General features: G+C 41.8%; 4 protein-coding genes across 8 annotated transcripts; 1 reads left to right on the top strand and 3 right to left on the bottom strand.

Moving 5' to 3' along the window:
* Positions 1 to 2,742: 2,742 nt before the first annotated feature.
* On the bottom strand, positions 2,743 to 26,355 carry LOC310950632 (clathrin coat assembly protein AP180-like; the record flags this gene model as incomplete). Its single annotated transcript, XM_083918536.1, has 20 exons — positions 2,743 to 2,861; positions 5,079 to 5,167; positions 5,289 to 5,417; positions 5,569 to 5,649; positions 6,365 to 6,455; positions 6,821 to 6,839; positions 6,939 to 7,136; positions 9,124 to 9,354; positions 13,063 to 13,134; positions 14,601 to 14,741; positions 15,077 to 15,145; positions 15,437 to 15,520; positions 19,270 to 19,527; positions 21,360 to 21,416; positions 23,132 to 23,341; positions 23,573 to 23,587; positions 25,350 to 25,444; positions 25,718 to 25,890; positions 26,166 to 26,178; positions 26,333 to 26,355. The coding sequence occupies 19 exons, from the start codon at positions 26,353 to 26,355 to the stop codon at positions 5,087 to 5,089; spliced, it is 2,040 nt and encodes a 679-aa protein (XP_083774662.1). The 3' UTR covers positions 2,743 to 2,861; positions 5,079 to 5,086.
* Positions 26,356 to 27,838: 1,483 nt separating this feature from the next.
* snap91a (synaptosome associated protein 91a) lies at positions 27,839 to 165,765 on the bottom strand (the record flags this gene model as incomplete). Its single annotated transcript, XM_083919100.1, has 9 exons — positions 27,839 to 27,904; positions 32,201 to 32,242; positions 32,327 to 32,433; positions 33,023 to 33,134; positions 33,636 to 33,729; positions 34,182 to 34,284; positions 39,160 to 39,235; positions 43,131 to 43,273; positions 165,636 to 165,765. The coding sequence occupies 9 exons, from the start codon at positions 165,763 to 165,765 to the stop codon at positions 27,839 to 27,841; spliced, it is 873 nt and encodes a 290-aa protein (XP_083775226.1).
* Positions 165,766 to 167,751: 1,986 nt separating this feature from the next.
* Positions 167,752 to 202,748, bottom strand: dop1a (DOP1 leucine zipper like protein A). 5 transcript variants are annotated; one of them, XM_083919013.1, is made up of 37 exons: positions 202,460 to 202,748; positions 200,672 to 200,867; positions 200,175 to 200,356; positions 199,918 to 200,088; positions 196,853 to 197,042; positions 196,049 to 196,147; positions 195,484 to 195,583; positions 194,259 to 194,368; positions 193,474 to 193,588; positions 193,195 to 193,315; positions 192,749 to 192,868; positions 191,852 to 191,969; positions 189,132 to 189,374; positions 186,259 to 186,772; positions 185,274 to 185,557; positions 185,027 to 185,179; positions 184,826 to 184,926; positions 182,737 to 183,005; positions 180,480 to 182,610; positions 180,099 to 180,210; positions 179,297 to 179,479; positions 177,351 to 177,476; positions 176,511 to 176,645; positions 176,191 to 176,246; positions 175,986 to 176,090; positions 175,503 to 175,569; positions 175,149 to 175,293; positions 174,271 to 174,350; positions 173,555 to 173,664; positions 172,828 to 172,977; positions 171,257 to 171,318; positions 170,688 to 170,840; positions 169,141 to 169,277; positions 168,927 to 168,982; positions 168,657 to 168,821; positions 168,335 to 168,464; positions 167,752 to 168,119 (listed from the first exon to the last, which is right to left on the bottom strand). In XM_083919013.1, the coding sequence occupies exons 2-37, from the start codon at positions 200,807 to 200,809 to the stop codon at positions 167,811 to 167,813; spliced, it is 7,440 nt and encodes a 2,479-aa protein (XP_083775139.1). In that variant the 5' UTR covers positions 200,810 to 200,867; positions 202,460 to 202,748; the 3' UTR covers positions 167,752 to 167,810. The 5 variants fall into 5 exon arrangements, 3 of the variants coding, with proteins under 3 accessions (XP_083775139.1, XP_083775137.1, XP_083775138.1); XM_083919011.1 differs by having other exon boundaries at positions 180,480 to 183,005; XM_083919012.1 differs by having other exon boundaries at positions 180,480 to 183,005; positions 194,259 to 194,341.
* A 1,142-nt stretch (positions 202,749 to 203,890) lies between these two features.
* ube3d (ubiquitin protein ligase E3D) lies at positions 203,891 to 233,273 on the top strand. Its single transcript, XM_083917949.1, has 10 exons — positions 203,891 to 204,094; positions 207,272 to 207,483; positions 208,322 to 208,412; positions 210,020 to 210,242; positions 210,766 to 210,838; positions 210,913 to 210,991; positions 211,809 to 211,917; positions 213,566 to 213,732; positions 217,445 to 217,583; positions 232,849 to 233,273. The coding sequence occupies exons 1-10, from the start codon at positions 204,003 to 204,005 to the stop codon at positions 232,867 to 232,869; spliced, it is 1,206 nt and encodes a 401-aa protein (XP_083774075.1). The 5' UTR covers positions 203,891 to 204,002; the 3' UTR covers positions 232,870 to 233,273.
* Positions 233,274 to 238,950: the final 5,677 nt, after the last annotated feature.

Below are 238,950 nucleotides of genomic sequence, written 5' to 3'. Positions count from 1 at the left end.
CATTCTCTGCTCAGCACACCATTACTCCACTATGTCTCTGCATGGAAAAATATTGTTTGTTGCTATTTTAATGTTTTGAATATCAAGCAGTGCCTTTAACCATCATGGTCACATACCGGTCCCTGTTTCACAGCGAAATCATACAAATCCGTTATTGAGAATGTATAGAGTTGGTGAACATATTGGAGCATTAAGTAGCTAAAGAGAGATATTTCTCTTAAGTAATAAAGACAAAAAACAACACAGGAGAGTGAATATTGGACTTGAGCTTGCCAGGTGGATACAAAGTGTTGCTCTCTGTCTTTTGGATGTGTAAATGAGCAACTGCTTGCTAGCAAGAGAACCATATTAACTTTATGATATAAGACTAAGCAAATGTTGCTTTTAGTTTGTTGCTCTGACTCACAATCAATGAATTTGTACAGTATACACAAGAGATGGCAGCTTCATTATACACTCAGAAAACAACCAGTGCACCTACGTATAGTGGCTTTCTGTGGTAGCCTGTGGCAATAATTGTATTTTGAGAATATATATTAATGAATAAAATATAAATATAAGACAATGTAGTGTTAAACTACATTATGACTAATGAAATGACCAAAAACGAAATGGCCTATAGGGCAATTACCCACTTTACCGAGTTGCTAATCTGGCCTAGGTCATGAACATATTGTTGGTGTGGAGGGATGTTCATTCACAAAATACTCCTTCAAACTGACATTTCTATTATCTATGTGATTAGGAAGAAAATAAATTATTCATAGGCAGTTCATCCGTCATTGAATTTATTGCACCTCAAAGGGCTTACATGCACTGGGCTCGGCCATCGTGAATAAAATAAGTTTATAACTAAACAAAAATACAATTTGAATAATTCAGTCATGAAAATTTTTTATTTCTGCCATTATTTTCTCTGAATCGTGTCGGATTCTCACAACCAATTTCTTATTCAGTCAACTGAAAATACAAAACATAGTAAGCTTTACATTAGTCCAGTTAACAGAACAGGACAGGAGCCTCTATTTTTAAACTGCTGTCCGCATGCATATCAACATATTCATTCAGTTGTTAGTCTGCAGGAGCAGAGTAGCTTTGTGTTAAGATGTTTTTGGAACAAGATCATGGCAGGGCAGACAGGGGCTTCCTGTGGATTTCCACACTGTGTAGCCACTAACAGCTTGTACTGTTCAAGTGACAATGGACCAGAGGCCAGCAATGATCACATAAACAACTTGAAAAAGTGTTGAAAGTGATTTTTTAGTTTCATAAGTTTGTCTCTGCATTTTCAGGTAATTACTTTGCTGTAATTATAATATTGTCAAAGCAGCAGTGCAGGCGTACTCACTGTCTATTTGGCCTATTGGTACAATAGCACAGTGTACAATAGGTAAGTGACATGGGACTTAAAGGTACCCTGTGGAGTTTTTCACCACTAGCACTATGAAGCAATGTTTGACAAACAAGGCCCCCGTTTTAAAATTGATGGACTTTTCAAATGTTTTATCAGGAAGTAAATAAATTCATCACATGTGTTAGGATACACCGACAGAGTATTTGATGAGAAACAACAAGAGAAAAGAATAAAGAAAACTGTTTTTATAGAAAAAAACTTGATAGGGTACCTTTAATATGTCCGACTTTTATGAAAAGTGAGCAAATTATCTTCTGCTGGACCACCACATAGGTTGTCTGCTATTCTTTGAAATCTTATGTATAGATGTGATGATTCTATCTCAACATAGATTGGTTTGGTAATGGAATATCTTATTCAAAATACAAAAATAATCACACTGACCTGTCATAGTTAAAACGAAAGCACAGGAAAAAGACTTATCCACAAGGTTAGTGTCAAAACAGTAGGTAGAAACATGTACAGTTATATTGAGGGATAGTTGAAGTTTACATCTGATGAATAACTAAAGCATTTTCTCCAGATGTAAGTTGTAAGATATGTTGTTTAATAGCAATGCCAGCAAATATCCACAGCAGGCTGGAGGATTTTTCCAACAGAAACAGAACATATAAATAACATTGGACTAAAAGACAAATAAAGAAAAACATAGAAAAATAAGCCACGAGTATAGAAAGAGAGAAACAAAAAGGATCACGTGCTGGTCTAGTATGATTCAGAAGCCCATGGCAGTTGTTTCTACATATACAGTATATTAATCATATAGCGGTATTCATATTTGTTTCCAAATACTTTCAAAAGATGACAGGGAAATAGAAGGATACTCACACGACTTCTTACAATTTCAATTCAGATTCACATTTATATTTCTCTTCAACAGACATACAGAAAAGAGAGGTAATCCTCGCCAGAGAAATCTATGTACATCAACGAGGACCTTTCTGTAAACAACACACAACATGTTTCTCCAAAAATCTACCGGGGCTTTGTTTACCACTCCAATCAGAGTGGGACAAAGAAGAGCTCTTCCCCCTTTATAAGGAGGCGGGGACAAATATGGGGTGGGGGGAGGGGCTTAGGACACCAAAGCACATCCATCATTCAACTTAACACCAGAAAGAAACTTAAACACATATGACTCCTCTTTCCTTCACCTACGTTTGTGGACTTTTTTGTCAGGGTTTTGAGTGATTTTGTTTAGACAAAAGATTAGTACATCTACATAAGCACACTCTTGTATTTTTTTTCTCATATATATATATATATATATAATCCGCTATGGTTCACTTTCACAGTTTGTGCTACGACAACACACAGGAGAAGGGTAGGGTGTTGATGGGCGGGGTGGAGATAAGAGGCTCTTAAAAGGTTGAGCAGCTGAACATCCTGAGATGTTGACAGACACCAGGTAAAAGGTGAGAGAGCCCTGCTCCAGAAGAGAAAGCAGCTGGAAGACAGGAAATAGAGAACATTTTAACATAAGAGTCATGCGGTTCTCAGTTAAAACAGTGCAAAGATGACAGACATTGATTTCATTGTTGCCTCGTTCTCTATGGATACTGATGCCATGTACACAGCGGATTGACAGGGCGATAAAAAAAGAAGTTCAACTACTCCCTGCACACTCAAAATGATCCCTTAAATATGACTGTTGAGGTTCCAATGACCAATTGTAATTCAATAATTCTGAGACTATTTATTTGAAGTATTACACTTCAATGCAAAGTTTGTAATACAATGCACTTTGAAAAAAAATCACTGAACTTCATTTTTGTGTAATTCAAACGGAAGCCAGTTGGAACAGTTGAACCCAACCAAAGAAAATTCACAAGTAGGGGAGCTCATATGTTTTCACAAATTTATGTTATTTGAAGGCGGAGCACAGATGGTAAAAATTGTTGCTGAAAGAAGAAAAGGTGAGAAACATGGATCGCCAGCTTCATCTGCAGGTGCTGTACCTGATAGCAGAGTAGGCATGATGGAGACATTACTACAGTAGAAATCAAAATTAGATAACAACTAATAAATACTTGATTTATTTTGTAATACTGTACTTTTATTTTTTAGTGTCCAGAATTTTATATAATATCAGCTGTGGCTATACCACTGCTGTACTTGCATGTTTTTTTTTTAAATAACCAAGGCACTTCAACAAAAAAACTTTATTTTGTCAAAAAAATAAACAGTGAGCAAAATAAGAGAAAACTTTCAGATCCTCCCAGTTATTGGTGTTAATCTGCACCTGGTGACAGTTTACTTCATTGATGGACACACCCTATTTATCTGCAGATCTCCTGGTTACTTTGAAGATGTCAGCTGCTCTAAGGAGACTGTAACCCTGAGACAGCAGGTTGTCCAGATGAAGGCCAAAGGGATGACCCTCTCAGCCATCAGAGAGAGGTTGGGCATTCACAGTCTGCGATTTCAAGAAGACTGAAACTTCACAAGGACACAGATTCTTTTAAGTCCCTGAAAAAGGCCGGTCGTCCACGTAAAACAAGTGCACGAGAGGACAGGATTATGAGAAGAGTCTCAATGGGAAATCAGTTCAACTCTGCAGCTGGAGTTGGTCTCCAGTTCAGTGCTGAACAGGGCAAGGATCTGTCTCTGCACACAGTGTCGAATCGTTTAAGACTTTTTGTACTGAAAGCCCACTCTGCAGTGACCAAACCTCTCATCAACAGAAAGAATAAAAAGGCAAGACTTGCTTTTGCTAAGGGGCATGTTGTGTGGACAGAGGAGAACTGGTCCAGAGTGTCTTCAGTGATGAGAGGACGTTCAGTTTATTTGGGTCTGATGGGAAACATTATGTTCAGCGTAGGAGGTGAAGCAGTCCCTTGAAGCTAAGAATATTGAAACAATGAAATGGCCAGCACAGAGTCCAGATCTAAACCCCATAAAGAATCTCTGGAAAATCCTCTGTGTGTGAAGTTATGTCTAATAAACCCACTCCAGTTAGTGAACTGTGGAAGAGAGTGAGTCAGAATGGACCACGATCAAACCAGAGCAGTGTGGGAAACTAGTGATGTCCTGTGTGTGCAGATGTGCTGAAGTCATTCAAAGCTGTGGCCTCTACACTTCCTGTTCCTTTTTGAATCCTAGAGACGAAAACATTGTTGAAATCTTCTCCTCTTACTGTTCTCTAATTTTGTTCACTGTTTTTTCACATAATTAAGGTTTTTGTTGAAGTGCCTTGGTTATTTAAAAAAAAACATGATTGTACAGCAGTGGTATAGCCACAGCAGATCTTCTATCAAATTCTGAACTGTGGCTCAGAGGTAGAGTCGTCCTCCATTCGAGAGATCGCGGTTCGATCCCCAGCTTCTCCGGTCTGCTTGTCGAAGGGTCCTTGGGCACGACACTGAACCCGGAATTGCTCCCTGTGCTGCGCATGGGTGTGTAAATGTGATGCGAATGGTTAGATCAGATTAGATAGTATGTAGATGTCCACTACCATCAGTGTGAATGTCTGTGTAAATGGGTGAATGTGAAGTAGTGTGAAAGTAACTTGAGTAGTCAGAAGACTAGAAAGGCACTATATAAGTAAATGTCCATCCATTTACCATTTTAAAATATAACAGTATTTTAGAATAAATCAATTATTAATAATTTGTTCTCTAATTTTGATCTCCGGTGTATTATAAATTCTGCAATGAGTTCCCACCTGGGGCGTTATAAGAAGTCTTTGAGGTCGAGTTCTGCCAAAGGGTCCTTGGGCTTCTTCGGGCTCTGGTTTGCAGATCCTGGAGGAATCTGGGAAAATAGGGAAAATAAATTCTTCAACTTTAAATTGATGTGTAAAAGTAGAACTGGTTTCTGTATATGTAAAGGCCATTATTGTTCACTGAGGACTTTACTATGTGTGGTTTGTTACCGGTGCTCCTGGTGCAGCTGCTCCGGGTGCAGATCCAGCCCCCCCAGTAAAGGATGGCCTCATCATGGGCTGTCCCATCATAGGCTGCCCCATCATGGGCTGCATCATGGGAGCTCCAGGCCCAGGAGGCTGGTAATGCAGGGATAAAAATAATGACTTTTCCAATGCTATGCAGATTCATTAGCATCTGCCTTCAGAATTATCTAGACAGTATATATGTATTTGTAAACTGAGCTCACAGTTAACATCTAGACAGTCTTTTAGATTAAATAAAGCTCACCATGCCGAAGCCTGGCTGTGCGCTCATTGGTGGCACCATGGCTGCTCCTGGTGCCCCAGGGGCTCCAGGGGCAGCACCAGCCTAGAGAGACAGGAAGAGGTTATCAACAAATCTTTTTGTTTTTAAAACATTCTCCACAAAGCCACAGTAATTGGGAATTCTAAAATTCAAATGGTAGTGTTGGGGAGAATTTGTTGTGGTGCCAGAAATAAGAAAAATGCCTGATACTGAAGGAGTTTAATACTTGACCAAGGAGAAACGGAAGTATTGTCAACACAAAGTAATGCGAGTAATGCCTCAATTCTGAGGCTCACACAGCAAAGATCAGATTCTTATAGCAAGAGGCTATGTGATATCATCTCACTGGCTAAAATGCATACACATTGCATTAAGGAAGTTATGTGAGTGTTATTGTCTGCAGCCTGCAGAGTCAGAGGGAATTGTGGCCTTGGCAGGCTCCAGGGAGTTTTTAGGGCAGCCTGACTGACACAGAGATAATCTAACCTAACTGACAAAGAGGTAATCAGAACAGAAGCCCACAATACTAACAAGGATTGGACATTAACCCAACTGTCAAGGGAAAATAAAATATTCCATAACAGGTAGTAATCATCAACAATGACATTTTACATTGTTTTCTTTTTTCATGCTTCTCTTTCTTGTTTGTGATGTTTAGAGAAATGAAAATGTATGTTGATAGCTACATCTGAGCCTGTGGCAGTAAGCAAAGCAACTGTTTTTTAAAAGATAAAGAGTGATTTCATGGCGAAGGGTGATGTACCCATGCTGTTCTTACCATGGGGGCCCCTGGTGTAGCCCAGCTTGTGGGAGCTACATGTGGCATCCAGTTGGCACCTCCTGTCAGCTTCTTTTCACTTTGTGGGTCCCTGAAAATCAAACAAAGGATTCACCTCAAGCTCCACTGTGCCATTTGTCCCAGTATACTTGGAGTGGTGACTGCTGAAAATCTGTTGTAGGTAACATATGCCTGTTTCCCCACACTCACTTCATTCAAATTCAATTCAAATTCCAAGGCTTTTATAAAATCTGATAAAACCTCAAAAATGAATAAAAAATGGTGGGAATATTGTTAAATAATTGATCAACTTTGAAGACTTTCTTTTATTTTCAAAAAAAGAATTCACCTCTCCACAAATCCACAAACATTGCACCTCTATGAACTGTTCATGCAAGTTTAAGCCTACACAAATATCATGCATATATAGAATTTACATGCTTAACACACACTTACTTTTTCTTTACGCCAAGGTCTGAATAGAAGAAAGAATGAAGAATGAGGTAAATTAATATTGAAATATTTATTAGAAACAGAAACAATTGAGCTCCAGACAACAAAAGCCATAGTCTACCTCCAATCAGGTTGGCCAGTGACGAGTCCAGGTCTCCTCCGCCAGTTTTGTTAGAAGGTGGGGTGGCGGGGGGAGCGGCTGCAATGCCTCCCACTGCCACAGGAGTTCCCATGCTTCCTGCTGTGCTTCCAGCAGTGCTGCCCCCGGTGCTCTGGGGCGTTATGGCAGGCATCAGCAAGTCTCCTAATCCAGCAAACACTTTGGGATAGGTTGGGAATAGCAGGACATCAGAGAAACAACACAGATTACAAAACTGCAAATCCCTAATCTAGCTATAACACAGGCAGAGGACATGTTGGGGACAATCCGGCTGTGACAGTATCAGCAGTCAGCTGTGCATCGCATGCACAATGTAGGACTGTACTGTAAACATATTTGAGCATTCAAAGGGGACATAATTACAGCAGCTGCAGAGATTTGACTGGTTTCTTGGCCAATAGTCAAATCTAAAGAATTTAAACACTGGCATTTTTTGGAATTAAGCACTCATTTTGAACCAGGGGTCATCAAAACCAAAGAGTTTACAGGTTTTCATTCCAAATAACTTCTACAGGAGCATTGTGTTGTTGAAAGGGGTTTGAGGGTGGAATCATTAAGGCAATGGTCCCCAGCCTAGTCTGAAGTATCCCAGCTCTGTCAGATTAATTCAGGTAACCCTTCATCAGCACCATCTGTCATGTTCCAAATATGCTTATTTGAATTGATTTTAAACTAGGTGTTATTTAACATTATTAATGAAATAAAACAATAGCATTTTACAACAAAAACAGTTAGTCAGTGTTGAGGTAGATTTGGTCAAGTTTGCATTTGCAGGCCTAAACTAATACTTTGGCAGGACATTTTAACCATTTATTGATTTTATCCATATGCCCTTCTAGGTAACTATTTACACAGTTCAATACTTGATACATAAACTATTTCAGCCATTTATCCGTTAATTTTAGCTAACTATTTAAACTGTTCATTTCTTTTAGTTAACTATTTTGAACATATTACATTCAGCCAATTTTTAATCATTTATCCATTACCCTTAGTTTACTATATAACTATTTGTGTGTTCCTTTTAGCTGACCATTTTAACCATCTACCTTTACTTTTAGCTAATAATTTGAACTTGTGTTTATCTTTACTTTTAGTATATATTTTTTTCTAAGTACCATATGGGCACCAACTTCAAGTAGGATGAGTTAAAGTATCCCTTGGGAATCACTGCACTTAGGGATAATGTGTAAATGACATCTTGTTTTACAGGTCCCACAGGACCTAATTAACACCACTAAAAGTTCTTGCAAAACGGTAACTATTGTATAGAAAGTATAGTAAAACTTTCAGCCTCTAACACTTACAGTTAAGGTTTCATGCTCTATAAACACACACATTTAAAGAAAAATATTCTATGTTTTTGACCTCTGAAGTAACCAAAGACTAAGAGCGCTCACGATAATATAATGCTGTTTAATGGACCACTTGTAATAAAATATAGAAAACCTGCAGACTCTACATGAAAAAAAAACGGAGGCAAATAAACAGTCATATTCCACCATGCAAAGATGCAGAAGGGGAACTTGTCCAAACTGCACATGCTGCAATGTACTGCCGGGTGGAACTCACCAATTACAGATTAGAAGAAGCAAGCAATGACCCAGCAAAGGGGAAGGGGTATAGATAGGGGTGAAGAGGGCAATTAAATGAAGCAGAAGACAAAAGATGTCAAGCAGAAAGAAAGAAAGAAAGAAAGAAAGAAAGAAAGAAAGGATGGATAAGATGGACAAAGAAAAAAGAAAGATTGCAGAGAGGGGTGGGGTGAGCAGGAGCAAGAGAAAGCACATAATTTGTAAAAGTGTGACAAGTACAAGAGAAGAGATAGAGACTTTGTGAAAGAGGCAACAGTGCTGAGAAGTTAAGCAGTCAGTAGAAACAACCATTGTATGTAAGGAGGACAGTGACAGCCTCTGTCAGCGTGTAATTCATGCAGAAGTCAAGCTCTTAGCACAAAAATATTAAAAGGTCATGGTTAAGGTAGCTCAGTTTTAATGAACCAGTGTGTGCATCAAGCAGATGACCTGAGCAAATTTGAACAAAATACTCTTTGAAATTCTACAATATTTCAGAAGGACAATGAGACAGATTACTAAAATGAAAGAGAAAAGAAATAGAAATATTTGACATATCTCTATCCACTTACTTGAAGCATCAAAGCCACCTGAGGGCGCCAATGTTTTTGTTGCAGGTTCTTGTGTAGATGGTACTATTGGTGCTGTAGCAGGTACAGGTGGTGTTGGAGAGGCAAGAGCGCCCAGAGCATCAAAGCCCGACTCCAGGAGATCATCCTGCACTGGAGCCAAGGCTGGAGCTGGAGCCAAGGCAGGAGCTAGAGCTGGTGCAGCAGTAGGAGCCAGGGTGGGGGACATCAGGCCTGAGGGGGATAACAGTCAGGACTGTAACTGTGATATCATATGTAATACTGTTTCTGACTCATTCTAATTCTATGAATGAACACACATTAAATACGATTAAAGACACAACAGATGGCACATAAGATATCTCGAAAACAAAATTAAATTTGGGTTTCCCCTGTGGGGAAAGTGGAGCAGTGCAGCAGCAAATAGTAACAGTATATGGCATAGACATATAAAATATAATACCGCACATCACTCAACCAGTTACAACACTAAAACAATACATAAAATAAATTATATAAAGTATATTATGGTATCTGAGCAGGGCACGGACAGTTGTACTCCATTAGATTGTAGATATCTTGTTTCTAGCGCCCTCTTTGGTGCTAAGGTATGATTGCAAGCTAGTCTGTTCTTTCAGAGCCCTCCATCGTGTCGCATCACGTTCACTATGTGTGTTGACCTTTTTTTTTTTTGCTGTTTTGTAAACTTTATTTAAACACATTCCCCTCATGGTAGCATTTAGGGAACGGACTGGAAGTAGACTTAAATCCATACCTGAGACTTAAATACACACACACACACGCACACACACACACACACACACACACACACACACACACACACACACACACACACACACACACACACACACACACACACACACACACACACACACACACACACACACACACACACACAAAGAGCAACTGCTGTCAGCAGATTCACTAACATCTAGCCGAGGAATGTCATCACAGACACTGTATGAAATGCGGATGCAGGGTCATATGAGAGTTAACGTACAACTGTGAAGCGGTCATTAACGGGTCCATATTGTAAAGTCTGTACTCACTGAAGAGTTGAACCATATATTGTACTTGCAGGTGTTCCTGTGGAGAGTGCCAGATGAAGCTGGCAGAAAACATGTGCTGTCAGGTGAACACACCGGTGTGACTCTCATCTCTCCCCCTCAGTGACTTTTTGCAGGACTGATTCATTTACTTTACATTATATATTTTATATTATTTACAGTATATTATACTTGATTTGCGATTTGTTTCATAACCTACTGTACTACTCCACATCAAACATTCTACACTAGATCTACTGTATTATTATATATCAAATTATACTATATTATATGTATACTATACTTTACCATGCCATATAACATTTAATATTATGAGCTGCTGCTGTACTATATTGTTACACTAATAGCATTATATTATTACTATTACAATGCATGTTATACCTCATACCATACTTTATTGTTATACTGTCTAACCACATCATATACAGTCATGTATTTCCATGTTGCTATATTAATATTGACAACACTAAGTATCATTACTCAATCACAGTATAGTCTTCATTCTGCTGGTGTACACTGTTTAAATACAGTATTTACTAGACTTTCTTCTATAAATAATACTGTAAACAGTTTACCTAGTAACCATGTCTTGGATTGCTTACACACCTCTTCATCTGTACTTATTTATCTCTTTATGCTGCTGAAGCACTTGAATTTCCCCTCTGAGGATCAGTAAAGGCTTGTAACCTCATATAGCCTCATAACAAATTATTTTACCTCAGTCAAATGTTATATACAGTCAATTTTCTATGATGCTTAATATTACTCGGTTAGGTGGGGGCACAGAATACATTTCTTTGACTGAAATGTTTCCTGTAAAGTATCACAAATAACTGGTACAATTAGCTGCTGTTTTAAAAGCTTCTTAGGAATGCACTGTTTTACACTTGCCAAACTGGGGACCCCTTGTACCCTTAGCAGGAATCATGCCCCTAGACATTAGCCACCCGAAATAAAAAAAAAAGATGATTCTCACGTGCCAGAATTGCTGCCAGGTTTAAAGATTCAGGTTTCCATGATGGGTCAAACACAACTAACTTGTACAATTGGCTGCTGTTTTTAAGACTTCTTAGGAATGCACTGTTTTACACTTGCAAAAGCGGGGACCCCTCGCACCCTAAGCTGGAATCATACCCCTAAACCAACGAGACACGGAAAATTAATTTAAAAAAACAACCAACAAGCCACGTAAAATTTAAAAAAAGATTCTTCTCACGTGTAGGAATTGCTGCCATGTTTAAAGAGTCAGCTTTCCATGACGGCTTAATCATGAGCTGTTTTGTGCATGCTAAACATTTGGAGTGTGTTAAAGGCTTGCACAGCTGGAATTGCTGCCAGGTTTAATTGTGTAAAGAGTGATGGTACTGGTACAATTGACCCTAAGAGAGAATCATACCGCTAGACCAACGAGACATGCAAAATTTGAAAAAAGAGGCTTCTCATGTGTAAAAATTACTGCCATGTTTAAAGAGTCGGCTTTCCATGACGCTTCAAACACAACCAACTGGTACAATTGGCTGCTGTTTTTAAGACTTTGAAGGAATGCACTGTTTTACACTTGCAAAAGCGGGGACCCCTCGCACCCTGAGCGGGATTCATAACCCTAGACCAACAAGCTTTTTAATGTTTTACACTTGCCAAACTGGGGACCCCTCGCACCCTGAGCGGGATTCATAACCCTAGACCAACAAGCTTTTTAATGTTTTACACTTGCCAAACTGGGGACCCCTCGCACCCTGAGTGGGATTTATAACCCTAGACCAACAAGCCACGCAAAATTAAAAAAAAAGATGCTTCTCACATGTCAAAATTGCTGCCATGTTTAAAGAGTCAGCTTCCCATGACGGGTCAAACACAATTAACTGGTACAATTGGCTGCTGTTTTTAAGACTTTTTAGGAATGCACTGGTTTACACTTGCCAAAACGGGGACCCCTCGCACCCTAAGCGGGAATCATACCCCTAGACCAACGAGCCACGTAAAAGAAAAATATTATGAGGCTTGAAGGGGTCCTTTTATCCAATATTTCACAAAGAAAGTAAAGATAGAGAAAATAATAATGTAACTTTCTGCAGCAAAACTTGTTTTTCATCTTTCTTTCACATTTAGGCATCGCATTACCCCTCATTTTAATCTTCTGACAAAAAAGTACACAGACAGCCTGAAACATGTTTACAAAGTGTTGAGGTGTGCTGGTGACACGTTACACACAATAACTTACTGTAAGTACAATGTGACAATGTAAGGCAATGTATGACTGCAAGGGGATACTGAAGCTTCAGATTGAGTCATCATCACTAACAGCTTAGGGGTGTGTGTGTATGTGTGTGTGTTTTGTGTGTGTGTGTGTGTGTGTGTGTGTGTGTGTGTGTGTGTGTGTGTGTGTGTGTGTGTGTGTGTGTGTGTGTGTGTGTGTGTGTGTGTGCGTGTGTGTGTGTGTGTGTGTGTTGAAAATGTCACTTTGTTTAACACATAAAATGAAAACAAAATAATAAATGACAATTTTGTAATAGTTATGAACTACTGACCACAGAACAGGGACAGAAACGAGACCAAAAAGGCCAAAAATTGACTATGGCATCACTGAGATCATAGTGGATAGATATTTTATAGACATTTCCAAATAAGTCCAAAACCACTTTCAAACTAAAATTGCAAATGCACCGCCATCATTACTTCTTGACTAATTTCTTAATCAGCATAAAAAAATTCTGTCAGCTGTTCTGTTTTCCAGCTTTTTGCAAGAAAGTAGACATCTTAACAAATTTTGATGGCCCTTTCAGCCTTTCTAATTCAACCATGTTTTTTTATACTTCAATGCCACTCCAAAAGGTGACAGTAAAAATAGACTCACCTCCTAGCAGATCTTCTCCAGGCCCTCCAGGAGCAGAGTTCTGCGTCTCCTCCACAGGACAGCCAAAGGAGTCTGTAGGGCCGTCAAGTTATCCACAATGCAGCATGAAGGGCAGAAAGGGGTGAGAGGTCAGCCCTGGACCACACACTGGTACACAATGAGGGGTAGGAGAAAAGATTGTCTTTATAACGCGAAACTTTAACTGAAATAAAAACAAAAAGTGAACAAAACTACAGAAGCTCTGAAAGGCAAGGCGAATAATAAAAATTTTGTCATGCATTGTGGGCTAAAACATTGACTTAGTTTATCTTGTACATACAAGATAGTATCACACACGTACGTAAGAGAGTACGTACGCGTAGTATTGCGCATTTTGTAATTTGACTTCCCTCTTTACAAGTGAGGCTGATGTTGTCCAGATGGGGTGATAGACTCTAGGTGTTTATGTCTCATTTTCTGGAATACACTGTGGACAGATCATATATACCATATATAGAACAGACAATATTCTGCAGTGATAGGTTGACCCCTTACATTCCTAAAATAGTCATTAGACTGTGTATCTGTACGTCTGTCTAGGTGATTTTTCTACTTTGTGTAGTGCTGAAAATTTAGCATGGTAAAACCTTTTGTTTATGCTGCATTTGGCTGAATTTTCAATTCCCTTTTAACAGCGTAATTAAGCTGAAAACTGTATCTTTATTTTTATATTCTATAAACACTAAGAGTGGACTTAGAGAGATTTCTGGTCATGATGGGACCTTTTCTGTCATGTTGAAGTCATATATTATACTCAGTTGGATTCTCATTACATATCATTATAACTTGAGACAGTTTCATGTCCGAATGTTGCTTTATGTTCTGGAGTGTGATTCGGTACAAAATGTGCAGGAGTGATACACAGAAACAAAATCAAGAGTCTATGGTCAGCAGCTCCATGAGGCTGTACTGTAAGATAAATGACAAAGTCAGCTTGTTAACATGCTTGCAATGACAAGATCAGTGTGATTTTTAGCAGGTATAATGTTTATCACATCCCCATCTTAATTTTAGTGTGTTTACATTTGTTAATCAACACTGAACACAAAGAACATCGGATGCTAGTTTAGCAGGTAGTTACTAATGATGAATTCAGTCATTCATTTGTCTTCCATACTTTGGTGTGTTGCCACAGTATACCTAGAGTCATGCCATGCTTAAATCCTCAAGAAAAGATTAACACCTCTTGTTTGAACTATGCTGAATCATGCTAAATTTTCAACACTACACAAAGTAGAAAAACTAACCATGAGTCAACGTATTACTGCAGAATACTGTCTGTTCTATGTATGGTATATATAATCTATCCGCAGTGTATTCCAAAAACTGTGAGACGTAAACACCTAGAGTCTATCACCCCATCTAGACACCATCAGCCTTACTTGTACATTCACTCAAGAAAACCCAGAAGAGAAAAATCAAATTACAAAATGCACAAACGACAATTTTTATGCAGCACATGTTGTAGAGATGTGTATGAGTGTTCTGAAGCACACTACCCAGCAGATCAATGACTGGTGTCAGCTCTGCTTTGGGTGGAGAGGAGGCTTCTGGGGTCAGAGCTGCAGCAGGAGCAGCGACAGTAGCAGTGACAGCAGCTGCAGCAGGAGCAGCAACAGGAGCTGGAGAAGAAAATGAGTCTGAACATAGAGACAGAGAAAAACAGAGGCAGTAAAGGATTTACATTCTCTCAAATCTAAACAACTAAATTGATCAGTGACAGCATTATTTCTAAGGAGATAATGCTTTGCTGTAGTTCTAAAAGGCTAGCAAGTATGCATAGATGAAGCGGGTTGCTGCATCTGCATATCAACATCCTTGAAGTGCGCACCATTTCGAGGTACAAAACTGGTGTGCATGTGCATGCAGACACAACATGTGAAAACCTTCATGATAAGTTGAGGCCGGCTGCACTTCTCCAAAAGGAAAGGAAGGGAAAACAGTGATGCAGTAAAGATAAAGCAGCTTAACTCACCGGTCACAATGTCTCCAGCCGGAGCCAGCTCGGGCAAAGGAGAGGGCCCACGTGAAACAGCAGGAAGGTCTAATTTACCAGCACAAGCGAGAAGCAGAATACAAGAAAGAAGAAAACCATGGAGGTTCAGGAGCAAAGAAAAGTATTAGCGCGGCAGGTAGAAAAACACAGCGTAGATAGAAAGCAGCCACGACAATCTAAGACTTGACGAGTGGGTTACATGCACAGTTCTCATACCACTATGGGGGACAAACCAAGACATGTAGGGGGGGAAAAACAGTTGACAGAGAAGTGGACGTATGGAAACCAGAAGAGATGAAGAGGTTCCACACACAGAAAAATGGATATCAACTCCTGTACCTGCACCAAAAAGGTCTACGCTAGGAGTGGTAGCAGCTTTGGATTCTGTGGTAGGGCTTTGCTCAGGCATAGAATCAAACATATCTAAGAACAAGGACACACAATCATATGTACATTCAGATTTCAAGTCCAGTGCATACAGAATGATGAGTTAAGAAGAGAGATAAGAGAAGGCAGAGAGAGCAGCAGACATTTGGATTATTAAACGGCTAAGTTGCTGTGTATCTGTTTAATGCAATGCAAAATGAAACAGTGCAAAAGTTAAAAGGTTGTATTGCTAAATTTCAGCAATTTCATGTGCTTTTGTTCTTTGAGTGCTCATTTTTCAATTTCCAACATATTTAGTTAACAAGGCTAGGAGTCTACAGCCATGCTGACAACTCTCTGAAGCCCCTTTCACACTGCCCTTTCATTGCACGCCGTTGTGCCTTTATTACACCTCACTGTCTGTGAGCGATACAGAGACAGAAAAGGGCTTGAGGCTCTACTTAGGTACAGCAGTGGTTTAAGCCAAATGTTAACACTAGCATGCTAAGATGCTTACAGTGATAAAATTAAAACCTGATGTTTATGAGTTAAGCCTGTTGTACTACATAAGATATGAGATATGTTGTTTCTAGCAGCCTCTGTGGCGGTAAGATGTAACTGCAGGTGAGCCTGTTCTTTCAGAGTCTCCATCTTGTCACGTTCATGGTCACTATGTCTATGACCTCTCTACTATATATACTTCTACCCTTACTACAAGCCTGACTCAGAAGTTGGAATTTCTGGTTTCAGATTACAAGTGAACGCAGCATAACCGTTGGTGATGATCTGTGCCTCGTGAGACCATCCTGATCTCTGAGCTCCATTGCATTTTACTCGCAGATCATTCTAGTAACCTAGGGCAGAGAAAATTTGGAGAAGGTCGCCAAAGCGACCAAACAAATGACCGTTGGTTTTGAGGCGGCTTGAATTGTGATGAATCGAGAAGTGACTGTTCAGTGTAAAAAACATGGCAGCTTCCATGGATGAGATGAGCGCAGCTATTGAGCAAGCTGCTCGCTAACACTTTTTTCTCTTTAAACCTTCTATTGGAATATGGACAAAGAAATTTATAAAATTGTGCTGATGAACATGCAATTGTGGCGTAGTTTGAGAAGAAAAGGAAAGACAGATGGTCATGTGTGACTCCCGTCGGGGCAGGTCTACTGAGTAGGTTAATGTTTACATTAGGGATAGGGAAGGCCACCATCAGCTAGAACGAGACACTAGAAGAGCCTACAGCCTCAGAAACACTCATGCACCGGCTCGATTTCAAGTGGACCGGGCTGAATCCATTGCAGGTCTCCTGACACTGTGCAAACTAGAAACCATCACTCCTCCAATGGATGTTTTTTCCCCCGACCGGTGTTGGGGTTTAAACGAGTGACCCGTTAACTGGACAGTTTCAGCTGAAAGCGTCTATGGTTGCCATAGTGACGGCAGATGCGTAGCTGTCCTTTTGAAGGCCTCTATGTTAAGTTTTTCATTACAATGTTAAACATAACGTTACCTACCTGATCAGTCTTTATAGTTTTGTTTGAATAAATGTGTCTGTCACATTTTGTACACTGCTTGTTGTTATGGTAAACAGGAAGAGAGCGACTTCTTCCTAATACTTTCTATCTCTAATTCATTTTCTAAATTAATCATTTGTCTTTGAAACCTGCCTGTGTAAACGTGTGCGTAGAATTGTATTCACCACTTACATTTTTTTTTTTTTGGGGGGTTCAAAGTCATGCCGTTGTGGGAAAATAAATGAAAGTTGGGAGATTAACTCGGTGTGTACCTGGCTCCCGCGTGTAGTCAACCATATCTAAGAGTATCTCCTTTTTATACAGTCTATGAGTATCTCACCTAAAAATATAATCCTCTTTACATCATCTGCAACCGCAGAGGCACTCAGCTGAAAGCCTCCAGTTAACACGGTCACTTGTTAAACCGAAACACTGGCAAGGCAGTTTGCTTTAAGTTGGATTTTGAAGTTATCAATTGTCAGTGTAGGGCGGCACGGTGGTGTTGTGGTTAGCACTGTCGCCTCACAGCAAGAGGGTTCCTTCTGTGTGGAGTTTACACGTTCTCCCTGTGTCTGCATGGGTTCCCTCCGGATTCTCCGGCTTCCTACTTCCAAAGACATGCACGTGTTAGGTTAATTGATGACTCTAAATTGCCTGTGGGTGTGAATGTGAGTGTGAATGGTTGTCTGTCTCTGTTTGTCTCTATGTGCCCTGTGATAGACTGGCGTCCTGCCCAGGGTGTACCGCGCCTCACGCCCTATGTCTGCTAGGATCGGCTTCAGCCCCCCTGCGACCCCGATGGGGACAAGCGGTTAAAGATGGATGGATCGACGGACTTGTCAGTGTGGAAACGTCATAATTTTGCGGTTTTTACTGCTATAATGTTGCATCTGTGGCTGCTGGTCATGCAACCACAAACGTCTACTATACTGGGCTATTTTCCTCATCATTATGTTTTGTTTTGTTTTTGGTCTAACGGCGGTCTAACGGCGGTCTAACGGCGGTCTAATGGCGGTCTAATGGCGGTCTAACGGCGCGAATGCTCAACGCTGTCAGTATGTCATACGCTTAGTTGATCTGATTGGTTGATTTGGCCCGTATGTTCGTGATAGAAAGATGGTTTATCCAATCAGCAACCAGTATTTCCGCCCCTTCCCAAAAGATCTCCAAACGCGAGTTCATAGATGGATATGCCAAGCAAATGCGAATCAATCCATCTGGCAGAGTCAGGTTAGACGATCTGGGCAGACAGACCAACTGCTGTCAGTAGCGTCGCTAACATGGCTGCGTATTTACATCTAGGCGCGTATGTCGCCACAGAAGTATATATTCGAATACTCTGCAAAAAAGGCAAGTAGAAGTGCTTTCATTAGTGGGGCAGATGATCACACACCATTGTTTTAACACACTATTTAATAGATAGTAGCTTAAAAGGCAATTAAATAGATGGAAATCTTACGAGTACAGCTTTAAATGGCTAACATTTGCTAATTAGCACTAAACACAAAGTACAACTGAGGCTGAAGGGAATGTCTTGAGTGAATATTTGGTCAAAAACCAAAGTTTGTAAAAAAAAATTTCAGTAAGATGATTTATCATATGGGGTACATGAGTAATCAATCCTATCGTTTGTAAGTTATTTCATATTTTGGCACTGCTATTTCGAGCCATGGCTACAAAACCTCACAAGTTATGCATAGTTGTGTTTTGGATGATAGGAATAGCATACGTCCATCCATCCAATTCTGACATTGAGCAATATTTCCTTTTAACTAAAGTGCATGAGCGACAATAAAGCATTCTCGTATGTCACTCTCTAAAATATTGATGACAAGCAGGAGAAGAAAACTATTTGTACTGGCAGTCTGTTAGTATTGGGTTAATAATCAAAACAAGTTTAGCAACCTCTGTTAACACTGAGAACTAAGTGATTCCCTTTTTTAAAAACACACAAAATTGACTTCATTGTGATTGTTTTTTTTAACTATTTCAGTTTAGCAGAGGATGTCAAAATGCTTGATTAAATTATCTTTAGCTAAAGGACAGGCATAATGGAAAATAGAAAATCAAATCTGAAATGTAGGGACTGGGCAGGTTATCATCATCATCACTAGCAAGAGCAACACAGTTGTCATCGTTATCAAAACCTATATCATCATCATCATCATCATCTTCATCATCATCATCATCATCATCATCATCATCATCATCATCATCATCATCATCATCATCATCATCATCATCATAATGCAGGGCAATGCAGTGAGAGGCATAATGAGAGTGAAAGGACTTTACCACTAAAGATATCTAGAGTCGGAGCGGCTGCAGACTCTGTGGTGGTGGTGTCGGTGGTTGTAGTGGTAGTGGTGGTGGTGGAAGAAAGGATGGGGGCAGCAGGGGCAGCGATGGTAGGGGCGACGATGGTCGGCGCCTCACTAGAGGTGGGAGGGGTGACGGTGGTGACAGCGTTGGCCCCTGTGTCGGTGGGCATCATTGCAAACAGGTCCAGCTCTGGAGCAATGTCCCCACTCCCCTCCGTCGTAGCGAAGGGGTCTTCAGGAAGAGCAGCAGGGGGGTGATGTTGAAGGGTTAGAGGAGGGGGGAGGGGATTATGATTAGAGAAGAAGGGAAGGGGATGGTGGGCAGATGAGGAAGGGGAAGGGGGTATTGAGGGTTTGTTAAAGCAACAAACACTGTAAAAAGCAGATTTGTAAGGCTAGACGCATTTGAAGCTCTGAATCAGCGTTAGTTACAGAGAAAGTAAACCAAACACACGGTCACTCATTAACTGCAGCACTGCATCCACAAGCTACAACAGGCATTTCTTCAGTAACTATTAACTGGTAGCAGGGCTGTTAGTACTCAAGTCTGGTCTTGATCTCATGCCTTATTGGACTCTATATAGAAGTCAAGTTTGTTTAAATGCTCTGCATTGATACGTTTAATGTTAGAATTATCATATCTCCTTAATCACTATTACTAGAAAACACTATTACCTACTATGGTCTTAAACAGGACTTGACTTGGACTTAATTTAAACTGGTTTTTGCCACGTCTGGTAGCATAGAAATACTTTTGTTTGACTGGCCCATTGGCCATTTAGTTTTTAAACTTATGAATACACCTATACTGTATGTGTCCCAGGTACATTGTTGGCTATATGGTAATAACAACATGTCGGCATACAATTGGTTTTGCGATATTTGGTCTTGCGATATAACACTGCCTAAAAGTGAAAAAAAAGGTGAGATATTTTTTAAGAGTAAGGATGTTGATCTTAAAAAAATTACAGCACCTTCATTCATGCGGTTAAAAAAAGCTAAATTCAGTGTTGAATATTAAACTCCTGTTAACTAAAATGTTTTAGTAGGCCTAGCCATTCATACTCTCAGTGATTGAACACAATTATTATGCTAACATGCCGTCCTAGTTGCTATTAGTTTTACAGGTTTTTTTATTACAAAAAAAAACATGGTCAAATTCATAGTTTGACCAGTTGGCGGCACTACATGAAGAGTCAGGGACTCACCAAAGTAAGTCGGATTCACCCTCTGGTTACGATGGAGATCTGGACAAATGTGTTTGCCAGTGATAACATGAAGCACAAAGATATAAGGGATGCATGGACAATTTAGGAGCTTAAGTGTTTTCTCATCACTGAAAAGGCAAGTTTATCAGTAGGAAAAGTTTTCAAAACACGGTGTGTCCTTTCTACACTGATTAATAGAGAGGGCCAAGTGTGGGTGAACAATTAAGTTAGTGGTGAAGCATGTTAAATAAAGTGCAACTGTTTCTCTTACTGCTGTGGTCAGTATGATATGCACAAACTAGAAGTAGCCTACAGTAAAGGAGTAGATTTTATTTATTGAAAAAAAAAAAAGGATTTGCGTGGTAAGTATTGCATGGATATTACATAGATAACTCAGATACAGTCATTGTTCTTCTACATATACAAGGCCAAAGAGAGACTAAATGGAGTTATTAAACAACACAAGGAAAAGAAAAAAGCCATGACAATGATTGATATAATCATCATTATCAGTAACAGGGTTAGGGTATCAAAATAAATGATATTCATTGTTGGACTACAGCATAGTTAGTCGCTGCACTGTGCTTTTTACTGCAGTATTCACTGTGTGAATATAAGGAGGAGAAGAGTAGTTGAGATGAGGGAGGAAAGGGTTCATGACTGGGGCGTTAGAGCAGGATTTGGGGTGAGACAGAAGGCCCTGAGGGCACATGGTTTTTCTACTGTCTTCTATGGAAGCAGAAGCAGCTTTGATATTATAAAAGCAACCACTTCCCACACACCCATACACACCCATACACACACACACACACACAGACACACACGAACTTGCACAAAAAGGTGTTTTGTCACCCACCAGATCCACCAAATGCATCGGCAGCAGGGCCCGCGGCCACGGCAGCAGGACCGTCTCCTGGGGAAGGTGCAAAGGCATCTAGGGTATTGCAGACGAAAACAGCCGGAACGCAAAACATAACACCCGACAGACACATGGATGTAAAGAACAAAAGATGAGTTTACAGATGGAATGGATAGGAAACAAAAATGAAAAGTCAGCATCAGGAAAAAGCAGAGAATACAAGAAATATGCAGCCCGCTTTTGAAGGGCTGCATAATGCTGCATTCAGTGAGTGCACCAACTGTGCAGGCTTGTGAAATGAGGCAAGTTGTCACAAGTTACTTGTACTCTGTGACAAAAGGGAAAATGTGAAGTTCAGGGATGGACGAGGCAAAGTCTGTCTTTGACAAAGGGACTTGATCACCTCTTTTCAGCAGAAACTTTGAACGTTAGAGTTGGGGTTAATATGATGAAACATTATTAAATAAAATCCAGCTACTCATCTTGACATATTTATGAAATCATTGGTCAGCCATTAGGGGGTTAAATCATTAAGTGTGATGACCAAAACAAGCAGAAAGCCACAAATCCCAAAAACACAAGTCATAATAGCAGATTAATTACATTGCAGTGGGTTTATTGAGGTGCACACAATTATATCCAAACTCATTGGGGTTTTGTTGCAATTGCGCAGCCTTGAATAAACCCGGAGAAAAGCAAGTAATCCAATATACTGGCTGATATTTTTGGGATGTGCCACGAATGATAAACGGTTTACTCTGTGCTCAATGCAAAACAGAGTGTGTGAAAGCGCTTGACGTTATGTCAGCACATAAGTGTACATGGTTGCAACAAAGGGGAGCATACCTATGTTCCCCGGGTCCTATGTTCCCGGGTCCTATGCTCCCGGGTCCTATGTTCCCTGCTTTGTATGTGACCAGGGAACAGCAGACGATTTTTTAAAAAAAGGGACTGATGTCCCCCGCCTATTAGAGAAAGCATCCTATTTTCCCTAGTTGGGGAACCCGGGGAACATAGGGATGACCCCCAACAAAGCAGGATGTAAAACCATTAGAAGAAGTATGGTGAGGACAGAAAACCATTACATTTGAGTCACAGCACTAAGCATTTGATTTGAAAAATATAAACCAATTTTTGACAAGCCCAGAAGTTCATATAAAAATGCATAATGCTGTTCTGAAGATATTTCCAGAATACTCAAATACTTTTCTAAATAGATGAAACAGTATTCCACTGTCTAATAACAAAAAAGGCACCTCTTTTGGTATATAAATATTTTATGTTTTCAAATGACAGCAGTATACTGTATGTCGTTAAACAACCCTAGGAGTTTTTCAAAGATTGTAATTTCTTTTTTGTTTAGCTCTGTGACTCAAAAGTAATGATAATACATGAGAGGCTCAAACTGGAGTCCTCTGCTTACTGAAGTGTCAGCGTACATTTACATACTTGTTTCTCGCAGTTTTTTAAGTTCTATTTAATTTTAATCAAGTTTTCATTTGCTTCAAAAATGCAGGCACTTCAAGATCTCCCTTAATCTTTAGATATCATACAAATGCATACATCTCATAAATTTGACAAAAGCCTGTAGAATTTCTTTGGTTTTAGTCGTTGTAATGCAAAGTTTAGGTAGTTATAATCTAATCCCAATCTTTTATAAAGCCTAGCAACTTCATACAGTTAATTGTTTAATAATGAAGGGGCTCGTTGTAGACATGTGGGCAGGCTGCCACACTGTGTATCTTGGTCTACATTCTACCCAGACTGACCTCCGAAAAGGTCCAGGTCTGCGGATGAGGCGGGAGCTGAGACAGGGAGCGTGGTAGGCGCCAGGGTGGTGGAAGTGGCAGTGGAAGCAGTGGCGTCTTTGGGTGCAGGAGTTGCAGAGGCAGCAGCCACTGCATCATCAGCATTAGCGGCAGCAGAGTCTCCCTCTGCTAGGAGAGCTTCAGAGGCTTCATCAGTGGCAGCCGGAGTTGCTAGTGGATAAACCCCATAATCCAAATGCCACGACCCAGTCACAACCCCCGAAAGAGAGAAGAAAGGAAAATGGAAAATGAAAAAAAGAAAGGCTTAGCATGTGCTACAGGTTAAAATAGCTTGACACACAGACAATGAGAACATCAGGTAGAAAGGCAGGTGATGAAAAATCAAGTGTTTTCATTTCCCGTCTTCAGCCTGTAGCAGTGTGCTGTTAACAGAGTACTCACCCTCAGCCAAGAGATCTGCACGACAGACAGAGAGAGACATAGGTGAGAGAGAACAAATTATTTTTTAGCATGGAGATGATCTGATGAAATTCAGAAATCTTTAATTTGGCAGAATTATAGACAGCAAGCCAGAATAAGCAGACATGGACCAATAGAGCTAAAAGCTCCTAATGTAATTGGTAAGGGCGAGTACAGGGGAGTACAGTTGGACTGTGGCCATCTTCAGGGTACCAGTACAGCTGTGGGGATAAACAGAGGCCATGCCAAAGAGTACCATCACTGTTATAATGGAAATGCTCTGTATCGTAAACCATATTGTCAAATAAAGAGCAGCAATCTTTATTCTACCATTCAGAGTCATTCAAATAGACCACAGTTAGTTTCACCTCATTTACTACCAGTTGTATAGCCTTTTATTTTTCCTGCCAACAAACTAAAGCATACTAGAGATTTTAAAATTAATTTCCTTCTTCCTGTCTCCTCCAATTTATTTCCATTAATGTTACTGTCACTATGAAGGGACCTGAACCCTTTCTATGCTTTGGAAAATAGTTCTAATGTGAAGTCAAAGGTTTGTATTAGCTCTATGGCCTATTTTAATTAACCTGACTGTCTAGCTCCACTCAACCATCTGGGAACACTCCATAGGAAAGTGATTTCAGGTGGTCGAGCCAATCAGAACTGCCAGGCGTTTTTTTATAGATGTGACGTAGCGGAGAAGCGACTGTTGTGATTCAGACAACAATGGCGAAGAAACAGGCATCAACATCAATGCTACTCTTTCATCCGTGTTGTCCAATCTAGAGAATATTTCTTCTTTAAAAGAATATTAGAGAACATCTCTGAAGGCTTTTGTTGGTGGAAACCATGTTTTCACCCTTTTCCTGACCAGGTTTGGCTTTTCCCTGCGTCGCTCTCATCGGCGTCACAAGTTGGTTTCGATGTGAGGAGTTGAAGTAGCACGTCAATAAAGATGACAGAAAAGTGGTTTATCCAATAATATGCAAGGATTTTTGATGAGGCCTAGCCTTCTGAAATCACTTTCCTATGGAGCGATCCTAGATGTATGAGTGAAGCAAGGCAGAACACAATCCATCTGGCGAGAGTCAGGTTAGGTTTTAATTTGATGGAATTTAAAGTTGTACTCCATAAGAATTAAGATATGTTGTTTCTAGCAGCCTCTTTAGCAGTAAGATGTAACTGCTGGTGAGTCTGTACATTCAGATCCGCTCCATCTTGTCACATTCAGGCACTACGTGCATTGACTATTTATTTATTTTTTGCTCTTTTGTAAACTTTATTGAAACACATTCACCTCTCTACTTCTGGTCCCCTATATGTTCCACTCTTAAATCCATACACACACAAATGTTCCTATTACACTTCTGCCCTTACTACAAGCCTGACTCAGAAGTTGGAATTGCCCAACTTCCAATTACAAGTGAACGCAGCATAACCAGCAGTGACGATCTGGGCCGACAGACCAACCGCTGTCAGCAGCGTCACTAACATGGCGGCGTATTTACATCCAGCCTGGGAATGTCGCCACAGACACAGATATTGGAATACTGCTAGTGCTTTCATTATTGAATTAATTGACAATGTAATACATTGTATGTATATATAATGAAGAATAATGATAAATATTCTTAAATAAAGTAAAAATGTGTTTAGAAAGCAGCCTTCTGAGTACCTTTTTCATTCTAGCTCAAAATCCCAAATGTATATGTATGTGTAGCAACAGTAACTAATTACTGATGGAGCAGAAAGTTCTCACCCCCCCATCCAGTCATGGAGGAAATCGCTGCAGCACCCTTTGCTGATGAGGAGGACATGGGGTCTAGATCCAACAAGAACCCATCCTCAAGAGCACTAAACATAAAGAGAAAGCGAGAGAGAGAGAGGGAGAGAGAGAGAGAGAGAGAGAGAAAGAGAGAGAGAGAGAGAGAGAGAGAGAGAGAGAGAGAGAGAGAGAGAGAGAGAGAGAGAGAGAGAGAGAGAGAGAATGTGTGTCCACAGAGGCAGTCCATTTCTAATATAATATATACATTATGCATTTCTAGTTTTGTAATACATGTAATATTGATACACGGATATTGACGTAACTCAGTTCAAACACTTGTAATATTGTTGAGTGACTCTTACTTGCTGGTAGTGGTAATGGTGGGGGCTGGTGCGGAGGGGGTGATAGAGGGCGGAGGAGGCTTGGCAGGTGGCCCGGGGCGAGCAGGGGGACCACCTGCAGGAGTGGGAGGCGCATGCCTGGCCGGTGCAACAACAGCAGCAGCAGCTGGCGAGCTGTTATTGGCTGCAGCATCCTGTTGCAGAGAAGACCCTCGTTAACATGGTGTTCAACACAATTATCTAAGCTGATGTGATTCAACAGGTTTTTAACAGATGAATTCACAATGACTCACTACCTGTCTAGCAACTGCTAAGGCTGAAGTAAAAAGTCTAATAAAGAGTTATCAGCTTTTACTTCAAACACTTCTCTGTAAAGATCTCAATAACTGTGCTTTGATATTGAAAATGCAATATGTAAACAAAGAGTGTTATAACCACTACATTATGCTTATCATGAAACACAGCTTACCTTAGTGGGCGACCTGCAAAAAAAAGGATAGCACATGAGTTTAAGAGCTTAATGATACACATACTGAAACATAATGGTTGTTACTGAGATTGGAGGCAAAGTGACAGCTTAAGTATCACTTTGGTGTTTTGGAGGAGGAAGCATTTCAAAGCAATTCCTCTGAGTACACATCTGCAGTTAATGGACCCATGTTGCATTGCTGAGAAATAGCATCTTGGCCCCTGCTCCTCTTCAACAAAGCTTTGCTTTTCAACATAACATACAGAAAGTAAGAGCTGAATGTTTCTGATAGGCATGCATCTAAAGCTTTGTAAAGGTCGGAGCAACTAGACAGTAAGATGATAACAAAGATGAATATGTTAGTTATGACATCAGCTAAAAAGCAAGACATATCTAACAGTTATGCCATTTATGTTCACAAAAGAGAGCATATTGTAAAATAAAGTGTGTTCTATAGAACTGCATCTTGAACAAAATAATAGTAGACAGCAACACAAATGTCAGCTGCTTGCTCAGATGCTTCTTTTTAATGATTCTATAGAATCATTGAAAACTGTAACTTAAATAGAAAAAAAAAACATTTATGTGCGATTATATATGATGGTAAAATAATATTTAAAGGAGCATTATCGCGAATACAGCAGTAATAGCATAAAATAAGCTGAAATATGCAAAAGATAGGTCGGGGGAGCCATAACTAAATTTACAAAGAAAAATTGCCAACAGTGTGGTGTTCGTGAGGCAAATGCAGAATTTGTCTTTGTTATGACCTAAGCCGGCTTGGCTCTTAGCCCCGCCTCCTCAACACCACCCTATATAAAGAGGTGCAATGTCACCCGGACTGGCAGTTGAGAGGTCAGTGGCATTGCCAGCACCCGGAACTCGAGAATACCTGCGCGCTCAGGAGCTCCACGGTCACCACGGTCTGCAGCTAAAAAGAAGTTCGACAAGTAAAGGGCCCGCACCAGGATAAATATTGGATTGGCTTTCACAACCTCTTTGAGTATAAAAAGCGACTCGGTGCTGGCATTTCTTCTCATCGACAGGTAAGTCGCTTCTCATGGCAGTGTTAATGCTAATGTAGCAGTGTGGCTGCTTACAGTCACTGAATCGCTTGGTAGAACACTTTCTCTCTATTTTCCTGTGTCTTTCTTCAGCTGTCCTCTCAGCTTTATTAACACGTTAAAGCAAAATGATTTTAACGCCAAAAGTTTGGGAAAAAGTCTGATGCATATCCATGTATGGAGTAGGAGAGACGGCCACTTGTTTATATATGATATGCTCCGCCACTGGCTTCATCTAGTGGCCAAATTAAGAAATTCGATTTGCGTTAATGCTCCTTTACGTAATTTTCTTGCTGACAGAAAATACTTACTTATCCTCTCTGAGTTGAGTAAAGACAGAGGAAATGACATGTAAGAGAAGCATCAGGGAATAGTAGGGAAATAATGTAAATAGAGTTGTCACTGATGTAACACTGATCAGAGATCAAACAGGCTACACAGAAGAAAATAACTGTAACAGCACCAAACAAACCCAAGGACTGCCAGGCTATCCTGAGCCCAAATCACTACATTAAACTGGATAATTACAGGATTTTTGAAGCTTCATCTGTGTTTACAGCTGGTAAACCATTAAAAAAGGCAACAGTTTGCTCATATTTATTGAACTACTTACGGCTTCTTCCCCTCGAGCGTGTTGAGGTGGGTCTCCAGGGACTCCAGAAGACTTTCTGGGGCCTGTAGAATAATAAAGAGAGGTTGATACATCTGTGACTTCTGCTGTTGTCAACACATTATTAAAGTTGGGTATGGTCGGGGAGAGCTGCCGATACTGATTATATTTCACAATAGAACACAGTGGACCACACAGTCAAATACAAACGCTCAAGAGCTGGGTTATTCCTAGTCATCACATGAGATGAGAAGACACATGAGAAACCTCCTCTTTCAACACAAGTTTTTAAGAGTTTGGATATCAACAGACTTTTCATGAGATGCCTGCTCAGGTTGATGTCACAGCAGTGTCAGAACCAAAGATTGTATTTCAGCCGAAGATTGTATTTCACATGTTTTGCTCCCGACACAGACCGGTGTGCCCCCAAAGCCCGCTCAAACAGGATCAGTCAAATCTACTCAGAAACCAGAATGATTCCGATACCAAAATCATGTCCCATTACATACAGATTCTGCATTCATATGCATAATATCACAATGGGACATCTCCTTAAAACAATTATTGGAAGAATGACCCGTCATCCTCGATGGTGATAGATGTCACCCCGCTGAAGTAGGTATCCTTATTTTTCCTGACTAATACCATAGGTGGCATAACCAGCGGGGACCCAATATCCTGATTGTTGCTATCAGATCATGTGTTCTCCTCCTGGTACACTGATAACCAACCTCCTTGTGCAGCTTATCAGGATAATCTAATCAGCATCGACTTGACAGCACTGACTCATAGAGCGCTTCACTTTATTCTGCGATTCATTCATCTCTGTCACTGGGTTCAGGGCTAGACACATTTATTTATTACTATTTTTAGTGTACATGCTACCTGTCATTGAGGTGGTCCAGAGTTATAAATATCTGGGGGTTCATCTGGACCACATCTGGTGCATTCAAATGCAGCATACAAGAAAGGACAGAGCAGACTTTACTTCCTCAGGAAGTTAAAATCCTTTGAAGTCTGCAATGAAAAGCTGTACCTATTCTATCAATCTGTTGTGGCAAGCGCTGTATTTTTTTGCTGCTGTTTGCTGGGGCAACTGCGTGACAGCTAGAGAGAAGAACTGGACAAGCTGGTCAGGAAGTGCGGTTCAGTGATGGAGAGGAGCTCAGCTCTCTTGCAAGACTCTCCAGCGATTTTCCGGGCTGCCTACACGGTTTCTGCCCTGCTTGCCCCCGACCATCCTGTCCTATCGTCTTCCTGGAAAATACCTCCACCTTTTGTCCCCGACCTCGACCTTCGTCCAGTCCTTCCTGGTTTCAGTCTGCCTCTCTTCTGAGCTGTTTGGTCCCTGCAACGGCTCCTCTACTCCCTGCCTTGCCTCAACTCTCCTTTCGCCTGTCCCTCTTTGTGGAATAAAGGTTCATTACCACCTGAACCTGCCTGATTATTTGCTGCTATTGGGTCCTCACTTTACCCGTTACACAACTTTCCATGACCACATAGTAATCTGGTGTTGAATAACATCCTGAAAATGTTTTTAATAAAACCGCAACATACTGTAGAAGAAAACAGATAAATGTTAACAGAACAATGGTCCAGCCACAATAGAAAGCTCCAGGCTCAACCAGGCTGAACCAGACTGGTTTCATATCCAGTAGGCTTATTAAGAAAGGCCAAAGCTAATACAGTCAATAAAATAAGTCACTAATTCACTTTCCTTAATTCACAGCTCCATTTCCTAGATCCCTCCATTTAAAGCTGTCTCATCTACAGTATAACCCCTAAAACTTTGAGAGACCAACAAGGCTGAGAGGCTTATCGTTTTTTTGTCTTGGCACTGAGAAGGATGGGTAGACCATTTATCATCCAGAGACTTTAAAGTGTCTGTCCTCATCACCAAGTGCAAAGCTGTTCTGCCAACAAAGGACACTGTACAGTAACAGCTCTATTATTGGAACTGAGAAGTTCACATCTGTAGGCTAGTTGCCAATATGACAGTTACTGAACCATCTCCCTGTGACAGCAACAGGCCGTCAGGCATAACTTTTGAATATAATCTGATATGACGCACTGCCATAATGTGCAAAGTGATTCCTACATCTACGCACTGCTCTTAATAAAAATAGCATGAAAGTATGACATAATTCTACAAAGTCTGTCAGGTGGTAATATTATTCTGTCCTGTTTGCACAGAATAATATGTGCTTACACTTCTTTCCTGGAAGGGATATGAGTGGATAAATGCACTATAGTTTGAAGGAGCTGGGAGATTGATATAGTTTGCTCTCCTGGGCACATTAATCAAACTTTATCACCCATACAGTATCTCATTTTTGTGGAGATTAATGATGCTACACTGCTAATTTATGTCAAGGATTACTTGAAACACTGGTGCACATTGGCTGGTCAGAAAAATGGTGGCATCATTCAAATATGGTCACTGACCTTGAATTTTAAGGCTAGCACAGAGACATTTCTACAATTTATCACACTTCTGTTAACCCCAAACACCAAAAACAGAGCTCAGCTTCTTGCAAAAATCAATTTAGAAGATCAAAATTCAACCATGAAAGAAGTCCTTCACTAAAGAGACAGCAATTACAAAATTTCTAGGCACAGGCAGTACATCAAGCCATATTAAAATGCAAGAATCCTTTTCAACTACTGCAATCATTCGGTGCACTGAAACTTACAACGGAATGCAACAAGTAAATGACATCTGTGGGGGTCGTAGTACCTGTTGTTTGTAACCTGTGCTTTTAACAACTTTGTTGAAGGAGGGACAGATGCAAAAGAACACATGATAGCTTGATGAAAAATTGATATACCACTTAAGTAAAATTTAAGACCTAAACAACTCTATAAAGCAACACTTTGACATTTTGGGAAATATTGTGCTCATCAGATATTTTGGCTGTGAGTTACATAATGAGATGAAGCTACTGCTAGCAGGTGATTAGCTTACCTTCAGTATTCCAGCACATTACTCCCCATAAAGCAACAAATGGTTGTTTTCACATTTAACAATCAAAATGTAACAGCTTTAACTATGCTGTTTCCCTGTTTCCAGTGTTTACGGTAAGCTAAGTTAACTGCCCTCTGGCGCTAGCTCCATATGTTCCCCGGGTCCTATGTTCCCTGCTTTGTTTGTGACCAGGGAAAAGCGGGGGTCTACATTGGCTATGTAGACCCTAACACTACTCTTTAACCCTGCTCCTCACCCTAAAACTAACCATTACCTCCACCCCTACCAAAATGCTGAATTAAATCGGCGGAGGCAGAGGCCTATGTGACCGGGGGAACATAGGACCCTTTTGGGGAAAAAAGGTCAGCTGTTCCCAGAGTGGGGAACATAGGACCCGGGTAACATAGGGATGACCCCCTCCATATTTAGCGTAGGCCTGCAGATGAGAATGGTATCAATCTTCTCAGATAACTCTGGGCAAAAAAACAAATACGTATATTTCCCAAAATGTTAAACCAAACCTATATTTTGAATACAAATCCAGTCTACTAACATAAAACAGACAGTTAGCTTTGACTTAAATATTGACTTTGACTTTAAATATTCTACTATTCAAGTATCATACATTACATTATGTTCGATTCGGTATGGTGGGAATCTGTTTTAAATTAGCCCTCTGTGACCTATTAACCTGAGTTTAATCTGACAGCATTACAGGCTTTTCATGCAAGTCACAATTTAAGGATAATGATCTGCTGTGCCTTCATACAGTTGTTGAACCAAGACTATATTTAGCTCAAGAGTTTTAGCTGCAGAAACAGCCGCCTTGTCAGCAGCAGTGCTCAGCAGCATTGCTCAGCATATCACAGCCTAGCCAATCGACTCTTCCAGTCACATCATCAAATTTCATCAGTGTTCCTGCCTGTTTGCTGGGTGTGCACTCACGATGCAGTGTGCTTCAATTCAGTGCACTCAAAGAGAGCTCAAATGTTTCCTGAGCTGTTTTCTATCAAAGGTAGCTCTGTGCTCACTACTCACACTCTCAGCCTGAATGATCAATCTGCCTATCTAGAAGTGAAAAGAGAAGGAGGGCACAGGGGCCGTCAATCCCCAAACAACCAAAGCTCATTGGTTGCATGGATAATAGAAGTTGGATATGCCTTCTGTTACAACATAAAGTGGCTGTCTGTGAATGTCTGCTTCAAAGAGGAGCAATAATGATGAATACTCCAGGAGAAAAAAATGGTTGTAACTTTAGACATTCATTCAACATGCAATACAGTTAGAAAAAAATAACACTGACATGCTCTGTTAGTATGTAGCCCAAAAAAAGCTAGGACCAGTAATAACAATTCAGTGAAAACAAATAAAGGTAAGGAAAAGTAATCGATCTTACCTGAGTGAGTTCAGGTATGTCATTTTTGTCTATTCCCACTTGCTGTTAAAGAAGACAGGGACATTATAATTCCAGCAGTACAATATTTAACTGCTGTTCAGTGATAATATGTGCTCAGCAGGCTACCTCAGCAATTTTGAAGAACTCTGAAACCCGTGTCATTCTTGTCAGGAATCTTTTGTAGATCTCCAGCCCGTCTTTACACTGGCTTCTTTTCATCTGGAAAAACTTTTCTGCATAACAGTAAGTTAAAGAATAAGTCTGCTGATGTTCTATGTTGTTATTTTTGTCAACAAATCCCATGAAAAGACCAAAAACCAACAATAAATGGATCCTACTAACACGTATTGCCTGTTTAGCCAAAGCCTGATAAATCTTACACCTCAGCGCCATACAGGTTCACATCTATCATACTGTTGCACTGGGGTGACATGTTCCTTCATTATCATGAACCTAGGCACTGTAGTTTATTTTAATTTTGACTTGATCCCACATACAGTGTTTTGCTGCTGTAAATACTCACTGGAGCAACAGATCTGCAGATAAAAAATATTCCCCAATTGCTAAAAAGTATAATGCTCAGCTGTTTTAGAAAAAAAGCTGTATTTGTGACCAGTTTTAATGGTTTCTTGTGTCAGTGCTGTATGAATAAATGGCCAAGAGCCGAGTGCAACTGACAGGGTTGGAAAAATGAAAAGTATTGAAAGAAGAACACAGTAATGGTTTTGTTTTTTGTTCAAAGCATTTGTTGAAGGGTACTTAACTTTTGTTCATTGATTATCTAAAGGATCCAGTGATAAAGTGAAAGGTGGGATTCTTTACCTAGCAGGTTAATGATGCCATCATTGTAGCAAGCATATAACTTGATCAGATCTTTAAAGAGTAGGAGAAAGCAGGCATTTATCACCCCATTGTTCAGTTCTGGTGCATGCACCTAAGGACAGAAATAAAAACCAGGAGATACAGTGTGGTTAGGATTTTTAAGGTGAACAGATAGAACAGAAAATTGTTTTTAAATGACAAACTTACACAAAGTAAAAATTTAAAAAAAAATACAGTTTCACCCAAGGCATATAATGTTATAGGTTAATACTGATGTAATGTATACTGTATACATATAATGTGAGGTATAAGAACAATTAATCTCCCTAGTCTCAACTCAATTTTTTTAGCCCTTCTTTTAAAGGTATAGCAAATTGAGAGTTTTCAAATCTACGCCATTGTTTTACATATTTTGTTTCAACTATAGAAGACATAATCAAATTCAACCCTCTGAGAATGGCCCTACATGTGACAGGGGCTGTAACTGATATCTTCATAGATGCTGCTATAGCACTAAGCTTTGTTAAATCCAGTTTTTTTCTTCACTGTGTTCATGTGCAAATTTAGTAACCTTGTAAAGCGACTTTGTTCCCTAATAGCGAGTATCACTCACTTCGAAATCCAGCAGTGCGTCGATCTGGCTCTGCAGAGTTGGCATTCCTTTCAACAGCTTCTCTACTGTCATATTCCTCATCACTCCCTCAGCTCTGAGACAGAGGGAAACAGAAATAAATAGAAAATGTGAAAATCAAGCAGTAACTCTCAGACAGAAAGACATACTATACTGTACTGTCCATCAACACATAGAACACCTGTCTGTACCTACCATACATATATAGAATCCACCAACGTGATCTCTATTCTGTAGTCTGCATTTATATGTTTTAGTGCCACTGCTGTCCACCCTGAATATGAGTAAAAGCCCACTCAGTATGCATCTTTGGTCACATCCAAGCCATGTACTTGGCCCAATGCCAGGCTGGTGTCTATCCCACACTCACACAATTGGACCCCAGTGGGATATGTGTTATATGGATGTATATGAAGGGCACAGAGAGTACAGTAAGATAGGGGTCCTGGATAAACTAAAACAGTAAAAATCTATAATAATGCTTAAATAGTCATGCAGGGAGATATCATGAGGAATGAGAAAAGTTACCCTTTCTTCACTCGGATAAAGTCAAAAGCCATCTGTCTGTAGGCGAAGGCCTTTTCGTTGAGATATCGGCTGTAGCGTCTGATGAACGTGGACATGTCGTAGCCTGAGGAAGACACAATCATACGTAAACACATGCACACTCTCCAGTGTTAACTCAGGGCTAGTATTAGTAGGCTTACCAAAAAAGGTGTTGCAAAGTTTCTAAATTTTTTAAATGCAAATGTGAGAGCCTTTGCACTCTACACCTGTAAAACAAATTGTAGCTTAATCTCAGTTTAAAAGAAAAGTTCAACATTTTGGGAAATTGCTTATTTATGCTGAGAGTTACATGAGAAGACGGATACTACTCACTTGTCTGTACACTAAGTAGCCTATGGATCCGATTAGCTTAGCGTAAAGACTAGGCAAGAGGAAATTGCTAGATAAAACCAACCAGCTATAAAATCAACGTTTAAAAACAAGTAACAGAATCAGGCTAACTGTTTCCCCCTGCTTGCAGTTCTCATGCTTATCGCTTAGCTTAATTGTAGCTTCATATTTAATATCTTTATTTAACTCTTGTGTCTGTATGATAACTATGAAGCTAGAGCAGGAGATGGTTAGATTAACTGAAAGAAGGTAGCAACAGCAAGCAAGGCTCTGTTGACAGGCAAAAATATCTAATTGACTGATGACTGATTTAGAGGTTCTGGTAGTTAGTGGTATCGTCTCATCTAACTCTCAGCAAGAAACTTATAAGCGTTGTTTTCCCCAAAAGTCAAACTATTCTATAAGAATAAGGAGTACTTTACTAATGAGTTTTATTTTCTTAATGTTCTTTACGTTTCATAGCAGTGTATGATCATGCTTATATCAATACTGAATGTAAATATAATCATGATTATCTGGTCTTTAAATTTCTAAACTCTACTTCCTGTTTGACTGAGATGGAGTAGACACGGGTCGAGTCTTGCTCCCGCAACTTTTGAAGTTCACATTTATAGTAATCGTAATATTCCTCACGTTTGACGGATACACCACAGAGATATGTCGACATATGCAAGCAGACGGACTGTAAAAGACCAGGGGGCAAAGGCTAGCACTGCAGATGAGGCAGGCTGCGAGATTAGCATGGCAGCTATTACTAACCTCTGGGTAGAGAACTGTACAGCCCTCTCCGCCAAGTTCAAAGCCCTCTCCGTCGATCTCAAAGCCTCCATTTCATCCCTCGAAGCAAAGCTGGACCACGTCCACGCCACAGTGTCTAACCACGCTCAGAAGATAGGCTCCCTCGAGATAAATGCAAATCTACAAGACAAGCGCCTGCTAACACTGAAGGCACCCTGTGCCACACTAACAGAAAGCAACGCTAAGTTGCTGGCCAAAGTCAGCGACCTGGAGTCCCGCACCCGGCGCCATAATCTCTGTGTGATTGGACTACCTGAAGCCGTGGAGGAGCCGCAACCTACAGCCTTCTTCGCGGAGCTGCTCATGGAGGTTTTTGGCGAAGGCTTCCTGGAATCACTGCCAGAATGCACTTGCACTTTTCTTTTTGCGTTAATGGTGTACTATGTTCTGCTTTGTGTTGTTTTTTAATAACAATTTATACAGTTTTAAGGTAAGCAGGAAAGATATTTATTTTATTCAGTTAATTTTTGTTATTTTGTATAAAGAAATGCTTATAATTATTTATTTTCTATGTGTTTATATCACTCAAATATGCATCTAATTCAATTCAGGTTTGAGTCAAATAGTTTAAAAAAAATCGCTTCACATATACAAAACAGGCCTAAAAAGATTCACTACGCCAGGAAAAATGAAGGCAGCTGGGCCAGCCAGCCCTGCCAATAAGGTGTCCCTTATTTTTTTTTCAGGGAGTTGGCAACCCTACCTACACCAGCGCAGTGTATGCACTCTGGCCCATGGTGGACGGTGGGGCTTCATATCGGCAGGCATTCTGTTTATCTTGTCTGATGTGGAGAGATGCCTTCATGGCCTGCCTACCCTGGGGCATCTTGGTGCCCTCTGCTGGCTGATTTGATTTATTTTACATGGCTGTTAACGTTCTGAATCATCAATATATAATTATTTAATTATTATTATTATTATTAATTATTATTATTATTATGATTATTATTATTATTATCGTGTGACTTAAGGGGACAGATGCTGTTTGTTAGAGGGAGGAGGCCCTGGAAGCTCAGTTTAGCTGTTGCATGCTGAAGAGCTCACATGTTTTCTGTTTTTCTTTAGCCCTCAGATTAGTCACAATCTATTGTCCTGTTTCTTTTCTTTTCTTTTTTTCATTTTTTGTTCTGTTTTACCCACAGTTACAGCACCTTAAGGGGGATGTGATCTCTCTGCAGGAAACACATCTCAAATTAGCTGACACCCCACGTATTCAGAGGGCGTGGGTGAGCCACTTATTCCACTCGAAATTTACGGATAGAGTAATGAGGGCAGCCATCATCATTCATAAAACGGTCCTGTTTGAGCCGGCAAATGTAATCCTAGATACTGATAGCAGTTTCATTGTTTTGGGCACACTCACTTCAGAACACACCACTGGTCTTAGTTTCTGTTTATGCGCCCACCTGGGACAATGAACAGTCTTTTACAAGGCTATTTGCCAAAATCCCAAACGCTGATAGTCATTGAATTATCATAGGTGGGGACTTCAACCTGGTGCAGGATGTGACTCTTGACAGACCTTCTCCTACACAGGTTAAACTATCCAAATCAGCAAAAGTAAAAACATTTACATCACAGTTGGAAATTTCGGATCCTTGGAGGTTTAGAAATCCCCATGGTAAAGCTTTCTCCTTTTTATCACGTACACTACACATTCTCTCGAATTGATTTCTTCTTACTTGAAAACAACCTCCTTGACTGTGTAATTGCATGCGAATATCACCCGATAGACATTCGGAACACGGCCTCTTAATGACACCCATAGTGGATAGACAGCTGCGACAATCCAAACAAAGCGTTTTTGAGCAGGGTGACTCCTTGGCACAGCAGGCCCGCCCAGCTAGTACTTCCAGACTGATCTCTAAAATTCAACTACTGGACGGCCGCCACACCACACATTAAAAAGTATGTTTCTGATTTTTACAGACTATATACTTCTGATTGCAGCCCAATTACTGTAATTAAATCCCTAATCCCTTAGACCGTTTAACGTACCCTCAGATTGATATGAATACTGCTAGGGAACTCGGTAGACCCATCTCTCTGTTGGAGGTGCATGAAGCGATCAAGTCTATGCAGTAAATCCCCGTGGTCCAAAGGTTTTACAGTCGAGTTCTTTAAGGCATACTCGATGCTATTAGCAACAACTTAACGCCTTTATTTAGCAGAATAAACCAGCCATATCAAAAAACATATTCTTCAACTCCCTAAACCTGAAGGGGGACTAACACTCCCTAATCACCGCCACTACTTCTGGGCCTGCAACATTAATACACTTTTATATTGGCTCTGCGGTGGAGTTACAGACGTCTGCCTGCCCTGGGCTCACACTGAGATAACATCTTCTTCCTGCTCTTTGCATTCTACGATTTGCTCACAGCTCCCCATAACTGCCCACAAGGTCTCACCCAATCCGGTTGTCGTCAATACCATTAAAATTTGGATCCAGTTTAGGAAGCCGTGTGGCTTGCAAAGGGCTCCAATCCTTGCCCCAGTTTTGAATAACTATGCGTTTCTCCTTTCCTGCAACGACCCCGCATTGTGCATAATGGTCAGATGAGGGCCTCAAAACGCTTAATGACCTGTATGCATTTAAGTAAGACATACAGCCTGCCTAATAGCCACTTTTTTAAAGACCTTTAAATGAGACATTTTTTGCAAAAGCAATTCCCACATTTCCGAACCGCCCCACTGAAGCTGAAATGGACCAATTCCTGGCTCTCAACATACAACACAAAACAACTCACATCTGTCATTTATAATAAGATTGCTCTTCTTAGCCCGGTCCCCTCTGTATCACCTAAAAATGCATGTGAAAAGGATTTGGGGGTAGACATCAATGATGTCCAGTGAAGGGACATTCTAAAACTGATCCACTCATCTTTGATTTGTGCCAGGCACGGCCTATTACAGTAGAGGGTGCTTCATAGAGCCCATTTCAACAACGCTAAACTGGCTAGGATATACCCTAGTCACAGTGATGCTTGTAACCGCTGTAAGCAGTCCCCAGTCGATTATGCACACCTGTTCTGGACGTGCCTGAAGCTTGTTGAATTTTGATCCGATATATTTCAAATCCTCAAACAGGCTCTTAGCACAAATGTGGAACCCAATCCCCTGACTGCTCTTTTTGGGCTCCCTCCTTCTAAAAATCTGCCCATTACTACGTAACGTGTTGTGGCCTTTACCACCCTGCTCGCCAGACGTGACATCCTCTTTAAATGGAAACATGCTTCCTTTTCCAAGTTTTTCATTGCGTTGTTCTGAACTGATCCAAAGACTTTACCAATCCCCAGCGACTTTGTCTTTGTTTAAGCAGCCTAGCTCTGCTGGTAATTGTGACTGACACTTGTGAAGTCCCTGGAAAAGACGCCTACTTACCTACGAAAAGGTCACAGATCATTTTCTTGAAAAATAACAAAGGGTATTATTTACAAATAAATAAACAAACACATTTATGATGTAGGCCGGAAAAATTAGCTTCCCCTCCTTGAAAGACCAGCAGCCGCAACTGCTTCCTAATACTTGGAAGCAGAGACGAACCCCCCCCCCCCTCCCACATTCCCCTCCCCTGGATAGAGGAATGATTAGGTTGGTTGTAATATTCAAGCTTATTCTGCTGTTGCACTTACTGTCGCTGCTTAAAAACATGCATTGAATGTCTTCAGTGTAAGTGTCAGAGGGAGAGCAAGAGTGGAGCAGACAAATCAAGGGGTTGATAAATTGGTCAGACCAAAGGGATGAATTTGGGTTTAAAATTATGTAGGCTGGTTATGTCAAAGATAGGAGGGAAAGAAACATCACCCACCGTGGGAGCCAGTTTTATCCAGGAAGTTACTGAGGTTGAACAAGGTGTTTCTAGATGCCAGGAACTGCACAAATTTCTGCAGGGGAGGACAAACAAAGTTTAGTTCTCTGCCTGACACTAAATAACAAATAATGAAATGCCTCTAATTTTGATTCAAGACATTCAAGATTCAAGACATTAGTGCCTCACTAAAACGCTGTCTCCTTAACTTAACTAAACATATAGGTTACACATTCTATGAAGACCACATCTATAGTGCATTCATAGTAGATTCTAATCCATTCATAATGCTTCATGAGCATATAATTCAATAGATAATGATGATGATAATCCAGTCATAAAACATTATACAATGGAGATCAAAATGATCACTACTGGATTTATTCTAAAATACATAAAAAGGGTTTTTGTTGAAATGCCTTGGTTATTTAAAAAAAAAACATGCTAGGGCAGCAAGGGTGTAGCCACAACAGATATTTTATCAAATTCTGAACAGTAAAAAATAACAATATTTCAGATTAAATCAAGTATTTGTTTTATAATTTTCTTCTCCAGTTTAGATGTGAACTAAAATGAATTATAAGTGCATGTGTCTTCTGGACACTTGATTAGTTATAAATTAAAGGTTGACTGATGGGGCTTATTATATATTATCAAAATCAGAATCAGAATCAGACTTTTATTATTACTACGACTACCTATACTCACCTATTTTAGTTTATTAACATTTTTACATCTTACATAATAAGCACTTGATGATTGCAGCATAGATTATTGTGAATACATGAAAATACATTTTCTTTCACCAAAAAACGCAACATACTTCACTTTACTTAACACAAACAATTGTAACTTTGATGATCCATCAGTCACCTTTAAGTTTATAACTAGTCAAGAACATCCATGAGACATTTGAACTTATACATCATCATCAGGCCTTAATGTTTCACGACTGTTGATATGTCTACACCTCTTCCAGTCGGCGGCCCGGTCGACACCTCAAACCAGTCCTTCTGTGTGCCGGCTGGGGCTGTGGCATTGATCACCTGCCACTCTGTATATTAAGCCGGTCCTGAGCCTCATTCGGTGCCGGATCATTATTCCACACACACTCTATCCACCCAGATGTCTCCCTGTGTACCTGGCCTCTTTTGTTCATGCCTCGTGTGTCATGATTGGATCAGGACAGTCCTACTCTCCTTTTTTGTTGTTTTTGTCTCCCTCTGTCATTGTTTTTCTGTATGTGCTACCCTTTGTTACCCTGGTTCAGTTGGTTTTCCTGGCAGGTGATTCTCGTTTGCATTGATCACCTGCAACACTGTATATTAAGCCGGTCCTAAGCCTCATTCGGGGCCGGATCATTATTCCACACGCTCTATCCACCCAGATGTCTCCCTGTGTCCCTGGCCTCTTGTGTTCATGCCCCGTGTCAAGTTTGTATCAGTTTTCTTCGTGTTTGCCTTTGTTCTCTGTGCACCTTTTTGTTAAAGTAAGTTTATTACAACTGACTCTTGAGTTCCGTGTCTGCACTTGGGTCCCCTCCTCCGTGTATTCTCCGTCGCCAATTCTTGACATCGTGTCAAGTTTGTATCAGTTTTCTTCGTGTTTGCCTTTGTTCTCTGTGCACCTTTTTTGTTAAAGTAATTTTATTAAATCTGTTGAAACTGACTCTTGAGTTCCGTGTCTACATTTGGGTCCAATCCTCTGTGAATTCCCTGTCAACCCACGTGACAATATGGTGCATCAGGAAGTATTCTATATGAGCATGGTCATGAAGCATTTTAATTCACTATGAATGCACTATAGATGTGGTCTTGAAAATGTTACCAAATATATTTTCATCAATTAAGAAATAACCATACATTACATCTCATGAATTAACATATTATATCCCAGTAGTCATGGTTTGTTACATTCTCATGCTTTTCAAACATAAGACTCCATCTAAAATATAAGAAAGGATGGTGGAATAGGGAATATAACATAATAAAGACGTATAGGCTCTTTCTGCAGCCCTGCATAAAATGTGCCAACACACACACACACACACACACACACACGCACACACACACAATGACATACACACACAATTACCCTAACCTTAACCATCCCAACTAAATGCCTAACCCCAACTCTTGCCCTATCCCTAACCTAGACCAAGACCTTAAAAACCAAGTCTTAAGCCCCAAACAGGCCTGGCCAAAATGTCCTCACTTTCCAAAATGTACTCACTCAAATTCTAAAAATCGGTCTTCACAAAGATAGCTGGACAAGTACACACACACACACACACACACACACACACACACACACACACACACACACACACACACTCACACAACCAGACTGCTGATGCTTATTCAGTGGTTCCATTTTACACAAAACAGAGCTCACTAATGAGTGGAGGTTAAGAATGAAAAAATCCTCACTGGAGAAATGGTGAGCAACACATTACCTCCAATCCTGCCGTTTAATTTTCACTTTCATTCTCTCTCTCCAGCCAGCTCTCACTCTATCATTGTCAGGGACACTAAAACAGCCCTGGTACAATACAAACAGATCTCAGGAGACAGAAGGCACACACTCATATATTGCCTATTAATCATGGCATGTCTTACACACATTTATGACACTGTCCCTTTGAGCTTTTTTTGTCCATATCATGCAGATAATAGCACAAACATGCAAAAAATCAGTCACACACGATGAGACAATAATTTACCCTTTCTCCCTGACACGCGCTGTATCGACTAGGAGGTCAGTGCTATTATCTTCATACCACTAAATCTCTTCTGCTTTACACCCAGTGCATGCCTGGGAGGCAAAGCCCAACTAAATTATTTTGAATAGGGAAAGTATTGAAGGTAAATGAATAAGTAAGTTGGTGGCTTTATCTCTCAGTGTCTCTCTCTGTCTTCTCAGTCTCAATCAACTACAGTATATTCTTTCTCCTAATATTTTAGAATTATCTTTCTCTGACAATGATGTATCAATGTCTCTCTCTTTTGTGTCATCTACAATTCAGTGGCAGACTGGGTTCTTTGATGGGCTGTAAAGAAGCATCTTGTTTAGCTCTCTCAATTATCCCTCAGACAGTTTCCTTTCTTTAGCTGTCAGAACATGAATTGGGTCAATGGCCAGTTGCTTTGGTAATTCCATAACTGCTGTTGAGGTCAAAATATACACTTTTGAAGAAAAAGTAAAGATTAAAGAGTATTGTGCAGAGAAGACCTTGGGGTGAATTTATCACAGTTACTTATGAAATCCTGTTTTCCCTTACCCTAAAATAGCTTTAAACAAGCTGTAAACAACACTGACATACTGCCACTTTATATAATATAGTTATATATTGTTAACAAAGAGATGCCTATTAACACTTTCAGCAGACATGGTCAAACATTATCATTAATTCGAGTCGTGTTTCTGTCCACCTGGTGAATCTAAGTCCTGTATTCATTTACATTTTAGCTCTGTTTTGGTTTTCCAACTCCTTAGGACGTTTTTCTGCATCCTTAGCTGCTAAATGTTCCACATCTATAGTTTGCTGCCAGGCAAGTATCAACTTTTAAACTATAAAAGCACTACCAGCTTTGTCTGGAAATTACACAATATGGTAAAGTTGTGGTCCATAAAACCAAAATTATGCTAAAACATAAATAACTACAGAGCTGGATGCTAATCCTCTGAATGTGACACCTTTTATATTATATGGAGTCTTATGACCCATCATTGATACAAAAATGTTGATTAAGTGGAGATTTACAGCTGGATCACCTTACACAATGCTGTGTGATAACATCTATTCCATACCATTCATCATTAAAGCTATGAAGCTTTCTTTATGGTTGCAGACATCCTATCAAACAGGAATATTCTAGATGTCACATGGCATACTAATAAAAACTTACTCAACCTAACTACATTTTACTAGACATGTGGTGTAGTGTCTAAACAGTATGTTATAACCTCACCTCATTTCCATGCACCATCAGGTGGTGTGTGGTGATCAGGGCTTTGAAAACCACCACCCAGCTAGCGTTGCCGGCCCTCTCCATCAGTGTGTCAGCCATCTGGGGGACGTTCACATTGGTCTCCTGAGTGGCCTGGATCAGGTCTGAGGAGCATTGAGGAGAGGAGGAACAGGAGGTCAGATGGTGGTGATTTGCAGGGGACAGACTGGCAGGTAGAGCGCAGGTATAGTGTGTCCTGACAGCCTTTTACTTAAGTAATGATAACAGATGGGTGAAAAATGACAAACAAGTGTGCTTGAGTAAATCCTGTGCTACTGCTTGTGGGCTTTGCTGCAAATCACAGCCGCACAGTTGCATACTATTTTTCACTGGTATTCATGCATTTCTCTGAGTAGTGTGCAAATGGAATGAGATATTACTTGTGTTCAGTGTTAATCAACCGGTTTTAATATTGCCACATGTCTAAAGAAAATCATCTTAGCAACAAACCCTACGGTCATTATTGAATACCACTTTATGGGGTTTTGTGGGGTGCTTTGCCTGTCTAAATTTATTTATTTCTTGTATTCAGACATATGCCGATTTAGTAAGTAGCAGACTTATTGCATACATAGGGAGATCATTTTTATCTGCAGAATTGGAGGCTGCCATTTTCCATCCTAATGAAATGTACTTAGATAAGTACTTCACATTATGAGTCACACTGGCTACTGCTTTGTTCCTTTTTGCAGTCAGTCATTAATACCTGCACAGGCAGAGGGAGAGTAGAATATTCCACAGCAGAGAGACAGGGTGGAACCAAAAGGGAAGAAGGGATTGCAGTGCCAACCAGACTTTCAGCCCCATGGATCGGAATCAGACAGACAGACAAGCGACAGACAGACAGGGCTGAAGGAAACACTGGTCTTGTGGTCAATAGAGTGGTGCAAAGATAAGTAAGTATGTAAAACAACAAAATATGTAGATGACTGACGCTTAGGCTGAATCTAAATGTCCGGACTTCACCGCTCTTGCAGACTCGCGGGCTAGCAGATTTTCCGTCCTGGAAAATGTGTGAATGCTGAGGGCGGTCCAAATCCACAGTTCATCCAGTCCACAAAGGGCCTCAAGCGAACTATCATGATTGCAGTTGTCGAAGACTTGAGGACCGCCTATCAGCAGCTTTAAAGTCTTTCGCCCTCGCAGCTCAATGATGTCAACAATGGTTCAGACTGGATACATGGATTCAGTTTTATACCATGTTGTTGTTTATGTGATGTTGAATGAAAATGTGTATTTTTTCCTTGGGGAATATTTCTTATGAATCTGCAATATGGACTAGAGTATGATGATTTTAATTAATTAATGTAGTCTGGCTTACTGGTTGTACAGTGCGGGTATAAAGCCTGACATCCAGCACATCAGATGTTTTCCCCCCTCCTGCTTTCTCTGCTATTGGGCAAAACAACAATTGATAATAACAATAAACAGCTAAAAGAAGAATGAATATTGGACTTTCATTTGTTTAGAGGCCAGAGACCCACCTCTGTGTTTATAAACATATTTGGTGATTATAATATGTTCATTTCATTCAGCTTGTTCTGCAGCCTCCAACTGACCAAAAAAAAGGAATATTCTCCATGACTAAAACAACTTTAAACTTAAATAATGCTAGCCATACTACGATATTGTTTATGCTAAAGTGTTAACATGGAAGAGAAGAAGAACTCTATAGCAGCAGTAGCTCAGTCCATGGGAACTTTCCCCTGACAAGAGGATCACCATGACAGTAAAGCCTACGTATATAAAAATAATAATATATTCACTCCCAAATATGTGAGCTCTCCTCAGAGCATATCTAACAAGAAATAAGATAAGTAGGTGTATGCAGAGTGATGGACAGAGAGGGACTGACAATATGGCTGGCCATTTTAAAAGCCTTGATTCAGCAGAGCAGGGCAGATGCAGAGCAACATCTATTGAGCCCTGTGATTCATTAATAGTGTCATATCCGTCCTTCACATTTACTGCCAGTAGATGGGGAGACAGCTGAAAGGTGAATTTTCCTCCCCGGCTCAATTTAGACGACGTTACAGGACCAATACACCTCACACATGGAGCAATCTGTCACTGGTTAGGATGACACAAGTTAGTTTAATTTGATTTACAAAGTCAATGTTTCTTACAACTGTAAAAGACAGTTAGTGTAGTGTAGTAGTGCAGTATGGTGTTGATATATTGTATTTTCTGAAGGATGAAAAACTTGTTAATTGCATACATAATTAAGTGGCATAGTTGTTAGCTAGCATCATTCAAGTTTAAAGGTGATTATATTCTTGGCAATTAGCCGCTTTTGTTATAATTAAAACATTAATTGATTTTTGGCCAGTTGGGGGCTGCAGCTGCAACAAGCTGTATGAAATTGACAAATACAGTTCTGGAAAAAATTAAACGACCACTGAAAGATTTACTGAAATCAGCAACTCTACATGTATGACAGCCATTTCATTCCAGTGTCTGAATTCGTACACATGCACAGATAATTATACTTAATAAGGTACTGATTAGGTCATCAACTGAACCAGATACGAGAATTATACCAAAATTAAAAAGTAAAAAAAAAAAAAAAAAAAACACTGCTGTGGTCATCACAGTCTCTTGCAATAGGACCAGCTGGATAGCAAGAAAGTGCTAGTTGTACCTCAAAAGTAATTGGGATAAAAAACAAAAAACAAACAAACAACTATTGACTATGCCAAAAGAGTTGAAAAGAAAAGTTTTGCATGAAGAAATAAGGATTCGACCATGGAGGACTTGATTAGGGTCGTCTTCTCTGATGAGTCCAATTTTCAGCTTGGCCCAACACCTGGTCATCTAATTGTTAGGTGGAGACCAGGAAAGGCCTACAGTGCCTCGCACTCACTGGAATTTGGAGGTTCTGTGGTGATCTGGGGGTGCTTCAGCAAGGCTTGAATCGGGCAGATTGGTCTTTGCGAAGGATGCATGAATCAAGCCATGTACAAGGTTATCCAGAAAGAAAACTTACTTCCTTCTGCCCTGACAATGTTCCCCCAACTCCGAGGATTGTTTTACCAGGGGGGTAATGCTCCATACCACACAGTTAAGTCAACCCTGTCATGGCCTACCCAATCTCCAGACCTGAACCCCATTGAAAACCTCTGGAATGTGATCAAGAGGAAGATTGATGGTCATATGCCATCAAACAAATCTGAGCTGCTTGAATTTTTGCATGCATAAGGAGCTTATTTTTATCTACTGAGTGACATAAAGTCACACATGTCCTGCCCTAAATACACCTTCCTGGTTTTATAAATCCACACTGGAGCAAAATGTGTGTTAGTCCGCAGCTGTTTATAGTTCCCAGGAACAAATAATTTATTTAAAAAACTACAGTGCCTAGCTGTTTTAATTAAAGCTATGATCTACCATTTGGAATATTGGTAATTATTATAAACATTGTTTATATGGCGATTATGGTCCTGCAGTCTGATCTACAAAATATGAAGAGCAAAAAGAACCAAAAAAATCCATTCAGCCTATCAGTCAGAGGCCTGCATAGAAATTGACCAATGCTATCCATCCGTCACGGTAGGTTCCCATTGGTTCGTACCCTCTTCTCCCCTGCTCCTTGTCATCCCGCCTCGTCCCACCACACTCTCCCTCCCTCTCTGTAAACTCTGAGCAGCTAGTGATTAGCTTAGCAGCTCAGCTACCAGATCTTCTGTTATCATGGAGTAGGAAAAAAACAATACAAGCGAGCAGCCTCAGCTAGCCCTGACAGAGAAGGTTGGAAGAAAACATAAGTCGACCGAGGAAAAGGCAGAAACCAAGAGGAAATGTGACCTACATCGGAACCAAAGACGAGTCAACATCGGGGATTCCTTTCACTTATTTTTTAGAATAAAGATGATTTCTTTGTTTCCGTATAACAAAAGGGGTATAAATATCGAAAAAAAACAACAAAACATGTATCAGTATCGGCTATCGACCAGATCGGTCCAAAATGTGACAATGGGTAAATCCCTAGTCTAAGCAATATTTTTTTCTGGTTTATAATGAATGTTTCTATTTCCATAAATATATCAAATCCAATAACCCCACAGTAGATGAAGTGTGAAAAGGACTGCATGAATAATCATGCAAAAATGCATACAAGGTCCCTTCTGCTATGACGGCCATGCTACAAGTCTGTTCATGCTTTTACTTCCTCCATAATGCTTTCATCTGGCTCTAATGATTGCTGTGCATGTCCCCGTCAGTAGTAAGGCAGCAGATAGACATATATATAGACAAATACACACACAAATTGAGAGGGATAATCGCTACAGGGCTGATGAGTCAGCTTCATGCATCATCCTACACTTCTCATCTCTCCATCTGTCGGTCCGTCTCAATTGCTGTCTCACTTGCTGTCTCTCTCTGTATTTCCAACAGTGAATATCACACAGTCACTACCATATAATATCTACATAAATAGTTGTCTAAAATGTCTAAAACTGTAAATCATGTCCTAATAAGAGTATTATAAGAAAATGTATTTCTCTGTTTAACTATGGTGGCCATTGCTCACAACAAACTCTGCACAAAGGGGGATCTTTTCAGTGCTATGAACGGTATTGATAAAACCTTTTGTGAACTCATGATTTAATCAATCACTTATGTTCCTAACAGTGAACTGGCATTAGTTTGTTTGAAAATGTGCAGGATAAAGTCTTATATTTAAACATGCAGTAGGAAAGAATCCTGTAGAAAGTGTTAATTGGAACATTGTGGCCGCATAAAAACATCTTGTTTAGCGTTCGGTTGCACCTTGCTAATTAAGTGAATGTTAGTTAGCTAGTGCTAGCATTAGCTAGTAACTTGCGGCAAACTGCAGATTTCCAACCAGCATTGTTTCACTGCCGTGAAAAGCGCCAGCGGTTCTAGCAACCCCAACTGACTCGTGCTCAAATATAGTCATGTCCATTTTCAAAAGATGGACAAGATGACAAAAATGTGAAATGAGGCTCCAAAACAGTGGTCCACAAATCAATGTGTGATATCACAGTAGCTGCGTCCATTTCTTACAAACAGTGTATGAGCCAAACTCAAACTCCCAATTTGATACAAACCAACTGTCCTATGTATTTTTGTAATATCATATAGCACCAATAAAAAAAAAAAAAAAATAAAGCTGAGGCTACTTCAAAAACCCTGGATCCAAAACGTATACCCCCCCTGCATGGTTAATGCCCACATCTTTCAAACTCCATGCACCTGGTTTGTAACACAAAATTTCTGTTTGTAGTGCTCAAGCTCAAGCTGTGACACAACCTCACAGTACTCTCAAAGAATAGTAAATTGATCTTGAAGTGTAAAATTGTCCCAAAGGAAAAGCAAAATAATGTCCATCATTTTGAACATTGTCAGAAGGACTCAATTGAGACAAATCTCAAACCTCCATATTATCCAGGTTTTGGTAATAACAATTTAAAGCTGCACTTATCAATGCTTTTATACTGACTATTGATCACATTGTTTATTGTTTATTGTTTATTTATTAAGACCACTATTAGCTTCTGTCTTAGACACTAACTACTCTTCCTGGGGTCTCTACAATTTCCTAATTTACATTCTTACAAGACAAAAAACAAACAAACAACAAAAAAGTCAATATGAACTCAAAACATGTTTAATACATATGGTTGCTCTACGATGTATCTCATCAAAAGCTGATAGGAAAACATTTTTTCTACTAAATAAAGAAATTTCTCTTTTCAGGATCTTTAAGGCAAAAATGTTCTACAGTGCTCTAAAATGTTTGTTGTGTGACAAAGTACAGTCTTATCTTCTTGTTAAAACTTTTCATCACTTTCAAAAATCTAAAAACCTGGGAGTGAATTCCATGCCACCATCACTCGGTAATTCATTGTCTTCTGTATTAAACTTGTTCTACATAGAGGCAACAGAAAATAGCCCTCCAAAGACTGTCGAGTGGCATACTGATGTGATGTTTGTCAAAAAAAAGACAATTTACAATACAGCATTTCAGGGATTTTGGTTTTAACCATATTTCTAATAAAACTTAGTAATGAAGTGTTACCTACTTTTAACACTTAACCAGGGAAAACTATTATTCATAACACTAGCTATTGTCCTGTAAGGACAGCAAGTACAAAGTAGTACAAAGTGCGCTGCTTTGTTCTGTGCTATTTGCAGTCTGTTTGTTTGTCAATAATTGAACAATAATCTAACTGTGATAATAGTAATACCTGTACTTATCTTTTAATTAACCAACTTGGCAAAAACTTCTTACAGCAGCCATAATTATGCCCATTTTCACCAACATTTGGTGAATGTTTTATAGTGTTTTTCTTGTTGAGCTATAAGGAATATAATACACTGGTTATATTTATGGTAATTAAAGTATATGTCACTCAATGCAGCTGTATGGCTCTCTTATGTGTTTATTATCACTTTTTTTTCGATTAAGGTTTAGTGGAGAGGTATCAGACTGCAGCTACACAGAAAGTATTACTTAGTGAGACAAATGTATCTTTGGTTTTGGTCTTTTTATGGGATTTACAGTTGTTAATAAAATATAAAATAATGAAAGACTTGTCGTTTAACAAGATCTCAGACTTATCCTTGCCCATGTAATTTGTGTAAATACAATACTAGCCAAATAGTTGGTGAACACATGCCGGCTCTGGGATCACAGTGTAGTCTTTATGACACCAAATAACTAAAGCACATAAATGAGCAATACTATTGCATGTTGGAGGTTTCTTCGATGAACGTGGGAAGTGTAGTTTATTTTGAGTCAACCCCACATGCACTTCCTCACCAGCTGATGATAGTCCACTTTACTTTTGTTTGATTTTACATTTGCTAAAAACAACAGTGCCTGGCTTAGGTTTGTGAGTGTCGCAACTTTTCAAGATACAGTCAGGTCTGTGGTTGAGATCAAAACAAAGGCTGGGTTTAAAGATGGATGTGGTTTGAACTAGTGAAGTATGGGGTTAGGGAGTAGAGAGAAGAACTCTGCAGTAACCGCCCACTTTTCGAACAACTCCTGTTCCGGAATTGGTTCCCCCCATTCATTTACTCATTTCAGCAAATCCTCAAATATTGAGTTTTAAGCCTGGAACCAAGCATACTGGCCATGAGATGAATCACAAAAACTAATTTGGATAAAGGAAGAAAGGTAAAGGTATTTGGAGTCGCAGCTGGTGTTCCCATCACAAGGTTGTCTCTAGTTTTATTCATGGGATCATTTGACAATAAGAAAATGATTGAATAATGCCAGACTTACCCTGTAAAGATGTTCCTTTAGCAGGTGACCCAGAGGGCTTGTATTGATCAAAACCCTCTGCTCTCACACTTTGGACCTATATGCTCTACTGATTTACACAGTGTCGGATAACTGTCACTTTATACCACATTAGGATACCCTACAATGTCTGCGCACACCCAACTCACAACATACAGGACTCGGATTTCAAATTGCATCCTTTGACATATCAATAACTGAAGTGATATCAAAGCTAATGTGTGTGAGTAAGACCGAAGGCAAACCCCCAGGCATGCATGTGCCACAGCACACACGCAAGCCCGCCCGCCACCCATGCAACAGCCTCCTCATATTTTTCATAAATGGATTTTTACAAATGGGCCAACAGGGGACATGCCAAGGTGGTTTCCTAGGAAACAGGCTCTCATATTTGCAGTAGCATCAACGGTGCAGTAAAACTCCTTTGAAACATATTCACATGTGCAAACTCCCATAGCAGAAAGCTGACAGGGGTCATCCAGCCAAAGCCACATGTGAAGAGTCCCAAAAGCCTCAAGACAGCTGAAAGACTCAACACTGAATTCAAATAAACATTAAGTTAATCTTCTATCTTATCTTCTAGAATATTTTCTATATCTATTATATTTCATATAGATTTTTGAATAGGTGACTCAGTACAAGCTTTATCTATGTAAGAGTGCAATTCAAGCTACGCTGCATGACTAATGTCCTGTTGAGCTACACATGAATGGATCATGGAAGCACAGAGTTTATTTACAGCTCATCTTGCCCGCCAGCAACATAGGGGGGAGGGGTAAAATATCCAGAATGCACTCTGTCCCAGCATAGCATAGCACCAATGTGGTGTGGCAGCCAAACAAAGAGGAAACCATTGGGCTCAAGACACTGTGGAGGCTGGAAGTGACATCCGAGGAAAGAGCTGAGATCACACACAATGCTGCTACTACTGCTGGTGGACACAGATAGCAGCGCTGACTTCATATAGATTATTTGGCTTTCAGTGACATTTCACTCAGCTATTAATGTAATTGTATTTGTTTGCCGTGATACAGCTCACAGGTAAAATATCCCACAATCATACAGTGTACAGTACTGTCAAATGTGAAATAAAAAATGAAAAGATTTCATAACACGTAAGGTAGATATCAGAGACATTGTATTCTTATCATTATACTGGACTAACAAAGCAATAAATGTAACTAAAATTAAAGCTATATTTGTGAGTAAAACCGAAGAAATAACCACCAAGAATGCATTCACCGCAGACCACTATGCATTTACACAAGCCTGCACAACACGTGTGCATATTTTCAAAGATGGATTTTCGAATGCGGTCATATATTCATATCTCCAGTCTTTTAGACTTAATGTCTAGGGACAATATAGATCCTGTGTTTGATTGTTTTTAATCTTCAATTTTGTGATTCTGTCCATGATTCACTGTGATTCCTCCCCCCCAACCCCATTAGGGACAAGCAGTTGAAGATGGATGGATGGATGGATGTCCATGATACGCAATACGTGAAATATGCGATAGAAAGCCTAAATCTTCTGTTCATAATAAGCTACTTATCACAGGTAACTGGCGCACATTTCTTCTCATTCATCCCCACAGCACTTTACAGAGTCTGCGCTCAGCTTCTAATGACTTCAATAGGGGAGCCTAGAGCAGGTTGTTCCACTGCAGCGAAACTAGACGGTCACTGGATAAATGCTGGTATTTGTCCCGCCCATCGGATGCTTAGTGTCTCTGGGGGTCTATGGGATAGTGGGCTGGCCCGGACGCTAGGCTTCTGCATGATGATTGGATGAGCTGTCTGAGGAAGAATCCTTTTTGGATTAACAGCTAAATGAGCGAATCAGCAATATTGAAGAATAAACATCCATCAGAGCATTTTCTAAGTTTTTCATTCAGTTGTTCTGAACTAATCCAGAGACTTTACCGATCCGAAGCGACTTTGTCTTTGTTAAAAATGACTAGCGTTGTGTTTGGTGATCACCCACACTCACAGGCAGTCACACTTCACAGTAGCCTGGCGCAGCAGCTCCAGGTGGGCCAAAGCCATTTAAGCAGCCTAGCTCTGCTGGCCAATAAGAGGACACTGGTATAGTCCCTGGAAAAAAGGGTCACAGATCATTTTCTTGAAAAGGAACAACGGGTAGAATTTACATATAAATAAAGAACACATTTATGATGTGAGTCACTGACGGTGACTCGTGACAGTTACAATTGGCTGCTGTTTTCAAGGCTTCTTAGGAATACACTGTTTTACACTTGCCGAACTGGGGACCTCTCGCACTCTAAGCAAGAATCATACCCCTAAACCAACAAGCACCTAAATGCTTTTCACGTGCCAGAATTGCTGCCAGGGTTAAAGAGTCAGCATTCCATGATGGGTCATCTTTTAAGTAGAACACATCAGATGACGTTGGTAATAAACCATGACATGTAACTGTTTCACTTGCAGGATTCTGGTATTGTGCATGCTGACCCACTGTCAAAGCTAACTGGTAAAATTGGCTGCTGTTTTTAAGACTTATTAGGAATGTACTGTTTTACATTTGCCAAACTGGGGACCTCTCGCACCTAAGCGAGAATCACACCCGTAGACCAGGGGTGTAAAACTGATTCGGTAAAGGTCAGCTGTGGCTGAAGGTTTTCATTCCAAACAGCAACAGCGGAATTTTACTGTATGAGTTTGACACATGTGCCCTATACCAACAATCCCCTAAATTTCAAAAAAAGGGTGCTTTTCACATGCTAGAATTGCTGCCAGGTTTAAAAATTTGGCTTTCCATGACAAGTCAAACACAATTAACTAGTACAATTGGCTGATGTTTTTAGGGCTTCTTAGGAATGCACTGTTTTACACTTTACAATCCGAGAACCCCTCCCACCCTAAGTGGGACTCATACCCCTAGACCAACGAGCCACTTAAAATTAAAAATGATGCTTTTCGTGTTTCGGAATTGCTGCCAGGTTTAAAGAGATGGCTTTCATACATGATCACACACACACACATCTTACAGATTTAAAAAGTCTGCTTTCAAAGCCGGATCAGGTTTCTCGTAGAAAACGTCAGATAACATTGGTTAAAGCTATGACATGCTCTCTCCTTGTTGCAAGAAGGATTTAATGGAAAAATGTTCCATGACATGAACTGTCATACTTGGGAAAGGTCAGTTGTTAATGCATAGTAGGTTATTTGCCACAAACTGCCTCCCTCCCTTAAAGGGAACTGATATTGTGAATTTTGGATCACTGTCAGGACTCCTCCTAAATCCATACACAGACATGTTTCAGTTACACTTCTGCCCATACTACAAGCCTGACTAAGGAGTTGGAAGCTCCTGATCTCCGATTACAATGACTTAAACATGTAGTGTTTTGTACATGCAAAACACTTGATGGAGTGTGTTAAAGTCTTGCATTGGGGCTCGTCCGGGATTTAAAACTGGGACCTAAGCGAGTATCATACCCCTAGACCAAGGAGCCACGTAAAATCATAAAAGAGGCTTTTGACCTGCTGGAATTGCTGCCAGACTTAAAGAGTCAGCTTTCCATGATGCATAGAAGGTGATTTCCCCCAAACTGGCTCCCATGAATGGAACTGATATTGTGAATTCTGGATCACTGTCAGGACACCTCTTAAATCAATACACAGACATGGTTCAAGTAGACTTCTGCCCATACTACAAGCCTGACTAAGTAGTTGGATGTTCCTGATCACCATCACTTTATCATGTCATGATTTGTACATGCCAAACACATGATAGAGTGTGTTAAAGTCTTGCATTGGGGGCTCGTCCGGGATTTGAACCCGGGACCCCTCGCACCCTAAGCGAGAATCATACGCCTAGACCAACGAGCCACGTTTCAGTTAAAAAAAAAGGGGCTTTTCACGTTTCGGAATTGCCTCCAGGTTTAAAGAGTCGGCTTTCATACACGATCACACACACACATCATATAGATTAAAAAACTCTTCTTTCAAAGCCGGATCAGGTTTCTCGTAGAAAACGTCAGATAACATTGGTTAAAACTATGTCATGCTCTCTCCTTGTTGCAAGAAGGATTTAATGGAAAAATGTTGAACTGTCATACTTGGGAAAGGTCAGTTGTTAATGCATAGTAGGTTATTTGCCACAAACTGCCTCCCTTAAAGGGAACTGATATTGTGAATTCTGGATCACTGTCAGGACGCTTCTTAAATCAATACACAGACATGGTTCAAGTAGACTTCTGGCCATACTGCATGCCCGACTAAGGAGTTGGATGTTCCCGATCACCATCACTTAATCATGTAGTGATTTGTACATGCCAAACACATGATGGAGTGTGTTAAGGTCTTGCATTGGGGGCTCGTCCGGGATTTGAACCCGGGACCTCTCGCACCCAAAGCGAGAATCATACGCCTAGACCAACGGGCCACTTTTCAGTTAAAAAAAGGGGTTTAAAGAGTCGGCTTTCTATGACGGGTCATCATTCAAGTAGAAGACATCAGATGACATTGGTAATCTTGCAGGTGCATGGTCCTGGTATTGTGCATGTTGACTCACTGTCACAACTAAATGGTACAATTGGCTGGTGTTTTGAATGCTTCTTAGGAATGCACTGATTTACACTATCCAAACCAGGGACCCCTCTCACCCTAAGCAGGACTCATACCCCTAGTCCAACGAGCACCTTAAAATCAAAAAAGATGCCGGGTCATGTTTCTTGTAGAAGACATCAGATGACATTGGTGTAAGCCATGTCATGTGCTCTCCTTGTTGCAAGAAGGATTTAATGCCTCTCATACTTGGGAAAGGTCAGTTGTTATTGCATTGTAGCTGATTTCCCCTCAACGGCTTCACTTGCAGGGTCATGATAATGAAGATATTGTGCATGCTGGCTCACTGTCAGGACTCCTCCTAAATCCATACACAGACATGTTTCAGTTACACTTCTGCCCATACTACAAGCCTGACTAAGGAGTTGGAAGCTCCTGATCTCCGATTACAATGACTTAAACATGTAGTGTTTTGTACATGCAAAACACTTGATGGAGTGTGTTAAAGTCTTGCATTGGGGCTCGTCCGGGATTTAAAACTGGGACCTAAGCGAGAATCATACGCCTAGACCAACGAGCCACGTTTCAGTTAAAAAAAGGGGCTTTTCACGTTTTCGGAATTGCTGCCAGGTTTAAAGAGTCGGCTTTCATACACGATCACACACACACACACACATCATACATTTTAAAAAAGTCTTCTTTCAAAGCCGGATCAGGTTTCTCGTAGAAAACGTCAGATAACATTGGTTAAAGCTATGTCATGCTCTCTCCTTGTTGCAAGAAGGATTTAATGGAAAGATGTTGAACTGTCATACTTGGGAAAGGTCAGTTGTTAATGCTTAGTAGGTTATTTGCCACAAACTACCTCCCTTAAAGGGAACTGATATTGTGAATTCTGGATCACTGTCAGGACGCCTCTTAAATCAATACACAGACATGGTTCAAGTAGACTTCTGCCCATACTACAAGCCTGACTAAGTAATTGGATGCACCTGATCACCATCACTTAATTATGTAGTGATTTGTACATGCCAAACACATGATAGAGTGTGTTAAAGTCTTGTATTGGGGGCTCGTCCGGGAATTGAACCCGGGACCTCTCGCACCCGAAGCGAGAATCATACGCCTAGACCAACGAGCCACGTTTCAGTTAAAAAAAAAAGGGGCTTTTCACGTTTCGGAATTGCCTCCAGGTTTAAAGAGTCGGCTTTCATACACGATCACACACACACATCATATAGATTAAAAAACTCTTCTTTCAAAGCCGGATCAGGTTTCTCGTAGAAAACGTCAGATAACATTGGTTAAAACTATGTCATGCTCTCTCCTTGTTGCAAGAAGGATTTAATGGAAAAATGTTGAACTGTCATACTTGGGAAAGGTCAGTTGTTAATGCATAGTAGGTTATTTGCCACAAACTGCCTCCCTTAAAGGGAACTGATATTGTGAATTCTGGATCACTGTCAGGACGCTTCTTAAATCAATACACAGACATGGTTCAAGTAGACTTCTGGCCATACTGCATGCCCGACTAAGGAGTTGGATGTTCCCGATCACCATCACTTAATCATGTAGTGATTTGTACATGCCAAACACATGATGGAGTGTGTTAAGGTCTTGCATTGGGGGCTCGTCCGGGATTTGAACCCGGGACCTCTCGCACCCAAAGCGAGAATCATAGCCTAGACCAACGAGCCACTTTTCAGTTAAAAAAAGGGGCTTTTCACGTTTCGGAATTGCCTCCAGGTTTAAAGAGTCGGCTTTCTATGACGGGTCATCATTCAAGTAGAAGACATCAGATGACATTGGTAACAAACCATGACATGTGACTCTTGCAGGTGCATGGTCCTGGTATTGTGCATGTTGACTCACTGTCACAACTAAATGGTACAATTGGCTGGTGTTTTGAATGCTTCTTAGGAATGCACTGATTTACACTATCCAAACCAGGGACCCCTCTCACCCTAAGCAGGACTCATACCCCTAGTCCAACGAGCACCTTAAAATCAAAAAAGATGCCGGGTCATGTTTCTTGTAGAAGACATCAGATGACATTGGTGTAAGCCATGTCATGTGCTCTCCTTGTTGCAAGAAGGATTTAATGCCTCTCATACTTGGGAAAGGTCAGTTGTTATTGCATTGTAGCTGATTTCCCCTCAACGGCTTCACTTGCAGGGTCATGATAATGAAGATATTGTGCATGCTGGCTCACTGTCAGGACTCCTCCTAAATCCATACACAGACATGTTTCAGTTACACTTCTGCCCATACTACAAGCCTGACTAAGGAGTTGGAAGCTCCTGATCTCCGATTACAATGACTTAAACATGTAGTGTTTTGTACATGCAAAACACTTGATGGAGTGTGTTAAAGTCTTGCATTGGGGCTCGTCCGGGATTTAAAACTGGGACCTAAGCGAGTATCATACCCCTAGACCAAGGAGCCACGTAAAATCAACAAAGAGGCTTTTGACCTGCTGGAATTGCTGCCAGACTTAAAGAGTCAGCTTTCCATGATGCATAGAAGGTGATTTCCCCCAAACTGGCTCCCATGAAGGGAACTGATATTGTGAATTCTGGATCACTGTCAGGACGCCTCTTAAATCAATACACAGACATGGTTCAAGTAGACTTCTGCCCATACTACAAGCTTGACTAAGTAGTTGGATGTTCCTGATCACCATCACTTTATCATGTCATGATTTGTACATGCCAAACACATGATAGAGTGTGTTAAAGTCTTGCATTGGGGGCTCGTCCGGGATTTGAACGCAGGACCCCTCGCAACCTAAGCGAGAATCATACGCCTAGACCAACGAGCCACGTTTCAGTTAAAAAAAGGGGCTTTTCACGTTTCGGAATTGCTGCCAGGTTTAAAGAGTCGGCTTTCATACACGATCACACACACACACACACATCATACATTTTAAAAAAGTCTTCTTTCAAAGCCGGATCAGGTTTCTCGTAGAAAACGTCAGATAACATTGGTTAAAGCTATGTCATGCTCTCTCCTTGTTGCAAGAAGGATTTAATGGAAAGATGTTGAACTGTCATACTTGGGAAAGGTCAGTTGTTAATGCTTAGTAGGTTATTTGCCACAAACTACCTCCCTTAAAGGGAACTGATATTGTGAATTCTGGATCACTGTCAGGACGCCTCTTAAATCAATACACAGACATGGTTCAAGTAGACTTCTGCCCATACTACAAGCCTGACTAAGTAATTGGATGCACCTGATCACCATCACTTAATTATGTAGTGATTTGTACATGCCAAACACATGATAGAGTGTGTTAAAGTCTTGTATTGGGGGCTCGTCCGGGAATTGAACCCGGGACCTCTCGCACCCAAAGCGAGAATCATACGCCTAGACCAACGAGCCACGTTTCAGTTAAAAAAAAAGGGGCTTTTCACGTTTCGGAATTGCCTCCAGGTTTAAAGAGTCGGCTTTCATACACGATCACACACACACATCATATAGATTAAAAAACTCTTCTTTCAAAGCCGGATCAGGTTTCTCGTAGAAAACGTCAGATAACATTGGTTAAAACTATGTCATGCTCTCTCCTTGTTGCAAGAAGGATTTAATGGAAAAATGTTGAACTGTCATACTTGGGAAAGGTCAGTTGTTAATGCATAGTAGGTTATTTGCCACAAACTGCCTCCCTTAAAGGGAACTGATATTGTGAATTCTGGATCACTGTCAGGACGCTTCTTAAATCAATACACAGACATGGTTCAAGTAGACTTCTGCCCATACTGCATGCCCGACTAAGGAGTTGGATGTTCCCGATCACCATCACTTAATCATGTAGTGATTTGTACATGCCAAACACATGATGGAGCGTGTTAAGGTCTTGCATTGGGGGCTCGTCCGGGATTTGAACCCGGGACCTCTCGCACCCAAAGCGAGAATCATACGCCTAGACCAACGAGCCATGTTTCAGTTAAAAAAAGGGGCTTTTCATTACTCCGAATTGCCTCCACGTTTAAAGAGTCGGCTTTCTATGACGGGTCATCATTCAAGTAGAAGACATCAGATGACATTGGTAACAAACCATGACATGTGACTCTTGCAGTTGCATGGTCCTGGTATTGTGCATGTTGACTCACTGTCACAACTAAATGGTACAATTGGCTGGTGTTTTGAATGCTTCTTAGGAATGCACTGATTTACACTATCCAAACCAGGGACCCCTCTCACCCTAAGCAGGACTCATACCCCTAGTCCAACGAGCACCTTAAAATCAAAAAAGATGCCGGGTCATGTTTCTTGTAGAAGACATCAGATGACATTGGTAAAAGCCATGTCATGCTCTCTCCTTGTTGCAAGAAGGATTTAATGGAAAGATGTTGAACTGTCATACTTGGGAAAGGTCAGTTGTTAATGCTTAGTAGGTTATTTGCCACAAACTACCTCCCTTAAAGGGAACTGATATTGTGAATTCTGGATCACTGTCAGGACTCCTCCTAAATCCATACACAGACATGTTTCAGTTACACTTCTGCCCATACTACAAGCCTGACTAAGGAGTTGGAAGCTCCTGATCTCCGATTACAATGACTTAAACATGTAGTGTTTTGTACATGCAAAACACTTGATGGAGTGTGTTAAAGTCTTGCATTGGGGCTCGTCCGGGATTTAAAACTGGGACCTAAGCAAGTATCATACCCCTAGACCAAGGAGCCACGTAAATTCAACAAAGAGGCTTTTGACCTGCTGGAATTGTTGCCAGACTTAAAGAGTCAGCTTTCCATGATGCATAGAAGGTGATTTCCCCCAAACTGGCTCCCATGAAGGGAACTGATATTGTGAATTCTGGATCACTGTCAGGACGCCTCTTAAATCAATACACAGACATGGTTCAAGTAGACTTCTGCCCATACTACAAGCCTGACTAAGTAGTTGGATGTTCCTGATCACCATCACTTTATCATGTCATGATTTGTACATGCCAAACACATGATAGAGTGTGTTAAAGTCTTGCATTGGGGGCTCGTCCGGGATTTGAACGCAGGACCCCTCGCACCCTAAGCGAGAATCATACGCCTAGACCAACGAGCCACGTTTCAGTTAAAAAAAGGGGCTTTTCACGTTTCGGAATTGCTGCCAGGTTTAAAGAGTCGGCTTTCATACACGATCACACACACACACACACATCATACATTTTAAAAAAGTCTTCTTTCAAAGCCGGATCAGGTTTCTCGTAGAAAACGTCAGATAACATTGGTTAAAACTATGTCATGCTCTCTCCTTGTTGCAAGAAGGATTTAATGGAAAAATGTTGAACTGTCATACTTGGGAAAGGTCAGTTGTTAATGCATAGTAGGTTATTTGCCACAAACTGCCTCCCTTAAAGGGAACTGATATTGTGAATTCTGGATCACTGTCAGGACGCTTCTTAAATCAATACACAGACATGGTTCAAGTAGACTTCTGCCCATACTGCATGCCCGACTAAGGAGTTGGATGTTCCCGATCACCATCACTTAATCATGTAGTGATTTGTACATGCCAAACACATGATGGAGCGTGTTAAGGTCTTGCATTGGGGGCTCGTCCGGGATTTGAACCCGGGACCTCTCGCACCCAAAGCGAGAATCATACGCCTAGACCAACGAGCCATGTTTCAGTTAAAAAAAGGGGCTTTTCACGACTCCGAATTGCCTCCACGTTTAAAGAGTCGGCTTTCTATGACGGGTCATCATTCAAGTAGAAGACATCAGATGACATTGGTAACAAACCATGACATGTGACTCTTGCAGTTGCATGGTCCTGGTATTGTGCATGTTGACTCACTGTCACAACTAAATGGTACAATTGGCTGGTGTTTTGAATGCTTCTTAGGAATGCACTGATTTACACTATCCAAACCAGGGACCCCTCTCACCCTAAGCAGGACTCATACCCCTAGTCCAACGAGCACCTTAAAATCAAAAAAGATGCCGGGTCATGTTTCTTGTAGAAGACATCAGATGACATTGGTAAAAGCCATGTCATGCTCTCTCCTTGTTGCAAGAAGGATTTAATGGAAAGATGTTGAACTGTCATACTTGGGAAAGGTCAGTTGTTAATGCTTAGTAGGTTATTTGCCACAAACTACCTCCCTTAAAGGGAACTGATATTGTGAATTCTGGATCACTGTCAGGACTCCTCCTAAATCCATACACAGACATGTTTCAGTTACACTTCTGCCCATACTACAAGCCTGACTAAGGAGTTGGAAGCTCCTGATCTCCGATTACAATGACTTAAACATGTAGTGTTTTGTACATGCAAAACACTTGATGGAGTGTGTTAAAGTCTTGCATTGGGGCTCGTCCGGGATTTAAAACTGGGACCTAAGCGAGTATCATACCCCTAGACCAAGGAGCCACGTAAAATCAACAAAGAGGCTTTTGACCTGCTGGAATTGCTGCCAGACTTAAAGAGTCAGCTTTCCATGATGCATAGAAGGTGATTTCCCCCAAACTGGCTCCCATGAAGGGAACTGATATTGTGAATTCTGGATCACTGTCAGGACGCCTCTTAAATCAATACACAGACATGGTTCAAGTAGACTTCTGCCCATACTACAAGCCTGACTAAGTAGTTGGATGTTCCTGATCACCATCACTTTATCATGTCATGATTTGTACATGCCAAACACATGATAGAGTGTGTTAAAGTCTTGCATTGGGGGCTCGTCTGGGAATTGAACCCAGGACCTCTCGCACCCAAAGCGAGAATCATACGCCTAGACCAACGAGCCACGTTTCAGTTAAAAAAAAAAGGGGCTTTTCACGTTTCGGAATTGCCTCCACGTTTAAAGAGTCGGCTTTCTATGACGGGTCATCATTCAAGTAGAAGACATCAGATGACATTGGTAACAAACCATGACATGTGACTCTTGCAGTTGCATGGTCCTGGTATTGTGCATGTTGACTCACTGTCACAACTAAATGGTACAATTGGCTGGTGTTTTGAATGCTTCTTAGGAATGCACTGATTTACACTATCCAAACCAGGGACCCCTCTCACCCTAAGCAGGACTCATACCCCTAGTCCAACGAGCACCTTAAAATCAAAAAAGATGCCGGGTCATGTTTCTTGTAGAAGACATCAGAAGACATTGGTAAAAGCCATGTCATGCTCTCTCCTTGTTGCAAGAAGGATTTAATGGAAAGATGTTGAACTGTCATACTTGGGAAAGGTCAGTTGTTAATGCTTAGTAGGTTATTTGCCACAAACTACCTCCCTTAAAGGGAACTGATATTGTGAATTCTGGATCACTGTCAGGACGCCTCTTAAATCAATACACAGACATGGTTCAAGTAGACTTCTGCCCATACTACAAGCCTGACTAAGTAATTGGATGCACCTGATCACCATCACTTAATTATGTAGTGATTTGTACATGCCAAACACATGATAGAGTGTGTTAAAGTCTTGCATTGGGGGCTCGTCCAGGAATTGAACCCGGGACCTCTCGCACCCGAAGCGAGAATCATACGCCTAGACCAAAGAGCCACGTTTCAGTTAAAAAAAAAAGGGGCTTTTCACGTTTCGGAATTGCCTCCAGGTTTAAAGAGTCGGCTTTCATACACGATCACACACACACATCATATAGATTAAAAAACTCTTCTTTCAAAGCCGGATCAGGTTTCTCGTAGAAAACGTCAGATAACATTGGTTAAAACTATGTCATGCTCTCTCCTTGTTGCAAGAAGGATTTAATGGAAAAATGTTGAACTGTCATACTTGGGAAAGGTCAGTTGTTAATGCATAGTAGGTTATTTGCCACAAACTGCCTCCCTTAAAGGGAACTGATATTGTGAATTCTGGATCACTGTCAGGACGCTTCTTAAATCAATACACAGACATGGTTCAAGTAGACTTCTGCCCATACTGCATGCCCGACTAAGGAGTTGGATGTTCCCGATCACTATCACTTAATCATGTAGTGATTTGTACATGCCAAACACATGATGGAGTGTGTTAAGGTCTTGCATTGGGGGCTCGTCCGGGAATTGAACCCGGGACCTCTCGCACCCGAAGCGAGAATCATACGCCTAGACCAACGAGCCACATTTCAGTTAAAAAAAAAAGGGGCTTTTCACGTTTCGGAATTGCCTCCAGGTTTAAAGAGTCGGCTTTCTATGACGGGTCATCATTCAAGTAGAAGACATCAGATGACATTGGTAACAAACCATGACATGTGACTCTTGCAGTTGCATGGTCCTGGTATTGTGCATGTTGACTCACTGTCACAACTAAATGGTACAATTGGCTGGTGTTTTGAATGCTTCTTAGGAATGCACTGATTTACACTATCCAAACCAGGGACCCCTCTCACCCTAAGCAGGACTCATACCCCTAGTCCAACGAGCACCTTAAAATCAAAAAAGATGCCGGGTCATGTTTCTTGTAGAAGACATCAGATGACATTGGTAAAAGCCATGTCATGCTCTCTCCTTGTTGCAAGAAGGATTTAATGGAAAGATGTTGAACTGTCATACTTGGGAAAGGTCAGTTGTTAATGCTTAGTAGGTTATTTGCCACAAACTACCTCCCTTAAAGGGAACTGATATTGTGAATTCTGGATCACTGTCAGGACGCCTCTTAAATCAATACACAGACATGGTTCAAGTAGACTTCTGCCCATACTACAAGCCTGACTAAGTAATTGGATGCACCTGATCACCATCACTTAATTATGTAGTGATTTGTACATGCCAAACACATGATAGAGTGTGTTAAAGTCTTGCATTGGGGGCTCGTCCAGGAATTGAACCCCGGACCTCTCGCACCCGAAGCGAGAATCATACGCCTAGACCAAAGAGCCACGTTTCAGTTAAAAAAAAAAGGGGCTTTTCACGTTTCGGAATTGCCTCCAGGTTTAAAGAGTCGGCTTTCATACACGATCACACACACACATCATATAGATTAAAAAACTCTTCTTTCAAAGCCGGATCAGGTTTCTCGTAGAAAACGTCAGATAACATTGGTTAAAACTATGTCATGCTCTCTCCTTGTTGCAAGAAGGATTGAATGGAAAAATGTTGAACTGTCATACTTGGGAAAGGTCAGTTGTTAATGCATAGTAGGTTATTTGCCACAAACTGCCTCCCTTAAAGGGAACTGATATTGTGAATTCTGGATCACTGTCAGGACGCTTCTTAAATCAATACACAGACATGGTTCAAGTAGACTTCTGCCCATACTGCATGCCCGACTAAGGAGTTGGATGTTCCCGATCACCATCACTTAATCATGTAGTGATTTGTACATGCCAAACACATGATGGAGTGTGTTAAGGTCTTGCATTGGGGGCTCGTCCGGGATTTGAACCCGGGACCTCTCGCACCCAAAGCGAGAATCATACGCCTAGACCAACGAGCCATGTTTCAGTTAAAAAAAAGGGGCTTTTCACGACTCCGAATTGCCTCCACGTTTAAAGAGTCGGCTTTCTATGACGGGTCATCATTCAAGTAGAAGACATCAGATGACATTGGTAACAAACCATGACATGTGACTCTTGCAGTTGCATGGTCCTGGTATTGTGCATGTTGACTCACTGTCACAACTAAATGGTACAATTGGCTGGTGTTTTGAATGCTTCTTAGGAATGCACTGATTTACACTATCCAAACCAGGGACCCCTCTCACCCTAAGCAGGACTCATACCCCTAGTCCAACGAGCACCTTAAAATCAAAAAAGATGCCGGGTCATGTCTTCTTGTAGAAGACATCAGATGACATTGGTAAAAGCCATGTCATGCTCTCTCCTTGTTGCAAGAAGGATTTAATGGAAAGATGTTGAACTGTCATACTTGGGAAAGGTCAGTTGTTAATGCTTAGTAGGTTATTTGCCACAAACTACCTCCCTTAAAGGGAACTGATATTGTGAATTCTGGATCACTGTCAGGACGCCTCTTAAATCAATACACAGACATGGTTCAAGTAGACTTCTGCCCATACTACAAGCCTGACTAAGTAATTGGATGCACCTGATCACCATCACTTAATTATGTAGTGATTTGTACATGCCAAACACATGATAGAGTGTGTTAAAGTCTTGTATTGGGGGCTCGTCCGGGAATTGAACCCGGGACCTCTCGCACCCGAAGCGAGAATCATACACCTAGACCAACGAGCCACGTTTCAGTTACAAAAAAGGGGCTTTTCACGTTTCGGAATTGCCTCCAGGTTTAAAGAGTCGGCTTTCATACACGATCACACACACACATCATATAGATTAAAAAACTCTTCTTTCAAAGCCGGATCAGGTTTCTCGTAGAAAACGTCAGATAACATTGGTTAAAACTATGTCATGCTCTCTCCTTGTTGCAAGAAGGATTTAATGGAAAAATGTTGAACTGTCATACTTGGGAAAGGTCAGTTGTTAATGCTTAGTAGGTTATTTGCCACAAACTACCTCCCTTAAAGGGAACTGATATTGTGAATTCTGGATCACTGTCAGGACGCCTCTTAAATCAATACACAGACATGGTTCAAGTAGACTTCTGCCCATACTACAAGCCTGACTAAGTAATTGGATGCACCTGATCACCATCACTTAATTATGTAGTGATTTGTACATGCCAAACACATGATAGAGTGTGTTAAAGTCTTGCATTGGGGGCTCGTCCGGGAATTGAACCCGGGACCTCTCGCACCCGAAGCGAGAATCATACGCCTAGACCAACGAGCCACCTTTCAGTTAAAAAAAAAGGGGCTTTTCACGTTTCGGAATTGCCTCCAGGTTTAAAGAGTCGGCTTTCATACACGATCACAAACACACATCATATAGATTAAAAAACTCTTCTTTCAAAGCCGGATCAGGTTTCTCGTAGAAAACGTCAGATAACATTGGTTAAAACTATGTCATGCTCTCTCCTTGTTGCAAGAAGGATTTAATGGAAAAATGTTGAACTGTCATACTTGGGAAAGGTCAGTTGTTAATGCTTAGTAGGTTATTTGCCACAAACTACCTCCCTTAAAGGGAACTGATATTGTGAATTCTGGATCACTGTCAGGACGCCTCTTAAATCAATACACAGACATGGTTCAAGTAGACTTCTGCCCATACTACAAGTCTGACTAAGTAATTGGATGCACCTGATCACCATCACTTAATTATGTAGTGATTTGTACATGCCAAACACATGATAGAGTGTGTTAAAGTCTTGCATTGGGGGCTCGTCCGGGAATTGAACCCGGGACCTCTCGCACCCGAAGCGAGAATCATACGCCTAGACCAACGAGCCACGTTTCAGTTTAAAAAAAAAGGGGCTTTTCACGTTTCGGAATTGCCTCCAGGTTTAAAGAGTCGGCTTTCTATGACGGGTCATCATTCAAGTAGAAGACATCAGATGACATTGGTAACAAACCATGACATGTGACTCTTGCAGTTGCATGGTCCTGGTATTGTGCATGTTGACTCACTGTCACAACTAAATGGTACAATTGGCTGGTGTTTTGAATGCTTCTTAGGAATGCACTGATTTACACTATCCAAACCAGGGACCCCTCTCACCCTAAGCAGGACTCATACCCCTAGTCCAACGAGCACCTTAAAATCAAAAAAGATGCCGGGTCATGTTTCTTGTAAAAGACATCAGATGACATTGGTAAAAGCCATGTCATGTGCTCTCCTTGTTGCAAGAAGGATTTATGCCTCTCATACTTGGGAAAGGTCAGTTGTTATTGCATTGTAGCTGATTTCCCCTCAACGGCTTCACTTGCAGGGTCATGATAATGAAGATATTGTGCATGCTGGCTCACTGTCAGGACTCCTCCTAAATCCATACACAGACATGTTTCAGTTACACTTCTGCCCATACTACAAGCCTGACTAAGGGGTTGGAAGCTCCTGATCTCTGATTACAATGACTTAAACATGTAGTGTTTTGTACATGCAAAACACTTGATGGAGTGTGTTAAAGTCTTGCATTGGGGCTCGTCCGGGATTTAGAACTGGGACCTAAGCGAGTATCATACCCCTAGACCAAGGAGCCACGTAAAATCATAAAAGAGGCTTTTGACCTGCTGGAATTGCTGCCAGACTTAAAGAGTCAGCTTTCCATGATGCATAGAAGGTGATTTCCCCCAAACTGGCTCCCATGAAGGGAACTGATATTGTGAATTCTGGATCACTGTCAGGACACCTCTTAAATCAATACACAGACATGGTTCAAGTAGACTTCTGCCCATACTACAAGCCTGACTAAGTAGTTGGATGTTCCTGATCACCATCACGTCATGTTTTGTACATGCCAAACACATGATAGAGTGTGATAAAGTCTTGCATTGGGGGCTCGTCCGGGATTTGAAGCCGGGACCCCTCGCACCCTAAGCGAGTATCATACGCCTAGACCAACGAGCCACGTTTCAGTTAAAAAAAGGGGCTTTTCACGTTTCGGAATTGCTGCCAGGTTTAAAGGGTCGGCTTTCATACACGATCACACACACACACACACATCATACATTTTAAAAAATTCTTCTTTCAAAGCCGGATCAGGTTTCTCGTAGAAAACGTCAGATAACATTGGTTAAAGCTATGTCATGCTCTCTCCTTGTTGCAAGAATGATTTAATGGAAAGATGTTGAACTGTCATACTTGGAAAGGTCAGTTGTTAATGCTTAGTAGGTTATTTGCCACAAACTACCTCCCTTAAAGGGAATTGATATTGTGAATTCTGGATCACTGTCAGGACGCCTCTTAAATCAATACACAGACATGGTTCAAGTAGACTTCTGCCCATACTACAAGCCTGACTAAGTAATTGGATGCACCTGATCACCATCACTTAATTATGTAGTGATTTGTACATGCCAAACACATGATAGAGTGTGTTAAAGTTTTGCATTGTGGATTCGTCCGGGAATTGAACACGGGACCTCTCGCACCCTAAGCGAGAATCATACGCCTAGACCAACGAGCCACGTTTCAGTTTAAAAAAAAAGGGGCTTTTCACGTTTCGGAATTGCCTCCAGGTTTAAAGAGTCGGCTTTCATACACGATCACACACACACATCATATAGATTAAAAAACTCTTCTTTCAAAGCCGGATCAGGTTTCTCGTAGAAAACGTCAGATAACATTGGTTAAAACTATGTCATGCTCTCTCCCTGTTGCAAGAAGGATTTAATGGAAAAATGTTGAACTGTCATACTTGGGAAAGGTCAGTTGTTAATGCATAGTAGGTTATTTGCCACTAACTGCCTCCCTTAAAAGGAACTGATATTGTGAATTCTGGATCACTGTCAGGACGCTTCTTAAATCAATACACAGACATGGTTCAAGTAGACTTCTGCCCATACTGCATGCCCGACTAAGGAGTTGGATGTTCCCGATTAGTGATTTGTACATGCCAAACACATGATGGAGTGTGTTAAGGTCTTGCATTGGGGGCTCGTCCAGGATTTGAAGCCAGGACCTCTCGCACCCAAAGCGAGAATCATACGCCTAGACCAACGAGCCATGTTTCAGTTACAAAAAGGGGCTTTTCACGACTCCGAATTGCCTCCAGGTTTAAAGAGTCGGCTTTCTATGACGGGTCATCATTCAAGTAGAAGACATCAGATGACATTGGTAACCTAGACCAAGGAGCCACGTAAAATCAACAAAGAGGCTTTTGACCTGCTGGAATTGCTGCCAGACTTAAAGAGTCAGCTTTTCATTATGCATAGAAGGTGATTTCCCCCAAACTGGCTCCCATGAAGGGAACTGATATTGTGAATTCTGGATCACTGTCAGGACGCCTCTTAAATCAATAGACAGACATGGTTCAAGTAGACTTCTGCCCATACTACAAGCCTGACTAAGGAGTTGGATGTTCCTGATCACCATCACTTTATCATGTAGTGATTTGTACATGCCAAACACATGATAGAGTGTGTTAAAGTCTTGCATTGGGGGCTCGTCCGGGATTTGAACCCGGAACCTCTCGCACCGTAAGCGAGAATCATACGCCTAGACCAACGAGCTTCATTTCAGTTAAAAAAAGGGGCTTTTCACGTTTCGGAATTGCTGCCAGGTTTAAAGAGTCGGCTTTCATACACGATCACACACACACACACACATCATATACACCTCTCGCACCCAAAGCGACGCCTCTTAAATCAATACACAGACATGGTTCAAGTAGACTTCTGCCCATACTACAAGCCTGACTAAGGAGTTGGATGTTCCTGATCACCATCACTTTATCATGTAGTGATTTGTACATGCCAAACACATGATAGAGTGTGTTAAAGTCTTGGACCTCTCGCACCCTAAGCGAGAATCATACGCCTAGACCAACGAGCCACATTTCAGTTAAAAAAAGGGGCTTTTCACGTTTCGGAATTGCTGCCAGGTTTAAAGAGTCGGCTTTCATACACGATCATACACACACACACACATCATATAGATTAAAAAACTCTTCTTTCAAAGCCGGATCAGGTTTCTCGTAGAAAACGTCAGATAACATTGGTTAAAGCTATGTCATGCTCTCTCCTTGTTGCAAGAAGGATTTAATAGAAAGATGTTCGACTGTCATACTTGGGAAAGGTCAGTTGTTAATGCTTATTAGGTTATTTGCCACAAACTGCCTCCCTTAAAGGGAACTGATATTGTGAATTCTGGATCACTGTCAGGACGCCTCTTAAATCAATACACAGACATGGTTCAAGTAGACTTCTGCCCATACTACAAGCCTGACTAAGTAATTGGATGCACCTGATCACCATCACTTAATTATGTAGTGATTTGTACATGCCAAACACATGATAGAGTGTGTTAAAGTCTTGCATTGGGGGCTCGTCCGGGAATTGAACCCGGGACCTCTCGCACCCGAAGCGAGAATCATACGCCTAGACCAACGAGCCATGTTTCAGTTACAAAAAAGGTTTAAAGAGTCGGCTTTCTATGACGGGTCATCATTCAAGTAGAAGACATCAGATGACATTGGTAACAAACCATGACATGTGACTCTTGCAGTTCCATGGTCCTGGTATTGTGCATGTTGACTCACTGTCACAACTAAATGGTACAATTGGCTGGTGTTTTGAATGCTTCTTAGGAATGCACTGATTTACACTAATCAAACCAGGGACCCCTCTCACCCTAAGCAGGACTCATACCCCTAGTCCAGCGAGCACCTTAAAATCAAAAAAGATGCCGGGTCATGTTTCTTGTAGAAGACATCAGATGACATTGGTAAAAGCCATGTCATGTGCTCTCCTTGTTGCAAGAAGGATTTATGCCTCTCATACTTGGGAAAGGTCAGTTGTTATTGCATTGTAGCTGATTTCCCCTCAACGGCTTCACTTGCAGGGTCATGATAATGAAGATATTGTGCATGCTGGCTCACTGTCAGGACTCCTCCTAAATCCATACACAGACATGTTTCAGTTACACTTCTGCCCATACTACAAGCCTGACTAAGGAGTTGGAAGCTCCTGATCTCCGATTACAATGACTTAAACATGTAGTGTTTTGTACATGCAAAACACTTGATGGAGTGTGTTAAAGTCTTGCATTGGGGCTCGTCCTGGATTTAAAACTGGGACCTAAGCGAGTATCATACCCCTAGACCAAGGAGCCACGTAAAATCAACAAAGAGGCTTTTGACCTGCTGGAATTGCTGCCAGACTTAAAGAGTCAGCTTTCCATGATGCATAGAAGGTGACATGTGACTCTCTCCAATGAAGGGAACTGATATTGTGAATTCTGGATCACTGTCAGGACGCCTCTTAAATCAATACACAGACATGGTTCAAGTAGACTTCTGCCCATACTACAAGCCTGACTAAGGAGTTGGATGTTCCTGATCACCATCACTTTATCATGTAGTGATTTGTACATGCCAAACACATGATAGAGTGTGTTAAAGTCTTGGACCTCTCGCACCCTAAGCGAGAATCATACGCCTAGACCAACGAGCCACATTTCAGTTAAAAAAAGGGGCTTTTCACGTTTCGGAATTGCTGCCAGGTTTAAAGAGTCGGCTTTCATACACGATCACACACACACACACACATCATATAGATTAAAAAACTCTTCTTTCAAAGCCGGATCAGGTTTCTCGTAGAAAACGTCAGATAACATTGGTTAAAGCTATGTCATGCTCTCTCCTTGTTGCAAGAAGGATTTAATGGAAAGATGTTCGACTGTCATACTTGGGAAAGGTCAGTTGTTAATGCTTATTAGGTTATTTGCCACAAACTACCTCCCTTAAAGGGAACTGATGTTGTGAATTCTGGATCACTGTCAGGACGCCTCTTAAATCAATACACAGACATGGTTCAAGTAGACTTCTGCCCATACTGCATGCCCGACTAAGGTGTTGGATGTTCCCGATCAGTGATTTGTACATTCCAAATTGCCACATTTCAGTTAAAAAAAGGGGCTTTTCACATTTCGGAATTGCTGCCAGGTTTAAAGAGTCGGCTTTCATACACGATCACACACACACACATCATATAGATTAAAAAACTCTTCTTTCAAAGCCGGATCAGGTTTCTCGTAGAAAACGTCAGATAACATTGGTTAAAGCTATGTCATGCTCTCTCCTTGTTGCAAGAAGGATTTAATGGAAAGATGTTCGACTGTCATACTTGGGAAAGGTCAGTTGTTAATGCTTATTAGGTTATTTGCCACAAACTAGCTCCCTTAAAGGGAACTGATATTGTGAATTCTGGATCACTGACAGGACGCCTCTTAAATCAATACACAGACATGGTTCAAGTAGACTTCTGCCCATACTGCATGCCCGACTAAGGAGTTGGATGTTCCTGATCACCATCACGTAGTGATTTGTACATGCCAAACACATGATAGAGTGTGTTAAAGTCTTGCATTGGGGGCTCGTCCGGGATTTGAACCCGGGACCTCTCGCACCCTAAGCGAGAATCATACGCCTAGACCAACGAGCCACATTTCAGTTAAAAAAAGGGGCTTTTCACGTTTCGGAATTGCTGCCAGGTTTAAAGAGTCGGCTTTCATACACGATCACACACACACACACATCATATAGATTAAAAAACTCTTCTTTCAAAGCCGGATCAGGTTTCTCGTAGAAAACGTCAGATAACATTGGTTAAAGCTATGTCATGCTCTCTCCTTGTTGCAAGAAGGATTTAATGGAAAGATGTTCGACTGTCATACTTGGGAAAGGTCATTTGTTAATGCTTATTAGGTTATTTGCCACAAACTACCTCCCTTAAAGGGAACTGATATTGTGAATTCTGGATCACTGTCAGGACGCCTCTTAAATCAATACACAGACATGGTTCAAGTAGACTTCTGCCCATACTGCATGCCCGACTAAGGAGTTGGATGTTCCCGATCAGTGATTTGTACATTCCAAATTGCCACATTTCAGTTAAAAAAAGGGGCTTTTCACATTTCGGAATTGCTGCCAGGTTTAAAGAGTCGGCTTTCATACACGATCACACACACACACATCATATAGATTAAAAAACTCTTCTTTCAAAGCCGGATCAGGTTTCTCGTAGAAAACGTCAGATAACATTGGTTAAAGCTATGTCATGCTCTCTCCTTGTTGCAAGAAGGATTTAATGGAAAGATGTTCGACTGTCATACTTGGGAAAGGTCAGTTGTTAATGCTTATTAGGTTATTTGCCACAAACTAGCTCCCTTAAAGGGAACTGATATTGTGAATTCTGGATCACTGACAGGACGCCTCTTAAATCAATACACAGACATGGTTCAAGTAGACTTCTGCCCATACTGCATGCCCGACTAAGGAGTTGGATGTTCCTGATCACCATCACGTAGTGATTTGTACATGCCAAACACATGATAGAGTGTGTTAAAGTCTTGCATTGGGGGCTCGTCCGGGATTTGAACCCGGGACCTCTCGCACCCTAAGCGAGAATCATACGCCTAGACCAACGAGCCACATTTCAGTTAAAAAAAGGGGCTTTTCACGTTTCGGAATTGCTGCCAGGTTTAAAGAGTCGGCTTTCATACACGATCACACACACACACATCATATAGATTAAAAAACTCTTCTTTCAAAGCCGGATCAGGTTTCTCGTAGAAAACGTCAGATAACATTGGTTAAAGCTATGTCATTTGCCACAAACTACCTCCCTTAAAGGAAACTGATATTGTGAATTCTGGATCACTGTCAGGATGCCTCTTAAATCAATACACAGACATGGTTCAAGTAGACTTCTGCCCATACTGCATGCCCGACTAAGGAGTTGGATGTTCCCGATCACCATCACGTAGTGATTTGTACATGCCAAACACATGATAGAGTGTGTTAAAGTCTTGCATTGGGGGCTCGTCCGGGATTTGAACCCGGGACCTCTCGCACCCTAAGCGAGAATCATACGCCTAGACCAACGAGCCACATTTCAGTTAAAAAAAGGGGCTTTTCACGTTTCGGAATTGCTGCCAGGTTTAAAGAGTCGGCTTTCATACACGATCACACACACACACATCATATAGATTAAAAAACTCTTCTTTCAAAGCCGGATCAGGTTTCTCGTAGAAAACGTCAGATAACATTGGTTAAAGCTATGTCATGCTCTCTCCTTGTTGCAAGAAGGATTTAATGGAAAGATGTTCGACTGTCATACTTGGGAAAGGTCAGTTGTTAATGCTTATTAGGTTATTTGCCACAAACTACCTCCCTTAAAGGGAACTGATATTGTGAATTCTGGATCACTATCAGGACGCCTCTTAAATCAATACACAGACATGGTTCAAGTAGACTTCTGCCCATACTGCATGCCCGACTAAGGAGTTGGATGTTCCCAATCAGTGATTTGTACATTCCAAACACATGATGGAGTGTGTTAAGGTCTTGCATTGGGGGCTCGTCCGGGATTTGAACCCGGGACCTCTCGCACCCAAAGCGAGAATCATACGCCTAGACCAACGAGCCATGTTTCAGTTACTAAAAGGTTTAAAGAGTCGGCTTTCTATGACGGGTCATCATTCAAGTAGAAGACATCAGATGACATTGGTAACAAACCATGACATGTGACTCTTGCAGTTGCATGGTCCTGGTATTGTGCATGTTGACTCACTGTCACAACTAAATGGTACAATTGGCTGGTGTTTTGAATGCTTCTTAGGAATGCACTGATTTACACTAATCAAACCAGGGACCCCTCTCACCCTAAGCAGGACTCATACCCCTAGTCCAGCGAGCACCTTAAAATCAAAAAAGATGCCGGGTCATGTTTCTTGTAGAAGACATCAGATGACATTGGTAAAAGCCATGTCATGTGCTCTCCTTGTTGCAAGAAGGATTTATGCCTCTCATACTTGGGAAAGGTCAGTTGTTATTGCATTGTAGCTGATTTCCCCTCAACGGCTTCACTTGCAGGGTCATGATAATGAAGATATTGTGCATGCTGGCTCACTGTCAGGACTCCTCCTAAATCCATACACAGACATGTTTCAGTTACACTTCTGCCCATACTACAAGCCTGACTAAGGAGTTGGAAGCTCCTGATCTCCGATTACAATGACTTAAACATGTAGTGTTTTGTACATGCAAAACACTTGATGGAGTGTGTTAAAGTCTTGCATTGGGGCTCGTCCTGGATTTAAAACTGGGACCTAAGCGAGTATCATACCCCTAGACCAAGGAGCCACGTAAAATCAACAAAGAGGCTTTTGACCTGCTGGAATTGCTGCCAGACTTAAAGAGTCAGCTTTCCATGATGCATAGAAGGTGACATGTGACTCTCTCCAATGAAGGGAACTGATATTGTGAATTCTGGATCACTGTCAGGACGCCTCTTAAATCAATACACAGACATGGTTCAAGTAGACTTCTGCCCATACTACAAGCCTGACTAAGGAGTTGGATGTTCCTAATCACCATCACTTTATCATGTAGTGATTTGTACATGCCAAACACATGATAGAGTGTGTTAAAGTCTTGGACCTCTCGCACCCTAAGCGAGAATCATACGCCTAGACCAACGAGCCACATTTCAGTTAAAAAAAGGGGCTTTTCACGTTTCGGAATTGCTGCCAGGTTTAAAGAGTCGGCTTTCATACACGATCACACACACACACATCATATAGATTAAAAAACTCTTCTTTCAAAGCCGGATCAGGTTTCTCGTAGAAAACGTCAGATAACATTGGTTAAAGCTATGTCATTTGCCACAAACTACCTCCCTTAAAGGAAACTGATATTGTGAATTCTGGATCACTGTCAGGATGCCTCTTAAATCAATACACAGACATGGTTCAAGTAGACTTCTGCCCATACTGCATGCCCGACTAAGGAGTTGGATGTTCCCGATCAGTGATTTGTACATTCCAAACACATGATAGAGTGTGTTAAAGTCTTGCATTGGGGGCTCGTCCGGGATTTGAACCCGGGACCTCTCGCACCCTAAGCGAGAATCATACGCCTAGACCAACGAGCCACATTTCAGTTAAAAAAAGGGGCTTTTCACGTTTCGGAATTGCTGCCAGGTTTAAAGAGTCGGCTTTCATACACGATCACACACACACACACACATCATATAGATTAAAAAACTCTTCTTTCAAAGCCGGATCAGGTTTCTCGTAGAAAACGTCAGATAACATTGGTTAAAGCTATGTCATGCTCTCTCCTTGTTGCAAGAAGGATTTAATGGAAAGATGTTCGACTGTCATACTTGGGAAAGGTCAGTTGTTAATGCTTATTAGGTTATTTGCCACAAACTACCTCCCTTAAAGGGAACTGATATTGTGAATTCTGGATCACTGTCAGGACGCCTCTTAAATCAATACACAGACATGGTTCAAGTAGACTTCTGCCCATACTGCATGCCCGACTAAGGAGTTGGATGTTCCCGATCACCATCACGTAGTGATTTGTACATGCCAAACACATGATAGAGTGTGTTAAAGTCTTGCATTGGGGGCTCGTCCGGGATTTGAACCCGGGACCTCTCGCACCCTAAGCGAGAATCATACGCCTAGACCAACGAGCCACATTTCAGTTAAAAAAAGGGGCTTTTCACGTTTCGGAATTGCTGCCAGGTTTAAAGAGTCGGCTTTCATACACGATCACACACACATATAGATTAAAAAACTCTTCTTTCAAAGCCGGATCAGGTTTCTCGTAGAAAACGTCAGATAACATTGGTTAAAGCTATGTCATGCTCTCTTCCTTGTTGCAAGAAGGATTTAATGGAAAGATGTTCGACTGTCATACTTGGGAAAGGTCAGTTGTTAATGCTTATTAGGTTATTTGCCACAAACTACCTCCCTTAAAGGGAACTGATATTGTGAATTCTGGATCACTGTCAGGACGCCCCTTAAATCAATACACAGACATGGTTCAAGTAGACTTCTGCCCATACTGCATGCCCGACTAAGGAGTTGGATGTTCCTGATCACCATCACGTAGTGATTTGTACATGCCAAACACATGATAGAGTGTGTTAAAGTCTTGCATTGGGGGCTCGTCCGGGATTTGAACCCGGGACCTCTCGCACCCAAAGCGAGAATCATACGCCTAGACCAACGAGCCATGTTTCAGTACAAAAAGGTTTAAAGAGTCGGCTTTCTATGACGGGTCATCATTCAAGTAGAAGACATCAGATGACATTGGTAACAAACCATGACATGTGACTCTTGCAGTTGCATGGTCCTGGTATTGTGCATGTTGACTCACTGTCACAACTAAATGGTACAATTGGCTGGTGTTTTGAATGCTTCTTAGGAATGCACTGATTTACACTATCCAAACCAGGGACCCCTCTCACCCTAAGCAGGACTCATACCCCTAGTCCAGCGAGCACCTTAAAATCAAAAAAGATGCCGGGTCATGTTTCTTGTAGAAGACATCAGATGACATTGGTAAAAGCCATGTCATGTGCTCTCCTTGTTGCAAGAAGGATTTATGCCTCTCATACTTGGGAAAGGTCAGTTGTTATTGCATTGTAGCTGATTTCCCCTCAACGGCTTCACTTGCAGGGTCATGATAATGAAGATATTGTGCATGCTGGCTCACTGTCAGGACTCCTCCTAAATCCATACACAGACATGTTTCAGTTACACTTCTGCCCATACTACAAGCCTGACTAAGGAGTTGGAAGCTCCTGATCTCCGATTACAATGACTTAAACATGTAGTGTTTTGTACATGCAAAACACTTGATGGAGTGTGTTAAAGTCTTGCATTGGGGCTCGTCCTGGATTTAAAACTGGGACCTAAGCGAGTATCATACCCCTAGACCAAGGAGCCACGTAAAATCAACAAAGAGGCTTTTGACCTGCTGGAATTGCTGCCAGACTTAAAGAGTCAGCTTTCCATGATGCATAGAAGGTGACATGTGACTCTTGCAGTTGCATGGTCCTGGTATTGTGCATGTTGACTCACTGTCACAACTAAATGGTACAATTGGCTGGTGTTTTGAATGCTTCTTAGGAATGCACTGATTTACACTATCCAAACCAGGGACCCCTCTCACCCTAAGCAGGACTCATACCCCTAGTCCAGCGAGCACCTTAAAATCAAAAAAGATGCCGGGTCATGTTTCTTGTAGAAGACATCAGATGACATTGGTAAAAGCCATGTCATGTGCTCTCCTTGTTGCAAGAAGGATTTAATGCCTCTCATACTTGGGAAAGGTCAGTTGTTATTGCATTGTAGCTGATTTCCCCTCAACGGCTTCACTTGCAGGGTCATGATAATGAAGATATTGTGCATGCTGGCTCACTGTCAGGACTCCTCCTAAATCCATACACAGACATGTTTCAGTTACACTTCTGCCCATACTACAAGCCTGACTAAGGAGTTGGAAGCTCCTGATCTCCGATTACAATGACTTAAACATGTAGTGTTTTGTACATGCAAAACACTTGATGGAGTGTGTTAAAGTCTTGCATTGGGGCTCGTCCTGGATTTAAAACTGGGACCTAAGCGAGTATCATACCCCTAGACCAAGGAGCCATGTAAAATCAACAAAGAGGCTTTTGACCTGCTGGAATTGCTGCCAGACTTAAAGAGTCAGCTTTCCATGATGCATAGAAGGTGATTTCCCCCAAACTGGCTCCCATGAAGGGAACTGATATTGTGAATTCTGGATCACTGTCAGGACGCCTCTTAAATCAATACACAGACATGGTTCAAGTAGACTTCTGCCCATACTACAAGCCTGACTAAGGAGTTGGATGTTCCTGATCACCATCACTTTATCATGTAGTGATTTGTACATGCCAAACACATGATAGAGTGTGTTAAAGTCTTGCATTGGGGGCTCGTCCGGGATTTGAACCCGGGACCTCTCGCACCCTAAGCGAGAATCATACGCCTAGACCAACGAGCCACATTTCAGTTAAAAAAAGGGGCTTTTCGCGTTTCGGAATTGCTGCCAGGTTTAAAGAGTCGGCTTTCATACACGATCACACACACACACACATCATATAGATTAAAAAACTCTTCTTTCAAAGCCGGATCAGGTTTCTCGTAGAAAACGTCAGATAACATTGGTTAAAGTTATGTCATTTGCCACAAACTACCTCCCTTAAAGGGAACTGATATTGTGAATTCTGGATCATTGTCAGGATGCCTCTTAAATCAATACACAGACATGGTTCAAGTAGACTTCTGCCCATACTGCATGCCCGACTAAGGAGTTGGATGTTCCCGATCAGTGATTTGTACATTCCAAACACATGATGGAGTGTGTTAAGGTCTTGCATTGGGGGCTCGTCCGGGATTTGAACCCGGGACCTCTCGCACCCAAAGCGAGAATCATACGCCTAGACCAACGAGCCATGTTTCAGTTACAAAAAGGGGCTTCTCACGACTCCGAATTGCCTCCAGGTTTAAAGAGTCGGCTTTCTATGACGGGTCATCATTCAAGTAGAAGACATCAGATGACATTGGTAACAAACCATGACATGTGACTCTTGCAGTTGCATGGTCCTGGTATTGTGCATGTTGACTCACTGTCACAACTAAATGGTACAATTGGCTGGTGTTTTGAATGCTTCTTAGGAATGCACTGATTTACACTATCCAAACCAGGGACCCCTCTCACCCTAAGCAGGACTCATACCCCTAGTCCAGCGAGCACCTTAAAATCAAAAAAGATGCCGGGTCATGTTTCTTGTAGAAGACATCAGATGACATTGGTAAAAGCCATGTCATGTGCTCTCCTTGTTGCAAGAAGGATTTATGCCTCTCATACTTGGGAAAGGTCAGTTGTTATTGCATTGTAGCTGATTTCCCCTCAACGGCTTCACTTGCAGGGTCATGATAATGAAGATATTGTGCATGCTGGCTCACTGTCAGGACTCCTCCTAAATCCATACACAGACATGTTTCAGTTACACTTCTGCCCATACTACAAGCCTGACTAAGGAGTTGGAAGCTCCTGATCTCCGATTACAATGACTTAAACATGTAGTGTTTTGTACATGCAAAACACTTGATGGAGTGTGTTAAAGTCTTGCATTGGGGCTCGTCCTGGATTTAAAACTGGGACCTAAGCGAGTATCATACCCCTAGACCAAGGAGCCACGTAAAATCAACAAAGAGGCTTTTGACCTGCTGGAATTGCTGCCAGACTTAAAGAGTCAGCTTTCCATGATGCATAGAAGGTGATTTCCCCCAAACTGGCTCCCATGAAGGGAACTGATATTGTGAATTCTGGATCACTGTCAGGACGCCTCTTAAATCAATACACAGACATGGTTCAAGTAGACTTCTGCCCATACTACAAGCCTGACTAAGGAGTTGGATGTTCCTGATCACCATCACTTTATCATGTAGTGATTTGTACATGCCAAACACATGATAGAGTGTGTTAAAGTCTTGCATTGGGGGCTCGTCCGGGATTTGAACCTCTCGCACCCTAAGCGAGAATCATACGCCTAGACCAACGAGCCACATTTCAGTTAAAAAAAGGGGCTTTTCGCGTTTCGGAATTGCTGCCAGGTTTAAAGAGTCGGCTTTCATACACGATCACACACACACACACATCATATAGATTAAAAAACTCTTCTTTCAAAGCCGGATCAGGTTTCTCGTAGAAAACGTCAGATAACATTGGTTAAAGCTATGTCATGCTCTCTCCTTGTTGCAAGAAGGATTTAATGGAAAGATGTTCGACTGTCATACTTGGGAAAGGTCAGTTGTTAATGCTTATTAGGTTATTTGCCACAAACTACCTCCCTTAAAGGGAACTGATATTGTGAATTCTGGATCACTGTCAGGACGCCTCTTAAATCAATACACAGACATGGTTTAAGTAGACTTCTGCCCATACTGCATGCCCGACTAAGGAGTTGGATGTTCCTGATCACCATCACGTAGTGATTTGTACATGCCAAACACATGATAGAGTGTGTTAAAGTCTTGCATTGGGGGCTCGTCCGGGATTTGAACCCGGGACCTCTCGCACCCTAAGCGAGAATCATACGCCTAGACCAACGAGCCATGTTTCAGTTACAAAAAGGGGCTTTTCACGACTCCGAATTGCCTCCAGGTTTAAAGAGTCGGCTTTCTATGACGGGTCATCATTCAAGTAGAAGACATCAGATGACATTGGTAACCTAGACCAAGGAGCCACGTAAAATCAACAAAGAGGCTTTTGACCTGCTGGAATTGCTGCCAGACTTAAAGAGTCAGCTTTCCATGATGCATAGAAGGTGATTTCCCCCAAACTGGCTCCCATGAAGGGAACTGATATTGTGAATTCTGGATCACTGTCAGGACGCCTCTTAAATCAATACACAGACATGGTTCAAGTAGACTTCTGCCCATACTACAAGCCTGACTAAGGAGTCGGATGTTCCTGATCACCATCACTTTATCATGTAGTGATTTGTACATGCCAAACACATGATAGAGTGTGTTAAAGTCTTGCATTGGGGGCTCGTCCGGGATTTGAACCCGGGACCTCTCGCACCCTAAGCGAGAATCATACGCCTAGACCAACGAGCCACATTTCAGTTAAAAAAAGGGGCTTTTCACGTTTCGGAATTGCTGCCAGGTTTAAAGAGTCGGCTTTCATACACGATCACACACACACACATCATATAGATTAAAAAACTCTTATTTCAAAGCCGGATCAGGTTTCTCGTAGAAAACGTCAGATAACATTGGCTAAAGCTATGTCATGCTCTCTCCTTGTTGCAAGAAGGATTTAATGGAAAGATGTTGAACTGTCATACTTGGGAAAGGTCAGTTGTTAATGCTTATTAGGTTATTTGCCACAAACTACCTCCCTTAAAGGGAACTGATATTGTGAATTCTGGATCACTGTCAGGACGCCTCTTAAATCAATACACAGACATGGTTCAAGTAGACTTCTGCCCATACTGCATGCCCGACTAAGGAGTTGGATGTTCCCGATCACCATCACGTAGTGATTTGTACATGCCAAACACATGATGGAGTGTGTTAAGGTCTTGCATTGGGGGCTCGTCCGGGATTTGAACCCAGCCTCTCGCACCCAAAGCGAGAATCATACGCCTAGACCAACGAGCCATGTTTCAGTTACAAAAAGGGGCTTCTCACGACTCCGAATTGCCTCCAGGTTTAAAGAGTCGGCTTTCTATGACGGGTCAGCATTCAAGTAGAAGACATCAGATGACATTGGTAACAAACCATGACATGTGACTCTTGCAGTTGCATGGTCCTGGTATTGTGCATGTTGACTCACTGTCACAACTAAATGGTACAATTGGCTGGTGTTTTGAATGCTTCTTAGGAATGCACTGATTTACACTATCCAAACCAGGGACCCCTCTCACCCTAAGCAGGACTCATACCCCTAGTCCAGCGAGCACCTTAAAATCAAAAAAGATGCCGGGTCATGTTTCTTGTAGAAGACATCAGATGACATTGGTAAAAGCCATATCATGTGCTCTCCTTGTTGCAAGAAGGATTTAATGCCTCTCATACTTGGGAAAGGTCAGTTGTTATTGCATTGTAGCTGATTTCCCCTCAACGGCTTCACTTGCAGGGTCATGATAATGAAGATATTGTGCATGCTGGCTCACTGTCAGGACTCCTCCTAAATCCATACACAGACATGTTTCAGTTACACTTCTGCCCATACTACAAGCCTGACTAAGGAGTTGGAAGCTCCTGATCTCCGATTACAATGACTTAAACATGTAGTGTTTTGTACATGCAAAACACTTGATGGAGTGTGTTAAAGTCTTGCATTGGGGCTCGTCCGGGATTTAAAACTGGGACCTAAGCGAGTATCATACCCCTAGACCAAGGAGCCACGTAAAATCAACAAAGAGGCTTTTGACCTGCTGGAATTGCTGCCAGACTTAAAGAGTCAGCTTTCCATGATGCATAGAAGGTGATTTCCCCCAAACTGGCTCCCATGAAGGGAACTGATATTGTGAATTCTGGATCACTGTCAGGACGCCTCTTAAATCAATACACAGACATGGTTCAAGTAGACTTCTGCCCATACTACAAGCCTGACTAAGGAGTTGGATGTTCCTGATCACCATCACTTTATCATGTAGTGATTTGTACATGCCAAACACATGATAGAGTGTGTTAAAGTCTTGCATTGGGGGCTCGTCCGGGATTTGAACCCGGGACCTCTCGCACCCTAAGCGAGAATCATACGCCTAGACCAACGAGCCACATTTCAGTTAAAAAAAGGGGCTTTTCACGTTTCGGAATTGCTGCCAGGTTTAAAGAGTCGGCTTTCATACACGATCACACACACACACATCATATAGATTAAAAAACTCTTCTTTCAAAGCCGGATCAGGTTTCTCGTAGAAAACGTCAGATAACATTGGCTAAAGCTATGTCATGCTCTCTCCTTGTTGCAAGAAGGATTTAATGGAAAGATGTTGAACTGTCATACTTGGGAAAGGTCAGTTGTTAATGCTTATTAGGTTATTTGCCACAAACTACCTCCCTTAAAGGGAACTGATATTGTGAATTCTGGATCACTGTCAGGACGCCTCTTAAATCAATACACAGACATGGTTCAAGTAGACTTCTGCCCATACTGCATGCCCGACTAAGGAGTTGGATGTTCCCGATCACCATCACGTAGTGATTTGTACATGCCAAACACATGATGGAGTGTGTTAAGGTCTTGCATTGGGGGCTCGTCCGGGATTTGAACCCAGGACCTCTCGCACCCAAAGCGAGAATCATACGCCTAGACCAACGAGCCATGTTTCAGTTACAAAAAGGGGCTTCTCACGACTCCGAATTGCCTCCAGGTTTAAAGAGTCGGCTTTCTATGACGGGTCATCATTCAAGTAGAAGACATCAGATGACATTGGTAACAAACCATGACATGTGACTCTTGCAGTTGCATGGTCCTGGTATTGTGCATGTTGACTCACTGTCACAACTAAATGGTACAATTGGCTGGTGTTTTGAATGCTTCTTAGGAATGCACTGATTTACACTATCCAAACCAGGGACCCCTCTCACCCTAAGCAGGACTCATACCCCTAGTCCAGCGAGCACCTTAAAATCAAAAAAGATGCCGGGTCATGTTTCTTGTAGAAGACATCAGATGACATTGGTAAAAGCCATATCATGTGCTCTCCTTGTTGCAAGAAGGATTTAATGCCTCTCATACTTGGGAAAGGTCAGTTGTTATTGCATTGTAGCTGATTTCCCCTCAACGGCTTCACTTGCAGGGTCATGATAATGAAGATATTGTGCATGCTGGCTCACTGTCAGGACTCCTCCTAAATCCATACACAGACATGTTTCAGTTACACTTCTGCCCATACTACAAGCCTGACTAAGGAGTTGGAAGCTCCTGATCTCCGATTACAATGACTTAAACATGTAGTGTTTTGTACATGCAAAACACTTGATGGAGTGTGTTAAAGTCTTGCATTGGGGCTCGTCCGGGATTTAAAACTGGGACCTAAGCGAGTATCATACCCCTAGACCAAGGAGCCACGTAAAATCAACAAAGAGGCTTTTGACCTGCTGGAATTGCTGCCAGACTTAAAGAGTCAGCTTTCCATGATGCATAGAAGGTGATTTCCCCCAAACTGGCTCCCATGAAGGGAACTGATATTGTGAATTCTGGATCACTGTCAGGACGCCTCTTAAATCAATACACAGACATGGTTCAAGTAGACTTCTGCCCATACTACAAGCCTGACTAAGGAGTTGGATGTTCCTGATCACCATCACTTTATCATGTAGTGATTTGTACATGCCAAACACATGATAGAGTGTGTTAAAGTCTTGCATTGGGGGCTCGTCCGGGATTTGAACCCGGGACCTCTCGCACCCTAAGCGAGAATCATACGCCTAGACCAACGAGCCACATTTCAGTTAAAAAAAGGCGCTTTTCACGTTTCGGAATTGCTGCCAGGTTTAAAGAGTCGGCTTTCATACACGATCACACACACACACACACATCATATAGATTAAAAAACTCTTCTTTCAAAGCCGGATCAGGTTTCTCGTAGAAAACGTCAGATAACATTGGTTAAAGCTATGTCATGCTCTCTCCTTGTTGCAAGAAGGATTTAATGGAAAGATGTTCGACTGTCATACTTGGGAAAGGTCAGTTGTTAATGCTTATTAGGTTATTTGCCACAAACTACCTCCCTTAAAGGGAACTGATATTGTGAATTCTGGATCACTGTCAGGATGCCTCTTAAATCAATACACAGACATGGTTCAAGTAGACTTCTGCCCATACTGCATGCCCGACTAAGGAGTTGGATGTTCCCGATCAGTGATTTGTACATTCCAAATTGCCACATTTCAGTTAAAAAAAGGGGCTTTTCACGTTTCGGAATTGCTGCCAGGTTTAAAGTGTCGGCTTTCATACACGATCACACACAGACACATCATATAGATTAAAAAACTCTTCTTTCAAAGCCGGATCAGGTTTCTCGTAGAAAACGTCAGATAACATTGGTTAAAGCCATGTCATGCTCTCTCCTTGTTGCAAGAAGGATTTAATGGAAAGATGTTCGACTGTCATACTTGGGAAAGGTCAGTTGTTAATGCTTATTAGGTTATTTGCCACAAACTACCTCCCTTAAAGGGAACTGATATTGTGAATTCTGGATCACTGTCAGGACGCCTCTTAAATCAATACACAGACATGGTTCAAGTAGACTTCTGCCCATACTGCATGCCCGACTAAGGAGTTGGATGTTCCCGATCACCATCACGTAGTGATTTGTACATGCCAAACACATGATGGAGTGTGTTAAGGTCTTGCATTGGGGGCTCGTCCGGGATTTGAACCCGGGACCTCTCGCACCCAAAGCGAGAATCATACGCCTAGACCAACGAGCCATGTTTCAGTTACAAAAAGGGGCTTCTCACGACTCCGAATTGCCTCCAGGTTTAAAGAGTCGGCTTTCTATGACGGGTCATCATTCAAGTAGAAGACATCAGATGACATTGGTAACAAACCATGACATGTGACTCTTGCAGTTGCATGGTCCTGGTATTGTGCATGTTGACTCACTGTCACAACTAAATGGTACAATTGGCTGGTGTTTTGAATGCTTCTTAGGAATGCACTGATTTACACTATCCAAACCAGGGACCCCTCTCACCCTAAGCAGGACTCATACCCCTAGTCCAGCGAGCACCTTAAAATCAAAAAAGATGCCGGGTCATGTTTCTTGTCGAAGACATCAGATGACATTGGTAAAAGCCATGTCATGTGCTCTCCTTGTTGCAAGAAGGATTTAATGCCTCTCATACTTGGGAAAGGTCAGTTGTTATTGCATTGTAGCTGATTTCCCCTCAACAGCTTCACTTGCAGGGTCATGATAATGAAGATATTGTGCATGCTGGCTCACTGTCAGGACTCCTCCTAAATCCATACACAGACATGTTTCAGTTACACATCTGCCCATACTACAAGCCTGACTAAGGAGTTGGAAGCTCCTGATCTCCGATTACAATGACTTAAACATGTAGTGTTTTGTACATGCAAAACACTTGATGGAGTGTGTTAAAGTCTTGCATTGGGGCTCGTCCGGGATTTAAAACTGGGACCTAAGCGAGTATCATACCCCTAGACCAAGGAGCCACGTAAAATCAACAAAGAGGCTTTTGACCTGCTGGAATTGCTGCCAGACTTAAAGAGTCAGCTTTCCATGATGCATAGAAGGTGATTTCCCCCAAACTGGCTCCCATGAAGGGAACTGATATTGTGAATTCTGGATCACTGTCAGGACGCCTCTTAAATCAATACACAGACATGGTTCAAGTAGACTTCTGCCCATACTACAAGCCTGACTAAGGAGTTGGATGTTCCTGATCACCATCACTTTATCATGTAGTGATTTGTACATGCCAAACACATGATAGAGTGTGTTAAAGTCTTGCATTGGGGGCTCGTCCGGGATTTGAACCCGGGACCTCTCGCACCCTAAGCGAGAATCATACGCCTAGACCAACGAGCCACATTTCAGTTAAAAAAAGGCGCTTTTCACGTTTCGGAATTGCTGCCAGGTTTAAAGAGTCGGCTTTCATACACGATCACACACACACACATCATATAGATTAAAAAACTCTTCTTTCAAAGCCGGATCAGGTTTCTCGTAGAAAACGTCAGATAACATTGGTTAAAGCTATGTCATGCTCTCTCCTTGTTGCAAGAAGGATTTAATGGAAAGATGTTCGACTGTCATACTTGGGAAAGGTCAGTTGTTAATGCTTATTAGGTTATTTGCCACAAACTACCTCCCTTAAAGGGAACTGATATTGTGAATTCTGGATCACTGTCAGGACTCCTCCTAAATCCATACACAGACATGTTTCAGTTACACTTCTGCCCATACTACAAGCCTGACTAAGGAGTTGGAAGCTCCTGATCTCCGATTACAATGACTTAAACATGTAGTGTTTTGCACATGCAAAACACTTGATGGAGTGTGTTAAAGTCTTGCATTGGGGCTCGTCCGGGATTTAAAACTGGGACCTAAGCGAGTATCATACCCCTAGACCAAGGAGCCACGTAAAATCAACAAAGAGGCTTTTGACCTGCTGGAATTGCTGCCAGACTTAAAGAGTCAGCTTTCCATGATGCATAGAAGGTGATTTCCCCCAAACTGGCTCCCATGAAGGGAACTGATATTGTGAATTCTGGATCACTGTCAGGACGCCTCTTAAATCAATACACAGACATGGTTCAAGTAGACTTCTGCCCATACTGCATGCCCGACTAAGGAGTTGGATGTTCCCGATCAGTGATTTGTACATTCCAAATTGCCACATTTCAGTTAAAAAAAGGGGCTTTTCACGTTTCGGAATTGCTGCCAGGTTTAAAGTGTCGGCTTTCATACACGATCACACACAGACACATCATATAGATTAAAAAACTCTTCTTTCAAAGCCGGATCAGGTTTCTCGTAGAAAACGTCAGATAACATTGGTTAAAGCCATGTCATGCTCTCTCCTTGTTGCAAAAAGGATTTAATGGAAAGATGTTCGACTGTCATACTTGGGAAAGGTCAGTTGTTAATGCTTATTAGGTTATTTGCCACAAACTACCTCCCTTAAAGGGAACTGATATTGTGAATTCTGGATCACTGTCAGGACGCCTCTTAAATCAATACACAGACATGGTTCAAGTAGACTTCTGCCCATACTGCATGCCCGACTAAGGAGTTGGATGTTCCCGATCACCATCACGTAGTGATTTGTACATGCCAAACACATGATGGAGTGTGTTAAGGTCTTGCATTGGGGGCTCGTCCGGGATTTGAACCCGGGACCTCTCGCACCCAAAGCGAGAATCATACGCCTAGACCAACGAGCCATGTTTCAGTTACAAAAAGGGGCTTCTCACGACTCCGAATTGCCTCCAGGTTTAAAGAGTCGGCTTTCTATGACGGGTCATCATTCAAGTAGAAGACATCAGATGACATTGGGTATCATACCCCTAGACCAAGGAGCCACGTAAAATCAACAAAGAGGCTTTTGACCTGCTGGAATTGCTGCCAGACTTAAAGAGTCAGCTTTCCATGATGCATAGAAGGTGATTTCCCCCAAACTGGCTCCCATGAAGGGAACTGATATTGTGAATTCTGGATCACTGTCAGGACGCCTCTTAAATCAATAAACAGACATGGTTCAAGTAGACTTCTGCCCATACTACAAGCCTGACTAAGGAGTTGGATGTTCCTGATCACCATCACTTTATCATGTAGTGATTTGTACATGGCAAACACATGATAGAGTGTGTTAAAGTCTTGCATTGGGGGCTCGTCCGGGATTTGAACCCGGGACCTCTCGCACCCTAAGCGAGAATCATACGCCTAGACCAACGAGCCACATTTCAGTTAAAAAAAGGCGCTTTTCACGTTTCGGAATTGCTGCCAGGTTTAAAGAGTCGGCTTTCATACACGATCACACACACACACATCATATAGATTAAAAAACTCTTCTTTCAAAGCCGGATCAGGTTTCTCGTAGAAAACGTCAGATAACATTGGTTAAAGCTATGTCATGCTCTCTCCTTGTTGCAAGAAGGATTTAATGGAAAGATGTTCGACTGTCATACTTGGGAAAGGTCAGTTGTTAATGCTTATTAGGTTATTTGCCACAAACTACCTCCCTTAAAGGGAACTGATATTGTGAATTCTGGATCACTGTCAGGATGCCTCTTAAATCAATACACAGACATGGTTCAAGTAGAATTCTGCCCATACTGCATGCCCGACTAAGGAGTTGGATGTTCCCGATCAGTGATTTGTACATTCCAAATTGCCACATTTCAGTTAAAAAAAGGGGCTTTTCACGTTTCGGAATTGCTGCCAGGTTTAAAGTGTCGGCTTTCATACACGATCACACACAGACACATCATATAGATTAAAAAACTCTTCTTTCAAAGCCGGATCAGGTTTCTCGTAGAAAACGTCAGATAACATTGGTTAAAGCCATGTCATGCTCTCTCCTTGTTGCAAGAAGGATTTAATGGAAAGATGTTCGACTGTCATACTTGGGAAAGGTCAGTTGTTAATGCTTATTAGGTTATTTGCCACAAACTACCTCCCTTAAAGGGAACTGATATTGTGAATTCTGGATCACTGTCAGGACGCCTCTTAAATCAATACACAGACATGGTTCAAGTAGACTTCTGCCCATACTGCATGGCCGACTAAGGAGTTGGATGTTCCCGATCACCATCACGTAGTGATTTGTACATGCCAAACACATGATGGACTGTGTTAAGGTCTTGCATTGGGGGCTCGTCCGGGATTTGAACCCGGGACCTCTCGCACCCAAAGCGAGAATCATACGCCTAGACCAACGAGCCATGTTTCAGTTACAAAAAGGGGCTTCTCACTACTCCGAATTGCCTCCAGGTTTAAAGAGTCGGCTTTCTATGACGGGTCATCATTCAAGTAGAAGACATCAGATGACATTGGTAACAAACCATGACATGTGACTCTTGCAGTTGCATGGTCCTGGTATTGTGCATGTTGACTCACTGTCACAACTAAATGGTACAATTGGCTGGTGTTTTGAATGCTTCTTAGGAATGCACTGATTTACACTATCCAAACCAGGGACCCCTCTCACCCTAAGCAGGACTCATACCCCTAGTCCAGCGAGCACCTTAAAATCAAAAAAGATGCCGGGTCATGTTTCTTGTCGAAGACATCAGATGACATTGGTAAAAGCCATGTCATGTGCTCTCCTTGTTGCAAGAAGGATTTAATGCCTCTCATACTTGGGAAAGGTCAGTTGTTATTGCATTGTAGCTGATTTCCCCTCAACGGCTTCACTTGCAGGGTCATGATAATGAAGATATTGTGCATGCTGGCTCACTGTCAGGACTCCTCCTAAATCCATACACAGACATGTTTCAGTTACACATCTGCCCATACTACAAGCCTGACTAAGGAGTTGGAAGCTCCTGATCTCCGATTACAATGACTTAAACATGTAGTGTTTTGTACATGCAAAACACTTGATGGAGTGTGTTAAAGTCTTGCATTGGGGCTCGTCCGGGATTTAAAACTGGGACCTAAGCGAGTATCATACCCCTAGACCAAGGAGCCACGTAAAATCAACAAAGAGGCTTTTGACCTGCTGGAATTGCTGCCAGACTTAAAGAGTCAGCTTTCCATGATGCATAGAAGGTGATTTCCCCCAAACTGGCTCCCATGAAGGGAACTGATATTGTGAATTCTGGATCACTGTCAGGACGCCTCTTAAATCAATACACAGACATGGTTCAAGTAGACTTCTGCCCATACTACAAGCCTGACTAAGGAGTTGGATGTTCCTGATCACCATCACTTTATCATGTAGTGATTTGTACATGCCAAACACATGATAGAGTGTGTTAAAGTCTTGCATTGGGGGCTCGTCCGGGATTTGAACCCGGGACCTCTCGCACCCTAAGCGAGAATCATACGCCTAGACCAACGAGCCACATTTCAGTTAAAAAAAGGCGCTTTTCACGTTTCGGAATTGCTGCCAGGTTTAAAGAGTCGGCTTTCATACACGATCACACACACACACATCATATAGATTAAAAAACTCTTCTTTCAAAGCCGGATCAGGTTTCTCGTAGAAAACGTCAGATAACATTGGTTAAAGCTATGTCATGCTCTCTCCTTGTTGCAAGAAGGATTTAATGGAAAGATGTTCGACTGTCATACTTGGGAAAGGTCAGTTGTTAATGCTTATTAGGTTATTTGCCACAAACTACCTCCCTTAAAGGGAACTGATATTGTGAATTCTGGATCACTGTCAGGACTCCTCCTAAATCCATACACAGACATGTTTCAGTTACACTTCTGCCCATACTACAAGCCTGACTAAGGAGTTGGAAGCTCCTGATCTCCGATTACAATGACTTAAACATGTAGTGTTTTGCACATGCAAAACACTTGATGGAGTGTGTTAAAGTCTTGCATTGGGGCTCGTCCGGGATTTAAAACTGGGACCTAAGCGAGTATCATACCCCTAGACCAAGGAGCCACGTAAAATCAACAAAGAGGCTTTTGACCTGCTGGAATTGCTGCCAGACTTAAAGAGTCAGCTTTCCATGATGCATAGAAGGTGATTTCCCCCAAACTGGCTCCCATGAAGGGAACTGATATTGTGAATTCTGGATCACTGTCAGGACGCCTCTTAAATCAATACACAGACATGGTTCAAGTAGACTTCTGCCCATACTGCATGCCCGACTAAGGAGTTGGATGTTCCCGATCAGTGATTTGTACATTCCAAATTGCCACATTTCAGTTAAAAAAAGGGGCTTTTCACGTTTCGGAATTGCTGCCAGGTTTAAAGTGTCGGCTTTCATACACGATCACACACAGACACATCATATAGATTAAAAAACTCTTCTTTCAAAGCCGGATCAGGTTTCTCGTAGAAAACGTCAGATAACATTGGTTAAAGCCATGTCATGCTCTCTCCTTGTTGCAAAAAGGATTTAATGGAAAGATGTTCGACTGTCATACTTGGGAAAGGTCAGTTGTTAATGCTTATTAGGTTATTTGCCACAAACTACCTCCCTTAAAGGGAACTGATATTGTGAATTCTGGATCACTGTCAGGACGCCTCTTAAATCAATACACAGACATGGTTCAAGTAGACTTCTGCCCATACTGCATGCCCGACTAAGGAGTTGGATGTTCCCGATCACCATCACGTAGTGATTTGTACATGCCAAACACATGATGGAGTGTGTTAAGGTCTTGCATTGGGGGCTCGTCCGGGATTTGAACCCGGGACCTCTCGCACCCAAAGCGAGAATCATACGCCTAGACCAACGAGCCATGTTTCAGTTACAAAAAGGGGCTTCTCACCACTCCGAATTGCCTCCAGGTTTAAAGAGTCGGCTTTCTATGACGGGTCATCATTCAAGTAGAAGACATCAGATGACATTGGGTATCATACCCCTAGACCAAGGAGCCACGTAAAATCAACAAAGAGGCTTTTGACCTGCTGGAATTGCTGCCAGACTTAAAGAGTCAGCTTTCCATGATGCATAGAAGGTGATTTCCCCCAAACTGGCTCCCATGAAGGGAACTGATATTGTGAATTCTGGATCACTGTCAGGACGCCTCTTAAATCAATAAACAGACATGGTTCAAGTAGACTTCTGCCCATACTACAAGCCTGACTAAGGAGTTGGATGTTCCTGATCACCATCACTTTATCATGTAGTGATTTGTACATGCCAAACACATGATAGAGTGTGTTAAAGTCTTGCATTGGGGGCTCGTCCGGGATTTGAACCCGGGACCTCTCGCACCCTAAGCGAGAATCATACGCCTAGACCAACGAGCCACATTTCAGTTAAAAAAAGGCGCTTTTCACGTTTCGGAATTGCTGCCAGGTTTAAAGAGTCGGCTTTCATACACGATCACACACACACACATCATATAGATTAAAAAACTCTTCTTTCAAAGCCGGATCAGGTTTCTCGTAGAAAACGTCAGATAACATTGGTTAAAGCTATGTCATGCTCTCTCCTTGTTGCAAGAAGGATTTAATGGAAAGATGTTCGACTGTCATACTTGGGAAAGGTCAGTTGTTAATGCTTATTAGGTTATTTGCCACAAACTACCTCCCTTAAAGGGAACTGATATTGTGAATTCTGGATCACTGTCAGGATGCCTCTTAAATCAATACACAGACATGGTTCAAGTAGAATTCTGCCCATACTGCATGCCCGACTAAGGAGTTGGATGTTCCCGATCAGTGATTTGTACATTCCAAATTGCCACATTTCAGTTAAAAAAAGGGGCTTTTCACGTTTCGGAATTGCTGCCAGGTTTAAAGTGTCGGCTTTCATACACGATCACACACAGACACATCATATAGATTAAAAAACTCTTCTTTCAAAGCCGGATCAGGTTTCTCGTAGAAAACGTCAGATAACATTGGTTAAAGCCATGTCATGCTCTCTCCTTGTTGCAAGAAGGATTTAATGGAAAGATGTTCGACTGTCATACTTGGGAAAGGTCAGTTGTTAATGCTTATTAGGTTATTTGCCACAAACTACCTCCCTTAAAGGGAACTGATATTGTGAATTCTGGATCACTGTCAGGACGCCTCTTAAATCAATACACAGACATGGTTCAAGTAGACTTCTGCCCATACTGCATGGCCGACTAAGGAGTTGGATGTTCCCGATCACCATCACGTAGTGATTTGTACATGCCAAACACATGATGGACTGTGTTAAGGTCTTGCATTGGGGGCTCGTCCGGGATTTGAACCCGGGACCTCTCGCACCCAAAGCGAGAATCATACGCCTAGACCAACGAGCCATGTTTCAGTTACAAAAAGGGGCTTCTCACCACTCCGAATTGCCTCCAGGTTTAAAGAGTCGGCTTTCTATGACGGGTCATCATTCAAGTAGAAGACATCAGATGACATTGGTAACAAACCATGACATGTGACTCTTGCAGTTGCATGGTCCTGGTATTGTGCATGTTGACTCACTGTCACAACTAAATGGTACAATTGGCTGGTGTTTTGAATGCTTCTTAGGAATGCACTGATTTACACTATCCAAACCAGGGACCCCTCTCACCCTAAGCAGGACTCATACCCCTAGTCCAGCGAGCACCTTAAAATCAAAAAAGATGCCGGGTCATGTTTCTTGTCGAAGACATCAGATGACATTGGTAAAAGCCATGTCATGTGCTCTCCTTGTTGCAAGAAGGATTTAATGCCTCTCATACTTGGGAAAGGTCAGTTGTTATTGCATTGTAGCTGATTTCCCCTCAACGGCTTCACTTGCAGGGTCATGATAATGAAGATATTGTGCATGCTGGCTCACTGTCAGGACTCCTCCTAAATCCATACACAGACATGTTTCAGTTACACATCTGCCCATACTACAAGCCTGACTAAGGAGTTGGAAGCTCCTGATCTCCGATTACAATGACTTAAACATGTAGTGTTTTGTACATGCAAAACACTTGATGGAGTGTGTTAAAGTCTTGCATTGGGGCTCGTCCGGGATTTAAAACTGGGACCTAAGCGAGTATCATACCCCTAGACCAAGGAGCCACGTAAAATCAACAAAGAGGCTTTTGACCTGCTGGAATTGCTGCCAGACTTAAAGAGTCAGCTTTCCATGATGCATAGAAGGTGATTTCCCCCAAACTGGCTCCCATGAAGGGAACTGATATTGTGAATTCTGGATCACTGTCAGGACGCCTCTTAAATCAATACACAGACATGGTTCAAGTAGACTTCTGCCCATACTACAAGCCTGACTAAGGAGTTGGATGTTCCTGATCACCATCACTTTATCATGTAGTGATTTGTACATGCCAAACACATGATAGAGTGTGTTAAAGTCTTGCATTGGGGGCTCGTCCGGGATTTGAACCCGGGACCTCTCGCACCCTAAGCGAGAATCATACGCCTAGACCAACGAGCCACATTTCAGTTAAAAAAAGGCGCTTTTCACGTTTCGGAATTGCTGCCAGGTTTAAAGAGTCGGCTTTCATACACGATCACACACACACACATCATATAGATTAAAAAACTCTTCTTTCAAAGCCGGATCAGGTTTCTCGTAGAAAACGTCAGATAACATTGGTTAAAGCTATGTCATGCTCTCTCCTTGTTGCAAGAAGGATTTAATGGAAAGATGTTCGACTGTCATACTTGGGAAAGGTCAGTTGTTAATGCTTATTAGGTTATTTGCCACAAACTACCTCCCTTAAAGGGAACTGATATTGTGAATTCTGGATCACTGTCAGGATGCCTCTTAAATCAATACACAGACATGGTTCAAGTAGAATTCTGCCCATACTGCATGCCCGACTAAGGAGTTGGATGTTCCCGATCAGTGATTTGTACATTCCAAATTGCCACATTTCAGTTAAAAAAAGGGGCTTTTCACGTTTCGGAATTGCTGCCAGGTTTAAAGTGTCGGCTTTCATACACGATCACACACAGACACATCATATAGATTAAAAAACTCTTCTTTCAAAGCCGGATCAGGTTTCTCGTAGAAAACGTCAGATAACATTGGTTAAAGCCATGTCATGCTCTCTCCTTGTTGCAAGAAGGATTTAATGGAAAGATGTTCGACTGTCATACTTGGGAAAGGTCAGTTGTTAATGCTTATTAGGTTATTTGCCACAAACTACCTCCCTTAAAGGGAACTGATATTGTGAATTCTGGATCACTGTCAGGACGCCTCTTAAATCAATACACAGACATGGTTCAAGTAGACTTCTGCCCATACTGCATGCCCGACTAAGGAGTTGGATGTTCCCGATCACCGTCACGTAGTGATTTGTACATGCCAAACACATGATGGACTGTGTTAAGGTCTTGCATTGGGGGCTCGTCCGGGATTTGAACCCGGGACCTCTCGCACCCAAAGCGAGAATCATACGCCTAGACCAACGAGCCATGTTTCAGTTACAAAAAGGGGCTTCTCACCACTCCGAATTGCCTCCAGGTTTAAAGAGTCGGCTTTCTATGACGGGTCATCATTCAAGTAGAAGACATCAGATGACATTGGTAACAAACCATGACATGTGACTCTTGCAGTTGCATGGTCCTGGTATTGTGCATGTTGACTCACTGTCACAACTAAATGGTACAATTGGCTGGTGTTTTGAATGCTTCTTAGGAATGCACTGATTTACACTATCCAAACCAGGGACCCCTCTCACCCTAAGCAGGACTCATACCCCTAGTCCAGCGAGCACCTTAAAATCAAAAAAGATGCCGGGTCATGTTTCTTGTCGAAGACATCAGATGACATTGGTAAAAGCCATGTCATGTGCTCTCCTTGTTGCAAGAAGGATTTAATGCCTCTCATACTTGGGAAAGGTCAGTTGTTATTGCATTGTAGCTGATTTCCCCTCAACGGCTTCACTTGCAGGGTCATGATAATGAAGATATTGTGCATGCTGGCTCACTGTCAGGACTCCTCCTAAATCCATACACAGACATGTTTCAGTTACACATCTGCCCATACTACAAGCCTGACTAAGGAGTTGGAAGCTCCTGATCTCCGATTACAATGACTTAAACATGTAGTGTTTTGTACATGCAAAACACTTGATGGAGTGTGTTAAAGTCTTGCATTGGGGCTCGTCCGGGATTTAAAACTGGGACCTAAGCGAGTATCATACCCCTAGACCAAGGAGCCACGTAAAATCAACAAAGAGGCTTTTGACCTGCTGGAATTGCTGCCAGACTTAAAGAGTCAGCTTTCCATGATGCATAGAAGGTGATTTCCCCCAAACTGGCTCCCATGAAGGGAACTGATATTGTGAATTCTGGATCACTGTCAGGACGCCTCTTAAATCAATACACAGACATGGTTCAAGTAGACTTCTGCCCATACTACAAGCCTGACTAAGGAGTTGGATGTTCCTGATCACCATCACTTTATCATGTAGTGATTTGTACATGCCAAACACATGATAGAGTGTGTTAAAGTCTTGCATTGGGGGCTCGTCCGGGATTTGAACCCGGGACCTCTCGCACCCTAAGCGAGAATCATACGCCTAGACCAACGAGCCACATTTCAGTTAAAAAAAGGCGCTTTTCACGTTTCGGAATTGCTGCCAGGTTTAAAGAGTCGGCTTTCATACACGATCACACACACACACATCATATAGATTAAAAAACTCTTCTTTCAAAGCCGGATCAGGTTTCTCGTAGAAAACGTCAGATAACATTGGTTAAAGCTATGTCATGCTCTCTCCTTGTTGCAAGAAGGATTTAATGGAAAGATGTTCGACTGTCATACTTGGGAAAGGTCAGTTGTTAATGCTTATTAGGTTATTTGCCACAAACTACCTCCCTTAAAGGGAACTGATATTGTGAATTCTGGATCACTGTCAGGACTCCTCCTAAATCCATACACAGACATGTTTCAGTTACACTTCTGCCCATACTACAAGCCTGACTAAGGAGTTGGAAGCTCCTGATCTCCGATTACAATGACTTAAACATGTAGTGTTTTGCACATGCAAAACACTTGATGGAGTGTGTTAAAGTCTTGCATTGGGGCTCGTCCGGGATTTAAAACTGGGACCTAAGCGAGTATCATACCCCTAGACCAAGGAGCCACGTAAAATCAACAAAGAGGCTTTTGACCTGCTGGAATTGCTGCCAGACTTAAAGAGTCAGCTTTCCATGATGCATAGAAGGTGATTTCCCCCAAACTGGCTCCCATGAAGGGAACTGATATTGTGAATTCTGGATCACTGTCAGGACGCCTCTTAAATCAATACACAGACATGGTTCAAGTAGACTTCTGCCCATACTGCATGCCCGACTAAGGAGTTGGATGTTCCCGATCAGTGATTTGTACATTCCAAACACATGATAGAGTGTGTTAAAGTCTTGCATTGGGGGCTCGTCCGGGATTTGAACCCGGGACCTCTCGCACCCTAAGCGAGAATCATACGCCTAGACCAACGAGCCACATTTCAGTTAAAAAAAGGGGCTTTTCACGTTTCGGAATTGCTGCCAGGTTTAAAGAGTCGGCTTTCATACACGATCACACACACACACATCATATAGATTAAAAAACTCTTCTTTCAAAGCCGGATCAGGTTTCTCGTAGAAAACGTCAGATAACATTGGTTAAAGCTATGTCATGCTCTCTCCTTGTTGCAAGAAGGATTTAATGGAAAGATGTTCGACTGTCATACTTGGGAAAGGTCAGTTGTTAATGCTTATTAGGTTATTTGCCACAAACTACCTCCCTTAAAGGGAACTGATATTGTGAATTCTGGATCACTGTCAGGACGCCTCTTAAATCAATACACAGACATGGTTCAAGTAGACTTCTGCCCATACTGCATGCCCGACTAAGGAGTTGGATGTTCCCGATCACCGTCACGTAGTGATTTGTACATGCCAAACACATGATGGACTGTGTTAAGGTCTTGCATTGGGGGCTCGTCCGGGATTTGAACCCGGGACCTCTCGCACCCAAAGCGAGAATCATACGCCTAGACCAACGAGCCATGTTTCAGTTACAAAAAGGGGCTTCTCACCACTCCGAATTGCCTCCAGGTTTAAAGAGTCGGCTTTCTATGACGGGTCATCATTCAAGTAGAAGACATCAGATGACATTGGTAACAAACCATGACATGTGACTCTTGCAGTTGCATGGTCCTGGTATTGTGCATGTTGACTCACTGTCACAACTAAATGGTACAATTGGCTGGTGTTTTGAATGCTTCTTAGGAATGCACTGATTTACACTATCCAAACCAGGGACCCCTCTCACCCTAAGCAGGACTCATACCCCTAGTCCAGCGAGCACCTTAAAATCAAAAAAGATGCCGGGTCATGTTTCTTGTCGAAGACATCAGATGACATTGGTAAAAGCCATGTCATGTGCTCTCCTTGTTGCAAGAAGGATTTAATGCCTCTCATACTTGGGAAAGGTCAGTTGTTATTGCATTGTAGCTGATTTCCCCTCAACGGCTTCACTTGCAGGGTCATGATAATGAAGATATTGTGCATGCTGGCTCACTGTCAGGACTCCTCCTAAATCCATACACAGACATGTTTCAGTTACACATCTGCCCATACTACAAGCCTGACTAAGGAGTTGGAAGCTCCTGATCTCCGATTACAATGACTTAAACATGTAGTGTTTTGTACATGCAAAACACTTGATGGAGTGTGTTAAAGTCTTGCATTGGGGCTCGTCCGGGATTTAAAACTGGGACCTAAGCGAGTATCATACCCCTAGACCAAGGAGCCACGTAAAATCAACAAAGAGGCTTTTGACCTGCTGGAATTGCTGCCAGACTTAAAGAGTCAGCTTTCCATGATGCATAGAAGGTGATTTCCCCCAAACTGGCTCCCATGAAGGGAACTGATATTGTGAATTCTGGATCACTGTCAGGACGCCTCTTAAATCAATACACAGACATGGTTCAAGTAGACTTCTGCCCATACTACAAGCCTGACTAAGGAGTTGGATGTTCCTGATCACCATCACTTTATCATGTAGTGATTTGTACATGCCAAACACATGATAGAGTGTGTTAAAGTCTTGCATTGGGGGCTCGTCCGGGATTTGAACCCGGGACCTCTCGCACCCTAAGCGAGAATCATACGCCTAGACCAACGAGCCACATTTCAGTTAAAAAAAGGCGCTTTTCACGTTTCGGAATTGCTGCCAGGTTTAAAGAGTCGGCTTTCATACACGATCACACACACACACATCATATAGATTAAAAAACTCTTCTTTCAAAGCCGGATCAGGTTTCTCGTAGAAAACGTCAGATAACATTGGTTAAAGCTATGTCATGCTCTCTCCTTGTTGCAAGAAGGATTTAATGGAAAGATGTTCGACTGTCATACTTGGGAAAGGTCAGTTGTTAATGCTTATTAGGTTATTTGCCACAAACTACCTCCCTTAAAGGGAACTGATATTGTGAATTCTGGATCACTGTCAGGACGCCTCTTAAATCAATACACAGTCATGGTTCAAGTAGACTTCTGCCCATACTGCATGCCCGACTAAGGAGTTGGATGTTCCCGATCACCATCACGTAGTGATTTGTACATGCCAAACACATGATGGAGTGTGTTAAGGTCTTGCATTGGGGGCTCGTCCGGGATTTGAACCCGGGACCTCTCGCACCCAAAGCGAGAATCATACGCCTAGACCAACGAGCCATGTTTCAGTTACAAAAAGGGGCTTCTCACCACTCCGAATTGCCTCCAGGTTTAAAGAGTCGGCTTTCTATGACGGGTCATCATTCAAGTAGAAGACATCAGATGACATTGGTAACAAACCATGACATGTGACTCTTGCAGTTGCATGGTCCTGGTATTGTGCATGTTGACTCACTGTCACAACTAAATGGTACAATTGGCTGGTGTTTTGAATGCTTCTTAGGAATGCACTGATTTACACTATCCAAACCAGGGACCCCTCTCACCCTAAGCAGGACTCATACCCCTAGTCCAGCGAGCACCTTAAAATCAAAAAAGATGCCGGGTCATGTTTCTTGTCGAAGACATCAGATGACATTGGTAAAAGCCATGTCATGTGCTCTCCTTGTTGCAAGAAGGATTTAATGCCTCTCATACTTGGGAAAGGTCAGTTGTTATTGCATTGTAGCTGATTTCCCCTCAACGGCTTCACTTGCAGGGTCATGATAATGAAGATATTGTGCATGCTGGCTCACTGTCAGGACTCCTCCTAAATCCATACACAGACATGTTTCAGTTACACATCTGCCCATACTACAAGCCTGACTAAGGAGTTGGAAGCTCCTGATCTCCGATTACAATGACTTAAACATGTAGTGTTTTGTACATGCAAAACACTTGATGGAGTGTGTTAAAGTCTTGCATTGGGGCTCGTCCGGGATTTAAAACTGGGACCTAAGCGAGTATCATACCCCTAGACCAAGGAGCCACGTAAAATCAACAAAGAGGCTTTTGACCTGCTGGAATTGCTGCCAGACTTAAAGAGTCAGCTTTCCATGATGCATAGAAGGTGATTTCCCCCAAACTGGCTCCCATGAAGGGAACTGATATTGTGAATTCTGGATCACTGTCAGGACGCCTCTTAAATCAATACACAGACATGGTTCAAGTAGACTTCTGCCCATACTACAAGCCTGACTAAGGAGTTGGATGTTCCTGATCACCATCACTTTATCATGTAGTGATTTGTACATGCCAAACACATGATAGAGTGTGTTAAAGTCTTGCATTGGGGGCTCGTCCGGGATTTGAACCCGGGACCTCTCGCACCCTAAGCGAGAATCATACGCCTAGACCAACGAGCCACATTTCAGTTAAAAAAAGGCGCTTTTCACGTTTCGGAATTGCTGCCAGGTTTAAAGAGTCGGCTTTCATACACGATCACACACACACACATCATATAGATTAAAAAACTCTTCTTTCAAAGCCGGATCAGGTTTCTCGTAGAAAACGTCAGATAACATTGGTTAAAGCTATGTCATGCTCTCTCCTTGTTGCAAGAAGGATTTAATGGAAAGATGTTCGACTGTCATACTTGGGAAAGGTCAGTTGTTAATGCTTATTAGGTTATTTGCCACAAACTACCTCCCTTAAAGGGAACTGATATTGTGAATTCTGGATCACTGTCAGGACTCCTCCTAAATCCATACACAGACATGTTTCAGTTACACTTCTGCCCATACTACAAGCCTGACTAAGGAGTTGGAAGCTCCTGATCTCCGATTACAATGACTTAAACATGTAGTGTTTTGCACATGCAAAACACTTGATGGAGTGTGTTAAAGTCTTGCATTGGGGCTCGTCCGGGATTTAAAACTGGGACCTAAGCGAGTATCATACCCCTAGACCAAGGAGCCACGTAAAATCAACAAAGAGGCTTTTGACCTGCTGGAATTGCTGCCAGACTTAAAGAGTCAGCTTTCCATGATGCATAGAAGGTGATTTCCCCCAAACTGGCTCCCATGAAGGGAACTGATATTGTGAATTCTGGATCACTGTCAGGACGCCTCTTAAATCAATACACAGACATGGTTCAAGTAGACTTCTGCCCATACTGCATGCCCGACTAAGGAGTTGGATGTTCCCGATCAGTGATTTGTACATTCCAAACACATGATAGAGTGTGTTAAAGTCTTGCATTGGGGGCTCGTCCGGGATTTGAACCCGGGACCTCTCGCACCCTAAGCGAGAATCATACGCCTAGACCAACGAGCCACATTTCAGTTAAAAAAAGGGGCTTTTCACGTTTCGGAATTGCTGCCAGGTTTAAAGAGTCGGCTTTCATACACGATCACACACACACACATCATATAGATTAAAAAACTCTTCTTTCAAAGCCGGATCAGGTTTCTCGTAGAAAACGTCAGATAACATTGGTTAAAGCTATGTCATGCTCTCTCCTTGTTGCAAGAAGGATTTAATGGAAAGATGTTCGACTGTCATACTTGGGAAAGGTCAGTTGTTAATGCTTATTAGGTTATTTGCCACAAACTACCTCCCTTAAAGGGAACTGATATTGTGAATTCTGGATCACTGTCAGGACGCCTCTTAAATCAATACACAGTCATGGTTCAAGTAGACTTCTGCCCATACTGCATGCCCGACTAAGGAGTTGGATGTTCCCGATCACCATCACGTAGTGATTTGTACATGCCAAACACATGATGGAGTGTGTTAAGGTCTTGCATTGGGGGCTCGTCCGGGATTTGAACCCGGGACCTCTCGCACCCAAAGCGAGAATCATACGCCTAGACCAACGAGCCATGTTTCAGTTACAAAAAGGGGCTTCTCACCACTCCGAATTGCCTCCAGGTTTAAAGAGTCGGCTTTCTATGACGGGTCATCATTCAAGTAGAAGACATCAGATGACATTGGTAACAAACCATGACATGTGACTCTTGCAGTTGCATGGTCCTGGTATTGTGCATGTTGACTCACTGTCACAACTAAATGGTACAATTGGCTGGTGTTTTGAATGCTTCTTAGGAATGCACTGATTTACACTATCCAAACCAGGGACCCCTCTCACCCTAAGCAGGACTCATACCCCTAGTCCAGCGAGCACCTTAAAATCAAAAAAGATGCCGGGTCATGTTTCTTGTCGAAGACATCAGATGACATTGGTAAAAGCCATGTCATGTGCTCTCCTTGTTGCAAGAAGGATTTAATGCCTCTCATACTTGGGAAAGGTCAGTTGTTATTGCATTGTAGCTGATTTCCCCTCAACGGCTTCACTTGCAGGGTCATGATAATGAAGATATTGTGCATGCTGGCTCACTGTCAGGACTCCTCCTAAATCCATACACAGACATGTTTCAGTTACACATCTGCCCATACTACAAGCCTGACTAAGGAGTTGGAAGCTCCTGATCTCCGATTACAATGACTTAAACATGTAGTGTTTTGTACATGCAAAACACTTGATGGAGTGTGTTAAAGTCTTGCATTGGGGCTCGTCCGGGATTTAAAACTGGGACCTAAGCGAGTATCATACCCCTAGACCAAGGAGCCACGTAAAATCAACAAAGAGGCTTTTGACCTACTGGAATTGCTGCCAGACTTAAAGAGTCAGCTTTCCATGATGCATAGAAGGTGATTTCCCCCAAACTGGCTCCCATGAAGGGAACTGATATTGTGAATTCTGGATCACTGTCAGGACGCCTCTTAAATCAATACACAGACATGGTTCAAGTAGACTTCTGCCCATACTACAAGCCTGACTAAGGAGTTGGATGTTCCTGATCACCATCACTTTATCATGTAGTGATTTGTACATGCCAAACACATGATAGAGTGTGTTAAAGTCTTGCATTGGGGGCTCGTCCGGGATTTGAACCCGGGACCTCTCGCACCCTAAGCGAGAATCATACGCCTAGACCAACGAGCCACATTTCAGTTAAAAAAAGGCGCTTTTCACGTTTCGGAATTGCTGCCAGGTTTAAAGAGTCGGCTTTCATACACGATCACACACACACACATCATATAGATTAAAAAACTCTTCTTTCAAAGCCGGATCAGGTTTCTCGTAGAAAACGTCAGATAACATTGGTTAAAGCTATGTCATGCTCTCTCCTTGTTGCAAGAAGGATTTAATGGAAAGATGTTCGACTGTCATACTTGGGAAAGGTCAGTTGTTAATGCTTATTAGGTTATTTGCCACAAACTACCTCCCTTAAAGGGAACTGATATTGTGAATTCTGGATCACTGTCAGGACTCCTCCTAAATCCATACACAGACATGTTTCAGTTACACTTCTGCCCATACTACAAGCCTGACTAAGGAGTTGGAAGCTCCTGATCTCCGATTACAATGACTTAAACATGTAGTGTTTTGCACATGCAAAACACTTGATGGAGTGTGTTAAAGTCTTGCATTGGGGCTCGTCCGGGATTTAAAACTGGGACCTAAGCGAGTATCATACCCCTAGACCAAGGAGCCACGTAAAATCAACAAAGAGGCTTTTGACCTGCTGGAATTGCTGCCAGACTTAAAGAGTCAGCTTTCCATGATGCATAGAAGGTGATTTCCCCCAAACTGGCTCCCATGAAGGGAACTGATATTGTGAATTCTGGATCACTGTCAGGACGCCTCTTAAATCAATACACAGACATGGTTCAAGTAGACTTCTGCCCATACTGCATGCCCGACTAAGGAGTTGGATGTTCCCGATCAGTGATTTGTACATTCCAAACACATGATAGAGTGTGTTAAAGTCTTGCATTGGGGGCTCGTCCGGGATTTGAACCCGGGACCTCTCGCACCCTAAGCGAGAATCATACGCCTAGACCAACGAGCCACATTTCAGTTAAAAAAAGGGGCTTTTCACGTTTCGGAATTGCTGCCAGGTTTAAAGAGTCGGCTTTCATACACGATCACACACACACACATCATATAGATTAAAAAACTCTTCTTTCAAAGCCGGATCAGGTTTCTCGTAGAAAACGTCAGATAACATTGGTTAAAGCTATGTCATGCTCTCTCCTTGTTGCAAGAAGGATTTAATGGAAAGATGTTCGACTGTCATACTTGGGAAAGGTCAGTTGTTAATGCTTATTAGGTTATTTGCCACAAACTACCTCCCTTAAAGGGAACTGATATTGTGAATTCTGGATCACTGTCAGGACGCCTCTTAAATCAATACACAGTCATGGTTCAAGTAGACTTCTGCCCATACTGCATGCCCGACTAAGGAGTTGGATGTTCCCGATCACCATCACGTAGTGATTTGTACATGCCAAACACATGGGCTCGTCCGGGATTTGAACCCGGGACCTCTCGCACCCTAAGCGAGAATCATACGCCTAGACCAACGAGCCATGTTTCAGTTACAAAAAGGGGCTTCTCAACACTCCGAATTAAAGGGAACTGATATTGTGAATTCTGGATCACTGTCAGGACGCCTCTTAAATCAATACACAGTCATGGTTCAAGTAGACTTCTGCCCATACTGCATGCCCGACTAAGGAGTTGGATGTTCCCGATCACCATCACGTGGTGATTTGTACATGCCAAACACATGATGGAGTGTGTTAAGGTCTTGCATTGGGGGCTCGTCCGGGATTTGAACCCGGGACCTCTCGCACCCTAAGCGAGAATCATACGCCTAGACCAACGAGCCATGTTTCAGTTACAAAAAGGGGCTTCTCACCACTCCGAATTGCCTCCAGGTTTAAAGAGTCGGCTTTCTATGACGGGTCATCATTCAAGTAGAAGACATCAGATGACATTGGTAACAAACCATGACATGTGACTCTTGCAGTTGCATGGTCCTGGTATTGTGCATGTTGACTCACTGTCACAACTAAATGGTACAATTGGCTGGTGTTTTGAATGCTTCTTAGGAATGCACTGATTTACACTATCCAAACCAGGGACCCCTCTCACCCTAAGCAGGACTCATACCCCTAGTCCAGTCCTGCCAGGTTTAAAGAGTCGGCTTTCATACACGATCACACACACACACATCATATAGATTAAAAAACTCTTCTTTCAAAGCCGGATCAGGTTTCTCGTAGAAAACGTCAGATAACATTGGTTAAAGCTATGTCATGCTCTCTCCTTGTTGCAAGAAGGATTTAATGGAAAGATGTTCGACTGTCATACTTGGGAAAGGTCAGTTGTTAATGCTTATTAGGTTATTTGCCACAAACTACCTCCCTTAAAGGGAACTGATATTGTGAATTCTGGATCACTATCAGGACGCCTCTTAAATCAATACACAGACATGGTTCAAGTAGACTTCTGCCCATACTGCATGCCCGACTAAGGAGTTGGATGTTCCCAATCAGTGATTTGTACATTCCAAACACATGATGGAGTGTGTTAAGGTCTTGCATTGGGGGCTCGTCCGGGATTTGAACCCGGGACCTCTCGCACCCTAAGCGAGAATCATACGCCTAGACCAACGAGCCATGTTTCAGTTACAAAAAGGGGCTTCTCAACACTCCGAATTGCCTCCAGGTTTAAAGAGTCGGCTTTCTATGACGGGTCATCATTCAAGTAGAAGACATCAGATGACATTGGTAACAAACCATGACATGTGACTCTTGCAGTTGCATGGTCCTGGTATTGTGCATGTTGACTCACTGTCACAACTAAATGGTACAATTGGCTGGTGTTTTGAATGCTTCTTAGGAATGCACTGATTTACACTATCCAAACCAGGGACCCCTCTCACCCTAAGCAGGACTCATACCCCTAGTCCAGCGAGCACCTTAAAATCAAAAAAGATGCCGGGTCATGTTTCTTGTCGAAGACATCAGATGACATTGGTAAAAGCCATGTCATGTGCTCTCCTTGTTGCAAGAAGGATTTAATGCCTCTCATACTTGGGAAAGGTCAGTTGTTATTGCATTGTAGCTGATTTCCCCTCAACGGCTTCACTTGCAGGGTCATGATAATGAAGATATTGTGCATGCTGGCTCACTGTCAGGACTCCTCCTAAATCCATACACAGACATGTTTCAGTTACACATCTGCCCATACTACAAGCCTGACTAAGGAGTTGGAAGCTCCTGATCTCCGATTACAATGACTTAAACATGTAGTGTTTTGTACATGCAAAACACTTGATGGAGTGTGTTAAAGTCTTGCATTGGGGCTCGTCCGGGATTTAAAACTGGGACCTAAGCGAGTATCATACCCCTAGACCAAGGAGCCACGTAAAATCAACAAAGAGGCTTTTGACCTGCTGGAATTGCTGCCAGACTTAAAGAGTCAGCTTTCCATGATGCATAGAAGGTGATTTCCCCCAAACTGGCTCCCATGAAGGGAACTGATATTGTGAATTCTGGATCACTGTCAGGACGCCTCTTAAATCAATACACAGACATGGTTCAAGTAGACTTCTGCCCATACTACAAGCCTGACTAAGGAGTTGGATGTTCCTGATCACCATCACTTTATCATGTAGTGATTTGTACATGCCAAACACATGATAGAGTGTGTTAAAGTCTTGCATTGGGGGCTCGTCCGGGATTTGAACCCGGGACCTCTCGCACCCTAAGCGAGAATCATACGCCTAGACCAACGAGCCACATTTCAGTTAAAAAAAGGCGCTTTTCACGTTTCGGAATTGCTGCCAGGTTTAAAGAGTCGGCTTTCATACACGATCACACACACACACATCATATAGATTAAAAAACTCTTCTTTCAAAGCCGGATCAGGTTTCTCGTAGAAAACGTCAGATAACATTGGTTAAAGCTATGTCATGCTCTCTCCTTGTTGCAAGAAGGATTTAATGGAAAGATGTTCGACTGTCATACTTGGGAAAGGTCAGTTGTTAATGCTTATTAGGTTATTTGCCACAAACTACCTCCCTTAAAGGGAACTGATATTGTGAATTCTGGATCACTGTCAGGACGCCTCTTAAATCAATACACAGTCATGGTTCAAGTAGACTTCTGCCCATACTGCATGCCCGACTAAGGAGTTGGATGTTCCCGATCACCATCACGTAGTGATTTGTACATGCCAAACACATGATGGAGTGTGTTAAGGTCTTGCATTGGGGGCTCGTCCGGGATTTGAACCCGGGACCTCTCGCACCCAAAGCGAGAATCATACGCCTAGACCAACGAGCCATGTTTCAGTTACAAAAAGGGGCTTCTCACCACTCCGAATTGCCTCCAGGTTTAAAGAGTCGGCTTTCTATGACGGGTCATCATTCAAGTAGAAGACATCAGATGACATTGGTAACAAACCATGACATGTGACTCTTGCAGTTGCATGGTCCTGGTATTGTGCATGTTGACTCACTGTCACAACTAAATGGTACAATTGGCTGGTGTTTTGAATGCTTCTTAGGAATGCACTGATTTACACTATCCAAACCAGGGACCCCTCTCACCCTAAGCAGGACTCATACCCCTAGTCCAGCGAGCACCTTAAAATCAAAAAAGATGCCGGGTCATGTTTCTTGTCGAAGACATCAGATGACATTGGTAAAAGCCATGTCATGTGCTCTCCTTGTTGCAAGAAGGATTTAATGCCTCTCATACTTGGGAAAGGTCAGTTGTTATTGCATTGTAGCTGATTTCCCCTCAACGGCTTCACTTGCAGGGTCATGATAATGAAGATATTGTGCATGCTGGCTCACTGTCAGGACTCCTCCTAAATCCATACACAGACATGTTTCAGTTACACATCTGCCCATACTACAAGCCTGACTAAGGAGTTGGAAGCTCCTGATCTCCGATTACAATGACTTAAACATGTAGTGTTTTGTACATGCAAAACACTTGATGGAGTGTGTTAAAGTCTTGCATTGGGGCTCGTCCGGGATTTAAAACTGGGACCTAAGCGAGTATCATACCCCTAGACCAAGGAGCCACGTAAAATCAACAAAGAGGCTTTTGACCTGCTGGAATTGCTGCCAGACTTAAAGAGTCAGCTTTCCATGATGCATAGAAGGTGATTTCCCCCAAACTGGCTCCCATGAAGGGAACTGATATTGTGAATTCTGGATCACTGTCAGGACGCCTCTTAAATCAATACACAGACATGGTTCAAGTAGACTTCTGCCCATACTACAAGCCTGACTAAGGAGTTGGATGTTCCTGATCACCATCACTTTATCATGTAGTGATTTGTACATGCCAAACACATGATAGAGTGTGTTAAAGTCTTGCATTGGGGGCTCGTCCGGGATTTGAACCCGGGACCTCTCGCACCCTAAGCGAGAATCATACGCCTAGACCAACGAGCCACATTTCAGTTAAAAAAAGGCGCTTTTCACGTTTCGGAATTGCTGCCAGGTTTAAAGAGTCGGCTTTCATACACGATCACACACACACACATCATATAGATTAAAAAACTCTTCTTTCAAAGCCGGATCAGGTTTCTCGTAGAAAACGTCAGATAACATTGGTTAAAGCTATGTCATGCTCTCTCCTTGTTGCAAGAAGGATTTAATGGAAAGATGTTCGACTGTCATACTTGGGAAAGGTCAGTTGTTAATGCTTATTAGGTTATTTGCCACAAACTACCTCCCTTAAAGGGAACTGATATTGTGAATTCTGGATCACTGTCAGGACTCCTCCTAAATCCATACACAGACATGTTTCAGTTACACTTCTGCCCATACTACAAGCCTGACTAAGGAGTTGGAAGCTCCTGATCTCCGATTACAATGACTTAAACATGTAGTGTTTTGCACATGCAAAACACTTGATGGAGTGTGTTAAAGTCTTGCATTGGGGCTCGTCCGGGATTTAAAACTGGGACCTAAGCGAGTATCATACCCCTAGACCAAGGAGCCACGTAAAATCAACAAAGAGGCTTTTGACCTGCTGGAATTGCTGCCAGACTTAAAGAGTCAGCTTTCCATGATGCATAGAAGGTGATTTCCCCCAAACTGGCTCCCATGAAGGGAACTGATATTGTGAATTCTGGATCACTGTCAGGACGCCTCTTAAATCAATACACAGACATGGTTCAAGTAGACTTCTGCCCATACTGCATGCCCGACTAAGGAGTTGGATGTTCCCGATCAGTGATTTGTACATTCCAAACACATGATAGAGTGTGTTAAAGTCTTGCATTGGGGGCTCGTCCGGGATTTGAACCCGGGACCTCTCGCACCCTAAGCGAGAATCATACGCCTAGACCAACGAGCCACATTTCAGTTAAAAAAAGGGGCTTTTCACGTTTCGGAATTGCTGCCAGGTTTAAAGAGTCGGCTTTCATACACGATCACACACACACACATCATATAGATTAAAAAACTCTTCTTTCAAAGCCGGATCAGGTTTCTCGTAGAAAACGTCAGATAACATTGGTTAAAGCTATGTCATGCTCTCTCCTTGTTGCAAGAAGGATTTAATGGAAAGATGTTCGACTGTCATACTTGGGAAAGGTCAGTTGTTAATGCTTATTAGGTTATTTGCCACAAACTACCTCCCTTAAAGGGAACTGATATTGTGAATTCTGGATCACTGTCAGGACGCCTCTTAAATCAATACACAGTCATGGTTCAAGTAGACTTCTGCCCATACTGCATGCCCGACTAAGGAGTTGGATGTTCCCGATCACCATCACGTAGTGATTTGTACATGCCAAACACATGATGGAGTGTGTTAAGGTCTTGCATTGGGGGCTCGTCCGGGATTTGAACCCGGGACCTCTCGCACCCAAAGCGAGAATCATACGCCTAGACCAACGAGCCATGTTTCAGTTACAAAAAGGGGCTTCTCACCACTCCGAATTGCCTCCAGGTTTAAAGAGTCGGCTTTCTATGACGGGTCATCATTCAAGTAGAAGACATCAGATGACATTGGTAACAAACCATGACATGTGACTCTTGCAGTTGCATGGTCCTGGTATTGTGCATGTTGACTCACTGTCACAACTAAATGGTACAATTGGCTGGTGTTTTGAATGCTTCTTAGGAATGCACTGATTTACACTATCCAAACCAGGGACCCCTCTCACCCTAAGCAGGACTCATACCCCTAGTCCAGCGAGCACCTTAAAATCAAAAAAGATGCCGGGTCATGTTTCTTGTCGAAGACATCAGATGACATTGGTAAAAGCCATGTCATGTGCTCTCCTTGTTGCAAGAAGGATTTAATGCCTCTCATACTTGGGAAAGGTCAGTTGTTATTGCATTGTAGCTGATTTCCCCTCAACGGCTTCACTTGCAGGGTCATGATAATGAAGATATTGTGCATGCTGGCTCACTGTCAGGACTCCTCCTAAATCCATACACAGACATGTTTCAGTTACACATCTGCCCATACTACAAGCCTGACTAAGGAGTTGGAAGCTCCTGATCTCCGATTACAATGACTTAAACATGTAGTGTTTTGTACATGCAAAACACTTGATGGAGTGTGTTAAAGTCTTGCATTGGGGCTCGTCCGGGATTTAAAACTGGGACCTAAGCGAGTATCATACCCCTAGACCAAGGAGCCACGTAAAATCAACAAAGAGGCTTTTGACCTACTGGAATTGCTGCCAGACTTAAAGAGTCAGCTTTCCATGATGCATAGAAGGTGATTTCCCCCAAACTGGCTCCCATGAAGGGAACTGATATTGTGAATTCTGGATCACTGTCAGGACGCCTCTTAAATCAATACACAGACATGGTTCAAGTAGACTTCTGCCCATACTACAAGCCTGACTAAGGAGTTGGATGTTCCTGATCACCATCACTTTATCATGTAGTGATTTGTACATGCCAAACACATGATAGAGTGTGTTAAAGTCTTGCATTGGGGGCTCGTCCGGGATTTGAACCCGGGACCTCTCGCACCCTAAGCGAGAATCATACGCCTAGACCAACGAGCCACATTTCAGTTAAAAAAAGGCGCTTTTCACGTTTCGGAATTGCTGCCAGGTTTAAAGAGTCGGCTTTCATACACGATCACACACACACACATCATATAGATTAAAAAACTCTTCTTTCAAAGCCGGATCAGGTTTCTCGTAGAAAACGTCAGATAACATTGGTTAAAGCTATGTCATGCTCTCTCCTTGTTGCAAGAAGGATTTAATGGAAAGATGTTCGACTGTCATACTTGGGAAAGGTCAGTTGTTAATGCTTATTAGGTTATTTGCCACAAACTACCTCCCTTAAAGGGAACTGATATTGTGAATTCTGGATCACTGTCAGGACTCCTCCTAAATCCATACACAGACATGTTTCAGTTACACTTCTGCCCATACTACAAGCCTGACTAAGGAGTTGGAAGCTCCTGATCTCCGATTACAATGACTTAAACATGTAGTGTTTTGCACATGCAAAACACTTGATGGAGTGTGTTAAAGTCTTGCATTGGGGCTCGTCCGGGATTTAAAACTGGGACCTAAGCGAGTATCATACCCCTAGACCAAGGAGCCACGTAAAATCAACAAAGAGGCTTTTGACCTGCTGGAATTGCTGCCAGACTTAAAGAGTCAGCTTTCCATGATGCATAGAAGGTGATTTCCCCCAAACTGGCTCCCATGAAGGGAACTGATATTGTGAATTCTGGATCACTGTCAGGACGCCTCTTAAATCAATACACAGACATGGTTCAAGTAGACTTCTGCCCATACTGCATGCCCGACTAAGGAGTTGGATGTTCCCGATCAGTGATTTGTACATTCCAAACACATGATAGAGTGTGTTAAAGTCTTGCATTGGGGGCTCGTCCGGGATTTGAACCCGGGACCTCTCGCACCCTAAGCGAGAATCATACGCCTAGACCAACGAGCCACATTTCAGTTAAAAAAAGGGGCTTTTCACGTTTCGGAATTGCTGCCAGGTTTAAAGAGTCGGCTTTCATACACGATCACACACACACACATCATATAGATTAAAAAACTCTTCTTTCAAAGCCGGATCAGGTTTCTCGTAGAAAACGTCAGATAACATTGGTTAAAGCTATGTCATGCTCTCTCCTTGTTGCAAGAAGGATTTAATGGAAAGATGTTCGACTGTCATACTTGGGAAAGGTCAGTTGTTAATGCTTATTAGGTTATTTGCCACAAACTACCTCCCTTAAAGGGAACTGATATTGTGAATTCTGGATCACTGTCAGGACGCCTCTTAAATCAATACACAGTCATGGTTCAAGTAGACTTCTGCCCATACTGCATGCCCGACTAAGGAGTTGGATGTTCCCGATCACCATCACGTAGTGATTTGTACATGCCAAACACATGGGCTCGTCCGGGATTTGAACCCGGGACCTCTCGCACCCTAAGCGAGAATCATACGCCTAGACCAACGAGCCATGTTTCAGTTACAAAAAGGGGCTTCTCAACACTCCGAATTAAAGGGAACTGATATTGTGAATTCTGGATCACTGTCAGGACGCCTCTTAAATCAATACACAGTCATGGTTCAAGTAGACTTCTGCCCATACTGCATGCCCGACTAAGGAGTTGGATGTTCCCGATCACCATCACGTGGTGATTTGTACATGCCAAACACATGATGGAGTGTGTTAAGGTCTTGCATTGGGGGCTCGTCCGGGATTTGAACCCGGGACCTCTCGCACCCTAAGCGAGAATCATACGCCTAGACCAACGAGCCATGTTTCAGTTACAAAAAGGGGCTTCTCACCACTCCGAATTGCCTCCAGGTTTAAAGAGTCGGCTTTCTATGACGGGTCATCATTCAAGTAGAAGACATCAGATGACATTGGTAACAAACCATGACATGTGACTCTTGCAGTTGCATGGTCCTGGTATTGTGCATGTTGACTCACTGTCACAACTAAATGGTACAATTGGCTGGTGTTTTGAATGCTTCTTAGGAATGCACTGATTTACACTATCCAAACCAGGGACCCCTCTCACCCTAAGCAGGACTCATACCCCTAGTCCAGTCCTGCCAGGTTTAAAGAGTCGGCTTTCATACACGATCACACACACACACATCATATAGATTAAAAAACTCTTCTTTCAAAGCCGGATCAGGTTTCTCGTAGAAAACGTCAGATAACATTGGTTAAAGCTATGTCATGCTCTCTCCTTGTTGCAAGAAGGATTTAATGGAAAGATGTTCGACTGTCATACTTGGGAAAGGTCAGTTGTTAATGCTTATTAGGTTATTTGCCACAAACTACCTCCCTTAAAGGGAACTGATATTGTGAATTCTGGATCACTATCAGGACGCCTCTTAAATCAATACACAGACATGGTTCAAGTAGACTTCTGCCCATACTGCATGCCCGACTAAGGAGTTGGATGTTCCCAATCAGTGATTTGTACATTCCAAACACATGATGGAGTGTGTTAAGGTCTTGCATTGGGGGCTCGTCCGGGATTTGAACCCGGGACCTCTCGCACCCTAAGCGAGAATCATACGCCTAGACCAACGAGCCATGTTTCAGTTACAAAAAGGGGCTTCTCAACACTCCGAATTGCCTCCAGGTTTAAAGAGTCGGCTTTCTATGACGGGTCATCATTCAAGTAGAAGACATCAGATGACATTGGTAACAAACCATGACATGTGACTCTTGCAGTTGCATGGTCCTGGTATTGTGCATGTTGACTCACTGTCACAACTAAATGGTACAATTGGCTGGTGTTTTGAATGCTTCTTAGGAATGCACTGATTTACACTATCCAAACCAGGGACCCCTCTCACCCTAAGCAGGACTCATACCCCTAGTCCAGCGAGCACCTTAAAATCAAAAAAGATGCCGGGTCATGTTTCTTGTCGAAGACATCAGATGACATTGGTAAAAGCCATGTCATGTGCTTTCCTTGTTGCAAGAAGGATTTAATGCCTCTCATACTTGGGAAAGGTCAGTTGTTATTGCATTGTAGCTGATTTCCCCTCAACGGCTTCACTTGCAGGGTCATGATAATGAAGATATTGTGCATGCTGGCTCACTGTCAGGACTCCTCCTAAATCCATACACAGACATGTTTCAGTTACACTTCTGCCCATACTACAAGCCTGACTAAGGAGTTGGAAGCTCCTGATCTCCGATTACAATGACTTAAACATGTAGTGTTTTGTACATGCAAAACACTTGATGGAGTGTGTTAAAGTCTTGCATTGGGGCTCGTCCGGGATTTAAAACTGGGACCTAAGCGAGTATCATACCCCTAGACCAAGGAGCCACGTAAAATCAACAAAGAGGCTTTTGACCTGCTGGAATTGCTGCCAGACTTAAAGAGTCAGCTTTCCATGATGCATAGAAGGTGATTTCCCCCAAACTGGCTCCCATGAAGGGAACTGATATTGTGAATTCTGGATCACTGTCAGGACGCCTCTTAAATCAATACACAGACATGGTTCAAGTAGACTTCTGCCCATACTACAAGCCTGACTAAGGAGTTGGATGTTCCTGATCACCATCACTTTATCATGTAGTGATTTGTACATGCCAAATACATGATAGAGTGTGTTAAAGTCTTCCATTGGGGGCTCGTCCGGGATTTGAACCCGGGACCTCTCGCACCCTAAGCGAGAATCATACGCCTAGACCAACGAGCCACATTTCAGTTAAAAAAAGGGGCTTTTCACGTTTCGGAATTGCTGCCAGGTTTAAAGAGTCGGCTTTCATACACGATCACACACACACACATCATATAGATTAAAAAACTCTTCTTTCAAAGCCGGATCAGGTTTCTCGTAGAAAACGTCAGATAACATTGGTTAAAGCTATGTCATGCTCTCTCCTTGTTGCAAGAAGGATTTAATGGAAAGATGTTCGACTGTCATACTTGGGAAAGGTCAGTTGTTAATGCTTATTAGGTTATTTGCCACAAACTACCTCCCTTAAAGGGAACTGATATTGTGAATTCTGGATCACTGTCAGGACTCCTCCTAAATCCATACACAGACATGTTTCAGTTACACTTCTGCCCATACTACAAGCCTGACTAAGGAGTTGGAAGCTCCTGATCTCCGATTACAATGACTTAAACATGTAGTGTTTTGCACATGCAAAACACTTCATGGAGTGTGTTAAAGTCTTGCATTGGGGCTCGTCCGGGATTTAAAACTGGGACCTAAGCGAGTATCATACCCCTAGACCAAGGAGCCACGTAAAATCAACAAAGAGGCTTTTGACCTGCTGGAATTGCTGCCAGACTTAAAGAGTCAGCTTTCCATGATGCATAGAAGGTGATTTCCCCCAAACTGGCTCCCATGAAGGGAACTGATATTGTGAATTCTGGATCACTGTCAGGACGCCTCTTAAATCAATACACAGACATGGTTCAAGTAGACTTCTGCCCATACTGCATGCCCGACTAAGGAGTTGGATGTTCCCGATCAGTGATTTGTACATTCCAAACACATGATAGAGTGTGTTAAAGTCTTGCATTGGGGGCTCGTCCGGGATTTGAACCCGGGACCTCTCGCACCCTAAGCGAGAATCATACGCCTAGACCAACGAGCCACATTTCAGTTAAAAAAAGGGGCTTTTCACGTTTCGGAATTGCTGCCAGGTTTAAAGAGTCGGCTTTCATACACGATCACACACACACACATCATATAGATTAAAAAACTCTTCTTTCAAAGCCGGATCAGGTTTCTCGTAGAAAACGTCAGATAACATTGGTTAAAGCTATGTCATGCTCTCTCCTTGTTGCAAGAAGGATTTAATGGAAAGATGTTCGACTGTCATACTTGGGAAAGGTCAGTTGTTAATGCTTATTAGGTTATTTGCCACAAACTACCTCCCTTAAAGGGAACTGATATTGTGAATTCTGGATCACTATCAGGACGCCTCTTAAATCAATACACAGACATGGTTCAAGTAGACTTCTGCCCATACTGCATGCCCGACTAAGGAGTTGGATGTTCCCAATCAGTGATTTGTACATTCCAAACACATGATGGAGTGTGTTAAGGTCTTGCATTGGGGGCTCGTCCGGGATTTGAACCCGGGACCTCTCGCACCCTAAGCGAGAATCATACGCCTAGACCAACGAGCCATGTTTCAGTTACAAAAAGGGGCTTCTCAACACTCCGAATTGCCTCCAGGTTTAAAGAGTCGGCTTTCTATGACGGGTCATCATTCAAGTAGAAGACATCAGATGACATTGGTAACAAACCATGACATGTGACTCTTGCAGTTGCATGGTCCTGGTATTGTGCATGTTGACTCACTGTCACAACTAAATGGTACAATTGGCTGGTGTTTTGAATGCTTCTTAGGAATGCACTGATTTACACTATCCAAACCAGGGACCCCTCTCACCCTAAGCAGGACTCATACCCCTAGTCCAGCGAGCACCTTAAAATCAAAAAAGATGCCGGGTCATGTTTCTTGTCGAAGACATCAGATGACATTGGTAAAAGCCATGTCATGTGCTTTCCTTGTTGCAAGAAGGATTTAATGCCTCTCATACTTGGGAAAGGTCAGTTGTTATTGCATTGTAGCTGATTTCCCCTCAACGGCTTCACTTGCAGGGTCATGATAATGAAGATATTGTGCATGCTGGCTCACTGTCAGGACTCCTCCTAAATCCATACACAGACATGTTTCAGTTACACTTCTGCCCATACTACAAGCCTGACTAAGGAGTTGGAAGCTCCTGATCTCCGATTACAATGACTTAAACATGTAGTGTTTTGTACATGCAAAACACTTGATGGAGTGTGTTAAAGTCTTGCATTGGGGCTCGTCCGGGATTTAAAACTGGGACCTAAGCGAGTATCATACCCCTAGACCAAGGAGCCACGTAAAATCAACAAAGAGGCTTTTGACCTGCTGGAATTGCTGCCAGACTTAAAGAGTCAGCTTTCCATGATGCATAGAAGGTGATTTCCCCCAAACTGGCTCCCATGAAGGGAACTGATATTGTGAATTCTGGATCACTGTCAGGACGCCTCTTAAATCAATACACAGACATGGTTCAAGTAGACTTCTGCCCATACTACAAGCCTGACTAAGGAGTTGGATGTTCCTGATCACCATCACTTTATCATGTAGTGATTTGTACATGCCAAATACATGATAGAGTGTGTTAAAGTCTTCCATTGGGGGCTCGTCCGGGATTTGAACCCGGGACCTCTCGCACCCTAAGCGAGAATCATACGCCTAGACCAACGAGCCACATTTCAGTTAAAAAAAGGGGCTTTTCACGTTTCGGAATTGCTGCCAGGTTTAAAGAGTCGGCTTTCATACACGATCACACACACACACATCATATAGATTAAAAAACTCTTCTTTCAAAGCCGGATCAGGTTTCTCGTAGAAAACGTCAGATAACATTGGTTAAAGCTATGTCATGCTCTCTCCTTGTTGCAAGAAGGATTTAATGGAAAGATGTTCGACTGTCATACTTGGGAAAGGTCAGTTGTTAATGCTTATTAGGTTATTTGCCACAAACTACCTCCCTTAAAGGGAACTGATATTGTGAATTCTGGATCACTGTCAGGACTCCTCCTAAATCCATACACAGACATGTTTCAGTTACACTTCTGCCCATACTACAAGCCTGACTAAGGAGTTGGAAGCTCCTGATCTCCGATTACAATGACTTAAACATGTAGTGTTTTGCACATGCAAAACACTTGATGGAGTGTGTTAAAGTCTTGCATTGGGGCTCGTCCGGGATTTAAAACTGGGACCTAAGCGAGTATCATACCCCTAGACCAAGGAGCCACGTAAAATCAACAAAGAGGCTTTTGACCTGCTGGAATTGCTGCCAGACTTAAAGAGTCAGCTTTCCATGATGCATAGAAGGTGATTTCCCCCAAACTGGCTCCCATGAAGGGAACTGATATTGTGAATTCTGGATCACTGTCAGGACGCCTCTTAAATCAATACACAGACATGGTTCAAGTAGACTTCTGCCCATACTGCATGCCCGACTAAGGAGTTGGATGTTCCCGATCACCATCACGTAGTGATTTGTACATGCCAAACACATGATGGAGTGTGTTAAGGTCTTGCATTGGGGGCTCGTCCGGGATTTGTACCCGGGACCTCTCGCACCCAAAACGAGAATCATACGCCTAGACCAACGAGCCATGTTTCAGTTACAAAAAGGGGCTTCTCACCACTCCGAATTGCCTCCAGTTTTAAAGAGTCGGCTTTCTATGACGGGTCATCATTCAGGTAGAAGACATCAGATGACATTGGTAACAAACCATGACATGTGACTCTTGCAGTTGCATGGTCCTGGTATTGTGCATGTTGACTCACTGTCACAACTAAATGGTACAATTGGCTGGTGTTTTGAATGCTTCTTAGGAATGCACTGATTTACACTATCCAAACCAGGGACCCCTCTCACCCTAAGCAGGACTCATACCCCTAGTCCAGCGAGCACCTTAAAATCAAAAAAGATGCCGGGTCATGTTTCTTGTAGAAGACATCAGATGACATTGGTGTAAGCCATGTCATGTGCTCTCCTTGTTGCAAGAAGGATTTAATGCCTCTCATACTTGGGAAAGGTCAGTTGTTATTGCATTGTAGCTGATTTCCCCTCAACGGCTTCACTTGCAGGGTCATGATAATGAAGATATTGTGCATGCTGGCTCACTGTCAGGACTCCTCCTAAATCCATACACAGACATGTTTCAGTTACACTTCTGCCCATACTACAAGCCTGACTAAGGAGTTGGAAGCTCCTGATTTCCGATTACAATGACTTAAACATGTAGTGTTTTGTACATGCAAAACACTTGATGGAGTGTGTTAAAGTCTTGCATTGGGGCTCGTCCGGGATTTAAAACTGGGACCTAAGCGAGTATCATACCCCTAGACCAAGGAGCCACGTAAAATCAACAAAGAGGCTTTTGACCTGCTGGAATTGCTGCCAGACTTAAAGAGTCAGCTTTCCATGATGCATAGAAGGTGATTTCCCCCAAACTGGCTCCCATGAAGGGAACTGATATTGTGAATTCTGGATCACTGTCAGGACGCCTCTTAAATCAATACACAGACATGGTTCAAGTAGACTTCTGCCCATACTACAAGCCTGACTAAGTAGTTGGATGTTCCTGATCACCATCACTTTATCATGTCATGATTTGTACATGCCAAACACATGGTAGAGTGTGTTAAAGTCTTGCATTGGGGGCTCGTCCGGGAATTGAACCCGGGACCTCTCGCACCCGAAGCGAGAATCATACGCCTAGACCAACGAGCCACGTTTCAGTTAAAAAAAAAAGGGGCTTTTCACGTTTCGGAATTGCCTCCAGGTTTAAAGAGTCGGCTTTCTATGACGGGTCATCATTCAAGTAGAAGACATCAGATGACATTGGTAACAAACCATGACATGTGACTCTTGCAGTTGCATGGTCCTGGTATTGTGCATGTTGACTCACTGTCACAACTAAATGGTACAATTGGCTGGTGTTTTGAATGCTTCTTAGGAATGCACTGATTTACACTATCCAAACCAGGGACCCCTCTCACCCTAAGCAGGACTCATACCCCTAGTCCAACGAGCACCTTAAAATCAAAAAAGATGCCGGGTCATGTTTCTTATAGAAGACATCAGATGACATTGGTAAAAGCCATGTCATGCTCTCTCCTTGTTGCAAGAAGGATTTAATGGAAAGATGTTGAACTGTCATACTTGGGAAAGGTCAGTTGTTAATGCTTAGTAGGTTATTTGCCACAAACTACCTCCCTTAAAGGGAACTGATATTGTGAATTCTGGATCACTGTCAGGACGCCTCTTAAATCAATACACAGACATGGTTCAAGTAGATTTCTGCCCATACTACAAGCCTGACTAAGTAATTGGATGCACCTGATCACCATCGCTTAATTATGTAGTGATTTGTACATGCCAAACACATGATAGAGTGTGTTAAAGTCTTGCATTGGGGGCTCGTCCGGGAATTGAACCCGGGACCTCTCGCACCCGAAGCGAGAATCATACGCCTAGACCAACGAGCCACGTTTCAGTAAAAAAAAAAAAGGGGCTTTTCACGTTTCGGAATTGCCTCCAGGTTTAAAGAGTCGGCTTTGTATGACGGGTCATCATTCAAGTAGAAGACATCAGATGACATTGGTAACAAACCATGACATGTGACTCTTGCAGTTGCATGGTCCTGGTATTGTGCATGTTGACTCACTGTCACAACTAAATGGTACAATTGGCTGGTGTTTTGAATGCTTCTTAGGAATGCACTGATTTACACTATCCAAACCAGGGACCCCTCTCACCCTAAGCAGGACTCATACCCCTAGTCCAACGAGCACCTTAAAATCAAAAAAGATGCCGGGTCATGTTTCTTGTAGAAGACATCAGATGACATTGGTAAAAGCCATGTCATGCTCTCTCCTTGTTGCAAGAAGGATTTATGCCTCTCATACTTGGGAAAGGTCAGTTGTTATTGCATTGTAGCTGATTTCCCCTCAACGGCTTCACTTGCAGGGTCATGATAATGAAGATATTGTGCATGCTGGCTCACTGTCAGGACTCCTCCTAAATCCATACACAGACATGTTTCAGTTACACTTCTGCCCATACTACAAGCCTGACTAAGGAGTTGGAAGCTCCTGATCTCTGATTACAATGACTTAAACATGTAGTGTTTTGTACATGCAAAACACTTGATGGAGTGTGTTAAAGTCTTGCATTGGGGCTCGTCCGGGATTTAAAACTGGGACCTAAGCGAGTATCATACCCCTAGACCAAGGAGCCACGTAAAATCATAAAAGAGGCTTTTGACCTGCTGGAATTGCTGCCAGACTTAAAGAGTCAGCTTTCCATGATGCATAGAAGGTGATTTCCCCCAAACTGGCTCCCATGAAGGGAACTGATATTGTGAATTCTGGATCACTGTCAGGACACCTCTTAAATCAATACACAGACATGGTTCAAGTAGACTTCTGCCCATACTACAAGCCTGACTAAGTAGTTGGATGTTCCTGATCACCATCACGTCATGATTTGTACATGCCAAACACATGATAGAGTGTGATAAAGTCTTGCATTGGGGGCTCGTCCGGGATTTGAAGCCGGGACCCCTCGCACCCTAAGCGAGTATCATACGCCTAGACCAACGAGCCACGTTTCAGTTAAAAAAAGGGGCTTTTCACGTTTCGGAATTGCCTCCAGGTTTAAAGAGTCGGCTTTCATACACGATCACACACACACATCATATAGATTAAAAAACTCTTCTTTCAAAGCCGGATCAGGTTTCTCGTAGAAAACGTCAGATAACATTGGTTAAAACTATGTCATGCTCTCTCCTTGTTGCAAGAAGGATTTAATGGAAAAATGTTGAACTGTCATACTTGGGAAAGGTCAGTTGTTAATGCATAGTAGGTTATTTGCCACAAACTGCCTCCCTTAAAGGGAGCTGATATTGTGAATTCTGGATCACTGTCAGGACGCTTCTTAAATCAATACACAGACATGGTTCAAGTAGACTTCTGGCCATACTGCATGCCCGACTAAGGAGTTGGATGTTCCCGATCACCATCACTTAATCATGTAGTGATTTGTACATGCCAAACACATGATGGAGTGTGTTAAGGTCTTGCATTGGGGGCTCATCCGGGATTTGAACCCGGGACCTCTCGCACCCAAAGCGAGAATCATACGCCCAGACCAACGAGCCACTTATCAGTTAAAAAAAGGGGCTTTTCACGTTTCGGAATTGCCTCCAGGTTTAAAGAGTCGGCTTTCTATGACGGGTCATCATTCAAGTAGAAGACATCAGATGACATTGGTAACAAACCATGACATGTGACTCTTGCAGTTGCATGGTCCTGGTATTGTGCATGTTGACTCACTGTCACAACTAAATGGTACAATTGGCTGGTGTTTTGAATGCTTCTTAGGAATGCACTGATTTACACTATCCAAACCAGGGACCCCTCTCACCCTAAGCAGGACTCATACCCCTAGTCCAGCGAGCACCTTAAAATCAAAAAAGATGCCGGGTCATGTTTCTTGTAGAAGACATCAGATGACATTGGTAAAAGCCATGTCATGTGCTCTCCTTGTTGCAAGAAGGATTTAATGCCTCTCATACTTGGGAAAGGTCAGTTGTTATTGCATTGTAGCTGATTTCCCCTCAACGGCTTCACTTGCAGGGTCATGATAATGAAGATATTGTGCATGCTGGCTCACTGTCAGGACTCCTCCTAAATCCATACACAGACATGTTTCAGTTACACTTCTGCCCATACTACAAGCCTGACTAAGGAGTTGGAAGCTCCTGATCTCCGATTACAATGACTTAAACATGTAGTGTTTTGTACATGCAAAACACTTGATGGAGTGTGTTAAAGTCTTGCATTGGGGCTCGTCCGGGATTTAAAACTGGGACCTAAGCGAGTATCATACCCCTAGACCAAGGAGCCACGTAAAATCAACAAAGAGGCTTTTGACCTGCTGGAATTGCTGCCAGACTTAAAGAGTCAGCTTTCCATGATGCATAGAAGGTGATTTCCCCCAAACTGGCTCCCATGAAGGGAACTGATATTGTGAATTCTGGATCACTGTCAGGACGCCTCTTAAATCAATACACAGACATGGTTCAAGTAGACTTCTGCCCATACTACAAGCCTGACTAAGGAGTTGGATGTTCCTGATCACCATCACTTTATCATGTAGTGATTTGTACATGCCAAACACATGATAGAGTGTGTTAAAGTCTTGCATTGGGGGCTCGTCCGGGATTTGAACCCGGGACCTCTCGCACCCTAAGCGAGAATCATACGCCTAGACCAACGAGCCACATTTCAGTTAAAAAAAGGGGCTTTTCACGTTTCGGAATTGCTGCCAGGTTTAAAGAGTCGGCTTTCATACACGATCACACACACACACACACATCATATAGATTAAAAAACTCTTCTTTCAAAGCCGGATCAGGTTTCTCGTAGAAAACGTCAGATAACATTGGTTAAAGCTATGTCATGCTCTCTCCTTGTTGCAAGAAGGATTTAATGGATAGATGTTCGACTGTCATACTTGGGAAAGGTCAGTTGTTAATGCTTATTAGGTTATTTGCCACAAACTACCTCCCTTAAAGGGAACTGATATTGTGAATTCTGGATCACTGTCAGGACGCCTCTTAAATCAATACACAGACATGGTTCAAGTAGACTTCTGCCCATACTGCATGCCCGACTAAGGAGTTGGATGTTCCCGATCACCATCACGTAGTGATTTGTACATGCCAAACACATGATAGAGTGTGTTAAAGTCTTGCATTGGGGGCTCGTCCGGGAATTGAACCCGGGACCTCTCGCACCCGAAGCGAGAATCATACACCTAGACCAACGAGCCACGTTTCAGTAAAAAAAAAAAGGGGCTTTTCACGTTTCGGAATTGCCTCCAGGTTTAAAGAGTCGGCTTTCTATGACGGGTCATCATTCAAGTAGAAGACATCAGATGACATTGGTAACAAACCATGACATGTGACTCTTGCAGTTGCATGGTCCTGGTATTGTGCATGTTGACTCACTGTCACAACTAAATGGTACAATTGGCTGGTGTTTTGAATGCTTCTTAGGAATGCACTGATTTACACTATCCAAACCAGGGACCCCTCTCACCCTAAGCAGGACTCATACCCCTAGTCCAACGAGCACCTTAAAATCAAAAGAGATGCCGGGTCATGTTTCTTGTAGAAGACATCAGATGACATTGGTAAAAGCCATGTCATGCTCTCTCCTTGTTGCAAGAAGGATTTATGCCTCTCATACTTGGGAAAGGTCAGTTGTTATTGCATTGTAGCTGATTTCCCCTCAACGGCTTCACTTGCAGGGTCATGATAATGAAGATATTGTGCATGCTGGCTCACTGTCAGGACTCCTCCTAAATCCATACACAGACATGTTTCAGTTACACTTCTGCCCATACTACAAGCCTGACTAAGGAGTTGGAAGCTCCTGATCTCTGATTACAATGACTTAAACATGTAGTGTTTTGTACATGCAAAACACTTGATGGAGTGTGTTAAAGTCTTGCATTGGGGCTCGTCCGGGATTTAAAACTGGGACCTAAGCGAGTATCATACCCCTAGACCAAGGAGCCACGTAAAATCATAAAAGAGGCTTTTGACCTGCTGGAATTGCTGCCAGACTTAAAGAGTCAGCTTTCCATGATGCATAGAAGGTGATTTCCCCCAAACTGGCTCCCATGAAGGGAACTGATATTGTGAATTCTGGATCACTGTCAGGACACCTCTTAAATCAATACACAGACATGGTTCAAGTAGACTTCTGCCCATACTACAAGCCTGACTAAGTAGTTGGATGTTCCTGATCACCATCACGTCATGATTTGTACATGCCAAACACATGAGTGTGATAAAGTCTTGCATTGGGGGCTCGTCCGGGATTTGAAGCCGGGACCCCTCGCACCCTAAGCGAGTATCATACGCCTAGACCAACGAGCCACGTTTCAGTTAAAAAAAGGGGCTTTTCACGTTTCGGAATTGCCTCCAGGTTTAAAGAGTCGGCTTTCATACACGATCACACACACACATCATATAGATTAAAAAACTCTTCTTTCAAAGCCGGATCAGGTTTCTCGTAGAAAACGTCAGATAACATTGGTTAAAACTATGTCATGCTCTCTCCTTGTTGCAAGAAGGATTTAATGGAAAAATGTTGAACTGTCATACTTGGGAAAGGTCAGTTGTTAATGCATAGTAGGTTATTTGCCACAAACTGCCTCCCTTAAAGGGAACTGATATTGTGAATTCTGGATCACTGTCAGGACGCTTCTTAAATCAATACACAGACATGGTTCAAGTAGACTTCTGGCCATACTGCATGCCCGACTAAGGAGTTGGATGTTCCCGATCACCATCACTTAATCATGTAGTGATTTGTACATGCCAAACACATGATGGAGTGTGTTAAGGTCTTGCATTGGGGGCTCGTCCGGGATTTGAACCCGGGACCTCTCGCACCCAAAGCGAGAATCATACGCCTAGACCAACGAGCCACTTATCAGTTAAAAAAAGGGGCTTTTCACATTTCGGAATTGCCTCCAGGTTTAAAGAGTCGGCTTTCTATGACGGGTCATCATTCAAGTAGAAGACATCAGATGACATTGGTAACAAACCATGACATGTGACTCTTGCAGTTGCATGGTCCTGGTATTGTGCATGTTGACTCACTGTCACAACTAAATGGTACAATTGGCTGGTGTTTTGAATGCTTCTTAGGAATGCACTGATTTACACTATCCAAACCAGGGACCCCTCTCACCCTAAGCAGGACTCATACCCCTAGTCCAGCGAGCACCTTAAAATCAAAAAAGATGCCGGGTCATGTTTCTTGTAGAAGACATCAGATGACATTGGTAAAAGCCATGTCATGTGCTCTCCTTGTTGCAAGAAGGATTTAATGCCTCTCATACTTGGGAAAGGTCAGTTGTTATTGCATTGTAGCTGATTTCCCCTCAACGGCTTCACTTGCAGGGTCATGATAATGAAGATATTGTGCATGCTGGCTCACTGTCAGGACTCCTCCTAAATCCATACACAGACATGTTTCAGTTACACTTCTGCCCATACTACAAGCCTGACTAAGGAGTTGGAAGCTCCTGATCTCCGATTACAATGACTTAAACATGTAGTGTTTTGTACATGCAAAACACTTGATGGAGTGTGTTAAAGTCTTGCATTGGGGCTCGTCCGGGATTTAAAACTGGGACCTAAGCGAGTATCATACCCCTAGACCAAGGAGCCACGTAAAATCAACAAAGAGGCTTTTGACCTGCTGGAATTGCTGCCAGACTTAAAGAGTCAGCTTTCCATGATGCATAGAAGGTGATTTCCCCCAAACTGGCTCCCATGAAGGGAACTGATATTGTGAATTCTGGATCACTGTCAGGACGCCTCTTAAATCAATACACAGACATGGTTCAAGTAGACTTCTGCCCATACTACAAGCCTGACTAAGGAGTTGGATGTTCCTGATCACCATCACTTTATCATGTAGTGATTTGTACATGCCAAACACATGATAGAGTGTGTTAAAGTCTTGCATTGGGGGCTCGTCCGGGATTTGAACCCGGGACCTCTCGCACCCTAAGCGAGAATCATACGCCTAGACCAACGAGCCACATTTCAGTTAAAAAAAGGGGCTTTTCACGTTTCGGAATTGCTGCCAGGTTTAAAGAGTCGGCTTTCATACACGATCACACACACACACATCATATAGATTAAAAAACTCTTCTTTCAAAGCCGGATCAGGTTTCTCGTAGAAAACGTCAGATAACATTGGTTAAAGCTATGTCATGCTCTCTCCTTGTTGCAAGAAGGATTTAATGGAAAGATGTTCGACTGTCATACTTGGGAAAGGTCAGTTGTTAATGCTTATTAGGTTATTTGCCACAAACTACCTCCCTTAAAGGGAACTGATATTGTGAATTCTGGATCACTGTCAGGACTCCTCCTAAATCCATACACAGACATGTTTCAGTTACACTTCTGCCCATACTACAAGCCTGACTAAGGAGTTGGAAGCTCCTGATCTCCGATTACAATGACTTAAACATGTAGTGTTTTGCACATGCAAAACACTTGATGGAGTGTGTTAAAGTCTTGCATTGGGGCTCGTCCGGGATTTAAAACTGGGACCTAAGCGAGTATCATACCCCTAGACCAAGGAGCCACGTAAAATCAACAAAGAGGCTTTTGACCTGCTGGAATTGCTGCCAGACTTAAAGAGTCAGCTTTCCATGATGCATAGAAGGTGATTTCCCCCAAACTGGCTCCCATGAAGGGAACTGATATTGTGAATTCTGGATCACTGTCAAGACGCCTCTTAAATCAATACACAGACATGGTTCAAGTAGACTTCTGCCCATACTACAAGCCTGACTAAGGAGTTGGATGTTCCTGATCACCATCACTTTATCATGTAGTGATTTGTACATGCCAAACACATGATAGAGTGTGTTAAAGTCTTGCATTGGGGGCTCGTCCGGGATTTGAACCCGGGACCTCTCGCACCCTAAGCGAGAATCATACGCCTAGACCAACGAGCCACATTTCAGTTAAAAAAAGGGGCTTTTCACGTTTTGGAATTGCTGCCAGGTTTAAAGAGTCGGCTTTCATACACGATCACACACACACACAAGGTCAGTTGTTAATGCTTATTAGGTTATTTGCCACAAAGTACCTCCCTTAAAGGGAACTGATATTGTGAATTCTGGATCACTGTCAGGATGCCTCTTAAATCAATACACAGACATGGTTCAAGTAGACTTCTGCCCATACTGCATGCCCGACTAAGGAGTTGGATGTTCCCGATCTCCATCACGTAGTGATTTGTACTTAGACTTAAAGAGTCAGCTTTCCATGATGCATAGAAGGTGATTTCCCCCAAACTGGCTCCCATGAAGGGAACTGATATTGTGAATTCTGGATCACTGTCAGGACGCCTCTTAAATCATACACGATCACACACACACACATCATATAGATTAAAAAACTCTTCTTTCAAAGCCGGATCAGGTTAAAAAACTCAGGTTAAAAAACTCTTCTTTCAAAGCCGGATCAGGTTTGAATTCTGGATCACTGTCAGGATGCCTCTTAAATCAATACACAGACATGGTTCAAGTAGACTTCTGCCCATACTGCATGCCCGACTAAGGAGTTGGATGTTCCCGATCTCCATCACGTAGTGATTTGTACTTAGACTTAAAGAGTCAGCTTTCCATGATGCATAGAAGGTGATTTCCCCCAAACTGGCTCCCATGAAGGGAACTGATATTGTGAATTCTGGATCACTGTCAGGACGCCTCTTAAATCATACACGATCACACACACACACATCATATAGATTAAAAAACTCTTCTTTCAAAGCCGGATCAGGTTTCTCGTAGAAAACGTCAGATAACATTGGTTAAAGCTATGTCATGCTCTCTCCTTAAAAACGAGCCACGTTTCAGTTAAAAAAAAAGGGGCTTTTCACGTTTCGGAATTGCCTCCAGATTTAAAGAGTCGGCTTTCTATGACGGGTCATCATTCAAGTAGAAGACATCAGATGACATTGGTAACAAACCATGACATGTGACTCTTGCAGTTGCATGGTCCTGGTATTGTGCATGTTGACTCACTGTCACAACTAAATGGTACAATTGGCTGGTGTTTTGAATGCTTCTTAGGAATGCACTGATTTACACTATCCAAACCAGGGACCCCTCTCACCCTAAGCAGGACTCATACCCCTAGTCCAACGAGCACCTTAAAATCAAAAAAGATGCCGGGTCATGTTTCTTGTAGAAGACATCAGATGACATTGGTAAAAGCCATGTCATGTGCTCTCCTTGTTGCAAGAAGGATTTAATGCCTCTCATACTTGGGAAAGGTCAGTTGTTATTGCATTGTAGCTGATTTCCCCTCAACGGCTTCACTTGCAGGGTCATGATAATGAAGATATTGTGCATGCTGGCTCACTGTCAGGACTCCTCCTAAATCCATACACAGACATGTTTCAGTTACACTTCTGCCCATACTACAAGCCTGACTAAGGAGTTGGAAGCTCCTGATCTCCGATTACAATGACTTAAACATGTAGTGTTTTGCACATGCAAAACACTTGATGGAGTGTGTTAAAGTCTTGCATTGGGGCTCGTCCGGGATTTAAAACTGGGACCTAAGCGAGTATCATACCCCTAGACCAAGGAGCCACGTAAAATCAACAAAGAGGCTTTTGACCTGCTGGAATTGCTGCCAGACTTAAAGAGTCAGCTTTCCATGATGCATAGAAGGTGATTTCCCCCAAACTGGCTCCCATGAAGGGAACTGATATTGTGAATTCTGGATCACTGTCAGGACGCCTCTTAAATCAATACACAGACATGGTTCAAGTAGACTTCTGCCCATACTACAAGCCTGACTAAGTAGTTGGATGTTCCTGATCACCATCACTTTATCATGTCATGATTTGTACATGCCAAACACATGATAGAGTGTGTTAAGGTCTTGCATTGGGGGCTCGTCCGGGAATTGAACCCGGGACCTCTCGCACCCGAAGCGAGAATCATACGCCTAGACCAACGAGCCACGTTTCAGTAAAAAAAAAAAAGGGGCTTTTCACGTTTCGGAATTGCCTCCAGGTTTAAAGAGTCGGCTTTCTATGACGGGTCATCATTCAAGTAGAAGACATCAGATGACATTGGTAACAAACCATGACATGTGACTCTTGCAGTTGCATGGTCCTGGTATTGTGCATGTTGACTCACTGTCACAACTAAATGGTACAATTGGCTGGTGTTTTGAATGCTTCTTAGGAATGCACTGATTTACACTATCCAAACCAGGGACCCCTCTCACCCTAAGCAGGACTCATACCCCTAGTCCAGCGAGCACCTTAAAATCAAAAAAGATGCCGGGTCATGTTTCTTGTAGAAGACATCAGATGACATTGGTAAAAGCCATGTCATGTGCTCTCCTTGTTGCAAGAAGGATTTAATGCCTCTCATACTTGGGAAAGGTCAGTTGTTATTGCATTGTAGCTGATTTCCCCTCAACGGCTTCACTTGCAGGGTCATGATAATGAAGATATTGTGCATGCTGGCTCACTGTCAGGACTCCTCCTAAATCCATACACAGACATGTTTCAGTTACACTTCTGCCCATACTACAAGCCTGACTAAGGAGTTGGAAGCTCCTGATCTCCGATTACAATGACTTAAACATGTAGTGTTTTGCACATGCAAAACACTTGATGGAGTGTGTTAAAGTCTTGCATTGGGGCTCGTCCAGGATTTAAAACTGGGACCTAAGCGAGTATCATACCCCTAGACCAAGGAGCCACGTAAAATCAACAAAGAGGCTTTTGACCTGCTGGAATTGCTGCCAGACTTAAAGAGTCAGCTTTCCATGATGCATAGAAGGTGATTTCCCCCAAACTGGCTCCCATGAAGGGAACTGATATTGTGAATTCTGGATCACTGTCAGGACGCCTCTTAAATCAATACACAGACATGGTTCAAGTAGACTTCTGCCCATACTACAAGCCTGACTAAGGAGTTGGATGTTCCTGATCACCATCACTTTATCATGTAGTGATTTGTACATGCCAAACACATGATAGAGTGTGTTAAAGTCTTGCATTGGGGGCTCGTCCGGGATTTGAACCCGGGACCTCTCGCACCCTAAGCGAGAATCATACGCCTAGACCAACGAGCCACATTTCAGTTAAAAAAAGGGGCTTTTCACGTTTCGGAATTGCTGCCAGGTTTAAAGAGTCGGCTTTCATACACGATCACACACACACACAAGGTCAGTTGTTAATGCTTATTAGGTTATTTGCCACAAAGTACCTCCCTTAAAGGGAACTGATATTGTGAATTCTGGATCACTGTCAGGATGCCTCTTAAATCAATACACAGACATGGTTCAAGTAGACTTCTGCCCATACTGCATGCCCGACTAAGGAGTTGGATGTTCCCGATCTCCATCACGTAGTGATTTGTACTTAGACTTAAAGAGTCAGCTTTCCATGATGCATAGAAGGTGATTTCCCCCAAACTGGCTCCCATGAAGGGAACTGATATTGTGAATTCTGGATCACTGTCAGGACGCCTCTTAAATCATACACGATCACACACACACACATCATATAGATTAAAAAACTCTTCTTTCAAAGCCGGATCAGGTTAAAAAACTCAGGTTAAAAAACTCTTCTTTCAAAGCCGGATCAGGTTTGAATTCTGGATCACTGTCAGGATGCCTCTTAAATCAATACACAGACATGGTTCAAGTAGACTTCTGCCCATACTGCATGCCCGACTAAGGAGTTGGATGTTCCCGATCTCCATCACGTAGTGATTTGTACTTAGACTTAAAGAGTCAGCTTTCCATGATGCATAGAAGGTGATTTCCCCCAAACTGGCTCCCATGAAGGGAACTGATATTGTGAATTCTGGATCACTGTCAGGACGCCTCTTAAATCATACACGATCACACACACACACATCATATAGATTAAAAAACTCTTCTTTCAAAGCCGGATCAGGTTTCTCGTAGAAAACGTCAGATAACATTGGTTAAAGCTATGTCATGCTCTCTCCTTAAAAACGAGCCACGTTTCAGTTAAAAAAAAAGGGGCTTTTCACGTTTCGGAATTGCCTCCAGGTTTAAAGAGTCGGCTTTCTATGACGGGTCATCATTCAAGTAGAAGACATCAGATGACATTGGTAACAAACCATGACATGTGACTCTTGCAGTTGCATGGTCCTGGTATTGTGCATGTTGACTCACTGTCACAACTAAATGGTACAATTGGCTGGTGTTTTGAATGCTTCTTAGGAATGCACTGATTTACACTATCCAAACCAGGGACCCCTCTCACCCTAAGCAGGACTCATACCCCTAGTCCAGCGAGCACCTTAAAATCAAAAAAGATGCCGGGTCATGTTTCTTGTAGAAGACATCAGATGACATTGGTAAAAGCCATGTCATGTGCTCTCCTTGTTGCAAGAAGGATTTAATGCCTCTCATACTTGGGAAAGGTCAGTTGTTATTGCATTGTAGCTGATTTCCCCTCAACGGCTTCACTTGCAGGGTCATGATAATGAAGATATTGTGCATGCTGGCTCACTGTCAGGACTCCTCCTAAATCCATACACAGACATGTTTCAGTTACACATCTGCCCATACTACAAGCCTGACTAAGGAGTTGGAAGCTCCTGATCTCCGATTACAATGACTTAAACATGTAGTGTTTTGTACATGCAAAACACTTGATGGAGTGTGTTAAAGTCTTGCATTGGGGCTCGTCCGGGATTTAAAACTGGGACCTAAGCGAGTATCATACCCCTAGACCAAGGAGCCACGTAAAATCAACAAAGAGGCTTTTGACCTGCTGGAATTGCTGCCAGACTTAAAGAGTCAGCTTTCCATGATGCATAGAAGGTGATTTCCCCCAAACTGGCTCCCATGAAGGGAACTGATATTGTGAATTCTGGATCACTGTCAGGACGCCTCTTAAATCAATACACAGACATGGTTCAAGTAGACTTCTGCCCATACTACAAGCCTGACTAAGTAGTTGGATGTTCCTGATCACCATCACTTTATCATGTCATGATTTGTACATGCCAAACACATGATAGAGTGTGTTAAAGTCTTGCATTGGGGGCTCGTCCGGGAATTGAACCCGGGACCTCTCGCACCCGAAGCAAGAATCATACGCCTAGACCAACGAGCCACGTTTCAGTTAAAAAAAAAAGGGGCTTTTCACGTTTCGGAATTGCCTCCAGGTTTAAAGAGTCGGCTTTCTATGACGGGTCATCATTCAAGTAGAAGACATCAGATGACATTGGTAACAAACCATGACATGTGACTCTTGCAGTTGCATGGTCCTGGTATTGTGCATGTTGACTCACTGTCACAACTAAATGGTACAATTGGCTGGTGTTTTGAATGCTTCTTAGGAATGCACTGATTTACACTATCCAAACCAGGGACCCCTCTCACCCTAAGCAGGACTCATACCCCTAGTCCAGCGAGCACCTTAAAATCAAAAAAGATGCCGGGTCATGTTTCTTGTAGAAGACATCAGATGACATTGGTAAAAGCCATGTCATGTGCTCTCCTTGTTGCAAGAAGGATTTAATGCCTCTCATACTTGGGAAAGGTCAGTTGTTATTGCATTGTAGCTGATTTCCCCTCAACGGCTTCACTTGCAGGGTCATGATAATGAAGATATTGTGCATGCTGGCTCACTGTCAGGACTCCTCCTAAATCCATACACAGACATGTTTCAGTTACACATCTGCCCATACTACAAGCCTGACTAAGGAGTTGGAAGCTCCTGATCTCCGATTACAATGACTTAAACATGTAGTGTTTTGTACATGCAAAACACTTGATGGAGTGTGTTAAAGTCTTGCATTGGGGCTCGTCCGGGATTTAAAACTGGGACCTAAGCGAGTATCATACCCCTAGACCAAGGAGCCACGTAAAATCAACAAAGAGGCTTTTGACCTGCTGGAATTGCTGCCAGACTTAAAGAGTCAGCTTTCCATGATGCATAGAAGGTGATTTCCCCCAAACTGGCTCCCATGAAGGGAACTGATATTGTGAATTCTGGATCACTGTCAGGACGCCTCTTAAATCATACACGATCACACACACACATCATATAGATTAAAAAACTCTTCTTTCAAAGCCGGATCAGGTTTCTCGTAGAAAACGTCAGATAACATTGGTTAAAGCTATGTCATGCTCTCTCCTTGTTGCAAGAAGGATTTAATGGAAAGATGTCCGACTGTCATACTTGGGAAAGGTCAGTTGTTAATGCTTATTAGGTTATTTGCCACAAACTACCTCCCTTAAAGGGAACTGATACTGTGAATTCTGGATCACTGTCAGGACGCCTCTTAAATCAATACACAGACATGGTTCAAGTAGACTTCTGCCCATACTGCATGCCCGACTAAGGAGTTGGATGTTCCCGATGACCATGACGTAGTGATTTGTACATGCCAAACACATGATGGAGTGTGTTAAGGTCTTGCATTGGGGGCTCGTCCGGGATTTGAACCCGGGACCTCTCGCACCCAAAGCGAGAATCATACGCCTAGACCAACGAGCCATGTTTCAGTCACAAAAAGGGGCTTCTCACGACTCCGAATTGCCTCCAGGTTTAAAGAGTCGGCTTTCTATGACGGGTCATCATTCAAGTAGAAGACATCAGATGACATTGGTAACAAACCATGACATGTGACTCTTGCAGTTGCATGGTCCTGGTATTGTGCATGTTGACTCACTGTCACAACTAAATGGTACAATTGGCTGGTGTTTTGAATGCTTCTTAGGAATGCACTGATTTACACTATCCAAACCAGGGACCCCTCTCACCCTAAGCAGGACTCATACCCCTAGTCCAGCGAGCACCTTAAAATCAAAAAAGATGCCGGGTCATGTTTCTTGTAGAAGACATCAGATGACATTGGTAAAAGCCATGTCATGTGCTCTCCTTGTTGCAAGAAGGATTTAATGCCTCTCATACTTGGGAAAGGTCAGTTGTTATTGCATTGTAGCTGATTTCCCCTCAACGGCTTCACTTGCAGGGTCATGATAATGAAGATATTGTGCATGCTGGCTCACTGTCAGGACTCCTCCTAAATCCATACACAGACATGTTTCAGTTACACATCTGCCCATACTACAAGCCTGACTAAGGAGTTGGAAGCTCCTGATCTCCGATTACAATGACTTAAACATGTAGTGTTTTGTACATGCAAAACACTTGATGGAGTGTGTTAAAGTCTTGCATTGGGGCTCGTCCGGGATTTAAAACTGGGACCTAAGCGAGTATCATACCCCTAGACCAAGGAGCCACGTAAAATCAACAAAGAGGCTTTTGACCTGCTGGAATTGCTGCCAGACTTAAAGAGTCAGCTTTCCATGATGCATAGAAGGTGATTTCCCCCAAACTGGCTCCCATGAAGGGAACTGATATTGTGAATTCTGGATCACTGTCAGGACGCCTCTTAAATCAATACACAGACATGGTTCAAGTAGACTTCTGCCCATACTGCATGCCCGACTAAGGAGTTGGATGTTCCCGATCTCCATCACGTAGTGATTTGTACATGCCAAACACATGATGGAGTGTGTTAAGGTCTTGCATTGGGTGCTCGTCCGGGATTTGAACCCGGGACCTGTCGCACCCAAAGCGAGAATCATACACCATAAAACGAGCCACGTTTCAGTTAAAAAAAAAGGGGCTTTTCACGTTTCGGAATTGCCTCCAGATTTAAAGAGTCGGCTTTCTATGACGGGTCATCATTCAAGTAGAAGACATCAGATGACATTGGTAACAAACCATGACATGTGACTCTTGCAGTTGCATGGTCCTGGTATTGTGCATGTTGACTCACTGTCACAACTAAATGGTACAATTGGCTGGTGTTTTGAATGCTTCTTAGGAATGCACTGATTTACACTATCCAAACCAGGGACCCCTCTCACCCTAAGCAGGACTCATACCCCTAGTCCAACGAGCACCTTAAAATCAAAAAAGATGCCGGGTCATGTTTCTTGTAGAAGACATCAGATGACATTGGTAAAAGCCATGTCATGTGCTCTCCTTGTTGCAAGAAGGATTTAATGCCTCTCATACTTGGGAAAGGTCAGTTGTTATTGCATTGTAGCTGATTTCCCCTCAACGTCTTCACTTGCAGGGTCATGATAATGAAGATATTGTGCATGCTGGCTCACTGTCAGGACTCCTCCTAAATCCATACACAGACATGTTTCAGTTACACTTCTGCCCATACTACAAGCCTGACTAAGGAGTTGGAAGCTCCTGATCTCCGATTACAATGACTTAAACATGTAGTGTTTTGTACATGCAAAACACTTGATGGAGTGTGTTAAAGTCTTGCATTGGGGCTCGTCCGGGATTTAAAACTGGGACCTAAGCGAGTATCATACCCCTAGACCAAGGAGCCACGTAAAATCAACAAAGAGGCTTTTGACCTGCTGGAATTGCTGCCAGACTTAAAGAGTCAGCTTTCCATGAGGCATAGAAGGTGATTTCCCCCAAACTGGCTCCCATGAAGGGAACTGATATTGTGAATTCTGGATCACTGTCAGGACGCCTCTTAAATCAATACACAGACATGGTTCAAGTAGACTTCTGCCCATACTACAAGCCTGACTAAGTAGTTGGATGTTCCTGATCACCATCACTTTATCATGTCATGATTTGTACATGCCAAACACATGATAGAGTGTGTTAAAGTCTTGCATTGGGGGCTCGCCCGGGATTTGAACCCGGGACCTCTCGCACCCTAAGCGAGAATCATACGCCTAGAACAACGAGCCACGTTTCAGTTAAAAAAAGGGGCCTGTCACGTTTCGGAATTGCTGCCAGGTTTAAAGAGTCGGCTTTCATACACGATCACACACACACACATCATATAGATTAAAAAACTCTTCTTTCAAAGCCGGATCAGGTTTCTCGTAGAAAACGTCAGATAACATTGGCTAAAGCTATGTCATGCTCTCTCCTTGTTGCAAGAAGGATTTAATGGAAAGATGTTGAACTGTCATACTTGGGAAAGGTCAGTTGTTAATGCTTATTAGGTTATTTGCCACAAAGTACCTCCCTTAAAGGGAACTGATATTGTGAATTCTGGATCACTGTCAGGACGCCTCTTAAATCAATACACAGACATGGTTCAAGTAGACTTCTGCCCATACTGCATGCCCGACTAAGGAGTTGGATGTTCCCGATCTCCATCACGTAGTGATTTGTACATGCCAAACACATGATGGAGTGTGTTAAGGTCTTGCATTGGGGGCTCGTCCGGGATTTGAACCCTGGACCTGTCGCACCCAAAGCGAGAATCATACACCATAAAACGAGCCACGTTTCAGTTAAAAAAAAAGGGGCTTTTCACGTTTCGGAATTGCCTCCAGATTTAAAGAGTCGGCTTTCTATGACGGGTCATCATTCAAGTAGAAGACATCAGATGACATTGGTAACAAACCATGACATGTGACTCTTGCAGTTGCATGGTCCTGGTATTGTGCATGTTGACTCACTGTCACAACTAAATGGTACAATTGGCTGGTGTTTTGAATGCTTCTTAGGAATGCACTGATTTACACTATCCAAACCAGGGACCCCTCTCACCCTAAGCAGGACTCATACCCCTAGTCCAACGAGCACCTTAAAATCAAAAAAGATGCCGGGTCATGTTTCTTGTAGAAGACATCAGATGACATTGGTAAAAGCCATGTCATGCTCTCTCCTTGTTGCAAGAAGGATTTAATGGAAAGATGTTGAACTGTCATACTTGGGAAAGGTCAGTTGTTAATGCTTAGTAGGTTATTTGCCACAAACTACCTCCCTTAAAGGGAACTGATATTGTGAATTCTGGATCACTGTCAGGACGCCTCTTAAATCAATACACAGACATGGTTCAAGTAGACTTCTGCCCATACTACAAGCCTGACTAAGTAATTGGATGCACCTGATCACCATCGCTTAATTATGTAGTGATTTGTACATGCCAAACACATGATAGAGTGTGTTAAAGTCTTGCATTGGGGGCTCGTCCGGGAATTGAACCCGGGACCTCTCGCACCCGAAGCGAGAATCATACGCCTAGACCAACGAGCCACGTTTCAGTAAAAAAAAAAAAAGGGGCTTTTCACGTTTCGGAATTGCCTCCAGGTTTAAAGAGTCGGCTTTCTATGACGGGTCATCATTCAAGTAGAAGACATCAGATGACATTGGTAACAAACCATGACATGTGACTCTTGCAGTTGCATGGTCCTGGTATTGTGCATGTTGACTCACTGTCACAACTAAATGGTACAATTGGCTGGTGTTTTGAATGCTTCTTAGGAATGCACTGATTTACACTATCCAAACCAGGGACCCCTCTCACCCTAAGCAGGACTCATACCCCTAGTCCAACGAGCACCTTAAAATCAAAAAAGATGCCGGGTCATGTTTCTTGTAGAAGACATCAGATGACATTGGTAAAAGCCATGTCATGCTCTCTCCTTGTTGCAAGAAGGATTTAATGGAAAGATGTTGAACTGTCATACTTGGGAAAGGTCAGTTGTTAATGCTTAGTAGGTTATTTGCCACAAACTACCTCCCTTAAAGGGAACTGATATTGTGAATTCTGGATCACTGTCAGGACGCCTCTTAAATCAATACACAGACATGGTTCAAGTAGACTTCTGCCCATACTACAAGCCTGACTAAGTAATTGGATGCACCTGATCACCATCACTTAATTATGTAGTGATTTGTACATGCCAAACACATGATAGAGTGTGTTAAAGTCTTGCATTGGGGGCTCGTCCGGGAATTGAACCCGGGACCTCTCGCACCCGAAGCGAGAATCATACGCCTAGACCAACGAGCCACGTTTCAGTTAAAAAAAAAAGGGGCTTTTCACGTTTCGGAATTGCCTCCAGGTTTAAAGAGTCGGCTTTCTATGACGGGTCATCATTCAAGTAGAAGACATCAGATGACATTGGTAACAAACCATGACATGTGACTCTTGCAGTTGCATGGTCCTGGTATTGTGCATGTTGACTCACTGTCACAACTAAATGGTACAATTGGCTGGTGTTTTGAATGCTTCTTAGGAATGCACTGATTTACACTATCCAAACCAGGGACCCCTCTCACCCTAAGCAGGACTCATACCCCTAGTCCAGCGAGCACCTTAAAATCAAAAAAGATGCCGGGTCATGTTTCTTGTAGAAGACATCAGATGACATTGGTAAAAGCCATGTCATGTGCTCTCCTTGTTGCAAGAAGGATTTAATGCCTCTCATACTTGGGAAAGGTCAGTTGTTATTGCATTGTAGCTGATTTCCCCTCAACGGCTTCACTTGCAGGGTCATGATAATGAAGATATTGTGCATGCTGGCTCACTGTCAGGACTCCTCCTAAATCCATACACAGACATGTTTCAGTTACACATCTGCCCATACTACAAGCCTGACTAAGGAGTTGGAAGCTCCTGATCTCCGATTACAATGACTTAAACATGTAGTGTTTTGTACATGCAAAACACTTGATGGAGTGTGTTAAAGTCTTGCATTGGGGCTCGTCCGGGATTTAAAACTGGGACCTAAGCGAGTATCATACCCCTAGACCAAGGAGCCACGTAAAATCAACAAAGAGGCTTTTGACCTGCTGGAATTGCTGCCAGACTTAAAGAGTCAGCTTTCCATGATGCATAGAAGGTGATTTCCCCCAAACTGGCTCCCATGAAGGGAACTGATATTGTGAATTCTGGATCACTGTCAGGACGCCTCTTAAATCAATACACAGACATGGTTCAAGTAGACTTCTGCCCATACTGCATGCCCGACTAAGGAGTTGGATGTTCCCGATCTCCATCACGTAGTGATTTGTACATGCCAAACACATGATGGAGTGTGTTAAGGTCTTGCATTGGGGGCTCGTCCGGGATTTGAACCCGGGACCTGTCGCACCCAAAGCGAGAATCATACACCATAAAACGAGCCACGTTTCAGTTAAAAAAAAAGGGGCTTTTCACGTTTCGGAATTGCCTCCAGATTTAAAGAGTCGGCTTTCTATGACGGGTCATCATTCAAGTAGAAGACATCAGATGACATTGGTAACAAACCATGACATGTGACTCTTGCAGTTGCATGGTCCTGGTATTGTGCATGTTGACTCACTGTCACAACTAAATGGTACAATTGGCTGGTGTTTTGAATGCTTCTTAGGAATGCACTGATTTACACTATCCAAACCAGGGACCCCTCTCACCCTAAGCAGGACTCATACCCCTAGTCCAGCGAGCACCTTAAAATCAAAAAAGATGCCGGGTCATGTTTCTTGTCGAAGACATCAGATGACATTGGTAAAAGCCATGTCATGTGCTCTCCTTGTTGCAAGAAGGATTTAATGCCTCTCATACTTGGGAAAGGTCAGTTGTTATTGCATTGTAGCTGATTTCCCCTCAACGTCTTCACTTGCAGGGTCATGATAATGAAGATATTGTGCATGCTGGCTCACTGTCAGGACTCCTCCTAAATCCATACACAGACATGTTTCAGTTACACTTCTGCCCATACTACAAGCCTGACTAAGGAGTTGGAAGCTCCTGATCTCCGATTACAATGACTTAAACATGTAGTGTTTTGTACATGCAAAACACTTGATGGAGTGTGTTAAAGTCTTGCATTGGGGCTCGTCCGGGATTTAAAACTGGGACCTAAGCGAGTATCATACCCCTAGACCAAGGAGCCACGTAAAATCAACAAAGAGGCTTTTGACCTGCTGGAATTGCTGCCAGACTTAAAGAGTCAGCTTTCCATGATGCATAGAAGGTGATTTCCCCCAAACTGGCTCCCATGAAGGGAACTGATATTGTGAATTCTGGATCACTGTCAGGACGCCTCTTAAATCAATACACAGACATGGTTCAAGTAGACTTCTGCCCATACTACAAGCCTGACTAAGTAGTTGGATGTTCCTGATCACCATCACTTTATCATGTCATGATTTGTACATGCCAAACACATGATAGAGTGTGTTAAAGTCTTGCATTGGGGGCTCGCCCGGGATTTGAACCCGGGACCTCTCGCACCCTAAGCGAGAATCATACGCCTAGAACAACGAGCCACGTTTCAGTTAAAAAAAGGGGCCTGTCACGTTTCGGAATTGCTGCCAGGTTTAAAGAGTCGGCTTTCATACACGATCACACACACACACATCATATAGATTAAAAAACTCTTCTTTCAAAGCCGGATCAGGTTTCTCGTAGAAAACGTCAGATAACATTGGCTAAAGCTATGTCATGCTCTCTCCTTGTTGCAAGAAGGATTTAATGGAAAGATGTTGAACTGTCATACTTGGGAAAGGTCAGTTGTTAATGCTTATTAGGTTATTTGCCACAAAGTACCTCCCTTAAAGGGAACTGATATTGTGAATTCTGGATCACTGTCAGGACGCCTCTTAAATCAATACACAGACATGGTTCAAGTAGACTTCTGCCCATACTGCATGCCCGACTAAGGAGTTGGATGTTCCCGATCTCCATCACGTAGTGATTTGTACATGCCAAACACATGATGGAGTGTGTTAAGGTCTTGCATTGGGGGCTCGTCCGGGATTTGAACCCGGGACCTGTCGCACCCAAAGCGAGAATCATACACCATAAAACGAGCCACGTTTCAGTTAAAAAAAAAGGGGCTTTTCACGTTTCGGAATTGCCTCCAGATTTAAAGAGTCGGCTTTCTATGACGGGTCATCATTCAAGTAGAAGACATCAGATGACATTGGTAACAAACCATGACATGTGACTCTTGCAGTTGCATGGTCCTGGTATTGTGCATGTTGACTCACTGTCACAACTAAATGGTACAATTGGCTGGTGTTTTGAATGCTTCTTAGGAATGCACTGATTTACACTATCCAAACCAGGGACCCCTCTCACCCTAAGCAGGACTCATACCCCTAGTCCAACGAGCACCTTAAAATCAAAAAAGATGCCGGGTCATGTTTCTTGTAGAAGACATCAGATGACATTGGTAAAAGCCATGTCATGCTCTCTCCTTGTTGCAAGAAGGATTTAATGGAAAGATGTTGAACTGTCATACTTGGGAAAGGTCAGTTGTTAATGCTTAGTAGGTTATTTGCCACAAACTACCTCCCTTAAAGGGAACTGATATTGTGAATTCTGGATCACTGTCAGGACGCCTCTTAAATCAATACACAGACATGGTTCAAGTAGACTTCTGCCCATACTACAAGCCTGACTAAGTAATTGGATGCACCTGATCACCATCACTTAATTATGTAGTGATTTGTACATGCCAAACACATGATAGAGTGTGTTAAAGTCTTGCATTGGGGGCTCGTCCGGGAATTGAACCCGGGACCTCTCGCACCCGAAGCGAGAATCATACGCCTAGACCAACGAGCCACGTTTCAGTTAAAAAAAAAAGGGGCTTTTCACGACTCCGAATTGCCTCCAGGTTTAAAGAGTCGGCTTTCTATGACGGGTCATCATTCAAGTAGAAGACATCAGATGACATTGGTAACAAACCATGACATGTGACTCTTGCAGTTGCATGGTCCTGGTATTGTGCATGTTGACTCACTGTCACAACTAAATGGTACAATTGGCTGGTGTTTTGAATGCTTCTTAGGAATGCACTGATTTACACTATCCAAACCAGGGACCCCTCTCACCCTAAGCAGGACTCATACCCCTAGTCCAACGAGCACCTTAAAATCAAAAAAGATGCCGGGTCATGTTTCTTGTAGAAGACATCAGATGACATTGGTAAAAGCCATGTCATGCTCTCTCCTTGTTGCAAGAAGGATTTATGCCTCTCATACTTGGGAAAGGTCAGTTGTTATTGCATTGTAGCTGATTTCCCCTCAACGGCTTCACTTGCAGGGTCATGATAATGAAGATATTGTGCATGCTGGCTCACTGTCAGGACTCCTCCTAAATCCATACACAGACATGTTTCAGTTACACTTCTGCCCATACTACAAGCCTGACTAAGGAGTTGGAAGCTCCTGATCTCTGATTACAATGACTTAAACATGTATGGAAAGCTGACTCTTTAAGTCAGCGAGAGTATCATACCCCTAGACCAAGGAGCCACGTAAAATCAACAAAGAGGCTTTTGACCTGCTGGAATTGCTGCCAGACTTAAAGAGTCAGCTTTCCATGATGCATAGAAGGTAATTTCCCCCAAACTGGCTCCCATGAAGGGAACTGATATTGTGAATTCTGGATCACTGTCAGGACACCTCTTAAATCAATACACAGACATGGTTCAAGTAGACTTCTGCCCATACTACAAGCCTGACTAAGTAGTTGGATGTTCCTGATCACCATCACGTCATGATTTGTACATGCCAAACACATGATAGAGTGTGATAAAGTCTTGCATTGGGGGCTCGTCCGGGATTTGAAGCCGGGACCCCTCGCACCCTAAGCGAGTATCATACGCCTAGACCAACGAGCCACGTTTCAGTTAAAAAAAGGGGCTTTTCACGTTTCGGAATTGCCTCCAGGTTTAAAGAGTCGGCTTTCATACACGATCACACACACACATCATATAGATTAAAAAACTCTTCTTTCAAAGCCGGATCAGGTTTCTCGTAGAAAACGTCAGATAACATTGGTTAAAACTATGTCATGCTCTCTCCTTGTTGCAAGAAGGATTTAATGGAAAAATGTTGAACTGTCATACTTGGGAAAGGTCAGTTGTTAATGCATAGTAGGTTATTTGCCACAAACTGCCTCCCTTAAAGGGAACTGATATTGTGAATTCTGGATCACTGTCAGGACGCTTCTTAAATCAATACACAGACATGGTTCAAGTAGACTTCTGGCCATACTGCATGCCCGACTAAGGAGTTGGATGTTCCCGATCACCATCACTTAATCATGTAGTGATTTGTACATGCCAAACACATGATGGAGTGTGTTAAGGTCTTGCATTGGGGGCTCGTCCGGGATTTGAACCCGGGACCTCTCGCACCCAAAGCGAGAATCATACGCCTAGTCATCATTCAAGTAGAAGACGTCAGATGACATTGGTAACAAACCATGACATGTGACTCTTGCAGTTGCATGGTCCTGGTATTGTGCATGTTGACTCACTGTCACAACTAAATGGTACAATTGGCTGGTGTTTTGAATGCTTCTTAGGAATGCACTGATTTACACTATCCAAACCAGGGACCCCTCTCACCCTAAGCAGGACTCATACCCCTAGTCCAGCGAGCACCTTAAAATCAAAAAAGATGCCGGGTCATGTTTCTTGTAGAAGACATCAGATGACATTGGTAAAAGCCATGTCATGTGCTCTCCTTGTTGCAAGAAGGATTTAATGCCTCTCATACTTGGGAAAGGTCAGTTGTTATTGCATTGTAGCTGATTTCCCCTCAACGGCTTCACTTGCAGGGTCATGATAATGAAGATATTGTGCATGCTGGCTCACTGTCAGGACTCCTCCTAAATCCATACACAGACATGTTTCAGTTACACTTCTGCCCATACTACAAGCCTGACTAAGGAGTTGGAAGCTCCTGATCTCCGATTACAATGACTTAAACATGTAGTGTTTTGTACATGCAAAACACTTGATGGAGTGTGTTAAAGTCTTGCATTGGGGGCTCGTCCGGGATTTAAAACTGGGACCTAAGCGAGTATCATACCCCTAGACCAAGGAGCCACGTAAATTCAACAAAGAGGCTTTTGACCTGCTGGAATTGCTGCCAGACTTAAAGAGTCAGCTTTCCATGATGCATAGAAGGTGATTTCCCCCAAACTGGCTCCCATGAAGGGAACTGATATTGTGAATTCTGGATCACTGTCAGGACGCCTCTTAAATCAATACACAGACATGGTTCAAGTAGACTTCTGCCCATACTACAAGCCTGACTAAGGAGTTGGATGTTCCTGATCACCATCATTTTATCATGTAGTGATTTGTACATGCCAAACACATGATAGAGTGTGTTAAAGTCTTGCATTGGGGGCTCGTCCGGGATTTGAACCCGGGACCTCTCGCACCCTAAGCGAGAATCATACGCCTAGACCAACGAGCCACATTTCAGTTAAAAAAAGGGGCTTTTCACGTTTCGGAATTGCTGCCAGGTTTAAAGAGTCGGCTTTCATACACGATCACACACACACACATCATATAGATTGAAAAACTCTTCTTTCAAAGCCGGATCAGGTTTCTCGTAGAAAACGTCAGATAACATTGGTTAAAGCTATGTCATGCTCTCTCCTTGTTGCAAGAAGGATTTAATGGAAAGATGTTCGACTGTCATACTTGGGAAAGGTCAGTTGTTAATGCTTATTAGGTTATTTGCCACAAACTACCTCCCTTAAAGGGAACTGATATTGTGAATTCTGGATCACTGTCAGGACTCCTCCTAAATCCATACACAGACATGTTTCAGTTACACTTCTGCCCATACTACAAGCCTGACTAAGGAGTTGGAAGCTCCTGATCTCCGATTACAATGACTTAAACATGTAGTGTTTTGCACATGCAAAACACTTGATGGAGTGTGTTAAAGTCTTGCATTGGGGCTCGTCCGGGATTTAAAACTGGGACCTAAGCGAGTATCATACCCCTAGACCAAGGAGCCACGTAAAATCAACAAAGAGGCTTTTGACCTGCTGGAATTGCTGCCAGACTTAAAGAGTCAGCTTTCCATGATGCATAGAAGGTGATTTCCCCCAAACTGGCTCCCATGAAGGGAACTGATATTGTGAATTCTGGATCACTGTCAGGACGCCTCTTAAATCAATACACAGACATGGTTCAAGTAGACTTCTGCCCATACTACAAGCCTGACTAAGTAGTTGGATGTTCCTGATCACCATCACTTTATCATGTCATGATTTGTACATGCCAAACACATGATAGAGTGTGTTAAAGTCTTGCATTGGGGGCTCGTCCGGGATTTGAAGCCGGGACCCCTCGCACCCTAAGCGAGTATCATACGCCTAGACCAACGAGCCACGTTTCAGTTAAAAAAAGGGGCTTTTCACGTTTCGGAATTGCCTCCAGGTTTAAAGAGTCGGCTTTCATACACGATCACACACACACATCATATAGATTAAAAAACTCTTCTTTCAAAGCCGGATCAGGTTTCTCGTAGAAAACGTCAGATAACATTGGTTAAAACTATGTCATGCTCTCTCCTTGTTGCAAGAAGGATTTAATGGAAAAATGTTGAACTGTCATACTTGGGAAAGGTCAGTTGTTAATGCATAGTAGGTTATTTGCCACAAACTGCCTCCCTTAAAGGGAACTGATATTGTGAATTCTGGATCACTGTCAGGACGCTTCTTAAATCAATACACAGACATGGTTCAAGTAGACTTCTGGCCATACTGCATGCCCGACTAAGGAGTTGGATGTTCCCGATCACCATCACTTAATCATGTAGTGATTTGTACATGCCAAACACATGATGGAGTGTGTTAAGGTCTTGCATTGGGGGCTCGTCCGGGATTTGAACCCGGGACCTCTCGCACCCAAAGCGAGAATCATACGCCTAGTCATCATTCAAGTAGAAGACGTCAGATGACATTGGTAACAAACCATGACATGTGACTCTTGCAGTTGCATGGTCCTGGTATTGTGCATGTTGACTCACTGTCACAACTAAATGGTACAATTGGCTGGTGTTTTGAATGCTTCTTAGGAATGCACTGATTTACACTATCCAAACCAGGGACCCCTCTCACCCTAAGCAGGACTCATACCCCTAGTCCAGCGAGCACCTTAAAATCAAAAAAGATGCCGGGTCATGTTTCTTGTAGAAGACATCAGATGACATTGGTAAAAGCCATGTCATGTGCTCTCCTTGTTGCAAGAAGGATTTAATGCCTCTCATACTTGGGAAAGGTCAGTTGTTATTGCATTGTAGCTGATTTCCCCTCAACGGCTTCACTTGCAGGGTCATGATAATGAAGATATTGTGCATGCTGGCTCACTGTCAGGACTCCTCCTAAATCCATACACAGACATGTTTCAGTTACACTTCTGCCCATACTACAAGCCTGACTAAGGAGTTGGAAGCTCCTGATCTCCGATTACAATGACTTAAACATGTAGTGTTTTGTACATGCAAAACACTTGATGGAGTGTGTTAAAGTCTTGCATTGGGGGCTCGTCCGGGATTTAAAACTGGGACCTAAGCGAGTATCATACCCCTAGACCAAGGAGCCACGTAAATTCAACAAAGAGGCTTTTGACCTGCTGGAATTGCTGCCAGACTTAAAGAGTCAGCTTTCCATGATGCATAGAAGGTGATTTCCCCCAAACTGGCTCCCATGAAGGGAACTGATATTGTGAATTCTGGATCACTGTCAGGACGCCTCTTAAATCAATACACAGACATGGTTCAAGTAGACTTCTGCCCATACTACAAGCCTGACTAAGTAATTGGATGCACCTGATCACCATCACTTAATTATGTAGTGATTTGTACATGCCAAACACATGATAGAGTGTGTTAAAGTCTTGCATTGGGGGCTCGTCCGGGAATTGAACCCGGGACCTCTCGCACCCGAAGCGAGAATCATACGCCTAGACCAACGAGCCACGTTTCAGTTAAAAAAAAAAGGGGCTTTTCACGTTTCGGAATTGCCTCCAGGTTTAAAGAGTCGGCTTTCTATGACGGGTCATCATTCAAGTAGAAGACATCAGATGACATTGGTAACAAACCATGACATGTGACTCTTGCAGTTGCATGGTCCTGGTATTGTGCATGTTGACTCACTGTCACAACTAAATGGTACAATTGGCTGGTGTTTTGAATGCTTCTTAGGAATGCACTGATTTACACTATCCAAACCAGGGACCCCTCTCACCCTAAGCAGGACTCATACCCCTAGTCCAGCGAGCACCTTAAAATCAAAAAAGATGCCGGGTCATGTTTCTTGTAGAAGACATCAGATGACATTGGTAAAAGCCATGTCATGTGCTCTCCTTGTTGCAAGAAGGATTTAATGCCTCTCATACTTGGGAAAGGTCAGTTGTTATTGCATTGTAGCTGATTTCCCCTCAACGGCTTCACTTGCAGGGTCATGATAATGAAGATATTGTGCATGCTGGCTCACTGTCAGGACTCCTCCTAAATCCATACACAGACATGTTTCAGTTACACTTCTGCCCATACTACAAGCCTGACTAAGGAGTTGGAAGCTCCTGATCTCCGATTACAATGACTTAAACATGTAGTGTTTTGTACATGCAAAACACTTGATGGAGTGTGTTAAAGTCTTGCATTGGGGGCTCGTCCGGGATTTAAAACTGGGACCTAAGCGAGTATCATACCCCTAGACCAAGGAGCCACGTAAATTCAACAAAGAGGCTTTTGACCTGCTGGAATTGCTGCCAGACTTAAAGAGTCAGCTTTCCATGATGCATAGAAGGTGATTTCCCCCAAACTGGCTCCCATGAAGGGAACTGATATTGTGAATTCTGGATCACTGTCAGGACGCCTCTTAAATCAATACACAGACATGGTTCAAGTAGACTTCTGCCCATACTACAAGCCTGACTAAGGAGTTGGATGTTCCTGATCACCATCATTTTATCATGTAGTGATTTGTACATGCCAAACACATGATAGAGTGTGTTAAAGTCTTGCATTGGGGGCTCGTCCGGGATTTGAACCCGGGACCTCTCGCACCCTAAGCGAGAATCATACGCCTAGACCAACGAGCCACATTTCAGTTAAAAAAAGGGGCTTTTCACGTTTCGGAATTGCTGCCAGGTTTAAAGAGTCGGCTTTCATACACGATCACACACACACACATCATATAGATTAAAAAACTCTTCTTTCAAAGCCGGATCAGGTTTCTCGTAGAAAACGTCAGATAACATTGGTTAAAGCTATGTCATGCTCTCTCCTTGTTGCAAGAAGGATTTAATGGAAAGATGTTCGACTGTCATACTTGGGAAAGGTCAGTTGTTAATGCTTATTAGGTTATTTGCCACAAACTACCTCCCTTAAAGGGAACTGATATTGTGAATTCTGGATCACTGTCAGGACTCCTCCTAAATCCATACACAGACATGTTTCAGTTACACTTCTGCCCATACTACAAGCCTGACTAAGGAGTTGGAAGCTCCTGATCTCCGATTACAATGACTTAAACATGTAGTGTTTTGCACATGCAAAACACTTGATGGAGTGTGTTAAAGTCTTGCATTGGGGCTCGTCCGGGATTTAAAACTGGGACCTAAGCGAGTATCATACCCCTAGACCAAGGAGCCACGTAAAATCAACAAAGAGGCTTTTGACCTGCTGGAATTGCTGCCAGACTTAAAGAGTCAGCTTTCCATGATGCATAGAAGGTGATTTCCCCCAAACTGGCTCCCATGAAGGGAACTGATATTGTGAATTCTGGATCACTGTCAGGACGCCTCTTAAATCAATACACAGACATGGTTCAAGTAGACTTCTGCCCATACTACAAGCCTGACTAAGGAGTTGGATGTTCCTGATCACCATCACTTTATCATGTAGTGATTTGTACATGCCAAACACATGATAGAGTGTGTTAAAGTCTTGCATTGGGGGCTCGTCCGGGATTTGAACCCGGGACCTCTCGCACCCTAAGCGAGAATCATACGCCTAGACCAACGAGCCACATTTCAGTTAAAAAAAGGCGCTTTTCACGTTTCGGAATTGCTGCCAGGTTTAAAGAGTCGGCTTTCATACACGATCACACACACACACATCATATAGATTAAAAAACTCTTCTTTCAAAGCCGGATCAGGTTTCTCGTAGAAAACGTCAGATAACATTGGTTAAAGCTATGTCATGCTCTCTCCTTGTTGCAAGAAGGATTTAATGGAAAGATGTTCAACTGTCATACTTGGGAAAGGTCAGTTGTTAATGCTTATTAGGTTATTTGCCACAAACTACCTCCCTTAAAGGGAACTGATATTGTGAATTCTGGATCACTGTCAGGATGCCTCTTAAATCAATACACAGACATGGTTCAAGTAGACTTCTGCCCATACTGCATGCCCGACTAAGGAGTTGGATGTTCCCGATCTCCATCACGTAGTGATTTGTACATGCCAAACACATGATGGAGTGTGTTAAGGTCTTGCATTGGGGGCTCGTCCGGGATTTGAACCCGGGACCTGTCGCACCCAAAGCGAGAATCATACACCATAAAACGAGCCACGTTTCAGTTAAAAAAAAAGGGGCTTTTCACGTTTCGGAATTGCCTCCAGATTTAAAGAGTCGGCTTTCTATGACGGGTCATCATTCAAGTAGAAGACATCAGATGACATTGGTAACAAACCATGACATGTGACTCTTGCAGTTGCATGGTCCTGGTATTGTGCATGTTGACTCACTGTCACAACTAAATGGTACAATTGGCTGGTGTTTTGAATGCTTCTTAGGAATGCACTGATTTACACTATCCAAACCAGGGACCCCTCTCACCCTAAGCAGGACTCATACCCCTAGTCCAGCGAGCACCTTAAAATCAAAAAAGATGCCGGGTCATGTTTCTTGTAGAAGACATCAGATGACATTGGTAAAAGCCATGTCATGTGCTCTCCTTGTTGCAAGAAGGATTTAATGCCTCTCATACTTGGGAAAGGTCAGTTGTTATTGCATTGTAGCTGATTTCCCCTCAACGGCTTCACTTGCAGGGTCATGATAATGAAGATATTGTGCATGCTGGCTCACTGTCAGGACTCCTCCTAAATCCATACACAGACATGTTTCAGTTACACTTCTGCCCATACTACAAGCCTGACTAAGGAGTTGGAAGCTCCTGATCTCCGATTACAATGACTTAAACATGTAGTGTTTTGCACATGCAAAACACTTGATGGAGTGTGTTAAAGTCTTGCATTGGGGCTCGTCCGGGATTTAAAACTGGGACCTAAGCGAGTATCATACCCCTAGACCAAGGAGCCACGTAAAATCAACAAAGAGGCTTTTGACCTGCTGGAATTGCTGCCAGACTTAAAGAGTCAGCTTTCCATGATGCATAGAAGGTGATTTCCCCCAAACTGGCTCCCATGAAGGGAACTGATATTGTGAATTCTGGATCACTGTCAGGACGCCTCTTAAATCAATACACAGACATGGTTCAAGTAGACTTCTGCCCATACTACAAGCCTGACTAAGGAGTTGGATGTTCCTGATCACCATCACTTTATCATGTAGTGATTTGTACATGCCAAACACATGATAGAGTGTGTTAAAGTCTTGCATTGGGGGCTCGTCCGGGATTTGAACCCGGGACCTCTCGCACCCTAAGCGAGAATCATACGCCTAGACCAACGAGCCACATTTCAGTTAAAAAAAGGCGCTTTTCACGTTTCGGAATTGCTGCCAGGTTTAAAGAGTCGGCTTTCATACACGATCACACACACACACATCATATAGATTAAAAAACTCTTCTTTCAAAGCCGGATCAGGTTTCTCGTAGAAAACGTCAGATAACATTGGTTAAAGCTATGTCATGCTCTCTCCTTGTTGCAAGAAGGATTTAATGGAAAGATGTTCAACTGTCATACTTGGGAAAGGTCAGTTGTTAATGCTTATTAGGTTATTTGCCACAAACTACCTCCCTTAAAGGGAACTGATATTGTGAATTCTGGATCACTGTCAGGATGCCTCTTAAATCAATACACAGACATGGTTCAAGTAGACTTCTGCCCATACTGCATGCCCGACTAAGGAGTTGGATGTTCCCGATCTCCATCACGTAGTGATTTGTACATGCCAAACACATGATGGAGTGTGTTAAGGTCTTGCATTGGGGGCTCGTCCGGGATTTGAACCCGGGACCTGTCGCACCCAAAGCGAGAATCATACACCATAAAACGAGCCACGTTTCAGTTAAAAAAAAAGGGGCTTTTCACGTTTCGGAATTGCCTCCAGATTTAAAGAGTCGGCTTTCTATGACGGGTCATCATTCAAGTAGAAGACATCAGATGACATTGGTAACAAACCATGACATGTGACTCTTGCAGTTGCATGGTCCTGGTATTGTGCATGTTGACTCACTGTCACAACTAAATGGTACAATTGGCTGGTGTTTTGAATGCTTCTTAGGAATGCACTGATTTACACTATCCAAACCAGGGACCCCTCTCACCCTAAGCAGGACTCATACCCCTAGTCCAGCGAGCACCTTAAAATCAAAAAAGATGCCGGGTCATGTTTCTTGTAGAAGACATCAGATGACATTGGTAAAAGCCATGTCATGTGCTCTCCTTGTTGCAAGAAGGATTTAATGCCTCTCATACTTGGGAAAGGTCAGTTGTTATTGCATTGTAGCTGATTTCCCCTCAACGGCTTCACTTGCAGGGTCATGATAATGAAGATATTGTGCATGCTGGCTCACTGTCAGGACTCCTCCTAAATCCATACACAGACATGTTTCAGTTACACTTCTGCCCATACTACAAGCCTGACTAAGGAGTTGGAAGCTCCTGATCTCCGATTACAATGACTTAAACATGTAGTGTTTTGTACATGCAAAACACTTGATGGAGTGTGTTAAAGTCTTGCATTGGGGCTCGTCCGGGATTTAAAACTGGGACCTAAGCGAGTATCATACCCCTAGACCAAGGAGCCACGTAAAATCAACAAAGAGGCTTTTGACCTGCTGGAATTGCTGCCAGACTTAAAGAGTCAGCTTTCCATGATGCATAGAAGGTGATTTCCCCCAAACTGGCTCCCATGAAGGGAACTGATATTGTGAATTCTGGATCACTGTCAGGACGCCTCTTAAATCAATACACAGACATGGTTCAAGTAGACTTCTGCCCATACTACAAGCCTGACTAAGTAGTTGGATGTTCCTGATCACCATCACTTTATCATGTCATGATTTGTACATGCCAAACACATGATAGAGTGTGTTAAAGTCTTGCATTGGGGGCTCGCCCGGGATTTGAACCCGTGACCTCTCGCACCCTAAGCGAGAATCATACGCCTAGACCAACGAGCCACGTTTCAGTTAAAAAAAGGGGCCTGTCACGTTTCTGAATTGCTGCCAGGTTTAAAGAGTCGGCTTTCATACACGATCACACACACACACACACACACATCATATAGATTAAAAAACTCTTCTTTCAAAGCCGGATCAGGTTTCTCGTAGAAAACGTCAGATAACATTGGCTAAAGCTATGTCATGCTCTCTCCTTGTTGCAAGAAGGATTTAATGGAAAGATGTTGAACTGTCATACTTGGGAAAGGTCAGTCGTTAATGCTTATTAGGTTATTTGCCACAAACTACCTCCCTTAAAGGGAACTGATATTGTGAATTCTGGATCACTGTCAGGACGCCTCTTAAATCAATACACAGACATGGTTCAAGTAGACTTCTGGCCATACTGCATGCCCGACTAAGGAGTTGGATGTTCCCGATCACCATCACGTAGTGATTTGTACATGCCAAACACATGATGGAGTGTGTTAAAGTCTTGCATTGGGGCTCGTCCGGGATTTAAAACTGGGACCTAAGCGAGTATCATACCCCTAGACCAAGGAGCCACGTAAAATCAACAAAGAGGCTTTTGACCTGCTGGAATTGCTGCCAGACTTAAAGAGTCAGCTTTCCATGATGCATAGAAGGTGATTTCCCCCAAACTGGCTCCCATGAAGGGAACTGATATTGTGAATTCTGGATCACTGTCAGGACGCCTCTTAAATCAATACACAGACATGGTTCAAGTAGACTTCTGCCCATACTACAAGCCTGACTAAGTAGTTGGATGTTCCTGATCACCATCACTTTCTCATGTCATGATTTGTACATGCCAAACACATGATAGAGTGTGTTAAAGTCTTGCATTGGGGGCTCGTCCGGGATTTGAACCCGGGACCTCTTGCACCCTAAGCGAGAATCATACGCCTAGACCAACGAGCCACGTTTCAGTTAAAAAAAGGCGCTTTTCACGTTTCGGAATTGCTGCCAGGTTTAAAGAGTCGGCTTTCATACACGATCACACACACACACACACACATCATATAGATTAAAAAACTCTTCTTTCAAAGCCGGATCAGGTTTCTCGTAGAAAACGTCAGATAACATTGGCTAAAGCTATGTCATGCTCTCTCCTTGTTGCAAGAAGGATTTAATGGAAAGATGTTGAACTGTCATACTTGGGAAAGGTCAGTTGTTAATGCTTATTAGGTTATTTGCCACAAACTACCTCCCTTAAAGGGAACTGATATTGTGAATTCTGGATCACTGTCAGGACGCCTCTTAAATCAATACACAGACATGGTTCAAGTAGACTTCTGCCCATACTGCATGCCCGACTAAGGAGTTGGATGTTCCCGATCACCATCACGTAGTGATTTGTACATGCCAAACACATGATGGAGTGTGTTAAAGTCTTGCATTGGGGCTCGTCCGGGATTTAAAACTGGGACCTCTCGCAACCTAAGCAAGTATCATACCCCTAGACCAAGGAGCCACGTAAAATCAACAAAGAGGCTTTTGACCTGCTGGAATTGCTGCCAGACTTAAAGAGTCAGCTTTCCATGATGCATAGAAGGTGATTTCCCCCAAACTGGCTCCCTTAAAGGGAACTGATATTGTGAATTCTGGATCACTGTCAGGACGCCTCTTAAATCAATACACAGACATGGTTCAAGTAGACTTCTCCCCCGTTACTACAAGCCTGACTAAGGAGTTGGACGTTCCCGATCACCATGACTTAATAATGTGTTGTTTTGTACACTAGAAACACATGATGGAATGTGTTAAAGTCTTGCATCGGAACTCGGAAATTCTGATTTCCAAGTTCAACTTGAATGCAGCAATAGTCCACAAATAATCGCATCTCTTCACTGCTAATGGCAATTTCAAAGACACATTATCTTACTGAGTTACTTTAGGAATGTTGCATAACTTTCAAACTATTCCAAACTTTAAAACTACCTTGTATCTGGTGATTCTAACAGTTGAGGAAAACTTTTTTGTCACATTTTTTTATTGCAAAGTTGGGACCTGAGGCAGAACTCAGCAGTGATACGGAGTAATAAACAGCAGGAACCCTGAATCTCCCTTCATTATTGATATTCAGCAAGCGTGTAGACACTTTGAGCTGCTGGAAAGACTGCTCTGCTGCTTACCAGCATACAAGGACAAAGGACAGTTTACCTTCATTTTATTCTGGGCATGGCATGCCTTAGCATGTACATTCTGCCCATTTAAGTGCAATAAACCCCCCACAGATACAGGCTACAACTGTACTGTAATATTAATGTTTTTATCCTCAGACTAACACTCAAGGGCATTACAACCTCCAAAGAAAATCAGAAAAAGGACTGAGAGGCATGGGAAGAGATGGGAGGTATTGAAAGGAGAAGCAAATCCATTTTAAATGGCTGCTCAGATTTAGAGCAGATAATGGTCTGATAGCAGCTGTATGGGGGATCCTGGTCGCAGCTCATAAATCTAGACACATACTGCTGGTTAGACAGGCCAGTGTCGGTGTTTGACATTAGAGAGGCATTCTGGGACTTTTACAGATACCCGCTGTGAGATCAGCAGTGCATGCTGAGCACTCTCTCCTTATTCCTCTCTTTACTGCAACCCACCATTAGAAAAGCACTGCACAGAACCATTATAAAGTAGTAAGGAAGAAAGAGAAACACAGGGAAGTGGTGGGCGAGGCAGAAATAGGGACACATATTTTGACCAATTTAAGCAAAAGAAAGGCTGCTATTGAATCTCCTCTCATACATACAAGCTTCCTTTATGACTCATGCTTGCATCTGTGTTACATGGATTGTCTCTTTTTTCCAGTGCAGAGATTCATAAGATTCTGGGATTCTTTTATTTTTTTTAGAACATAGGGATAACTCTCTCAATGATGTTGTAATTAAGACTGAAAATAAGCAGTTGTATAACCAAAACTCTGGAGGGACTGGATTTTATTCTTCATGCTAGGCAACAAGGTGCTGGAGGGGGCGTACCTATGTCCCCCGCTTTGTATGTGACAGGGGAATGAGGACCCTTTGTAAAAAAAAAAAAAAGGTCCTGTTTCCTGCTTTGTATGTAACCGGGGAACATCGGACCCTTTTTTTAAGAAAATAAAAAGTTGTTATTTTTTCAACAATCAGTGCGGAATTCCATGGCAAATAGGCTTATGTAGACCTTAACACTACCTCCTAACCCTAACCCTAACCCTAACCCTGCGCTTAACCTAACGAAATGCTAAGGTAAATCAGTGGAGGCATAGGCTTATGCAATCCGGGGAACATAGGGCCCAGGGCACATAGGAACCGGGGAACAAAGGGATGACCCCATGCAGGATACAATTGCTTGTTGATGTGTTTTTACACAAGACAAAATGGTATTACATAGAGATGCTCCAAGTCGATCTTAGCCAGTCAAGGCCTATTTTACTGATCTGTGTCATCTATTAATCCAAATTAAAATCCTGATCCTTTCTGTATTTCTACTCCCTGCACTTTGACAGCAGTAAGCTGTCGTATAGATCTTAAAGATGTCCTACTGCTGCCTATTTAAACTCTGGACACTAACATTCTGGATTGTTACTGTGAAGCAGCATGAAAAAATAAGTAGCTACAGTTTCACTGTATACATTCACACTGACAAAGTTGGGTCAGTTATTTTATTTGTTTTATTTACTTTGTCAGTTTTAGTGAAATTTTTCAGGCTTGCAAAGGAAACAAGAAAACAATATCTTGTTCATGCTATAGTGAAGACATGCTGTCTAAATCCTGTTGAAGCTTTTTGAAGAAAATTGTAAGCCCATAACAAGAACATCTTGCCTTAAAGATATAATCAGTAATGTTTCATCTAGTTTATTGTCTGTTAAATTACCATCTATCAAAGAGTGAGATAAAACAATGGTGATTATTCATATTAACCACGAATGAACAGCGTTGTACGGAAACCCTGAAAGGCAAGGTGAAATAAATAAATAAATTGTGCACTGTTGGCCAAAAATGTATCTCCTATGTAAGAGATAGTAGGAACTAACTCTACCTCTGATTGGCTTAGCATGAAATTTTCCTCTACCTCAGCCAATCATCATCATTTATGCAGTTGTCTCATCCCCCCTCGCCAAGGAGTCTTTGCCTGTCACTCGCATGGACATATTAAAACCTTCGGCTTAGAGATTTAGTTGGTCTGATGAATACAGCTTCAATGAGCTAATAATTATACTAACGTTCGCATTTTTTGGCAGTATCAGTAACAGCGTTATAAGGATGGGAAGAGAACTCAATAAGATAATAGTAATAATAACTTTGTTTTTATAGCATCTTTCAAAACATAGTTACAAAGTGCTTTACAATAAAACAAGCAAAATAAAACAAACTTTACAAGAGCAATAAAACATACAAATGAAACAAAACAAGTGATTCAATAATTAATATAAGACATCTTAGAAAAAGTCAGGGTAAGCCATGCGATAAAAATAGGTCTTTAAGATGAGACTTAAAAGCTGACACACAGTCAGTCCAACAGCCATATATCCTCAGGCAGGTTGTTCCAGAGCCTCGGGCCCTAATGACAAAGGCTCTATCCCCCTTAGTTTTCAGCCTGGACTCGGGAACAGACAGGAGGCCTCTGCCTGAGGATCTAAGATTACGCTCAGGCTCGTAGGGGACTAAAAGGTCTAAAATATAGTCTGGAGCCAGTTCATGAAGAGCCTTAAAAGTAATTAATAAAATCTTAAAATCAATCCTAAAACTGACCAGGAGCCAGTGCAGTGAGGCTAGAGCTGATGTGATATGAGCAGCCTTCTTAGTTCTGGTTAGGAGTCTAGCAGTAGAGTTCTGTATCATCTGGAGTCGTCTTAGAGTTTTCTGATTAAGGCAGGAGAAAATACTGTTACAATAATCTAGACGGGAGGATATAAAAGCATGTACAACAGTTTCTGCATCTCTGAATGTTTCTAAGATGGTTGAAGCAGATTACTCTTTACTGAAAAAAGTAACGCCGTTATTCCCATCCCTGCTAATGTAAGCACTTTTCTTGCCTCTTTTCCGAGTATTCCAATCATGACATGCAAATAGGCCACCATATTAGTGACACTGCTGACAGCTATTGGTCTGCCAGATGGGTGCTGGTTATTCTGCATTCACTTGTAATCAGAAATCGGGAACTTCCAACTTCTGAGTCAGGCTTGTAGTAAGAGCAGAAGTGTAGTAGGAACATGTGTGTGTGTATGGATTTAAGAGGGTAACATATAGGGGACGGACCGGAAGTACAGAGGTGAATGTTACTGTGTTCGAAACCGTTCCTATCATAGAAGTAGTGCACTATATAGTGTGTACGCCAATTTGTTGTGGTGTTCGAATTCTTCATGGTTAATTTAATTCACTATATAGTCCACTATAAAATACCCACAATGCAAAGCTAATTTGAATGTATACAGGATGTAAACTACATTGTACTCCCGTATACCGCAATGCAATGCGGTCGTGTTTTACCGGAGAAGAAGAAGAAGAAGCAGAAGAGGTGCTAACGGCAGCCAGAGAGCTAACTGCAGTTACCAACAACCGTTACTCACGAGCTGACTAGTTCCTCACGAGCTGACTGCTGTTACTCGCTAGTTAAATAAATTAACCGTGGGCTATTACAGCTGGCAATCCGGACACACAAAACCACACGTTAACAACATCGAAATTTCAACAATTTACTCAGGATCTAACATTGAAATAAACAAGCAACATAGATACAACATTTAACCGGCCTCCTGATTGCAGGTTTGTATCATAAACAGAACAGAGTTTACAGCTCTGTTTGTTTACATGATGCTGGACGCACCGCTTCCGTCACACACATATATCCAGCTATGTACTGACTTAGACTCAGACTTATACTTCTCTTTATTGATCCCTTTGGAATGACTCCCGCAAGGAAATTGAATAGTGATTGAATGATGATTGAATAATAATTGAATGACGCAACGATTTGTTAGAAAATTCCAATGTAGTGTCCTAAATCTTGTTCGATCATTCCCTATATAGAGCACTATTTAATAAACACCATATAGGGAATAGTAAGTGAGTGAATGATTTCGAACACAGCTTGTGTTTCTGTAAAGTTTACAAAAGAGCAAATAAAAAAGTCAACATACATGGTGACCGTGAGCGACACAAGATGGAGGCTCTGATAGAACAGGCTCACCTGCAGTTACATCTTACTGCCAAAGAGGCCGCTAGAAACAAGGTATCTCAAATCTTATAGATGAAGACTTTAAAGGAGCTGTAGTCAAAATACTGGAAAAAAAGTGGGCAGAGATTGCTTCTACATAGTTCTCCAGACCGATCCGCAATAGTTGAAATACCAACTGTTTTTCACATGCGCTAACATGAAAGCGCGGCCATACTAGCTATCAAAACAGAGAACAGAGAAACTCGGATTACAACGCACACAGAGGGAGAGTGACTTCATTCTCTGCTCAGCACACAATTACTCCACTATATCTTTACATAGAAAATTCTTTTGATGCTATATTAATGTTCTGAATGTTGAGCACAGTCCCTTTAATTGGATTAGCTGGATTACAGTGTGAAAGACAATAGAACTTGTAGAGTCTAACAATTATCATGTGTGTTCGCACACATGATAAATAGAACACCCACCACCACCATTCTCCCATCAAATTCAGGGAAACAGTCTGCTTCTCACATTGATGGTGACTCATGTTGTGCTAACAGCACCTTAGCAGCCAAAGGGAGACACACAGGAAGACATGTATCCTGCATTTGCTCTGAGCAGAGTATAATCACATCTCTATGTTAAAAAAACTGTTAATTGGAGTGACTAGATTTAGAGCAGCAGTAGAGCTGGTGATAATTATTGCAGCAAACACAGACAAAATCTCCGCCATGATGCCTAGTCAGAATCAAGGTCATTATGATAAAATTTGTTTCAACGTTGTGGTTGTACTGTAAAGAATATAGAGAAAGCTAGCCAGTGAGAGAGGGAACATTGTGGCATATACATTTTTGAAAACATAAACTTCAAGCTATAAAGCGGTCCTACCTATCAGCAGGAAGATTAAGAGGTTAGGGCAACATGAGTAGTAGCAGTAGATATAGATGGAGGCTATTAGGAGCTGGAGAAGTGGTGGGGCCTGTCTTTGGAAACAGAGCCATCTTCATTTGGCAGACACTGACACCCTGTTACAGTACTTCTCTCAGAGATACCCTGCATGTCCTATGATTCATGCTCTGGGTCTTTGGTTTCCCGCTGAGAAGCAGCTCAGTTGTTATCCCTACCAAACCGGAACAATGGTGCCTTCAAGTATCCATTGTAAGCTCCTATTTCTGAGTTAGGTAAAACAGAAAAAGTGCTTGTCACACATTAATTTGCGTCATGGTGGAAGTTAGAATAAAATGGGCCTTTCACCAAAGTAATTATTTGGCAGCTGCTGTTTTAGGTCAGAAATCAAGCAGAGGCAGAATGAAGAGGAAAAAGTATGCACTGATTGACAACCTAATTAATGCATTTGCCAGACAGACAGACAGACAGACAGAACCTGCAATATCATAAACACAACCCTGGTGAGGGATTGTGAGGCAGTTAAGTGGGTTAGGAAGGCTTGTATATCAAATGGTGCTACAAAGGAGCACCTCAGTCTATCATAATGCCATAGTTATATTTTTCATCCCACACATCACTAAATCATATGACTGTCGGTGAACATGTTCCTCACTCCATCTTGAACCCGAGGCACACGACAGCCATGACATCCATGGTGCCATTATACAAAAGCTAACTCGAATTCACTCTTGGTGATGTATATTGCATTGGAAATTATTATGTTGCTTAAGTTTAGGCAACAATACTTGGTTAGGTTTAGGCAACTATACTACTTGATTAGGTTTAGGCAACAAAACTACATGGTTAAGTTTAGGCAACAATACCTGGTTAAGTTTAGGCAACAATACATGATTAGGTTTAGGCAACAAAACTACATGGTTAAGTTTAGGCAACAATACTAGGTTAGGTTTAGGCAACAATACATGATTAGGTTTAGGCCACAAAACTACATGGTTAAGTTTAGGCAACAATACTTGGTTAGGTTTAGGCAACTATACTACTTGATTAGGTTTAGGCAACAATACTTGGTTAGGTTTAGGCAACAATATATGATTAGGTTTAGGCACCAGAACTACATGGTTAAGTTTAGGCAACAATACTTGGTTAGGTTTAGGCAACAGAACTACATGGTTAGGTTTAGGCAACAACTATGTTTCATATCAATGTTTCGGTGGTTGGCAGAACACACACATTGCCAAATTTGTATTTATTTTAACAATTTTATCATGTTAATCACTTTGTGTTGATTTGTAGTTTTATCACTACGGATACTATATACTATAAAAGTGTAGTAAGGGTCTTTTTTGACAGGGCTGGGCTGTTTTATTTGGGGCTAATGCTGCGTTCCAGTGCCGTGGGAGGTCGGAACTTTCGGACCTCCAACTCGGAAAAGTGCACTGGAATACTCGTCGAAGTGGAACCTCCAACTCGCGAACTTGGGGGAGCTCAACCAACCCCAACCTCACCAAGATAAGTTGGAGAACAATGGCGGCGCCCGTGGAGACACAATTTGTGAGGGATAAAACGTCAAAGAATAGGCTATAAACATTACTTCCCTGCATGTGGTGTTATATTAGATACTGCCATTTTAACACAACTTGTTTTTAATATTCTGGCATGAAAATATGAGTTATAATCTCTTAGCATATATATATATATATATATATATTTTTTTTTATAGGCTACATTAGTTTGCAGACTCTTATAATTTACTATTACAGTTTATTTTTTATTTACACATTAATGTTTCATTTTGATGGAATAAAAATCTAAATCTCAAGTATCACAGCAGTGCAGTGCTGCAGAATTAAAGGCTCTTTGTAGTTCCGATTTATATCCATATGTAGAGCTTTTACATAAGCGGCTCCAGATCCGTTGATGAAGATGTTTTAGCTGAATACCGCCCTATAGTCAACCAATGTTATCCACTGCTGGATAATATGCTTATCAACGTATTTGATGACATTCGTCCATGTTTACTGTTTACGTTCAACTTAAATGGTCTGGAACCCTTTGAAGTCGGAGCTCGTAAACTCCAGGTAGGAGAAGTCCCATATCCAAGTGCTTAGGAATGCAGCAAAAAGCCCCAGATATTATTTAATTAGCCCCGAACACTTGTTTTTATATCTAAAAACATACTTTAAAAGAATTAACTTTCTGACGGTCCCTGAACGCCCCACAATTACAGCACGACAACAGAGCAACAGGTGAGTCAGTCCACTTCAGCTGCTGGTGTCAGTGTTTACAACAGGTTAGTGAGCACAAGCACTAGATTTCACTATATCTTTATTATATGTCCATAATTCATGTCTATAAACGTTTTTAAAACCGTACGTATGGTGAATGTATAGAATGCAAATATATATATAATTTAATGTAAATGTATATCATGAACATTGTATGCAGTTAGAATGCTAGCTAACTTAGCTAGCTAACGTTAGTGACTGTAGTTACGTCACCAGAGCTATACTATAACACCTGCAACTATATTTATTATTTTCATCCGTAGTCTACATGACTACTTTGTACATGAAAGTTTATGATAATAATATTAACATGTTGTGACATGAATATATGATATGAAAATAAAAGAATCACATAAATATTTATGTTAATAATGGATTGCCATGACAACACAGAATGAGACCGGCTACTCAAGTGTACTGACTCATTTATTTCTGTGAACAACAGAGATTTTAACGTTATCTGCTCCCTAACCCCTGGGACCTGCAACGACAACAATATGTCACACAGAAGGATTACATCATTTTTCCAAAGGTAGTTGGTAGCCAAAAAGGTAATGGGCATAATAAACAGGCCTGTGGATGTTTTCATTTGTCCAGGTCTTTGTTATCCCCAAAGCAATTTCTATCAAAAGCAACTGGACTTGGTTATTTGTCTAGGACAGGGGTGGGCAATTCCGGTCCTGGGGAGCCACTGTCCTACATGTTTTAGGTTTCTCAGTACCCTACCACACTTGAGTCTAACAATAATCAAACTGTGACAAGCATCAGCTGCTTGATAATGAGCAAATCATTAGAATCAGGTGTGTTGGAGCAGAGAGAAACCTAAAACATGCAGGTCAGTGGCTCTCTAGGACCGGAATTGCCTACCCCTGGTCTAGGAAGACGTTTCACCTCTCATCCACGAGGCTTCATTAGTTCATGTATGCATCTGACCAGGCTGGGACTGGATGAGAGGTGAAACGTCTTCCTAGACAAATAACCAAGTCCAGTTGCTTTTGACTGAAATCGCTTTGGGGAATAATAAACGGTTTAAAAACATAACCAGACTGTTGACCACAAAAAATGTGCTGGCACAAACTTTGGCAAGTGGGCGAGCTTTTGACTTTGTTGTGCTATGATTTAACGCTGTTCATCATTCACTTTTAATTTTTAGTCTGGGCACGAATAGACAGGTGGATTGATTTTATCCTGCCGGGTTTGAGCTTGCAAGCTTGGAGTTGCTCTCATTTCTTCAGATTTTATACTGAAGAAATGATGAAGGTATGACACTAAGATGGCTCTTATCATGTGATGGAACATGGATGGTGAAACATGTACAGTTCCCTGTTGTGATTATAATTACACAAAAATCTGGCAAATTACCTGGCTTGGGAGGCCTCCAAACTATCTGTAAGGTTAAAGTTCAAGTTTCTCCATCTTCATTTCTTCTTCTACGGTCACCATATTCCCTTTTCCCTGTCACCACCACCCTTTTGTGCCTGCAGCAGGATGGCTAGACGTCCTGCTTTAGGCGGGACAGTTCAGATTTTCAAAGCCCTGTCCAGCATCCGAGCCAGAAGCGTACTTGTCCTCCTTTTCGAGGCACTAGGCCTGTCCTGAACAGCTGCAGAATCTTTCCTTGAGATGTAACAATGCCCAATGGTGTAACATATCTGGTCTAACAAATGATTGGCTCAGAGCGGTGTCGGATAAATATCTGCTATATCATTGGTAAAAATAACCCAAACGTAAACAAGAGTTGTTTGCTGCCACGTCATATCAATGCCGGATTTGTTGACAGAAAGTTATAGCTAGCTGTTAGCATGCCATCCTGCCACAACATCTAACCAACAACATGGCTTCTGCACACTCTGTCCTTGTGATGTTGATATCGCAGTAAGGGAAAAGCTGCTATTGAACGACACGCGGGCACAGAGAAGCACAAAAGCAGCAGCCGTGCGGCAGGTAGCTACCTCTTCATTGAGAACTTTTTTTTGTGAAGCTTCATCGCTCCTGGATATTAAAAGACCCGCTGCTGGGCTGTGCAAGGTTAACAAGAAGTTCACTGGAAAAAAGTCCTCTGTGTTATTTTACATATCAGAAAAACATTTTCATGTAGGAAGCTCTTGATTTCACTGATGAGCTACATTAAATATTTTTCATTTATTGGGTTGAAAACAATAAAGATTTTTAAAGGATGATAACAATATTGTTGCTATGTTTCACACACACACACACACACACACACACACACACACACACACACACACACACACACACACACACACACACACACACACACACACACACACACACACACACACACACACACACACACACACACACACACACACACACACACACACACACACACACACACACACACACACACACACACACACACACAGATGAAGACAGTGAAGACAAGTCCCCAAAAGGCTGGAGTACTTTAGAAATACTTTACTTTCCGAGCAGTTGAATCTAAATGTTTTTTCTACAATCTCCTTTGTTGTTTACATAAAATGTTATTTACTGTTATTTGCTTTTTTACATTTAAGTCCGCACATATTATGCTTTGTGGCAATCTGCCGATTCATATCAGTGGTCAGTTTGTGAACAACACAATGTGTTGAATTAATACAAATATTGTAAACAAACACTTTTTGACTTTTCATTAATATTTTTTCCTATTCAGCTACACAAACATCATCTATACACCATGCAGAATTGTATTGTAATTAAGAGTATAACAGAGTTCTATGTGAACTACAGTAATTATTCTTGCCTAGCAATATGGCACATCATTTCCTCCTTTTTGGTGTTATGGAAATGGCCACCCTAGCCTGCAGTCCCCTGAGGGTTAGCATCCAAATCCACCCTGTTGTTTCTCACAGTTTATTATGTATATTTATGTTCTTTACAACATCGTGTTATTTGTCCTGTCGATATGTAGATTTTAGCGCATTAGCACTTTTAATGCTTTTAGAAGTGCTAGAATTAAAGGCTGCTAGCTTAAAGTTATGGTAATGGTTGCTCATTAGCCTCCTTAATTTTACAAACTGATAGCCAAAGGTCTTTGCACGTACATATATCCAACAAGAACTAGAATAAACGTGAAAATGAAGTGAACGGCGTCGGCTCCAATAAGCCTGGAACATTAATGTTCAGGGTCATGCACCAAAGAGCTATTACAAAATGTATTGCATTCATGTTAGGGCTGCCCCCTCTTAGTTGACAAATATGTTGTTTTGGTCTAGGTCGACTAACATTTCTTTAGTCCATTAGTCATTTTTTATCTGCATATCTATGGTATGTGTTTGCATCATGCCCTTTCCAAATGCTTCATGGCCACATTTCTTTTCAGTTCTTAAAATTGAATTGGCACCCTGAATACAACTTTTCCACTCCTTGTTAGAGGAATACTAAGCAATATGTCAACAAATCAACAATTTGCACCAAGAAAAAAGCCAGTGATATGCTGCAGTGGCACACACCTTTTTGGGCTATGACAGGGGGGCAAGAGCCCAAGCAAAGGCACCTCTTTTCAATGATGCTCTATCCAGTGATCTATCATCACTGGAGCAACATGAGGAAGAAAGTCTCCAGTATAGGGCTTTGGTGTCTGGTTTAGGCTGTGTGGCCTCCCTCTGTTTCTACACTGGTGCTCAACTGCCAGCATGACGGTTAAAGCCCTGCTGTAAATAGGAAATAGGTTTGGTTTGTAGCGGATGCCTCAAGCATAATGTGTTTGTGAATGCATAGACATGTGAACACATACTGTGGTTGATGACCCCAACCCCCCCCCCCCCCAAAAAAAGAAAGCACATTAACAGACACTGGAGGTATGGATGGAGGGAGGTAACCGTCATGGCTTTGGTGTGTGGCCTAGTTGTACATGTGGAAGATGGATGGAGGGTTGAAAGGACACAGATGCACAGATAGACATTTATATGTGTATTTAGATATATATGTCTGCCTGAAGAGAGAGAGAGAGAAATAGAGATAGAGATAGAGAGAGAGAGAGAGAGAGAGAGAGAGCGAGAGAAAGAGAGAGAGAGAGAGAGAGAGAGAGAGAGAGAGAGAACTCACATTCCAGATGCTTTTTCTTTGGAGCCGTCTGTTCATGTGTGGTGGCTTTACACACAGCCCTGGCGACCTCGGATCCCGTTAGGGTGTACTGCGCCGCAGCGATGCGGTCCGTCAGCGTCTGACCCGACATCTTCCCTCCGTGGAGTACAACCTCGACTATCACGCGTCCACTATATGGTCCTACCCCCCCACACAGAAATGAACGGCCGGCCTCAGTAATCCCAGCTGCCCTCGAAGGCACCACAGAGATACAGCACTAGAACTGAAATAGCAGGACACTTTCTATAGAATTGCAAATCATATGAGTTGCATAACACTGCTGGAATTGGCCGATTCCCAGTCAATTGTGTTGGATTTGCATGGGTTTCTTCTACTCGTGAACTGTCTTCCTTTCCTGAATACCAGTATGTTTTAAAATGATAGTCTATGGGCTAAATAAGCGACAATATTCAACTGCCAAATCCTATTCAAAGTTCTAATTTAGTTTTTTTCCTTTAATTTTCGAAAACGCTCCTCTCCGGATGATGCGCGTCGCTGCCTCCCCCTCCCTGTCTTCCTTCCTCCAGCCTCCTGGATAATCCTCTCCACCGCAAGTCCTTGTGTATCAGCGGGGCGTGCAGGGGAACATCAGGTCCTGGATGGCATCATCACAATCATCCCCCACCATCCAATGTAGCGGTTTGTCCTCCTCCTCTTGTGTTGGGTGCTCCCTCTCAGCCCAGCGATGCGCACAGCAACACGGGTCGTTGAATGGCGAGGTTCCTAATGGATATACATCCTCTTGTTTTATTATTAATTTATTTTGATTTCTCACCCCACCCCCTTCTGAGTCAGGTGACGCAGTATTACCAACCCTACTGCTGCCTCTTTCATCGCGAGAGCCGGGAGGACACGAGAGCTAGATGGAGGATGTGGATGGGTAAGGACATGAAGGGGTTAATAATGCTCCTCTACAGCCAAGCTTGATTCCCGTCATGCTGCCACCACACTATGAAGGTCATAAGCATGCTGCCTCAGTTAACACGGTTTTCTTATGATCATGTAAAAGGGCTTCCAGTCAGCACATGTCGTAGCTGTCCATGCTGCATGTGGGTCTCCCTGGAGTATTCTTTCACATGTTTCACATAGGCCTGCTATAACCTATATCACTGGTGCGATAGTAGGATCACTTGCTTATAATAAAGTGTAAAAATACTCAATTACAAGAAAAAGTTCTGCATTCGACCTATTTAAGCAGAAACATGTGTATCAAGTATCAAATGTAATATTATGCAGAATGGCCCAAAATACTCAATGATCATGTAGTAATCAAGCAGCTCAAAATTGTACTTACAGTTAGCACCATGTAGTGTATCAGAAAATGTACCTTTACTTGTGCTAGTTATTAAGCACCACTGACACTGAGAGATTCCTTCATACCACCTTCTGCAGAAAATCTAATGTGAAGCAGATCAGTACCATGGACAGTAACACAAGCTGTCACTATAGGTCTTTATCACAGAGGGCACAACATGTCACAGTAGGAAAAACACAGTTGTAGATAAAATGAATACTGGATTAATTATATTTGGCTGCATCTGTTTCAGGCTCCTGGTACTGTGCATAGTGGCTCGCTGCCTTGGCTTACTGGGACACTTGAATAGAACAGAGCTATCGTTAATGTCATTAGGAACTGAAAAAAAAAAGAATTTCCATCAGTCTGAATCATTCTGAGGTCTCTGTTCAGCATAGTTCCATAATCACACTATATCTATTACAATATCTATTTTGTCTTGCTTCATTGTCCAGATCATAGATGTGGGAGGCAAAATTAGAAGTATGGACATTTGTTTAGCTTGGGGACATAGTGTAAATACATTTTAAATGGCATGACGACAGTGACAGAGCACGTGTAACCCTCCCATTAAAAATCTTTATTAAGTCACATCAATATGGAATGGCACAGCATCTTCACGTGAAATGTTAAAAGTCAGTCATCAAAGCTGTTCCATATATACAAATAATTAAAATTAAATACAGTAGCTTTTGAAAAGTAAAATAATCATTATAAATACAAAAAAATGTACAAACTATTTTCCCCATTTGTATTCCTTGGTCTTTAATAAACAAGTTGAGGTTTTTCACTAGTGTTGATCAGTTGTGTGTTAATCCCCCCCCCCTCCCCTTGCTGTGTTCTTACGTCTTGATAAGACCCTCTAGAAAGTCTTTTTCCACCATCTCCTCAATGTTCTGTCGAGCTCGACTCCAGAAGACTTTCTGGCTCTCCAGTTTGTGTCCTTCTTTGTGGCCAGGGAAAGAGGAGTCTGCGTGGTTATGGGTGTAGGAGGGGCCTGTGCGGCTGCTGGCCTTGCTGTTGAAAACCTGGCTGAGCAGGTTGAAGAAGGGTAGCAGCTGCTCCATGCTGCGGATCACATAGAGGGTCAGCATCAGGTGACCTGGTTCCCAGGACAGGGTTCGGGTAGAGCAGTCCTCCTCTGGGTTTTTCTGTGGGAGGGGGAATTAGATAACAAAATGTATTCAAGTAGAAAAAAGAATGAGCCATGCTGGAGATGGGGGACAACATAGCATGAATGAAATGGCCTACAACTTGCAAAAAAAGGACCTTTAATGAGTCTTTCCCTACACATACTCTTTGTAAGAGGTAGACATTTGTCTCCATCATTTAATAACCTTGTGTAGACAGACGGAGGGTGAGATACCTTGGCTCGTTTCCTCAGCAGCTTGGCAAGTCGGACCACGTAAGGTTTGAACTCTCTCTGGTGAGTCCCCTGCCGTCTCACTTCCAATCCTGAATCATCTGACGCCTCTGGGATGAAGGCCCAACGGTACCTGTAATGAAGCAGGACTCACTCAGAAATAACACAATTGTCATCTATTTAACAAGTCACGAGAGCTTTAAAAAGGAGCTATATCCAAATATCTTATTCATATGTCCAATTACATGCTATCCACATACTGAGATATAGACACACTTTTAACTAATCACAAAGTCTATTATGACCCAGGCTTGTCTGTACTGACATCTGGAACTGAGGCAGGCTCTCAGGAGGCAGGGCCAAAGCCAGGTCCAGGAGTTTGCAGGCAGACAGATAAAGGTTGAGCCAGCGTTGGCTGTTGTAGGAGGTAGAGAAGCCGTTTCCACCAGAATAGGTGGTCTCCAACCCAGCTACGGATGGCCCTGAAGTCCTAGAGGTGGACAGGAGAGAATGAATCAAGGGAACACAGGAATAAGTCATTTATGATGTTCATTTGCTGTTACAATCCAGTCTGGACATTCAACAGCTATTGTACCTTGATATGTCTTCATCTGCTGTTAGCTCCTGCTCCATCAGAAGAAACACCTGGACCTGCAGGGACATAGATGTAGAATATGCAAATGAGTGTGTCTGAGTGTTTTTTTTTGAGTAGGTTGACATCTGCATTAGACTGAAAGAAACGCATTAAGATACAGTAAGTGAGCGATAAAGAAAGAATGAGACTGCAGTCATCGACGTCTAGTTCTCACCAGTTCAGTGATCATGGTGGGCCACAGTGAGGTGAGGTGTTGAGGCGACATGCGCAGCAGTAGCACTCTGAAGAACAGGAACACCTGAGCATGAAGGATGGGCACCTGAGGTAGACGCAGGCTCTCCACCAGTCGCTCTGAATACACACACAACATAATAAACATACATCTCTATGCAGTTAGAGTAGTGGCCAGTTAAAGGGCTACTATCTGTGTTTACTTTCAACAACTCAGAAACAAGTGTCTGAAATCATTCATGTAACAGTCACGTTTGCTTTCCTTGTTTCCCTGAAATTTTACAAGAGAGGGGGCGAGTGCAGTTAGCATGACACACTGACTCACAATGGACACACTTGCTGTATGGTAAATATGCCAAGTGGAAATATACCCAAATTTGCCTTTAACTCTTGTACATCCCTTCAATAAAAAACTATGGAGCTAAATTCAGGCCAAAAGTTTTGATCACTTAAAAAAGAAAAATGTAATTGAAATCCTGTTCAGCAGGCTGTATTAGACTGTACTTGTTACAGATTGCAGTATAAGAGCAATAAACTATGTGCAGTTCCACAGCCACACTTAAAGACTTCATGTTTCCCACTTCCACATATTACTGAGAACTCCACCAGGACACGCAGGTAAGGGTAGTTTTTTTTTTTTCTTGAAAAGATACTCTGAGATCGTCCTAAATATTCTAATGATAACTTTCAGCGTCAAATTTAAGTATTTCAATTACAATTTTCCTTTTCAAATGAATTAAAACTTTTGGCCTGGTCATTTAGCTCCATAAAAAAACTCCCTCTTGTTACTTTAGAAGAATGGATTATTTTCTGTACAGTAAATGCTAGGGGAATATTTTTTCAGTCTGAGATATGTCAATGATTGGCAACAAGACTGATTTTGATGCATTGCGTTAAACACTACAGTGTTCCATAACACAGCAGTAAGGGCAAACATGAGACAACAGCTTAATCTGGTGGAAAATAGTAAAAATTACAATTTTCAAGCCTAGGTTCTAGATTGATTATGATATAATAGAATGCATGATTTTATGCCTTAACAGCCTTAACGGCGGGAAACAATGGGTTGTCCTTATCCTTAAGGTCTTAGTGTCTGTATTTTAGCCACACAGTTTATCTTAGACTTATTATAGGAGCTGAGGTTGTAATTCAAATAAAAATGTAACAATGAAGGGCCCCCCGCACCAAGAAGGATAACTATAAAGATAACTATCCATAAATATTTTGAAAAACTCAAGTGGATGTTGGGGTCCACACCATGACTATAACGACAACAGTGGTGAATGATGATCATTATATTGTTATAGTTCTTGGTGTTGATGGCCTTTAACCTTGCCTAAATCTATGCCATATGCATTAACACAGCTAAAATGATAAAATTAAAAAGCCAAAAATGTCCCTGAGGATGAAGTTCATTAAGCTTCATTTTACTCTGTTTATTGTAAGAAATGATAATGTGGGGCATTACCCGCTGCATACAGTCTCTGAATACAACACTACATATGTACAGTATATGTGTGTATTGTGCACCTTGTATGTCGGGCAGATATTTCTGGTACTGGTCCACTTCACTGCTGTAGATGGTAAAAGCCAGGCGTTTGAGCAGCATGGCTCTCTGCTCCAGCTCAGCATCTCTGTTGGTGAAGAGACTCAGAGAGCTGCTCTGGGCTACAGCCACCCGCGCTAATGAGAAACACACACAGTCATTATTAGTCTGGAGTGCTTTTAACCTTTAACTGAAGGGTTTTTGGGGAGTTTTCCTCCCTCTCTAAGGAGAGTGGGTGTTGTATGCTATACCAGTTGTAAAGCCCATGAGGCAAAATTGTGATTTGTGATAAAGAGTTATCTAAATAAAATGACCTTGACTTGTTTAACTATGTTACATCAGCATATTTTTGCAGCTGAATGGGCTACAGGAGTGGAAAGGTAGGTATGTGTTTTGCTCAAGACAGGAAGGAGATTAGACATGAAAAGGGCAAAAAACGCAGCAATTGCAAATGTCAGAAAGAAAAAGATGATCTGCTAAATGGCCTGTTAGATAAACCATTGCTAATATCTTATTTATGAATTAAACTCTGCTGAAGAATCTTAAAACTTACTCATGAGGTCTCTGAATGTGGTCTTGTCATGAGTCATCAAGTGGTCAATAATAGCTCTCCAGCTGAAAAATTAGGAAAAGTATGTTAATGTTAGATTACCGTAATAGTTCAGAGACAAATGAACAAATACAACCCCCTTTACATCTGACACTAACATGTAGCATTCCAAAGTTATGTTGATACAATATTTAGGTAAAATGTATTTACACTTAGACTTTGAGATGCATCCACAGTCCCTGTGTAGAGATGTACCAATCTTTTTTTTCAATTACGATCTGATTCCGATAACTGAATTTGGATATCTCCTGTTACCGATACTAATTCTGATAACAGATATCTTTCTGCATTAAATTTAAATGTATTCCAAGGATGTTTAAGTCAGCTGTAGTTTTGAAAAATTTGCAATGGCAAATTGGCAACTCCTTCATAAGGTTTTAAGAGTGAATAACTAAAATAAAAGTGCAAGAACTTTGTAGAGAAACAAATATCTATAGCACAAAAAACCCTATTAAATCTGCTTTGTTCCATAATACCTGAAGACAAACTAGATGTTTTTAAACATACTAAAATTAATTTTGATCACGTCATAAAAGGTGAGGCCAGAGCTCTGTATGTGTCGGACGTTGAATACAGGAAGTGGCGACTGGTAGATCTAATGAGAGCAATACCCACTAGCGCCCCTATCTCTTGCTGGAAGATCGGCATTAATAAATATACAAAACACTAGATTATTATCACTAAAATGAATTTGAGAGAAGTTATAGTAGTACTTGTAGTAATGTGTTGTTTATGGACCCTAGGGTCAGACTCTCTGGAGCAGCCACTAGACCTCCGTGCTAAAAACGCTAGCGTGGATTGGTAAGTGGAATGGTGATGTTAGTCTGATAGTCACTTTGTGAATTCCACCGGTATCGGAACATCATACCGATGTTGGTTCAGATCAGTCCCATCTCTTTCCCTGAGTTCTTATTTTTAACTTTCCAATCAAGGCAAACTGCTAAGACAGTCCTCTGTTAACACAATGTGCATGTTAACTGTCCCGTCAAACTGACAGGAAACATACCTGATTCTTCACCTGTGCACATATGCAATTATACATTTTGAACAAATCGGTCAATATCCTGTCTTTGATTACACTTTGTGGTTGGATTTGTAGATAAAAATGTATTTCTATGTACATACCTCATACATCTGATACTCAAGCTGTTTGAATAAATCTAATGAACATTGTATTTTGTACAGTGGAAATCAAAATTAGAGAACAAACTGTTAGTCTTTGATTCAAAAACTGTTATTTATTGTTCACAATATGATAGAATATCAGTCGTGGCTATAACACTGCTGTACTAGCATGTTTTTTAAAATAACCAAGGTATAATCACTGGCTTCATTTAAGGGTGTACTACTCCTTTAAGATGATATTTCTATTTCCAGTTGTGAAAGTGGTTAACTGTCATGATCTTAAGTGCATCTTGAGTTTTTTGTTCTCTCTCACTGTAGTCATTTACATGTTACCACCAGCTGTAAAGGTGGTCATCTACACACCACCACCAGTTTCTTCTCTTACTCACTGGCTGACACAGGAGGAGTCCATCTGGAAGAAGGTGTGGTCCATGAAAAGGTCAAAGGCCTCCTTCTTCCAGGCGCGGCGGGTGTACTGGTACCCACTTAGACTGCTCAACAGTTGGATGCAGGCCCGGTAGCTGGGAGCGTTGTGAGCACTGCCAGGAGAATCAGAAAACAGTGTTTATTTGTTTCACCTTCATACTTCATTATTTTAGTGTATGATTGTAAGGTTAAAGCCATTCAACAGTTAAAGAAATTATTACCTTTCTGGCATTTTTACACTTTTCTTTTGTAATCTTAAAATGCTCCTAATAAGTGTATGGCCCACTAAAATTTAAAAGAAATCCACCACATGTTGAAACTCGTCAATATTCAATTCTCATATATTTCTGATAAAAGTCTGACCAAAAATGTTATTTGGTCCAATAAAATGATTTGCCGGGCTTCCTGCCTGTCATCCCTTGCAGCGTCCCCTCCAGTTGCCACCGCTTTTGAGTCGGGGTGGCCGGGGGAGGAGGAAGCATCAGAGGTCAGGCAAGGGGCAGAGGGTGGGACTTTGGAGGGAGGTGGAGTTGTTCATGTTCAAATTTTACAAGTTTTTGAAGTGCTGTGTGACATGCCAGAAAGGTAAAAATTGCTTTAAGATGTGAATTCAAGATGTTAACTTCTAAAAGAAGAAATATCAGTGACAACAAAGTTTGATGAAATACAAAGAAAGAAGCTCCTCCCCACCTGTGGTTGCGGAGGTAGGGCACTACGTAGTGCATGATATTAACCAGCAGTGGGATCACCCTCTCCTTCTCGTCACTATAGAACACCATGTCCAACAGATGAGCCAGCACCTGACAATTACATGCAGCATCACTCATGTCAGTCTTAAACCATATGCTTTGAGCAGGCATGGCAACAATGGAAGACGTTCTTCCAAACTAACAGTAGAAAATAGGCATTCATCTCTAAATATTGAGCAACAATGATTCCTTGGCTGTAAAAGTATAAATATGCAGTATATAACTGTGCCAACTGTGTATGATGCACTGCAATGCAGCATTAACTTGATACTGTATATTGGTTTGAATAAACCCATTAATCTAGAAGCTGCAAACAGCAGTGAAGCACAGGCAGAATCTACATAATTAGCTCCACACTGAGCAAAAATAACCCATATGGGAGACGGTAGCCAGTGATTTCAATTGTCCAGCTCGGCTCATTTACTGCACCACACCAAGTCCAGCAGACTGATTCATTGGTTCACAAATAATAACTGAAATGGAGGTGGGGAGTTGGTCAGTTGGAGTGTGTTAGTGCACAGTGCTGGTAAATGTGATTGAGAGAATCTTCAGACATAACCCAGATGAACAATGGAAATAACATGAAGGGCCACTGTCTGCGAAACAACAGTTGTTTAGGAAGGTTTTTGCGGAATCACAGAGACATGAGTGCTTTACCTCAGCCAACAGTGTGAGGGCGTGAACGCTGTACACTGATGGAGTGAAGCTGGAGGCCTCCATCACTGTGAGCATTAAATCTAAAAAACACGCATACAAAAAATTAGAAGCAGCAACATAGCACAAACATATTAATACTGCCATGCTGAAGCATGCAGACTGTCCGCAAAATACATTTCACATACTTTTTGTGGAGAATGTGCGCAGAATGTTTTGTTTTCTGTTTTGACCCCTCACTGTAGTTTCAGATTATTTTTTAACACGGAGTTAGCTGGATTACATTCATTGCTGAGATTAAAATAACTCTCTGTTATAAACACAAATACAGATAAAAGGACAGTATCTAAGCTGCCTGCCTAACTAACTACTTCAAAGTCAACTGATATGGATTAAGTCTTGAATGGACTAATTGTATGTCTCACTGGTAACTCAGCAACAGTGACAATCTCAACCTGTTGACTTTGTTGGAGCTTCCTTGTGGAATCAGGCAGCAAAATGCATTCCTGAAAACATTGTTATGTGTGACATAGATGTAAAATGCATTTAAACTAGACTTCCAAAGGTCTGTCTTCATCCGAAGCTCACCAAGGTTATATGAAGTGTGTGTCAACATTAATTTGATGAGATTACACTGTTTGCACCAGAACACTGTTAATGCAAGTGTTAAATACAATGTGGAAAGGGTTAAAGAATTAGACATACAGTATATTAATATTTTTCACATATTCACATTAGCTGTAGCGCCTAAAACCTTTCTTAGGTTTAATATGTCTAGTGAGAGACGAGCAGTTATATACTGTAGCAACATCCAATGATACAAATACAGTCTTCATTTGCGCTTTCTTTGGTGCAGTTAGTGATTGTAAGCAGCAGCATACCTTCTACATCAGCTTCCAGGTTGGCTCCATCCACAACTATCTGAGGAGAGGCCTTCACCTCCAGGTTTCTCCTCAGCCATGTGGTTTGCTCCAGAGAAGAGCCTGCAATCGTCCCGATGGCCTCCACCACCTTATGGGTCACATCCTGAATGCACAAGCTCTATTCATTTACTTGTGTTCAATAAGATAATTTTTTACTGTGGTGCACTCTATAATCCTGAAAGTAAAATTTGACATCAAGCTGATGTATAGAAATTGTGCAATAGTTATGATGTCATTGAAATACAAAGAAATATCATCTCATTACCAAACAACTGAGAAGTGAATGGTAGTCAATGTGGCTACGGTAATTACCTGCAGCTCCCGTTGGTCCTTCTTGCTCTCCAGATTGGGATTCTTCAAAATGAACTCATTCAGGACTCTAGAGAAAACAAAGATCAAGAGAGAGCCATGTTAAATAAGTTAAAGGATACAATGTGGAAGTAGAAAAGGTGTAGTGTCTAAAGACAGATTCCTTTAGGTCCACACTGTCACTAGTCTTGCATAGCCAGACCGTTGTCAACATGCTGGTATAGGGGAAAATGATGTGGGTTGTTTGTAGTTCTTTAATCCAATCACAATAATATTGGGCGGCACTAAGCCCTTGATGCATAAAAGGGGAGAATATTGCCACCAGGCTTTATACACGCACTCTACTGGTGAGCTAAACTACACTGTGAACTTTTAACTGTGAACGACACATTAAGATCTACAAAACAGATACATTTAAGTATTATTGTACAGGTTTTTCTCAGGTGCTGTACCACAATTAAAAGAAGAGAAGGAAGAGAAACCAACCCTAGTATTAGGAACTGTCCAGGGGCAGGCAGGCCTAATGGTACTGAGTCCTTCAACAGTGCCAGCAGAGATGGCCAGCTATCCACTAAACTGGACACAGGGATCCTAGGACACAAACAGGGCACAATCATGAATGCAAGGTAAAAAGATAGTAATAGATATTACTATAAATGTATACACTGCTGTTGGTAAGCAGTTGACTCACCTCTGTACATAGGCATAGAAGAACTGTAGCATGCAGACCTCCAAGGACAGGTGCTTCTGGGGGTAGCAGTAAAGAAATAAATTAATGTAATGCAGGACTATGGACAAAGTGAAACTAAAAAGTCCTAGTGAAAAAAATCAAATCAAAAGACTGCACTCAAAAAAAGACGGAAATGCATTTATTGTATTACAAATGGTATGTTTTGCAGGCTTCAAGTCTTAGAAGTCTCTACTGTCTAATAGCTTTATGCAGAGGGAAAATAAGTTAAGGAGGAAACTGTTTAAGTTAATGGACTTCAGCAACAAAACTTAAACACCTACCTTGTCCTTTGCAATAGCAGGCGGCTGCTTCAGAACCTCTTTCACCGTCTGCATGACTGTCTCAGTGCGCATGGCACTCACTGAACGAACCAGCTCAACCAGCAGCAGCTGCTCTTCACTGGCTGTAGGAATCACCTGAAAGACATGGTCAAACAAAAAATTATTTAAAAAGACACACATACTGTGGGCATCTCTTGCACACTCCTAATGTAAGATTTAATTATTTAACACCTCCTGTCTTTGCTTTGCTGAAATCCACATAACTGTGGGGTGTAGTCACAGGTGCAACAGAGTACACTTATGACCACAACCGCCTTATCTCTGTAAACATATTATGCAAAGGAATGTAGAATTTGCAGGCAACAGGACAAGATTTGGGTAGAAGTTGTCTGGTTTTTCAATTTGTAGTCTGAGTAGTATGGATCACATTTGAGCATGCTTTGGGTACATGCAGGTAAACAGTCTGTGTAGAAAGCAAAAGAGGCAGAACACACTGCCCGAAATGGAATCATGGAACAGACTGGCTATCATCTGATGACAATTTAGCTTTTTTCGTAATTTATCTGCATTCATATGTAGACTTCGCCCAGAATCACTGCTGGGTGTGCTCAAAGGTGAAACAGGCCTTTAACCAGAGAGGGCGGCAAAACACTGCTTTTTAGCTTTGTGTTAATTCGCTCTTAAAATACATTTTACCTTAAAACGTAAACAGAAATGAATATGTGAATGACTACTTTGGCCAGCATGGTTTTCAATGCAGGCTTTAAAACAATACAACCTTATAACATCAAAAGGGTAAGCATACTTTTTTTTTTACCCACTGTTTTTTAGAACACCCACCTTATTTCTGACTGGAGTCTTGACCTGTTTCCTCTCATTCCAAACATAGGCAATTGCTGCCATGAAGTGAGCACCATGGTTCATGGAAATTGGACCCAGCAGCTCCAGGATTTGCTGCCGGAGGTTCTGTAGAACAGATGTTAGCAAGGAAGTTAGGTCAGACCTAAACAGCTGATAACTTGCTATGCGAACACTTTTAGTTACATCCATTCCTGAAGCAGAAACGTCCTGCAAACACCTTTCAGTGTATCTTATCTTATCTTATGTTAGGAAAAACACAACTGAACACAAGAAATAAATGAAATAGTAGTATTTCTTCCAATTACTGGACACATTTTCAGATATGTATCACACGCTACATTCCACATTTCTTCTGTTAAAACTATGGTTGGTAACTCTGTAAAAAAATATGTTTTTATTTTTCAAATTTACTGAGCGTCACTATATCCTGACAGGACTATGAGACAGACAATCTGCGAAAAAGTCATGTCTCTCTACCGCTCTCTGTGTGCTCATAATGTCATCTGCTAGATCCACTTCACCTGAAAGATAGCCAATCAAAGCCAAGCGGTTTCTGACGCAGTGTCAACTACAGCAAATACAGCTCATTAACTGTGATCAAACTGTGTTAATAGGCATCACATTTGCTTATTCTGGCATAAAGTGTTTTCAGAAACATTTTTTAATTACCATTTAACTGTAAAATGAAAAAGTTTGTCCGGCCTGTCGGCTGGTGGTCGGGGCTTGATTTTGTCTGATTGTGATCGATAGGCACTAAAAAGACATCTTTATGATTCATGTTTGATCAGCGTTGCCTAGTTTCACAGTTTGATTGGAATTTAGAGAAGTCGATCTGGTGTGGTCTGAGTGGTTTTTTTTCTTCGGGTGCGGTGGGAGATGGCTGATCATGTAGCAGATGCCATTAGGAGACACGTACAGAAGGTTGGGGTAGGGATACATGACTTTTTCACTGATCGTCTCTGTCATTGTGCAGTCAGAGTGTAGGGACAGTTTTAATAAATACTACTGTTTGATTTATTTCTTGTCGAACGCAAGAAGAAGAGAGAGAAGTTGTGTTTGTCCTTAAGCTTTAACTGATACAACATACATTGTCAAACAACATTATCTGCAAGTTGAACTGCTGTTCTGTGTACGTTGGCCAATATGAAATGCTCTAACTGACAAAGCCGTTATTTGCAAAATGTAAGCAGGTTTTTAGGCGTTTCATTATTCCTCTTGCATGGGCACATGCCCTGTAATGATGACAAATTATGTTCTGTACAGGAAAAAAAAATCACTGTATTATCTCAGTGAATATCTCATTACCAGCCCACCTCCAGAAAAAAAACATATCATCTGGACAAGGGTAAAAACTACTTGCGGAAAATACAGACCTGTAATTGCTAAGACAAAACTCCCTTCAGTGTCAGCAATGAGATTCAGTTCCTACTGACCAGTAATCCAAGTATTATGTATGGAGTTATAATCATTTCTCTGTGGAACATTTTATGCCAGACCACATCACACCTCTGGGAATTTTCAGCTGGCTGTGTACACTGCATACCACATTTTACTGTTTTAACTGACCTCTGTTAAGTGCTGCAGGATACATTTCAGCTTATCTGAATAATATGCGAACCATCTTTGCATTTATTTCCCTTCTGCGAGGCAAGTGAAATAGTGGAATATACTAGTGAGGTGCTACATTCATCATAGCTACCATTTTATCTCTTCAAAAAGGTGGAAAGAGATGTAGTTAATTTTAGACAAATTATCTTAGACACTTCCTCTCATTTCTTAGTTTATTGAGTCAAACATTGCCCTTATTCTGGAGTCAAGACAAGCGATCAGTTATGACAACTCAAAGACTAGTTATCATATTGACACACTGGCCAAGACCTGCATTGAAATATGGCAAAACTTTGAGTACATTTTGACTGGTGTACCTTAGTGGAGCCCAGGTTGATGTTGGACGTAGAGGCAGCAGAGGCAGCAGCTGGCTTGTCGGAGTTATCAGCCTGGTGGAGAACGCTCCACAGCAGGGTGACAGAAGACATGATGGTGTGGAGGATGGATAGGATGCCTGAACGAGCCTCAGCCAGGTGCTTCTGGTCAACACTCACTTGTAACTGAGAGGCAGAATATGCAACCAGACATTAAGTACAGTATATATCTCAATACAAGTCTCCAAAAAACTGCAAAAACGGAGGCCTGTGTTTACAAAATTTAGTAAATGAGGTGCACAAAGTTGCTGTTTTCTAACGTGAAATGAGCCTAGATTCAAATGTATACAGTTATCACCACCAACGTGTAAATAAAAATCATACAATTGCTATTGTTAGTGCATTTTTATGCAACAGTGCTGGTTAGGAGTGTGTTGGAGACAGAAATGGAAATTACATGAAATGAATGAAATAAAAGGATGTCTTATTGTAAATTTCTACAATTTAGCCAAGGATACTAGCTTAAACTTGTCAATATACAGTGGAGATCAAAGTATTAACTCTTGATTTATTCTGAAATACTGTTATTGTTATTGTTCAGAATTTGATAAAAATATTTTTCACAAAATAAAGGTTTTTGAGCCTATTTAAAAAAACATGCTAGTACAGCAGTGGTATAGCCACAGCAGATATTCTATCAAATTCTGAACAATAAAGAATAACAACATTTTAGAATAAATCAGGGGGGGTTCTAAACCTTCACTGAGAGATGAGAGAGTAATGTGTTGGTGCTTGGCGCCCTCACCTGGTGGTACTGGGAAGTGGGATCTAGCAGGCAGTAATGAATGATGGCTGTCACCCCCTCCAGCACTGTCAGAATCAGGTCAGGAGGGATGCAGAGAGCCATCCACTGTGGTCTACAAGGAGAATGTACAACTTAATCAACACATATTATTGAATGAATGTATTTCTTTGCAAAAATTCTGAATATCAAGCATTTTCATCACAACTTGTCCACCAGAAAGAAGGATGAAAAGCTAATGCATCTTGTGGTCAAGAGTGCCATCTGGTGATGAAACCCTTGCTAAGCTATTTCATTACATTGTTCTGCCAAATGGCTACAATTGTAGAATGGCTTATTATGATAGAATAGCTCATCAGTACCATCCATGGTCAATGTTAATACCTGGTCTCAGTTATTCCGGTCTCATAGCGGTACTGCTGAAGAAGATTGTCCAGGTTCCTGCACAGCTGCAGAGTGACTGAAGCCACCACCCTCCTCAGCACTCTCCCCATGTATGGGAGGGTGGCTGTGATGAGTCCTATCCACTGGGGATGCATCTTACACGCATGGTGCTGATGCAGCGCCCTGATCACAGCACACAGGAACATACCCTGTGCGGTGATAGGCTGTCCGTGGAGGTATTGCAGGGATGTCATTGGCTGCTGAGGGTTGACATGTTCCACTTCCCCACCCAGGATCTCAAACCCGGCCCCTACGCCGCCTCCTGTTCCTACGCCTCCTGCCCCTCCTCCCACTGGCCCTCCTTCTCCTCCTTCATCAACTGGCACCAGGACTCTGTGCTCCAGTACGACTAGGCTCTGCAGCAGTCTGAGCAGCTGAGACTGGACCGCACTACAGCTGTCTATCTGGTCCTCTGACAGGTTTATGACACTGTCCTCTGACAGACCTTCCTCCACTGTGGCCACGTTCACCCCTGCCACCCGCTGCTCATGCCACTTCTGGGCACTGAATATGGAGGAAAGCAGGCAATGGAGAACCACTTTCTGAACTTTGCACTTAGATAGGACGTCACTGATGAAACTAGCAAAGCCCTTAGCCGAACCACCTGTGGCTTTGGCTAGCTCGCTGAAAAGGAGAGTTAAGACCTCCACACTGGTCAGCTGCATGGCCCGGTTCCCTGCCAAGTCCTGAGGGCCTGCTGCCAGGTGGGCGGAGTAATAGCTTCTTAGGAAGTAAAGACAGAGTGAGATGATGATTTCCAGGTACATGGCGCTGCGGAATGAGTGGGAGTGAGAGTCCTGTGGGATGGGGCAGTAGAAGTCTTTCCCCATGACAGAGACCCTGTGACGGGCTAGGAGGTTTTGGAGCAAAGAGAGCTGTGGAGTGTAGGTGTTGTTGATGCTGGTGGTGGAGATGGCACTTACAAATCCTGAGGGAGCAGCTCTTAGCATGGCTGCGATTGCGGACAGGGCATGAAGGGCTCGGGAGGAGTCATACAGCTGCAGATAGAGCAGAACATGCTGGTAGAGTGGATGGATATTGAAACGAGGTGGGGCAGAGGATGACCTACGTCCTGTGACACTGATCCCCCCGACAGTCCCACTGGAGCCCCCGCTGGGTGAGCCAGTGTCACTCTCAATCTCTGACACCTCACCTTCCCCACAGCTGTACCAGTTCTCTAGATCCAGGCTGTCCCCAAAGAAAATACTGGGTGGCCGCAGTTTTTCAGCTTGAATTGCCATCTTTCTCTGCCTCTCCTCCTCTTTCCTCTTGGCCTTCTTGACCTTGGGCTTGGCCCCTGGAGATTTGTCTGCTAGCCTTTCCATGATCTTCCCTTTAAGGCTGAGCTGGGTGCTGCTATGGCTACGTTTCCGGGCCTGAGGGTCGTCCACCCGCAGGTTGTGGTCTGGGGTAGCGGGGTCAGAGCTATCTGGCAACGTGACAATGGAAGGTGATGAGCTATGACGGGTGATGCCCTCTCGGTGCTGCTCCTCTGCAGATATATCAGTCCGTGTGACAGAAAGGAACTCCAGCGTGCCTCCAGCCAGCATTTCAGGCAGAGTCTGGTGGTTGGAGCCTGGAGGAGGGCCAGAGTCAAAACGGAGACCGGTGGAGGCTTCTGAGGAAGTGCTGTCTGTGTCTGTCTGGGGCCAGTTTTCAGGTTGAGATGAGAATTCAAAAGATCCCTCATCTACTAAACTCAAAACTCTGTCTATCAACTCCTTTATAACAAAGGACACCACCTCCTCTATGGAGTCCTCAGGCGTTTCATCTGAAGAACAAGGCGGTTGGTTGGAGCCATTGACTGGGACGTTGACAACCTCCGGGTCCTCAAAGCTTCCATTTTCCACTGTAGATGAACGAGAACCACTGGACTCAGAGCTCTGGAGCTCCACCTGCTGGTCAGCAGGCTGACATTCACTAGCTAGATGCAAGTTTTCACTGCTGAGGCTCAGTAAGGACAAGCTGTCACTCAAAGGGTTGACAGTCAGACAGAACGGCTCCATGTCTCCCATCACCAGGCCTCGGAACTCCCCTCGTGCCACTCTGTCCCCTCGGATCTGACTAAAGTCTAATGAAAGAAAGAGGAGAAAAGATAATTTTTTACATAAACAAGCCAATGCTTCAAGATTAAAAAAGACGCAGTAACTGCTAGTAAAACAAACAAAAAAAAACATTATTATTGGCCTTTGCGTACTGTCTGAGAAACCAGAGTCCCTGGTGTAACCCATGGGTTCTGACGGTTCCTGTTCAGGTGGTTCAGGGAACACCTGGGCCCAGTGGCGCTGGGCCTGCACCCTCTGAATGGATACTCGGTGTGTCTTGGGGTGAAGCAGGAGGAGGAGGAGAGGCTCTAAAACCCGAGCAATGTCATGTCTCTGAAGGACCTGATTGAGCCAACCCCGACCAACAGCGCTAGTGCACGGATCCCAATAACTCAGACTGTCTAGCATGATGAAAAGAGATCTGAAGGACAAAGTGAAAAGGAAATCACAGGAAAAGTCTTGATACAAAATACATCAATATCAAAGCTGATAGGTAACTTTCTATAAAAAAATGTGTTTATTTCATTTTTGCTGACACTGTCATTATATCTTGACAGGATTATTAGACAGACTGAGACAGCACTGTGTACCTCTGTCTTCACCTGCTGCTCCTCAGTTGCTCCTAATGGCATCTGAAAGATTCCACCACGACCAACCTAAAATAACGAGCAGTCATTGTGTCAGAGTCAAGTAGCCTCTGACACAATGACTGCTCGTGAACTGTGATCAAACCGATCAACCGACCACTTTACAGCTAAACGGCACAGCTAAGTATGCATACTGTTTAGCTGCGAATTAAGAAAGTTTGCAGGTCAACTGATGGGTGGGGCTTAGTTTTGGCTCGACTTAGTCACAAACATTCTCATTTTACAGCTAAACGGTACACTAAAACATGTTTTTGAAAAAGCTTTATGGGAGAAATAGGCAATACAGTAACGTCATTTTGATTCATATTTGATCAGCGCTGCCTAGTTTCTCCTTTTGGTTGCAGTTCACAAGCAGTCATTGACACTGCGTCAGAGATCACTCAGATCTCATCAGATCACATCTTAAGGCTCAGATAGGTCCTAACTTGCTGATTTAGGAGTATCTCTTAAAAATAAGGGGCATTTCACTCCTAATTTCCGGACGCCTAACTTTTTGACATAAGTGTAATTCACAAAGCATTTCAGTGCTAAAAGTAGCTCCTGAATCTATAAAAATGTAGGTTAAGTCACTAAGAGTAAATCAGGAATGACCTCACATGGCTGCAGCAGTCAACATTTTGGAGGGATGAAATGATAGTTAGCTTTTAAAAAGGTATTGCCTTAATGGAGATGGCATTATAAACATAGTAGAGTTTGTCAGGGATGCCATCACATCACCAACGAATAAAAACCACCCAATATCACTGGAGATTAAGGTCGTTACAACTCTCCGCAATTTGGCCACGAAACAAATGCAGCTGCAGGAGAGGGAAGGCAGCATTGACATGCACGCAAATTGTTTTTTTTGTTTCTGTAGAGATCCAAACTCCAAACTTTCCTTTGATAACTTTCCTTTCATCCACAAGTTGAGTGAGGAATAGGAGTTGGCCATTGGTCCAGTTTGGTTTTGTCTTCTGTTTTGGCAGAGCAGATGTGGAGGGATCGGAATTGCCACCCCCGTTCTAGCCCTATATTAAACTGCTTCTTTTATAGGTCTACATATCCAACGATTGTCTAATTGTCTTGATCTAATGACCTGTCAGACTTGTGCATGGGCCTACCTCGCGGACACTAAGCTGAACATACTTGCCAAATAAGTATATTCTTGGTTTCAAATTAAATCAGAGACACGTAAGAAGGTATGAACATGATGTCATCCATCACAACAAGGTCAACCCTGCCCTCTAGTCTTAGCTTAGGAGTCCCTCCCACTCCTTAGTTAAAGTTGGTCTCAGAGGCTTTGGGAATAGGTTTGAAGAAATGACTCTTAACTAAGAACTTTTAATGCTCTTTAGGAGAACTCTTAGTGCTAAGATAAAAATGTTTTGTGAATACGGCCCCTGATTATTTTAGGTTGGTTGCTATGGAATCTTGCAGTTCCAATTAGGAGCAGTGAGTGGAGGCTGATTACTTTTTCATAGATTATCTGTCAGGATAGTGAAAGTGTCAGCAAATTTAGGAAACACATTATTTTTTTAACAGAAAGTTATCCACTTCACCGTTAATGGAAAATCCCTTCAAATAAATAAAACATCATTCTATATGGCCTACACACCTGTCAAATGTGCGATTAAAAGGAGAGGATTTGGTAATGTTCAAATCTCGTGTCAAATGCCACAGCACGGAGAACTTCACATGGGCCTCCAGACGAATTCTCTGAAAGCAAAAGGTGCTTCAGAAATGGATTTCATGAGAGTTGCCGTTATTTTGTGTGTTGCTGTGTTTTCCTGGGATGTCAAATGTCTTCTGTACTAACCTTGTCTCTGTGCATGAGTTGCTGGCTGATGACATCCTCACAGATGCCGGAGGAAGGCACCAGGTTGTGGAGCTGGTAGAAGAGCTCTACGCTGCGTTGATGGTGCTGAGGTGTTCCTTCACTCAACTGGTCCCATAGGATCAGAGCCACACTCTGAGGAAAAGATTGCAAATTTGACAGGTTCGAGACCATTAAAAAATGAAGCTCACCTAATAGTTCTGCTGAAACATAAAAAAAAGAACTCTACCTTGAAGAAGTTGGTCTTGTCAGCAATGTACTTTAGGATTCCCTGAGTGAGCGGTGGCCTGATGACAACAGCAACTCGACCCTGGCTGGGGCTCATGGGCTGGGCGGACTCAGAGCTGCCCCCGGATGCTGCACTCTCTGCAGTCACCATGGCCACTGACTGGGTAAGCCCAACGAGGTCCATGAGCAGGGAGATGGCCACGCCCTGCAGGCTGAAGTCACTGGCCAGGCAGCAGGCATCCATCAGAGTCTGCAGCCACACTGGCAGACGGACCTGCTCACTGTCTGTATTGAGATAGGGGCAATAGAAAGCATTCAAACCTTTAGACGCTGTAAATCAGCTCTAGATTTTAGCATTAACTCAAGCTGCAAAGGAGAATTAATTAATCATCAACTATTTTGATAATCAATTAATTGTTTGGAGTCATTTTTTCAAGAAAAAATTCAAATTCAAACATATTTTCTGGTTTCTTTCCTTTCTGGACAAGCCAAGATATCTAAGGGCGAAATCTTGGGATTAGGGAAACACTGATCCACATTTTTTCACCATTTTCTGATATTTTATAAACCAAACAATTCATGAATTAATCAAAAAAAGGATCGACAGATTTATCGACAATGAAAATAATTGTTAGTTGCAGCTGTATCTGTTACTTTCCCTACAGTAGCACTGGGTATCCTTGATTCAGGGTTGTCATTTCTACTGTTTGAATCCATAAACAAAAATTGTATAGTTCCAGAGCATATAAATCAAGACAGAGGGTAGATATTCCAATGAAAGCCATTATTAAAGCTAACCTGTTCTGTCCCTTCCCACTGAACCTGACAACACAGTAAATCTTTATTTTACTCACTGGTTTTATTGTCTCAAAATATTAAAAAAAGACCTTAAGTGCTCTTTCCAATTAAAACACAGCGATAGTTTGCATACCATACATACTGGACAAAAATCCCAATTTTTGATCAGAGTGTTTTTTAGCACTTACCAAACTGCTCTTCCTGTGTGGGTGAGGACTTAAGGTTGCCCTCTGCGATGTAGACAGGGAAACTGGAGCATTCTAGGAAGAGCTGGCAGGCAGCAGTGAAGGCAGCAACACACTCCCTCTGGAACAACCCTGATCCTGAGCATGACTCCATATGATCACTGTGTTGGGAGCCCTCTGAAACCTGCATAACCTCACCTCTTTCTCCCTCAGCTTTGTCCACCTGCCCAGGGGTAATATACAAGGTGATAAGTCGGGAGAGAAACTGCTGGAAGTGCTCCAGGCAGCACTGCATGACTGGTTTGTCCAGAGGCTTGGTCTGAGATGGGCCTGAGGAGCGACGGTCTGTTTTGATCGCTGGGTGGGGATGAGAGGTTCGCTCTGTCTCCTCTGGGCCATCTCCCTGGTACTGGACAAAGTCTGTGAAGCCACTTTCTGAGGAGCGGCTGCTGAGAGGATTTTCCACATCCTCAAACACCTCCCCACCGCCTGGGAGCTCCAGATTAGCAGGTAAAGCCTGCAGGATGACAGAGGATATGTGATGAAGGAAGTTCAGCAAAGAGTGATGGAAGCAAAGGAAGAGAAAAACTGTGTTGATCACTGAAATTACATACATAAGCTAAAAAAATCCAAGTGCAGATACTGTTCATTCCTCAAGTATACTCTTTATTGATCTTTGTTTTATGAATATTTTTATGATTGTGACCTCTTTTTTTTGGAGCAGTCTCAAGATAGTGTGTTTTGTTAGATCCCTGGTTCTAAAACTGGGGTACGTGTACAACTGGTAGTACGTGAGCTCTCTCTAGTGGTACGCACAGGAATCTCCAAAAAAATGTAAATTAATAATTTAAATATATATATATATATATATATATATATATATATATATATATATATATAAGCATGTCAGGCTTCTATTTTCTTGATACCATTTCAAGATTGATATCTCCAGTAGTTTATTTTGGTGCTATTACAAAGTTAAATATTATGATCTGTACAGTTTGTTCAGTAGGCTACGCTACAAGTAAGCCTGTGTCGATGCTCCCAGTTTACAACAAACCTAAATGTCCCTTCTATTTTCACGACAGGCTACATTTGGACATGTATAGGCTCATTGGGCTGCCACTTTTCCATGTGAATGATTGCTTTCTACAGACAATGCACTCGTAACCTTAATAGTCAGCATATACAATATCGGAGACCCTTGGAGTGTTCACCTAAATTGAATGCAGTCTTTATTAACACAATACACCTGTCCTTTTCTGAAATGTCATATCAAAATGTGTACTATGAAGAAAGAAAGCTCAAATGATCCAACAGCTAAAACACATGATTGCAACCTAACCAAAACTACATTGATGGACAGGTCCTTTAAGTAAGTGACGTGCAATTGACAACAACTACACTATACCTCATTTATTAATGTTTTCTGATGCAGTTATGATACGATGGTTACCATAAGCATATTTGTAATCTAGATGTGAAACACTACATTATATATGCTGTTTAAACGTTGCATTATATGTGCTATATGACCACAGTGGGATTGGGGATTATTTATCAGGTTTTTCATTCTTTTAAACAGAAATTCACATCTAGAGTTGAATCTAGAAACACAATTACCATAGACCACAGACACTGTGATAAATACCTGTAGTTTATTCAGGCAAAATGTGTAATCTATTCAGTTAATGGTTAATTAAATGTAACCATTAGCTTTAATCATAGATGTCTAACTGTTCTGTATTCTGTACACACGTCATTAGATAGTAGGGTTGTATACCCAGCTGTTGGGTTTGACCTGAGGGACTTGTGTAGACTGAGCTGTACACCAGGCTGGCATCCTGTTGCAGACAGACAGAGATGCAAGTTCTTACAATTGTTTGTAACAGTCAGCCTTTGGGAGCCTGAGGGCTTCCTGGGATTGATTTTGATTGAGGCAGCATGCACATTCTGGAGGACTCAGATGGCACATTAGACAGCACGTTCTCTATATATCCCTCAGGGTGGTGTGTGTGTGTGTGTGTGCGTGTGTGTGTGTGTGTGTGTGGGGGGGGGGGGGGGGGGGGGGGGAGTATTCAGTGGATGTATGTGGAATGTTTTCCACTCTGATGGATATGGTTCACCCGGGAGGCATTGCAGGATAGTCTCCTCCTCTTCTTCATCAGAGAGAAAAGGCAAGCTGGGCTCAGCTGTTGGTTAACCATCTTCTGTCTTTCTACTTGTCCTCTCTTCTGCCCCTCATGGGCCTACCTCAATCTATTTGTCCCCTATCCATCTCTGGGCAGGGGACTCAACTTTTAATCATGCCTCACTGAGAACTCAAACACTTAAACAAGCAGGTTTCTGGACAGGGACCATGAGCAACAGGGTAGCCAAATAAAGCATTTTTTAACAAGTCTTCAAATGCCTTGTGTCGAGGGAGAGTGGGATGGCAGGAACAGTCGTGGGACCACCCAGCCAACTGCAGCACAGGGCAGGAGGATGGCAGGAGCCAACTAGAGCCTGAAGGGGCCCTGTTCAGGGACCAGGGAACACCATCAGAGCCTGAACTGATAGATTTTTGGGCAGTAACTTGTCAGGGAAATGGGTCAAGTAGGTCAAAGTGGGATTTGATCTGACCAGGGTAGCAACAGGGCTAAGATTTTGTCAAAAGATGTCTAAATGATCAGAGACGGAACAGAAATATCAGCTGGCGGTATTTTTATAGTCAAAGATTGGCATAAAAGTGGCATCACTGTGAACAACTTTAATTTCTAACTGAGCACTAAAGCGAACAGATCCTCTGATCTTTTCACAATTAATATGGCAGGGAAAACGTGGAGGGGGAGCATTTGCATTTTAATATGATGGAACTTTTTAACACTTTTCCTCACCGGTTTGTCTTCCTTGTCCCTTGCTGGGTTTGAGCGATTGCCGGTGGAGCGGCCCTGGGGACCCGGTGGCAGGGCCAGAGGGGATACCAGTGGTGGTTGCACTTTGCTGAGGATCTTGGAGCAGAGACGAAGGCAGTGCGTGAGCTCCCCGAGGCCCAGGGCCTGCAGGTGACAGGTCAGAGCCGCTACCATACGCAACAGCAGTTGAGGAAGATGCTCTGTCTGGATCTCTATGTAGGTCTCCTGGAAAATGTTACAGAAGTGAAGTGAGGACTTGAGGTGAAATTACTGGGTGTCTGGAAGGAGGTGAACCGATATAACGTAATTAAAATGTTAAAATAACTAAGGCAGGACTTTTTTTAAAGTCTTCCAAATGACTGATATAACAGTTTGCTTAATTAAATGTTATTAAATACACATTAACATCTAGAATTATCTTATCTAGAGTCCCTCTAGCTGTGAAAGGGAATAGTTTTACCCCTTAACCAGTGTATAACTAAGTGACATGGTGATAGTAAAATCTAAAGATACTGAATTATTTTCAGCCACTGCTAGTTTCAGTCTAAAAATATCAATATTTAAAATGCCTAAGATGGTTAGGGTGGAAATTTCTGCTATTAATACGATGCAAGACCATTTATCCAAAGACCTCTCTCCAGGACTCCCACTCTTTTTAAGAAATAATTTTCCAGGACATTTCCAGGACCTTTAAACATAAAAGACATCCGGTGCTCACAAACGCTCGTAAAATATATCAGTAGGCCTTGGATTGACACATTTAAGCTGCTCGCATCTCCGGAAAATCTCGTCTTGACGCAAAAGAGATTGCTGCGCAGACCGAAGAGCCGAAATGAAAAGCTATTGTTACACATCGCTTTTAGTAAACCTGCTTTAAAGTATCATAAAGTGCAGCTTCTGTACTTCAAACGTACAGAAATATGCACAAGGGTCGTAGGCAATCTGATTGAGCTAAAATAAAAAGAAAAATAAAATTTAAAATTTCCAGGAAAACATAATTAATCAATTTCTCAGTGTATATATACTGGCCCTAAATAAACAGACCTTTCTTTTTACCTTAACGTTGTGTGATGAGTCTGATGGTCTTTTCTTTTTTTGTTTTGAAACAAATAGATTGACTCAACAAGCAAAACACATTTTTATGAAAGAAAAAAACAGCAACCAAATCATAAAATGAGCTTAAACCATGGAGTTTAGAAGTCATTAGAAGTCATATTTCTTACAAATATGTGAGCAGTGCAATAGCATATTACTGCATGCATGCTTAACAGAAAGCACATACACTGGGCGGAGATTTCATTTTCACAAGATCCACACCAAACAGCCAGGGTAAGTTTTCACCACATGTAATGACTGTTAGAATCCCACTTCTTCCACTGGATCATTGCTGACATTAAAACATGGCAGTCTGTCAGTCATTCTGAAATGATCACTCAAAGCAGGGCTGGAACAAAGATGGCCTGAGGGATGTTGGCGGGACGTTGCAGAAATGTTATCGTAGCCTCAGTGAAGCAGTGTGAGGTGAAAAAGCAGGAAAGAGCAGTACTTTACCTGGCAGATTACCCTCATGCTTCTAGTAGGCTTAAGGAGAAAGAGCAGATAGTTTGAACAGACAGGAGCAAGCAGAGCACAGGCCACACAACACTTGGTTTGCAGAAACACACACATACGTTTACCCTTTCTCGCTCACACACTCAAAGAACACAAGGTTCTCACACACACACACACACACACACACACACACACACACACACACACACACACACACACACACACACACACACACACACACACACACACACACACACACACACACACACACACACACACACACACACACACACACACACACACACACACACACACACACACACACACACACACACACACACACACACACACACACACACACACACACACACACACACACACACACACACACACACACACACACACACACACAGGCATTTAAACAGGGTAATACAAAAGTGAGGGATTTCCAAACTATTCAGATTGGAAATACTGTATAGACGAGCATATTTCTATGAGGATGCAAACACTATTTTGGCAGGGAAACTACAGTAGACACAGGCATTTCTCTGCCTTTGTAGAGATTGCACAAATACACACACAGACACAGAAGAGAGAGGATGTGCAAACACACACCTCCTAATAGTTGCTGTAACATCCCAGAACTGGACTCAAGAATGGAATTGGACAACAAATCAGACAACATGGAGGATGCTTGTAGGGAACATACTGGATAGGAGGTGTGAAAGCCAAGAGGGAGGGGGAACATAGAATGAGATGTAAAGCCCAAGCAGGGACAGAAAACAAGGGACTGTAGAAGAGCGAGAAGAAAGAATGTGGCAGACAAAGAGGAACATTTTTGAAAAAAAAAAAATCTGTAAAGGAACCAGACGTGAAAGGATGAGAAAAATGACTGAATAATGAGAAAGAAAGAAAAGGACAGTTATGAAAACTGTTACATAAAAGAAACAGAAGAAAAATACAGATCAGATAAAAACAATGAAAAACAACAGCATGAAAGTGTGAAGGGAAAGGGGAGGAACAAAGGAATAAGGTAAAATAATTTAAGAGTCATAGTGGAGCAAAAGCAAAGGCAGAAAGTGGCAGAGTGAGAAAATAGACAGAAAAAAGGCCAGGGAAAGACACGAATAAAGACAGACAGGAAGGCTCACCAGGGAAACAATATCAAGCAGAAAATCAACCAGCTGACAGAACTCCACCAATGAGAGCTCTGGAGGATCTAGGCTCCCAGCATGCCGTGGTGCGCATGTGCTGTTGTTCACTGTCCTCCTGCAACGGAGACATATGTGAGTTGATTTTAAATACAGTATGATGGTTGGCAGTTAACTTAAGGTGATTTGTCCAATGTCAGAAGAGCTCTGGTGTGGGTGTATTGATTGTGTGAAAAGCATCTTGGCACATCAATTCCCCTGGCTCTGTGAGAAGGATTTTTACTAAATCCTTTTATTCCTTTAGCACTGCTTTCATTATATTGTGCAGGTACAGAATGGCACACTCCCTGGGGATCCTATTACCTCATTTAATAGAGAGTTCACTCCATCCCAGAATGGTTCTATTTTGGGGCAGCTCCAGAAGATATGTGCAAGATTTGCATCTGTATGGCCACACTGCCTCCAGCATGTCTGTTGCCTTGGAAGTCATTTGCTTTTTGTATTAGGCGTAATACTTTATTTCCTCCAATCAAATTCCCTCCATTTATATGAATTTGTAAACATCTTTACATCACAACATGGGATGCCATTCTTCAGAAATTATAATATCCAATTCTTTTAATAATTATTTTCCACTCCACATTAGTTTCGCATGATCCACCACTGGGTTCTTTTCTGTCGTCTCCAGTTTTACTCTTTCTAAAGACGTAACCTCCAGCAGGATGAAGCGTCATCATCTCTAAATGACCCCAGAAACATAACGGCAACATTAGTTCTCCCCAGATTTCACCCTCTGGTATTAAGACCGTAACTTACAGTGTTTTTGACACTAGCTAGGTGTGCCTTACAAAGCGGTGACTTGAGTGTGAATGTAAACGTAAATTTTAACATACAGACCTGCAGCACTCCTCAAACCAACGAGCGATGTAGTCCCACATGTAGTACGGCTCAAACGAGTTGAACAGGAGATTGGCTGTTTTAATCAGCTCTGCCGTCTTCTTGTTCTCTCGTAGTTTACTAAGAAAGAAGGTCAATTAGCATCATGTTTTCATGGTTTGGATAAATGAAGAAATGAACTTAAATATCCATTATAATGCTAGCCATGATTTAAGTCATTTATCATGTAAACATATCAAATGAAAAACTTATATTTGTCATTATTTTGACTTTGACTCTTTTTTTTAAGAAATTGCATATTTTTCACATTTCTATGTTGCAATTGTACTTATTATCCAATACACTTTTTTCACCCTCCTTACATGCATACATATATATATACATACATATATACACACATATATATATGCATACAGTGTATATACAGCATATATGACTGGGCTGACCTGCTGAGGTGTGCATGGTCTTTACTGAATGGACTCTGGTTTTGGAGGTCCAACTCTGTTCGGCACTGTGTGTGTAGAGTCCGAAACACCTCGATCAGAACATCCTCGAGGATTGCTGGACCTGGAGAGGGACACACGCAGATAAGAGGGATGATATGTACAGTGGATATATTACATATAGTTTATGTGACAGACTGCTTGTGTGACGTGCATCATTATTAAACCAATTTCCAACACTAACTAGACTGTTGGTGTCTACATATTGATAAGAGTGGTTACCAAGTTCCGGTTTGTCCAGCAGACTGATGAGGATGCGAAATGGCTTGAGGTCGTGCATGAGAATGCTTTCCTCTTCCCCGCCTCGGGCCTTCCCCTGCAAGATCCCGACCATTGCCTGAAAAACACACACACAGCAGAGAGCACATTAGTTGTTTTTTTTTTATTTTTCCTATAATATCTGGAAGAACCAATGTCATAATTTCAATGAGCCCCCTTTCAAGTTTTTTTTAATTTTGTTATCTTCATGCTTCGCCTGCCACATAATGGTGTGAGCCAGGAACAGACGGTCTCTGTAGTACCAACCTTCTCCCAATGGAGGGAGCTCCAATAACTCAGAGCAGATGGCAGAAGAGCAAACAAAAAAAACAAAGCGAAAAAAAAAACCCTTTCAAAAACAAAACTTCCCCTCCTGGTCACTCTGTTTGCTCCCCGTTCCAACCCCTGGAGTACCAGAACTCATCACATGCCAGGAGACCAAAGGCTGTTTAGAGCATCTGGGAATAGGAGAAGAGAGCAGGATATGCATGCAAACCCCAGGGAGGAAGTGGGAGGTGGGAGGTGTGGGAGGAGAAGAATTAAAGGGAATGGATAAATTGGGTGTCAGATCTGCCCAACTGAAGATGAACCTCGACCAACACACACTCTTCCCCACCCAACATACAGTATATATATATATATATGTCTCACATCATAGGAGATATTTGATTTGGGTATTTTTTGGAAGATAATTTAAACATAAGAAACAATATTCATTGGTGACCTTTCTGCATAGCTTGAACCCTCACCTGGACTAGCATGTCTTTAGAGAAGTTGTTGAAGTAGTTGCTCGCATGCTCTTCTGGGTTGCTCTGCCGAGTGCTGCGTGGGCCTATCATCACCCCATTATTGTCAAAGCCTTCATAAAATAAAGACATGTATTTATAATGGCATTAGACTAAGATGTACATCCAGCATTTTCAAGCAAAAGGCAAGAAGCAAAGCACTTCGTACTGAAGCAAATAGGGATTTAAACTTTGAGATATACTCTCTGTATCCTCCTGCTAATCATCTTCTTCTTTGTTCTTTGTAAAGTCCCACTGGCTGTTACCAAAATCCCTGAGTTTTCAGCCATGGTTAGGCATGGGACAATATGAAGATTTCATGTGACAATTATCCTGGCCAAATAATTGTGATTCACGAAATGATCACAACAATCAAAATATACTTTAAACTCTTAAAATGGCACTAAAACAAACTGTTATCACTTTACTTGACATTAAGTTAAGAAAATAATATTTTTATTGAGACACAATATTCACAATTATCCTGATAATGGAAATTCACCATGTTTAACTCAATTATTATTATTTAAATTATTGTGAGTGTTTTTTATCGTGATCCACAAAACAAATATATATTTTCCCACCTGTAGCCATGGTATAATAAAATACATTTTTATAGAGTTTCCCACTATGAAGCCTAGCCAGATTCATCAATTATATCAGTCTTCAATATCACTAAACAGTTAAAAACTGTTGTGCTGCCACATAGCTGGAGCTGGCCACAAGTTAATATATATCCCATTCATTGAGGGAAAAAATACCTCTTACTGGCCCAGATTCTGGGTTACAACTGGAATTAGAATCACACTGTACGCTACAGTATATCCCAATTTAAGACCCAAGCTTTCAATACACTTTTTATTTGTTCGAAATCTGACAAATAAAAAGTGTCTAACGTTTGTCTAATGTTTCAATCATTGCTTTGTTGTGTAGTGTGAGGCTGACACATTCAGTGTCCATCCTTAGCCATGCAGACACTTACCAGCATGTTCATCCACAGTGAGTTGCAAACAAGAGAAAATAAAGTGAGACAGTACCACAACAATTCTGGCTATATATATATATATATATATATATATATATAGCCCTTACTTTAGAGAGCATCTCTCTGAATCCTACAATATTCCAATAATAAGTGGGAACCCTGGTACATGAGTGTCACTGCTGTGTCTGTGTGTGTATTTCGCACCCAGCAGCCAGGCGTAGAGTCTGCGGTTAAGGGACATGTCTCTTCTCAGAACCACATGCAAAGCTGCTGAAAGGATCCGGATCATGTCCGACCGAGTCGCCTGAACACAACAGAACAGAAAATTTGTGACCCTTTCTCTGTCCCTTTCACACATATACACGCTTACAAACAAGCAAACAAACAGACATAGACACACACATACCATACCAATATCAGCCAATTAGAAACTTTGGTGTTAATTACACACACACACACACACACTTACACACTTACACACTTACACACACACACACACACACACACACACACACACACACACACACACACACACACACACACACACACACACACACACACACACACACACACACACACACACACACACACACACACACACACACACACACACACACACACACACACACACACACACACACACACACACACACACACACACACACACACACACACACACACACACACACACACACACACACACACCATTATCATTATCACACTGTTGTGTGTAGTTGTAGCCAGAGCTCAGTCCCACCGCTTTGCTCACCTGGCTCATATGGAAGGGGAAGCAGAAAAGGATCAGGTCCAGGGTGCTTCTCTGCACCAACACACTTGAGTCCTGGACTGAGGTACAGACCGCCTCCACCTGGTTGGATCAGAAAAGCACTATTATTCAACCTGGTCTTATACATTAAAAGTATAAATAATAAGTGAGCACTACTGCAAATGTGTGATACATTTGATCTGACTGCTGATGTTCATCTTGCAGTTCCCAGTACTGCTCCATAGTCAAGAAAAACTGGTTCTGTCAGTGAAATATCTCAAATTGAATCAATACCGAATCAAATTGGGACCTTTTGAATTGGAATCAAAACAATTTGGGAAATTAGTGGGGATACACGGCCCTATTACTACTGTATTATGTTTATAATTTTAACACCACAAGTAATAACCCACAAATAACTCCCATTGACAGGGCAAACACCATGGAACAAAACAGTGTGTGACACATAATTTGTAACACTAACCTCCTGAATCTTAAAAAATACTGTGACAAATATGTGGTCATATGTGTGCAAATCTCCCTCTTCTTCCTGTGTAAATTAAGTTTTTGCTATAATATCCTCCTTGAATATGATAAATCCTGATGAAAACATCGAACTGATGCTTAAAAACCCACTCACTGAAATATCAACTTTACTAAACTGCGATGTTAGAAGAAGGCGGTGTAGTAGGTATTGGCCCTCAGAGCCTTCAGTGGTACTATCAGGTGTGCAAATGTGTGCATGCAATTCTGTCATTAAGTATTTTTTAACAAGAGATGTTTGTATTGTAGAGCACTGTAACGTACCATGAGCTCGATGTCACTGCCCATGACGTAGAGCTGGTCCTCCATGGAGAGCTTGCGATTGAGGTGCACCAGAACAAAGGTCACCCCGGGGAGACGCACAGCAGGGCTAGTCAGGATGCTGCCCCACAAGGCACTGTAGAAGGCCGACTGCTCCACTGCTGCAGCCACCTTCTCCAACAGGGTGTTGGTTCTATGAAGAACACAGAGGACACGGTGAACATGCTTATTACTGCCAGTTTTGTTTAAAGCAGCAACACTCTGCGTCTCATGTTTTTGGCAGACTAGTCTTGCATTGCCAGGTCTATCTACACAGCGCTGTCAGCACTGGAGTACGGTCTGGCTGCATGAGTTAACATTCTGGGATAGGGGGAAAAAACGCTCTGGGTTGTTTGAATTTCTTTAAACCAATCACAATCATCTTGGGGGGAGCTAACAGCAACAGTGCCCTTGCAAATTAGAGATTTGTGTAACGGGAGGAGAATACTGAACTGTAGGCCTGCATTCAGTAAGCCAGACTATTGACTGACTGACTGACTGACTGACCGTGAAGTCAGTACTTAGGGTCCTCATGTTATGGTCAATTGTTAAGCAATGAATTAAGCAGAACCACAAGCTCAATTCTGCTGTTATATTGGTGTCTAGTAGGTTTAAAACGCTAAAGAACATGTTTATTAACTGTGCTGCATTAGTTGCACAGGTTTTATTGCTCGTTTGTCCATGTAACTTCTGCAGCACAATCATCTAATTGGTAAGTAAGCAAAGCATCATGAGCACCAGAGACATCTTTCTCTGAACAGAGCACTCACTCACTGCTGTTTATGAGACAATTTGGATCTCACTGAGAGGCTTTAATGTGCCATTTCCACTAACTATCTTGTCAGTATCAATACATAACACTAAATTTAATTTGGGCAAATAAGGTGAATCTGAGAAATCTGTTAGAACAGACAGGGCACTATTGTTATTTCAGCTGATAAGACGGGATACTTTTTTTACAATCCTAGTGCAAACTCAAATGTCCTCTGTGTGTAAACTTAATTATTGAGACAACAAATAGCAACAGGAAACGGCGACAGGAGGTAATAAAAAAATAATGCAACCTCCTGCTGACCTCTGCAATTTGACAGAAGCAAAATAAGGTCAAAGGAACAATGTTAAACAGTGTAGATTTGACATATAAGTACTAAACAATAACATATATAGTGTAAAATCAAGACACCGTTATATGTTGACCCATACAAATAGACCTTAACATAACATAAAATAACATAACAGCTGACATTTATTTTGACAAGATACCAGGAAAAGCACAGGTGTTACTGGTAGTGTTAATTACAGCTAGTGTTGCTTACTGGGGCCATTGTTAGTTTCATCAGTAACACCTGTGCTTTTCCTGCTAAAACCAGTTAAAGAGTCTATGCTGAAAACGTCCTATGTTGTCCCCTCTAGGCCACTTATGTCTTTGCTGCTTCAGCTGTAACTGCAGCGCCCTCTAGGGCCTGTGAGAGTAATTATGGGAGTGCTGATGAGATAAATAATTTCCCTGCTTCTGTAATATCTGAGATTCACATCTATATGAACAATGAAAAAAATTAATAGATAAAATGATTTAATCAATATATGACAACTAAAATGAAAAAGATGAAGAAAAAGTATGGAATTTCTTGAGATAGTAAATGTAAACATGTCTGCACGCTGAACATATCCAGGGTTTCTTTCGATAACCTGGACTGACAAATAGGAAACTCGCAATCACAGTTAAAGAAGCTCACTTAAGAGTTAATTTGTCAAGCCAGGGTATCCGCTTTAGTTTCCTTACACATTGTCATAAACAGGTCATGGATCGCTTCCTTTTACTCACCCTTTGAATAGTTATTTCAGATTTCGAGGTGCAGATCATTATAATGAGCAGTTCCAGAGTATGACAACAGCAAGGGGCAACACAATTGTACATAATAGGGCTAGGGAGGTGTGCTGGCAAAAAAATAGCAGATAAGTGAAAATATTCTGCATATTGTCTAAAAATAACTATGCCAAATGCAATGTCCAACCCTTGTCCAACCAGCGGCTGGGGTTCAACTCCCGCCTGTTTTTCATATTGTCTTTACCCCCGTCTAGATGTGGGGACCATTATGAAGCACAATTACAACGTTTTAGTAGGCCACTGGTAATGTGTAATGTAATTTCACTTCCCCACCTGATCTAGCCCAGGCAATACTTTACCAGCCCATCGATGCTATGTGCTAAATTTCTATTCAAGTCCGCCTCATGTCCCCCTAAATGTGCATTGATGGAAACGTGTGTGCATTTAATTGCACCTATGAGTTTGGGGGATCCTATTAATGGGTTAGAGAACTGTAGAATGCTACAAATGCAAAGGTGTAATACACCACACTAGCCATAATTCCATAACCTTAAGTGTATAAGTTTATGAGATAAGAATTGGATTTTTTTTAAACTACACATAAATGCACATCGCATGGGAGAAACAGTGCACACAGAATGTCCAGACTGATGCGCTACCTCCACTCTACCACTGTCTTACTGAACTGGAAGTTTTCTTTTAACATAAACACTATAAAGCCTTTATTTAGGATGATTTTTTTACCTCCTTCATCCTAGAATCTTGTACACACAAGCACTGTTTTAAAAAATCGCTGTCCAAATGAGAACTCTGAAGTGCTGCCAAACCAGCAGGAGACAATAAAACCCTAATCCTAAACACATGTTAGCCAATCAAAAGCCTGAAAAAGCCATAACCTGAAGGATACTTGGATGCATTAGCACACTGATCGCTCCGTAGAATTCTGTCGCCTCTGTTCCTCAAGATAGAATATTAGCTGTACATTTATGCGTAAACATGTAAATACCGGTGTATGTGTGGAAAATCTCAGGCTGTGTGCTGAGTTTAAAACATTACCTTGCAATGACTCATACATCTCATTTATCATTCATGCAATACGAAATCAATTCCCTTCCACATTATGCTGTGAAATCTTTTCTCCTAATGGCCTGTTCCAATGGCCGCATTAAAGTGTTTTTTTTTCCATTCCTGCTCCGCTCACCTGTCGTAATACTCAGAGCCCTCCTCCAGACCAGGCAGTACCCCAGTGAGTAGTCCCTGTAGGCCTGGTTTCAGAGTCTTTCCCAGGGGCAAGTAGTAGGTCTCATAGAGCCCCAGCAGCACAGGCTTTACAGACATTGCGGCATTGGAGAGTAAAGGGAAGAGCCCAGAGCTGCAGTGATGAAGAAAGAAAGGAGTCATACTTTAGTCATCTAGCTTACTGTAGGCCACTGTGTCTGTGTGGTACTGCGGTATTACCTGTAAAGAAAGAGATCTTTGGCTAGCCTCTTGGGTCCGATGATCTTGAAGATGATCTCGTACGTCTCCAAAGCCTTGCGGTGGACCCCGCTGGGCAGGGCAGGGTGGAGGCATTGGGCCAGCCGTTTGCCTATCGTTAGCTTCTTGGGAACCACTTGGTATTTTGCATTGTTCTGCAAAACCTGGATGTAAGAAAAAGGTGGCTATGAGGCATGCACAGACAACACTGTAAGAACCAGAATGTGTACCTGAGCCCTGTTAATGTGTGTAGAATTTGTTCTCAGATAATTTGGATTACAGTGGCCTGAATACCAGCAACGTTTAAAGTGCGACTCATTCATGGTTGAGAACTCAATGGCACATCATTTTGTTGCATGTATATGTACAGTTTTGTATACGTACATGTGTTTGTATACTGTATGTTTATGTATCTGGCTTTTATACAACTTGTAATCCAGTGCAGTCTGAGTCAAGCAGTGGTCTGACCAGGGCCTTACCTTGTTGAGTTTGCCCAGTGCAGAGATGAGGTCTGCCCACTCACTGGAGTACTCAAAGTTCTTGAGGGCTTTGTCCACTGCTGCCACATAGTTCCTGTACTTGGAGTCACTGAGCAGCTCCACTTCCTCAGCATTCATTCTCCTGGGTGGTTATTACGCTAATGTGAAACACCAGGCACACATATGTACATCACACCTGTGACGAAAGAACAGAACAGAAGTTGAGAACGAGAAGTTCAAATAAACACTGATAATGAGTTAAAGTTTAGTCATCAACATGCTTGACCGTGATGAAAAAGGCTGAGCCTATCAATCAGTTCATGGTCCAAGATATGCCTGGGTACAGCTGGAGCCATTTTAATAGGCCGAGTCATACACATCAGGAGGACGAGGTGTCTGAAGTGAGCAGCCATTGCTATCTTATCGAAGTCATCTTTTCCAAAAACAGAATAATAGAATGACCTCCAAAGAAAACTCTGCGAAGTTTAGATAAGAAGAGGAGTCATCAACCTTACACAATGCGTCACTAAAGCCACTGCCACTCCTTCAGTGCAACACATTTCTTTAAAAGGAATGGCGCCCCGGGCAACATATTTCCACGGCTGGTGAACAGGAGATTGATGAGTCTGACTGCTATTTCACATAAAGCAGTCCTAAGAGCCTAACCATTATACAGCCTTTTGTACTGATAGCGCACATTGGGCTAGGCAATATGGGCAAAATCTTCTATTCCAATGCAGGTCATTTCATATTACAACAACGATATCTTTCACGATATTGCATGTTTTCTGGTAATTCAATAAACCACAGGGTAAAGCCTATTTCTGCAAACTCCTGTGTGAATTAAATAGTCATCTTGTGAAAAATCAACCAAATTATCTAAATATTGCCTAAACTAGCTGGGTTTTCGATTGAAACAATATAGGAAAACATATATGATGTACATTTTCATATTGCTTTAATATTGCCCAGCCCTAAGTGCAAATTGATGTTATCATCCAGGCAGGCAATACCATTAAAAACTAAAATACTGTTTGATGAGCAACATTACTCTTATGGCGTATTAAATGTGTGGCTATCACATTTGACAGGAGCTCAAAGGGATTTAGAAAAGGCAGGTGGCATGTAGACATTTTGACTTGTCACAGCAGTAAATGTGGAACTACCAATATAAGTGTCCCAGGTAACCATATCAGTGAGCCGTGGAGCTCACTCCAGCTGAGTTACTAATTAAGGTTATTAATGACACCTGTGCCTTTCCTGCTGTTACACGTCAACATGTCTGTAGCAGATCAAATTAACATGACATGTTTAGTATCAGGATCTTTGAGAATACCCTGTCTACTTCTATTCAACAACAAAGTGACTGAGTCGGTGTCAAAGTTTTAAAACTCAGGGAAATGTAACGTTGTAGCTTGAAGCAGCTGGCAGTCTTGCTCTCACTGAGCTGACACACTTGAGTAGCCTCGGGCTGTAAAGTGTCAACAACACAGTACTGTAACTGTAGTACCGGTAGAGCAGGTAAACACACCTGTCCTCCAAACTACAGCAAGTAACGTTCTGTGGTGGAACACACAACATGAAAATTAATATTAATGCGCGTTTAGCCAAGGAGTATTTTCAAAATCTTAATAAACGCGTAAGTGACATTATACTGTGTGTGTGAAGAGGGGGGCTGTTACAGTAACGCTGTAGCTAACAGCTACCTTGTCACTAGCTCAGAGGTGATGTCAGCTAACGTACATGACATTTGTAGCGTCAAAACCATAAACTGATATAAAAGCTTACCTTTAAAGGATACAGGAGAGCATCTGTCATTCAATCATGAGCACGGTCCTCTGAGTTAAAACGGATGACAACGTCAATAATATGAGTAGCAGGCGAGCTAACGTTAGTAGCACAGTTTAAACTACAGAGGGCCTGGCTCCGGTGTCACCGCTCTTAGAAGTCAGGTCCCTTCAGAAGAGGGCTGTGGAGGAAGACAATAGATACTTATATTCTACATAGTATTACTCCTCTCAGCATTGTCCCGCAGGGTGGAAATAAACAGTGATGAGCGCATCAGTTGCTGCCAGACCCAAAGATACAAAGCGAGACGATTGACAGCTCCCAGACTGCACTGCAGATGAGCTGCACGTCCAACCACAGCGTCCAACCGCCCCGCTCTTCCGCATGGACGTCTACCGCCTCTCAGCCGAGTCGAGTCTCCCACGGTCACACACATTCATCCAGGAAATGATGCGTGGTTCTTCAATATAAGGTGAATATTGCCACATGAAAAATTCAACATTGACCGTATGTTAGTATGCCATTGTTTTTGATTAAATGTACCTAATGTTTTCACTGTGCAGATGTAAAAAATAATCGTGCTTAAATCTCTGAGGATATACATTCTTATAAATTATACATTCAGTCTCAGATGTGTTTGGTCAAAATAATAACGACTGCTTTTTTCTTAACAGTTACAGAGTGGGGTTTAGTTCATTTCGTCCGTGTCAGTCCTTGCCCTGAGCAAGGATGGATTTCCCAACGTGCAAAACGTGAAACTGCCCTCTCAAGTTCACTGAAACTTGAATTTCCTTTATCTATCTATCTATCTATCTATCTATCTATCTATCTATCTATCTATCTGAATGTCAGTTGTTCATTTGAAATACTATTTTGCAATACGAGTGTTTACTAAATTACAGGCTAATATACATATAAAAAATATCACGGTTTGACTATACTATTGTTTCTATCATAATGCTTTCTTGCAGACGCTTTACCAATCCCCCTCCGTATGATTAAAAATCCACAAAGAGGATTAAAATGCAGAATACCTGCCGGCTCCCTCACTTGAAGGCCGCAAAGGATGTTTTTAATAACAGTAACATCCCATTCAAAACATTATTATTGGCGTGCTCACCTCTAAAGTGTGCACAGTTAAAGGAAAATGATTTTTGAAGGTCAAGTGCACAAAGGCTCAAACACAAAATATGTATCAGAACATTTCAACTGATGTAACCGTACTTCACTAAACGGATTGTTTAACCTAGACCAGACAATTTATTTTATAATCTGATACGAACCATGTTTTATTTTGAAATGTCTGACCGGATGCTACCCGCTGCCTGTATTGAGTGTAAGTGCCTTGACGCCAGCGGTGTCGGCACGCTGCAGACTCGGATACTTGTATACCAGCCTCTAGATCCTACGAGCAAACCAACTCACATAGACGTGACTGTATATTTGACTTACTTTGGAGGATATGCGTGTTGCGATCCAGAGTCACCCACTCACACTGATTTCCGATTGTTTTTGCGTAATTTCTGAATATTTCGCTGGCTAAATGGCAGACTTGGAGATGCCAGCCAAAACACATGGAGTCGGAGTGTTCTTGGAGCTGAGGAAAAGGCTCCAGAGCGGACTGCTTATTGTCGGGTAACTATTTCAACCGAAAGCTAGCGAGCTGCACCGTTACAGTGGGGTAACGTTAGTCTATTTATTGGCAAATTTACCATGCAAGCTAGGCTAGCTCACAGCTAACATAGCCCTATAATTGTGAACCGATGCTGCGCTTTCTCAACGGCGCCGAGGTACGTGTCTGTTGTTTCAGTAACATTCAAATCTCTCATGTTAGCTGAGTTAACTGTTGGCTGAATTTCGCCATGTTGTTTCATACCACTTCTATTGGACACCGCCGTTATTAGCAACAAGTCACATATAAGCCCCTGCTGCTTGGTCTGAAGATGTGGGAGCTAACCTGATGGACGCATGTCCACGTTTGTCTCTCATCCCCAAACACTCCTCTTATCTTGACCCTATGAAACCGTGAAGAAAGGTTTCCCGCTGCTTCTCGAGGTTTTGTCTCTCCCTTCACCCCCAAAAAGGTGGCCAGTGGAATTGTAGTCTTTTTTTATTTTAAAAGAAATACCATACATTTTAAAAAGGGATACAAACAAATACACCATTGTAGCCGAGCGTTAGGGGTTCGCCTGTACTGTAGTGATATACAAAACAATAAACGGGACAGGAGACGGGATAGCGTATCCAGCGATGCAACTCTGCGCCACTGTATTTCTCAGACCGAGAAACACACAACACCTGCGGTAAAAAAAAAAAAAAAAAAACCGCTAATCTTCCGCCGTACGGCAACTCAGAGGGACACACCTCCTTTCCACACATAAACACAGAACAGTCTGTTACACTATGAAAATTAGTGTTTGCATTTGATACTGTGTGTTTATTGGTGGTGGATAGTAACTCGGTGCATTTACTCATGTACTGCACCTAAGTACATTTTAAAGTATTGTAGTATATCAAATGACCGCTACTTTACTCCCAATCTGCATTTCAAAGAAACATTGTACTTTTTACTCCACTATATTTATTTGACAACCATATTGTTATTTGACAGGTTAAAGGTTTAGACCTACATCACATCAACTTGTAAAATCTGATGCATTTTTATAGATTGAACTACAGAACAGCATATTAAGTTGTTAAATGTCTTCCTCCTTGACAAACTACAGCAGTAAAGTACTTTTGATACATAATTTTCACGTTGTTGCTGATACTTCTATACCTTTTGAATGCAGGGCTTTTCACTTAAGTATTCTTTTACAGTGGGCCATTGCTACTTTTACATCGATGATTTGAATGCTTCATGTATTCTATATTTAAGATTTAGGATAAACAGGGTAAGGTCAGACTGAATACCTGAACACAATGTATATTCACAGAGCCTTCCCTCTCTGCTAAACAGCCTCATCCTGCATTAGAAAAGTATGCAGTTTAAACAACCAAATAATTAATAGAATAGCCAGGTATTAGGGAGAAGAAAACACAGAATTTCTCAACAAAAAGTTTAAGTATGTGTTATTAATAATTAGGAATAATACAATCAATGATAAATAAATGGAATACATATTACAGAGGATTGTAATCAACGTTCCTTCCATCTCTGATGCAATATTCACACTAAATAATTACTCAAAATGTATCCAAATCCCTCATTTTACACAAACTTCCTGACGTTATTGTAGCTGTAACTGTTTATCAATTCTATACTACTAGTGTACTGCTATTGTTATGCATTGGATACAGTATGAAAAATCCATAAAATATGTCACTTAGGTGGTGGTAGAAAAGGGGGACCACGTTTGATATTGGGCAGCTGTGCTTGCTGAAAGTGGGTGTAGTACACCTACAACATCACTAGATGGGGTCAATGAGATTTGACAGACAGTACAATCCACCCTGGTCTTCTCCTCTCTCCCAAAGCACTGCATTTACAGTGGAGAGGTGACTGCACTCTGGCAGAAATATTAGTCCTACTGCATATTAAAACATCTTGTACAAAAACATAAAGCTGAAAGTTATGTGAGGGCTAGGAGGGCTTTGTCACAGAAGGTGATAAAACAAGAGCCACCAACCACCCAGAGTGGGACTGATTCAGTACTTCCTTCTGCTGAGACAACAGCACCCAGCAGTAGGTAGAGGTGGTAGCCTTTTTATGACTGTTGTAGTATTATTTATTAGAGTTCTTTATTTTTGTCGGCCCAGAGAACATTGGAAACACTCATTGGACTCTTTGTCTCAGTGTTTGTTCTGCGCTAAAGACAGACTCATTACTTGCTATATTGAGACCTTGACTAATTACAGATGATGTGTATTTCATGTTTCCACAATCTTATGGCTATTGCCTTGTTTTTCACTTATTATGCATTAACTACTAAGAACAGTCTACGAAATGATTGGCTTATTTAGCTTTGATCTGTGCTCGGCCTGACTTCTCTGCCAACACCAGTAATCCCTGGGACACAGCTTTTTACATTAATACAACACTAGAGTTATTGCGCAAAGACTTTCAGAAACAGTCAAACTGTCAAGTGACAAGGAAGAGATGATCTCTTTGCAAAGAAAAACCAAGCCCCCACCACAGCGACTCCCTGGTTGATCCAATACTGAAGTGCCAAAAACTGCAGTTCTCTGAGTGTCCACTAGGGGCAGGTTTCATAATAGAGCAGGTACTCATTGACCCCCATGTTAAACAGGCCGTTTTCACAGCATAATTAAACCTGTTTAAGGCCTGGTACAAAAACTATTCTAGTCTGTATGTTTAGGTCAGATCTCCATGACAACACTGAGGGGGTGAATTTTGGGACCTTAGCTCCTGAAAAATTTCCATTGGTGTCTATTGAAATTAAAAATATCAGTCTGTGCACCCCTAACATTAACGTCATCTAAATTGATCATATTACGTGCATATTAATTTAAATGTGTCCGAATATCTGATAAGAAATAGTTTGAGTTTAAATTTTGTACTCAAGTTCTTAATAAAATGAAAAAAAAAATATTTCTTTTCTATTTGTTACATATTAAGTTCACACAGGAGTATGACTTTTCGGTGGAGAGGTGGTGGGCTGGGTTTTTCCCTCTGTTTCAAGTCTTTAAGCAGTGCTAAGCTAATTGTCTCCTGTTATTCATCATTCAGACATGAGAGGTGTTGATCTTCCTAATTACTGTCAAGTAAACAAATAAAACACATTTCTTCTATTTTTCTTATATGTGTTCCTTTAAACTTGTGTAAAGCGTCTGCTCACATCTTCTCTCCAGGAAAGATGTGGCCAGAAGTCCTGCGGATGTGGTTGTGAAAGGTGGAGATTCTTCTCTCCACATCCAGACTCCCAGAGGCAATCTGAGCCTGGCTCTGCCAGCAGGAGTCACCTTTGAGCAGGGATCCTGCATTCCGACCCCTGCAGGAGAATCCTGTGGAGAGGAATTGCATTTCAGACTGCGCATCAGTGTCACGGCGAGCACATATGAAGGTAATGTTCAGGACAGCAATTGAAATGCACCCAGACACGTGAAACCTCCCTCTGCTTTACTGGACTCCTGTGTGCCAAGGCAAGAACAAAGTCTTTTGGTTGCTATTTAGAGCTCGCTGCCTGTTTTTTGAATTAATTGGGTTGAGTCAGTTGGTCATCTGAGACAGTGAAGGTGTAAAATTTGCTCTCAGCATTCCCAATGGCCCACTAGCAACTGATCGTCAGAGTCATGAGAATACTCCCTTTAGGTTGTGGTTTAGAAATGGGAATTCTGGCTCTTTGATGGGAGCCAAATCTCATGGCTCTGTTCCTTTCCGAGAGCCGTTTAAAAGAGCGGCTCAACATTCTTTTTTTAAAGAAGTTATCAGTGTAATAGCTGTCTGTAAATCCTGCAGTCCTCTGCTATTGCTGCTGCGAAGTGTTGCAAAGTGTTTGTGCGAGCTTGAACACTGCTGATCTGGAGCATGCAGGGAAATTTGGAAACAACAATACAAAGGACACCTCACCTCATGTACGACTCGGTTCCCTTTATTAATACCAAAGAGCCGCCATACCGCTATTTTGGTTTGATATCACATCCTCAAAAGTTTTACCCAGAGTCATCGCATATTATTCCTACTCTATCTTTTGGTATATTTTTATGTCACTCTCAGCACAAGAAGAAGTTATAGCTAAGGACAGTTATTGACAAATCCAGTCAAAATCAGACTGATTGCCTGCGCCCTATCCAAACCACCTTCTCCACCCAGCATTTATCGATTCCATGCTCTGTAGAACAAGGTTACCACCCTTTCACCAAATCTGAATCATTTATTTGTTTGCCTTTGCCCCTCCACAGAGCCTTCTGACAGCATGATGGACACTCTCCAGGCAAAAGAGACTTATTGCTTCCACTGCCAGGGCTGCATGACCAGGCTGCTCGAGGACAGGTGAGGAGCAGAAGGACGAGGATCAGTGGAAATGGGGTTTTTATTTACACCCTCCTCCGCAGGAAGAGGAGCAGGTGTTTATTGATGATGTGACCCAGCGTTTGAAGTGATAGTCTGGGAAAGGAAAGAAATTGATGGATGGAGCTGGAGAGGAGTCCACAGTTGTCAGCCTGACTGGATTAGAGTCATAGAGCCAGTGTGACGTAGCGGTCTGTGCCTCCCATTAAAAAAAAAAACAATTGCGTTTCTTACCTCGAGGTGGTTCAGCCGGACAGTGGTATTGTTCTTATAGGCCTCAGCTTGTAGCTTTCTCTGGTTGGCGATGTGACATGCTGAAAATTGCAATAGCTGCATTACAGAGACCCTTGGCCTCTGGTGATGTTTCTCAGATAAAACCCAATAAAACCAAAAACATCTTTTTTGCTTTCAACAAGGGTTGGGAGAAGTCAAAATGCCAGCAGAAGTGCTTGGCGCAGGGTAAAAGATTTAATAACATTACGCCTCATTAAGCTTTGTTGCAATTTTTCAATTAGGACTGCATGATATGGGCAAAATCTTTTGTCACAATATAGGTAATTTCATATCTCGATAACGATAAATATAATGATATAGCATGTTTTCAGGTAATTCAATAAATAAATAGCCTTAAGAAATATGATAATATAAATGTGGTAAAGCCTATTTCACATCAGATTTTTAAAAAATGTATTTATTTAGAATGTTGTTTTTTTTTATCAGTTTGGATTGTGTAATTGTGTATAATGAAAAACTAGATATTAAACTAGAAAATGCATTTCCCGCGGAGTTTTTTTGCTGCTGCACAGCTGTGATCGGGGCCTGGCAGAAAAGGAAAATGAAAAAAGGAAGAGGAGGCACACAAATGACAATTTCATGATGGTCTGGATCCTAATGATATAAATCTGCTTAGATCATCTCCGTAATCATCTGCAATTCCACATCATCTAACGGGTAAATGGGTTAAAGCAAGAGAGCATTTGTGAGAAAAGTTTTCCTGGAGGAAATGTGTGTTATATGAATTTAAAACATGGTGCTTGAGAACTTGGAATAAATGATTAACAGCAGTGGAAAAACAGAGGCAGGGGCTACAGAGGAAAAAAAAACATCCAATAGACTCTTTAAAAAAAATTCCTGCAGCCATCTCACCAAGTAGTACCCTTTGTTACCCTCCTAAGTTTTCTTTGCACACTACTGTAAGTGCTTTACTGGAATGAATAAAACAAGTATTGTGTTAAAGCTGCAATAGTAAACCCAATATTTTTATATCAATAATGGGTCAGATAAGTACATAGGAAAGGGTGTCGCTGATGATTCAACAGTGAGTTATTACCTAACTCAGCTGTTCCCCTCTGTCCTACTGAGCTTTTTAGCATCCCTCAGCTCATTGTTTTGGTTTTAGCAGCTACAATATTGCTCTTTGGTTCAGTCCCATAACTCTCATCAATCTTGTTTGAGTTAGAAACATCTTTAAAAAAACATTTGGATACTTTTCTTCTTTTTATTCTGATCTCTGCTTATTAAGAGATAGCAGCTCTCACAACAATGATAAGTAAGGAAACCTGTAATTACTTTTTGTTTTTCTCCTTCAGAGTGTTTAAGCGAGTTCTTCCTCTCCCCAATGGCAACTGGAACGCCATTGTGGATGACTGGTGTTGCCACCCTGATCCGTTCGCTAACAAGAAGCTGCTGCCACGAGCAGAGGACTGTTTACTGGGCGACACCTTCCTCCTCCTAGCCAGAGATGGCAGCTGTGAACAGACTCTCACAGAGGAAGTGAGCCCTGTTGGCTCTGAAGACAGTCAAGATTCAAAGGTTAGGGACCGGCAGAGGAAAACAACCAGCTTAGCAGGTGTCCGTATAGACAAATAATGATTACTATGGTCATCTGTCAGATTATAAAAAGGATATAATGCAGTTAGGGGGAGAGTGGGGATAGCACTAAATGGTCCATACCTGTTTGTGTTTTTTTTAAAGTCAAAAATTGGATAAATGTTCATATACATTATACTCTCACACACACACTCTCCTCAGACGACTGCATAAGTGAAGTCAAACTCCAGCACTCTGCAGACAAGGATCAATCTTCCTACTCTTTTATTAGTCATTCTCTGCACAAGTTGCGTTCTTTGCATGACTGAAAGTAAGAAAAATGGAGAGGCAGCTAGAAAGAGCAGAAGGACATATGACAATCTGCATGCTGTATATCTCTCTCTCTCTCCTCCTCTGCCTTCCATCATTGTTATAGTGGCTATTGATTACGGTTTTGACACAGCCAAGTTAAAGATGGGCGTGTTGTGGAGAATTATTTTCTGTTTCTTACCTGTGTTATGTACAGAAACCCTGCCGGCGACTAAGACTCGTCTCCTGCAAGAGCTGTTCATTAGGGCTGGGAGAAGCTGTCACGCCAGGTATACATCACTCTATACATTAAAATCATAATTCTGCACTGTGTTGTTGAGCCTTTCTCTACTGCATTTTACAGAGACCCTGAAACTGTACATCACGCAGGTGGTGGTGGAACCCGCTGTGGGAGAGAGAAAGCCAGAAGCTTCACTGAACAGGCAGGTTTTTATCCAAACTTCTAGTGGTGACCGTCAGGAAACTGCGCCTGTTAAATTACATTCTGTCATAGATGAAAAGTAGCTGTTATATGTAGGGGATATGGAAGAGAAAAGGAACGTTAAAGATCCCCTCTACACATGCTGTTATTTATAAAAAAATAAAAATATCTCTACTTTGAATAATAATTTGTGTGACATAGTTTGCAATATGCAGATATTATTGAAATATTATTATCATCAATATTATTTTGGGGGGAAAGATGTTTCTTCCGTCACTGTTTCTTCAGTGATCAAAAGGAAATTTTCCACTTTCTGCAGATGAATGTGAAAACAACCTTTGAGTGTAACTGCACACAGATCATTCTGCACTGTGAAGCTCAAAACATTCAACTGTAGAAAAAAATTGAAATACATATTTTTGAATGGAGGGGCAGTTTAGTGTAATTGCTGTTGTATATTTGTGTCCCTTACAATAAAATCAGCACATACATCACTTCTAGGTCAGTTGTATGTCAGTCTCACACAATATCTGACAGTCAACTTACAGGATCTTGCCGAAACTGTGATGAATGACTCATATCAGCACAGGCTTTTCCAGAAATAATTGACAATAATGACATTTCAAGTTTTTTCGACATCCTTTAAAAAACATTTAGCCTTTTAGAGCTACTGTACATGGACTTACTGATTGGCTGATTTATTTGACTTACAGGTTCATTTTAATAGACCTGAGAATATGCATGAGCATATGATGATGTAGTTAATGCTCGATAAGAACTAAATGTGTAAATGAACCAGCTTTGCTCCTTTTGGACAGATCTCTCTTCCTGGAAAAGACCATAGCAGCCAGGTTGATGGGGCTGTCCACCTCAATGAGCACCTTCCACTTCTCTGTCCAGACTCCTGATGCAAAAACCTTCTTACTGGTAAGAACAAACTGGCATAATCAGAGAGGCAGAAATAGACTACTCAGTTATTTGACAAATGAGAAAGGGGGCTATGGCAGGTTGTCAAGCGACATGAAAAGCTGATTGACTGTGATTTGAGCATACTTCCAGGCTTTTAGCTTCTTTAAAATCAGCGACAAGTGGCTCTTTGTCAAACAACAGTGACACACCACTGCACATCATTTACAGTATGTCTGAGTGTAAAAGTGTGTGCTCTAGTGTTTATATTCTACCAACAGGTGATTTTTGTTTGCTGATGTGCATGTCTCACTATTGGCATAACATAAATGTACCACATATTCCATAAATGGTGTCCTTGTTAGTCTATAAATTGCAAGATATTACAACTCATCACTAAAAGGATTCGGAACAACAAAATATTTCTTCTTCAGCTCAGGTGAAATGGACTGTCTTCTCAATATTTTAATGAATACAACATAATAAAGCAAGCTGCTTTATATCATATGTAATGGCAATTTCTCCTAAGTTTAGTCCCAATGTCCAGTTGCCATTAACACACAGGTGTTTGCAGTGATCTCCTACACAGACGTTGGTTAATAGGTTGTAAAGTATATAGTGTGGGTTGTTGATGTGGTTGATGTAGAGATGCACGTACCAGATTCTGTAACTCTTTTCGTCGTGGGGTGTTGCTTCTCTGTTGCCAGTCCGGTGAAAACTGTTTAGCTCCTACCTGTGTTACCCCTTCCTGTAACCCGTGCCCCTATTCATACTGCCGTCATGTGTCCAAAAACAATGGTACACTAAAGACTAGACTAAATAATAAAATGCCAACCGTGAACATAAAATAGCTTCTACATCATATGTCCATGACATGCTGTTTGACCCTTATATTTTGTTGACAGCCTTACTTCCTCCATGTTGTATGAGAAGAAATGTTAGTAATAATTGTAAAATCAACCATCTTCTTTTATCTTCAGATATTTGTGCTGTCTTCTGACTTTTATTCAAACCCAATATGTAGCAAAGTATTACAACTGGTAACCTTTATTTGCCACAAACTGATCTTGCACATTTGATGGTGACAATATACATAAATTGGTAAAAGGCTTTTTTGCTGTACCATGTTGTTGTGGGTTATGCATAAACATGTTTATATTCCTTTTGCTTATCAAAAAGTCCTCTAAAGACATGCACATTACAGTATGTTATACTAGTGAGTGAAGTTACAGAGATCGAGACTCTTAAAGTCTGAAGACACTGTAGATGAAATGAGAGAATATTTGTACAGCTTTCTTTTTTGTTTAAGTTTTCAGGTATTTCAAAGTAAAAATCTGCTACGCCTGCCTGCACGGTGCTAATGCCATAACTCCACACTTTGGACCGTTTCTGCCTTTCCACCATCAACTTATTGATGCAGGTTTTCAGCAACATAGACACAATGTCACAAGTTTAATGTTATTGTTTTGCAATGCGCATCTGTCAGAAAGACAAAACACAAATGACGGAGTCTTGTAGGACTTGTGTAAGACCCTGTATCCTATCACCTGTTATAAACCAGTGTGCAGTGGATGCATAGAGTTCTTCTGGTGGAGTGTGATTTCTTCAGTCATGTGCCATCCTACATGTGTATCTCAAGTGTTAAGTGATATGTCTGCTCCTCTTACAGCTCTGGCTGCTGAACAGCGACTCCATGACAGCATCGGTCCCGGAGACATGTGTCGGGGGTGAGAGGTCTATCAGCTCCCCTGCTCTTCACAGTGCATCACCCAGAGCTGCCAGAGCCCTCAAACTCCTCTACACCGCCCGCTCTGACACAGGCATCCAGCAGAGAGAGTAAGCGAGGACTCTTACAGCCCCCACCCCCACCCCCACCCACACACACACACACACACACACACACACACGCCCGCACACACACACACACGCGTATACTCTTTGTTTGCCTCTTCTTAATCTTATGCTTTCATCTTTCGAACGCACCCTCTCAATCACCTCCTGTCTCGGCTCACTGCGAGGGATGAAAGACTACTTTGTTGGTGAACAGATTTTCTGTCTTGGAACACTTTGCGCTAAGGGTCCCCGCTAACACATAATTGTCTATTATTTTGAGAAAGAGATTGCCATCAAAGGTGTTTATCATCTCAGTGTTGTCAGTTGCATAAGCCACACTCATGTTTGTTGCATATACAGGGGATTTTGTTTTTACTGGAGTGAGGCTCTGTGTACCTCGCTGTGATGCATTAGAGAGGTGTAGGTGGATGTGTCGTGTGTGTGTGGTTCTCCATGTTCAGTACAGCAGCACCCCACTGGAAGAGCCTTCCCCCCTCATTATTTTCAACTGAATCAGCACTCAGCGTTTTCCCCTCCTCCTCCTCCTCCTCCTCCTCCTCCTCCTCCTCTTCTTTTCCCCGCAGCCGTGTAGAGTGAAGGCAGAACAGAGATTGTTGTTTCTACCATTTTGACAAGCCTACTAGCTGACTGACAGAGGAAGGGTAATTAGAGGTAAAACTTGCATGAAACAAAAAAGGCTTGTCTTAAAAGTCAAAGCCGTAGGAGTGCATTTAAATGACACGATGAGCTGAGGGGTGCATAGGAAACTGTTTCATGCTGGGTATGAAGAGAGATGTCATCCTGGTCAAACAAGTCACAACAGGAACTTTTAACTGGCGTGCCGCTGTTTTCATTTAACCAGAATAAGATTTAACACCTCTGAACTAGGGCTGGGCGATAATTTCATATAATTTATCAGTGGAATCGAAAATCATATTCAGATTTTGCGATAGACAATTATGTTTTCTAAATTTACAATAACAGCACATTGACTCAAACTTCTCAGAAAATGTCATCTGAAATACCCAAGGGTATATCATATTAAAATTGCAGTTCTGGTTAATGACATTTTTCAACATCAACTGGATTAAATAACCAATGATTTCACATGCGTGAGCAAATAGCGCCCAGTAGGGCTGGCCTATATGGAAGAATAAAGTTATACAGCGGAGATCGAAATTAGAGAACAAAGTATTAATATCTGATTTATTCTGAAATACTGTTATTTTTTATTGTTCAGAAATTGATAGAATATCTGCTGTGGCCATACCACCACCATGTTTTTTTAAATAACCAAGGCACTTCAAAAAATACCTTTATTTTGTAAAAAAAAAAAAAAAATCAGTGAGATTATTAGAGAATAGTAACCAGATTTCAGCAGTGTTTTCTTAGAGGAAATCCAACAATGTATCAGCCAGATTCCTACTTTTACATAAATAAATTGCATGCATTTTCTGATAAAGCCCCATAATTTCTATTTTTGAAGAATCGATACCGAGATGTACTGAGCAGACCATTTTACAGATGTTAAATAAACGTGTCAGTGCTCTCTGGTGGACGGTGTAATGGTGACACTAAATGATCTCAAACACATGTTTCACATTGCTATACTGCAATTTCTAGTCATTTATGAGGCGACACAAATGCTGATATCAATACATCTGCATTAAGTTAATTTCGGCTAAAGTTATATAGTCATTATTTTGACTAGGACTTGACTTTTAGGTGCTTCATATTTGAGCAACTACTTTTTTTTTTTTTTTTCAAATTTCCCCAATATTTGACTTATTTCTCTCAAGTGCTGCAGAGCTAAATGCTGGTGTTACTCACACTTCCATTTCCCCCTACATAATTTACCATTCATCCTTCATCACTCATCTCTGACATTTTTAAATTAAATGTTATGCCTGGGGAGCTGAACTCCCTCGGTGATGGCCCTCTTATTCAGGATACAGTCCGTTACAGTTGACTGCAGCTGGAGGTTGCAGTATGTGTTGTTAAAACTGCCAATAATTGGCTGGAGAATCGCTGAGCCAATGCCTAAGTGGATTACGCTTGTCACTAATGGCAGTGACTTGATTATGAGTTAAGTGAAAGTCGCAGGCACCACCACAGTCCAGTGCAATGTGAATGAGGTCTCATGGATTTGGAAATTGGGTCTAATGGAAATCATATGGATGACTCCTTTTTCTGTAGAATTCTTTCAAGTAATCAAACTTTACTGTATGAAGTATTAACTCCACAACTTTCAACTACCACAAGCATTTATGATGTAGACTAGGGCTGCTCAAAAGGCTGGGCAATAATTGGATATCACATAACATGATGAAATTATATGTCAAAATATCCTAATGCACAATTACGTTATCTAAATTAATTCCAGCCAATTATTCAATATCAGAGCTGATAACCAATACGGGTATCAGATCGGTGCATCTCTAATTTAAATATGGCATTTCAGAATGTTTGTAAACAGGCCGTCAAGATACTTCTGGGTGGCAGAACGCGAGCAGCTTTCACTGACCCTGAAGCTGACCAGACGGCTACTTTAAACAGTGTTGCATAGTTAAAAACAAAAATGTGTTGTGTTTGGTGTTGAGCCGCCTGATATACAGCAAAAGGTGTAGGGTTTTATCGATTTCCTTCAGAAAATACTAAATGTATCCAGCGGGACCTGTGGGTGAGGAGGTTAAAGCGAGTGGACGTCGTCAAAGGTACAAGTGCTACAGAGAAGACGGCAAGACTGTAATGGTGTTAAACTAAAGTCTAACTTCTTATCTTTGTAACCAAATATCGTTCTAATGGCCTGATTTAGAGTGGTCAAAAGGAAACTAACACCGGTGAATTAGCTGTGTGCTCCTCTCTAGTCGGGCACCCCGATCGCCTCACCGTAAACACTGGGAGCTGCTGGTCGTCCACATTAACATCAATTTTGACAAAACATCCAGGACCATACTTCAATCCTTCGCAATAAAATGACACGCTTTAACAGCTCCAAAATAAACCGTAAAATCGTAGTCATTTTTTATGTATACCACCACCGGAGCCGCTAAGGCTGAGTGTAGCCCAAACGTTCTTACTGCTTTCGCTCATCGTCACTTTTGTTAACTAATTTGACATGTAAATAAAAAAAAATATTCTACTTCCACTTCGATGCAGGTCACCCAGTAATTCAAGCCATTTACTCTGGTTAAATGACACGGAAGGGCTTGTTTACTAGTGGTGCCATCGGAGAACGCTTTGGCTTTTGCCACCCGGAAGAACGTATAGTGATGTTATGACGTCATGGTGAACTGTCATATAGCAGTAATGTTTATTTCAGTGTCATGTCTTTAGTATAACTGCCAAAACTTCTCCCTCTCAGGAATTGCACAGATGGCTAAATGTCACCCAAACAAACTAGATCAACTCCACACACTGACAGAGCATCAATCTTTCTTCTCTCAATCAATCTTCCTATTCTCCTTTCAGTCCCCTCTTCTTTTCGTCTCACACACAGACACGTAAAGATGCCACATGCACACTCAGCAAATCATTCCACATTTATAGAGCCCTAGTAATCTAGTTCTATTCAGTTAAAAACCGCTTCATTAAAACGTCAGGACAAATGCTTCATCATGGGATTCACAGCAGCTATTCTGGGCATCATCTTGGTTGTATAATGCTGTGGCAGTCACTATGAATCACTTCTGCTCTTCTCTGTATGTGTTTTCAGCATTGTAACTAGTTGGGAGGCCAATGCCATAGGACATCCTGTGGTGCTGCCGCTGAAGGTGTGTGAGGAGCTGCTGCAAGTGATAGATGAGAGCAACTCAACGCTTCCTGCCTCTATGCGTTGCATGAGGTCCTATGAGGTAAGACAGTTACTTTGTAGTGTAATGGGCAACAAGTGATGATTGAGGAATGTTGATCCTGGGCATAGCCTCATATTTTTTCATATTTATAAAATGCTTACCCCGATACTGCGTAATATAAGCAGAGAGGGGCTTAAAGTAATTCATCTTCATCTTTTGTGAAAACAACAGGGACTCTTAGCTGACAGCAATCACTTATTTCACTTACAGCACCATGTTTATCCATTATTCAGTAGCGCTTGACTTGTGTTTTCTCCCCGCCTTAATTCATTTCATGATTCAGAGGTTTCAGTTAACAGCTTTGCTTTAGGGATTATGTGGGTCAAATGTAAAGTTTTACTTTTGTCAGCCTTATTCCAGCTTCTATACACCTGTAATTGTGCAAAATGTGTATATTTAGCTCAAGCTGCAGAGGAAAAGTCTTTGACTAGATTATAGGAGGTGTTAACTTTGCAGAAAACTCTATTATCCTCACATAGTGACAGGGCTAATTAGCACCATTATCCTCCACTTCCTGCTCAGAAAGTTTAGGAAAGGACTCCCACCACTTAAGTTTTCAGTCTGCTAAAAAACACAAGAGGAATAATATACGCTGACAAAACCTTTGAGAAGGTTGTCTGCATCGTGTGAAGCCACTTTTGTTGTAAGCCTAGGCAGGGGGAGTTCACTTAAAGGCTTTGAGTCTTTCCTAATCTAAATTGGAGTTATGCATTGAAGAAGGAACACTTCCAACAACCAATCCAACTACATTTTTGTGTAAGAACTTCCCATTAATAGCTCAAAAGAGACACGGTCATCCTGTTTCCAAGAGGGAGCAAAAACATTAAAAGATATGTGCCCTTTGTTTTGATGGACACCTTCACTACAGATGTTATAATTTTCATACTTAAAACTCTCATACGAGAACAACTAGTTCTACCCTCTAAGAATAATACTCCTTTATCTCCATGTCTTCTGCATAGATCATCACCTATTTAGGGTGTATAACATGTTTTGCCTTGGACAGCTTTAGCATCAGTCTTTTATTATGATGCCATGTATGCAGCCATCAGGTACATATTTAGGACCTATATAAGTCGGAAAACAAATCAGCTGCAGTTGGGGTTTTAAACCAACAAATGCAACTAATATTGGCTTGGTTATCTAACTACAACTTATACAATCTGTCATAAGTAGTGCTGCAGGCTTGACATATTTTTATAGGCTGGTCCTGAAGTTTGCATCGAATAAGCTCTGTGGCAAACAGAGAAAAGTTTATGATATCTACAGGTTTTGTTCAGCAAGATAATTTTCACAAATGAACATGTATGAAGAGTGAATGCAGTCACTGGATGTAAAAAGCTAACATTAGGCTATAAATTAACTACACTAACCACTAGGGGTGGAACGGTCTATTAAAAAAAATCTGTCCCGTTCGGTACGCATGTCACGGTTCGGTACACGTGTGTACTGTTCGGTTTATGAGTTGAACGTAGCGTAAGCCTTCATGACTGCTGTCCTTTCATCTCAGCGCGTAAAACCCCAGCGCGCTGGTGGACTTTCTCCAGCCACAACACTACGCACACTCCCGCTACGCTCTTCTTCGTGGGTTTCTGAATCCTCTTGTCAGCAACTCGCTAAGCTCCGCTCTGTTGTTGTTCTCAATCATTTCTGTCTGGTTCAAGCTGTGGTTAAATCACCACATCAGTGTTTCTTTCTACTCTGAAAAAAAGAAAAGTTGACACAGAAAACCGTCAGTTCACCAGAGAATGGACAGAGAAGTTTTAGTTTCTGTCACTGTGAAGCCCGTGTTTACTCTGCAGCCATATCTGTGTAAAGAGTACAAGTAAGGCATTTTCAGAAAAATCATGCTACTCTGCATTTATGTTACATTCATTTGTGTCAGTCCAGTTTTTGATGAATAAACTAATGTTTCATATCTGCTTGTAAGCCTGGTAAAGTAACTAGTTACTGAAGTAATCAGATAAATGCAGTGCAGTAAATAAAGTAGAATATTTTCACTGATTTGTAGAGGAGCAGAAGTTTAAAGTAGCATGTCAATAAAATACTCAAGTAAAGGAGAAGAGCCTCAAACTTGGACTTTGGTCCAATAATGGAGTAAAAACCTCTGATTAACAGGTTTGTACAGTTAACAAGGATTGTTTTTTGACAAGGTTGTTGCACTTTGAGGTCATGACTACTATTTATTTATTTTATTGGATTATGTACAATATCCATTAATGTGATGCTCATGTTTTTTCAGGCTCCTCATTTTGAATCATTTTCGTCAACCGGCCTCAATTCAAAATGAATTGAACATGAATGATGTAGCCTATTTCAGTCAGTTCAGTGATGCTGTTTGTGCGTATTTTAGTGAAAGAAAACCTATTTTCTTCATTTTTTCTAAGATTTGATAATGTAGAAGTGTTTATATTCTTACCTAGAAGGCAAACACTTGTTTACCTTTTTGCCAAATAGATATATAAACGCGTAAATGCAGCAATGTGTCTCCTACCGTTTCAAAATCTCACTTCACTTTCATTTAAGATTGTTACAGTGATCCCTAAACAAACTGCCTCATTATTTCAGATTTTGCATGATTGCATGACATGTTCTTAAGAATATCTGAATAATAAAATAATCTAATTATTAGGCTACAGATCTGATACATGGTATTTTTAGAATCTACAAGAAATAGAAAAAAACAACCGAACCGAAAAACCGTGACTTTAAAACCGTGATATGAACCGAAAAGTGGATTTTGTGAACCGTTCCACCCCTACTAACCACTAGCTTTCAACTGATTTTTCTTATACGGCTTGATGACTTTTGTAGTCTCATTTAGCCACTTGTTAGCAACTGTCTTTTCAAAGACGCAAGCTTTAAAATTCACAAGACATGAAAATCTATGAAGCCTGAATCTCTGAAGCCTGAAGTTTTAGGCAGAGACCTTATTTTAGCCATTCAACAATAGACTGTATAATATAGATGGATATAGCCTCCGTGACGTCACCCATTCGTTTGTGGACTATCATTTGGAAGCCAGAAGATGACGCCATCTTGTTTTTTTAAAGCCAGACGTGGCTGGAGAGGAGCATTTAGAAGCATCAGGCTGCACTCAGCTGTCGTTTCTTTGAGTTACCTACTAGCTCAAGCAAGCAAACTTTTGTTAGCAAGATGCAGCCGAATGCTGATCAAGACATTTTACGACGACCACAATAGGTATGTTTCCATTAGGGTAAAATGTGGCCGCTCGTGAAGTTTCAGGACGCGCCCTCCCAAATGGTCATTGACTTGTTGTGTTTCCATTACAAAAAAAGGCCAGAGAGGGATTTACGAGACTCCGGAGGTGACGTATCACTCTGAATGGGTTTTGATTGCCGGCCACAGGGCAGGATCCAACCCATGTGCAAAAATGCACGTGCACAGATAATTTCCTGCACTGTGTTCTTCTACACCGCTGGATAAAAGTGTCTACTCTACTTCGCCCTGTTGTTGTGGCGTCTTTACGACCACACATCACACCCGGTGAGAGCTACATCCAATCAGAACTGGGCTTCTCTCAGGGGTTTGAACCAATCGAGCGACTCACATGCGAATTAGGGGCGTTTCGGCGAGATAGACCCACCTCATTCCGGGTATTCGACCATAGTGGAAACGCACCTAATGTTACAATGAACTCTGAAGTGAAAACAAACTGTGAGGGTCAGAGTTCTGAGACTTTAACACAGAGAACATTCAAAAACAGTTTCACGGCTATTTTAATGTACAGTGCCATGGATATGTATCACTAAACCTCTACCCTGTTGCTAGTACAACGACCTTTGAATCACAAGGTAGCATTGTGCTGAAGCATCCCCTGCTTTATTGTCTATTTAGCTCTAAATAATAGTAATGAATGTCACTAAATGAACATCATGCTGTATTGAAAAAGACAGAAAAATATTTACTGAGCCAATGAATCAAGTGAGAAGTAGATCAATTTCCTACTTGACTTCTATACAAGCATACTTTGTTTTGCAACCACTGGCGTTGCCTCCTGCTGGACATTTTGAAGAATGTAGGCTTAAGGAACTTATGCACTGGCTTAATTTTTCAGACCCGGAAGCTCAACCACCTTTATTATACAGTCTATGCATCTAACCAAAAACCCATTTTAAAATGCTAACTCACTTCTGTGTTTTAAAACGCATTCCTGTGCCGCTCTGTTGCCATTTCAGGCTTCAAAATTTAGGGTTGCCAGCTAAAAATGCAAAGCTACTTTTTTCTACCTGCCTGAAATCAAGAACTTATTTAAAAAATGAATGTCATCCTTATCATTGCAAAGTGCATATGTGCTGTGAAAATGTGAGGCCTAATGTAACTTTAGAGGCACAGTCAATAACCCCAAGGTGCTGCAGTTTGTTTGAAAATGATGTATTGATGTTTCAAATGGCTGCACACAGCTCCTGTAACTTTACTGTGCATACATCAGTGGGATCGCAGTTTAGCATTGTACTGTGCAGCTAAAGCGGACTGAGAAAGGGGGCAATGTGTTTGCAATTGTTCTAGCCATGCATCTAAGGAAACTTCAGTTTGCCCCTAAATAAATAAAACAAAAGCTTTTGGTTTACTCTTACAACGATGAATGAGAATCAGACTTTCTGAACCGGTCTTATTTCGACCTGAAGGAGTATGTCACCTTAGAAGATTCAACATTCTTTATTGTCATTTCAAACTCCATACCAGACAGGTACATTGTTGGAACAAAATGATGTTGCATTTGGCTCACTAAAATAGAGTAAAAATGAAAAATGTTTTTATAAATATATATATGTACACCGAAGACATAGCATTTTGAAATGGAGGGCTCACTTACACCAGGTTGCCATTCCAATTATATCACCTACAGTGGCTTTAGTTTTGCTCTCACATTTCAAGCCCTGAGGGTGACAAACTAATGAAAATTAATTTCTCTTCCTTGTCTACATAGTGGTACAATGATACACTGTCATGTTGTTTATTTAGGTAACAACATGACAGAGGTGGTGATTAGGCTCAAGAGAGAAAAAGTCCTCTTAAGAAGAGCGATTGACTTCCACCTCCTTTAAAGGAAAATGTAATATTGTGTCCATGCTATTGCTTGATGTTTTTAATGGCTATAGTAACATTTTACTCAGCAACTTCACTGTTGTAAGGATGCAGCAATATCTCTAGACACATCCTTACATTAGTGAAATCATCACAAGTGGTCATACAGAGACAGTATTCATTCAACAATTCTAAACCACTTTTTTGGAAGAGTAAATGAAGAGGAATGAAGGGATATTAAAGGTCCAACACACAATACTGAGTGATCAGACCTCTGCTCGGGTTGAAGTGGAGCATTGTGAGATCCCCAAATTTCTATGTAATAATTAGGGCTTGGTCCTAATTCACTATGATCGTCTATCGTCTTTTAATAAAAATGATGTTTAAAAAACATATCAAGTTGTTATACACAATTACATTATCTAAACTGACAATAAGCAGCACATTAACTCAACCTTCTCAGAAAATGTTATCTGAAATACCTGAGGGAATGTCATTTGAAAATTGTAGCTTTGACCAGACAACATGCTATATCCTGATAGATATGGTTATTGAGATATGAAGTGACCTGTGTCGGGATACAAGATTCATGTAGCCCAGGTCGCTCACTCATGGCAGACATTTTGATGTGTCATAGCTGTACGAGCACAGCTGTATTCAATAACATTAATCACAACTGTATTCAGTGGCGTGGCTTACTGGGAATGTGGGTAGGGCGTTTCGGCCGTGGCAGTGGGCGTGCCCAAACTAAACCGACGGCCTGCTGCGAAAAGTTGAGACAAATTCAACTTTTGGAGAAACGCAACCCGACATCAGTTTGCGGTGGCCAATCATGTAACCCGCGATCAGACTTGTCAGTCCGTTTTGAAACAGTGTGAGTCCTGCACAGCAAAGAGTAATTATCGCTGCCTCTGTCACTGCCACAGAGAATTGTAAAAAACTATGAGGGTGAAGAAAAACACAAACTCTGAACTGCGCTGGAATTTTGTGTAACAGCTGTTTCCTGCAACAAGCTCCAGCACAGTTGCTCAGTCCCTCTGTCTCTTTTCTCTCTCTCTTCCTCTGTGAAATGAAACTGCCTTCAAGTGTGTTCAGAAATGTTGCAATGTTAACAACTCTGCTTTCCTCTACTCCAACTAAACTCTACTTGTGCTACATTAGTGGGTTAAAGAACGCAATAGGACGTTGCACATATTTGAGTGACACTCAATGCTGGACAATCATGCAGCAGATTACAAGTGCTCGTAAGGTGCGGCTGTGAAAAAAGGTAACTTAGATAGAAAGTCAGGGAGACAGTTCTTAAGAGGTCTAATCAGGCAACACTCAGTTGTAGAGTTTTATTTCACAAAGCTCGTGGTTCAACTGTTGTTTGCAGCCATTTTGCAATGAGAAATGATAATGTTACATTTAAATTTGTAGTGAGTTCCATTTATGTGGCTGTGATAATTGGGTTTAACTGTCTGAACATCAAACTGCTCATTTACATAAGCAAGCAGTTTTCACCGTGCACAGTTTGACTTGTCATAGTAGGGAAAGCACAGGTGTACTGTGTATGATTAATGGTGGCTGAATTCCATTTAGCTGCTTCAGTTTTGGGCTCCTGGTATTGTGCACACTGTCACACTGTCATGGTTTAATGGGACATTGGAATAGAACACCCATGCTTTTCCTACTGCGACAAGTCAGAATGTCTGCTGTGAAAAGGGTTTAAGACTATTAGAACTTTAACATCTGCAATAAATAAAAGTTGTGCGTATGTACATGTGTGTGTGTGTGTGTGCGCTTTTATTCTGCATGTGGAATGTCTTCTGTTGGCTGCTGTGTTACCCGCCCTACATCTATGGACCTGCCAGTGTAATGGGGTGTAAAGTGGCTCAAGCTCTTTAGGCCGTGAACAGACAACACCTCCCACCTCATTAATCTCCCTGTCACTCCCACAGGGTAGGTTAGACAGAAACTGATCCAAAAACTGCTACAACGTTTTACAATGATGAAGAGTAGATGTATTGATCATACATCGCCTCAGTCTTTCTGCAGTCCACATAGCTTCCTACCAGGAGCAGCTACGCTTTGTCAAAATAAATGACTACCCCCAAGATGCACACGTCTCGATTCATTGCACGTGGAACATTGGATGAGTAGGGGATTTAATCAGCAGCGCAGGGGGTTATACTGTTCTTCATCAGTGTTTACATTTGGATATCTCTGCTTGACAATATAAATGAGGGTGATATTGTTTTAGAATTACAAAAAATGTTGTCAGTGATTTTTTTCCATTAGTGTAATGGAACTGATGCAGTGTGTTGAATAAGATCTTCAGTATGTGATGGATTAATACTGCATTGGTTGTGTATGGGATAACCTGAGCATAAGGTTGCTGTGAGATTTGTACAAGTCATGTATTAATGTGTTGCGCCTGTAATGTACCAGCCTTTTTTTATCTGGTATACCCCCACATCCCTATGTCATAAGCTCAAATAACCCTTCATAGACACCACCCATCATATACCAAATGAGTTAATTTCTATTGCTGTCAAAGCTGGGGGAGGCAGTTGATTTTTGCTGTTGTTTGGCAAAAACCAAAAAAAAATCAGTTTTTCATATTGTAATTCAAGTGTCCTCGGAGAAAACTATATTCCTGCCCTCCTCTTGGCTCTGTTTTCAGGCTTCAGGCCAGAAAATCTAGCTTGTGACCGGACACTTTGGCCAATCTCAGGTCATTACAGAGAAAGAGCGTTCCTATTGGCTTTTCTACAAATGCAGAAGCACATGCACGTCCCTCCGGTGAAAGTTCTGCTGTTTACTGTGGCCATCTACAGTGGTACACAGAGGGATGAAACTGTGTAAAAATGTGCAATTTTGGAGTTGTCCAGTTTAATGTCCAAGCAGCAGGCATTTCCTGTGGATTTTCTAAAGCTCGAAAATAGAGCCAAGTGGATGTGCAGATGTCTAACATTTTGATTACAATATAATGAAATACTATTATGGATTTATTTGCCCAACATTGCCAAAATAAACACAGAAATATTTTAATGTGAGACAATACAAGTACCTACAGAGTGACACAAGACATACTCGAGACCACAATACACAGTCACAAAAAGCAGTGCAAAATTAAATATCTACTGTTCTTATTCAGTCTCTTTTCAGATTCATATCCCTATACATATTACTCTAGACCATTTGTCTTCAAAGTATATTTCTAATGGGGACCATTCCCTTACAAAAACCTCTAGCGTATCTCTTACATGTGATAATCTCTCCACTGGCAAGATAGACATAAATAAAACAAAAAAACAGATTGTAATATCAGGAGATTCTTCGTCTAACCCTTTTTTGTAATATTGTGAGGTGTGCAGCATACAAAGAAACTAAGAATGTACCTGTTCCTACGACCATAATTGGCAACTTGTCCCAATACAAAATCAGTTTTAGAGGAATATCAAACCTAAAAGTTATCTTAACCTCGTTTTTGACCGATAGCCAGAAACTTGAGATTCTTGGACATGACCATATTAGATGGACATAAGTGCCACAGGTATTTTTACAATTCAGACATAATGATGAGCATATAGGATCATATTTACAATGAATAGCAGTGTTAACATGCAGTCTGTGGCTAATCAGATATTGAGTCTTGTAGGATTTATTACAGCATGTCATTTTCTTTGCATTCAACAAGATCCTTTTCCACATCCCCCTTATCCAGATCAGGAAGTTTTACTATTAATAGTTGGGATGTTGACAAACATTTGACCGTAAATATAACTTAAAACTTTCTTCTTTAAAGGAGAAGAATTTGTTAGTATCTTTTCGAGCAGATTCACATTCAAGCCACTCTAAACTTTATGTTGGTAAAGAATGGACATAGCTCCTAAACTGTAAATAACGGAAAAATTGTGTTTGGGGGAGATGGAATTCAGTTCTGAGTTGAGAGAGAGATTTTAAAGTCGCATTTGAGAAGAGATCTTGTATTTGAAAGATAACCGCATCGCTCAGTGTTTTAAAACCCACATCTAAACAAGACAGTTCAAAATCAGGATTGAAAACAATAGTCGCCAAAACAATTGATTTTTAATTCCGAAGTGTGTGTGCACTTGATTCCACGTTTTAAGAGTATTTCTAACAATGAAATTATCTTTCATTCCCTGTACCGAGATTGCATTATTTATAAAGGGCTTATCCGATAGAACCAGTTCACATCCAATATTTTCCAAATCCAGAAAGGTGGAATTGGCATCATTATTTAACCATTCAGTAATGTATCTTATTTTGTGAGGCCCAGTGATAATACATTTTACTGTATTTGGCGAAATTGTCCCTTAGTAACTGCAGTTTCTCCAATTTAAATATTGAGCACTTACCCTTCCATACAAACTTACTTATCAAACTATGTAGTGATTTAAAAAACTTTACTGGAACATAATTGGGTAGCATCTGCAATGGATGTAGTAGCCTGGGTAAAACATTCACCTTTATAATGGCAACTCTGCCGATTAATGATATTAGCAAAGGGCTCCATCTTTGAAGATTTTTTCGAACTTCATTCACCACTGTGTCTAAATTAATTTTTACCGTATCATAGAAAATTACAACAGACATTAATTCCCAAGTATCTAAACCCATTAGGGGACAACTGAAAATGAATGTTACCCGATAAGTCAGGACAAATAAAGTTCCCTAGAGGTAAAGCTAATGATTTTCCATAGTTGACTTTATAGTCAGAGAACATCCTAAACTCATTTATTATCTGGACAACAGCTGAGACGGAGGATAAGGGATTGTTCAAAAATAAAAGGACATCATCTGCATACAGTGAAATCTTGTGTATTTGTTTTTTAGTTTGAATGCCGACATCTGAGGAGCTAATCACCTCCGTCAAAGTTTCCATTGCTAATGCGAATAATAAAAAAGATAAAGAGCATCCTTGTTTGGTAACTTTACTTATAGAGAAAGGAGAAGGCATTACCCCCATAATAGAAATGGATGGTTGTGGTGCAAAATATAACAACATAACCCATTCAGTAAACCCATCTCTGAAAGCATACTCCTTTTAAAGTTTTAAACAAATAATCCTACTCTATATGATCAAAGGCTTTCTTTTGGCATCTAATGATACAACTAAAGCATTAAGTTTCTGAATTTTAACATACTGTACAATACCCAATAATCTCCTTATGTTTTTCATATGATTGCCTTTTTTGGAAAAAGCCTGTCTGGTCATGTCCCACAATTTTTGGTCTTAAGTGATTAATCCTAGTAGCTAGAAGTTAAGCTAAAATTTTGCAGTCTGTGTTTTGGAATACGTATTGGTCTATAGGATTTTGGGTATTCTGGGTCTTTGTTTTCCTTTAGTAACATGTTAAAGCCAATTGTTGAAGCCAATTGTAATGATTGAAGAAGCTTTTTGATTGACAAAGAGTGTTTAAATATTCTAGTAATTAGGGGGGAGAGAGTATCTTTAAACATTTTATAAATCTCTGGAGGAAGACCATCTGGCCTGCAAGCCTTTCCAGATGACTTAATCCTATGTTCATTAGATAACTTTGGAAACTTTATATGTTGAAAAAAATCATTTTCAAGTTTCAGTTTCAACATTTGTATAATCCAGCTTCCCATGTTTATTCTTATTTTTATCAATAGATTTGTTTGAAGATTTGTTACCCCAAGTACCTCCCTGATCTATTTGCATATATGTTTTGTGTTTTTGTCTAAATAAACTCTTAAGATAGGAGTGTGTTTAGTGCAGTTCTAGTTCTTATAACTTTGTGCCAGTTTGCAGTGCAGTTTATGTTCAGATTCAGCTTTTTGTACTTCCAACTCAAGTCGTTTCTGTTCTTTCAACAATATGATATACAGACATTATGCTCATAAATCAGCCTTAGTTGGTTCCCATAAGTTTGACAGATTTGTGTATTCATAATCATACTCCTGGATAAACATTTTTAATTATTTTTAAACCATGGAACAAAAATCTGGGTCGGATAATATAGACCTATTACATTTCAAGCTGTGTCTGTGTACGAAATGCACATACCCAAAAAGACTGGAGCATGGTCCGATATATATGAATAGATCCACTATTACATTTTTCAATTTGTTCTATAGAGGATTGTGGAACAAGAAAACAGTCAGTTCTAGAAAAAGATTTGTGGCGATTAGAGTAAAATGTATTATTGTTATTGACTGGGTTCAGTAGACGTCAAGCTCAAACCAACTTTATCTAACATTTGACAGATAGCTTTTTGTCTATGGGTTGGAATGGTTGATAGATTGCTAGGATGCTTATCTAATTTTCCCTTCTAATACACAATTCCAGTCATCACCAATAATAACGGTAGGGATAGATTCCAATGGATATTTGGTGAAGCATCTCATCTCATCTCATTGGAGTCTGGGTCTGACTGATGCCGGTTTCAGAACGCCAAACTATAACATAGTTGCAGATTGCTAATGTTAGTGCGTGCGTGCGTGTCTCTGTCTCTGTGTCTGTCTGTGTGTGTCTGGAGTGGGACTTTAAGATCAGCGTTAGACCAAAGGAATATGGCAATATATATTTTAAGAAAATCATAATTGCTATTGTTTCAATATCAATCAGTTGACTGTTTGGCACAGGGGTGCAGTAAAACGATGTCAGGGAGGATTATTGTTACAGTGAGTTGTCTTCTACTCCTCTCCTAACCAGGGCTGTAAACTAACGGTCCCCACTCGCCAAATGCGACTAAAGTATTGCCAGGGGTCGGGTAAATGTTTGACCACGGTCGTGCTTGTGCAATAAATTCTGCATGATAAAGCAAACGTTGTAGTATCTGTACAGTAAAAGGAGAAATGATGACGGTAGCAAAGATAAGCGCTAAACTGGTGATTTGTTGTGTCGCACTGAAGTAGCTCCCCCGATGTCACTGTTGTAAAAAATAGTTCCCCTCAGAAGCAACATAGCGTAGGCGTCACCGATCTTTAAAAGTTTGGCGCATTGACTGTGATTTGAGTGCAGCAATGTGGCGGCTCATTCCTGGTGTGACTGAACCAAAAAGGAAAGCACAGAGGAGGAGATAGGTGGATTTGATCCGAGCACAGCTATGATGCTGTGTCACAAGAGCTCAGTTAGAAGCAGGTGGTCTGACTGTATAGATGGTGGCGCAAAGAGGGTGTCTGCTGAAGACAGTGATGAGGAGTTCTGATTAGAGATGCAGACTGGATCGTATCGTTCCCATCTGTGGTTCTGATGCATAATTAATGAGTGTTTCCTTTGTCAAAGTTTTGCACTGTTAAAGTTGTAATTTGTAATGTTTTTTTAAATTAAATTAATAATATTAAGATGTTTTTCTAAATAATACTTTTGCCTCTTTTCTAAGCACGTATTGCTATACAATACAGTTATCTCAATGAAAAGTACTGAAATAGATGTATATGCAACAAAAAGAGGCAATTTATTATTTGGCCGGTAAAAAATTTATTTGGGTAGATTCTTTCATCTACCGGTCCCCTTTGCAGGTGAGCCAAAAAGTAAGTTTACAGCCCTGCTCCAAACTAACCATATTAGATTATGTTGTATGGCAGCTAAGAGATTGCTACTCAGTAACCATGTGTGCACTCAAGTAGGAAACATTATTGAGGCTAATAATAAGCTGATGACAGCTGTATTTACTGACTACTTCAAGTAATCTGTTGGAGTAACCAAAAGGCAGTAATCATCATGTCTACAGGATTCGAAAGCAGTTGTTGTGGTTCTTTTATTTTCAATTTGGATCATATCTTGAGGGTGGGGTGGAGACACACCAAAGGAAAATACAATGCATCACTCTAGGGGTGAGTGGCTTTGTTCATTTAGCCACAAACACATCCTTCTCCATATCTGCTTTAACCTCAGGACTATGTAGCAGCAGCAGTAACTTTCTTTTTATTACGTTCTGCTTTTCCATACTTCTGTCCGTCTGTTTCTTCATGTGTGAAGAAACATATCCTCGCCGCTTGCCAAGTTTGAAGTGTAATGATAACAGCCCTTGCTACAGAGCATCAAAGAGTATGTTTGCTCCAAAGATTTCCTCATGTCTTCTCTCCTCTTGTCATTGTCTCAGAACCTTTTAATACCCAGACATTAGTACCTGTTCTGTAAAGTCCCTTCTTTGACTAGAGCTGTTGGATGATAAAACCAAAGGTTATCTCTCGTTTCAGCTAGATGTATTACTCATAAGGCTTTGCAGAGATGTTTATATATATTTCACTGTGCTAAAGCTCAAACGAATTTCAATGAGATCAAAGAAGAGTAACACCCTTAAGCATATTATCATAAAGTTTTCTGGGAAGACCTGCTGTCAGCTTTGCTACAAGTTTAAAGACCTTCATGTAATTTTAACACTGTGAACCTTTTTTGTGCTGCTTCTCATAATCTAAACAGTTGACTCCTAAAAAGTTGAATGTACTCACCAGGAGAAAGTGGAAAGAAGTGAGTTTTCTGATACCTTTTCTTGTGATTCATCTTTTCGCTTATGCACTCAACCAGCTTGTATGCCTCTTGTACTTTAGACATTATTGTAAAGAACGGACATAACTCTAGAGTTTAGTACAATGTAATAAACTGTGCTACAGAGGCTCCACTTAGCGTCTGTCAGTGCGTTTACATGCACATCAGTAACCCAAAAATGACAATTGCAGTGAAGGTATTGTATGTTGTCGAAGGAGGTTCACATAAACATTTGCATTCACCCTAACATGTAGCTGTACAAGGCTGTACCTCTCTCTGATGGCTGAGGGGGTCATCCCTATGGCCTTCATCTGGACAATCTGCTGTGTCAGGGTTTCAGTCTCCATAGAGCAGCTCGCCATTTTACAAAGTTACCAGTAGAGCTGCAGATAAATAGTGTGTGTCCAACAATTAAATAAACTGTCACCAATTGCCAGATTAACACCAATAACTGGGAGGGATCTGAAAGTGTTCCCTAATTTTGCTTACTGCTTTTTTCACTATATAAAGGTTTTTGTTGAAGTGCCTTGGTTATTTGAAGAAAAAAAAAAACATGCTAGTACAGCAGTGCTATAGCCACAGCTGATATTCTATCAAATTCTGAACAATAAAAAATAACATTATTGCAGAATAAATCTAGTATTTAAAACTTGTTCTCCAGTGTAAGTCTTACTCTCCTTGCCCCCTCCCTCGAATCCCTCTCCTCTACGCCAAAACGGTGACAGAAAGTTGAAACTGAAAACCACTGTCACTGAAAAAACAAAGAGCCAGCATAAAAAAAAGAGTGCAAAATATATAAAAATAGAATAAAATTATTTTTTTATGCCTGTGTTCTATTTTCCTGGGGAACGTTTTTGGACAGAACTTCTTTCCAATACGTGTTCCAATGCCAATGCTTCATTTTTGAGTTCTGGTCTTTTCGACGCCAAATTTTATTTCTGATGCCAAACTAACCTTCATTGTCCTGGCTTCAGTATTGCAGCATCTATCTACTCTGTTTTCTGTACAGTCACACTTTGGGGCTGCCCTTTGAGGCCACAGCTCTAGCATTAGCCACTATACAGCTCCACAGGTGGAGTTGCTGGTTTTGTGCCTTTTTTGCAACTTCTAAAAAGGAGCACAATTCCCCAGCTTAATTTTCCCATCTTCAACCTAGCAACCCTCCACCTTCTCTCCTCCATCTAGACTCCTATTACTCTGGTTCCTTATCACACTTTGTTTTCTTGTCCTGGGACTCAGAGTTCACCTTTAGTTGCCGTTTGTTATCATTTGTATGAATTACCATTGATGTGCTTGAGTGGGGAGCAGACATTGTTATGGGGATGTAGAAGACACAGCCTTGAGTGAGGCAAATGCCCTCATCCATCATCCCAATATAGAGCCCTCAGTGGAGCGCAACCATTGTCTGCAGCAGGCAAACACCCAGGAATAGCAGATGGAGAGGGAAAGAGAGAGAGAGAGAGGGAGGGCAGGGCTGAGCTGAGCTGATTTGTTTTCTGTTTTTTGTTTATCTGCATGTGTGTTTTTGAAGTTAATTAAGTTGCTACCACCTGTGGTGTTTTGGACTTTTTAAGACAATAATTGCAGATAATGTTTCTGTGCTGATCAGCAGACCTTGGAGGTCCAGTACATCTGTGCTTTGCAGAACAAAAATGATCATTGTACCGTACAAACTGGAGTTTATATTTTAAATTTGTCTCGAGTGCACATAACACATTTAACCTTTCTTAAACTTTTGCCTGTCGTTCCTAGGTGGCATATCTGAGACTATGAGGTCAAATATCCGATGTCAGGAGGTCAAGAACTCAAGAGGACCCAGGACAGCAAAGAGAGGAACTCTTGTGAACATTGACTGTATGTTTATATATGTTAAGGTGGCAAAACTTTCCAGTAAATATGGGACCAATACAGATTACTGCTAAAGGAAAGGCACCAAGCGTGGAATATGGTGGTTCTTGTTGCTAATGTCAACATGTTTGGTAGTTTGTCATCACCTACAGAATCATGTTGAAACAGGTTACCAGGCTTCTGAATGTTAACGCATATCCAGTAAATACAAAACCGCAGGAGAATGAAATCATCAAAATTGTTTTTCAGAGAATGGAAAGTTACACCCTGTACTTATGTATAATTTTTAATGTGATGCATGATTATATCAAAATGCATCATAGTGGTTATAAAGCCTACATGTGTACATTATATGTCCATTCCTAAGTTTCATTTTGTATCTTTCTTACCATTCTCAACAAAAACAGATTAAACTGTATATTTGAAAGAGTCCCATCTTCCCTTCTCTTTTCTATCTCGAGAGCACTGTTGGTTGATGTGTGGGACATTGTTCTTGAGTTGGCTTTTGATGAAAGCTTATTATAGAGGCACTTCAGCCCCAGGGTACAACAGTCCATCCTCCACTTGAGTGTAATTACAGCTTGTGAAGCTAGGTGATATTTGTCTCATCGTTGGTTTATTTGTGTGTGCCAATGATTGATGGTACTTATGTAACATGCGTGGTAGCAAGAATCATTGCCGAGATCTATCGTTAAACACTCTTCACCTTCTAACGTCATCATGTTATGGGCTGGTCAAGTAGCTCTTACAGTATGTCAAAGTACTTTGTACACTAGAGGTGTGGAACTAGGGATGTTTGGTTCAGACTCATATCTATTATTACTACTGGATGTGCTGCCATGATATTTTTCTATAGACATGCACACGTCATCTTTTTATATATAGTGCATCCGGAAAGTATTCACAGCGTTTCACTTTTTCCACATTTTATTACGTTACAGCCTTATTCCAAATTGTATTAAATTAATCTCTGTCCTCAAAATTCTACACATAATGCCCCATTATGACCACATGAAAAAAGTTTTCTTGTGAGTTTTGAAAATGTATTAAAATTAAAAAACAAAAAAATCACACTTACGTAAGTATTCACAGCCTTTACCATGAAGCTCAAAATTGAGCTCAGGTGCATCCTGTTTCCACTAATCATCCTTGAGATGTTTCTACAGCTTAAGTGGAGTCCAACTGTGGTAAATCCAGTTGATTGGACATGATTTGGAAAGGCACACACCTGTCTATATAAGGTCCCACAGTTGACTGCATGTCAGAGCGCAAAGACCAAGCATGAAGTCAAAGGAATTGTCTGTAGACCTCAGAGACAAAATTGTCTCGAGGTACAAATGTGGGGAAGGATACAGAAAAATATCTGCTGCTTTGAATGTCCCAATGAGAACAGTGGCCTCCATCATTCGTAAATGGAAGAAGTTCGGAACCACCAGGACTCTTCCTAGAGCTGGCCGGCTGTCTAAATTGAGCAATCGGGGGAGAAGGGCGTTGGTCAGGGAAGTGACCAAGAACCCGATGGTCACTCTGTCAGAGCTCCAGCGTTCCTCCGTGGAGAGAGGAGAACCTTGCAGAAGGACAACCATCTCTGCAGCAATCCACCAATCAGGCCTGTATGGCAGAGTGGCCAGGCGAAAGCCACTCCTTAGTAAAAGGTCTGGAATTTGCCAACAGGCACCTGAAGGACTCTCAGACCATGAGAAACAAAATTATCTGGTCTGATGAGACAAAGATTGAACTCTTTGGTGTGAATTCCAGGCGTCATGTTTGGAGATAACCAGGCACTGCTCATCACGAGGCCAATACCATCCCTACAGTCAAGCATGGTGGTGGCAGCATCATGCTATGGGGATGTTTTTCAGCAGCAGGAACTGGCAGACTAGTAAGGATAGAGGGAAAGATGAATGCAGCAATGTACAGAGACATCCTGGATGAAAACCTGCTCCAGAGTGCTCTTGACCTCAGACTAGGGCGACGGTTCATTTTTCAGCAGGACAACGACCCCAAGCACACAGCCAAGATCTCAAAGGAGTGGCTTCAGGACCACTCTGTGAATGTCCTGGAGTGTCCCAGCCTGAGCCCAGACTTGAATCCGATTGAACATCTCTGGAGAGATCTTAAAATGGCTGTGCACAGATGTCTCCCATCCAACCTGATAGAGCTTGAGAGGTACTCCAAAGAAGAATGGGCAAAACTGCCTAAAAAGAGGTGTGCCAAGCTTGTGGCATCATATTCAAGACTTGAGGCTGTAGAGGCTGCCAAAGGTGGTTCTACAAAGTATTAAGCAAAGGCTCTGAATACTTATGTAAATATGATTTCTTTGTTTTTTAATTTTAATACATTTTCAGAACTCTCAAGAAAACATTTTTCACGTGGTCATAATGGGGCATTATGTGTAGAATTTTGAGGACAGAGATTAATTTAATACAATTTGGAATAAGGCTGTAATGTAATAAAATGTGGAAAAAGTGAAACGCTGTGAATACTTTCCAGATGCACTGTACCTGTTGCTGAATCTGTCTTATGCGTGGGCCAGTGTGACATTTGAAAGCTTTGTCTTCTGTAAATCAAGATGAGACCATATTTGACTGTTAAGCAGCAAAACTGCCTGCTGGGCTCAGCCATTTGAGAGAAGCAAAAGTAACTGCTGCTGATTACTACTGGAGCTTACAATGCCCACACTACTTTACCTCATGGCTTGTGAACTTGACATCCAGTCTCCAGGGGTTATCTTTGACCATTAATGCAGCATAATATGAGCCTGCATGTCTATTTTTGCAAGCTCCTAGTAGACTAGAACTATTTTTTCTTCTCCTGACTGCATGCCTGGATCTGCTGAATGCTGATGCAGCGAGCGACAATTACTTTTAAAAAAAAATACAAAGAGGTATTGTGCCCACTGAGGAGGCAAAGCAGAGAGCGAATTGGCTAATTAAATACATACGATGCTGAACCGTCAAGGGGTTCTCATTTCCTTTCTGCCCTTTCTCCACAAGTGCAAATGAAGTAGGCTCTAAATAACCCATTTGTTTCAAGCCCACTGAGCAGAAAGCTACTCCACATTACTGGCTGCTGCTGCTGTTTTGAAAACACTGACAGAGGCAGTCACCCAGCAGCTTTGAGGAGTAACAGGCACTCTTTGTCTTTCTACTGTTGACGGACAATGGAAGTGTCAAATTAAAACTAAAATTGGCCAGTGCACCACCTTCTGGTGACACTGTGCAGCTCATTAGCCCTTTCAGACAGTTATCTCGTGAAAAATATCAGTCTGAACAAAGGTCTTCTCAATATTCAGCCTTAGTAATTACTTGTCCATGGTTGGAGGACAGTTTTTTAGCTTGCTCTTCTTTTACATGTGTACAGTAGATACTGTATATGGAGAAAGGGGAAATATTATGTTAATGTTTCAAAATATCAATAACAACCCAGTCTTACGTCAAAATTTGTAATAGCTACGTTCGTCCACAGCACAAAACTTATCAGTTTCACAATGCTATCACGGGACTACTTTGTCATGCAAATTCCAAACGGGGGGCAGGAAGTTCTTTCAGTTCAGCCGATTCGCCCGGTTTGGAGGCAATTGATATTACCATCTACCTACTTCTCCACATCTCCTACTATACGGCTAGCCAGATGAAGGCTTACAAGAAACTGGAAGCTGACAATTATTTCCTCCGTGGATGGGTTAATGATATTGGTAGCAAATATACACTGAAAGGTATAACTGCCAAGCATCTCTCTCTGAAAACAAAATAATATGGCAGACATTTGTTTTATTGTCAGTGGAAAATGCAATATTTGAAGATAGTTTCAGCCGTAAAATGTATTTTGATAAATGCATACATGTATATGACCTTTAGTTTGTTACTTATTATTCGGAGGATTATTTAATTTCTTGCTAGAAAATCGTTTGAAAATAAAATTTCTATGGTGTAATGCTCCTAATGAGCGTATGGCACACTAAAATGTAAAGGATATCCGCCAGATGTTGAAACTCATCCATATTTAATTCTCATATATTTCTGATAAAAGTCTGACCAATCATTTTATTCGGTCCAAATTAAATTAATTAATATTAATGGAACGGGACACAAACTGCGGTCTCCTGGGTGAAAGTCTGGTGTGTGTTTGAGTTTGATGCTTTATATAGCCCTTGCTCTGAATATGTAATATTAACATGTATAATTTTGCACTGGAGTCAGTTCAAAGCCTGGTATGTTACATACAGATATATTAGTGCCATGCAGCTTGGTACAAATTCACACAAAATGTAGTTCTTCCAGTCTGCAAAGAAGAAGGGTCGTATAAAGATATCGATTAAATGTATCAAATATCTAGTACAGTCAAATTAGTACACACACCGGCCACTTTTTTAGGTGCACCTGTCCAACTGCTCGTTAACGGAAATTTCTAATCAGCCAATCACATGGCAGCAACTCAATGCATTTAGGCATGTAGACATGGTGAAGAGGATGTGCTGCAGTTCAACGCGAGCATTAGAACAGAGAAGAAAGGTGATTAAAGTGACTTTGAACATGCGGGCTGCTCTGAGTATTTCACAAACTGCTGATCTACTGGGATTTTCACGCACAACCATCTCTAGGGTTCACAGAGAATGGTCCCAAAAAGAGGAAAGAACCAGTGAGCGGCAGTTCTGTGGGTGCAAAAGCCTTGTTTTAGCCAGAGGTCAGAGGAGAACGGCCAGACTGGTTGGAGCTGATAGAAAGGCAACGGTAGCTCAAATATCCACTGGTTACAACAGAGGAATGCAGGAGAGCATCTGTGAACACCATCTACTTTCTAGCAGATAGGAAACAGCAGCAAAAGACCACACTGACACTTTGGGCGCACTCACACTGTCCATCCGTACCGTGCCCCGTGCTTTAGGGTACTTGCCCCCCCCCCCCCCCCCCCCCCCCCCCTCTCCCCCCACAGCCCAGGCCCGTTTGTACTCACACTACCTAACACCACAACCATTAAGATTCATCATCTGTGAACCATGAATGTCTGTACCGAATTTTCTGGCAATCCATCTAGTAGATAATCAGATATTTTATTCTTAGTTAGGCTTTTGCAATAGGTTGAAAGTGGCTAAACAGTAAAGGTTTTCACCTGACTGCAAATATATGTTATTGTGTTTGTATGTAATGTACTTGACACGGCCGCTGTAAAATCTGAGCAAAACTTTTTTTATCCTCTCTTACTTAGGCTGGTACTAAACAGAATAACTCGATGCAACTCTTCACCCACAACTCCCCACTTCCTCTATGACTTCTCTCCTATTGGAGATAAATGTCCATTAAAACCACATGTGACATCACACATATGGAGTGATCAAATCTATGAGCACCACAGTATAATTTTCAAATTGGATTTTCCAGGCCTTTGCATTTGCTAATGTGTTTGATATTATTTTCGGATTAAGCGAGACAGCGATGTGTGAGATTACAACGTACATTACACTGTGGAAAGGAAGAGATCCTTTTGGAAGAGGTCAAGCCATGGCTTGTCTCATCTCTGAGAGGAAATGAGGCATTAGATTGAGTTCCCGTTTTAGTCACCCAATCTTAATGGGTCATCTATCCTGAGAATCTTGGAGTCGTTCTGCAGAAGAGGGATCACAGAATCTTTGCTCTTTTCTTCTTTCCCTGAGTCACTATGAAGGTGAGAGTAAAGACAAAAACCTAATATTAAAGTCAACTTTATTATAGTTTTCATAAAGTTGCACAGGTGTTATGGTCTGTTTGTGGATTTGTGAATTCTACACCATGACCTCACCCTGTTGTCTGGATCATCCAGTTTGTCTCTTTACTGTACCCATTTTGTTTATTACTTTTGCACTTCAGTAGCCAAATACCTCCAATAAGGGGCAGAATTAGGTTTCAGAATGAAAGTATATCACGTTGTCAGGTTCCTCTCCGGGAACCATCACCTTATCGTGGTGGAAAGGTTTGTGTGTCCCTGTGAACCTGAGGGCTATGTTGTCTGGAGCCTAGTGCTCCTGGT

The sequence above is a fragment of the Echiichthys vipera genome (assembly GCF_963691815.1).
Source record: "Echiichthys vipera genome assembly, chromosome: 8".
NCBI lineage: Eukaryota > Metazoa > Chordata > Actinopteri > Perciformes > Trachinidae > Echiichthys > Echiichthys vipera.
Note: the sequence above shows the minus strand (reverse complement) of the source record. Positions and strands in the feature narration are given on the sequence as shown.

Excerpts from the sequence above, each read along its gene's own strand:
- dop1a (XM_083919011.1), bottom strand. The coding sequence starts at position 200,809 with ATGAATGCTGAGGAAGTGGAGCTGCTCAGTGACTCCAAGTACAGGAAC. Across the intron at positions 195,584-196,048 it reads TCCCCTTCCATATGAGCCAG|GCGACTCGGTCGGACATGAT; the intron begins GTGAGCAAAGCG and ends TGTTGTGTTCAG. Across the intron at positions 175,570-175,985 it reads GGACAGTTCCTAATACTAGG|AGTCCTGAATGAGTTCATTT; the intron begins GTTGGTTTCTCT and ends TGTTTTCTCTAG.
- ube3d (XM_083917949.1), top strand. The coding sequence starts at position 204,003 with ATGGCAGACTTGGAGATGCCAGCCAAAACACATGGAGTCGGAGTGTTC. Across the intron at positions 207,484-208,321 it reads CACGGCGAGCACATATGAAG|AGCCTTCTGACAGCATGATG; the intron begins GTAATGTTCAGG and ends GCCCCTCCACAG. Across the intron at positions 210,992-211,808 it reads CCAGAAGCTTCACTGAACAG|ATCTCTCTTCCTGGAAAAGA; the intron begins GCAGGTTTTTAT and ends CCTTTTGGACAG.